A 241719-nucleotide genomic window follows, 5' to 3' on the forward strand; every position below is an offset into this window, starting at 1 on the left:
GAACAAATAGGGATGGTCTTGAGACTGGTGTAATTTAGTTCCTGTTCAGTTGTGGCATCTTTTTGCTGAATTAGCAGAATGTTCCCCCATTGGACCAGCAGAGCAGCTGTTACCTGCTCTCATTCCTGTTTGATGCTTCCAGGCACAGCCTGAGTGGGTGCCAGCAAGCAGGAATGGAGGAGGGGCTAAAATTCATTTCACCAAACAGATGTGTAGGAGGTCAAGGGAGTGTTCTTAGTGACACTGTTGTGGTGTTACCTTCATGGCTTTTGCTGGAGTGTGTGCCAAGTGGATCATTCCAAGGTGAGTGAGAGATTTTCCGTGGGGCCTCGTAGATCCCAAGGTTCTTGGTGTGCTGTCTAGGCAGTGAGTGCCTTCCAGAAAGGAAGAGAAGAACTCAGAACATGCAAGAGGAAAGTGATTCAGGAAGGACTGAGTTACATGATGAATCCTCAGGAGCTGTGGGTGCCCAGTGCTTTTTAAGGTCTTTCAGGAGGGTTGTCATGCTGGGCTGTGATAGGTTTGAGATCTGGAATGAGAAAATTCCCTGGTTTGTTGGAACTCTTTCAGGCCTCTGTGTAGAGATATCCCAATAATTGTGGCTTCAGCTTCTGTGTGAGAGAGTGATGGAACCTCTTTGATGTAGCAGAGCTGTTCTTTGCCATCTGCCTGCCTTGCTGTGTTATTGCTGGGTCCTTGGGAGCACTGGAGGCTGAAGAGTGTGTCCGGTTTCCTGGAGGAGGGAAGGTGGAGGTGCATGGACAGCAAGCAGGTTGCTCCTTCTCCACACGAACAGGAGGTGTAGGGAAGAGAAATGAGACTCAGGCCCCAAGGGCATGGCCGTGGTTCGTGGAAGGGATGCTGTAGGTATTTTAAAAATATTTTGTTGAAGGAAAGAATGTCCAGCACTTATAATTATGGAACCACAAGAGCATAGGAAGCAAGGACCAGAAAGGAGGAGAGGAAGGGGAAACAGAAAGAAGAATGTAGAAAGAAGATTTTTTTAAAAAAAATTACCTACACAAGGAGGTACATGAAGGAGCCAGGTAAAAGAAGAAGAAAGAGGGATATTCCGAAAGTAAATTTTGAGGATTTGGAAAATATTTTAGTGAAGGAAAAGAAAAAGATCAAAGAGACAAGATGATTACTAATGAAGAGAGGGGAAAAGACCTAGGACATGGATGAGCAGGAATAAAAAGACATAGAGAAAGAACAAGGAAAGAGAAGAGAAAGAGGGTAAAAGGATGGGGGAAAATACAAATAGCATAAGGAAAATAATACTACTATTACTAATAATAGTAGTAAAGAAAATAATGAACCGATGGAAATAAAACTAAAGCCAGAATAAAAGTAATAAATTAAGGAAGAATGGAAATTTAAAACAGACCATAGACCTGACGAGCATACACCGAACTTATCAGTATATATAGAGCAGAGTCGGTTCCTAACAGCCTTGGTTGGAGCAGCGCAGCTCCCCAGCAATGATGTCCTGTAGCGCTGATGGTCCTGCATTTGATGGCCCCTGCGGCGCCAGAGAAAACTGGCGAGCATGCAGTATGGCTAAAGAATACAGGATGGTGAAAGGAGATGGGAAAGGAGTGGAAAGAATGGAAAGTGGCATAACAAGGACGAAAAAGAAGAGAGACAATGAAGAAAGAGAAAAGGGTACAAAGAAAAAAAGGTAAGGAAAACGAAATATGACCGAAAAGAAGGATTTATAAGGGAGCAAGACAAATGAAAATGGCAGTGAAGAAACAAGAAGAAGAACTTGAAAGATGACGTGAAAAGAAAGCGGAAGACGTAAAGGAAAAAAAAGAGGAGCCCGAGAGCAAAACACGACAGAAAACATACCCACAGCGGGTCGGCAGCGCGAGCGAAGATGCGGAGCGTGTGAGGCGGCGGAGCAGCGCACGGTGTCGCTGCAGGCTCAGGAACGGCTCGGTGTGGGCGGCTCCGGCCCGGTGCGGCGGAGAGCCCGGCTGTGAGCGCGGGGGGGCGGCTTGGGCCGGGCAGCAGAGGCGGCGCGTCCGGGCGGCGGCGGGGAGCCGTGCGGGGCCCGGGCCGGGGCCGGCAGGCAGAGCGGCGTTGGCGGCGGGCAGAGCGGCAGGAAGGATGGGCGAGCGTTGTTGTGCGGCGCTGGTGCGGCTGCTGGTGCTGCAGGCGGCCTGGGCGCTGTCGGGCGGGCAGGTGCGCTACTCGGTGCCGGAGGAAGCCAAGGCCGGCACGGTGGTGGGCCGTCTGGCGCAGGACCTGGGCCTGGAGGCGGGCGAGGCGGAGGCGCGGCGGCTGCGGCTGGTGGCGCAGGGCCGGCGGGCGAGCGTGGAGGTGAGCGGGGCGAGCGGCGCGCTGCTGGTGAGCTCGCGGCTCGACCGGGAGGAGCTGTGCGGCAAGAGCGCGCCGTGCGCGCTGCGCCTGGAGGTGCTGCTGGAGCGGCCGCTGCGCGTCTTCCATGTGCAGCTGGAGGTCACCGACATCAACGACAATGCCCCCGTCTTCCCCGCCGCCCGGAAAAACCTCAGTATGGCGGAACTGACCACTCTGCCGGGGTCTCGTTTCCCGCTGGAGGGCGCGTCGGATGCGGATATCGGAGCGAACGCGCAGCTCTCCTACACACTCAGCCCCAGCGAGCATTTCTCTCTGGATTTACAAAAAACGGAGGAGGACGGTGAGTCCTTATTCCTGGTGCTCAGGAAATCTCTGGACCGCGAGACGATTCCCGTGCACCGGCTGGTGCTGACGGCGACTGACGGGGGCCGGCCGTCTCTGACGGGGACAATGGAGCTTGTGATCTCCGTGCTGGATGTGAACGACAACGCGCCCCAGTTCAACCAGTCTGTGTATAAAGTGCAGGTGCCAGAAAACGCAGAACGCGGCACTTTGCTGATCAGACTAAATGCCACCGATTTGGATGAGGGGGCGAACAGTAATATCTCCTATTCGCTCCAGATGCTGTCCCCGCAGGACGGAAGAGACGTTTTCCGAATTGACAGAACCAGCGGAGAGATCCGTCTTACGGGCGACTTAGACTTTGAGGATGTTAATCTCTATCGCCTGCAAGTGGACGCGACAGACAAAGGGACACCACCGCTGTCGGGTCACTGCAAGGTGGTGCTGGAGGTGTTGGACGTGAACGACAACGCTCCGGAGGTGTGGGTGACGTCGCTGTCGGTGCCGGTGGCGGAGGACGCGTCGGTGGGGACGGTGGTGGCCCTGCTGAGCGTGTCGGACCGGGACTCGGGGGAGAACGGTCGCGTGCGGTGCTGGGTGTGGCCGGCGTCGCCGTTCGGTCTGGAGGCGACGTTCTTGGGCTCGTACTCGCTGGTGCTGCGCGAGGCGCTGGACCGGGAGCGGGTGTCGGAGTACGAGGTGGAGGTGCGTGCGGAGGACGGCGGGGCGCCGGCGCTGCGCGCCAGGCGCGGGCTGCGGGTGCCGGTGTCGGACGTGAACGACAACGCGCCCTTGTTCGCGCAGGCCGTGTACACGGTGCTGGCGCGGGAGAACAACGCGGCGGGCGCGGAGCTGGCGCGGCTGTGGGCGCGGGACCCGGACGAGGCGGCCAACGGGCGCGTCAGCTACTCGGTGTGGGACGGCGGCCTGGGCGTGGGCGTGGGCGGGGCGGCGGGGTCGTCGTCGGGTGGCATGGGGTGGCGTCCGGCGTCGAGCTACGTGTCGGTGGACGCGGAGAGCGGGCGCCTGTGGGCGCTGCAGCCCTTGGACTACGAGGAGCTGCAGGTGCTGCAGTTCGAGGTGCGCGCGGTGGACGCGGGGGAGCCGGCGCTGAGCGGCAACGCCACGGTGCAGCTGTTCGTGCTGGACGAGAACGACAACGCGCCGGCGCTGCTGCCGGCCGCGGGCTCGGCAGCGGAGGCGGCGGCGGCGGCGCTGGCGGGGGCGGGCTCGGAGTCGGGCACGCTGTGGGCGTGGGCGGCGTGGGGGGCGCCGGCGGGGCAGGTGGTGGCCAAGATCCGCGCCGTGGACGCCGACTCGGGCTACAACGCGTGGCTGCGCTACGAGCTGTGCGAGCCGCAAGGGGGCAAGGGCCCGTTCCGCGTGGGGCTCTACAGCGGCGAGGTGAGCACGGCGCGGGCGCTGGACGAGGCGGACGGGCCTCGCCAGAGGCTGCTGATCGTCGTGCGCGACCACGGCGAGCCGGCGCGCTCGGCCACGGCCACGCTCAGCGTGTCGCTGCTCGAGGCCGCCGAGGCGGCGCTGGCCGCGGGATCCTCGGCGGCGTCGTCGTCGTCGTCCGCGGTGTCGCGCTCGGCGGCGGGCGCGGAGCTGGGGCCCGGCGCGGCGAGCGCGGCCACCAACGTGTGGCTGGTGGTGGCCATCTGCGCCGTGTCCAGCCTCTTCCTGCTGGCCGTGGTGCTGTACGGGGCGTCGCGCTGGGCGCCGCGGGCGGCCGTGCTCTCGGGGCCCGGGCCCACGACGCTCGTGTGCGCCAGCGAAGTGGGCAGCTGGTCCTACTCGCAGCGCCACAGCCGCAGCCTGTGCGTGGCGGACGGCGCTGCCAAGAGCGACCTCATGGTTTTCAGCCCCAACTTCCCTCCGCCGCCGCCCGGCCCTGCAGCCAGGGACACGCAGCCGGAGCCCTCCGCTCTCCTCGACACGGTCAGTGGCACTGCTTTTCTCCTTTCTCTCCCTTCACCGACGCCTGTCCCCCTCTCTGCCCAGTTTCTCCCGCCCCCTTTGCAATTGTTGTTTGGAGCCGGGCTGCGCCGCCCCGCACTGTGGGCGGTTGATGCTTGTCGAGTGCTTCAGGATGAGAATCCTACCTGTGCATCTCCCGCCGAAGCCACCCGGCTCTTTCTCGTTTTCTGAGGTGTTGAGGGTGATGGAGTGGAAATAGACACTTTAGCCCACTCCGCAGAGCGTATTGTCCGTAGGTGTGGTTTTCTGTTCTGTGTGTAGGTTCTCCCGTAGTATGAAATCCTTGTCCCTTGTGATAAGAGTTGTCAGCTTTGCAGAATATGCGCATTTTCCCTGGTGGGTCGCATTTTTACTGGACTTTATTTCATGAGTGTAAAGACATGCAGGCTGTAGTGTTCACATTTCCCAGCCATTGGTGGACTGTCCTGTGTTTAGGTTTTGTTTCCTAGCATAAATAGGCTTCCTCCTCTCTGATTCTGCTCTCTAACAATTTTGTGCAAGTTGGAAATTGAGTTTTATCTTTTTGTCTGTCAATGGATGGGTAAACCATAAAATTCGGTTCTAATGCTAAAGACATTATGAAACAGGAAGATGTGGAGAGCCTTTCCTATGATCTGTTCCCAATGATCTTGTTACTTTGCTTAGAATTACTGTTTTCAGAGTCAAGAGTTTTCTCCAAGGGTAAGTGTTAGAAAGTGGAATTTTCTTTTCCTTGCTCCCGTTCCCCGAGTTGTGAATGTAGTTTTCTGGCCAGAGAACTAGTAGGAAATACCGTGTAGTCTTTTGATGTTCCATCAAAATTCATATCAACAGCAACATCACTTCAAAAGCTGTAGAAATAACCTTTTATGAAAAGAAAGCAAACAAACTATCCAGAAAATAACCCCTACCAACAAAACCCAAACCAATTTCTCCTACACATTCAGTATAATCCATTATGGTGTTGTGCTTGTCAGTGTTTTGGTTGTTATCTCAGTGCATGTAATGAGGGGTGAGTGCCATCTTTGTGCACTCGACTTCTACTTTTTGTGGACTTGGACCTGGTAGAGATGATGTGTCCTGTTGTCACCCATGGCTCTGCAAACCTTGCAAAGCATCCCAGCTCAAGATTTCTGCAGTACAAATGCTCTGTGTTGAACTTGTTTGAGTGCTTGTGCTACATTATTTGGTGTGGTTCTCTTGAAGAACATAATCCACATATGCTGACTCCCATCATGTTCTGATCACAGAATCTCTAAGAATTCTAACGTGCAGCTCTGTGCTATTTTCATGTGAGGTTGCTGAAAAGAAGCAAAGTGTTCACGGTAAATTTCATGCAGGTGGGAAGAGCCTGCTGAAGGCTGTGTAGTTTTGAAGAGTTTCACATGTTCTTTGTGCTGATCATAAGGGAAGGTGAAGTGGTGCCAAGGCTTAGATGCTATACAGAGTGTGATTTACAGATGGGACATATTGCTGGAGTTGAGAAATGTTTGAGATTTTGGCAGGGATTCCTCGAATGGCATCAGGTAGGGCCTGGACCTGTACGGTGGGGAGGGGGAGTCTGAGTGGGGAAGTGAGTTGCCTCAGGGGAACAGAGATGCTGAGTAGAACGTGGTCTGTGTCATTGTGGATGAAATGGAGAATGTTTGCTTAGGTGTAGAGGCCTCATTTCCAGTGGCACAGCATAGAGGATGCCAGTGGAAAACATGGAGAAAGAGCCCAGCACACAGGGCTGCTCTTCTGGGATCTTCTCAGGACGTCCAGCAGGTCTGGACATCCTTGAGCTTTGTTGTTTTATGTGATGTTACTGCTTGTAAAAGTGCCTGCAATGCACGCCTTTAATTGCTTCTTTGTTGTGGAAAGTTGTTGGACTTTTGAAATTTTTAGAAATTTGTGTAAAGTTTCAAAAGCTTTCTGAAATTAGTGTAATTGTGCCAGCCTTCTCAGAATGTTGCCTGAGTAATTCCTCTGATCTTGGTGTAGCTAGGGAGGGGAGGAATTGCTCTCTGTATTCAAGATGTTGTCAGACCTGGCATTTCAGGTACAGTGGGACACGTTACTTTGTTTTCTTCCCCTACACTCACCCTTTTTTCTTCTCTCACATTGGCAATGTGTAACAGTGGATGAGATGCAGATGGTGAAATACTGGCAGTTGTCAGGTGGCAGATGTTTAGTAATCCATTGGTCCTGGGGAAAGTTTTTCCACTCTCTCGAGCTGAGGCTGCTGTTGAGAGAATATTGCTAACTTTCAGGTGTTCCTCCTGCTTCCCTGGTGATAGAAGTGCTAAAGGAAGTACTACTCACTGTCCCTGTTTTTCAAAGCTCTTGGTGAATGTATTTTTTTTTTTCTGTCCAGTATGATGCAAAATTACATTCTTAGGGTATAATGTCCCTTAAATCCAATTCTCCTGTTCTGAAAATATTTTTTTTTTTTTTGAAGACGACACCAGTGATGCTACAGGTAAGTCACTTGTACCTGAAGGGGCTGTATGTGAGAGACAAATGTACTTTGGTTCCTGCTCAGCTGTGGTGTCTTCATGTTGGATAGACTGGAGTATTGTCTATCCAGACTGGATGTTGCCTGGGTTGAAATGCCTGTAGGTTTGGAGCACCACTGTCTGCTCTCATTTCTTTCCTGTTGCTGCCTGGCATGGGGTGAGTGTGTGGAAGCAAGGACAGATGGAGAAATTACCTTAATGCCTTTCTTGGATTAGATGCGTTTGGAATGCAGCAGATTTTCTCAGTGACAATGCAGTGGTGTTCCCCTGGTTGCTTTTAGTTGGCTGTGCAGGTGGAACATGAGTCATAGAGAAAAACCTTTGATTATATTGGTAGAATACATGAGGTATATGAAAAGTGTTTGGGTGCTGTGGTTGCCAAGAGTTTTGTAGCATTCTTGGATCATTGGTATGCTGGGCTGTGATGGCTTTGAGAATGAAAAACTCTCTTGAGTTGTTTGTAATATTTGGTGCACCTTTTAATTACACATCCCAGTAGCTGGGGTTGGTGATTCTGTTCCCGAGGGTACAAGAGTGATGGGGAAAAAACCAAAAGGAAATTGAAGAATCGATGCAAAGAGGAATGAGAGCCCTTTCAAAAAGACATTTACATCCATCATCGCCAACAAGCTGTAGACATTTGGAAAGTCTTTTCGTACAGGTGGAAAATAATAATAGAGAGACAAGGATGGGAATGAACAGGAAGTGAAGTAAAAAGAGCAGGAAAGAGAAGACATAGGGAAGGAGAACTAGAAAATATAAAAGACAGAAAAGGGAAGAGGTAAAGAAAACAGCATAAGGAGATGAAGATGAACATTAAAAAGAAAGGAGGGAATCCATGCAAGTGCGAACCAATCAAGCAAGTGGGCAAAAAGAACAGAAGACACTATAAAGGACCAGCACTCACCGAATTTGTCTCTCGAGGCTGAACGGAGCTGGTCCCTAACAGCCTCACCCCTGGTGAGAGCAGCACTTTCTGGACCTGATGCTCCGTAATTATCGCTGATCACTCTGGCTTTGATGATCTCAGAAGGGGCCCCGGAAGCGGCTGGAGACCTGCCAGCGAGGGTGAAGACGAGAGGAAGATGGAGAAAGAAGGAACGGGGAAGAAAGAAGAAAGAAAAGTATAAAAGAGCAGAAAGAGGCAGAAAAGAGAAGATAAAATAAAAATTATTCAATACAGAAAATGGGAGGAAAAAAGAATTATCTGGGAAGAAATTCAGACGAGAAAGAAGAAAGAAATACTTACAAGAACACAGTAGGCGATTAGGAAAAAGATAAAAGAAAGAGGAGCAGCGTAACACGAAAAAGCAGAAGAGATGGCCATGACGGATCAGAGGCACAGGCGCTGTCACGGAGCGTGTGAGGCGGCGGAGCAGCGCACGGTGTCGCTGCAGGCTCAGGAACGGCTCGGTGTGGGCGGCTCCGGCCCGGTGCGGCGGAGAGCCCGGCTGTGAGCGCGGGGGGGCGGCTTGGGCCGGGCAGCAGAGGCGGCGCGTCCGGGCGGCGGCGGGGAGCCGTGCGGGGCCCGGGCCGGGGCCGGCAGGCAGAGCGGCGTTGGCGGCGGGCAGAGCGGCAGGAAGGATGGGCGAGCGTTGTTGTGCGGCGCTGGTGCGGCTGCTGGTGCTGCAGGCGGCCTGGGCGCTGTCGGGCGGGCAGGTGCGCTACTCGGTGCCGGAGGAAGCCAAGGCCGGCACGGTGGTGGGCCGTCTGGCGCAGGACCTGGGCCTGGAGGCGGGCGAGGCGGAGGCGCGGCGGCTGCGGCTGGTGGCGCAGGGCCGGCGGGCGAGCGTGGAGGTGAGCGGGGCGAGCGGCGCGCTGCTGGTGAGCTCGCGGCTCGACCGGGAGGAGCTGTGCGGCAAGAGCGCGCCGTGCGCGCTGCGCCTGGAGGTGCTGCTGGAGCGGCCGCTGCGCGTCTTCCATGTGCAGCTGGAGGTCACCGACATCAACGACAATGCCCCCGTCTTCCCCGCCGCCCGGAAAAACCTCAGTATGGCGGAACTGACCACTCTGCCGGGGTCTCGTTTCCCGCTGGAGGGCGCGTCGGATGCGGATATCGGAGCGAATGCGCAGCTCACCTACACACTCAGCCCCAGCGAGCATTTTTCTCTGGATTTACAGAAATCGAATGAGCGAAATATTGAACCTGAACTCGTTTTAACGAAAGCTCTGGACCGCGAGACGATTCCCGTGCACCGGTTGGTGCTGACGGCGACTGACGGGGGCCGGCCGTCTCTGACGGGGACAATGGAGCTTGTGATCTCCGTGCTGGATGTGAACGACAATGCGCCCCAATTCAATCAGTCCGTGTATAAAGTGCAGCTACCGGAGAGCGCTGAGGTGGGGAGTCTGGTAACGAGGGTGAATGCCACGGATGCGGACGAGGGAATTAACAGTGAAGTGACATATGGGGTGACGAATTTCATTCCCCCGAGTGGAAGAGATGTAATTTCCATCAATCCGAATACCGGGGAAATTCACCTCACAGCAGCCCTGGACTTCGAGGAAGTCAGTGTATTTGATTTTCGTATTGAAGCAAGGGATAAGGGGACACCCTCTCTGTCGGGTCACTGCAAGGTGGTGCTGGAGGTGCTGGACGTGAACGACAACGCGCCGGAGGTGTGGGTGACGTCGCTGTCGGTGCCGGTGGCGGAGGACGCGTCGGTGGGGACGGTGGTGGCCCTGCTGAGCGTGTCGGACCGGGACTCGGGGGAGAACGGTCGCGTGCGGTGCTGGGTGTGGCCGGCGTCGCCGTTCGGTCTGGAGGCGACGTTCTTGGGCTCGTACTCGCTGGTGCTGCGCGAGGCGCTGGACCGGGAGCGGGTGTCGGAGTACGAGGTGGAGGTGCGTGCGGAGGACGGCGGGGCGCCGGCGCTGCGCGCCAGGCGCGGGCTGCGGGTGCCGGTGTCGGACGTGAACGACAACGCGCCCTTGTTCGCGCAGGCCGTGTACACGGTGCTGGCGCGGGAGAACAACGCGGCGGGCGCGGAGCTGGCGCGGCTGTGGGCGCGGGACCCGGACGAGGCGGCCAACGGGCGCGTCAGCTACTCGGTGTGGGACGGCGGCCTGGGCGTGGGCGTGGGCGGGGCGGCGGGGTCGTCGTCGTCGTCGTCGGGTGGCATGGGGTGGCGTCCGGCGTCGAGCTACGTGTCGGTGGACGCGGAGAGCGGGCGCCTGTGGGCGCTGCAGCCCTTGGACTACGAGGAGCTGCAGGTGCTGCAGTTCGAGGTGCGCGCGGTGGACGCGGGGGAGCCGGCGCTGAGCGGCAACGCCACGGTGCAGCTGTTCGTGCTGGACGAGAACGACAACGCGCCGGCGCTGCTGCCGGCCGCGGGCTCGGCAGCGGAGGCGGCGGCGGCGGCGCTGGCGGGGGCGGGCTCGGAGTCGGGCACGCTGTGGGCGTGGGCGGCGTGGGGGGCGCCGGCGGGGCAGGTGGTGGCCAAGATCCGCGCCGTGGACGCCGACTCGGGCTACAACGCGTGGCTGCGCTACGAGCTGTGCGAGCCGCAAGGGGGCAAGGGCCCGTTCCGCGTGGGGCTCTACAGCGGCGAGGTGAGCACGGCGCGGGCGCTGGACGAGGCGGACGGGCCTCGCCAGAGGCTGCTGATCGTCGTGCGCGACCACGGCGAGCCGGCGCGCTCGGCCACGGCCACGCTCAGCGTGTCGCTGCTCGAGGCCGCCGAGGCGGCGCTGGCCGCGGGATCCTCGGCGGCGTCGTCGTCGTCGTCGTCCGCGGTGTCGCGCTCGGCGGCGGGCGCGGAGCTGGGGCCCGGCGCGGCGAGCGCGGCCACCAACGTGTGGCTGGTGGTGGCCATCTGCGCCGTGTCCAGCCTCTTCCTGCTGGCCGTGGTGCTGTACGGGGCGTCGCGCTGGGCGCCGCGGGCGGCCGTGCTCTCGGGGCCCGGGCCCACGACGCTCGTGTGCGCCAGCGAAGTGGGCAGCTGGTCCTACTCGCAGCGCCACAGCCGCAGCCTGTGCGTGGCGGACGGCGCTGCCAAGAGCGACCTCATGGTTTTCAGCCCCAACTTCCCTCCGCCGCCGCCCGGCCCTGCGGCCAAGGACACGCAGCCGGAGCCCTCCGCTCTCCTCGACACGGTCAGTTTTCCTTCCTTCATTCCCTTCTCTGCTCCTTTTTATCCGCTCTCTTACTTGATGCTGCTTTCAGCTGGGTCATTTCCCACGGCTTACTGATCCTGGTTACCTATCTGGTCTTTAAGAATGACAATGACACGTTTGCATCTGTCACCGTGACTTTGCTTGGGCCCCCAGCTCTTTCTAGGGGGATACAGAATATAAATAAATCAGCATCCGTGAGCAGTTTCTGTAGGCAGGTGAGGATTTGTCCCCTAAATGTGAGTTGTTCTGCTCTAGAATTAAATTCGTTTTCTGTGCGACAAGCAGTGCCTGGCGGTGTGAGATTTGCAGGCAGCAAGGGGGTTCTATTTCTCATCTGTAGCATTTCCAGCCAGTTTGGGTGAACGAGTTCAAGACAGCCAGGCTGTGTTGGTGACAGACTCGCAGGCACTGTGTACCAGCTCCTTGCTTCTGCTGACTGATAACCGTGCTGGTTTTCATTTGTCTTTTTTATTGAAAACTGCCCTCCTCGTCTTCAATTATGGTCATGTGAAGTTATGAATTAAGGTGAATAGTGGATATTCACAGACAAAAGTTCTCTATTACCATTCTACTATGAGACTCATTTAGAAAATAGGGTAGTTGTGGAAAGATTTCCTATGATCTTTCTATGTTTGTTTGGCAAGTATCATGCTGTTCTGCTTAGTATAAAGCGTGATCCAAGGTATGTGTTTCAAAAGGGAAATTTATCTGTTGTTTTCCTGCTGCCCAGTTCCTGAGGATTTGCATTTCTGACCAGCGAGGTAGTGTGAAGTATACTGTCCTTTTTTTGATGTTCTCTCAAAATTTGCATCAATTGTTACATCTATGACCAAACTTAAAAGGACTTTAACTGTGGAAATCTTCATTTCTGTAATGAACAGATAAACAAATAGCCCGCAAAATCCAAGGATCACCTTTCCCCATTAATTCTCAAGTAAGATTCTCCAAGACAGGCAGTATCATCTATTAGTGTCCTTGTCACAGTTTTGCTCCTTTGCTCCTTGGAGCTCCTTTGCTCCTTTTGTGCTATTCCTGTTTAGAGGTTCCAACATCACCTTTGATAATAGTATTCCCATAGAGAAGCATTACAAAGACTGAGGTGTCAGCAGCAGAGCATCTCCTATACACTGTTGATGGTACTGTCCATGGATTTTTACAGTGTGTCATTGCTGGGAAGGATAAGCCATTGTCATGTTGAACCTCGTGGTAGGAAAGGAAACTGTGGTCTGTTGTATAGTGTAGGGCCTGGCCCTTTTCTGGTGGGAAGGGTGACCATGAGCAGCAGAAAGACTTGTGTGGGGAAAATGAAGCTTCTTGGGGAGACCATGGATCATATTAGAAAATATCATGAGGTTATATATTTGTCTTCAGAACACGTCTCAGAGTGGGTGAGTGAAGGATTTGTACAGGAAAGGGTGACAGGATGAGAACAGAGTGTTTTTGTTGAGGATGTTTTCCTGCTTCCTAAGGGTCTGGAGTGGGAGGCCCTCCTGGTAAAGAGAGGAGAGTGTGATACTGAAATGCCCCCAGTGTCCCTGGCAGTGAGGAGTCTCTCCACCAGGGACTGTCTCTGCTGCTGCTGCCTGCCTGGTGTAGGCCATGTGTTGGTAAGTGTGGGAATCCTTAAAATCAGAGGATTTTGGGAAAAATGCAAAAGGCAGGCCTCAGAGACAACAGAACTGTGATTATACCTAAGCAGTAGCCATGAGATTTGTCAGCAGAAAAATTATATAAGAAGTAGAAAAGTAAGGACAAACAAAACAATGGTCTGTGTATTAACGCTTGTCTAGAATAACTCTCTAAGCTACAGAAAAGTTTATCTAGTGAGATATTAGGAAGTTCTATGCTTAATAATGGAGCTCCGTGCATTGTGTTTTTAGCCTTACAAGCAGGTCTTGTATTCGAAATAAAAAAGCATTGTTTGACCAAAGGTACGTGTGCTTATAGTGGTTGGATGTAGCTACTGTCAGTGCGCTTTTGCTTTGTGGGATTGGTCAAAATACTTTTAAAGTAAATTGTAACATTAAGTTCTTTGTCTGCTGTTTGGATTGTGAGCTGATGGCATCTTCCCATTGTCATAACCATGGAATGAGAGTGATGCTGGAAAATCAAACAGCTCAAGGCACGTTCCCCAGCAGCCCCGTCCTGTTCGTGATTTGTACAGAGACCCCAGCCAGTGACAGTAAGAGCTGGTGAGATGGAGAGTGCTGAATGTTGTCTGATGAAACAAGTTTTTCAGGTTCAAGGTTTCAAGGTGTTGTGGGAGGGGAATGCTTCAAGTTGCTATCCTTGTGTAATAGTCTCTACAGCTGTAGATTTTGCCATGATGATTCCTTGCTCCTCCTCAGGTGGGATTTACAAGGATTTATTTTATTATTACATGTGGCTGTAATCTTGATGTGCTCAACTTTCTTTACTTGTGCACTGCACAAGTGGCCTCAGTAGAGATGGTGTGTCCTGATGTCACATGTGGATCGTTCTCATATCTGCAAGAACACCCCAAAACCTGCATGATTTGCCCAGTTCATCCTGTGCAAGCTGTCCCATTTGGTTGACCCTGTGAGTGCTCTTGTGCTTTGGCACTTGCTGTGTTCTCTTGAAGAAATAAATCTGTGTGGACTGGGATCAGAGCTGTAACAGCTCTAATCACAGAATTTTTATGAACTCTAACTTGCAGCTCTGTGGCAATTCCAACTGAGATTACTGAATGGGAGCAAAGCATTCACGGTGAAGATCATGTAGCTGGGAAGAGATTTTAGACATTGTGTACATCTTTTGTGGTGACCATGAAGGAAGATGAGGAAGTACAAGGGCCTGGATCACATGCAGAGTGGGATTTACAGGCAGGGCATGTTGCTGGGGTTGAGTAATGTTTGATATTTTGGCAGTGATCCTGCGTGTGGCACAAAATTAGGCCTGGGCCTGTGTGATGGGGAGGGTGAATTTGAGTGGGGAGGAGTGTTGCCCCAGGGAAAGGTAGATGCTGAGCAGAACACGACCTGCAGCATTGTGGAGAATGCCTTGTTAGCTGTGGAGATCTCATTTCCTCGGCCTCGTGATAGAGGATGCCAATAGAAATCCTTGAGAAAATGCCCACCACATAGTGCTGCTCTTCTGGGATCCTCTCAGGCCCTCCAGCAGTTCTCTGTATTCTTGTTTTCTGTTGTTCCCTGTGATATTACAGCTTATGAAGTAACTTGCCATCCATGCCTTGAATCACTTGAGTTGGATATGGAATTTTCTTGGTAAAAGAGAAGACTTTTTGAAATTTGTGTCATTCTGCCAGCCTTTCTTGGGACATGGCATCAGTCATTTCCCTGGTCTTGGTCTTCTAGCTGGCACTAAGGGACACTGTCCATTAAAACAAGTACTCCTGCTCCTGGAGTTTCTTTTTCTGAAGAAGCACCCAGTGATGCTACAGGTGAGTTACTCCCATCAGAAGAGGCTGTGTGTGAGACAGGTGTACTTTGGTTCCTATGATGCCTTAAGTTTTAGCTTTACTGATACATTTTCCAAGTTTTCCAGATTCTGTATGGCATTTTTCTTATTGATCAGATACTGCATTGGTCTATAACTCTGGACTTTATATAAAGTGTTAGGAAGTTCTCCTCACAGTTCAGTCAGACAAAACAATCCTTTTCCAGCCCCAGAGCCAAGGACAATGTTGCAAGTTCCGGCCCAAGTGCAACCAGCAGTGAATTCATGAGAGCAATGTGGGAGGATGGAACTGCTTAACCTGGAGCTGTAATTGGACAATCAACCCCAATATTTAAATGGACCAAAACTTATAGAAGTGAAAACTTGTGACCCGTCACCCATCTTGGGAGTATCCTCAGTCGGGCTCCTGTACTGCCCAAGGTGCATCCTTTGAAGGCCTTTTAATAAATTCCTACTTTATTCCTTTAGCACTGTCCAGCCTCTGTTCTAGGTAGCCTCTCAAGGCATCACCTGTTCAGCTGTGGTATCTTCACATTGGATCAACAAAATATTGCCTGAATTGAAATTCCTGTAGGTCTGGAGCACATTATGTGCTCTCACTTGATTCTGCTGCTTCCTAGTACAGGGTCAGTAGAGGGAAGGAAAGACAGATGGAGAAGTGACCTCAATGCTTTTCTAGGAGTCGATGTGCTGGGCATGCAGAGGATGCTTTCAGTGACAGTGCTGTGGTGAATTTTGTAATAGCTCTGCAGGTGAAAAATGAGTCAGGCAGAATTGCTCTCCATCGAGTTAAATGAGGAATGTGGTGTCATCATGCTTTTTTTTTTTTGCAGTGTTCTTGGAGGATTGTCATGGTGGACTCTGATGGGTTTGATTCTGTAGATGAGAGACTCCCCTGAGAGCTTGGTCTCTGGAGCCTTTTTTGTATTAGATGTCTGAATGGGTGGACTCTTCTCTGATGTAACAAAGCTGTTCTTTACTATATGATTGCTTTGTTGATTTATTTCTTGGGTCCTTGAGATGACTGAAGGCTCCAAACATGGATTGGATCCTGAAGGGAGAAGAAGCTGCAGGTGCATAGTATGGGAGGAAAGCAAGAAAACTATTCCCTGTCATGAGGAAGGAGAGGGAGAAGGGGAGTGTCCTGTTGCTAAAGCATGTTGGTGCTTCATGGTGTGATGGTGTAGCTATTTTAAAAACATTTCCTTAAGGGGAAAATATACAATAGAAGATACAAGGATGGCAACAACAGACGAGCGGAGGGAAAGACTTGACAGCGAGGAGAGAAAGAAAAAGCAAAGCAATAAAAAAGTGATAAAATAGGACAAGAAAAAGGAGAAAGAAGTGGAAAAAAGAAGCAATGGAAGGAATCGTTGCAAGGAAGAAGAATGAGAACATTATTCAAAGGACGTGTTCATTGCTAGTATTATGTAAACATTTGGAAAGAATGTTAGTGAAGGAAATAGAAGCACGTAAGAGATAAGGAAAGAAAATGAGAAAGAGGAAGAAAAAATATGACTGTTAAGAGCATGAAGAAGACATAGTGAAAGACAACTGGGAAATAGAAGGGAAAGAGAGAAAAAAAAGAAGAGAAAGAATAGCAGAAGAAAGAGAATAGGATATATCAAGGAAGGCGACTCTACAAGAAAATAGTGAGACAGAAAGGGAGTAAGGAAGTAACAGAGAAAGAAGAGAATGGAAATAAAAAGAAGGAACATAAAGGACCTGATCAGCAGGCACCGACCTTATCTTTACACGCTGAGAGGCGCTGCTCCGGAACAGCCGTGCCCCGGCGCTGATAGACCATAATTGGCACTGATAGATGGGACTTTGATGGTCTCCGCCGCGGCGCAGGAGGCAACTGGCGAATTACCGGAGGGGGTAAAGAAGGGCGAAGAGAAGAAAGGAAGGTAAAATGGCTTAAAGATTGGGGCAGGACAATAAAGCAAAAGGACAATGTGGAGAGGAAACAATAGAAAAGAAGAGGAAGACTAAAAAGGAAAGAGTAAGAAAGGGAAGGGAAAGGCAAACCGATGAAAACTAGAGAATAAATGGATTGAAGAAAGGAAGGAGAAGAGGAGCGAAAGAAATGAAACTATGTAAGCAAATAGCAAACGATAAAGAAAAGGAGATAAGAAAATTAAGAGGAGCACAAATGAGGAGACAGCAGAGGAGGTGGCCATGACGGAGCGGAGGCACAGGCGCTGTCACGGAGCGTGTGAGGCGGCGGAGCAGCGCACGGTGTCGCTGCAGGCTCAGGAACGGCTCGGTGTGGGCGGCTCCGGCCCGGTGCGGCGGAGAGCCCGGCTGTGAGCGCGGGGGGGCGGCTTGGGCCGGGCAGCAGAGGCGGCGCGTCCGGGCGGCGGCGGGGAGCCGTGCGGGGCCCGGGCCGGGGCCGGCAGGCAGAGCGGCGTTGGCGGCGGGCAGAGCGGCAGGAAGGATGGGCGAGCGTTGTTGTGCGGCGCTGGTGCGGCTGCTGGTGCTGCAGGCGGCCTGGGCGCTGTCGGGCGGGCAGGTGCGCTACTCGGTGCCGGAGGAAGCCAAGGCCGGCACGGTGGTGGGCCGTCTGGCGCAGGACCTGGGCCTGGAGGCGGGCGAGGCGGAGGCGCGGCGGCTGCGGCTGGTGGCGCAGGGCCGGCGGGCGAGCGTGGAGGTGAGCGGGGCGAGCGGCGCGCTGCTGGTGAGCTCGCGGCTCGACCGGGAGGAGCTGTGCGGCAAGAGCGCGCCGTGCGCGCTGCGCCTGGAGGTGCTGCTGGAGCGGCCGCTGCGCGTCTTCCATGTGCAGCTGGAGGTCACCGACATCAACGACAATGCCCCCGTCTTCCCCGCCGCCCGAAAAAACCTCAGCATCGCGGAACTGACCACTCTGCCGGGGTCTCGTTTCCCGCTGGAGGGCGCGTCGGATGCGGATATCGGAGCGAACGCGCAGCTCACCTATACACTCAGCCCCAGTGAGCATTTCTCTCTGGATTTACAAAAACTGAGTGATGGAAATATTGAGACTGAACTCGTTTTAACGAAATCTCTGGACCGCGAGACGATTCCCGTGCACCGGTTGGTGCTGACGGCGACTGACGGGGGCCGGCCGTCTCTGACGGGCACCATGGAGCTGGTGATCTCGGTGGAGGATGCCAACGACAACGCGCCCAAATTCAATCAGTCCGTGTATCAAGTGCAGCTACCGGAGAGCGCTGGGGTGGGGACGCTGGTGACGAGGGTGAATGCCACGGATGCGGACGAGGGAATTAACAGTGAAGTGACGTATGGGGTGACGAATTTCATTCCCCCGAGTGGAAAAGATGTGATTTCCATCAATCCGAATACCGGGGAAATTCACCTCACAGCACCCCTGGACTTCGAGGAAGTCAAGGTATTTAATTTTCGAATTGAAGCAAAAGATAAGGGGACACCCTCTCTGTCGGGTCACTGCAAGGTGGTGCTGGAGGTGCTGGACGTGAACGACAACGCTCCGGAGGTGTGGGTGACGTCGCTGTCGGTGCCGGTGGCGGAGGACGCGTCGGTGGGGACGGTGGTGGCCCTGCTGAGCGTGTCGGACCGGGACTCGGGGGAGAACGGTCGCGTGCGGTGCTGGGTGTGGCCGGCGTCGCCGTTCGGTCTGGAGGCGACGTTCTTGGGCTCGTACTCGCTGGTGCTGCGCGAGGCGCTGGACCGGGAGCGGGTGTCGGAGTACGAGGTGGAGGTGCGTGCGGAGGACGGCGGGGCGCCGGCGCTGCGCGCCAGGCGCGGGCTGCGGGTGCCGGTGTCGGACGTGAACGACAACGCGCCCTTGTTCGCGCAGGCCGTGTACACGGTGCTGGCGCGGGAGAACAACGCGGCGGGCGCGGAGCTGGCGCGGCTGTGGGCGCGGGACCCGGACGAGGCGGCCAACGGGCGCGTCAGCTACTCGGTGTGGGACGGCGGCCTGGGCGTGGGCGTGGGCGGGGCGGCGGGGTCGTCGTCGTCGTCGGGTGGCATGGGGTGGCGTCCGGCGTCGAGCTACGTGTCGGTGGACGCGGAGAGCGGGCGCCTGTGGGCGCTGCAGCCCTTGGACTACGAGGAGCTGCAGGTGCTGCAGTTCGAGGTGCGCGCGGTGGACGCGGGGGAGCCGGCGCTGAGCGGCAACGCCACGGTGCAGCTGTTCGTGCTGGACGAGAACGACAACGCGCCGGCGCTGCTGCCGGCCGCGGGCTCGGCAGCGGAGGCGGCGGCGGCGGCGCTGGCGGGGGCGGGCTCGGAGTCGGGCACGCTGTGGGCGTGGGCGGCGTGGGGGGCGCCGGCGGGGCAGGTGGTGGCCAAGATCCGCGCCGTGGACGCCGACTCGGGCTACAACGCGTGGCTGCGCTACGAGCTGTGCGAGCCGCAAGGGGGCAAGGGCCCGTTCCGCGTGGGGCTCTACAGCGGCGAGGTGAGCACGGCGCGGGCGCTGGACGAGGCGGACGGGCCTCGCCAGAGGCTGCTGATCGTCGTGCGCGACCACGGCGAGCCGGCGCGCTCGGCCACGGCCACGCTCAGCGTGTCGCTGCTCGAGGCCGCCGAGGCGGCGCTGGCCGCGGGATCCTCGGCGGCGTCGTCGTCGTCCGCGGTGTCGCGCTCGGCGGCGGGCGCGGAGCTGGGGCCCGGCGCGGCGAGCGCGGCCACCAACGTGTGGCTGGTGGTGGCCATCTGCGCCGTGTCCAGCCTCTTCCTGCTGGCCGTGGTGCTGTACGGGGCGTCGCGCTGGGCGCCGCGGGCGGCCGTGCTCTCGGGGCCCGGGCCCACGACGCTCGTGTGCGCCAGCGAAGTGGGCAGCTGGTCCTACTCGCAGCGCCACAGCCGCAGCCTGTGCGTGGCGGACGGCGCTGCCAAGAGCGACCTCATGGTTTTCAGCCCCAACTTCCCTCCGCCGCCGCCCGGCCCTGCAGCCAAGGACACGCAGCCGGAGCCCTCCGCTCTCCTCGGCACGGTCAGTGGCAATACCTTGCTCAACCTTATTTATTTTCTCCTTCTTCTACCCCTTTTTAACTGTGCCCTGAGCAGTCGGTGCTGTGAGGGCGGTGGGTACTTGACGGGTGCTTAAGAAATCAAAGGCCCCTTTTCATCTGTCGCAGGGTCTTCCCGCAGTCCCCAGAACTCCTTCTGGTTGGAGGGGAAGGCTTGCTAGTGAAAAATGTTTAGCTGCAGCCCTGTGCTCTTGTGGTCCGCAGCTGAAGTGTCCAGGCGTGGATATGAATTGTTTTCCCCTAAAATGAAATCACTTTTCTAAGGAGTCAGCTTTGCAGATAATACTTTCTGTCTGGTATGTAATGTTTTTTCCGAGGTTTTTTGTAGGTGCGCAAAAACAGGAGGCTGTGCTGGTGACAGCCCCCCAGGCACTGTGTACTGCCTTTTTGCCTTTGCAGAGTGCTGACTTTGACGGGATCACCTTTGGTTTCTTCTCTGTTCTCATCCTGTGTCATTTTCCTTTACAAGAATTGTGGGGACAGTTGGACTTGTGGTCTAATGTATTTTCAATCGGCAGAGTGTTATTTCTCCATTTTGGTTGGTCCCATAGAATCACTGTGAAAACTGGGATGGTGTTCTGGAGCAGTGGGAAGGTTTATATGAGGGAACTGGAAATAATCTGTAAAATCATGGTCCATGTCAAAAGAAGAGAGGAATAGGAGATGTGAGATGATGCCTTCTTCTCCAGAATTAATGTTACCAAGTGAGAAACGGAGCATGCTCAGCAGGAGGCAGGATCAGCACAGAGGATCCTTTCCCACGTTCCAAGGCTCTGATGTTGGAGGCCTTTTGGACCTTGAGATAATGTGTGGTATTGAAATTGCCACAGAATCCTTTGAGGTTATGAATATCTATATCTGAGACAGTTGCTTGTGCTGCCTGACAAATGGAAATGTTTTTGGGTGACAGTTGGTAACATGCAGACTGATGAACATTTTTGCTGCTGTTTTGGGGGTGTTCTTGTGGGAGGGTGGCAGTACAAACTGCTTTCCATGTGTATTGTAGGGTGCTTACAGCAGCTTCCACAGCTCCAGCCATGGTGGATCTGTGCTTCTCTTGAGACATGATATTTAAGGGCAGTTGAGGGGCTGGGTGTAATCTTGTTGTGTTTTTCTCCTCCTTCTTGTGCTCCTGGTATGGTCAGTCTGGGTAGAGATGGTGATTCCTGTTATCACACATGGCTCATTCTGGTGTCTGGATGTACACACCAATCCTCCACATCTACAAAGCAGCCCAACTCTGGTTTTCTATTGTAGAAATTCTTCCACTCAGTTCATATTTTGACGGGACTTGGGGGTCAGATTTGGTGTCATTTTCTTGAATAATATTTGGGGGGACTGGAATCAGTGTTTTTCATTACTCTGATTGCAGAACCTTTAAGAACTCGGTTTATATTTGAAATTGCTGAAAAGGCACAAAGCATCCTGGCATGAGGGAAAAGTCAAAGAATCACAGAATGCATTTGCAGGACCCTGTATATTCTTTGTGGTGGGCGTGTGGTAAGGGGAGGATTTGCATACATATTTGGGGAGGGAATGGAGAATGTCTGTTTTGCTGTGGAGGTCCCAGTTCCTAGGGTGCAAAATATTGGATTATAGTAGAAAGCTTCAGGAATGGTTCCACCACACAGTGCTGCTTTCCTGGGATCCTCTCAGGACACCCAGAAATTCTGCATAACTTAGGGCACTGTTGTTCTTCCAGGTATTGCTTTTAGTGAAGACATCTGCCCTTCGTGCCTTTAATTACTTGGGTTGGGTGTGGGATGTTGTTGGTCAAAGAGAACCTTTTGGAATTTGGATCATGCTGCAGAGCCTTCTCTGAATCTTTCCCTCATTGCCTCTCTGCTCTTTGTCTTGCTAGATGGGTCTTGGTATCCAAGATGTTGCCAAAAGTTGCATTTCAATACAGGAGAATGGGACTTTTTTAATGATTATTATTCTCTTCTCTATCAAAGTGCACATGCTTTAGTTTTGCTGGGTTTGTTTGTTGTTGTGTTTATTTCGTGTCTCTCATTGGCAATGTGGCAGATATTTGGTCCATTTCCTATCAATGTGTGGGATGCGTATCCCTCTCTTCTAAGGTTTAGTTCTAGAGAAATTCTGTAGCTTACAGGTCTGGTTCCTTTTTCTCCTGGGAGAGAAGTGCATAATGGACACTGCATCTTATCTGCTTTCTGTGGAATATAAGTGATATATTTCTGTCGGTCTTCCCAAGAAACACTGATAATGTTAAGCGTAATTATCCTTTAAAACCAGCTCTCCTGAATCAAAGATATTTATTTTCTGAAGAAGGCACCAGGTCAGAAGAGGTAAGTCATAGAACAAATGAGGATGGTCTTGAGACTGGTGTAATTTAGTTCCTGTTCAGTTGTGGCATCTTTTTGTTGAATCAGCAGAATGTTCCCCCATTGGACCAGCAGAGCAGCTGTTACCTGCTTTCATTCCTGTTTGATGCTTCCAGGCACAGCCTGAGTGGGTGCCAGCAAGCAGGAATGGAGGAGGGGCTAAAATTCATTTCACCAAACAGATGTGTAGGAGGTCAAGGGAGTGTTGTTAGTGACACTGCTGTGGTGTTACCTTCATGGCTTTTGCTGGAGTGTGTGCCAAGTGGATCATTCCAAGGTGAGTGAGAGATTTTCCGTGGGGCCTCGTAGATCCCAAGGTTCTTGGTGTGCTGTCTAGGCAGTGAGTGCCTTCCAGAAAGGAAGAGAAGAACTCAGAACATGCAAGAGGAAAGTGATTCAGGAAGGACTGAGTTACATGATGAATCCTCAGGAGCTGTGGCTGCCCAGTGCTTTTTAAGGTCTTTCAGGAGGGTTGTCATGCTGGGCTGTGATAGGTTTGAGATCTGGAATGAGAAAATTCCCTGATTTGTTGGAACTCTTCCAGGCCTCTGTGTAGAGATATCCCAATAATTGTGGCTTCAGCTTCTGTGTGAGAGAGTGGTGGAACCTCTTTGATGTAGCAGAGCTGTTCTTTGCCATCTGCCTGCCTTGCTGTGTTATTGTTGGGTCCTTGGGAGCACTGGAGGCTGAAGAGTGTGTCCGGTTTCCTGGAGGAGGGAAGGTGGAGGTGCATGGACAGCAAGCAGGTTGCTCCTTCTCCACACGAACAGGAGGTGTAGGGAAGAGAAATGAGTCTCAGGCCCCAAGGGCATGTCTGTGGTTCGTGGAAGGTGCAGTGTAGGTATTTTAAAAATATTTTGTTGAAGGAAAGATTGTCCAGCACTGGTAATTATGGAACCACAAGAGCATAGGGAGCAAGGACCACAAAGGAGGAGAGGAAGGAGGAACCGAAAGAAGAATGTAGAAGGAAGATTTTTAAAGAAAAATTCAACTATACAAGAAGGTACATGAAGGAGCCAGGTAAAAGAAGAAGAAAGAGGGATATTCCAAAAGTAAATTTTGAGGATTTGGAAAATATTTTAGTGAAGGAAAAGAAAAAGTTCAAAGAGACAAGATAGTAACTGATGAAGAGAGGGGAAAAGACCTAGGACAGGGATGAGCAGGAATAAAAGGACATAGAGAAAGAACAAGGAAAGAGAAGGGAAACAGGGTAAATGGAATAGGGAAAATACAAATAGCATAAGGAAAATAATAATAATAATTACAACAATAGTAGTAAAGAAAATAATGAACCGATGGAAATAAAACTAAAGCCAGAATGAAAGTAAGAAATGGACGAAGAACGGAAATATAAAACAGAGGATAAGTGAGCTGACCAGCAGTCACCCTTCAGTAGACACTGAGCAGAGTTGGTTCCTAAACAGGTTTGTTGGAGCAGCAGAGCTCTCCAGTAATGATACCCCGTAATTAGCGATGTTGGTCCCACATTTGATTGTCTCTGTGGCACCAGAGAGAACTGACGATCTTGCACTGTGGCTAAAGAATAGAGGAGTGTGGATGGAGATGGGAAAGGAATGGAAAGAATGGAGAGTGGCATAACAAGGATGAAAAAGAAGAGAGACAATGAAGAAAGAGAAAAGGGTACAGGAAAAATAAAAGGTAAGAGAAGCGAAACATGACCGAAAAGAAGGAATTGCAGAAAGCAAGACAAATGAAAAAGCCATCGAGAAAAAGAGGAAGATGAAATGAAGGACTATATGAAAAGAAAGAGGAGGATATAGGGCAAAAAATGAGAGCGCGAGAAGACACGGCAGAAAACATACCCACAGCGGGTCGGCAGCGCAAGCGAAGATGCGGAGCGTGCGAGGCGGCGGAGCAGCGCACGGTGTCGCTGCAGGCTCAGGAACGGCTCGGTGTGGGCGGCTCCGGCCCGGTGCGGCGGAGAGCCCGGCTGTGAGCGCGGGGGGGCGGCTTGGGCCGGGCAGCAGAGGCGGCGCGTCCGGGCGGCGGCGGGGAGCCGTGCGGGGCCCGGGCCGGGGCCGGCGGGCAGAGCGGCGTTGGCGGCGGGCAGAGCGGCAGGAAGGATGGGCGAGCGTTGTTGTGCGGCGCTGGTGCGGCTGCTGGTGCTGCAGGCGGCCTGGGCGCTGTCGGGCGGGCAGGTGCGCTACTCGGTGCCGGAGGAAGCCAAGGCCGGCACGGTGGTGGGCCGTCTGGCGCAGGACCTGGGCCTGGAGGCGGGCGAGGCGGAGGCGCGGCGGCTGCGGCTGGTGGCGCAGGGCCGGCGGGCGAGCGTGGAGGTGAGCGGGGCGAGCGGCGCGCTGCTGGTGAGCTCGCGGCTCGACCGGGAGGAGCTGTGCGGCAAGAGCGCGCCGTGCGCGCTGCGCCTGGAGGTGCTGCTGGAGCGGCCGCTGCGCGTCTTCCATGTGCAGCTGGAGGTCACCGACATCAACGACAATGCCCCCGTCTTCACCGCCGCCCGCAAAAACCTCAGTTTATCCGAGACCTCCCCTCCTGGGTTTCAGATCCCGCTGGAGGGCGCGTCGGATGCGGATATCGGAGCGAACGCGCAGCTCACCTACACGCTCAGCTTCAGCGAGCATTTCTCTCTGGATTTACAAAAAACGGAGGAGGACGGTGAGTCCTTATTCCTGGTGCTCAGGAAATCTCTGGACCGCGAGACGATTCCCGTGCACCGGCTGGTGCTGACGGCGACAGACGGGGGCCGGCCGTCTCTGACGGGGACAATGGAGCTGGTGATCTCCGTGCTGGATGTGAACGACAACGCGCCCCAGTTCAACCAGTCTGTGTATAAAGTGCAGGTGCCAGAAAACGCAGAACGCGGCACTTTGCTGATCAGACTAAATGCCACCGATTTGGATGAGGGGGCGAACAGTAATATCTCCTATTCGCTCCAGATGCTGTCCCCGCAGGACGGAAGAGACGTTTTCCGAATTGACAGAACCAGCGGAGAGATCCTTCTTACGGGCGACTTAGACTTTGAGGATGTTAATCTCTATCGCCTGCAAGTGGACGCGACAGACAAAGGGACGCCCCCGCTGTCGGGTCACTGCAAGGTGGTGCTGGAGGTGTTGGACGTGAACGACAACGCTCCGGAGGTGTGGGTGACGTCGCTGTCGGTGCCGGTGGCGGAGGACGCGTCGGTGGGGACGGTGGTGGCCCTGCTGAGCGTGTCGGACCGGGACTCGGGGGAGAACGGTCGCGTGCGGTGCTGGGTGTGGCCGGCGTCGCCGTTCGGTCTGGAGGCGACGTTCTTGGGCTCGTACTCGCTGGTGCTGCGCGAGGCGCTGGACCGGGAGCGGGTGTCGGAGTACGAGGTGGAGGTGCGTGCGGAGGACGGCGGGGCGCCGGCGCTGCGCGCCAGGCGCGGGCTGCGGGTGCCGGTGTCGGACGTGAACGACAACGCGCCCTTGTTCGCGCAGGCCGTGTACACGGTGCTGGCGCGGGAGAACAACGCGGCGGGCGCGGAGCTGGCGCGGCTGTGGGCGCGGGACCCGGACGAGGCGGCCAACGGGCGCGTCAGCTACTCGGTGTGGGACGGCGGCCTGGGCGTGGGCGTGGGCGGGGCGGCGGGGTCGTCGTCGTCGTCGGGTGGCATGGGGTGGCGTCCGGCGTCGAGCTACGTGTCGGTGGACGCGGAGAGCGGGCGCCTGTGGGCGCTGCAGCCCTTGGACTACGAGGAGCTGCAGGTGCTGCAGTTCGAGGTGCGCGCGGTGGACGCGGGGGAGCCGGCGCTGAGCGGCAACGCCACGGTGCAGCTGTTCGTGCTGGACGAGAACGACAACGCGCCGGCGCTGCTGCCGGCCGCGGGCTCGGCAGCGGAGGCGGCGGCGGCGGCGCTGGCGGGGGCGGGCTCGGAGTCGGGCACGCTATGGGCGTGGGCGGCGTGGGGGGCGCCGGCGGGGCAGGTGGTGGCCAAGATCCGCGCCGTGGACGCCGACTCGGGCTACAACGCGTGGCTGCGCTACGAGCTGTGCGAGCCGCAAGGGGGCAAGGGCCCGTTCCGCGTGGGGCTCTACAGCGGCGAGGTGAGCACGGCGCGGGCGCTGGACGAGGCGGACGGGCCTCGCCAGAGGCTGCTGATCGTCGTGCGCGACCACGGCGAGCCGGCGCGCTCGGCCACGGCCACGCTCAGCGTGTCGCTGCTCGAGGCCGCCGAGGCGGCGCTGGCCGCGGGATCCTCGGCGGCGTCGTCGTCCGCGGTGTCGCGCTCGGCGGCGGGCGCGGAGCTGGGGCCCGGCGCGGCGAGCGCGGCCACCAACGTGTGGCTGGTGGTGGCCATCTGCGCCGTGTCCAGCCTCTTCCTGCTGGCCGTGGTGCTGTACGGGGCGTCGCGCTGGGCGCCGCGGGCGGCCGTGCTCTCGGGGCCCGGGCCCACGACGCTCGTGTGCGCCAGCGAAGTGGGCAGCTGGTCCTACTCGCAGCGCCACAGCCGCAGCCTGTGCGTGGCGGACGGCGCTGCCAAGAGCGACCTCATGGTTTTCAGCCCCAACTTCCCTCCGCCGCCGCCCGGCCCTGCAGCCAAGGACACGCAGCCGGAGCCCTCCGCTCTCCTCGACACGGTCAGTGGCAATACCTTGCTCGCCATTCCTTTTTCGTTTTCCCCTCTCCCACGTCTACCCATCCCCTGGGCAGTTCCTGTTTGTAGCTTGGCTCCGCCCCCCGGTCCTGAGAGCCTCGTAATGTTGGCTGAATCTTAAAAATCTTAAGGGCATCTTTGTATCTGCCGCCGCCTCTCCGGTTCCCCTCAGCCGTTTCCGACTTGGGGAAAAGTCTTCCGGCATCTCGCAGCAGTTTACGGTCTGTAGCTGAGGTTTCATCCTCCTAGTGTGCGTTGTTCTCTCCTACCTTTGCTCTCCCGTAGAAAGAAATCTCTGTTGATTGTGGTAATAGGGGTGCCGAGGTGTCAGCTCTGCAGACAACGCTTTTGCTCGCTGGTGTGCAGCATTTTTACCCGGTCTTGCTGAAAGAGGTGAAGACACACAGGCTGTAGTGGTGACAATCCTCCAGGCACCACGTGCCACTAAACTGCCTTTTGATTGCTGATTGTGCTCGTATCAGCATTGCCAAAAACTGGGCCCTCTTAATCCCCAGTGCAAGTGGTGTTGAAAGGGTTCTGCCGAGGCCTCGAAATTTTCTCTCCACATGATGTAATTTTCCCCCATTGATTTTCCCAGCAGATTGATTATAGTACCTGGGATGCCTTTCTTGGACTTTTCCTCTGTTCTTTTCCGAGTGTGTTGGTTTTCTAGATAGCATTTTAAACTGTTTACATAGAGGTTGGAGATTGAGGGTCAGTTTAAGAAAAGGAGATTTTTTTCCACAACCCTCTCCGTCCTCATAATCAGTCTATGTACTTTTGTTCATGGCTGGAGATTGACACTTGCCTCTCTCAATGTTCTTTCAACATCTGTATCACCACTGGCAGAGATGTGAATTATCTGGAAACATTCTCCTAAAAAAACACACAAATACATCTGTATGGATCTTATCACTTATACTGCTGTGGTCATCAGCATGTGTTTTTTTCCATCATATCGTGAAATCATTGTCATTAGAGATATCCTGATACAATGTCTACAAATAGATGTCTAACATTTCCAGAGAGGAATTAGCAGATGATTAGGATTTCCATCCAGAATAGATGAAGCATTAGAAAACACAAAGGGATTCTGCTGAGCACAGCATATATAATATCAGGTGTCTGGGGGTTTTGTTCTCTCATTGATGTAGGTTGTAGACTTGCATTCCTTGCCAGAGAATTGTCATGATGTACACTGGCTTGTTATGATATTCTTGGAATATTTGTATCAGGAGCCACATCCTTTCAAAAGCCCTGGAAAGTTGCCAACAAAGAATAAACTCAACCGACCAAGCAAGCACCAAAATCCCTAATAACAAAACCTGAAACATGAATTTTCCTATAGAAACAATATAATCCTTTACATTGGAGCGGTTGTCAATGATTGAGTTATTCTATCACAACATGAAATCAGTGCCATTGCCATTTGGAGTTATTCTGACATCACCTTTAGAAAGAGTAGAGTGTTGGGCATGGTCTCTGTGATACCATCTCTAAGTTTTTCATGGTGCTCTCCTTTCTGGCAATTGCTGCAGTGAGTCCTGTGGAGGCAAAGGAGGCAGTGACAGGTTGCAGGGGTGAATGTGGCTGTGGCATTGTGCAGGCCGTGGCCATTTCCTGATATCAAGGTTGACCTTGAGAACTGAGATTTGTCTGGTGGAATTGAAAGCTCTTGGGAAGACCATGGACCATGTAATGAGACAGTCCTCTGGGTACTATTTACTGTGCTGTTACTGACTGCTGATCATGCTGGGATTTAATGTGGCTTTTTATGAAGAACTCTCTACTCTTCTTTGACTCTCCTCCATAGGAGAGGTGATGTAAGATGACAGTTGTGACTTCAGTGTTCTCTCTCCTCATGGTGTAATTTCTTCCATTTGCTTGGCTCACCAGAGTCATTGTGAAAGCAGAGAAGTTCCTAAACACTTTTCCTATGATCTTTCTCAAAGTATATTTTTATTATAGTTACCAGTAGAAAGTGTGCAGGCAGAGAAGTTGACCTAAAGTGTATGTTTTCTTTTGTTTGTCTTGCCTTTCTGAAGTGAATTGCAGCTGGATTGTCCTGTGAGGTGGCATGACCATACACTGTCCTGTTTCCATGTTAATATTTGCATCAACAGCCACACCCTTAAAAAATCTTTGGAAACTCCATTAAAAAAAAAATCCCCGCAACAGCAAAAATTCAATTCACCCACCACCACATTTTCATGTGCAGTAGGTATCATTGTTGGCACTCACGTATTTTTCAGCATTTGGGGTGGTCTTTCAGAGCAGGCTGTCAATGGCCATTGCCTTCAGAGCTGTCCTGACATCCCCTCTATAAACAGTACTCTCCAGAGTGGGTAATGTGTCCATCTGAGACTGGGGAAGCCACAGGAGCTGAGGTGAATGTGGCAGTGGCACTGAGTAGGCCCTGACCATGTCATACTATGAAGTGTGACCTCCCAGTCTGTGGGAACTGGAAATCCTTGGGAAGACCATGGGCCATGTCATAAGAAGACAAGAATGAGAGGTGATGTTCTTGTCTTGAGAACGCATCCCAGAAGAGGGAATGGAGGATGCCTGGAGAAAATGACGAGGCAGGATGGGCACAGGTTCCCTTCCCAAGATGCATTCTTGGGTTCCTAAGGGTATGGAGTTGAAGGCCTTCTGGGTATTGAGTTAATCCCATGGGAGTTTACTGCCCATCGTGTCCTTTGAGGTTATGAATATTTCCCACCAGAGACAGTCCCTTGTGCTGCTGCCTGCCTGAGGCAGACAAGGCATTGGGAAAGAGGGTGTGCCATGCAGGCTGCTGGTTAATTCCCAATAGAATTTTTGATTTTTGTTTTGGACCTTTCTAGGAGGGTAGCAGCATTTCATCCTCCATTTCTTGTATATTGGTGGGCATCTATAGTGGCTTCCACAGCCACAGATCTTTCCATGATGGTTCCTTGGTCCTCTTCAGGCTAATTATTAAGGGCCCACGATAATGTGGATGTCATTTTTGTACATTCAACTTCTTCAATACTCATGGACTTGAAGATTTATCCTTGGTAGAAGTTACATGCCCTGTGGTCACAGGTGGCTCATTCTATGTCTGACGTACACACAAAACTCTTCCCAGTAACCCAGCCTTGGTTCTCCATGGTACAAATTCTCCCATCCAGCTGATCGTATAAGGTACACTTTGGCATTTGCTCTCATTCTCTCAAAGTGCAAAATCCATGTGCACTGGGATGAGAACTGACGTTCCTTTATGTTATCAAGTTCTTCAGAAGTCACTTCTTATGTTCTGTGGTGTTTCCCCAGAGATTGCTGAAAAGGCATAAACCATGAAGTATATGCAGATGAGAAGAATCTGCTGGACAGATCTGGGGGCTTCATATCCCTGCATGTGTTCTTTGTGCCAATTGTAAGGGATGGTGAGGATATGCAAAGGACATTCTTACAGGGGGTTTTGTGGTATTGTGAAAGAGATTCTGCAAGTGACCCCAGGAATGGCCTGGGCATGTGTTGTGATGAGGGTGACCTTTAGCAGGGAAGGGTCTTGCCTGAGGGAGCTGATCTGTAGAACACAGTCTGTAACTTTGGTGAAGGACTGGAGAATGTGTGCTTAGGTGGAGTTGCCATTTCCCAGGGTGTGAGACAGAAGATTCTAGCAGAAAATATCAAGAAGAGGCTCCACAGACATTCCTAATACCTGGGATTTCTCCAGCTCCCCTAAAGTTCTGTATATCCTTGTGCTCTTTTGTTCCCTTCATATGTTTCAGTAGAGCGGAATTGGATTATTTGGCTTTCTTCTCCCTTCTTACCAAACCCTCACAGTCTTGTTTTTCTGTCTCTCATGTCAGCAATGTTTTGGTAATACCAGATAATATGAGATACTGAGCTTTGGCACCTGTCAGGTTTACAAACATTCTGGTACTTTTCTCTCAGTGTGTAGGATGACTTTTCCATACTCCTGAGCTGAGGCTGACTTTGGGACAATTTCCTGCCTGAGCTTTATGGTGCCTCTCCCCCATGATAGAAATGCACATGGGAGCACTGTGCTTTGCCCAATGATCTCAAGGCTTTTCTAGAATGCACTTAATTATTTTCTATCCATGGTTGCCAATAATCTCTGTTAGTGTTAGAATCAGTTTCCTGCTCTGAAAATATTTCTTTTCTGATGAAGCAAGCAGTGATGCTAGATGTAATTCACTTAGTGCTGAAGAAGATGAGTCTGAGAGACAGCTGTACCCTTATGCCTATTTAGCTGTGGCATCTTCATCTTGGATTGACTGAATGTGCCTAGAGTGGGAGTTGGACTCAACACTCCTTGTGGCTTCCTTCCAACTTGAAATATTCTGTAATTCCTAGATTGGACCAACAAAGTCCTACTGTCTGGTCTCATGTCTTTTTTGCTTCTTCCATCATGGTTTGAGCAGCTGGCAGCAAGCAGAGATGGAGGGGGGCCTCTAATGAATTTCTCAAAAGAGATGTGTTGGGAGTGGAGAGCTTGTTCTCAGGGAAATGCTGTGGGTTTAGTTTCATAGGTATTTCTGGGTGGATCATGGTACTGAGTGAGAGGTATTCCTTGGGGGCTAATGCCACCGAGTTCTTGCTGTGTTTTTCTGGCAGAGCTTATCTGCCTGAGAGGAGAGGTGAGAGTCTGGCATTCATCAGCCAGGTGGAAAATGAGGAAGGAAGAGCAGCTCTTCATTGAAATACGTGAAGAATTCGTAGGAACTGTAGTTGCACTGTGTCTTTTCAATGTTCGTATCAGAATGGTGTGCTGGGCTGTGATACATTTGAGTTCTGAAGTGACAGGATTTCATGAATTGTTTGTGCATATTGGAGCCTGTGTGCACTGATGTCAAAGTATCTGGGGATTGGTCTCCTGATTCCAAGGGAGGTGCATGCTTTTTCTGGTGTAGTGCAGCTGTTCTTTGTCATGTCATTGCCTTGCTGTGTTATTTGCTGGTGCAGAAGGGGACTGGGGTCTGAGGAGTGTGGGTTTGTTCCTGATGGGGAGGGAAGGGGAGAGGAGGTGTAGTAGGGACAATCGATTTACTTGACTTTTTCTGGAGGAGAACAGGACAGTTGTTCCTCATGAGGAGGCATGCAAGGTTCCCATGAGCACTCACATCAAAGGGCAGGTCTCTGATGCATGAAGAGGATGATGTAGACATTTAGAAATCATTTTGTTTAGAAAACAATTTGGTAAAGGAGGAAAAGTATGGGCACAGAAGGGAAATCAAAGAGGACAGTGTGAAGCATGAAAGGAAAAGGAAGAGAAAGAAAATAAAGGTAAGTAAAGGAATAAGGAAGGAAGAGGAAGGAAAAGGAACCTCTGCACGTAAAGAGTCAAGCAAGGAAGAAAGAGAGAAATAAGGCAAGAAGGGATGACAGAGGAGATGATAAGCATGCACCAACATTTTCTCTACATGCTCTCTGCAGTCGAGGACCTCTGTATCCTCGGTACTGAGGAACCCTGTGCACACCTCGATGAGGAGTGATGAGGGAATAAGAGGTTTTGTGCAACTGTATATCTGCACTCCAAGTTGAGAATGATGTAGTCATGTAGAAAATACTGTATTAGAAGAGAAAGGGAATAGGCAAAGAAGAAAGAAGAGACAGTGAGAGAAGGACAAGGAAAAGAAGAAAAGAAAACAAAACAATGAAAGAATGAGAAAGCAATGGCGAGAAAAGCAAAAAGGAAAGGTGAAACATTAAATAAGTTTGCTAACATACAGCAGTGTTATCTGTGTACACACAAAGGTGGGACTAGGTGGGAGAGGAAAATGAAAAGAAGAAGATAATAAAGAGGAGAAATCAAGAGGGGGTTTGTCAAAGAGATTACAAGGCTACACCGACCGTTCTCTTCTAACGCTGAGGGGTCTCCTGTGCTCTCCCCATTGGCTTCAGTCCCGTGCGAAGGAGATGATGTCCTGTAATTAGAGCTCATGGCTCCTACAGTGATTGGCTCGATCACAGCATGCGAGGTCACCGGCAACTTGGCAGCAGAGTTTTAAAAGAGATGGCTAGAAATAAATGATAAAGGGAAGTATAAAATGGGCGGGCAGGGCAAGAAAAAAGTAGAGAAAGAAGAGAAGAAAGAAGCGAAAAAGAAGGAAGAAAAAAAGATGGAGGGGCAAAAAAGAAAGAGATAAAAAAGAAAAGAAAAATTTAAAAAACAGAAACTAAAAGAGAAGATTAAGAATACAGAACTGAAAGTAAAAAGGAGAGATGAAAAAAGTGGAATAAGGAAGAAAGGGAATATGATGAAGCACGTTGAAAAAAGAAAAAACAAGGGACAGAAAGACACAGAGAGAGGGAGAGAAAAAGGACCCGGAAGAGAGATTACCTTAACGGAGCGGGTGCACAGGCGCTGTCACGGAGCGTGTGAGGCGGCGGAGCAGCGCACGGTGTCGCTGCAGGCTCAGGAACGGCTCGGTGTGGGCGGCTCCGGCCCGGTGCGGCGGAGAGCCCGGCTGTGAGCGCGGGGGGGCGGCTTGGGCCGGGCAGCAGAGGCGGCGCGTCCGGGCGGCGGCGGGGAGCCGTGCGGGGCCCGGGCCGGGGCCGGCGGGCAGAGCGGCGTTGGCGGCGGGCAGAGCGGCAGGAAGGATGGGCGAGCGTTGTTGTGCGGCGCTGGTGCGGCTGCTGGTGCTGCAGGCGGCCTGGGCGCTGTCGGGCGGGCAGGTGCGCTACTCGGTGCCGGAGGAAGCCAAGGCCGGCACGGTGGTGGGCCGTCTGGCGCAGGACCTGGGCCTGGAGGCGGGCGAGGCGGAGGCGCGGCGGCTGCGGCTGGTGGCGCAGGGCCGGCGGGCGAGCGTGGAGGTGAGCGGGGCGAGCGGCGCGCTGCTGGTGAGCTCGCGGCTCGACCGGGAGGAGCTGTGCGGCAAGAGCGCGCCGTGCGCGCTGCGCCTGGAGGTGCTGCTGGAGCGGCCGCTGCGCGTCTTCCATGTGCAGCTGGAGGTCACCGACATCAACGACAATGCCCCCGTCTTCCCCGCCGCCCGAAAAAACCTCAGCATCGCGGAATCGTCTCTGCCGGGGTCTCGTTTCCCGCTGGAGAGCGCGTCGGATGCGGATATCGGAGCGAACGCGCAGCTCACCTACACACTCAGCCCCAGCGAGCATTTCTCTCTGGATTTACAGAAAATGGAGGAGGACGGTGAGTCCTTATTCCTGGTGCTCAGGAAATCTCTGGACCGCGAGACGATTCCCGTGCACCGGTTGGTGCTGACGGCGACTGACGGGGGCCGGCCGTCTCTGACGGGGACCATGGAGCTGGTGATCTCCGTGCTGGATGCAAACGACAACGCACCCCAGTTCAACCAGTCTGTGTATAAAGTGCAACTGCCGGAAAATGCAGAACAGGGCACCTTAGTCATTAAACTAAATGCCACGGATTTAGATGAAGGTTCAAACAGTAATATCTCGTATTCTCTCGAGAATCAGTTTCCTCAGGATGGAAAAGGCGTTTTCGGTATCGACAGAAAAAGTGGAGAGATTCGTCTCAGGAGTAGATTAGACTTTGAGGATGTTAGTCTCTACCGCCTGCAAGTGGATGCTACAGATCAGGGAAACCCTCCGCTGTCGGGTCACTGCAAGGTGGTGCTGGAGGTGCTGGACGTGAACGACAACGCGCCGGAGGTGTGGGTGACGTCGCTGTCGGTGCCGGTGGCGGAGGACGCGTCGGTGGGGACGGTGGTGGCCCTGCTGAGCGTGTCGGACCGGGACTCGGGGGAGAACGGTCGCGTGCGGTGCTGGGTGTGGCCGGCGTCGCCGTTCGGTCTGGAGGCGACGTTCTTGGGCTCGTACTCGCTGGTGCTGCGCGAGGCGCTGGACCGGGAGCGGGTGTCGGAGTACGAGGTGGAGGTGCGTGCGGAGGACGGCGGGGCGCCGGCGCTGCGCGCCAGGCGCGGGCTGCGGGTGCCGGTGTTGGACGTGAACGACAACGCGCCCTTGTTCGCGCAGGCCGTGTACACGGTGCTGGCGCGGGAGAACAACGCGGCGGGCGCGGAGCTGGCGCGGCTGTGGGCGCGGGACCCGGACGAGGCGGCCAACGGGCGCGTCAGCTACTCGGTGTGGGACGGCGGCCTGGGCGTGGGCGTGGGCGGGGCGGCGGGGTCGTCGTCGTCGTCGGGTGGCATGGGGTGGCGTCCGGCGTCGAGCTACGTGTCGGTGGACGCGGAGAGCGGGCGCCTGTGGGCGCTGCAGCCCTTGGACTACGAGGAGCTGCAGGTGCTGCAGTTCGAGGTGCGCGCGGTGGACGCGGGGGAGCCGGCGCTGAGCGGCAACGCCACGGTGCAGCTGTTCGTGCTGGACGAGAACGACAACGCGCCGGCGCTGCTGCCGGCCGCGGGCTCGGCAGCGGAGGCGGCGGCGGCGGCGCTGGCGGGGGCGGGCTCGGAGTCGGGCACGCTGTGGGCGTGGGCGGCGTGGGGGGCGCCGGCGGGGCAGGTGGTGGCCAAGATCCGCGCCGTGGACGCCGACTCGGGCTACAACGCGTGGCTGCGCTACGAGCTGTGCGAGCCGCAAGGGGGCAAGGGCCCGTTCCGCGTGGGGCTCTACAGCGGCGAGGTGAGCACGGCGCGGGCGCTGGACGAGGCGGACGGGCCTCGCCAGAGGCTGCTGATCGTCGTGCGCGACCACGGCGAGCCGGCGCGCTCGGCCACGGCCACGCTCAGCGTGTCGCTGCTCGAGGCCGCCGAGGCGGCGCTGGCCGCGGGATCCTCGGCGGCGTCGTCGTCGTCCGCGGTGTCGCGCTCGGCGGCGGGCGCGGAGCTGGGGCCCGGCGCGGCGAGCGCGGCCACCAACGTGTGGCTGGTGGTGGCCATCTGCGCCGTGTCCAGCCTCTTCCTGCTGGCCGTGGTGCTGTACGGGGCGTCGCGCTGGGCGCCGCGGGCGGCCGTGCTCTCGGGGCCCGGGCCCACGACGCTCGTGTGCGCCAGCGAAGTGGGCAGCTGGTCCTACTCGCAGCGCCACAGCCGCAGCCTGTGCGTGGCGGACGGCGCTGCCAAGAGCGACCTCATGGTTTTCAGCCCCAACTTCCCTCCGCCGCCGCCCGGCCCTGCAGCCAAGGACACGCAGCCGGAGCCCTCCGCTCTCCTCGACACGGTCAGTTTTCCTTCCTTCATTCCCTTCTCTGCTCCTTTTTATACGCTCTCTTACTTGATGCTGCTTTCAGCTGGGTCATTTCCCACGGCTTTCTGATCCTGGTTACCTATCTGATCTTTAAGAATGACAATGACACGTTTGCATCTGTCACCGTGACCTTGCTTGGGCCCCCAGCTCTTTCTAGGGGGATACAGAATATAAATAAATCAGCATCTGCGAGCAGTTACTGTAGGCAGGTGAGGTTTGGTCCCCAAAATGTGAGTTGTTCTGCTGTAGAATTAAATTACTTTTCTGTGTGACAAGAGGTGCGCAGTGGTGTGAGATTTGCAGGCAGCAAGGGGGTTCTATTTCTCATCTGTAGCATTTCCAGCCAGTTTGGGTGAAAGAGTTCAAGACAGCCAGGCCGTGTTGGTGACAGACTCGCAGTTATGGTGTACCAGCTCCTTGCCTTTGCTGACTGATAACCGTGCTGGTTTTCATTTGTCTTTTTTATTGAAAACTGCCCTCCTCGTCTTTAATTATGGTCATGTGAAGGTATGATGCAAGGTGCATAGTGGATATTCAAGGACAAAAGTTCTCTATTACCATTCTACTATGAGACTCATTTAGAAAATAGGGTAGTTGTGGCAAAGATTTCCTATGATCTTTCTATGTTTGTTTGGCAAGTATCATGCTGTTCTGCTTAGTATAAAGCGTGATCCAAGGTATGTGTTTCAAAAGGGAAATTCATCTGTTGTTTTCCTGCTGCCCAGTTCCTGAGGATTTGCATTTCTGACCAGCGAGGTAGTGTGAAGTATACTGTCCTTTTTTGATGTTCTCTCAAAATTTGCATCAATTGTTACATCTATGACCAAACTTAAAAGGACTTTAACTGTGGAAATCTTCATTTCTGTAATGAACAGATAAACAAATAGCCCGCAAAATCCAAGGATCACCTTTCCCCATTAATTCTCAAGTAAGATTCTCCAAGACAGGCAGTATCATCTATTAGTGTCCTTGTCACAGTTTTGCTCCTTTGCTCCTTGGAGCTCCTTTGCTCCTTTTGTGCTATTCCTGTTTAGAGGTTCCAACATCACCTTTGATAATAGTATTCCCATAGAGAAGCATTACAAAGCATGAGGTGTCAGCAGCAGAGCATCTCCTATACACTGTGTTGATGGTACTGTCCATGGATTTTTACAGTGTGTCATTGCTGGGAAGGATAAGCCATTGTCATGTTGAACCTCGTGGTAGGAAAGGAAACTGTGGTCTGTTGTATAGTGTAGGGCCTGGCCCTTTTCTGATGGGAAGGGTGACCATGAGCAGCAGAAAGACTTGTGTGGGGAAAATGAAGCTTCTTGGGAAGACCATGGATCATATTAGAAAATATCATGAGGTTATATATTTGTCTTCAGAACACGTCTCAGAGTGGGTGAGTGAAGGATTTGTACAGGAAAGGGTGACAGGATGAGAACAGAGTGTTTTTGTTGAGGATGTTTTCCTGCTTCCTAAGGGTCTGGAGTGGGAGGCCCTCCTGGTAAAGAGATGAGAGTGTGATACTGAAATGCCCCCAGTGTCCCTGGCAGTGAGGAGTCTCTCCACCAGGGACTGTCTCTGCTGCTGCTGCCTGCCTGGTGTAGGCCATGTGTTGGTAAGTGTGGGAATCCTTAAAATCAGAGGATTTTGGGAAAAATGCAAAAGGCAGGCCTCAGAGACAACAGAACTGTGATTATAGCTAAGCAGTAGCCATGAGATTTGTCAGCAGAAAAATTATATAAGAAGTAGAAAAGTAAGGACAAACAAAACAATGGTCTGTGTATTAACGCTTGTCTAGAATAACTCTCTAAGCTACAGAAAAGTTTATCTAGTAAGATATTAGAAAGTTCTAAACTGAATAATGGAGCTCTGTGCATTGTGTTTTAAGGCTTACAAGCAGGTCTTGTATTTGAAATAAGCAAGCATTGTTTAACTGAAGGGACATGTGCTTATAGTGGTTGGATGTAGCTACTGTCAGTGCGCTTTTGCTTTGTGGGATTGGGCAAAAAACTTTTAAAGTAAGTTGTAACATTAAGTTCTTTGTCTGCTGCCTGGAATGTGAGCTGATGGCATCTTCCCATTGTCATAACCATGGAATGAGAGTGATGCTGGAAAATCAAACAGCTCGAGATGCGTTCCCCAGCAGCCCCGTCCTGTTCGTGATTTGTACAGAGACCCCAGCCAGTGACAGTAAGAGCTGGTGAGATGGAGAGTGCTGAATGTTGTCTGATGAAACAAGTTTTTCAGGTTCAAGGTTTCAAGGTGTTGTGGGAGGGGAATGCTTCAAGTTGCTATCCTTGTGTAATAGTCTCTACAGCTGTAGATTTTGCCATGATGATTCCTTGCTCCTCCTCAGGTGGGATTTACACGGATTTATTTTATTATTACATGTGGCTGTAATCTTGATGTGCTCAACTTTCTTTACTTGTGCACTGCACAAGTGGCCTCAGTAGAGATGGTGTGTCCTGATGTCACATGTGGATCATTCTCATATCTGCAAGAACACCCCAAAACCTGCATGATTTGCCCAGTTCATCCTGTGCAAGCTGTCCCATTTGGTTGACCCTGTGAGTGCTCTTGTGCTTTGGTACTTGCTGTGTTCTCTTGAAGAAATAAATCTGTGTGGACTGGGATCAGAGCTGTAACAGCTCTAATCACAGAATTTTTATGAACTCTAACTTGCAGCTCTGTGGCAATTCCAACTGAGATTACTGAATGGGAGCAAAGCATTCACGGTGAAGATCATGTAGCTGGGAAGAGATTTTAGACATTGTGTACATCTTTTGTGGTGACCATGAAGGAAGATGAGGAAGTACAAGGGCCTGGATCACATGCAGAGTGGGATTTACAGGCAGGGCATGTTGCTGGGGTTGAGTAATGTTTGATATTTTGGCAGTGATCCTGCGTGTGGCACAAAATTAGGCCTGGGCCTGTGTGATGGGGAGGGTGAATTTGAGTGGGGAGGAGTGTTGCCCCAGGGAAAGGTAGATGCTGAGTAGAACACGACCTGCAGCATTGTGGAGAATGCCTGGTTAGCTGTGGAGATCTCATTTCCTCAGCCTCGTGATAGAGGATGCCAATAGAAATCCTTGAGAAAATGCCCACCACATAGTGCTGCTCTTCTGGGATCCTCTCAGGCCCTCCAGCAGTTCTCTGTATTCTTGTTTTCTGTTGTTCCCTGTGATATTACAGCTTATGAAGTAACTTGCCATCCATGCCTTGAATCACTTGAGTTGGATATGGAATTTTCTTGGTAAAAGAGAAGACTTTTTGAAATTTGTGTCATTCTGCCAGCCTTTCTTGGGACATGGCATCAGTCATTTCCCTGGTCGTGGTCTTCCAGCTGGCACTAAGGGACACTGTCCATTAAAACAAGTACTCCTGCTCCTGGAGTTTCTTTTTCTGAAGAAGCACCCAGTGATGCTACAGGTGAGTTACTCCCACCAGAAGAGGCTGTGTGTGAGACAGGTGTACTTTGGTTCCTATGATGCCTTAATTTTATCTTTCCAAGTTTTCCAGATTCTCTATGGCATTTTTCTTATTGATCAGATACTGCATTGGTCTATAACTCTGAACTTTATATAAAGTGTTAGGAAGTTCTCCTCACAGTTCAATCAGACAAAACAATCTTTTTCCAGCCCCAGAGCCAAGGACAATGTTGCAAGTTCCGGCCCAAGTGCAACCAGCAGTGAATTCATGAGAGCAATGTGGGAGGATGGAACTGCTTAACCTGGAGCTGTAATTGGACAATCAACCCCAATATTTAAATGGACCAAAACTTATAGAAGTGAAAACTTGTGACCCGTCACCCATCTTGGGAGTATCCTCAGTCGGGCTCCTGTACTGCCCAAGGTGCATCCTTTGAAGGCCTTTTAATAAATTCCTACTTTATTCCTTTAGCACTGTCCAGCCTCTGTTCTAGGTAGCCTCTCAAGGCATCACCTGTTCAGCTGTGGTATCTTCACATTGGATCAACAAAATATTGCCTGAATTGAAATTCCTGTAGGTCTGGAGCACATTATGTGCTCTCACTTGATTCTGCTGCTTCCTAGTACAGGGTCAGTAGAGGGAAGGAAAGACAGACGGAGAAGTGACCTCAATGCTTTTCTAGGAGTCGATGTGCTGGGCATGCAGAGGATGCTTTCAGTGACAATTCCGTGGTGAATTTTGTAATAGCTCTGCAGGTGAAAAATTAGTCAGGCAGAATTGCTCTCCATCGAGTTAAATGAGGAATGTGGTATCATCATGCTTTTTTTTTTTTTTTTGCAGTGTTTTTGGAGGATTGTCATGGTGGACTCTGATGGGTTTGATTCTGTAGATGAGAGACTCCCTTGAGAGCTTGGTCTCTGGAGCCTTTTTTGTATTAGATGTCTGAATGGGTGGACTCTTCTCTGATGTAACAAAGCTGTTCTTTACTATATGATTGCTTTATTGATTTATTTCTTGGGTCCTTGAGATGACTGAAGGCTCCAAACATGGATTGGATCCTGAAGGGAGAGGAAGCTGCAGGTGCATGGTATGGGAGGAAAGCAAGAAGGCTATTCCCTGTCATGAGGAAGGAGAGGGAGAAGGGGAGTGTCCTGTTGCTAAAGCATGTTGGTGCTTCATGGTGTGATGGTGTAGCTATTTTAAAAACATTTCCTTAAGGGGAAAATACACAATAGAAGATACAAGGATGGCAACAACAGACGAGCGGAGGGAAAGACTTGACAGCGAGGAGAGAAAGAAAAAAAGCAAAGAAAAAGAAAGATAAAACTGAATAAGTAAAAAGAAGAAAGAAGTGGAAAAAAGAAGCAATGGAAGGAATCGTTGCAAGGAAGAAGAATGAGAACATTATTCAAAGGACGTGTTCATTGCTAGTATTATGTAAACATTTGGAAAGAATGTTAGTGAAGGAAATAGAAGCACGTAAGAGATAAGGAAAGAAAATGAGAAAGAGGAAGAAAAAATATGACTGTTAAGAGCATGAAGAAGACATAGTGAAAGACAACTGGGAAATAGAAGGGAAAGAGAGAAAAAAAAGAAGAGAAAGAATAGCAGAAGAAAGAGAATAGGATATATCAAGGAAGGCGACTCTACAAGAAAATAGTGAGACAGAAAGGGAGTAAGGAAGTAACAGAGAAAGAAGAGAATGGAAATAAAAAGAAGGAACATAAAGGACCTGATCAGCAGGCACCGACCTTATCTTCACACGCTGAGAGGCGCTGCTCCGGAACAGCCGTGCCCCGGCGCTGATAGACCATAATTGGCACTGGTAGCTCCGACTTTGATGGTCTCCGCCGCGGCGCAGGAGGCAACTGGCGAATTACCGGAGGGGGTAAAGAAGAGCGAAGAGAAGAAAGGAAGGAAAAATGGCTTAAAGATTAGGGCAGGGCAATAAAGGAAAAGGACAATGTGGAGAGGAAACAATAGAAAAGAAGAGGAAGACTAAAAAGGAAAGAATAGGAAAGGGAAGGGAAAGGCAAACCGATGAAAACTAGAGAATAAACGGATGGAAGAAAGGAAGGAGAAGAGGAGAGAAAGAAATGCATCTATGTAAGCAAATAGCAAACGATAAAGAAAAAGAGATAAGAAAAATAAGAGGAGCACAAATGAGGAGACAGCAGAGGAGGTGGCCATGACGGAGCGGAGGCACAGGCGCTGTCACGGAGCGTGCGAGGCGGCGGAGCAGCGCACGGTGTCGCTGCAGGCTCAGGAACGGCTCGGTGTGGGCGGCTCCGGCCCGGTGCGGCGGAGAGCCCGGCTGTGAGCGCGGGGGGGCGGCTTGGGCCGGGCAGCAGAGGCGGCGCGTCCGGGCGGCGGCGGGGAGCCGTGCGGGGCCCGGGCCGGGGCCGGCGGGCAGAGCGGCGTTGGCGGCGGGCAGAGCGGCAGGAAGGATGGGCGAGCGTTGTTGTGCGGCGCTGGTGCGGCTGCTGGTGCTGCAGGCGGCCTGGGCGCTGTCGGGCGGGCAGGTGCGCTACTCGGTGCCGGAGGAAGCCAAGGCCGGCACGGTGGTGGGCCGTCTGGCGCAGGACCTGGGCCTGGAGGCGGGCGAGGCGGAGGCGCGGCGGCTGCGGCTGGTGGCGCAGGGCCGGCGGGCGAGCGTGGAGGTGAGCGGGGCGAGCGGCGCGCTGCTGGTGAGCTCGCGGCTCGACCGGGAGGAGCTGTGCGGCAAGAGCGCGCCGTGCGCGCTGCGCCTGGAGGTGCTGCTGGAGCGGCCGCTGCGCGTCTTCCATGTGCAGCTGGAGGTCACCGACATCAACGACAATGCCCCCGTCTTCCCCGCCGCCCGAAAAAACCTCAGCATCGCGGAATCGTCTCTGCCGGGGTCTCGTTTCCCGCTGGAGAGCGCGTCGGATGCGGATATCGGAGCGAACGCGCAGCTCACCTACACACTCAGCCCCAGCGAGCATTTCTCTCTGGATTTACAGAAAATGGAGGAGGACGGTGAGTCCTTATTCCTGGTGCTCAGGAAATCTCTGGACCGCGAGACGATTCCCGTGCACCGGTTGGTGCTGACGGCGACTGACGGGGGCCGGCCGTCTCTGACGGGGACCATGGAGCTGGTGATCTCCGTGCTGGATGCAAACGACAACGCACCCCAGTTCAACCAGTCTGTGTATAAAGTGCAACTGCCGGAAAATGCAGAACAGGGCACCTTAGTCATTAAACTAAATGCCACGGATTTAGATGAAGGTTCAAACAGTAATATCTCGTATTCTCTCGAGAATCAGTTTCCTCAGGATGGAAAAGGCGTTTTCGGTATCGACAGAAAAAGTGGAGAGATTCGTCTCAGGAGTAGATTAGACTTTGAGGATGTTAGTCTCTACCGCCTGCAAGTGGATGCTACAGATCAGGGAAACCCTCCGCTGTCGGGTCACTGCAAGGTGGTGCTGGAGGTGCTGGACGTGAACGACAACGCGCCGGAGGTGTGGGTGACGTCGCTGTCGGTGCCGGTGGCGGAGGACGCGTCGGTGGGGACGGTGGTGGCCCTGCTGAGCGTGTCGGACCGGGACTCGGGGGAGAACGGTCGCGTGCGGTGCTGGGTGTGGCCGGCGTCGCCGTTCGGTCTGGAGGCGACGTTCTTGGGCTCGTACTCGCTGGTGCTGCGCGAGGCGCTGGACCGGGAGCGGGTGTCGGAGTACGAGGTGGAGGTGCGTGCGGAGGACGGCGGGGCGCCGGCGCTGCGCGCCAGGCGCGGGCTGCGGGTGCCGGTGTTGGACGTGAACGACAACGCGCCCTTGTTCGCGCAGGCCGTGTACACGGTGCTGGCGCGGGAGAACAACGCGGCGGGCGCGGAGCTGGCGCGGCTGTGGGCGCGGGACCCGGACGAGGCGGCCAACGGGCGCGTCAGCTACTCGGTGTGGGACGGCGGCCTGGGCGTGGGCGTGGGCGGGGCGGCGGGGTCGTCGTCGTCGTCGGGTGGCATGGGGTGGCGTCCGGCGTCGAGCTACGTGTCGGTGGACGCGGAGAGCGGGCGCCTGTGGGCGCTGCAGCCCTTGGACTACGAGGAGCTGCAGGTGCTGCAGTTCGAGGTGCGCGCGGTGGACGCGGGGGAGCCGGCGCTGAGCGGCAACGCCACGGTGCAGCTGTTCGTGCTGGACGAGAACGACAACGCGCCGGCGCTGCTGCCGGCCGCGGGCTCGGCAGCGGAGGCGGCGGCGGCGGCGCTGGCGGGGGCGGGCTCGGAGTCGGGCACGCTGTGGGCGTGGGCGGCGTGGGGGGCGCCGGCGGGGCAGGTGGTGGCCAAGATCCGCGCCGTGGACGCCGACTCGGGCTACAACGCGTGGCTGCGCTACGAGCTGTGCGAGCCGCAAGGGGGCAAGGGCCCGTTCCGCGTGGGGCTCTACAGCGGCGAGGTGAGCACGGCGCGGGCGCTGGACGAGGCGGACGGGCCTCGCCAGAGGCTGCTGATCGTCGTGCGCGACCACGGCGAGCCGGCGCGCTCGGCCACGGCCACGCTCAGCGTGTCGCTGCTCGAGGCCGCCGAGGCGGCGCTGGCCGCGGGATCCTCGGCGGCGTCGTCGTCGTCCGCGGTGTCGCGCTCGGCGGCGGGCGCGGAGCTGGGGCCCGGCGCGGCGAGCGCGGCCACCAACGTGTGGCTGGTGGTGGCCATCTGCGCCGTGTCCAGCCTCTTCCTGCTGGCCGTGGTGCTGTACGGGGCGTCGCGCTGGGCGCCGCGGGCGGCCGTGCTCTCGGGGCCCGGGCCCACGACGCTCGTGTGCGCCAGCGAAGTGGGCAGCTGGTCCTACTCGCAGCGCCACAGCCGCAGCCTGTGCGTGGCGGACGGCGCTGCCAAGAGCGACCTCATGGTTTTCAGCCCCAACTTCCCTCCGCCGCCGCCCGGCCCTGCAGCCAAGGACACGCAGCCGGAGCCCTCCGCTCTCCTCGACACGGTCAGTTTTCCTTCCTTCATTCCCTTCTCTGCTCCTTTTTATACGCTCTCTTACTTGATGCTGCTTTCAGCTGGGTCATTTCCCACGGCTTTCTGATCCTGGTTACCTATCTGATCTTTAAGAATGACAATGACACGTTTGCATCTGTCACCGTGACCTTGCTTGGGCCCCCAGCTCTTTCTAGGGGGATACAGAATATAAATAAATCAGCATCTGCGAGCAGTTACTGTAGGCAGGTGAGGTTTGGTCCCCAAAATGTGAGTTGTTCTGCTGTAGAATTAAATTACTTTTCTGTGTGACAAGAGGTGCGCAGTGGTGTGAGATTTGCAGGCAGCAAGGGGGTTCTATTTCTCATCTGTAGCATTTCCAGCCAGTTTGGGTGAAAGAGTTCAAGACAGCCAGGCCGTGTTGGTGACAGACTCGCAGTTATGGTGTACCAGCTCCTTGCCTTTGCTGACTGATAACCGTGCTGGTTTTCATTTGTCTTTTTTATTGAAAACTGCCCTCCTCGTCTTTAATTATGGTCATGTGAAGGTATGATGCAAGGTGCATAGTGGATATTCAAGGACAAAAGTTCTCTATTACCATTCTACTATGAGACTCATTTAGAAAATAGGGTAGTTGTGGCAAAGATTTCCTATGATCTTTCTATGTTTGTTTGGCAAGTATCATGCTGTTCTGCTTAGTATAAAGCGTGATCCAAGGTATGTGTTTCAAAAGGGAAATTCATCTGTTGTTTTCCTGCTGCCCAGTTCCTGAGGATTTGCATTTCTGACCAGCGAGGTAGTGTGAAGTATACTGTCCTTTTTTGATGTTCTCTCAAAATTTGCATCAATTGTTACATCTATGACCAAACTTAAAAGGACTTTAACTGTGGAAATCTTCATTTCTGTAATGAACAGATAAACAAATAGCCCGCAAAATCCAAGGATCACCTTTCCCCATTAATTCTCAAGTAAGATTCTCCAAGACAGGCAGTATCATCTATTAGTGTCCTTGTCACAGTTTTGCTCCTTTGCTCCTTGGAGCTCCTTTGCTCCTTTTGTGCTATTCCTGTTTAGAGGTTCCAACATCACCTTTGATAATAGTATTCCCATAGAGAAGCATTACAAAGCATGAGGTGTCAGCAGCAGAGCATCTCCTATACACTGTGTTGATGGTACTGTCCATGGATTTTTACAGTGTGTCATTGCTGGGAAGGATAAGCCATTGTCATGTTGAACCTCGTGGTAGGAAAGGAAACTGTGGTCTGTTGTATAGTGTAGGGCCTGGCCCTTTTCTGATGGGAAGGGTGACCATGAGCAGCAGAAAGACTTGTGTGGGGAAAATGAAGCTTCTTGGGAAGACCATGGATCATATTAGAAAATATCATGAGGTTATATATTTGTCTTCAGAACACGTCTCAGAGTGGGTGAGTGAAGGATTTGTACAGGAAAGGGTGACAGGATGAGAACAGAGTGTTTTTGTTGAGGATGTTTTCCTGCTTCCTAAGGGTCTGGAGTGGGAGGCCCTCCTGGTAAAGAGATGAGAGTGTGATACTGAAATGCCCCCAGTGTCCCTGGCAGTGAGGAGTCTCTCCACCAGGGACTGTCTCTGCTGCTGCTGCCTGCCTGGTGTAGGCCATGTGTTGGTAAGTGTGGGAATCCTTAAAATCAGAGGATTTTGGGAAAAATGCAAAAGGCAGGCCTCAGAGACAACAGAACTGTGATTATAGCTAAGCAGTAGCCATGAGATTTGTCAGCAGAAAAATTATATAAGAAGTAGAAAAGTAAGGACAAACAAAACAATGGTCTGTGTATTAACGCTTGTCTAGAATAACTCTCTAAGCTACAGAAAAGTTTATCTAGTAAGATATTAGAAAGTTCTAAACTGAATAATGGAGCTCTGTGCATTGTGTTTTAAGGCTTACAAGCAGGTCTTGTATTTGAAATAAGCAAGCATTGTTTAACTGAAGGGACATGTGCTTATAGTGGTTGGATGTAGCTACTGTCAGTGCGCTTTTGCTTTGTGGGATTGGGCAAAAAACTTTTAAAGTAAGTTGTAACATTAAGTTCTTTGTCTGCTGCCTGGAATGTGAGCTGATGGCATCTTCCCATTGTCATAACCATGGAATGAGAGTGATGCTGGAAAATCAAACAGCTCGAGATGCGTTCCCCAGCAGCCCCGTCCTGTTCGTGATTTGTACAGAGACCCCAGCCAGTGACAGTAAGAGCTGGTGAGATGGAGAGTGCTGAATGTTGTCTGATGAAACAAGTTTTTCAGGTTCAAGGTTTCAAGGTGTTGTGGGAGGGGAATGCTTCAAGTTGCTATCCTTGTGTAATAGTCTCTACAGCTGTAGATTTTGCCATGATGATTCCTTGCTCCTCCTCAGGTGGGATTTACACGGATTTATTTTATTATTACATGTGGCTGTAATCTTGATGTGCTCAACTTTCTTTACTTGTGCACTGCACAAGTGGCCTCAGTAGAGATGGTGTGTCCTGATGTCACATGTGGATCATTCTCATATCTGCAAGAACACCCCAAAACCTGCATGATTTGCCCAGTTCATCCTGTGCAAGCTGTCCCATTTGGTTGACCCTGTGAGTGCTCTTGTGCTTTGGTACTTGCTGTGTTCTCTTGAAGAAATAAATCTGTGTGGACTGGGATCAGAGCTGTAACAGCTCTAATCACAGAATTTTTATGAACTCTAACTTGCAGCTCTGTGGCAATTCCAACTGAGATTACTGAATGGGAGCAAAGCATTCACGGTGAAGATCATGTAGCTGGGAAGAGATTTTAGACATTGTGTACATCTTTTGTGGTGACCATGAAGGAAGATGAGGAAGTACAAGGGCCTGGATCACATGCAGAGTGGGATTTACAGGCAGGGCATGTTGCTGGGGTTGAGTAATGTTTGATATTTTGGCAGTGATCCTGCGTGTGGCACAAAATTAGGCCTGGGCCTGTGTGATGGGGAGGGTGAATTTGAGTGGGGAGGAGTGTTGCCCCAGGGAAAGGTAGATGCTGAGTAGAACACGACCTGCAGCATTGTGGAGAATGCCTGGTTAGCTGTGGAGATCTCATTTCCTCAGCCTCGTGATAGAGGATGCCAATAGAAATCCTTGAGAAAATGCCCACCACATAGTGCTGCTCTTCTGGGATCCTCTCAGGCCCTCCAGCAGTTCTCTGTATTCTTGTTTTCTGTTGTTCCCTGTGATATTACAGCTTATGAAGTAACTTGCCATCCATGCCTTGAATCACTTGAGTTGGATATGGAATTTTCTTGGTAAAAGAGAAGACTTTTTGAAATTTGTGTCATTCTGCCAGCCTTTCTTGGGACATGGCATCAGTCATTTCCCTGGTCGTGGTCTTCCAGCTGGCACTAAGGGACACTGTCCATTAAAACAAGTACTCCTGCTCCTGGAGTTTCTTTTTCTGAAGAAGCACCCAGTGATGCTACAGGTGAGTTACTCCCACCAGAAGAGGCTGTGTGTGAGACAGGTGTACTTTGGTTCCTATGATGCCTTAATTTTATCTTTCCAAGTTTTCCAGATTCTCTATGGCATTTTTCTTATTGATCAGATACTGCATTGGTCTATAACTCTGAACTTTATATAAAGTGTTAGGAAGTTCTCCTCACAGTTCAATCAGACAAAACAATCTTTTTCCAGCCCCAGAGCCAAGGACAATGTTGCAAGTTCCGGCCCAAGTGCAACCAGCAGTGAATTCATGAGAGCAATGTGGGAGGATGGAACTGCTTAACCTGGAGCTGTAATTGGACAATCAACCCCAATATTTAAATGGACCAAAACTTATAGAAGTGAAAACTTGTGACCCGTCACCCATCTTGGGAGTATCCTCAGTCGGGCTCCTGTACTGCCCAAGGTGCATCCTTTGAAGGCCTTTTAATAAATTCCTACTTTATTCCTTTAGCACTGTCCAGCCTCTGTTCTAGGTAGCCTCTCAAGGCATCACCTGTTCAGCTGTGGTATCTTCACATTGGATCAACAAAATATTGCCTGAATTGAAATTCCTGTAGGTCTGGAGCACATTATGTGCTCTCACTTGATTCTGCTGCTTCCTAGTACAGGGTCAGTAGAGGGAAGGAAAGACAGACGGAGAAGTGACCTCAATGCTTTTCTAGGAGTCGATGTGCTGGGCATGCAGAGGATGCTTTCAGTGACAATTCCGTGGTGAATTTTGTAATAGCTCTGCAGGTGAAAAATTAGTCAGGCAGAATTGCTCTCCATCGAGTTAAATGAGGAATGTGGTATCATCATGCTTTTTTTTTTTTTTTTGCAGTGTTTTTGGAGGATTGTCATGGTGGACTCTGATGGGTTTGATTCTGTAGATGAGAGACTCCCTTGAGAGCTTGGTCTCTGGAGCCTTTTTTGTATTAGATGTCTGAATGGGTGGACTCTTCTCTGATGTAACAAAGCTGTTCTTTACTATATGATTGCTTTATTGATTTATTTCTTGGGTCCTTGAGATGACTGAAGGCTCCAAACATGGATTGGATCCTGAAGGGAGAGGAAGCTGCAGGTGCATGGTATGGGAGGAAAGCAAGAAGGCTATTCCCTGTCATGAGGAAGGAGAGGGAGAAGGGGAGTGTCCTGTTGCTAAAGCATGTTGGTGCTTCATGGTGTGATGGTGTAGCTATTTTAAAAACATTTCCTTAAGGGGAAAATACACAATAGAAGATACAAGGATGGCAACAACAGACGAGCGGAGGGAAAGACTTGACAGCGAGGAGAGAAAGAAAAAAAGCAAAGAAAAAGAAAGATAAAACTGAATAAGTAAAAAGAAGAAAGAAGTGGAAAAAAGAAGCAATGGAAGGAATCGTTGCAAGGAAGAAGAATGAGAACATTATTCAAAGGACGTGTTCATTGCTAGTATTATGTAAACATTTGGAAAGAATGTTAGTGAAGGAAATAGAAGCACGTAAGAGATAAGGAAAGAAAATGAGAAAGAGGAAGAAAAAATATGACTGTTAAGAGCATGAAGAAGACATAGTGAAAGACAACTGGGAAATAGAAGGGAAAGAGAGAAAAAAAAGAAGAGAAAGAATAGCAGAAGAAAGAGAATAGGATATATCAAGGAAGGCGACTCTACAAGAAAATAGTGAGACAGAAAGGGAGTAAGGAAGTAACAGAGAAAGAAGAGAATGGAAATAAAAAGAAGGAACATAAAGGACCTGATCAGCAGGCACCGACCTTATCTTCACACGCTGAGAGGCGCTGCTCCGGAACAGCCGTGCCCCGGCGCTGATAGACCATAATTGGCACTGGTAGCTCCGACTTTGATGGTCTCCGCCGCGGCGCAGGAGGCAACTGGCGAATTACCGGAGGGGGTAAAGAAGAGCGAAGAGAAGAAAGGAAGGAAAAATGGCTTAAAGATTAGGGCAGGGCAATAAAGGAAAAGGACAATGTGGAGAGGAAACAATAGAAAAGAAGAGGAAGACTAAAAAGGAAAGAATAGGAAAGGGAAGGGAAAGGCAAACCGATGAAAACTAGAGAATAAACGGATGGAAGAAAGGAAGGAGAAGAGGAGAGAAAGAAATGCATCTATGTAAGCAAATAGCAAACGATAAAGAAAAAGAGATAAGAAAAATAAGAGGAGCACAAATGAGGAGACAGCAGAGGAGGTGGCCATGACGGAGCGGAGGCACAGGCGCTGTCACGGAGCGTGCGAGGCGGCGGAGCAGCGCACGGTGTCGCTGCAGGCTCAGGAACGGCTCGGTGTGGGCGGCTCCGGCCCGGTGCGGCGGAGAGCCCGGCTGTGAGCGCGGGGGGGCGGCTTGGGCCGGGCAGCAGAGGCGGCGCGTCCGGGCGGCGGCGGGGAGCCGTGCGGGGCCCGGGCCGGGGCCGGCGGGCAGAGCGGCGTTGGCGGCGGGCAGAGCGGCAGGAAGGATGGGCGAGCGTTGTTGTGCGGCGCTGGTGCGGCTGCTGGTGCTGCAGGCGGCCTGGGCGCTGTCGGGCGGGCAGGTGCGCTACTCGGTGCCGGAGGAAGCCAAGGCCGGCACGGTGGTGGGCCGTCTGGCGCAGGACCTGGGCCTGGAGGCGGGCGAGGCGGAGGCGCGGCGGCTGCGGCTGGTGGCGCAGGGCCGGCGGGCGAGCGTGGAGGTGAGCGGGGCGAGCGGCGCGCTGCTGGTGAGCTCGCGGCTCGACCGGGAGGAGCTGTGCGGCAAGAGCGCGCCGTGCGCGCTGCGCCTGGAGGTGCTGCTGGAGCGGCCGCTGCGCGTCTTCCATGTGCAGCTGGAGGTCACCGACATCAACGACAATGCCCCCGTCTTCCCCGCCGCCCGCAGAAACCTCAGCATCGCGGAATTTACCACTCTGCCGGGGTCTCGTTTCCCGCTGGAAGGCGCGTCGGATGCGGATATCGGAGCGAACGCGCAGCTCACGTACACACTCAGCCCCAGCGAGCATTTCTCTCTGGATTTGCATCGGAGTGAGGAATACCGAGAATCCCTGTTTCTGGTACTAACGAAATCTCTGGACCGCGAGACGATTCCCGTGCACCGGTTGGTGCTGACGGCGACAGACGGGGGCCGGCCGTCTCTGACGGGGACAATGGAGCTGGTGATCACGGTGGAGGATGCCAACGACAACGCGCCCCAGTTCAACCAGTCCGTGTATAAAGTGCAGCTGCCAGAGAGCGCTGGCGTGGGGACACTGGTGGCAAGGGTGAATGCCACGGATCCAGATTTGGGAAGTAATGGAGAGGTGACATTTAGTGTGAGCAATACTTTTCCAGAAAAGGGGATGAATATTTTCCTTTTAAATGCCAGGACGGGTGAAATAAACCTGGGGGGCACCGTGGACTATGAAGAGGTTCCTTTATATGAGATACAAATCGAAGCAAGGGATAAAGGGACACCCTCTCTGTCGGGTCACTGCAAGGTGGTGCTGGAGGTGCTGGACGTGAACGACAACGCTCCGGAGGTGTGGGTGACGTCGCTGTCGGTGCCGGTGGCGGAGGACGCGTCGGTGGGGACGGTGGTGGCCCTGCTGAGCGTGTCGGACCGGGACTCGGGGGAGAACGGTCGCGTGCGGTGCTGGGTGTGGCCGGCGTCGCCGTTCGGTCTGGAGGCGACGTTCTCGGGCTCGTACTCGCTGGTGCTGCGCGAGGCGCTGGACCGGGAGCGGGTGTCGGAGTACGAGGTGGAGGTGCGTGCGGAGGACGGCGGGGCGCCGGCGCTGCGCGCCAGGCGCGGGCTGCGGGTGCCGGTGTCGGACGTGAACGACAACGCGCCCTTGTTCGCGCAGGCCGTGTACACGGTGCTGGCGCGGGAGAACAACGCGGCGGGCGCGGAGCTGGCGCGGCTGTGGGCGCGGGACCCGGACGAGGCGGCCAACGGGCGCGTCAGCTACTCGGTGTGGGACGGCGGCCTGGGCGTGGGCGTGGGCGGGGCGGCGGGGTCGTCGTCGTCGTCGGGTGGCATGGGGTGGCGTCCGGCGTCGAGCTACGTGTCGGTGGACGCGGAGAGCGGGCGCCTGTGGGCGCTGCAGCCCTTGGACTACGAGGAGCTGCAGGTGCTGCAGTTCGAGGTGCGCGCGGTGGACGCGGGGGAGCCGGCGCTGAGCGGCAACGCCACGGTGCAGCTGTTCGTGCTGGACGAGAACGACAACGCGCCGGCGCTGCTGCCGGCCGCGGGCTCGGCAGCGGAGGCGGCGGCGGCGGCGCTGGCGGGGGCGGGCTCGGAGTCGGGCACGCTGTGGGCGTGGGCGGCGTGGGGGGCGCCGGCGGGGCAGGTGGTGGCCAAGATCCGCGCCGTGGACGCCGACTCGGGCTACAACGCGTGGCTGCGCTACGAGCTGTGCGAGCCGCAAGGGGGCAAGGGCCCGTTCCGCGTGGGGCTCTACAGCGGCGAGGTGAGCACGGCGCGGGCGCTGGACGAGGCGGACGGGCCTCGCCAGAGGCTGCTGATCGTCGTGCGCGACCACGGCGAGCCGGCGCGCTCGGCCACGGCCACGCTCAGCGTGTCGCTGCTCGAGGCCGCCGAGGCGGCGCTGGCCGCGGGATCCTCGGCGGCGTCGTCGTCGTCCGCGGTGTCGCGCTCGGCGGCGGGCGCGGAGCTGGGGCCCGGCGCGGCGAGCGCGGCCACCAACGTGTGGCTGGTGGTGGCCATCTGCGCCGTGTCCAGCCTCTTCCTGCTGGCCGTGGTGCTGTACGGGGCGTCGCGCTGGGCGCCGCGGGCGGCCGTGCTCTCGGGGCCCGGGCCCACGACGCTCGTGTGCGCCAGCGAAGTGGGCAGCTGGTCCTACTCGCAGCGCCACAGCCGCAGCCTGTGCGTGGCGGACGGCGCTGCCAAGAGCGACCTCATGGTTTTCAGCCCCAACTTCCCTCCGCCGCCGCCCGGCCCTGCAGCCAAGGACACGCAGCCGGAGCCCTCCGCTCTCCTCGACACGGTCAGTGGCACTGCTTTTCTCCTTTCTCTCCCTTCACCGACGCCTGTCCCCCTCTCTGCCCAGTCTCTCCCGCCCCCTGTGCAATTGTTGTTTGGAGCCGGGCTCCGCCGCCCCGCTCTGTGGGCGGTTGATACTTGTCGAGTGCTTCAGGATGAGAATCCTACCTGTGCATCTCCCGCCGAAGCCACCCGGCTCTTTCTCGTTTTCTGGGGTGTTGAGGGTGATGGAGTGGAAATAGACACATTAGCCCACTCCGCAGAGCGTATTGTCCGTAGGTGTGGTTTTCTGTTCTGTGTGTAGGTTCTCCCGTAGTATGAAATCCTTGTCCCTTGTGATAAGAGTTGTCAGCTTTGCAGAATATGCGCATTTTCCCTGGTGGGTCGCATTTTTACTGGACTTTATTTCATGAGTGTAAAGACATGCAGGCTGTAGTGTTCACATTTCCCAGCCATTGGTGGACTGTCCTGTGTTTAGGTTTTGTTTTCTAGCATAAATAGGCTTCCTCCTCTCTGATTCTGCTCTCGAACAATTTTGTGCAAGTTGGAAATTGAGTTTTATCTTTTTGTCTGTCAATGGATGGGTAAACCATCAAATTCGGTTCTAATGCTAAAGACATTATGAAACAGGAAGATGTGGAGAGCCTTTCCTATGATCTGTTCCCAATGATCTTGTTACTTTGCTTAGAATTACTGTTTTCAGAGTAAAGAGTTTTCTCCAAGGGTAAGTGTTAGAAAGTGGAATTTTCTTTTCCTTGCTCCCGTTCCCCGAGTTGTGAATGTAGTTTTCTGGCCAGAGAACTAGTAGGAAATACCGTGTAGTCTTTTGATGTTCCATCAAAATTCATATCAACAGCAACATCACTTCAAAAGCTGTAGAAATAACCTTTTATGAAAAGAAAGCAAACAAACTATCCAGAAAATAACCCCTACCAACAAAACCCAAACCAATTTCTCCTACACATTCAGTATAATCCATTATGGTGTTGTGCTTGTCAGTGTTTTGGTTGTTATCTCAGTGCATGTAATGAGGGGTGAGTGCCATCTTTGTGCACTCGACTTCTACTTTTTGTAGACTTGGACCTGGTAGAGATGATGTGTCCTGTTGTCACCCATGGCTCTGCAAACCTTGCACAGCATCCCAGCTCAAGATTTCTGCAGTACAAATGCTCTGTGTTGAACTTGTTTGAGTGCTTGTGCTACATTATTTGGTGTGGTTCTCTTGAAGAACATAATCCACATATGCTGACTCCCATCATGTTCTGATCACAGAATCTCTAAGAATTCTAATGTGCAGCTCTGTGCTATTTTCATGTGAGGTTGCTGAAAAGAAGCAAAGTGTTCACGGTAAATTTCATGCAGGTGGGAAGAGCCTGCTGAAGGCTGTGTAGTTTTGAAGAGTTTCACATGTTCTTTGTGCTGATCATGAGGGAAGGTGAAGTGGTGCCAAGGCTTAGATGCTATACAGAGTGTGATTTACAGATGGGACATATTGCTGGAGTTGAGAAATGTTTGAGATTTTGGCAGGGATTCCTCGAATGGCATCAGGTAGGGCCTGGACCTGTACGGTGGGGAGGGGGAGTCTGAGTGGGGAAGTGAGTTGCCTCAGGGGAACAGAGATGCTGAGTAGAACGTGGTCTGTGTCATTGTGGATGAAATGGAGAATGTTTGCTTAGGTGTAGAGGCCTCATTTCCAGTGGCACAGCATAGAGGATGCCAGTGGAAAACATGGAGAAAGAGCCCAGCACACAGGGCTGCTCTTCTGGGATCTTCTCAGGACGTCCAGCAGGTCTGGACATCCTTGAGCTTTGTTGTTTTATGTGATGTTACTGCTTGTAAAAGTGCCTGCAATGCACGCCTTTAATTGCTTCTCTTTGTTGTGGAATGTTGTTGGACTTTTGAAATTTTTAGAAATTTGTGTAAAGTTTCAAAAGCTTTCTGAAATTAGTGTAATTGTGCCAGCCTTCTCAGAATGTTGCCTGAGTAATTCCTCTGATCTTGGTGTAGCTAGGGAGGGGAGGAATTGCTCTCTGTATTCAAGATGTTGTCAGACCTGGCATTTCAGGTACAGTGGGACACGTTACTTTGTTTTCTTCCCCTACACTCACCCTTTTTTCTTCTCTCACATTGGCAATGTGTAACAGTGGATGAGATGCAGATGGTGAAATACTGGCAGTTGTCAGGTGGCAGATGTTTAGACAGTGATCCATTGGTCCTGGGGAAAGTTTTTCCACTCTCTCGAGCTGAGGCTGCTGTTGAGAGAATATTGCTAACTTTCAGGTGTCCCTCCTGCTTCCCTGGTGATAGAAGTGCTAAAGGAAGTACTACTCACTGTCCCTGTTTTTCAAAGCTCTTGGTGAATGTATTTTTTTTTCTGTCCAGTATGATGCAAAATTACATTCTTAGGGTATAATGTCCCTTAAATCCAATTCTCCTGTTCTGAAAATATTTTTTTTTTTTGGAAGACGACACCAGTGATGCTACAGGTAAGTCACTTGTACCTGAAGGGGCTGTATGTGAGAGACAAATGTACTTTGGTTCCTGCTCAGCTGTGGTGTCTTCATGTTGGATAGACTGGAGTATTGTCTATCCAGACTGGATGTTGCCTGGGTTGAAATGCCTGTAGGTTTGGAGCACCACTGTCTGCTCTCATTTCTTTCCTGTTGCTGCCTGGCATGGGGTGAGTGTGTGGAAGCAAGGACAGATGGAGAAATTACCTTAATGCCTTTCTTGGATTAGATGCGTTTGGAATGCAGCAGATTTTCTCAGTGACAATGCAGTGGTGTTCCCCTGGTTGCTTTTAGTTGGCTGTGCAGGTGGAACATGAGTCATAGAGAAAAACCTTTGATTATATTGGTAGAATACATGAGGTATATGAAAAGTGTTTGGGTGCTGTGGTTGCCAAGAGTTTTGTAGCATTCTTGGATCATTGGTATGCTGGGCTGTGATGGCTTTGAGAATGAAAAACTCTCTTGAGTTGTTTGTAATATTTGGTGCACCTTTTAATTACACATCCCAGTAGCTGGGGTTGGTGATTCTGTTCCCGAGGGTACAAGAGTGATGGGGAAAAAACCAAAAGGAAATTGAAGAATCGATGCAAAGAGGAATGAGAGCCCTTTCAAAAAGACATTTACATCCATCATCGCCAACAAGCTGTAGACATTTGGAAAGTCTTTTCGTACAGGTGGAAAATAATAATAGAGAGACAAGGATGGGAATGAACAGGAAGTGAAGTAAAAAGAGCAGGAAAGAGAAGACATAGGGAAGGAGAACTAGAAAATATAAAAGACAGAAAAGGGAAGAGGTAAAGAAAACAGCATAAGGAGATGAAGATGAACATTAAAAAGAAAGGAGGGAATCCATGCAAGTGCGAACCAATCAAGCAAGTGGGCAAAAAGAACAGAAGACACTATAAAGGACCAGCACTCACCGAATTTGTCTCTCGAGGCTGAACGGAGCTGGTCCCTAACAGCCTCACCCCTGGTGAGAGCAGCACTTTCTGGACCTGATGCTCCGTAATTATCGCTGATCACTCTGGCTTTGATGATCTCAGAAGGGGCCCCGGAAGCGGCTGGAGACCTGCCAGAGAGGGTGAAGACGAGAGGAAGATGGAGAAAGAAGGAACGGGGAAGAAAGAAGAAAGAAAAGTATAAAAGAGCAGAAAGAGGCAGAAAAGAGAAGGGAAAATAAAAATTATTCAATACAGAAAATTGGAGGAAAAAAATATCTGGGAAGAAATTCAGACGAGAAAGAAGAAAGAAATACTTACAAGAACACAGTAGGCGATTAGGAAAAAGATAAAAGAAAGAGGAGCAGCGTAACACGAAAAAGCAGAAGAGATGGCCATGACGGATCAGAGGCACAGGCGCTGTCACGGAGCGTGTGAGGCGGCGGAGCAGCGCACGGTGTCGCTGCAGGCTCAGGAACGGCTCGGTGTGGGCGGCTCCGGCCCGGTGCGGCGGAGAGCCCGGCTGTGAGCGCGGGGGGGCGGCTTGGGCCGGGCAGCAGAGGCGGCGCGTCCGGGCGGCGGCGGGGAGCCGTGCGGGGCCCGGGCCGGGGCCGGCGGGCAGAGCGGCGTTGGCGGCGGGCAGAGCGGCAGGAAGGATGGGCGAGCGTTGTTGTGCGGCGCTGGTGCGGCTGCTGGTGCTGCAGGCGGCCTGGGCGCTGTCGGGCGGGCAGGTGCGCTACTCGGTGCCGGAGGAAGCCAAGGCCGGCACGGTGGTGGGCCGTCTGGCGCAGGACCTGGGCCTGGAGGCGGGCGAGGCGGAGGCGCGGCGGCTGCGGCTGGTGGCGCAGGGCCGGCGGGCGAGCGTGGAGGTGAGCGGGGCGAGCGGCGCGCTGCTGGTGAGCTCGCGGCTCGACCGGGAGGAGCTGTGCGGCAAGAGCGCGCCGTGCGCGCTGCGCCTGGAGGTGCTGCTGGAGCGGCCGCTGCGCGTCTTCCATGTGCAGCTGGAGGTCACCGACATCAACGACAATGCCCCCGTCTTCCCCGCCGCCCGGAAAAACCTCACTTTATCGGAGAACTCCCCTCCTGGGTTTCAGATCCCACTGGAGGGCGCGTCGGATGCGGATATCGGAGCGAACGCGCAGCTCACGTACACACTCAGCCCCAGCGAGCATTTCTCTCTGGATTTACAAAAATCGAATGAGCGAAATATTGTACCCGACCTCGTTTTAACGAAACCTCTGGACCGCGAGACGATTCCCGTGCACCGGTTGGTGCTGACGGCGACTGACGGGGGCCGGCCGTCTCTGACGGGCACCATGGAGCTGGTGATCTCGGTGCTGGACGCAAACGACAACGCGCCCAAATTCAACCAGTCTGTGTATAAAGTACAGCTACCGGAAAATGCTACAGAGGGAACGCTCGTGATAAGACTGAACGCCACGGATGCGGATGAGGGTATTAACACGAAAATTATTTTTACCGCAACCAGCTTCATTCCCCCGAGTGGAAGAGATGTAATTTCCGTCAATCCGAAGACTGGGGAAATTCACCTCACAGCACCCCTGGACTTCGAAGAAGTCAGTGTATTTGATTTTCGTATTGAAGCGACAGACCAAGGGACACCACCGCTGTCGGGTCACTGTCGAGTGGAACTGGAGGTGCTGGACGTGAACGACAACGCTCCGGAGGTGTGGGTGACGTCGCTGTCGGTGCCGGTGGCGGAGGACGCGTCGGTGGGGACGGTGGTGGCCCTGCTGAGCGTGTCGGACCGGGACTCGGGGGAGAACGGTCGCGTGCGGTGCTGGGTGTGGCCGGCGTCGCCGTTCGGTCTGGAGGCGACGTTCTTGGGCTCGTACTCGCTGGTGCTGCGCGAGGCGCTGGACCGGGAGCGGGTGTCGGAGTACGAGGTGGAGGTGCGTGCGGAGGACGGCGGGGCGCCGGCGCTGCGCGCCAGGCGCGGGCTGCGGGTGCCGGTGTCGGACGTGAACGACAACGCGCCCTTGTTCGCGCAGGCCGTGTACACGGTGCTGGCGCGGGAGAACAACGCGGCGGGCGCGGAGCTGGCGCGGCTGTGGGCGCGGGACCCGGACGAGGCGGCCAACGGGCGCGTCAGCTACTCGGTGTGGGACGGCGGCCTGGGCGTGGGCGTGGGCGGGGCGGCGGGGTCGTCGTCGTCGTCGGGGGGCATGGGGTGGCGTCCGGCGTCGAGCTACGTGTCGGTGGACGCGGAGAGCGGGCGCCTGTGGGCGCTGCAGCCCTTGGACTACGAGGAGCTGCAGGTGCTGCAGTTCGAGGTGCGCGCGGTGGACGCGGGGGAGCCGGCGCTGAGCGGCAACGCCACGGTGCAGCTGTTCGTGCTGGACGAGAACGACAACGCGCCGGCGCTGCTGCCGGCCGCGGGCTCGGCAGCGGAGGCGGCGGCGCTGGCGGGGGCGGGCTCGGAGTCGGGCACGCTGTGGGCGTGGGCGGCGTGGGGGGCGCCGGCGGGGCAGGTGGTGGCCAAGATCCGCGCCGTGGACGCCGACTCGGGCTACAACGCGTGGCTGCGCTACGAGCTGTGCGAGCCGCAAGGGGGCAAGGGCCCGTTCCGCGTGGGGCTCTACAGCGGCGAGGTGAGCACGGCGCGGGCGCTGGACGAGGCGGACGGGCCTCGCCAGAGGCTGCTGATCGTCGTGCGCGACCACGGCGAGCCGGCGCGCTCGGCCACGGCCACGCTCAGCGTGTCGCTGCTCGAGGCCGCCGAGGCGGCGCTGGCCGCGGGATCCTCGGCGGCGTCGTCGTCGTCGTCCGCGGTGTCGCGCTCGGCGGCGGGCGCGGAGCTGGGGCCCGGCGCGGCGAGCGCGGCCACCAACGTGTGGCTGGTGGTGGCCATCTGCGCCGTGTCCAGCCTCTTCCTGCTGGCCGTGGTGCTGTACGGGGCGTCGCGCTGGGCGCCGCGGGCGGCCGTGCTCTCGGGGCCCGGGCCCACGACGCTCGTGTGCGCCAGCGAAGTGGGCAGCTGGTCCTACTCGCAGCGCCACAGCCGCAGCCTGTGCGTGGCGGACGGCGCTGCCAAGAGCGACCTCATGGTTTTCAGCCCCAACTTCCCTCCGCCGCCGCCCGGCCCTGCAGCCAAGGACACGCAGCCGGAGCCCTCCGCTCTCCTCGACACGGTCAGTTTTCCTTCCTTCATTCCCTTCTCTGCTCCTTTGCATCCAACCTCTGACTTGATGCTGCTTTAAGCCTGGTCATTTCCCACGGCTTACTGATATTGGTTACTTATCTGATCTTTAAGAATGACAATGACACGTTTGCATCTGTCACCGTGACCTTGCTTGGGCCCCCAGCTCTTTCTAGGGGGATACAGAATATAAATAAATCAGCATCCGTGAGCAGTTTCTGTAGGCAGGTGAGGATTTGTCCCCTAAATGTGAGTTGTTCTGCTGTAGAATTAAATTAGTTTTCTGTGTGACAAGAGGTGCGCGGTGGTGTGAGATTTGCAGGCAGCAAGGGGGTTCTATTTCTCATCTGTAGCATTTCCACCCCATTTGGGTGAACGAGTTCAAGACAGCCAGGCTGTGTTGGTGACAGACTCGCAGTTGCGGTGTACCAGCTCCTTGCCTTTGCTGACTGATAACCGTGCTGGTTTTCATTTGTCTTTTTTATTGAAAACTGCCCTCCTCGTCTTTAATTATGGTCATGTGAAGGTACGATGCAAGGTGCATAGTGGATATTCAAGGACAAAAGTTCTCTATTACCATTCTACTATGAGACTCATTTAGAAAATAGGGTAGTTGTGGCAAAGATTTCCTATGATCTTTCTATGTTTGTTTGGCAAGTATCATGCTGTTCTGCTTAGTATAAAGCGTGATCCAAGGTATGTGTTTCAAAAGGGAAATTTATCTGTTGTTTTCCTGCTGCCCAGTTCCTGAGGATTTGCGTTTCTGACCAGCGAGGTAGTATGAAGTATACTGTCCTTTTTTGATGTTCTCTCAAAATTTGCATCAATTGTTACATCTATGACCAAACTTAAAAGGACTTTAACTGTGGAAATCTTCATTTCTGTAATGAACAGATAAACAAATAGCCCACAAAATCCAAGGATCACCTTTCCCCATTAATTCTCAAGTAAGATTCTCCAAGACAGGCAGTATCATCTATTAGTGTCCTTGTCACAGTTTTGCTCCTTTGCTCCTTGGAGCTCCTTTGCTCCTTTTGTGCTATTCCTGTTTAGAGGTTCCAACATCACCTTTGATAATAGTATTCCCATAGAGAAGCATTACAAAGCATGAGGTGTCAGCAGCAGAGCATCTCCTATACACTGTGTTGATGGTACTGTCCATGGATTTTTACAGTGTGTCATTGCTGGGAAGGATAAGCCATTGTCATGTTGAACCTCGTGGTAGGAAAGGAAACTGTGGTCTGTTGTATAGTGTAGGGCCTGGCCCTTTTCTGATGGGAAGGGTGACCATGAGCAGCAGAAAGACTTGTGTGGGGAAAGTGAAAATCCTTGGGAAGACCATGGATCATATTAGAAAATATCATGAGGTTATATATTTGTCTTCAGAACACGTCTCAGAGTGGGTGAGTGAAGGATTTGTACAGGAAAGGGTGACAGGATGAGAACAGAGTGTTTTTGTTGAGGATGTTTTCCTGCTTCCTAAGGGTCTGGAGTGGGAGGCCCTCCTGGTAAAGAGAGGAGAGTGTGATACTGAAATGCCCCCAGTGTCCCTTGCAGTGAAGAGTCTCTCCACCAGGGACTGTCTCTGCTGCTGCTGCCTGCCTGGTGTAGGCCATGTGTTGGTAAGTGTGGGAATCCTTAAAATCAGAAGTAGAAAAGTAAGGACAAACAGAACAATGGTCTGTGTATTAACGCTTGTCTAGAATAACTCCCTAAACTACAGAAAAGTTTATCTAGTGAGATATTAGGAAGTTCTATGCTTAATAATGGAGCTCTGTGCATTGTGTTTTTAGCCTTACAAGCAGGTCTTGTATTCGAAATAAGAAAGCATTGTTTGACCAAAGGTACGTGTGCTTATAGTGGTTGGATGTAGCTACTGTCAGTGCGCTTTTGCTTTGTGGGATTGGTCAAAAAACTTTTAAAATAAATTGTAACATTAAGTTCTTTGTCTGCTGCCTGGAATGTGAGCTGATGGCATCTTCCCATTGTCATAACCATGGAATGAGAGTGATGCTGGAAAATCAAACAGCTCGAGATGCGTTCCCCAGCAGCCCCGTCCTGTTCGTGATTTGTACAGAGACCCCAGCCAGTGACAGTAAGAGCTGGTGAGATGGAGAGTGCTGAATGTTGTCTGATGAAACAAGTTTTTCAGGTTCAAGGTTTCAAGGTGTTGTGGGAGGGGAATGCTTCAAGTTGCTATCCTTGTGTAATAGTCTCTACAGCTGTAGATTTTGCCACGATGATTCCTTGCTCCTCCTCAGGTGGGATTTACAAGGATTTATTTTATTATTACATGTGGCTGTAATCTTGATGTGCTCAACTTTCTTTACTTGTGCACTGCACAAGTGGCCTCAGTAGAGATGGTGTGTCCTGATGTCACATGTGGATCGTTCTCATATCTGCAAGAACACCCCAAAACCTGCATGATTTGCCCAGTTCATCCTGTGCAAGCTGTCCCATGTGGTTGACCCTGTGAGTGCTCTTGTGCTTTGGCACTTGCTGTGTTCTCTTGAAGAAATAAATCTGTGTGGACTGGGATCAGAGCTGTAACAGCTCTAATCACAGAATTTTTATGAACTCTAACTTGCAGCTCTGTGGCAATTCCAACTGAGATTACTGAATGGGAGCAAAGCATTCACGGTGAAGATCATGTAGCTGGGAAGAGATTTTAGACATTGTGTACATCTTTTGTGGTGACCATGAAGGAAGATGAGGAAGTACAAGGGCCTGGATCACATGCAGAGTGGGATTTACAGGCAGGGCATGTTGCTGGGGTTGAGTAATGTTTGATATTTTGGCAGTGATCCTGCGTGTGGCACAAAATTAGGCCTGGGCCTGTGTGATGGGGAGGGTGAATTTGAGTGGGGAGGAGTGTTGCCCCAGGGAAAGGTAGATGCTGAGCAGAACACGACCTGCAGCATTGTGGAGAATGCCTGGTTAGCTGTGGAGATCTCATTTCCTTGGCCTCGTGATAGAGGATGCCAATAGAAATCCTTGAGAAAATGCCCACCACATAGTGCTGCTCTTCTGGGATCCTCTCAGGCCCTCCAGCAGTTCTCTGTATTCTTGTTTTCTGTTGTTCCCTGTGATATTACAGCTTATGAAGTAACTTGCCATCCATGCCTTGAATCACTTGTCTTGGATATGGAATTTTCTTGGTAAAAGAGAAGACTTTTTGAAATTTGTGTCATTCTGCCAGCCTTTCTTGGGACATGGCATCAGTCATTTCCCTGGTCTTGGTCTTCTAGCTGGCACTATGGGACACTGTCCATTAAAACAAGTACTCCTGCTCCTAGAGTTTCTTTTTCTGAAGAAGCACCCAGTGATGCTACAGGTGAGTTACTCCCACCAGAAGAGGCTGTGTGTGAGACAGGTGTACTTTGGTTCCTATGATGCCTTAATTTTATCTTTCCAAGTTTTCCAGATTCTGTATGGCATTTTTCTTATTGATCAGATACTGCATTGGTCTATAACTCTGAACTTTATATAAAGTGCTAGGAAGTTCTCCTCACAGTTCAGTCAGACAAAACAATCCTTTTCCAGCCCCAGAGCCAAGGACAATGTTGCAAGTTCCGGCCCAAGTGCAACCAGCAGTGAATTCATGAGAGCAATGTGGGAGGATGGAACTGCTTAACCTGGAGCTGTAATTGGACAATCAACCCCAATATTTAAATGGACCAAAACTTATAGAAGTGAAAACTTGTGACCCGTCACCCATCTTGGGAGTATCCTCAGTCGGGCTCCTGTACTGCCCAAGGTGCATCCTTTGAAGGCCTTTTAATAAATTCCTACTTTATTCCTTTAGCACTGTCCAGCCTCTGTTCTAGGTAGCCTCTCAAGGCATCACCTGTTCAGCTGTGGTATCTTCACATTGGCTCAACAAAATATAGCCTGAATTGAAATTCCTGTAGGTCTGGAGCACATTATGTGCTCTCACTTGATTCTGCTGCTTCCTGGCACAGGGTGAGTAGAGGGAAGGAAAGACAGACGGAGAAGTGACCTCAATGCTTTTCTAGGAGTCGATGTGCTGGGCATGCAGAGGATGCTTTCAGTGACAATTCCGTGGTGAATTTTGTAATAGCTCTGCAGGTGAAAAATGAGTCAGGCAGAATTGCTCTCCATCGAGTTAAATGAGGAATGTGGTGTCATCATGCTTTTTTTTTTTTTTTTTGCAGTGTTCTTGGAGGATTGTCATGGTGGACTCTGATGGGTTTGATTTTGTAGATGAGAGAGTCCCTTGAGAGCTTGGTCTCTGGAGCCTTTTTTGTATTAGATGTCTGAATGGGTGGACTCTTCTCTGATGTAACAAAGCTGTTCTTTACTATATGATTGCTTTGTTGATTTATTTCTTGGGTCCTTGAGATGACTGAAGGCTCCAAACATGGATTGGATCCTGAACGGAGAGGAAGCTGCAGGTGCATGGTATGGGAGGAAAGCAAGAAGGCTATTCCCTGTCATGAGGAAGGAGAGGGAGAAGGGGAGTGTCCTGTTGCTAAAGCATGTTGGTGCTTCATGGTGTGATGGTGTAGCTATTTTAAAAACATTTCCTTAAGGGGAAAATATACAATAGAAGATACAAGGATGGCAACAACAGACGAGCGGAGGGAAAGACTTGACAGCGAGGAGAGAAAGAAAAAGCAAAGCAATAAAAAAGTGATAAAATAGGACAAGAAAAAGGAGAAAGAAGTGGAAAAAAGAAGCAATGGAAGGAATCGTTGCAAGGAAGAAGAATGAGAACATTATTCAAAGGACCTGTTCATTGCTAGTATTATGTAAACTTTTGGAAAGAATGTTAGTGAAGGAAATAGAAGCACATAAGAGATAAGGAAAGAAAATGAGAAAGAGGAAGAAAAAATATGACTGTTAAGAGCATGAAGAAGACATAGTGAAAGACAACTGGGAAATAGAAGGGAAAGAGAGAAAAAAAAGAAGAGAAAGAATAGCAGAAGAAAATGAAAGAGAAAAGGATATATCAAGGAAGGCGACTCTACAAGAAAATAGTGAGACAGAAAGGGAGTAAGGAAGTAACAGAGAAAGAAGAGAATGGAAATAAAAAGAAGGAACATAAAGGACCCGATCAGCAGGCACCGACCTTATCTTCACACGCTGAGAGGCGCTGCTCCGGAACAGCCGTGCCCCGGCGCTGATAGACCATAATTGGCACTGTGATAGGTGCGACTTTGATGGTCTCCGCCGCGGCGCAGGAGGCAACTGGCGAATTACCGGAGGGGGTAAAGAAGGGCGAAGAGAAGAAAGGAAGGTAAAATGGCTTAAAGATTGGGGCAGGACAATAAAGCAAAAGGACAATGTGGAGAGATACCAATAGAAAAGAAGAGGAAGACTAAAAAGGAAAGAGTAAGAAAGGGAAGGGAAAGGCAAACCGATGAAAACTAGAGAATAAATGGATTGAAGAAAGGAAGGAGAAGAGGAGCGAAAGAAATGAAACTATGTAAGCAAATAGCAAACGATAAAGAAAAGGAGATAAGAAAAATAAGAGGAGCACAAATGAGGAGACAGCAGAGGAGGTGGCCATGACGGATCAGAGGCACAGGCGCTGTCACGGAGCGTGTGAGGCGGCGGAGCAGCGCACGGTGTCGCTGCAGGCTCAGGAACGGCTCGGTGTGGGCGGCTCCGGCCCGGTGCGGCGGAGAGCCCGGCTGTGAGCGCGGGGGGGCGGCTTGGGCCGGGCAGCAGAGGCGGCGCGTCCGGGCGGCGGCGGGGAGCCGTGCGGGGCCCGGGCCGGGGCCGGCAGGCAGAGCGGCGTTGGCGGCGGGCAGAGCGGCAGGAAGGATGGGCGAGCGTTGTTGTGCGGCGCTGGTGCGGCTGCTGGTGCTGCAGGCGGCCTGGGCGCTGTCGGGCGGGCAGGTGCGCTACTCGGTGCCGGAGGAAGCCAAGGCCGGCACGGTGGTGGGCCGTCTGGCGCAGGACCTGGGCCTGGAGGCGGGCGAGGCGGAGGCGCGGCGGCTGCGGCTGGTGGCGCAGGGCCGGCGGGCGAGCGTGGAGGTGAGCGGGGCGAGCGGCGCGCTGCTGGTGAGCTCGCGGCTCGACCGGGAGGAGCTGTGCGGCAAGAGCGCGCCGTGCGCGCTGCGCCTGGAGGTGCTGCTGGAGCGGCCGCTGCGCGTCTTCCATGTGCAGCTGGAGGTCACCGACATCAACGACAATGCCCCCGTCTTCACCGCCGCCCGGAAAAACCTCAGCATTGCAGAATTATCTACAATGCCCGGATCTCGTTTCCCGCTGGAGGGCGCGTCGGATGCGGATATCGGAGCGAACGCGCAGCTCACCTACACACTCAGCCCCAGCGAGCATTTCTCTCTGGATTTGCATCGGAGTGAGGAATACCGAGAATCCCTGTTTCTGGTACTAACAAAACCCCTGGACCGCGAGACGATTCCCGTGCACCGGTTGGTGCTGACGGCGACTGACGGGGGCCGGCCGTCTCTGACGGGGACCATGGAGCTGGTGATCTCGGTGGAGGATGCCAACGACAACGCGCCCCAGTTCAACCAGTCTGTGTATAAAGTGCAGCTGCCAGAGAGCGCTGGGGTGGGGACACTGGTGGCAAGGGTGAATGCCACGGATCCAGATTTGGGAAGTAATGGAGAGGTGACATTTAGTGTGAGCAATACTTTTCCAGAAAAGGGGATGAATATTTTCCTTTTAAATGCCAGGACGGGTGAAATAAACCTGGGGGGCACCGTGGACTATGAAGAGGTTCCTTTATATGAGATACAAATCGAAGCAAGGGATAAGGGGACACCCTCTCTGTCGGGTCACTGCAAGGTGGTGCTGGAGGTGCTGGACGTGAACGACAACGCGCCGGAGGTGTGGGTGACGTCGCTGTCGGTGCCGGTGGCGGAGGACGCGTCGGTGGGGACGGTGGTGGCCCTGCTGAGCGTGTCGGACCGGGACTCGGGGGAGAACGGTCGCGTGCGGTGCTGGGTGTGGCCGGCGTCGCCGTTCGGTCTGGAGGCGACGTTCTTGGGCTCGTACTCGCTGGTGCTGCGCGAGGCGCTGGACCGGGAGCGGGTGTCGGAGTACGAGGTGGAGGTGCGTGCGGAGGACGGCGGGGCGCCGGCGCTGCGCGCCAGGCGCGGGCTGCGGGTGCCGGTGTCGGACGTGAACGACAACGCGCCCTTGTTCGCGCAGGCCGTGTACACGGTGCTGGCGCGGGAGAACAACGCGGCGGGCGCGGAGCTGGCGCGGCTGTGGGCGCGGGACCCGGACGAGGCGGCCAACGGGCGCGTCAGCTACTCGGTGTGGGACGGCGGCCTGGGCGTGGGCGTGGGCGGGGCGGCGGGGTCGTCGTCGTCGTCGGGTGGCATGGGGTGGCGTCCGGCGTCGAGCTACGTGTCGGTGGACGCGGAGAGCGGGCGCCTGTGGGCGCTGCAGCCCTTGGACTACGAGGAGCTGCAGGTGCTGCAGTTCGAGGTGCGCGCGGTGGACGCGGGGGAGCCGGCGCTGAGCGGCAACGCCACGGTGCAGCTGTTCGTGCTGGACGAGAACGACAACGCGCCGGCGCTGCTGCCGGCCGCGGGCTCGGCAGCGGAGGCGGCGGCGGCGGCGCTGGCGGGGGCGGGCTCGGAGTCGGGCACGCTGTGGGCGTGGGCGGCGTGGGGGGCGCCGGCGGGGCAGGTGGTGGCCAAGATCCGCGCCGTGGACGCCGACTCGGGCTACAACGCGTGGCTGCGCTACGAGCTGTGCGAGCCGCAAGGGGGCAAGGGCCCGTTCCGCGTGGGGCTCTACAGCGGCGAGGTGAGCACGGCGCGGGCGCTGGACGAGGCGGACGGGCCTCGCCAGAGGCTGCTGATCGTCGTGCGCGACCACGGCGAGCCGGCGCGCTCGGCCACGGCCACGCTCAGCGTGTCGCTGCTCGAGGCCGCCGAGGCGGCGCTGGCCGCGGGATCCTCGGCGGCGTCGTCGTCCGCGGTATCGCGCTCGGCGGCGGGCGCGGAGCTGGGGCCCGGCGCGGCGAGCGCGGCCACCAACGTGTGGCTGGTGGTGGCCATCTGCGCCGTGTCCAGCCTCTTCCTGCTGGCCGTGGTGCTGTACGGGGCGTCGCGCTGGGCGCCGCGGGCGGCCGTGCTCTCGGGGCCCGGGCCCACGACGCTCGTGTGCGCCAGCGAAGTGGGCAGCTGGTCCTACTCGCAGCGCCACAGCCGCAGCCTGTGCGTGGCGGACGGCGCTGCCAAGAGCGACCTCATGGTTTTCAGCCCCAACTTCCCTCCGCCGCCGCCCGGCCCTGCAGCCAGGGACACGCAGCCGGAGCCCTCCGCTCTCCTCGACACGGTCAGTGGCAATACCTTGCTCAACCTTACTTCTTCTCTCCTTCTTCTAGCTCTTTTTCTTTGTGCCCTGAGCAGTCGGTGCTGTGAGGGGGGTGGTTTCTGGACGGGAGCTTAAGAAATCAAAGGCCCCTTTTCATCTGTTGCAGGGTCCTCCCGCAGTCCCCAGAGCTCCTTCTGGTTGGAGGGGAAGGCTTGCTAGTGAAAAATGTTTAGCTGCAGCCCTGTGCTGTTACGGTCCGCAGGTGAAGGGTCCAGGCGTGGATATGAATTGTTTTCCCCTAAAATGAAATCACTTTTCTATGGAGTCAGCTTTGCAGATAGCGCTCTTGCTGTCTGGTTGTATTTTCTGCCGCCTTAATTGTAGGAATGCAAAAACAGGAGGCTGTGCTGGTAGCAGCCCCCCAGGCACTGTGTACTGCCTTTTTGCCTTTGCAGAGTGCTGACTTTGACCGGCTCACCTTTGGTTTCTTCTCTGTTCTCATTCTCTGTCGTTTTCCTCTACAAGAGTTGTGGGGACAGTTGGACTTGTGGTCTAATGTATTTTCAATCGGCAGAGTGTAATTTCTCCATTTTAGTTGGTCCCACAGAGTCATTGTGAAAACTGGGATGGTGTTCTGGAGCAGTGGGAAGGCTGGTCTGAGGGAGCTGGAAATAATCTGTAAAATCATGGTCCATGTCAAAAGAAGAGAGGAATAGGAGATTTGAGATGATGCCTTTTTCTCCAGAATTAATGTTACCAAGTGAGGAACGGAGCATGCCTAGCAGGAGGCAGGATTGGCATGGAGTGTTTCTGCCCAGGATTCTTTCCCAAGTTCCAAGGCTCTGATATTGGAGGACTTTTGGCCCTTGAGATAATGTGTGGTATTGAAATGGCCACGGAGATCTTTGAGGTTATGAATATCTCCATCAGAGACTGTTCCTTGTACTGCCTCTAGCCTGACACCGTGAATATGTGGGGTAACAGTTGGTAACATGCAAACTGATGAACATTTTTGCTGCTGTTTTGGGGGTGTTCTTGTGGGAGGGTGGCAGTACAAACTGCTTTCCATGTGTATTGTAGGGTGCTTACAGCAGCTTCCACAGCTCCAGCCATGGTGGATCTGTGCTTCTCTTGAGACATGATATTTAAGGGCAGTTGAGGGGGTGGGTGTAATCTTGTTGTGTTTTTCTCCCCCTTCTTGTGCTCCTGGTATGGTCAGTCTGGGTAGAGATGGTGATTCCTGTTATCACACATGGCTCATTCTGGTGTCTGGATGTACACACCAATCCTCCACATCTACAGAGCAGCCCAGCTCTGGTTTTCTATTGTAGAAATTCTTCCACTCAGTTCATATTTTGACTGGACTTGTGGTTCAGATTTGGTGTCATTTTCTTGAAGAAGATTTGTGGGGACTGGAATCAGTGTTGTTCATTGACTATTTGCAGAACCTTTAAGAACTCGTTTTGTATTTCAAATTGCTGAAAAGACACAAAGCATCCTGGCATGAGGGAAAAGTCAAAGAATCACAGAATGCATTTGCAGGACCCTGTATATTCTTTGTGGCAGGCGTGGGGAAAGGGGAGGATTTGCATACATATTTGGGGAGGGAATGGAGAATGTCTGTTTTGCTGTGGAGGTCCCAGTTCCCAGGGTGCAATATACAGGATCACAGTAGAAAACTTCAGGAATGGTCCCATCACACAGTGCTGCTTTCCTGGGATCCTCTCAGGACACCCAGAAGTTCTGCATAACTTAGGGCACTGTTGTTCTTCCAGGTATTGCTCTTAGTGAAGCCATCTGCCCTTCGTGCCTTTAATTACTTGGGTTGGGTGTGGGATGTTGTTGGTCAAAGAGAACCTTTTGGAATTTGGATCATGCAGCAGAGCCTTCTCTGAATCTTTCCCTCATTGCCTCTCTGCTCTTTTCTTGCTAGATGGGTCTTGGTATCCAAGATGTTGCCAAAAGTTGCATTTCAATACAGGAGAATGGGACTTTATTATTATTATTGTTATTCTCTTCCCTATCGAATTGCACATGCTTTAGTTTTGCTGGGTTTGTTTGTTGTTGTGTTTATTTCGTGTCTCTTATTGGCAACGTGGCAGATATTTGGGCCCTTGCCCATCATTGTTGAGGAATGTCTATTCCTCTCTTCTGAGGTTTACTTTGAGAGAATTTCTGTAGCTTACAGGTCTGGTTCTTTTTTCTCCTGGGAGAGAAGTGCATAATGGACACTGCATCTTATCTGTTTTCTGTGGAATATAAGTGATAGATTTCTGTCGGTCTTCCCAAGAAACACTGATAATGCTAAGCATAATTATCCTTTAAAACCAGGTTTCCTGACTCACAAGTATTTATCTTCTGAAGAAGGCACCAGTTCAGAACAGGTAAATAATAGAACAAATAGGGATGGTCTTGAGACTGGTGTAATTTAGTTCCTGTTCAGTTGTGGCATCTTTTTGCTGAATTAGCAGAATGTTCCCCCATTGGACCAGCAGAGCAGCTGTTACCTGCTCTCATTCCTGTTCGATGCTTCCAGGCACAGCCTGAGTGGGTGCCAGCAAGCAGGAATGGAGGAGGGGCTAAAATTCATTTCACCAAACAGATGTGTAGGAGGTCAAGGGAGTGTTGTTAGTGACACTGCTGTGGTGTTACCTTCATGGCTTTTGTTGGAGTGTGTGCCAAGTGGATCATTCCAAGGTGAGTGAGAGATTTTCCGTGGGGCCTCGTAGATCCCAAGGTTCTTGGTGTGCTGTCTAGGCAGTGAGTGCCTTCCAGAAAGGAAGAGAAGAACTCAGAACTTGCAAGAGGAAAGTGATTCAGGAAGGACTGAGGTACATGATGAATCCTCAGGAGCTGTGGGTGCCCAGGGCTTTTTAAGGTCTTTCAGGAGGGTTGTCATGCTGGGCTGTGATAGGTTTGAGATCTGGAATGAGAAAATTCCCTGATTTGTTGGAACTCTTTCAGGCCTCTGTGTAGAGATATCCCAATAATTGTGCCTTCAGCTTCTGTGTGAGAGAATGGTGGAACCTCTTTGATGTAGCAGAGCTGTTCTTTGCCATCTGCCTGCCTTGCTGTGCTATTGCTGGGTCCTTGGGAGCACTGGAGACTGAAGAGTGTGTCCGGTTTCCTGGAGGAGGGAAGGTGGAGGTGCATGGACAGCAAGCAGGTTGCTCCCTCTCCACACGAACAGGAGGTGTAGGGAAGAGAAATGAGTCTGAGGCCCCAAGGGCAAGTCTGTGGTTCGTGGAAGGTGTAGTGTAGGTATTTTAAAAATATTTTGTTGAAGGAAAGAATGTCCAGCACTTATAATTATGGAACCACAAGAGCATAGGAGCAAGGACCAGAAAGGATGAGAGGAAGGGGAAACAGAAAGAAGAATGTAGAAAGAAGATTTTTTAAAAAAAAATCACCTACACAAGGAGGTACATGAAGGAGCCAGGTAAAAGAAGAAGAAAGACAGATATTCCCAAACTAAATTGTGAGGATTTGGAAAATATTTTAGTGGAGGAAAGGAAAAAGATCAAAGAGACAAGATGATTATTAATGAAGAGAGGGGAAAAGACCTAGGACATGGATGAGCAGGAATAAAAAGACATAGAGAAAGAACAAGGAAAGAGAAGAGAAAGAGGGTAAAAGGATGGGGGAAAATACAAATAGCATAAGGAAAATAATACTACTATTACTAATAATAGGTGTAAAGAAAATAATGAAAATATGCAAATAAAACTAAAGCCAGAATAAAAGTAATAAATGAAGGAAGAATGGAAATTTAAAACAGACCATAGATCTTTCAAGAAGACACCGAACTTATCAGTAGACATTGAGCAGAGTCGGTTCCTAACAGCCTTGGCTGGAGCAGCGCAGCTCCCCAGCAATGATGTCCTGTAGCGCTGATGGTCCCGCATTTGATGGTCCCTGTGGCGCCAGAGAAAACTGGCGAGCATGCAGTATGGCTAAAGAATACAGGATGGTGAAAGGAGATGGGAAAGGAGTGGAAAGAATGGAAAGTGGCATAACAAGGACGAAAAAGAAGAGAGACAATGAAGAAAGAGAAAAGGGTACAAAGAAAAAAAGGTAAGGAAAACGAAATATGACCGAAAAAAAGGATTTATAAGGGAGCAAGACAAATGAAAATGGCAGTGAAGAAACAAGAAGAAGAAATTGAAAGATGACGTGAAAAGAAAGCGGAAGACGTAAAGGAAAAAAAAGAGGAGCCCGACAGCAAGAGTCGGCAGAAAACATACCCATAGCGGGTCGGCAGCGCGAGCGAAGATGCGGAGCGTGCGAGGCGGCGGAGCGGCGCACGGTGTCGCTGCAGGCTCAGGAACGGCTCGGTGTGGGCGGCTCCGGCCCGGTGCGGCGGAGAGCCCGGCTGTGAGCGCGGGGGGGCGGCTTGGGCCGGGCAGCAGAGGCGGCGCGTCCGGGCGGCGGCGGGGAGCCGTGCGGGGCCCGGGCCGGGGCCGGCAGGCAGAGCGGCGTTGGCGGCGGGCAGAGCGGCAGGAAGGATGGGCGAGCGTTGTTGTGCGGCGCTGGTGCGGGTGCTGGTGCTGCAGGCGGCCTGGGCGCTGTCGGGCGGGCAGGTGCGCTACTCGGTGCCGGAGGAAGCCAAGGCCGGCACGGTGGTGGGCCGTCTGGCGCAGGACCTGGGCCTGGAGGCGGGCGAGGCGGAGGCGCGGCGGCTGCGGCTGGTGGCGCAGGGCCGGCGGGCGAGCGTGGAGGTGAGCGGGGCGAGCGGCGCGCTGCTGGTGAGCTCGCGGCTCGACCGGGAGGAGCTGTGCGGCAAGAGCGCGCCGTGCGCGCTGCGCCTGGAGGTGCTGCTGGAGCGGCCGCTGCGCGTCTTCCATGTGCAGCTGGAGGTCACCGACATCAACGACAATGCCCCCGTCTTCCCCGCCGCCCGCAGAAACCTCAGCATCGCGGAACTGTCTGTGCCGGGGTCTCGTTTCCCGCTGGAGGGGGCGTCGGATGCGGATATCGGAGCGAACGCGCAGCTCACCTATACACTCAGCCCCAGTGAGCATTTCTCTCTGGATTTACAAAAACTGAGTGATGGAAATATTGAGACTGAACTCGTTTTAACGAAATCTCTGGACCGCGAGACGATTCCCGTGCACCGGTTGGTGCTGACGGCGACTGACGGGGGCCGGCCGTCTCTGACGGGCACCATGGAGGTGGTGATCACGGTGGAGGATGCCAACGACAACGCGCCCCAATTCAATCAGTCCGTGTATCAAGTGCAGATACCAGAGAGCGCTGGGGTGGGGACGCTGGTGACGAGGGTGAATGCCACGGATGCGGACGAGGGAATTAACAGTGAAGTGACGTATGGGGTGACGAATTTCATTCCCCCGAGTGGAAAAGATGTGATTTTCATCAATCCGAATACCGGGGAAATTCACCTCACAGCAGCCCTGGACTTCGAGGAAGTCAAGGTATTTAATTTTCGAATTGAAGCAAAAGATAAGGGGACACCCTCTCTGTCGGGTCACTGCAAGGTGGTGCTGGAGGTGCTGGACGTGAACGACAACGCGCCGGAGGTGTGGGTGACGTCGCTGTCGGTGCCGGTGGCGGAGGACGCGTCGGTGGGGACGGTGGTGGCCCTGCTGAGCGTGTCGGACCGGGACTCGGGGGAGAACGGTCGCGTGCGGTGCTGGGTGTGGCCGGCGTCGCCGTTCGGTCTGGAGGCGACGTTCTTGGGCTCGTACTCGCTGGTGCTGCGCGAGGCGCTGGACCGGGAGCGGGTGTCGGAGTACGAGGTGGAGGTGCGTGCGGAGGACGGCGGGGCGCCGGCGCTGCGCGCCAGGCGCGGGCTGCGGGTGCCGGTGTCGGACGTGAACGACAACGCGCCCTTGTTCGCGCAGGCCGTGTACACGGTGCTGGCGCGGGAGAACAACGCGGCGGGCGCGGAGCTGGCGCGGCTGTGGGCGCGGGACCCGGACGAGGCGGCCAACGGGCGCGTCAGCTACTCGGTGTGGGACGGCGGCCTGGGCGTGGGCGTGGGCGGGGCGGCGGGGTCGTCGCCGTCGTCGGGTGGCATGGGGTGGCGTCCGGCGTCGAGCTACGTGTCGGTGGACGCGGAGAGCGGGCGCCTGTGGGCGCTGCAGCCCTTGGACTACGAGGAGCTGCAGGTGCTGCAGTTCGAGGTGCGCGCGGTGGACGCGGGGGAGCCGGCGCTGAGCGGCAACGCCACGGTGCAGCTGTTCGTGCTGGACGAGAACGACAACGCGCCGGCGCTGCTGCCGGCCGCGGGCTCGGCAGCGGAGGCGGCGGCGGCGGCGCTGGCGGGGGCGGGCTCGGAGTCGGGCACGCTGTGGGCGTGGGCGGCGTGGGGGGCGCCGGCGGGGCAGGTGGTGGCCAAGATCCGCGCCGTGGACGCCGACTCGGGCTACAACGCGTGGCTGCGCTACGAGCTGTGCGAGCCGCAAGGGGGCAAGGGCCCGTTCCGCGTGGGGCTCTACAGCGGCGAGGTGAGCACGGCGCGGGCGCTGGACGAGGCGGACGGGCCTCGCCAGAGGCTGCTGATCGTCGTGCGCGACCACGGCGAGCCGGCGCGCTCGGCCACGGCCACGCTCAGCGTGTCGCTGCTCGAGGCCGCCGAGGCGGCGCTGGCCGCGGGATCCTCGGCGGCGTCGTCGTCCGCGGTGTCGCGCTCGGCGGCGGGCGCGGAGCTGGGGCCCGGCGCGGCGAGCGCGGCCACCAACGTGTGGCTGGTGGTGGCCATCTGCGCCGTGTCCAGCCTCTTCCTGCTGGCCGTGGTGCTGTACGGGGCGTCGCGCTGGGCGCCGCGGGCGGCCGTGCTCTCGGGGCCCGGGCCCACGACGCTCGTGTGCGCCAGCGAAGTGGGCAGCTGGTCCTACTCGCAGCGCCACAGCCGCAGCCTGTGCGTGGCGGACGGCGCTGCCAAGAGCGACCTCATGGTTTTCAGCCCCAACTTCCCTCCGCCGCCGCCCGGCCCTGCAGCCAAGGACACGCAGCCGGAGCCCTCCGCTCTCCTCGGCACGGTCAGTGGCAATACCTTGCTCAACCTTATTTATTCTCTCCTTCTTCTACCCCTTTTGTTCTGTGCCCTGAGCAGTCGGTGCTGTGAGGGCAGTGGGTACTTGACGGGTGCTTAAGAAATCAAAGGCACTTTGCATGTGTCGCAGGGTCCTCCCGCAGTCCCCAGAACTCCTGCTGGTGGGAGGGGAAGGCTTGCTAGTGAAAAATGTGTAGCTGCAGCCCTGTGCTGTTACGGTCCGCAGCTGAGGTTTGCTGGTGTGGATATGAATTGTTTTCCCCTTAAATGAAATAACTTTTCTAAGGAGTCAGCTTTGCAGATAATACTTTCTGTCTGGTATGTAATGTTTTCTCCGAGGTTTTTTGTAGGTGCGCAAAAACAGGAGGCTGTGCTGGTGGCAGCCCCCCAGGCACTGTGTACTGCCTTTTTGCCTTTGCAGAGTGCTGACTTTGACGGGATCACATGTGGTTTCTTCTCTGTTCTCATCCTGTGTCATTTTCCTCTACAAGAATTGTGGGGACAGTTGGACTTGTGGTCTAATGTATTTTCAATCGGCACAGTGTTATTTCTCCATTTTGGTTGGTCCCATAGAATCACTGTGAAAACTGGGATGGTGTTCTGGAGCAGTGGGAAGGCTGGTCTGAGGGAGCTGGAAATAATCTGTAAAATCATGGTCCATGTCAAAAGAAGAGAGGAATAGGAGATTTGAGATGATGCCTTTTTCTCCAGACTTAATGTTACCAAGTGAGGAACGGAGCATGCCTAGCAGGAGGCAGGATCAGCGCAGAGGATCCTTTCCCACGTTCCAAGGCTCTGATGTTGGAGGCCTTTTGGACCTTGAGATAATATTTGGTATTGAAATGGCCACAAAATCCTTTGAGGTTATGAATATCTATATCTGAGACAGTTGCTTGTGCTGCCTGACAAATGGAAATGTGTTTGGGTGACAGTTGGGAACATGCAGACTGATGAACATTTTTGCTGCTGTTTTGGGGGTGTTCTTGTGGGAGGGTGGCACTACAAACTGCTTTCCATGTGTATTGTAGGGTGCTTATAGCAGCTTCCACAGCTCCAGCCATGGTGGATCTGTGCTTCTCTTGAGACATGATATTTAAGGGCAGTTGAGGGGCTGGGTGTAATCTTGTTGTGTTTTTCTCCCCCTTCTTGTGCTCCTGGTATGGTCAGTCTGGGTAGAGATGGTGATTCCTGTTATCACACATGGCTCATTCTGGTGTCTGGATGTACACACCAATCCTCCACATCTATAGAGCAGCCCAGCTCTGGTTTTCTATTGTAGAAATTCTTCCACTCAGTTCATATTTTGACTGGACTTGTGGTTCAGATTTTGTATCTTTTTCTTGAAGAAGATTTGTGGGGACTGGAATCAGTGTTGTTCATTGACTATTTGCAGAACCTTTAAGAACTCCGTTTGTATTTGAAATTGCTGAAAAGGCACAAAGCATCCTGGCATGAGGGAAAAGTCAAAGAATCGCAGAATGCATTTGCAGGACCCTGTATATTCTTTGTGGCAGGCGTGGGGAAAGGGGAGGATTTGCATACATATTTGGGGAGGGAATGGAGAATGTCTGTTTTGCTGTGGAGGTCCCAGTTCCTAGGGTGCAAAATATTGGATTATAGTAGAAAGCTTCAGGAATGGTTCCACCACACAGTGCTGCTTTCCTAGGCAGTTGGGCCAGTTGGGCATCTTAGGGCACTGTTGTTCTTCTAGGTATTGCCCTTAGTGAAGCCATCTGCCCTTCGTGCCTTTAATTACTTGGGTTGGGTGTGGGATGTTGTTGGTCAAAGAGAACCTTTTGGAATTTGGATCATGCAGCAGAGCCTTCTCTGAATCCTTCCCTCATTGCCTCTCTGCTCTTTGTCTTGCTAGATGGGTCTTGGTATCCAAGATGTTGCCAAAAGTTGCATTTCAATACAGGACAATGGGACTTTTTTAATGATTATTATTCTCTTCTCTATCAAAGTGCACATGCTTTAGTTTTGCTGGGTTTGTTTGTTGTTGTGTTTATTTCCTGTCTCTCATTGGCAATGTGGCAGATATTTGGTCCATTTCCTATCAATGTGTGGGATGCCTATCCCTCTCTTCTGAGGTTTACTTTGAGAGAATTTCTGTAGCTTACAGGTCTGGTTCCTTTTTCCCCTGGGAGAGAAGTGCATAATGGACACTGCATCTTATCTGCTTTCTGTGGAACGTAAGTGATAGATTTCTGTCGGTCTTCCCAAGAAACACTGATGATGTTAAGCCTAATTATCCTTTAAAACCAGCTCTCCTGAATCAAAGATATTTATTTTCTGAAGAAGGCAACAGGTCAGAAGAGGTAAGTCATAGAACAAATGGGGATGGTCTTGAGACTGGTGTAATTTAGTTCCTGTTCAGTTGTGGCATCTTTTTGTTGAATCAGCAGAATGTTCCCCCATTGGACCAGCAGAGCAGCTGTTACCTGCTCTCATTCCTGTTCGATGCTTCCAGGCACAGCCTGAGTGGGTGCCAGCAAGCAGGAATGGAGGATGGGCTAAAATTCATTTCACCAAACAGATGTGTAGGAGGTCAAGGGAGTGTTGTTAGTGACACTGCTGTGGTGTTACCTTCATGGCTTTTGCTGGAGTGTGTGCCAAGTGGATCATTCCAAGGTGAGTGAGAGATTTTCCATGGGGCCTCGTAGATCCCAAGGTTCTTGGTGTGCTGTCTAGGCAGTGAGTGCCTTCCAGAAAGGAAGAGAAGAACTCAGAACTTGCAAGAGGAAAGTGATTCAGGAAGGACTGAGTTACATGATGAATCCTCAGGAGCTGTGGCTGCCCAGTGCTTTTTAAGGTCTTTCAGGAGGGTTGTCATGCTGGGCTGTGATAGGTTTGAGATCTGGAATGAGAAAATTCCCTGGTTTGTTGGAACTCTTTCAGGCCTCTGTGTAGAGATATCCCAATAATTGTGGCTTCAGCTTCTGTGTGAGAGAGTGGTGGAACCTCTTTGATGTAGCAGAGCTGTTCTTTGCCATCTGCCTGCCTTGCTGTGTTATTGTTGGGTCCTTGGGAGCACTGGAGGCTGAAGAGTGTGTCCTGTTTCCTGGAGGGAGGGAAGGTGGAGGTGCATGGACAGCAAGCAGGTTGCTCCTTCTCCACACGAACAGGAGGTGTAGGGAAGAGAAATGAGACTCAGGCCCCAAGGGCATGGCCGTGGTTCGTGGAAGTTGTAGTGTAGGTATTTTTAAAATATTTTGTTGAAGGCAAGGATGTCCAGAAGATATAATTATGGAAGTAGAAGAGCAGAGAAAGGAAGGACAAGAAGGGAGAAGAGCAAAGGAGAAGAGAAAATAGGAAGACTGTAGAAAGAAGTTTTAAAAAAACCAAATCAACAAAACAAGGAGGTACATGAAGAAGTCAGGTAAAAGAAGAAGAAAAACAGACATTCCCAAGCAGCATTGGGAGGATTTGGAAAATATTTTAGAGAAGGAAAAAAAAAAAGATCAAAGACACAAGATGGAAACTGATGAGGACCGGGTGGAAAGACCTAGGACAGGAATATGCAGGAATAAAAAGACATAGAGAAAGAACAAGGAAAGAAAAGAGAAAGAGGGTAAAATGATTGGGGAAAATTTAAATAGCATAAGGAAAATAATACTACTAATAATAATAATAGGAGTAAAGAAAATAATGAACCCATGCAAATAAAACTAATGCCAGGATAAAAGTAATTAATGAAGGAAGAATGGAAATTTAAAACAGGTATAGACCTGACGAGCAGACACCGAACTTATCAGTAGACATTGAGCAGAGTCGGTTCCTAACAGCCTTGGCTGGAGCAGCGCAGCTCCCCAGCAATGATGTCCTGTAGCGCTGATGGTCCCGCATTTGATGGTCCCTGCGGCACCAGAGAAAACTGGCGAGCATGCAGTGTGGCTAAAGAATACAAGACGGTGAAAGGAGATGGGAAATGAGTGGAAAGAAAGGAGAGTGGCCTAAGAAGGACGAAAAAGGAGAGAGACAATGAAGAAAGAGAAAAGGGTACAAAGAAAAAAGGCAAGGTGAACGAAACATGTCCGAAAAGAAGGATTTGCAAGGGAGCAAGAGAAAGGAAAAGGGCAGTGAAAAAACAAGAAGAAGAAAAAATGAAAGATTACATGAAAAAAAAAGCGGAAGATGTAAAGGAAAAAAAAAGAGAAGCCCGACAGCAAGAGACGGCAGAAAACATACCCACAGCGGGTCGGCAGGGCGAGCGAAGATGCGGAGCGTGCGAGGCGGCGGAGCAGCGCACGGTGTCGCTGCAGGCTCAGGAACGGCTCGGTGTGGGCGGCTCCGGCCCGGTGCGGCGGAGAGCCCGGCTGTGAGCGCGGGGGGGCGGCTTGGGCCGGGCAGCAGAGGCGGCGCGTCCGGGCGGCGGCGGGGAGCCGTGCGGGGCCCGGGCCGGGGCCGGCGGGCAGAGCGGCGTTGGCGGCGGGCAGAGCGGCAGGAAGGATGGGCGAGCGTTGTTGTGCGGCGCTGGTGCGGCTGCTGGTGCTGCAGGCGGCCTGGGCGCTGTCGGGCGGGCAGGTGCGCTACTCGGTGCCGGAGGAAGCCAAGGCCGGCACGGTGGTGGGCCGTCTGGCGCAGGACCTGGGCCTGGAGGCGGGCGAGGCGGAGGCGCGGCGGCTGCGGCTGGTGGCGCAGGGCCGGCGGGCGAGCGTGGAGGTGAGCGGGGCGAGCGGCGCGCTGCTGGTGAGCTCGCGGCTCGACCGGGAGGAGCTGTGCGGCAAGAGCGCGCCGTGCGCGCTGCGCCTGGAGGTGCTGCTGGAGCGGCCGCTGCGCGTCTTCCATGTGCAGCTGGAGGTCACCGACATCAACGACAATGCCCCCGTCTTCCCCGCCGCCCGGAAAAACCTCAGCATCGCGGAACTGACCACTCTGCCGGGGTCTCGTTTCCCGCTGGAGGGCGCGTCGGATGCGGATATCGGAGCGAACGCGCAGCTCACCTACACACTCAGCCCCAGCGAACATTTTAGCTTGGAAGTGAAATCCAAAGACGAAAATAAAGTCTCCGTACTGCTCGTATTAACGAAACCTCTGGACCGCGAGACGATTCCCGTGCACCGGCTGGTGCTGACAGCGACAGACGGGGGCCGGCCGTCTCTGACGGGGACAATGGAGCTGGTGATCTCGGTGCTGGATGTGAACGACAACGCGCCCCAGTTCAACCAGTCTGTGTATAAAGTTAAGCTACCGGAAAATACGGCCCCGGGAACTGTGTTTTTCCAGCTAACAGCGACAGACAAAGATGAGGGAATTAATCAAGAAATATATTATTCTTTTAGCAACGCGGTTTCTGAAAAAATTCAGGACCTTTTCAAAATTGACGAAAAGTCTGGGGAAATACGGACTGCCGGGGAACTGGATTTCGAGGACACTCAGTCATATGACCTGGAGATCGAAGCGACAGATAAAGGGACACCCCCGCTGTCGGGTCACTGTAGCGTGGAACTGAAGGTTCTGGACGTGAACGACAACGCTCCGGAGGTGTGGGTGACGTCGCTGTCGGTGCCGGTGGCGGAGGACGCGTCGGTGGGGACGGTGGTGGCCCTGCTGAGCGTGTCGGACCGGGACTCGGGGGAGAACGGTCGCGTGCGGTGCTGGGTGTGGCCGGCGTCGCCGTTCGGTCTGGAGGCGACGTTCTTGGGCTCGTACTCGCTGGTGCTGCGCGAGGCGCTGGACCGGGAGCGGGTGTCGGAGTACGAGGTGGAGGTGCGTGCGGAGGACGGCGGGGCGCCGGCGCTGCGCGCCAGGCGCGGGCTGCGGGTGCCGGTGTCGGACGTGAACGACAACGCGCCCTTGTTCGCGCAGGCCGTGTACACGGTGCTGGCGCGGGAGAACAACGCGGCGGGCGCGGAGCTGGCGCGGCTGTGGGCGCGGGACCCGGACGAGGCGGCCAACGGGCGCGTCAGCTACTCGGTGTGGGACGGCGGCCTGGGCGTGGGCGTGGGCGGGGCGGCGGGGTCGTCGCCGTCGTCGGGTGGCATGGGGTGGCGTCCGGCGTCGAGCTACGTGTCGGTGGACGCGGAGAGCGGGCGCCTGTGGGCGCTGCAGCCCTTGGACTACGAGGAGCTGCAGGTGCTGCAGTTCGAGGTGCGCGCGGTGGACGCGGGGGAGCCGGCGCTGAGCGGCAACGCCACGGTGCAGCTGTTCGTGCTGGACGAGAACGACAACGCGCCGGCGCTGCTGCCGGCCGCGGGCTCGGCAGCGGAGGCGGCGGCGGCGGCGCTGGCGGGGGCGGGCTCGGAGTCGGGCACGCTGTGGGCGTGGGCGGCGTGGGGGGCGCCGGCGGGGCAGGTGGTGGCCAAGATCCGCGCCGTGGACGCCGACTCGGGCTACAACGCGTGGCTGCGCTACGAGCTGTGCGAGCCGCAAGGGGGCAAGGGCCCGTTCCGCGTGGGGCTCTACAGCGGCGAGGTGAGCACGGCGCGGGCGCTGGACGAGGCGGACGGGCCTCGCCAGAGGCTGCTGATCGTCGTGCGCGACCACGGCGAGCCGGCGCGCTCGGCCACGGCCACGCTCAGCGTGTCGCTGCTCGAGGCCGCCGAGGCGGCGCTGGCCGCGGGATCCTCGGCGGCGTCGTCGTCGTCGTCGTCCGCGGTGTCGCGCTCGGCGGCGGGCGCGGAGCTGGGGCCCGGCGCGGCGAGCGCGGCCACCAACGTGTGGCTGGTGGTGGCCATCTGCGCCGTGTCCAGCCTCTTCCTGCTGGCCGTGGTGCTGTACGGGGCGTCGCGCTGGGCGCCGCGGGCGGCCGTGCTCTCGGGGCCCGGGCCCACGACGCTCGTGTGCGCCAGCGAAGTGGGCAGCTGGTCCTACTCGCAGCGCCACAGCCGCAGCCTGTGCGTGGCGGACGGCGCTGCCAAGAGCGACCTCATGGTTTTCAGCCCCAACTTCCCTCCGCCGCCGCCCGGTCCTGCGGCCAAGGACACGCAGCCGGAGCCCTCCGCTCTCCTCGATACGGTCAGTGGCAATACCTTGCTCGCCATTCCTTTTTCGTTTTCCCCTCTCCCACGTCTACCTATTCCCTGGGCAGTTCCTGTTTGTAGCTTGGCTCCGCCCCCCGGTCCTGAGAGCCTCGTAATGTTGGCTGAATCTTAAAAATCTTAAGGGCATCTTTGTATCTGCCGCCGCCTCTCCGGTTCCCCTCAGCCGTTTCCGACTTGGGGAAAAGTCTTCCGGCATCTCGCAGCAGTTTACCGTCTGTAGCTGAGGTTTCATCCTCCTAGTGTGCGTTGTTCTCTCCTACCTTTGCTCTCCCGTAGAAAGAAATCTCTGTTGATTGTGGTAATAGGGGTGCCGAGGTGTCAGCTCTGCAGACAACGCTTTTGCTCGCTGGTGTGCAGCATTTTTACCCGGTCTTGCTGAAAGAGGTGAAGACACACAGGCTGTAGTGGTGACAATCCTCCAGGCACCACGTGCCACTAAACTGCCTTTTGATTGCTGATTGTGCTCGTATCAGCATTGCCAAAAACTGGGCCCTCTTAATCCCCAGTGCAAGTGGTGTTGAAAGGGTTCCGCCGAGGCCTCGAAATTTTCTCTCCACATGATGTAATTTTCCCCCATTGATTTTTCCAGCAGATTGATTATAGTACCTGGGATGCCTTTCTTGGACTTTTCCTCTGTTCTTTTCCGAGTGTGTTGGTTTTCTAGATTGCATTTTAAACTGTTTACATAGAGGTTGGAGACTGAGGGTCAGTTTAAGAAAAGGGGATTTTTTTTCCACAACCCTCTCCGTCCTCATAATCAGTCTATGTACTTTTGTTCATGGCTGGAGATTGACACTTGCCTCTCTCAATGTTCTTTCAACATCCGTATCACCACTGGCAGAGATGTGAATTATCTGGAAACATTCTCCTAAAAAAACACACAAATACATCTGTATGGATCTTATCACTTATACTGCTGTGGTCATCAGCATGTGTTTTTTTCCATCATATCATGAAATCATTGTCATTAGAGATATCCTGATACAATGTCTACAAATAGATGTCTAACATTTCCAGAGAGGAATTAGCAGATGATTAGGATTTCCATCCAGAATAGATGAAGCATTAGAAAACACAAAGGGATTCTGCTGAGCACAGCAGATATAATATCAGGTGTCTGGGGGTTTTGTTCTCTCATTGATGTAGGTTGTAGACTTGCATTCCTTGCCAGAGAATTGTCATGATGTACACTGGCTTGTTATGATATTCTTGGAATATTTGTATCAGGAGCCACATCCTTTCAAAAGCCCTGGAAAGTTGCCAACAAAGAATAAACTCAACCGACCAAGCAAGCACCAAAATCCCTAATAACAAAACCTGAAACATGAATTTTCCTATAGAAACAATATAATCCTTTACATTGGAGCGGTTGTCAATGATTGAGTTATTCTATCACAACATGAAATCAGTGCCATTGCCATTTGGAGTTATTCTGACATCACCTTTAGAAAGAGTAGAGTGTTGGGCATGGTCTATGTGATACCATCCATAAGTTTTTCATGGTGCTCTCCTTTCTGGCAATTGCTGCAGTGAGTCCTGTGGAGGCAAAGGAGGCAGTGACAGGTTGCAGGGGTGAATGTGGCTGTGGCATTGTGCAGGCCGTGGCCATTTCCTGATATCAAGGTTGACCTTGAGAAATGAGATTTGTCTGGTGGAATTGAAAGCTCTTGGGAAGACCATGGACCATGTCATGAGACAGTCCTCTGGGTACTATTTACTGTGCTGTTACTGACTGCTGATCATGCTGGGATTTAATGTGGCTTTTTATGAAGAACTCTGTACTCTTCTTTGACTCTCCTCCATAGGAGAGGTGATGTAAGATGACAGTTGTGACTTCAGTGTTCTCTCTCCTCATGGTGTAATTTCTTCCATTTGCTTGGCTCACCAGAGTCATTGTGAAAGCAGAGAAGTTCCTAAACACTTTTCCTATGATCTTTCTCAAAGTATATTTTTATTCTAGTTACCAGTAGAAAGTGTGCAGGCAGAGAAGTGTGACCTAAAGTGTATGTTTTCTTTTGTTTGTCTTGCCTTTCTGAAGTGAATTGCAGCTGGATTGTCCTGTGAGGTGGCATGACCATACACTGTCCTGTTTCCATGTTATGTTAATATTTGCATCAACAGCCACACCCTTAAAAAATCCCTGGAAACTCCATTAAAAAAAAAGTCCCCACAACACCAAAAATTCAATTCACCCACCACCACATTTTCATGTGCAGTAGGTATCATTGTTGGCACTCACGTATTTTTCAGCATTTGTGTTGGTCTTTCAGAGCAGGCTGTCAATGGCCATTGCCTTCAGAGCTGTCCTGACATCCCCTCCATAAACAGTACTCTCCAGAGTGGGTAATGTGTCCATCTGAGACTGGGGAAGCCACAGGAGCTGAGGTGAATGTGGCAGTGGCACTGAGTAGGCCCTGACCATGTCATACTATGAAGTGTGACCTCCCAGTCTGTGGGAACTGGAAATCCTTGGGAAGACCATGGGCCATGTCATAAGAAGACAAGAATGAGAGGTGATGTTCTTGTCTTGAGAACGTGTCCCAGAAGAGGGAATGGAGGATGCCTGGAGAAAATGACGAGGCAGGATGGGCACAGGTTCCCTTCCCAAGATGCATTCTTGGGTTCCTAAGGGTATGGAGTTGAAGGCCTTCTGGGTATTGAGTTAATCCCATGGGAGTTTACTGCCCATCGTGTCCTTTGAGGTTATGAATATTTCCCACCAGAGACAGTCCCTTGTGCTGCTGCCTGCCTGAGGCAGACAAGGCATTGGGAAAGAGGGTGTGCCATGCAGGCTGCTGGTTAATTCCCAGTGGAATTTTTGATTTTTGTTTTGGACCTTTCTAGGAGGGTAGCAGCATTTCATCCTCCAGTTCTTGTATATTGGTGGGCATCTATAGTGGCTTCCACAGCCACAGATCTTTCCATGATGGTTCCTTGGTCCTCTTCAGGCTAATTATTAAGGGCCCACGATAATGTGGATGTCATTTTTGTACATTCAACTTCTTCAATACTCATGGACTTGAAGATTTATCCTTGGCAGAAGTTACATGTCCTGTGGTCACAGGTGGCTCATTCTATGTCTGACGTACACACAAAACTCTTCCCAGTAACCCAGCCTTGGTTTTCCATGGTACAAATTCCCCCATCCAGCTGATCGTATAAGGTACACTTTGGCATTTGCTCTCATTCTCTCAAAGTGCAAAATCCATGTGCACTGGGATGAGAACTGACGTTCCTTTATGTTATCAAGTTCTTCAGAAGTCACTTCTTATGTTCTGTGGTGTTTCCCCAGAGATTGCTGAAAAGGCATAAACCATGAAGTATATGCAGATGAGAAGAATCTGCTGGACAGATCTGGGGGCTTCATATCCCTGCATGTGTTCTTTGTGCCAATTGTAAGGGACAGTGAGGATATGCAAAGGACATTCTTATAGGGGGTTTTGTGGTATTGTGAAAGAGATTCTGCAAGTGACCCCAGGAATGGCCTGGGCATGTGTTGTGATGAGGGTGACCTTTAGCAGGGAAGGGTCTTGCCTGAGGGAGCTGATCTGTAGAACACAGTCTGTAACTTTGGTGAAGGACTGGAGAATGTGTGCTTAGGTGGAGTTGCCATTTCCCAGGGTGTGAGAGAAGATTCTAGCAGAAAATATCAAGAAGAGGCTCCACAGACATTCCTAATACCTGGGATTTCTCCAGCTCCCCTAAAGTTCTGTATATCCTTGAGCTCTTTTGTTCCCTTCATATGTTTCAGTAGAGCGGAATTGGATTATTTGGCTTTCTTCTCCCTTCTTACCAAACCCTCACAGTCTTGTTTTTCTGTCTCTCATGTCAGCAATGTTTTGGTAATACCAGATAATATGAGATACTGAGCTTTGGCACCTGTCAGGTTACAAACATTCTGGTACTTTTCTCTCAGTGTGTAGGATGACTTTTCCATACTCCTGAGCTGAGGCTGACTTTGGGACAATTTCCTGCCTGAGCTTTATGGTGCCTCTCCGCCATGATAGAAATGCACATGGGAGCACTGTGCTTTGCCCAATGATCTCAAGGCTTTTCTAGAATGCACTTAATTATTTTCTATCCATGGTTGCCAATAATCTCTGTTAGTGTTAGAATCAGTTTCCTGCTCTGAAAATATTTCTTTTCTGATGAAGCAAGCAGTGATGCTAGATGTAATTCACTTAGTGCTGAAGAAGATGAGTCTGAGAGACAGCTGTACCTTTATGCCTATTTAGCTGTGGTATCTTCATCTTGGATTGACTGAATGTGCCTAGAGTGGGAGTTGGACTCAACACTCCTTGTGGCTTCCTTCCAACTTGAAATATTCTGTAATTCCTAGATTGGACCAACAAAGTCCTACTGTCTGGTCTCATGTCTTTTTTGCTTCTTCCATCATGGTTTGAGCAGCTGGCAGCAAGCAGAGATGGAGGGGGGCCTCTAATGAATTTCTCAAAAGAGATGTGTTGGGAGTGGAGAGCTTGTTCTCAGGGAAATGCTGTGGGTTTAGTTTCATAGGTATTTCTGGGTGGATCATGGTACTGAGTGAGAGGTATTCCTTGGGGGCTAATGCCACCGAGTTCTTGCTGTGTTTTTCTGGCAGAGCTTATCTGCCTGAGAGGAGAGGTGAGAGTCTGGCATTCATCAGCCAGGTGGAAAATGAGGAAGGAAGAGCAGCTCTTCATTGAAATATGTGAAGAATTTGTAGGAACTGTGGTTGCACTGTGTTCATGTCAGAATGGTGTGCTGGGCTGTGATACATTTGAGTTCTGCAGTGAGAGGATTTAATGGATTGTTTGTGCTTATTGGAGGCTGTTTGCACTGATGTCAAAGTATCTGGGGATTGGTCTCCTGATTCCAAAGGGAGGGAGAGGTGCATGCTTTTTCTGGTGTAGTGCAGCTGTTCTTTGTCATGTCATTGCCTTGCTGTGTTATTTGCTGGTGCAGAAGGGGACAGGGGTCTGAGGAGTGTGGGTTTGTTCCTGATGGGGAGGGAATGGGAGAGGAGGTGTAGTAGGGACAATCGATTTACTTGACTTTTTCTGGAGGAGAACAGGACAGTTGTTCCTCATGAGGAGGCATGCAAGGTTCCCATGAGCACTCTCATCAAAGGGCAGGTCTCTGATGCATGAAGAGGATGATGTAGACATTTAGAAATCATTTTGTTTAGAAAACAATTTGGTAAAGGAGGAAAAGTATGGGCACAGAAGAGAAGAGAAATCAAAGAGGAAAGTGTGAAGCATGGAAGGAAAAGGAAGAGAAAGAAAATAAAGGTAAGTAAAGGAATAAGGAAGGAAGAGGAAGGAAAAGGAACCTCTGCACATAAAGAGTCAAGCAAGGAAGAAAGAGAGAAATAAGGCAAGAAGGGATGACAGAGGAGATGATAAGCATGCACCAACATTTTCTCTACATGCTCTCTGCAGTCGAGGACCTCTGTATCCTCGGTACTGAGGAACCCTGTGCACGCCTCGATGAGGGGTGATGAGGAATAAGAGGTTTTGTGCAACTGTATATCTGCACTCCAAGTTGAGAATGATGTAGTCATGTAGAAAATACTGTATTAGAAGAGAAAGGGAATAGGCAAAGAAGAAAGAAGAGACAGTGAGAGAAGGACAAGGAAAAGAAGAAAAGAAAACAAAACAATGAAAGAATGAGAAAGCAATGGAGAGAAAAGCAAAAAGGAAAGGTGAAACATTAAATAAGTTTGCTAACATACGGCAATGTTATCTGTGTACACACAAAGGTGGGACTAGGTGGGAGAGGAAAATGAAAAGAAGAAGATAACAAAGAGGAGAAATCAAGAGGGGGTTTGTCAAAGAGATTACAAGGCTACACCGACCGTTCTCTTCTAACGCTGAGGGGTCTCCTGTGCTCTCCCCATTGGCTTCAGTCCCGTGCGAAGGAGATGATGTCCTGTAATTAGAGCTCATGGCTCCTACAGTGATTGGCTCGATCACAGCATGCGAGGTCACCGGCAACTTGGCAGCAGAGTTTTAAAAGAGATGGCTAGAAATAAAAGATAAAGGTTAGTAAAAATCGGAAAGGCAAGGCAAGAAAAAAGAAGAGAAAGAAAAGAAGAAAGAAGTGGAAAAGAAAAAAGAAGAAAGAGATGGAGGAGAAAAAAAAAGTAAAAAAAGAGAAGAGAAATGTACCAGACAAACTAAAAGTAAGGATGGAAAGATTAAAAATACAGAACTGAAAGATAAAAGGAGAGATGGAAAAAGGGGAATAAGGAAGAAACGGAATATGATGAAGAACGTTGTAAAAAAAAAAAAAAGGACAGAAAGACACAGAGAGAGGGAGAGGAGAAGGACACGAAAGAAAGATTACCATGACGCAGCGACGACACCGGAGATGCTGCAGAGCTTGTGAGGCGGCGGAGCAGCGCACGGTGTCGCTGCAGGCTCAGGAACGGCTCGGTGTGGGCGGCTCCGGCCCGGTGCGGCGGAGAGCCCGGCTGTGAGCGCGGGGGGGCGGCTTGGGCCGGGCAGCAGAGGCGGCGCGTCCGGGCGGCGGCGGGGAGCCGTGCGGGGCCCGGGCCGGGGCCGGCGGGCAGAGCGGCGTTGGCGGCGGGCAGAGCGGCAGGAAGGATGGGCGAGCGTTGTTGTGCGGCGCTGGTGCGGCTGCTGGTGCTGCAGGCGGCCTGGGCGCTGTCGGGCGGGCAGGTGCGCTACTCGGTGCCGGAGGAAGCCAAGGCCGGCACGGTGGTGGGCCGTCTGGCGCAGGACCTGGGCCTGGAGGCGGGCGAGGCGGAGGCGCGGCGGCTGCGGCTGGTGGCGCAGGGCCGGCGGGCGAGCGTGGAGGTGAGCGGGGCGAGCGGCGCGCTGCTGGTGAGCTCGCGGCTCGACCGGGAGGAGCTGTGCGGCAAGAGCGCGCCGTGCGCGCTGCGCCTGGAGGTGCTGCTGGAGCGGCCGCTGCGCGTCTTCCATGTGCAGCTGGAGGTCACCGACATCAACGACAATGCCCCCGTCTTCCCCGCCGCCCGGAAAAACCTCAGTTTACCGGAGAACTCCCCTCCTGGGTCTCGTTTCCCGCTGGAGGGCGCGTCGGATGCGGATATCGGAGCGAACGCGCAGCTCACCTATACACTCAGCCCCAGCGAGCATTTCTCTTTGGAAGTCAATTCTAAAGACGAAAACAAAATATACGTACTTCTCGTATTAACGAAATCTCTGGACCGCGAGACGATTCCCGTGCACCGGTTGGTGCTGACGGCGAGTGACGGGGGCCGGCCGTCTCTGACGGGCACCATGGAGCTGGTGATCTCCGTGCTGGACGCAAACGACAACACGCCCCAGTTCAACCAATCTGTGTATAAAGTTAAGCTACCGGAAAATACGGTCCCGGGAACTGTGTTTTTCCAGCTAACAGCCACAGACAAAGATGAGGGAATTAATCAAGAAATATATTATTCTTTTAGCAACGCGGTTTCTGAAAAAATTCAGGACCTTTTTAAGATTGACGAAAAGTCTGGGGAAATATGGACTGCCGGGGAACTGGATTTCGAGGACACTCAGTCATATGACCTGGAGATCGAAGCGAAAGACCAAGGTTGGCCCCCGCTATCGGGTCACTGCCGAGTGGAACTGGAGGTGCTGGACGTGAACGACAACGCTCCGGAGGTGTGGGTGACGTCGCTGTCGGTGCCGGTGGCGGAGGACGCGTCGGTGGGGACGGTGGTGGCCCTGCTGAGCGTGTCGGACCGGGACTCGGGGGAGAACGGTCGCGTGCGGTGCTGGGTGTGGCCGGCGTCGCCGTTCGGTCTGGAGGCGACGTTCTTGGGCTCGTACTCGCTGGTGCTGCGCGAGGCGCTGGACCGGGAGCGGGTGTCGGAGTACGAGGTGGAGGTGCGTGCGGAGGACGGCGGGGCGCCGGCGCTGCGCGCCAGGCGCGGGCTGCGGGTGCCGGTGTCGGACGTGAACGACAACGCGCCCTTGTTCGCGCAGGCCGTGTACACGGTGCTGGCGCGGGAGAACAACGCGGCGGGCGCGGAGCTGGCGCGGCTGTGGGCGCGGGACCCGGACGAGGCGGCCAACGGGCGCGTCAGCTACTCGGTGTGGGACGGCGGCCTGGGCGTGGGCGTGGGCGGGGCGGCGGGGTCGTCGTCGTCGTCGGGTGGCATGGGGTGGCGTCCGGCGTCGAGCTACGTGTCGGTGGACGCGGAGAGCGGGCGCCTGTGGGCGCTGCAGCCCTTGGACTACGAGGAGCTGCAGGTGCTGCAGTTCGAGGTGCGCGCGGTGGACGCGGGGGAGCCGGCGCTGAGCGGCAACGCCACGGTGCAGCTGTTCGTGCTGGACGAGAACGACAACGCGCCGGCGCTGCTGCCGGCCGCGGGCTCGGCAGCGGAGGCGGCGGCGGCGGCGCTGGCGGGGGCGGGCTCGGAGTCGGGCACGCTGTGGGCGTGGGCGGCGTGGGGGGCGCCGGCGGGGCAGGTGGTGGCCAAGATCCGCGCCGTGGACGCCGACTCGGGCTACAACGCGTGGCTGCGCTACGAGCTGTGCGAGCCGCAAGGGGGCAAGGGCCCGTTCCGCGTGGGGCTCTACAGCGGCGAGGTGAGCACGGCGCGGGCGCTGGACGAGGCGGACGGGCCTCGCCAGAGGCTGCTGATCGTCGTGCGCGACCACGGCGAGCCGGCGCGCTCGGCCACGGCCACGCTCAGCGTGTCGCTGCTCGAGGCCGCCGAGGCGGCGCTGGCCGCGGGATCCTCGGCGGCGTCGTCGTCGTCGTCGTCCGCGGTGTCGCGCTCGGCGGCGGGCGCGGAGCTGGGGCCCGGCGCGGCGAGCGCGGCCACCAACGTGTGGCTGGTGGTGGCCATCTGCGCCGTGTCCAGCCTCTTCCTGCTGGCCGTGGTGCTGTACGGGGCGTCGCGCTGGGCGCCGCGGGCGGCCGTGCTCTCGGGGCCCGGGCCCACGACGCTCGTGTGCGCCAGCGAAGTGGGCAGCTGGTCCTACTCGCAGCGCCACAGCCGCAGCCTGTGCGTGGCGGACGGCGCTGCCAAGAGCGACCTCATGGTTTTCAGCCCCAACTTCCCTCCGCCGCCGCCCGGCCCTGCAGCCAGGGACACGCAGCCGGAGCCCTCCGCTCTCCTCGACACGGTCAGTGGCAATGCTTTGCTCGCCTCTATTCTCTCCCCCTTTGCCCCTTGTCTCTCGTTTGCCAAAGTGTTTCTGTTATTAACTGGGCTCTACCCCCGCCGCCTGAAGGGAATGGGTGCTTTGATATGTTCATTGCCCCTTGGTATTTGCTGGCTCGTCCTTGAAGAGGGTGGGTATCTCTGTAACCCTTTAGGGTACGCACTTGAAATTTGTAGCTGTGGATATGAATTGTTCTGCCCTAGAATGAAATGCCTGCTGATTGTGATGAGAGTTGTCCTATGATGCCTCGAGGCTTCAGTTTTGGAGACAGCCTTCCTTCTTTCTGGTTATGTAGGTTTTCCACTCGAGCTTGCTGTGGTGTTGACCGTCTGCCAGGCGCTTTGTATCTCCTCATTGCCTTTGCTGACTGCTGACCGTGGTGGTGTCATGTGTGGTTTCTTCTCTGGTGTCATGTTCTGGCATTTCTTCTCTACAAGATATGCAAGGCTATGTGACCATTTGGACTTCTGTCCTGCTGTCATTATGGAAACTAGGAAGGCTTTGTGGCCTTTTCATAGTTTTTTTGCCTCCCAGTTTTTGTTAGGTGTAGTTGTTTATTTGCATTCCTGGATGAACAGGTGACTTGATGGACACTGACCTTTCTTTGGTGTGTATTTTCAGTATTTACATTTGGAATGCTTTTAAAAGTTCCTTGTAAATCCTCTTCTAAACAACAATGACAACAAAAAATTTCTTCTGCACAGTACATAGCCACTGTATTGGTGAGTTCATTACTGTGTTGTTTGGTCTCTCTCAGCATGACATCAGTGTCCATTGCCACAAGAGCTGTCCCAGCATGACTGCTCCAGTAAATATTGGTCTTAGGTCTCACAACCAGAGCTCAAGATGCACCTGCAGAGTCTGCTAGACCATGTATGTGATGCCATCTGTGTGGATTTCACAGTACTCTCATTGCTGGGAAGGGTGAGCTGAAGTCGAATTGTCCCCTGAGGTAGGAAAGGAAATTGTGCTTTGTCACAGAGGTGAATGCGGCAGTGACAGAGCAGGTCCTGGCCATGTCCTGGTTTGAAATGTGACCTTGAGCACTGGGAAGGCTCCTCTGATGGAACCTGAAATAATTTGTGAGACAATGGGTCATATAGGAGGACTGGAATGGGAATTATATCCTCGTCTGGAGAATAATTGCTCCAGAGTGGGGAATGGAATGGAGGATGCTTAGAGGAAAGCAGGAGTCAGGATGGGCCCAGAGTGTTTCTGCCCAGGATCGTTTCCATTGTTCCAAGCATCTGGTGTTGCAGACCTTTTGTATCCTGAGATAATACATGGTATTGAAATGGCCATGGAGTCCTTTGAGGTTATGAGTATCTCCATCAGAGACAGTTCCTTGTGCTGCTCTGGCCTGACACAGGGAACTGTTGGGTGACAGTTGGTAACATGCAGACTGATGAACATTTTTGCTGCTGTTTTGGTGGTGTTGTTGTGGGAGGGTGGCACTACAAACTGCTTTCCATGTGTGTTGTAGAGCATTTATAGCAGCTTCCACAGCTCTTGCCATGGTGGATCTTTGCTTCATCTCTTCAGAGCTGATTTTTAAGGGCAGTTGAAGAGATGGGGTTAATTTGGTGGTGTTCTTCCCTTTCTTGTGGTCTTGCACGGTCAGTCTGGCTAGAGATGGTGTGAGTCCTGTTATCACACATAGCTTATTCTGGTGTCTGGATGTACACACCAATCCTCCACATCTACAGAGCAGCCCAACTCAGGTTTTCTATTCTTGAAATTCTCTCATCCGGTTAACATTTTGAGTGTACTTGTGCTTTTGGTGTGATCTCTTGAAGAAGATGATCTGTGGGGATTTGGGTCAGTACTGTTCACTACTCCAATCACAGAACGTTTAAGAACGTGGTTTGTATGTGCTATTGCTGAAAAGGCACAAAGCATCCTGGCATGAGGGAAAAGTCAAAGAGGCACAGAATGCATTTGCAGCACGCTGTATATTTGTGCCAGGCATGAGGGAAAGGAGAGAATTTGAGTACGTCTTTGGGGTTTCGGGAGGGAATAGAGAATGTCTGCTTAACTGCAGAGATCCCAGTTCCCAGGGTGTAAGATACAGAATCACAGTAGAATATCATGAGGATGACCCATGACACAGTGCTGCTCTCCTGGAATCCTGTCAGGACCTCCAGAAGTTCTGCATCTCTTAGGGTACTGTTGTTCTTTCTGGTATTGCTGCTTGTGAAGACATCTGCCCTTCGTGCCTTTAATTACTTGGTTTTGATGTGGTACATGGTTAGTCAATGAGAAGCTTTTTGCAATTTGGAGCATGCTGCCATGCCTTGTCTGAACACTTCCTTGCAGTCAAAAGGGAAGAGGAATGACAGCTTTTTCCAAAGAATGTGTCACTACACTATGTCAAGAATGTTGAAGAGATGGTAAGGCAATTCCCTTCTTGGTAAGGGAAAAGTGAACGGAAGATGGAAATGGAAGAAAATTGGAAGCAAGAAGAGTGTATTGAAGGAAGGAAAGATGGATATAGAGAAAAAGAAGGGAAGAAGAAAGTAGTAAAAGAAGAGAGAGAGAAAGGACAATCTATAAATGAGTTGACTGGCAAGTCACGGAGACTACCGCTATACAGGAAAAGGGAAGAAGCTGACAAAGGAGAGAAAAAAAGAAGGAAAGGAAGAAGGGAAAGAAAAATAGAAAGAACATGCTACAAAAGAATGGCACAAGGAGAGAATTAAGAAGGGAAGATGACAAAGAGAAGAAATTTAAAATAAGGATTACGCACTGACGTTGCCTCAAAGTGCTGTCCGGAGCTGGTTGTCAACAGGCTTTGCCTCGGTTACAGTTCTGCATTCCAGCTCTGATACCACGAAATGAGAGTTGGTGGATTCGAATACTTTTGTGTGCTGTGCGGCGCTGGAGGTGGCTGGCGAGATACCAGAAGGGGTAAAAAGAGAGCAGCGGGAAAAGTCCAAAGGATAAAATATAAAAGGAGCACGGTAAGAAGAAACAGCAGAGGAGGTGGCCATGACGGATCAGAGGCACAGGCGCTGTCACGGAGCGTGTGAGGCGGCGGAGCAGCGCACGGTGTCGCTGCAGGCTCAGGAACGGCTCGGTGTGGGCGGCTCCGGCCCGGTGCGGCGGAGAGCCCGGCTGTGAGCGCGGGGGGGCGGCTTGGGCCGGGCAGCAGAGGCGGCGCGTCCGGGCGGCGGCGGGGAGCCGTGCGGGGCCCGGGCCGGGGCCGGCAGGCAGAGCGGCGTTGGCGGCGGGCAGAGCGGCAGGAAGGATGGGCGAGCGTTGTTGTGCGGCGCTGGTGCGGCTGCTGGTGCTGCAGGCGGCCTGGGCGCTGTCGGGCGGGCAGGTGCGCTACTCGGTGCCGGAGGAAGCCAAGGCCGGCACGGTGGTGGGCCGTCTGGCGCAGGACCTGGGCCTGGAGGCGGGCGAGGCGGAGGCGCGGCGGCTGCGGCTGGTGGCGCAGGGCCGGCGGGCGAGCGTGGAGGTGAGCGGGGCGAGCGGCGCGCTGCTGGTGAGCTCGCGGCTCGACCGGGAGGAGCTGTGCGGCAAGAGCGCGCCGTGCGCGCTGCGCCTGGAGGTGCTGCTGGAGCGGCCGCTGCGCGTCTTCCATGTGCAGCTGGAGGTCACCGACATCAATGACAATGCCCCCGTCTTCCCCGCCGCCCGCAGAAACCTCAGCATCGCGGAATCCTCTGTGCCGGGGTCTCGTTTCCCGCTGGAAGGCGCGTCGGATGCGGATATCGGGGCGAACGCGCAGCTCACGTACACACTCAGCCCCAGCGAGCATTTCTCTCTGGATTTGCATCGGAGTGAGGAATACCGAGAATCCCTGTTTCTGGTACTAACGAAACCTCTGGACCGCGAGACGATTCCCGTGCACCGGTTGGTGCTGACGGCGACTGACGGGGGCCGGCCGTCTCTGACGGGGACAATGGAGCTGGTGATCTCGGTGGAGGATGCCAACGACAACGCGCCCCAGTTCAATCAGTCCGTGTATAAAGTGCAGCTGCCAGAGAGCGCTGGGGTGGGGACACTGGTGGCAAGGGTGAATGCCACGGATCCAGATTTGGGAAGTAATGGAGAGGTGACATTTAGTGTGAGCAATACTTTTCCAGAAAAGGGGATGAATATTTTCCTTTTAAATGCCAGGACGGGTGAAATAAACCTGGGGGGCACCGTGGACTATGAAGAGGTTCCTTTATATGAGATACAAATCGAAGCAAGGGATCAAGGGACACCCTCTCTGTCGGGTCACTGCAAGGTGGTGCTGGAGGTTCTGGACGTGAACGACAACGCTCCGGAGGTGTGGGTGACGTCGCTGTCGGTGCCGGTGGCGGAGGACGCGTCGGTGGGGACGGTGGTGGCCCTGCTGAGCGTGTCGGACCGGGACTCGGGGGAGAACGGTCGCGTGCGGTGCTGGGTGTGGCCGGCGTCGCCGTTCGGTCTGGAGGCGACGTTCTTGGGCTCGTACTCGCTGGTGCTGCGCGAGGCGCTGGACCGGGAGCGGGTGTCGGAGTACGAGGTGGAGGTGCGTGCGGAGGACGGCGGGGCGCCGGCGCTGCGCGCCAGGCGCGGGCTGCGGGTGCCGGTGTCGGACGTGAACGACAACGCGCCCTTGTTCGCGCAGGCCGTGTACACGGTGCTGGCGCGGGAGAACAACGCGGCGGGCGCGGAGCTGGCGCGGCTGTGGGCGCGGGACCCGGACGAGGCGGCCAACGGGCGCGTCAGCTACTCGGTGTGGGACGGCGGCCTGGGCGTGGGCGTGGGCGGGGCGGCGGGGTCGTCGCCGTCGTCGGGTGGCATGGGGTGGCGTCCGGCGTCGAGCTACGTGTCGGTGGACGCGGAGAGCGGGCGCCTGTGGGCGCTGCAGCCCTTGGACTACGAGGAGCTGCAGGTGCTGCAGTTCGAGGTGCGCGCGGTGGACGCGGGGGAGCCGGCGCTGAGCGGCAACGCCACGGTGCAGCTGTTCGTGCTGGACGAGAACGACAACGCGCCGGCGCTGCTGCCGGCCGCGGGCTCGGCAGCGGAGGCGGCGGCGGCGGCGCTGGCGGGGGCGGGCTCGGAGTCGGGCACGCTGTGGGCGTGGGCGGCGTGGGGGGCGCCGGCGGGGCAGGTGGTGGCCAAGATCCGCGCCGTGGACGCCGACTCGGGCTACAACGCGTGGCTGCGCTACGAGCTGTGCGAGCCGCAAGGGGGCAAGGGCCCGTTCCGCGTGGGGCTCTACAGCGGCGAGGTGAGCACGGCGCGGGCGCTGGACGAGGCGGACGGGCCTCGCCAGAGGCTGCTGATCGTCGTGCGCGACCACGGCGAGCCGGCGCGCTCGGCCACGGCCACGCTCAGCGTGTCGCTGCTCGAGGCCGCCGAGGCGGCGCTGGCCGCGGGATCCTCGGCGGCGTCGTCGTCGTCCGCGGTATCGCGCTCGGCGGCGGGCGCGGAGCTGGGGCCCGGCGCGGCGAGCGCGGCCACCAACGTGTGGCTGGTGGTGGCCATCTGCGCCGTGTCCAGCCTCTTCCTGCTGGCCGTGGTGCTGTACGGAGCGTCGCGCTGGGCGCCGCGGGCGGCCGTGCTCTCGGGGCCCGGGCCCACGACGCTCGTGTGCGCCAGCGAAGTGGGCAGCTGGTCCTACTCGCAGCGCCACAGCCGCAGCCTGTGCGTGGCGGACGGCGCTGCCAAGAGCGACCTCATGGTTTTCAGCCCCAACTTCCCTCCGCCGCCGCCCGGCCCTGCAGCCAAGGACACGCAGCCGGAGCCCTCCGCTCTCCTCGACACGGTCAGTGGCACTGCCTTGTTCGCATCTCGCTCTTAACGTCTTCGCCTCTTTTCTGCTCCATCCATTCTCTCCCTCCCCCTGGGTAGTTCTTGCTCCTAGGGAGGTCGCGCCCCCGCAGCCTGAGGGCAGTGGGTGTTTAAGGATGTTAGAGGGCCATTTCCATCGTCGTCCTTTCCTTGCCTGGTTTTGCAAGTTCTTGGTGCGTGGAAGCAGAATTAAGTTTTTATGGCACCTTAGAGCAATTACCATCCGCAGGTGAGTCTCGCTGTGCTGGGCAGGAGTTTTACTCAGGAATGAAATCAGTGTCTGTTGCTGTGAGAGGTACCCCGGGTGCCAGCTTTGCAGGCAACTTTGTTACGTTTTTGCATGAAGGGTTTCAATGCCAGCTTGGTGCAGGAATTCAAGACGAGCCTTGGTGGTGACAGTCCCCCAGTCACGTTGTTTTGACTTAATGCCTTTGCTGACTTCTGACTATATTGGTATTAGGTCAGGATTGTTATTGAAAACAGTCCTCTTTTATTTTCCTTGCCTGAGATGTGACACAAGATTACACTTGGGATTTCAACTATTTGACTCCCTGTGGAAACAACAATTCTGCATTTAGGTTCCACCATCAGGCTCATTAAGAAAGTAGGAAAGGCAGCGGTGACTTTACTATCACCTTTTCCATTGTATTATTTTTTCCTTTCTGTAAGGGAAGGAAACTGTAGCATGTTTACTAAAGAGAGTGTGGCCGTGGCAGGGTTAGGTCCAGGTTTGTTTTGATGTGACCTTGAGCAGAAGAGCTGCCTGAGGAAGGTGGAATTCATTGAGAAGGGCATGGGCCATGTGTTAGGACAAGAATGAGTCATGATGTGGTTGTCTTGAGAACTCGTGTCCCAGAGTGATGAATGAAGGATACCCTGAGAAAACTGTGAGGCAGGATGGGCACAGAGTGCTCCTGCCTGGGATCCTTTGCAAGACTCTGTGGTTCTGGAGCTGGAGAACTTGTGGACCCTGAGAGGCTGTGTGGTATTGAAATGGCCACCAAGTCCTTTGAGGTGATGAAGTTCTCCCAGAACAGCAAGAGGTTTGTGCTGATACATCATTACTGTATGGAGTGTGTTGGTAAGAGGAAATGCAATGATGAAGATTGTTTAATGAGGCACTTCCCTCATTTGAGAAAATCATTGTGTGAGTGTAGGACTGGAGCTTGCTGGAGTCCTTGTGTAGGAGTCCACATCTAAAGCAGCTTTCTCACCTGCTGATTTTGCCAGGATGGTTCCTTGCTGCTTGTCCAGTGGGATTTGCAAGAGGATGTGATGAGGAAGAGGGTATAATCTGTGTGTGCCTCATATCTCCTACCTGAGCACTTGCAGGGTCAGCCTCAGTAGAAATGGGTGTTCCTTGGTCATGCTTAACCCTGACACCTGCATGGCCACACCAAACCCTGCTGAGCAGCGCAGCCCTGATGTTATTGTAGAAATTCTCCCCCACAGTTTGACTGTGCTTGTGCTTCAGGATTTGTTGTGGTTCTCTCAAAATAAACATACATCTGGGCCTGGATCAGAGCTGTCACTCTGATCACAGAATTTTAAACATCTCTAGTGTGTGGCTTTGTGGTGTTTCCATCTAAGATTGCTGAAAAAGCTCAGCACGTTTAGGGTAAATTGCATCTCTTCCTAAGGTCTTTGTGCCAATTGTGAGGGAAGGTGGGGTTGTACAAAGGCCTGGATCATGCTCAGAATGGTTTTTATTGCTGGTGCAACCTGTTTTGGTGGGGCAGTTTGGCTGCTACAGCTGTAATCCTCCGAGTGGCAGGGAGTGCTGCTTGGGCCCTCTGTCATGACTTTGAGTGGAGAAGTTTATTACTGAGGAAATGGAGATGCTGTGGAGCATAAGCCCTATCACTTGGGAAGAAAAGCTCCAGCTGCTTAGCTGGAGATTCATTTTCCAGAGCTTGGGATAGAGGATTCCACTGGAAAACCTTGTGAAGACACCTGTCACCCAGGGTTGCTCCCCTGGGATCCTCTCAGGTGCTTCTGAAGTCCTGTGTATCCTTGGTATTCTCTGTGCTCTTCCTGGCAGATGTGAAGACATCTTCCATACACAACTTAGATCCCTTGCATTTGAACATATGGTGTTGGTGAAACAGCAGCGTTTCCAATTATCAGTCTTGCTTGGTCAGTCTTCTCTGAAGCTCTCCTGGTTTATATCTCTGCTCTTGTATTGATAGGGAGTGGAAAAACTTCTGTGCATAACCAAGAAGTTTACAGACCTGGCATTTTGATATGGTGGAATGGAACCTTTTAATTTTCTTCTCTCATTTTGCCAAAACATTCCATCTTTTAAATTTTTTTCTTCTTTTGCATTGGCCATGTGTTGTTAAGAGTGGATGAAATGCAGACTGCTGAATTTTGGCAGCTGTCAGGTAGCAGACTTCCCAGTAGTTGACCATGGGTATGAGAGATGGATTTTCCAGTCTTCTAAGCTGAGGTTGAGGTTGGGAGAATGTCCTTAGATTTGCAGGATCTCTTCTACTTAGCATGTGCAAAAAGTACATGAAGGAGTGTTGTGCTCTGTTCACACAGATTTAAAGGGTTTTGCAGAATGTGGGTCATTTTCTCCTATTCATCTTCCCCAGAAATCTCTGACAACATTAAAAGGAAATATGCTTCAGAATCAATTCCCTCTCTTGACAGTAAATATTTTCTGAAGAAGGAGTCAAGGATGCTTCAGGTAAGTTCCTGCTGCCTAAAGAAGATGAGTCTGGAATACAGTTGTACCTTCATATATGTGTTTAGTCACGGTATCTTCGTTTTGGATTGACCGAATGTGCCTGGATTTGGAGCTGGATTTGATGATGCTTATGGGTGCCTTCAAGTGTGAAATGTTCTTTGATTCCTTTACTGGATCAGCAGAGCACCACTGCCTCCTCCCATTCCTAACTTCTTTCTCCAGACACAGTATGAGCAAATAACAGCAAGCACAGAAGAAGTAGGGGCCCTAACACATTTCTCAGAGTGGATGTGTTGGGAGTTGGAAACGTGTTCTCAGAGAAAATGACAGAGATAAAATGGCTCTGTTGCCTTTACCTGTTGGATCAGGCTGCACAGAGACATTTTGCAGGGAATTTCCCCCTGGGGTTGGACATTTCTTTCTGTGTGTTTCTGACTGTTCTGGCCTGCCTGAATTATGAAGCCAGAAATTTACATTCAGCATGCAGGAGGCAAATGAGGACTGAAGAACAGCTCTTCATCAGAGTAAATGAAAATTGTCAGAAGCTGTGGTGTTCAGCATTCAGGATGGATTGGTGTGCTGGGCCTTGATGGCTTTGAGTTCCAGAAGAAGATTCACTGGGTTGTTTGTGCTTAGTCAAGTCTGTTTACAGCAATGTCAAAGTACCTAGGGATTTGGCCTGTGTTTGAGAGGGCTGTGAATTCTCTCCCTTGAGAGGATGGAACCTGAAGAGTGTGGTTTCCTTCCAGAAGGTGAGGTGAAAAAGCAAGCTGTCAGTCTGGCACAGACTTGAAGGGAGCAGGAAATTTGCTCCTTGAGTGGAAAGATGAAAGATGAGAGGAGGAACAAGAGGAATTCTCGTTCCTCCCAACGAGAGGAACGAGAACTGTCACCAATGGTGTGTTTGTGCTTTATGGGGAGAGTGAAGTAATGGAAAAATACTTTGGTAATGGAGATGAGGAAGAAGAGAGTATGTGCTGTGCATAAGGAGAGGCAAGAGGAAGAGGAAGATGGGAAAATGGAAGAAAGGAAGGATGGACGGACAAATTTACTGGTATGTCCCAAATGCTGTCACTGTAAACAGAAAAGGAGAAGAGCAAGAAAGGAAGACAAATGGAGAGAAGAGGAAGAGAGAAGATGCTATGAAGGTATTAGACAAGAAGGTAATTAAGAATGGAAGAAGAGAAAGACGAAAAAGAAATCAAAAGCGAAGGAGATGAGCAGTAGGAAACGCCCTTACCTCTAATCGCTGGGTGGAGCTGGTTCTCAAGAGCCCCCGCCTCCATGCGAATATTCCGCGGTCCGACGCTAATGCCACGTAAGTCGAGTTGGTGGATCCAGCTTGCTTTTTCTGCAGTCAGGCTCCGGAGGCGACGGGCGAGATAGCAGAAGGGGTAAGAAGAGAGCAGCGGTAAAAGTCCAAAGGCTAAAATATAAATGGAGCACGGTAAGAAGAAACAGCAGAGGAGGTGGCCATGACGGAGCGGAGGCACAGGCGCTGTCACGGAGCGTGTGAGGCGGCGGAGCAGCGCACGGTGTCGCTGCAGGCTCAGGAACGGCTCGGTGTGGGCGGCTCCGGCCCGGTGCGGCGGAGAGCCCGGCTGTGAGCGCGGGGGGGCGGCTTGGGCCGGGCAGCAGAGGCGGCGCGTCCGGGCGGCGGCGGGGAGCCGTGCGGGGCCCGGGCCGGGGCCGGCGGGCAGAGCGGCGTTGGCGGCGGGCAGAGCGGCAGGAAGGATGGGCGAGCGTTGTTGTGCGGCGCTGGTGCGGCTGCTGGTGCTGCAGGCGGCCTGGGCGCTGTCGGGCGGGCAGGTGCGCTACTCGGTGCCGGAGGAAGCCAAGGCCGGCACGGTGGTGGGCCGTCTGGCGCAGGACCTGGGCCTGGAGGCGGGCGAGGCGGAGGCGCGGCGGCTGCGGCTGGTGGCGCAGGGCCGGCGGGCGAGCGTGGAGGTGAGCGGGGCGAGCGGCGCGCTGCTGGTGAGCTCGCGGCTCGACCGGGAGGAGCTGTGCGGCAAGAGCGCGCCGTGCGCACTGCGCCTGGAGGTGCTGCTGGAGCGGCCGCTGCGCGTCTTCCATGTGCAGCTGGAGGTCACCGACATCAACGACAATGCCCCCGTATTCCCCGCCGCCCGCAGAAACCTCAGCATCGCGGAACTGTCTGTGCCGGGGTCTCGTTTCCCGCTGGAGGGCGCGTCGGATGCGGATATCGGAGCGAACGCGCAGCTCACCTACATACTCAGCCCCAGTGAATATTTTACACTCGATGTGAAATCGTCTGATGAAAACAGAAAGTCTCTGTTTCTGGTACTCGCAAAATCTTTAGACCGTGAGACGATTCCCGTGCACCGGTTGGTGCTGACGGCGACTGACGGGGGCCGGCCGTCTCTGACGGGCACCATGGAGCTGGTGATCTCGGTGCTGGACGCGAACGACAACGCGCCGCAGTTCAACCAGTCTGTGTATAAAGTGCAGCTGCCGGAGAACGCTACGGAGGGGACGCTCGTAGTACGTGTGAATGCCACGGATCCGGACGAAGGAAGCAATAAGGAGTTTTCTTACAGCATCGTGAGTTCGACTCCTATTGGTAACAAAGAACTCTTTACTATTGACACCAAGACGGGCGAGATCAGACTGAAGGGTACTTTGGACTTCGAAGACGTTCGTTTACATGAATTGCAAGTCGAAGCGACTGATAAAGGGACACCACCGCTGTCGGGTCACTGCAGCGTGGAGCTGGAGGTGGTGGACGTGAACGACAACGCGCCGGAGGTGTGGGTGACGTCGCTGTCGGTGCCGGTGGCGGAGGACGCGTCGGTGGGGACGGTGGTGGCCCTGCTGAGCGTGTCGGACCGGGACTCGGGGGAGAACGGTCGCGTGCGGTGCTGGGTGTGGCCGGCGTCGCCGTTCGGTCTGGAGGCGACGTTCTTGGGCTCGTACTCGCTGGTGCTGCGCGAGGCGCTGGACCGGGAGCGGGTGTCGGAGTACGAGGTGGAGGTGCGTGCGGAGGACGGCGGGGCGCCGGCGCTGCGCGCCAGGCGCGGGCTGCGGGTGCCGGTGTCGGACGTGAACGACAACGCGCCCTTGTTCGCGCAGGCCGTGTACACGGTGCTGGCGCGGGAGAACAACGCGGCGGGCGCGGAGCTGGCGCGGCTGTGGGCGCGGGACCCGGACGAGGCGGCCAACGGGCGCGTCAGCTACTCGGTGTGGGACGGCGGCCTGGGCGTGGGCGTGGGCGGGGCGGCGGGGTCGTCGTCGTCGTCGGGTGGCATGGGGTGGCGTCCGGCGTCGAGCTACGTGTCGGTGGACGCGGAGAGCGGGCGCCTGTGGGCGCTGCAGCCCTTGGACTACGAGGAGCTGCAGGTGCTGCAGTTCGAGGTGCGCGCGGTGGACGCGGGGGAGCCGGCGCTGAGCGGCAACGCCACGGTGCAGCTGTTCGTGCTGGACGAGAACGACAACGCGCCGGCGCTGCTGCCGGCCGCGGGCTCGGCAGCGGAGGCGGCGCTGGCGGGGGCGGGCTCGGAGTCGGGCACGCTGTGGGCGTGGGCGGCGTGGGGGGCGCCGGCGGGGCAGGTGGTGGCCAAGATCCGCGCCGTGGACGCCGACTCGGGCTACAACGCGTGGCTGCGCTACGAGCTGTGCGAGCCGCAAGGGGGCAAGGGCCCGTTCCGCGTGGGGCTCTACAGCGGCGAGGTGAGCACGGCGCGGGCGCTGGACGAGGCGGACGGGCCTCGCCAGAGGCTGCTGATCGTCGTGCGCGACCACGGCGAGCCGGCGCGCTCGGCCACGGCCACGCTCAGCGTGTCGCTGCTCGAGGCCGCCGAGGCGGCGCTGGCCGCGGGATCCTCGGCGGCGTCGTCGTCGTCGTCGTCCGCGGTGTCGCGCTCGGCGGCGGGCGCGGAGCTGGGGCCCGGCGCGGCGAGCGCGGCCACCAACGTGTGGCTGGTGGTGGCCATCTGCGCCGTGTCCAGCCTCTTCCTGCTGGCCGTGGTGCTGTACGGGGCGTCGCGCTGGGCGCCGCGGGCGGCCGTGCTCTCGGGGCCCGGGCCCACGACGCTCGTGTGCGCCAGCGAAGTGGGCAGCTGGTCCTACTCGCAGCGCCACAGCCGCAGCCTGTGCGTGGCGGACGGCGCTGCCAAGAGCGACCTCATGGTTTTCAGCCCCAACTTCCCTCCGCCGCCGCCCGGCCCTGCAGCCAAGGACACGCAGCCGGAGCCCTCCGCTCTCCTCGGCACGGTCAGTGGCACTGCCTTGTTCGCATCTCGCTCTTATCTTCTCCGCCTCTTTTCCCCTCCACCCAATCTCTCCCGCCCCCTGGGTCGTTCTTGCTTCTAGGGAGGTCGCGCCCCCGCAGCCTGAGGGCAGTGGGTGTTTAAGGATGTTAGAGGGCCATTTCCATCGTCGGCCTTTCCTTGCCTGGTTTTGCAAGTTCTTGGTTCGTGGAAGCAGAATTAAGTTTTTATGGCACCCCAGAGCAATTACCATCCGCAGGTGAGTCTCGCTGTGCTGGGCAGGAGTTTTACTCAGGAATGAAATCACTGCCTGTTGCTGTGAGAGGTACCCCGGGTGCCAGCTTTGCAGGCAACTTTGTTACGTTTTTGCATGAAGGGTTTCAATGCCAGCTTGGTGCAGGAATTCAAGACGAGCCTTGGTGGTGACAGTCCCCCAGTCACGTTGTTTTGACTTAATGCCTTTGCTGACTTCTGACTATATTGGTATTAGGTCAGGATTGTTATTGAAAACTGTCCTCTTTTATTTTCCTTGCCTGAGATGTGACACACAATTACACTTGGGATTTCAACTATTTGACTCCCTGTGGAAACAACAATTCTGCATTTAGGTTCCACCATCAGGCTCATTAAGAAAGTAGGAAAGGCAGCAGTGACTTTACTATCACCTTTTCCATTGTATTATTTTTTCCTTTCTGTAAGGGAAGGAAACTGTAGCATGTTTACTAAAGAGAGTGTGGCCGTGGCAGGGTTAGGTCCAGGTTTGTATTGATGTGACCTTGAGCAGAAGAGCTGCCTGAGGAAGGTGGAATTCATTGAGAAGGGCATGGGCCATGTGTTAAGATAAGAATGAGTCATGATGTGGTTGTCTTGAGAACTCGTGTCCCAGAGTGATGAATGAAGGATACCCTGAGAAAACTGTGAGGCAGGATGGGCACAGAGTGCTCCTGCCTGGGATCCTTTGCAAGACTCTGTGGTTCTGGAGCTGGAGGCCTTGTGGACCCTGAGATGCTGTGTGGTATTGAAATGGCCACCAAGTCCTTTGAGGTGATGAAGTTCTCCCAGAACTGAAAGAGGTTTGTGCGGATACATCATTACTGTATGGAGTGTGTTGGTAAGAGGAAATGCAATGATGAAGATTGTTTAATGAGGCACTTCCCTCTTTGGAGGAAGTCATTGTGTGAGGGTAGGACTGGAGCTTGTTGGAGTCCTTGTGTAGGAGTCCACATCTAAAGCAGCTTCCTCAGCTGTTGATTTTGCCAGGATGGTTCCTTGCTGCTTGTCCAGTGGGATTTGCAAGAGGATGTGATGAGGAAGAGGGTATAATCTGTGTGTGCCTCATATCTCCTACCTGAGCACTTGCAGGGTCAGCCTCAGTAGAAATGGGTGTTCCTTGGTCATGCTTAACCCTGACACCAGCATGGCCACACTAAACCCTGCCGAGCAGCCCAGCCCTGATGTTATTGTAGAAATTCTCCCCCACAGTTTGACTGTGCTTGTGCTTCAGCATTTGGGGTGGTTCTCTCAAAATAAACATACATCTGGGCCCGGATCAGAACTGTCACTCTGATCACAGAATTTTAAACATCTCTAGTGTGTGGCTTTGTGGTGTTTCCATCTAAGATTGCTGAAAAATGTCAGCACGTTTAGGTTAAATTGCATCTCTTCATAAGTTCTTTTTGCCAATTGTGAGGGAAGGTGGGGATGTACAAAGGCCTGGATCATGCTCAGAGTGGGTTTTATTGCTGGTTCAACGTTTTTTGGTGGGGCAGTTTGGCTGCTACAGCTGTAATTTGAGTGGCAGGGAGTACTGCTTGGACCCTCTCTTATGGGCAGAGTGACTTTGAGTGGAGAAGTTTATTACTGAGGAAATGGAGATGCTGTGGAGCACAAGCCCTATCAGAGGGGAAGAAAAGCTCCAGCTGCTTAGCTGGAGATTCATTTCCCAGAGCTTGGGCTAGAGGATTCCACTGGAAAACCTTGTGAAGACACCTGTCACCCAGGGTTGCTCTCCTGGGATCCTCTCAGGTGCTCCTGAAGTCCTGTGTATCCTTGGTATTCTCTGTGTTCTTCCTGGCAGATGTGAAGACATCTTCCATACACGACTTAGATCCCTTGCTTTTGAACATATGGTGTTGGTGAAACAGCAGCGTTTCCAATTATCAGTCTTGCTTGGTCAGTCTTCTCTGAAGCTCTCCTGGTTTATATCTCTGCTCTTGTCTTGATAGGGAGAGGAAAAACTTCTGTGAATAACCAAGAAGTTTACAGACCTGGCATTTTGATATGGTGGAATGGGACATTTTAGTTTTCTTCTCTCCTTTTTCCAAAACATTCCATCTTTTAGAAATTTTTCTTCTTTTGCATTGGCCATGTGTTGTTAAGAGTGGATGAAATGCAGACTGCTGAATTTTGGCAGCTGTCAGGTAGCAGAGTTCCCAGTAGTTGACCATGGGTATGAGAGATGGATTTTCCAGTCTTCTAAGCTGAGGTTGAGGTTGGGAGAATGTCCTTAGATTTGCAGGATCATATATTTTAGCATGTGCTAAAAGTACATGAAGGAGGGTTGTGCTCTGTTCAGTGATTTAGAGGCTTTTGCAGAATGTGGGTCATTTCCCCTTATTCATCCTCTCCAGAAATCTCTGATAACATTAAAAGAAAATATACTTCAGAACCAATTCCCTCTCTTGACAGTAAATATTTTCTGAAGAAGGAGTCAAGGATGCTTCAGGTAAGTTCCTGCTGCCTAAAGAAGATGAGTCTGATTTCACTTGTACCTTGGATTGACCGAATGTGCCTGGATATGGAGTTGGATTTGATGATCCTTATGGGTGCCTTTAAGTTTTAAATGTTCTTTGATTCCTTTACTGGATCAGCAGAGCACCACTGCCTCCTCCCATTCCTAACTTCTTTCTCCAGACACAAATAACAGCAATCATGGATGAAGGAGGCGCCCTAACGCATTTCTCAGAGTGGATGTGTTGGGAGTCAGGAGTGTTTTCTCAGAGAAAATGACAGAGATAAAATGACTCTGTTGCCTCTACCCTTTGGATCTGACTGCACAGTGGGATTTGATGGGGAAATTGCCCCTGGGGATGGACCTTCTTGCTGTGTGTTTCTGACTGTTCTGGCCTGCCTGAAATATGGAGCCAGAAATTTACATTCAGCATGCAGGAGGCAAATGAGGCCTGAAGAACAGCTCTTCATCAGAGTATATGAAAAGTGTCAAAAGCTGTGGTGTTCAGCATTCAGGATGGATTGGTGTGCTGGGCCTTGATGGCTTTGAGTTCCAGAAGAAGATTCTCTGGGTTGTTTGTGCTTAGTCAAGTCTATTTACGGCAATGTCAAAGTACCTAGGGATTGGGCCTGTGTTTGAGAGGGCTGTGAATTCTCTCCCTTGAGAGGATGGAACCTGAAGAGTGTGGTTTCCTTCCAGAAGGTGAGATGAAAGAGCAAGCTGGCAGTCTGGCACAGACTTGAAGGGAGCAGGAACTTTGCTCCTTGAGTGGAAAGATGAAAGATGTCAGCAAGAGGAACGAGAATTGTCACCAATGGTGTGTTTGTGCTTCATGGGGAGAGTGAAGTAATGGAAAAATACTTTGGTAATGGAGATGAGGAAGAAGAGAGTATGTGTGTGCATAAGGAGAGTGAAGACGAAGATGGGAAAATGGAAGAAAGGAAGGATGGACGGACAAATTTACTGGTATGTCCCAGATGCTGTCACTGTAAACAGAAAGGGAGAAGAGCAAGTAAGGAAGACATGAAAGGAGTGAGAGAAGAGGAAGAGAGAAGATGCTATGAAGGTATTAGACAAGAAGGTAATTAAGAATAGAAGATGAGAAAGACGAAAAAGAAATCAACAGCAAAGGAGATGAGCAGTACGAAAGGACCTTACCTCTAATCGCTGGGTGGAGCTGGTTCTCAAGAGCCCCCGCCTCCATGCGAATATTCCTCGGTCCGACGCTAATGCCACGTAAGTCGAGTTGGTGGATCCAGCTTGCTTTTTCTGCAGTCAGGCTCCGGAGGCGACGGGCGAGATAGCAGAAGGGGTAAGAAGAGAGCAGCGGAAAAAGTCCAAAGGATAAAATATAAAAGGAGCACGGTAAGAAGAAACAGCAGAGGAGATGGCCATGACGGATCAGAGGCACAGGCGCTGTCGCGGAGCGTGTGAGGCGGCGGAGCAGCGCACGGTGTCGCTGCAGGCTCAGGAACGGCTCGGTGTGGGCGGCTCCGGCCCGGTGCGGCGGAGAGCCCGGCTGTGAGCGCGGGGGGGCGGCTTGGGCCGGGCAGCAGAGGCGGCGCGTCCGGGCGGCGGCGGGGAGCCGTGCGGGGCCCGGGCCGGGGCCGGCAGGCAGAGCGGCGTTGGCGGCGGGCAGAGCGGCAGGAAGGATGGGCGAGCGTTGTTGTGCGGCGCTGGTGCGGCTGCTGGTGCTGCAGGCGGCCTGGGCGCTGTCGGGCGGGCAGGTGCGCTACTCGGTGCCGGAGGAAGCCAAGGCCGGCACGGTGGTGGGCCGTCTGGCGCAGGACCTGGGCCTGGAGGCGGGCGAGGCGGAGGCGCGGCGGCTGCGGCTGGTGGCGCAGGGCCGGCGGGCGAGCGTGGAGGTGAGCGGGGCGAGCGGCGCGCTGCTGGTGAGCTCGCGGCTCGACCGGGAGGAGCTGTGCGGCAAGAGCGCGCCGTGCGCGCTGCGCCTGGAGGTGCTGCTGGAGCGGCCGCTGCGCGTCTTCCATGTGCAGCTGGAGGTCACCGACATCAACGACAATGCCCCCGTCTTCCCCGCCGCCCGGAAAAACCTCAGCATCGCGGAATCGTCTCTGCTGGGGTCTCGTTTCCCACTAGAGGGGGCGTCGGATGCGGATGTCGGGACGAACGCTCAGCTCTCCTACACACTCAGCCCCAGTGAATATTTTACACTCGATGTGAAATCGTCTGATGAAAACAGAAAGTCTCTGTTTCTGGCACTCGCAAAGTCCTTAGACCGCGAGACGATTCCCGTGCACCGGTTGGTGCTGACGGCGAGTGACGGGGGCCGGCCGTCTCTGACGGGCACGATGGAACTCGTGATCTCGGTTCTGGATGCGAACGACAATCCGCCCCAGTTCAACCAGTCCGTGTATAAAGTGCAGCTGCCGGAGAACGCTACAGAGGGGACGCTCGTAGTACGTGTGAATGCCACGGATCCGGACGAAGGAAGCAATAAGGAGTTTTCTTACAGCATCTTGGGTTCGACTCCTATTGGTAACAAAGAACTCTTTACTATTGACACAAAGACGGGCGAGATCAGACTGAAGGGTACTTTGGACTTCGAAGACGTTCGTTTACATGAATTGCAAGTCGAAGCGACTGATAAAGGGACACCACCGCTGTCGGGTCATTGCAGCGTGGTGCTGGAGGTGCTGGACGTGAACGACAACGCTCCGGAGGTGTGGGTGACGTCGCTGTCGGTGCCGGTGGCGGAGGACGCGTCGGTGGGGACGGTGGTGGCCCTGCTGAGCGTGTCGGACCGGGACTCGGGGGAGAACGGTCGCGTGCGGTGCTGGGTGTGGCCGGCGTCGCCGTTCGGTCTGGAGGCGACGTTCTTGGGCTCGTACTCGCTGGTGCTGCGCGAGGCGCTGGACCGGGAGCGGGTGTCGGAGTACGAGGTGGAGGTGCGTGCGGAGGACGGCGGGGCGCCGGCGCTGCGCGCCAGGCGCGGGCTGCGGGTGCCGGTGTCGGACGTGAACGACAACGCGCCCTTGTTCGCGCAGGCCGTGTACACGGTGCTGGCGCGGGAGAACAACGCGGCGGGCGCGGAGCTGGCGCGGCTGTGGGCGCGGGACCCGGACGAGGCGGCCAACGGGCGCGTCAGCTACTCGGTGTGGGACGGCGGCCTGGGCGTGGGCGTGGGCGGGGCGGCGGGGTCGTCGCCGTCGTCGGGTGGCATGGGGTGGCGTCCGGCGTCGAGCTACGTGTCGGTGGACGCGGAGAGCGGGCGCCTGTGGGCGCTGCAGCCCTTGGACTACGAGGAGCTGCAGGTGCTGCAGTTCGAGGTGCGCGCGGTGGACGCGGGGGAGCCGGCGCTGAGCGGCAACGCCACGGTGCAGCTGTTCGTGCTGGACGAGAACGACAACGCGCCGGCGCTGCTGCCGGCCGCGGGCTCGGCAGCGGAGGCGGCGCTGGCGGGGGCGGGCTCGGAGTCGGGCACGCTGTGGGCGTGGGCGGCGTGGGGGGCGCCGGCGGGGCAGGTGGTGGCCAAGATCCGCGCCGTGGACGCCGACTCGGGCTACAACGCGTGGCTGCGCTACGAGCTGTGCGAGCCGCAAGGGGGCAAGGGCCCGTTCCGCGTGGGGCTCTACAGCGGCGAGGTGAGCACGGCGCGGGCGCTGGACGAGGCGGACGGGCCTCGCCAGAGGCTGCTGATCGTCGTGCGCGACCACGGCGAGCCGGCGCGCTCGGCCACGGCCACGCTCAGCGTGTCGCTGCTCGAGGCCGCCGAGGCGGCGCTGGCCGCGGGATCCTCGGCGGCGTCGTCGTCGTCGTCCGCGGTGTCGCGCTCGGCGGCGGGCGCGGAGCTGGGGCCCGGCGCGGCGAGCGCGGCCACCAACGTGTGGCTGGTGGTGGCCATCTGCGCCGTGTCCAGCCTCTTCCTGCTGGCCGTGGTGCTGTACGGGGCGTCGCGCTGGGCGCCGCGGGCGGCCGTGCTCTCGGGGCCCGGGCCCACGACGCTCGTGTGCGCCAGCGAAGTGGGCAGCTGGTCCTACTCGCAGCGCCACAGCCGCAGCCTGTGCGTGGCGGACGGCGCTGCCAAGAGCGACCTCATGGTTTTCAGCCCCAACTTCCCTCCGCCGCCGCCCGGCCCTGCGGCCAAGGACACGCAGCCGGAGCCCTCCGCTCTCCTCGACACGGTCAGTGTTCCTCTCTTACTCGCTCTGTCCCCTCTCACCCGCCCCCTGCGCAGTTCCTGCCTGGAGTCGGGCTCCTCACTCGCGCCGTGGGGCGCTCCATGTTTCATGGTCATTTACCCTCTGGGTGCTGGTTGCATTTTCCCTCCTCTTCGGTGCCTGTATTGTGTTGTATCTTGGCAGGTTTTTTATGCCAATGTGATCTTCTCTCTTCTTTTAACCTTGTTAAGGAGGGGAGCTTGGCAAAATACTTAAATCTTGCTTACCTCGGAGCCAAGTTGAATGAAATACTTTTTTTTCTTGCAGTGCCTTGTGAGTCTTGCATTTTTGATATCATTGAGAATAGAGTTCACCTGTATGTCACTTTCTTCTCTATTTTGTAGTTCTAGAACCTTCAGTAGCTGTTTCAGAATCAGTCATAATCTCTCTTGAAGCCACATATTTTTCTTGTCTCCTCTGCTTTGTAGTCCCCTGCATCAAAAATATTTTGCCATTTTCTTACCAAGGTCTTCAGAGTCATCAACTTTTTCTGCAGTTATTTCTTGCAGACCTGTATTTGAACTCTGCTTCATAGGGTGATATCTCCTGTAATCTTTGATACATCACTGTTCATGACTTTCTGAGATCCCCTCGTGAGTTACTAAATAGACTAATTCTTGATAAAGGTTTCTGCCCGACTGGAGTGTTAACCTTATCTTGCTGGTCTTACCAGGTCTGATTTTCTTCCACCTGTGGAGTTAATCACAATTTTGAGCGCCTCTTTCAGTCTTTCATTTTGAGTGGAGTGTCTTCACTTGCCCACATTTCCCTGTCTTACAGGTGGGGCAGTTCTAATGAATTTCTTGCTTTTAACTGCTGTGAATTGCTGGTTTCCAGTCTTTTCTTACTCAAATGTCTGTCCTCATCTGTTTCACCTTTGAAACAAAAATCTATATTTAAAGTTCTTGTCTCTTCACCGTGCATGGTATATATTAATTTGTGAAGTACTACAGAATTACTATGGACGTGAAAATGACAGATACATTTCACACTTCCCCCTTCGAAGTATGATTGAAATGAACTTTCTGATGTAAGGTAGTTAATTGCAGAAGAACACAAAGCAAAGCAGATGTCAAAATGTGCAGCTGTAGTGCTAGACTGAGCAAGACATGTTGGTAGAGGACTTGTTTTTGATGATTAATGTATTTGTAGAAGCACCTCAGTTTGGTTTCTGACTTGGGTAGTCCTATGTAGTCATCAGTCATAGGCATTGTATTTCTAGGATGTTGTGGTGTTTTGACATGATCTCATTTGTGTTTACTTAATTTAATTTTGTTTTTCCCTTCCCTGAGAATAGGTTTTTAAATAAACTGAATTTTTTTGTCTCATTGTGTGCTTGCCTTATGATAATCATGTGAATATGAAGATGGATGATGCTTGAAACTCCCAATTTTCAGAGAGTGATTTAGCTTGACTTTATCAGGAGATGTGTTGGCAATTGTGAGTGAAAGCAATGCTGCCAAATAATGCTCTTTTATTTCAGAGTCTGTGCTCCTTAATATATACATCATAATATTGATTCAGCTTAATAGATACAGCTGAAAAGTAAAGGGTGGCTCCACAATGCTCCATAATCAGAAGGCAAACTACTGGAACAGAAGATTTCACTGGAAAAAATGTTAAGCCTAAGTGCTGGAGAATTCTGAGCTCCAGAGTTACTCCTCCTGCACTGATGCTGTAGTGTCATTGCCCAATAATATTTTCATTGAACTGTGCTTCACTGTCTTGTAGTCTCTTAAGGTCAATTTTACTTTGAGAGAAAGCTGTGAGGCTTCAGGTTTCATTTGTTTCTGCCTTCATAGAAACGGATAGAGAAATGTTGGCAATACAGCAGGGATTTGAGAGGATGGAAAAAACCTGTTTGCTTTTTCAGACCTGCTTCCCTGAAATTTTGAACAGTGATCCTTGAACACAGGCCTAACAATGGAGACCTAGAAATAAATCAAGACAACAGTTAGAATAGCAGCAGGTGTCATTAAAAATATCTCTTGACAGACCTGCATGGACTTCTTTAGCGTTTTGTATGTTCCTTTTTTTGCTGTTGCTTTTTACCTTTGGGCGCATGCATCGTTGATTCTTCCTGTAGTATGACCAGCAACTCAGTAATCTGTGAAATTCCCTGGTTTCTGTTACTGCCTGGCCTAGAGGGCAGGGCAGCAGAAAGTGCTGTAGCTGTGTAGAGAAGAGACTCTGATGTCTTTATGTCAGTAGATGAGGTGGGAGCCTGGGAACCTGTTATGAGATGAACTGTGCCTTGCCAGAGCAGTGGTGCAACCCTTTTATCTCATCCCCAGTTGTGCCATGGTTGAATGGTTCTGCTGTGTCCTGCAGCAGCTCATCTCCATCAGTATCAGGCACACGGTTTTGCCGCATTGTGAGTTTCTACCTGCCTAAAAATGATAACCAAGACCTTGACCTTCATTGTGCAACTACACTTGGGGGATAAAACTTAGAGAAAATACTGATACATAAAGATGAGAGAGTTCAGGTTCCCTGAGCTATTTCACCGTTCTGAGAGGATTTCTGCTGTGTTGGAATGTTGAGAGCGTAGAGTTAGGGAGTCGCTGACGGAGTTGAAAGTCTCTGGAATTGGTATTTGCTGATGCTTTACTAGGTTGGAAATACACTTCAGAAGGCAAAACAATTCTGCTATGGACAGACACAGGTACTCTTTGTAATATGATGGATTTACTGTATTATTTACGAAAAACCAAGGAGACAATGTGGAATTGCTCAGCTACATCCCTGTCACAAAGCCATGAAAAGGTAAGCAATTTCTGTTAGTTTCTAGCGTTCCTGGACTAGACTAAGTACATTACATGTGAATCTATGTCTTCTGAAGACCTGAGTACTTTCTATAGATGGAAGATCAAGGATACAGTCTTCTTCTGCAGAGGAAACAGCTGAAGTATCTTTCGGAAGAAAACATAAATGAGAAAATTGAGTTATGCCTCCTCAGGCATGAGAGAAGATGAAGTCTGGAGATCAGAAGTAGCTTTATGCAGTGAAGATATTCCTCGGAATGATTCCTGGGTTAATATGGGCGTTCAATTGAATGTACATTTTGGCAAGTAAGTAAGTGCTTCTCAGTTAAAGTGCCTTAAGGAAGGAGAACAGGAAGAAGAGAAGGAGAAGGGAAGGAGACAAAAGGACCAACTATTACGGCTGCGGAGGAAGGCAGTGTTCGGAAGGGAAATCTCGGAGCGCGTCGGCCGAGCGGGCGGAGCCACGGCAGGTCCGTCCCCGCACAGAGCCGCAGCGGGAGGGGGGCAGCAGGCGGCTGCTCACGGGAGGAGCCGCGGTCGGACACCAGGTGCCGCTGTTGGCCGCGAAGGCGCCGTGAGCCACGGAAGGGCGGCAGCTCCTCCCCGAGCCTCAGTCACGGTACCGTCAGCCGGAGAAAGGATGCGCCGGACAGGCCCGGGCGGGGCGCCGGGAAAGCGGAGCGGCGTGCTGCTTCTCCCAGGGAGACCCTGAGCTGGACGGCGGGGGAGCGGCGGAGAGCCGGTCAGGACCACCGAAGGCACCGGAGGCGACAGCGGCGGCGATGCGGTGGGGGCCCGTGCTCCGGGTGCTGGTGCTGCAGGCGGCCTGGGCGCTGTCGGGCGGGCAGGTGCGCTACTCGGTGCCGGAGGAAGCCAAGGCCGGCACGGTGGTGGGCCGTCTGGCGCAGGACCTGGGCCTGGAGGCGGGCGAGGCGGAGGCGCGGCGGCTGCGGCTGGTGGCGCAGGGCCGGCGGGCGAGCGTGGAGGTGAGCGGGGCGAGCGGCGCGCTGCTGGTGAGCTCGCGGCTCGACCGGGAGGAGCTGTGCGGCAAGAGCGCGCCGTGCGCGCTGCGCCTGGAGGTGCTGCTGGAGCGGCCGCTGCGCGTCTTCCATGTGCAGCTGGAGGTCACCGACATCAACGACAATGCCCCCGTCTTCCGCGTGGACGAAGAAACCCTTAACATCGCGGAACTGTCTGTGCCGGGGTCTCGTTTCCCACTGGAGGGCGCGTCAGATGCGGATATCGGGGCGAATGCGCAGCTCACCTATACACTCAGCCCCAGCGAGCATTTCAGTCTTGATCATCAGGGGAATAATGACCAGAGTGGATCTTTGGGTCTTATTTTAACGAAATCTCTGGACCGCGAGACGATTCCCGTGCACCGGTTGGTGCTGACGGCGACTGACGGGGGCCGGCCGTCTCTGACGGGGACAATGGAGCTGGTGATCTCGGTGCTGGATGCGAACGACAACGCGCCTCAGTTCAACCAGTCCGTGTATAAAGTTAAAGCTCTAGAAGGTTCAGAGCTCGGGACTCTGTTAGTCACGCTTAGTGCCACGGATCCGGACGAAGGGATCAATAGCGATATTATATATTTATTTAGTAGACGTGTTAGTACAAAAGTTAAAGAAATGTTCACAATCGACGAAATCAAAGGAGAAATCAGACTGCAAGGCAAATTAGACTATGAAGAAATGAATAGTTACGAGATTCCTGTAGAAGCAAGGGACAAAGGCTCCCCCCCGCTGTCGGGTCACTGCAAGGTGGTGCTGGAGGTGGTGGACGTGAACGACAACGCTCCGGAGGTGTGGGTGACGTCGCTGTCGGTGCCGGTGGCGGAGGACGCGTCGGTGGGGACGGTGGTGGCCCTGCTGAGCGTGTCGGACCGGGACTCGGGGGAGAACGGTCGCGTGCGGTGCTGGGTGTGGCCGGCGTCGCCGTTCGGTCTGGAGGCGACGTTCTTGGGCTCGTACTCGCTGGTGCTGCGCGAGGCGCTGGACCGGGAGCGGGTGTCGGAGTACGAGGTGGAGGTGCGTGCGGAGGACGGCGGGGCGCCGGCGCTGCGCGCCAGGCGCGGGCTGCGGGTGCCGGTGTCGGACGTGAACGACAACGCGCCCTTGTTCGCGCAGGCCGTGTACACGGTGCTGGCGCGGGAGAACAACGCGGCGGGCGCGGAGCTGGCGCGGCTGTGGGCGCGGGACCCGGACGAGGCGGCCAACGGGCGCGTCAGCTACTCGGTGTGGGACGGCGGCCTGGGCGTGGGCGTGGGCGGGGCGGCGGGGTCGTCGTCGTCGTCGGGTGGCATGGGGTGGCGTCCGGCGTCGAGCTACGTGTCGGTGGACGCGGAGAGCGGGCGCCTGTGGGCGCTGCAGCCCTTGGACTACGAGGAGCTGCAGGTGCTGCAGTTCGAGGTGCGCGCGGTGGACGCGGGGGAGCCGGCGCTGAGCGGCAACGCCACGGTGCAGCTGTTCGTGCTGGACGAGAACGACAACGCGCCGGCGCTGCTGCCGGCCGCGGGCTCGGCAGCGGAGGCGGCGGCGGCGGCGCTGGCGGGGGCGGGCTCGGAGTCGGGCACGCTGTGGGCGTGGGCGGCGTGGGGGGCGCCGGCGGGGCAGGTGGTGGCCAAGATCCGCGCCGTGGACGCCGACTCGGGCTACAACGCGTGGCTGCGCTACGAGCTGTGCGAGCCGCAAGGGGGCAAGGGCCCGTTCCGCGTGGGGCTCTACAGCGGCGAGGTGAGCACGGCGCGGGCGCTGGACGAGGCGGACGGGCCTCGCCAGAGGCTGCTGATCGTCGTGCGCGACCACGGCGAGCCGGCGCGCTCGGCCACGGCCACGCTCAGCGTGTCGCTGCTCGAGGCCGCCGAGGCGGCGCTGGCCGCGGGATCCTCGGCGGCGTCGTCGTCGTCCGCGGTGTCGCGCTCGGCGGCGGGCGCGGAGCTGGGGCCCGGCGCGGCGAGCGCGGCCACCAACGTGTGGCTGGTGGTGGCCATCTGCGCCGTGTCCAGCCTCTTCCTGCTGGCCGTGGTGCTGTACGGGGCGTCGCGCTGGGCGCCGCGGGCGGCCGTGCTCTCGGGGCCCGGGCCCACGACGCTCGTGTGCGCCAGCGAAGTGGGCAGCTGGTCCTACTCGCAGCGCCACAGCCGCAGCCTGTGCGTGGCGGACGGCGCTGCCAAGAGCGACCTCATGGTTTTCAGCCCCAACTTCCCTCCGCCGCCGCCTGATCCTGCTGCAGAAAATGGTTCTGCTGGGAAGGGGCCGTCTGTTTCCCCTCTTGCTTCAAGCGTGGTAAGAGTCTTCGACATTTTTGTTTCTCTGTTTGGTAGTACGATTTCCTTAATACATGAATCTTTGATGTATTAAAGCACTTTTTCTGTGATAAGAGTTTTAGAACGACGTCCTAGCTTTGCAGTGCATTGCATTTAAACGTGATGATCTTCCTTCTATGTAGGTGTTCACATTTTGAAATTTCATTTTCTCTATACCTGACCGCCCCTCAAAATTTTCGTGTTTTCTTCTTTCACTTTCAACAAAATGTCTTGCATCGGACGTTATTTTTTTAATGGTGTTTGTAATTTTTGTTTTTACTGTGTCTTTAGCGTCAAATTGCGTTGCTAGGTGTTAGGGGATATTTTATTTTCCTGTTTAAAGCGCCTTTCAAATTGATTGTGAGTTGTTCAGTAGTTTGATAACTCCCTCAAGGTGAATGTAATTGCGTCTTGGAACGCCTTATTTGATGATGTATCAGTGAAGCGCCAAGGTGCCCTCGTGAGTTTTTAGATTTAGAAGCTTTCTAATTGTCGCGATTCGCCAGTCTTGAGAAACTGAAATACACGATGTGATAATTTTGGGGCGAAAAGAGCTGATGAATATTGGTGGAAGTTGTGAGCGTTGTTCTGTCTCTGGAAGTCCATCGAAAATATGTGCGTGTGTGAGCGCGGCGTGCAGGAAAATCCAGGATGCTTTGTGGAGAGATGGAGAACTGTTTGAGGAACGGGGTGGTGATTTACCATTCCCCAAGACCTGATCTCCCTTTTCGTAGTGATGGGGCGTCTCTTTTATCCCATCCGTACAGAAATACGCTATAGAAAAAAGAGTCCAAATTTGGTGAGAGAGGAGAAAGGCGGGAAATCGGTGAAGGGAAAATTATGACGGAAAACTTTTGTGTGTGGCGTTCAGTGATGGTAGCTTGAAAGCTTTTGGCTCTCTCGGCAGCAGAGCAGAAAATACCAAGAGAACAGTTTCGACACTATTTTCCTCAGTGATTTCCCGACGCAGAGAGCGATTGTTTAATTACCGGGTTGTTTTCAACACCATGATTTATCAGCTGATCTTTTCCTTGCTCTGATGGCACTGAGTTGACTCGGTTCTCATCTCGGCCAGCTTCAAAGTACTCTTTGAGATAAGACTTCAGGCTCATGTTTAGTGCTTCTTGTTCAGTGTCAGAAAATTCAAACAATTTTTAAGGGGAAAAGTGAAGATCTCTTCTATCTCATTTAATTTTCTCTATAGCTTAAAAGCGAAATGTGTAAAGCTGCCGGGGTAATAAAAACAAGCAGTACATATATATTTCGTGTTATGCATTCAATTCGTTTGGTTAACCCCCATGTTTTTAAGACACAGTGATCTCTGTAAACGCGGTATTTTTATTTTGACTAAGTACAATTGGTTGTGTTATGAGCTAATAGAGCTTTTTAGAGGAAAGACACAGACTGTAGAATTTAAATGACGGATCGTTGTTTCCAAAATTACTAGAATGGTGTTTATAGGTGTACAGACAACAGCAATGAATTTTTAAAACTCCATATCCTTTTTGAAAAGTATTGCAGAAATGGCTTATCGTTCGTCGATCCGTAGAAAAGCATTTCAATGTGTCCCACGATTTTCTCTTTTCTTCTCTTAGATCACTTAGTATCGGCTTTAACTTTGAGTTCTTTGTGTATTTGCTGGGGATTGTTTATTTGGTCTCCTTTGATCGTGAACGGGAGTCGCGTGCTGAAGGGGAGTGGGTGATCACCACTTAACTATGCGTGAACTCCTTCAATTGTGAGGAGCAAGGTCTGCCCCAGCTCTGTAGACCTGTCACTTCTTTCCTTTATTCACATGGGTGTGACGGAACCGCAATTTTCTAAAGGAAAAACGTGCATTTTAAGCTTATAAATAGATTTAACTGCCTCTACAAAAGATGGAGAAGCAGCATTTGTGCACAGATGTGGGAAGCAACTGGTTTCTTTGGGTTATGATTAAGGGCTCTGTGGGGGTCTCGGTGCTGTTTGGGGCAGGGCAGGATTTGGCTTCTGTTCGGTTCCCCTTGGTTTCTCTGACTGTAATAATGAGTTGAAGACTTTTTCGGGGTTTGTTATAGACGTGCACTGTCAAGAAAATATTTTAATATTTCTGTTAGAAACATAAAGCAATCTTAACTTTAGAAACAGCTCGTGGATGCTTTTACGTCACGGAATAGTCCGGGCAGGAGTGGTTAACAGAAGGCTCTAGAATATCCGTCAGTGCCTTGAATAAACGCTGCCAGTTTCGCGCAGAGCCGTCAGTCGCTGCAAGCCCAGGCTGTTCTTGCCGCCGCCCGTTTTTCTGGAGAGTGGCGCTGATTCAGGCAGTGTTATCAGACCCAGAGCAATCCTGGCAGCCGGGATCGCTGCCGAGCGCTGCTGCGGGCGGCTCCGGGGGCGGGAGAAGCGGGGGGGAAGCGGCAGCAGCGCCTGCTCCGCCGTGGCGGCCGGAGGATGTTTTGCAGCTTCCAAACGAGATTTTAAAGGCAAGGAAATGCTCGGCACTGCTGCCTCGGAGTTGGCTGAGACTCCGAGTGCTCGGCTCGGAGGCGCTCCTGCCGCCCGAGCGGGACTGAGCCCCCGTAGCCGCTGTCGCTGGTGTCATCCCCGGCAGCTTCCGTCAAGTCCGGTGGTCTCTGACTGGGGGTCAACAGACCGAACTGTGTCCTCGTGTTAAAGAGACGAGACCTTGCCCGCGATGTACTGAATAGCATGCAGTGGGTCCCTGTTTCTGTGCCTCCATGCGGGTAATGAGGATTTTCGTGGGAATATAGAAATCCTCTGCATTATGGGTTCGTTACTCCGGGCTGCTGATAGCTGAAAGTCATCTCTGCTCCCGCGTCCCCAAGGAGCAGCTGCGAGCTTTTTGAAGGGTATCCTGACACCACTGCTCGCTCTGCCAGCAGGCACAGCCCGCCTTGGCAAAGAAGAGAGGCTGAGAGCAGATCAGCCCGGCGATGCTGCCCAAGTTGTTTCCGTCCCATCCACCGGGAGACACACGGGGCTGAGAGCGAGCCTGGGCTGGGGGCTCCCGCAGGACTCAGGGCGGGCTGCCTGCCACACCTCCCGAGAGGGAGGAGCCCGGTGTTTGGGGTCTCCAGGGCACCCCCGTCCTTCTTCTCGTGTGAAAGGGAATAGCGGGGTCCTTGCATCTCCGTCGGCGGCTCTGTGGGGGCGATCTGGGCTCAATCCGAGGTCCGGTCGTCCTCGGTTCGCAGGCAGACCCTGTGCACTGCCGGGTTCCCATTGTTGTGGGAGCTTTTCATGCGCTCCTTTGGGCGGCGGAGGGGGCTGGAGCTGCCCCCCGGGGACACCTGCGTCGCACAGAGCTCATCGGTGTCCTTGGGAGGAGAAACAGCGGAGCTGTTGTTCCGTCCGTTCTCCTTCACAGATTCCCCTGCTGTCTCCCGCTGGAGTTCAGTGCGCTAATTTAGCACCAATGGGCGCCCCTCGGTTCTGGTGAGCGTCCCTGGGATTGTCCCAAGCCCCAGCACCGAGCAGGACGTGTCCTGCAAACCTCCATTGAAGGCACCACCTCTGATGCATTGCCCGCGGAAACGGCGCTTTTAAATCATCGCTGACATCATGATGATGTTCAAGCACGAGTGTCCCTTCGTGTGGTGCTCCACAGCCACCACACAAACCAGTTTGGGTCTTCACCTTTCGTTTTTGCCTTTGCTGGTGTAACAGTTTCTTCTGGCAGCCACCAGAAGCACAATGTGGCTGGACTAGCGACGTCTAACCGCAGGAAAAGGGGAGGATTGGCTGGAAATGTAAGGCAGGGAGGGAGAATGAGTGCGCCCCGAGGCGGTGCAAGGGCAAGCACCAGGCAGGCAGAGGAACACGGAGGAAGAGCTCTCTGAACATGTCAGGGAGTGAGACATGGTGAGGGGTCGTGTGGAAGTGAATGGTACCTCAGAAGGATCACAAAGATGAATTCCTCTGTCAGTTGGGTCAAACGGGCTCTAAGATTGGGTCCAGCAGAGAGGAGGGAATAGGGAATTGTTTGGATATGGCAAACTGAAGGCAAATGTAGGATGAGGAGGTTTAAACAGCAGTTAAATTATCTGCTGTGATACCAAGGAAAGTGTCTGTGTTAAAGGTGTTTAATAAAACTTAATTCTTTAATACAGCATAGTAATGTAATTGGGGTCAGTGAATTGAAATGGAGAGGAGACCTTTGAGATTGGAGAGCCTGAAAAGAAGGATTAGGCAGAAGGGTGGCCCAAAAAGTGAGTAGGGACCCTGTGTATAAAGGCACACTTGGGACTGCCTTGAGCTGGATGTGGAAGGGAAAGCACAAACAGGCAGGGAGGAACATGCCTGAGACTCAGCCAAGCAGAGCAGTGGCTCCACACAACAGGCAAGGCTGGATTCTGCCCCCGTGGCACAATTGTGTTATTCCCTTCATGGCAGCAGTGTCTGTGTTGTGACTGACCCTCAATATTTAATATTAATGAGCACTGGATCTTGGCTGTGACCCAGAGCTGCTTACCTGAGTGGTGTGGGGATCAGAAACTCGTGTGCTGGGTTGGGCAGGCAGCGTGGCAGGATCTGGGTGCCGAGGTGGTGCTGGCTACATGCACATTCTGGTGAGCAAAGCTGCCTGACACATCCCTGTGCCCAGTGGAAAATGACAGGAGGGCAAGCTATGCCAAAACACAAAAGCAGGGTGGTGAAGTTTAAAAACTGTTAAAAACAAGTGAAGACAAATTCACTTACAGTCCTGTAGATAAGCACCAGGCAATGATGCAAAATTAGAGATATAGCAGAAAGATGAAGAACTTAGTTAATGGTAAATGAGTAGTAAATGAATGGAATAAAGACTAATATCATTGTAGGCTGCTGATACTTCTCAAAAGGTGAATACATCTGAGAGGCAAATGTGCAATTACTTTCATTTTGGTCATTCACTAATCAGTTTCTGCTAGCACTGCTAGTATTTCAGACACCACAATGAATAACTACAGCTTGTCATTCCAATATTATATTTGAGGAAAATCTGCCTTTGAGGGGGTTTGTCTGCTCAACAGGAGGATGTAGAGCCCAAAATGCTTGGGTTTCTTCATTGTATGCTGAGTCACAGATGGGCAGGTAGAGGCTGTGTGTTTTACCTGTGTGCACCTGAGGGATCAACGTGTGGCTTTTCAGCTCTTCCCAGACAGATGGATTTATCCTTGCTGCAGGTTAATGTTAGGGACATGCATCAATCTTTCCTGTGACTTTAATAGATGTTATTGCATTGGTGCAGGGTGTTTAGAACGACTGGGCATCACTACAGAGCAGAAAACCCAGCAGCTTCTCGGGTATTGTAGATGACATCATTGCAGAAGAGGAATCTAGGGCAGATTGGGAGTGGGGGGAGGCTGGATGATAATTCTGTAGTGATTGGATAGGAATTGGGCATTTCTGCCCTTAACAATCAAAAAAGAAAAAGGGATAAGCAGCAAACGGTGAGTATTTGCACTGTATGCAGTGTGCAATGGGTTATTGACAGGTTTATGTCCTCTGTGGATTGAGGTGCACAGCAGCAGCTCTGTAGCTTTCTCTCAGCTTTCTGCTGCCACCTCTGCTACCCCTGAGCTGTAAGGGATTCTGTAGCATCAATGAACAGAAGTAAAATGCAACATTCAGGTACTGCCAGGACCTCCTGGGGTTAAAAAAATCACATCTGCGGACAGTTGTGCTGGAGCAGACCAAGATCTGTTCCAGTGTGCCAGGATGAGAACCTCACCTGGGGCTCTGCTGAGTTGTGAAGATGCAAAGAGATGTATTGATTTTTTTTTTAATTTAATGTACAACTTTTGGCTGTGCTCCAGATTTTCTCCCTTTTTGAAAGGCCCTATGTATACTATATATAATTGAAATGTTCTGTTTCACTTGCCTGAAAAATCTCAGCTGCAGAAAGAAGCACAATGAATATGAGAAGGGTTAAGATCTGTCCTTGTTACACATTTATAGCCTCTTGCTTTTGATCGATCAGGATCTCATCACAACAAGCTCTCACAGAAGGGAGGTGGAAACAGAGGAGATGGAGCTGCTGCCAGGGCCCATCAGTATAAACTGCTGCTGAAGATCGTTCCAGGGAAGGTTTTCCAGGAGGATATTTTGAAATGTTTTTCTGCCCTCTTGTACTTGCTTTGGGGTGTATTTGGTAACTGTTCCCTTTGTGTGGAAAGGTGGGGGAGCAGAGAGCTTTGATGTTATTTTTTTTCCACTCATGATCTGCAGTCTCTGTGTGGTATCAGCTCATCTCTCCCCACAATCTCTGGGGGTGTCCTAAACGCAAAACCTCTTTGGTGCTGATATTTATTTCTATACCAGTAATTGAACTGCTGCAGCCTCCCATTTCCCCCTGCCAGCCGAGCCACCCCCATCCTGCTTTGGGAGGCTGGATGGGAGCTCATCTGTGGCTGGGGCTGACCTGACTGTCAGAGCAGAGACCCTTCTCTCCAATAATTCGTGTTAATTTCCCTTGTTTAGAAGGTGAAGCAGGGAAGCAAGAAAGAGCCTTTTTCTTTTTCCTTTTTTCATATTCTCTTTTTTCTCCCCGCTTTCCCCCCCCCTCCTTTTTTTTTTTTTTTTTTTTTTCCGTAAAGTTTAACAGGGGTAGTAGAGTCGACTGCCTCCTCTAATTGTGCTCTTAATCCCCCTCTGGGAAATGTTGTGCTCAGCCGGAGCGTGTCTGGGCTGTGCTGACCCATGTTTAGCCGATGCCTGTCACTTCTCATCCACCTTTCCCTTCCACCGCCGTTCTCTGACAGCGCATCCTCTCGCTGCCTCTCCCGCAAGGAGCGGAGGGAGGAGGGGGCTCTGCTCTGCCTCTCTTTTTCACGGGAGCACATCCATGACGCGCACTCGGCTGCGCGCAGCCCCCCGCTCCATCTCCGTCGGGGCGTTAAAAAAAGAGACGAAGAAGAGGAGGGGAGGAGAAGCCGCCGCCGGCCGGCGGGACAGCGGCGGCGGGGGGAGCGCAGCCCCCTCCCCCGGTGCCGCCGGTGTCTCCGCGGCCTCTGGGTGGCGCCGCCGCCGCCGCTGCCCGTCTAAGAACCGCGCGGGGCCGGCGCTCCGGTCACAGCGAGCGGCGGCGGCGGGCGCAGCGCTGCGGAGCTGCCGCCCAGCCCCGCACGGCAGCCGGCGGCACGGCCCGGGGGGAGCGGAGCCGCCGCGGAGCCTCCCGCGCCTGCACCGAACTCGCCGCCGGTGCGCCCCGGTGTCCGATCGCTCCCTCGCGCCGGGAACTTGGGGTGTTCGCTGAAATTCTGGATTATGTTCCTGCTGAGCCGGTCTGCGGGGAGCTGAGCCAGGGGAGGAAGCATGCGGGGCTATTTAATGGTTTTCTGCCTTATTTGCTGCACCGCGGACGGGCAAATAGTGTATTCCATCGCCGAGGAGACAGAGCGTGGAGCGTCTGTTGGGAACATAGCAAAGGATTTAGGAATAGATGCAGCTACACTTTCAGCTCGGAAATTTCGCATGATCACCGGTTCAAGTAAGCAATATTTTAATATAAATGCCAGCACAGGGGCTTTGTCTGTTAACGAGCCCATAGACAGAGAGCAGCTTTGTGAGTTAAAGTCTGTCTGTCTTCTGAATTACGAGCTTGTGTTAGAAAACCCTCTAGAGCTTTACAGGATGGAATTCAAGGTCTTGGACATAAATGACAACTCCCCCAGCTTCCCCTTAAGTGAATATCATATAAACATCCCGGAGTTCCTGTCACCTGGGGCACGGTTTACACTCCCCACCGCCCAAGATCTGGATGAAGGTGCTAACAGTGTCCAGAATTATACTCTGAGCCCTGATGAACATTTCTATCTGGAAATGCAGATACGCGGGGATGGGAGTAAATATCCTGAATTGGTGCTGAAGAAAGCCTTAGACAGGGAGCAGCAAGCCACTCACAGACTTGTGCTTACAGCCAAAGATGGTGGGAACCCTCCAAAGTCTGGTGATGTCCCAGTCATTGTGACTGTGCTGGATACCAATGACAATGCACCAGAATTTGAGCACTCGGTCTACAGGGCGAGCATCTTGGAGAACTCCCCCAGTGGCACTTTGGTAGTCCAAGTGCATGCCACGGACTTGGATGAAGGTCCAAATGGAGAGGTCAGGTATTCCTTTAGCAATACAACTTCTGCTGACTTACAGCGAATGTTCTCAATTCACCCACACACTGGGGAGGTGACTGTCAATGGCGTTTTAGCTGTTCAGAGACCCCTTCTCGAGATGCTGATTGAGGCAAGGGATAATGGGGCATTTGGCATGTCCAGCACAGCTAAGCTGCTGGTGGAAATCACAGATGTGAACAATCATGGCCCAGAGATTACAATTACATCCCTTTCCAGTCCCATTCCTGAAGATGCTGTTCCTGGCACAGTGATAGCTCTGCTGAGTATTTTGGATAAGGACCCTGGGGAGAATGGGAAAGTAACCTGCCAGATCTCTGAAAACCTTCCCTTCCAGTTAAAGCCTTCCCTTCAAAACTACTACAGCCTTGTCACCAGTGAGCTTCTGGACCGAGAGCTGATCAGTGAGTACAACATCACCATTACTGCCATGGACTTGGGTTCTCCTCCTCTCACCACCCAGAAGACTGTTTGGGTGCAGATTTCTGACGTGAATGATAACCCTCCTGTCTTTGGTGCTGACGCATTCGATGTGTTTGTGGAGGAGAACAATCCACTTGGTGCTTTTCTCTACCAGGTCTCGGCATCTGACCCTGATATAGGGGAGAATGGACGGGTCTCTTACACGCTCAGGAATTCCACAGTTGCAGGCAGTGCCCTGACCAGCTTTTTGTCTATGAACTTGGCCAATGGGAGCATCTATGCAAAACGTGCCTTTGATTTTGAGCAGCTTAGGAGCTTCCATTTTCAAGTGGAAGCCAAGGACAATGGGTCACCAGCCTTGAGTGCTGCCATAAGAGTGAATGTTTACATCTCAGACCAGAATGACAATGCCCCGGCCATCCTGTACCCCACCAGCCAGAACGGCTCAGTAGCTGTGGAAGTTGTGCCCCGCCTGGCTGATGAGGACTACCTGGTGACCAAAGTGGTGGCAGATGACGAGGACAATGCACAGAACGCCTGGCTTTCCTATCACCTGGCCCATTCCTCCGACTCCACCCTGTTCCAGCTGTCGCCGCACACCGGCGAGCTGCGCACCACGCGCTCCATGCGCTCCACCGACTTCCTCAAGCACAAGGTGGTGGTGGTGGTGCGGGACCACGGGGATCCACCGCTCTCCTCCACGGTGACAGTGGGCATCCTGCTGGCTGACACCCTGCCCCAGGCACTGCCCGACTTCGATGACAGCGGGGAGCCACCGCCACTGCTCAATGCCACCAACATCTACTTGATCGTTTCCCTTGCCTGTGTCTCGTTCATCTTCGCGGTGTTCATCTTCTTCCTCGCCGTCGTCCGGCTCTGCCGGTGCCGGACTTGCTGCTGCAGTGGCTGCTGCTGCCCAGCTGAGGACTATAAAAAGTATTGCTACAGTGTGCACATGCTGCCCAGCTCCCACTTCCCACCGGACATGCTGGAGGTCACTGGTGTGGGTAAACTCACTCACACCTACCTGTACAGGGCATCTGTAGGTCTTGGGCCTGGTAACAGCAGCATCCCCAATGGAGATGCTGGGAATGTTCCCAGTGGCTCGAGGTTACAAGTGCCAGGACCCTGCATCCAAGTGCAGCAGGTCCAAAGTGACCGGTTGAGCGCTGTCCTCGTGGTAAGTGCTTCTTCCTTTCACCTGTTTTCTCCCAGGCACGTGGTCTCGTGCCTGCACTAGGCTGCTCAGTACATACTGAGGGCATTTGCAGGAAAACAGCCATCAATTCATGGCACCTGAAGGAAATTTCAGTTTCTTTTATGTACTTCCTAAAGCAAAGAATCTCTTTGGCTGAAATATTGTCATGGGATGACAAAAGAGATTTTTTTTTTTCCACTGTAAACATTAAGGACCTTCAGACACAAGTGAAGGTAAAGGTGTAAGTAAAAACAAAATACCTTGCAAGCCAAGCCATTGTCTTCAGCAAGCTAAGTAGGGGCATGATACAAGTCCATGCAAGTTTCTAATCAATGGGTGGTTCTAAGATACACTGTGTAGAGTCTGTGATTTTATTTTTTAATTTTTTTTTTTACCCCTGCCCTGACATTCCTGAGATTTTTTTTTTATTGAAGGGAAGTAGTTTGTTGAGCCAGGATGCTGCTTTTCAGTGCCTAAGGTAACTCTGTGGTGGAATAGCTGTAATCCCATAGCTAGCACCTCTTTAGGAAGTGTGACTTGGAGTGATCATCTCACTTTCCAAGCAATCCATAGGTTTTGTGAATCTAAAACAATTCTCTTCTGGGCCTCTGACCAAGCTGGTTTCTTCTCAGTAGTGTGATGAGTGATTTCACAGGAGAAAATATCTTCCAGTGATCACAGTGTAGGACCACATGGTGGGCTGTGTCTGCAGGCCTAATCTGCTGGGCGTTGCTGCATTACTTGTCCAAGATTCTCTTGTCTTATATCTATTTTTAATAGGCCCTGTGAGTTGTCTTTATATTTCTATGAAGTTTTGAGATGTTTTGCCTACAGACTGTCAAATTCCTTGGTGTGCATAACAGTAACCAACCTCTGTTGGGTCTGTGCAGGCCAGTGCTCTGTGTCCGGTAGGAGCTGTAGGAGGAAAATGTGAGAACTCAGGTTAGACAGACGTGGTGCACTCTGCTTTCTGCTGTTGTTTTTTTATTCTAGTTTACACCTATTAGAGGCTGTCCTAAATCCATAGCCATAATATTTATTTTCACCTTTGAAATCTTTATTGTATCTTTAAATACATGTAGATGCCCAGCTCCTTTTTGAACCTTGATGTAAGGGTAGCTTCAATAACTGCTTTGGACAATCAAATATACATTCAACTACATAACATTTTGGTTTATTACTCTTAAATTTCCAGGTAGTGAATTTTGGTAAGCTTTCCCTCCTAGATAAATTCCAAATTTGCTCTTCACTATGCAATAAGTTCATCATGCCTTCCCTTATTTATGTGCTGACCAAATTTGATTTACAGATGATGGTTTTCCTAGTATTTAATCAGTCATAATTAGTTTTAAATTTTGTTCTCTGTAGTAGCAGGGGGTTGCAGATGTTGTGGGTTTCTCACTGTTCAAAGAGGGGTGTGTAGAATACCTAAGTCTTGCAAAAGAAGAAGAGTTGATGTCATTCCTGAAGAAACTGTAGAGCCTAGGAAAATAGCAGTTGGCAGTATGTAAAGAATCTGTACCTAATGCATTGGATACTTTGGGAACATCATTGATTATTTGAGGATCTGAAAACCAAAGAAGGTTGGGTTAGAACCTTTGTAATGGGGAAAGGAAAGTGTTCTGGCAATATCTTGACTCAGAAGGCGTCTGCGAGAGCCCTGACAGTGTCTGGGGGGTGTAACTTTGGCTGGAGAGCAGTTCATAATTGCAAAACTAAAAATAGTGATGACATATATATAACAACAAAGAAAACCAAACAAAAACCCTCAAAAAAAATCACAACTCATTTCTTTGTTCCAGTTGAGCAAGATCTAGAAACTCAGGCTACCAACACATTAAAAAACCAAATGATAATAAAAATACCCAAGTATCCCTAATCTCAATAATCTGAACAACTGTGATGTGGCTCATTGCATCTTGCTGTATTTCAGTCATTTAGGTGAATTTTTAAACTTGTAACATGAGACACCTTTTTGCAGCTTTTGATAGTGGGCAAAATAAATCCCAAATGTCATCTTTGGCAATTTTATTTCCTTGGCTTCTAATACTCAGAGATGGGCAACCATGGATATGGCTTATGTGGAAAGTCCAAAGGCTTTACATTAATTGAGCTGAGTAGGGGAGAAGAGGCAGATACTGTAAAAATCCATCTAACCTTGAAACCAAAATCATGTTTATTAATATGGTTATTTGGTGCTGATCATTCCAGTGGCATTTGAGCTGTAGAATTAACTTTATATATATATATATATATATATTATAATATATAAAAATATATATCATATACATATAATATATAATATATAGAATATGTATAAAGTTTATATATATATATAATATATATATAATATATAAAGTTTATACACACACACATATATATATATGTGTGTGTGTATGTATGTACCATTAGAAATTTCAGTTAAAAAAATTAAAATTTAATTTTGGATGTTGACTAAATTCAATCTGTAAGTGCTTTCAGACTGACCCATTTGGAATTAAAAACATAAACCTATGTGACCCTTTGAGCTTTTGAGGAGGGGTGATTTTATTGGTCCCTAAGAATAGAAATGTAACAAAAAGAAAGCAACAAATATTTAAAAGGCACTAGGAGTAACTTCATAGTTATCATTCAAAGCACTGAAAATTTCTAAATTACAATTTTAGCAGAATTGCAAAATGTCTTTTAAAATACCTGATTTTTATTTTGTTGGGTTTTTTTAATTGAGAAGGTGATTACAATTTTCAGTTCATGTAGGGTAGAAAAAGGGCTGCATATATGAAAATTCAATTGAATTTCCAGAAATTAGATGTATTTCCAGAATTCAGGTTGATTTCTTTACTCTTATTCTGCTTTTGCTACTGAATTAAACAATAGGCTTGAATGTTTTTACACATGCAGACACATGAGAGCCATTTGTGCTTTTATGCTTTCTATTTGGGTTAGAGCTATGAATAGCTCTGTGTATGGCCATAAGAGCAGTAAACTGTAATTGTATCTTTTCCAGTATTTTGTTGTGTCTTTCTGCAGCATGGCATAAATGGCAGCTAAGTGAAGAGCTGGGCACGCTGCTGTGCTGTGTGAGATACAAAGGCAGGAGTGATTACTAAAGTAAGCAGTGCTTCCCTGACTGATTTCTTGGATTGTCATGTAGCCATGGATTGCTCCAGTTCTTTTGTTTGCTTGTGTTGGCCATTGTGCTGCACAAAAGGCCTGTGAGATATTTCTCCATTCAGAGCATAGTGACCTCTCTGTGACTTGGCATTCGATATTTAGGTTGCACCCAAAAATAGATGCAAACCTTGCAATGGAGAATTTTTCTCACTCAACTGTAATGGGAGTGGAATAATTTTGCACAACATGGCATGCATTTCCTGTGACAAAAATGGATCTACTTCCATTGAGACAGGCTGGCAATTGAGGCTGAACTGCTGCAGGCTAAGCATCAGTGGCTTCCTCACACAAGTGAAGAGCAGATGTGTGTCAAGCCCTCCCCGTGGCTCATTCTGATGGGAACAACACAGCAAGTGTAAGAGTGAAGCACTTTCCCAATTTCTCCTGTCAGTGCTAATAAAAACCTGTCCAGAACCAGCAGCCTCATGTCCATGTTACAGGAAATCAGTTTTTAGGAAGATTTCTTGGCTATGAAAGTTACTCTTGGGGTCAGGCCCAGAAAATCCTAGAAGCAGCAGTGATCAGAGAAAATTCACCAAGGGAAAGTGCCTCCTTCTGACCCTGACTTCTGACTTTTCTTGTCTGATGCCTGCCTTGGAGTGTTATTTTAGAGGTAGGGGAAGGGAGAATGTCAAGAGGAGTTGGTTGAGACAAAGGGCTTGAGGGGATGTGGAGAGTAATATGATTGTATTTGGAGATGGATAAGGGGAAGGGGAGAATGGAGTTGAATGGTGATGAGGGCCAAGGAAGGGTAATCCCTGTATGAAAGAATAACACAAGAAAACATCATTTAGATCAAGCCCAGTCCTTTCCTGTATCAGTCACAATTTAATCTTAAATATTTGAATTCAAATATTTACATTTTAATTGTAAAAATAATAATTTTAATTACAAAATTCACTAGACTGTGCCCATTATTCCTATTGGAAAGTTATTCCTCTAAGGCTTTGAAATGCTCTTCTGACATCCTGCCAACTGTTCTTTGCTATGAGTTTGTAGACTTTTGATTTTGTGCCAGCAATTCCCTTTTAGTATGAGCAGTTCTTTCCCTCTTTGCATCTTGTTTTATCCATGGCTTAGAAAGCAATCAGATCCTTTCTTAGCCTTTGTTTTACCAAGCTGAACAAGTTGATCTCTCTCAGTCTTTTTTCCTATGGCCACCTCTGCACTTATCTGGTTATGCTGATATCCCTTCTCAGCATCAGTTTTTAATTTTTGGATATATATTTCTTGCTTTTCTTGCAAATATGTGACCAGACTTACATATGTTTCAGAGAAAGGACTTCTTATGTACACAGGAATATTTCCTTGCCCAGGTCATAGGGAATACCTCACCTGATTCCTCTTGGGAGGCCAATTACCTCCTCCATAGTTTTAATAAGTTGATTAATCAGTCACATAGGTATTATTGCACAACTTCTTTGGGGGTAGAGATGCATGGGTAAAGGTTAATTCCCAAGATAGTTCTTCTGCCTAAATTCATCCATCTAAATGCTGGATGTTTGAGCCTTAGGTGTTAAAAAGTCTTAAAGTCTTAGTCACCTGCTCAGAACAAATCATCCAGTTCATCTTTGTTTTATATATATCTATATATCTATTTCTATCTATATATATATATGTTTAGACAAAGCCTACAGACAGCACTGAGAGTAAATGAATGACCTTTACTTTAAAGTGAATGATTCCATATGATTGTCCTCTGGAACTGCTGTTAGAATAGCCCAACTCTTAAACTTTTAATGCAGCATTGTATTCAATGTTTTACTAAAATCAGAATAGATGAGATGAATTTTAGTTGGTTTCTATTGAGGAGAATTGAAAACCAGTCTAGCAAATTGTTGTCTTTGATAACCTATGACTATTTTCCTTCCTTTTCAGTGTACCTTCACTTCTCTTTTAGTTCTTCCTCCAAATTTGTATCCAAACAGGTAATGGGTTTGTGGTCACACAGGCTGGATTTCACCAATTGAAATTAATATCTACAGCTGGTTTTCTCCAATGAGATTATGCTTCTTCAGACTTGACAGGTTTATATTAAACCCTCCCCCAAAAACTAAGCCAAAACAAATTGTCTTCACCCCTATGCTTTTATTTATCAGTTCTTTCAGAAATCTATGATGGAAATCAGGTAGTGGGGAATTGAGGATTTTAAACTCTCACTGTTTTGGTTCTTCCTTGGTGACAGCAATTTCCATTCCCTTGAGTAATTTGTCACATATTCAATCACACTCAAGATACTGAAAACAGAGGAAAATAAAAAAAAAATTAATTGCCATAAAATGGGATGGTGGCTCTAGGGTATCATTGGTCCATGTGTGCCATGTTTTTGTGCCAATGCCTTGTGCATCCTCTGCTTCCCATTGGAGACAAGCTGCTGGATTTTAGTGTGGATTAACTGTGTTAATTTCTGGGGTTACAGCTTGCTTGTTTCAAAACAACAAAAGGAGTTGTGACTTGCTAAAGATTATTTAAAATTGCAATTAATCAAAAGAATGGTGACAAAATCCAGCACCCAAACTAAAAAGGGGGCAAGCAGGCACATGGGAAATAAGGTATTTAACTGAGAATTTGTAAGGCAAAGAACAGGCAGGGAAATAGCTCAAAGATTTGGTGCTATCAGAGGCATTTGGAGAATAAAAGCAAATTTTGCTAATAAGGCAACTGGAAGTTAAATATCATAGAAAGAAGGTATATTAAAAAAAAAAAGAGAGAGAGAAAAAAGAAGAAAAAGGAGGTTTGAAGCCTGTAGTCTTTGACCAGTCTCTCTAAGGAAATAGAATGTATTATTGTTCTTTAGATTCTTTCTTCTCCAAAGGAATGATTTTAATATTTTGATCTGTTAGTTCCTCCATCTCCCCCATGAATGGTCCCAGTCTGATGGGTCTTGACACTGTTTTTAGTGGCTTTTTACTTCTTTCTTACTCTGCAAGAGTCAAACCTCTTTGCCCCACCAGCCTGCAAAATCAAAGTTTATGATGTTCCCTCACAAAACCCAAAGGAACTGATTCCAAAAGGTTCTGTGGTGTTACTTCTCAACCTTTTCCAATTCCTTTGTTGGGGTCAGAAGTAAGGGAGCAGGGAAGCCTTACAGCTGAGTGGGCTTTTCATCTTTTGAACTACACAGCTGTTTGCTCTGTGTCCTGGGAATGTGTTTCAGACAGCTTTTAGGTTCTGCTTTGTAGCCAAAAGTTATGTGGAGATTGGTGCAATATCCTCCTGGTTAAAGCAGTTTTCATCAGATGATAATAATTTGCAGGATTGTGATCATACCTGTAGTATGAAGGCATTTAAATAAAAGCTTGAATTCAGTCTTTCAGCTTTGTGATTTCAAGAAAAGACAGATGTGGAGCCACTGGAACAGGCCAGTGGTGGCCCTCTAAGATAGCAAAGGGACTGAAGCATTTCTCATATGTGGAAGGACAGGGAGCTGGGACATTTTAGCCAAGAGAAGAGAAGAGAAGGCTGTGGGGCTGGGGGGATCTCATTACTCTGTGAAAATAGAGCCAAGCTCTTTTCAAGGGTGCCCAGTGAGAAGAAAAGACAAGGATGGTCTGTCTAAGCTGAAGTGATTTCTTTTGTTGGTTGGTTTTTTCCCACTCTGAGGATGCTGAGCACTGGCACAGGTTGCCCAGGGAGATTGTGAAGTCTTCACCCTTGCAGATATTCAAAAGCCATCTGGATGTGGTCCCAGACAACCTGCTTGGCTGATCCTGCTTAGGAAGTGGGGCTGGACCAGCCAATCTCCAGAGATCCCTTCCAGCCTCAGCCAGTCTGTGATTCTGTGTTGTTCTGAATGGAGAAGTTGACTCAGTTTTCTTCTTTGTAGAATACTGATCTTGTGGAATATGCCCTGTGTCGTTTCTATTATTTATATCTATTCCTCCAAGTGAATCCTTCACTTGTTTGGATTTGTTTTATTGCTGTGTGCATGCTTTGTTTTGGTTTTTTTAATTGAACAATCATAAATATCCTGAAGATAATCAATCTCTAAAGCTATTTATTTTCAATGTCATATTGGTTGGAAGGAGATCTGCTGGAAAAAGGAAGTGATTTTTCCCTGCAGCCAGAGGGAAAGAGCTGCTACCCTATCTCACCTTTTTGGGGTTGGTGAAGTAAAATCACCCCAGCAAATGACTTGTGCAGTCAAAGTTGCCAGCTGGAATAGCTTCAAAGGATCTGGGGTTGTTGGTTTAGGACTGCAATTTGCACTTTCATCTTTGTTTTAATCTTATTATATATTTGTCTAGGGATTAGAATTAGCAAATTCCCGTCTTCTCCTTTACAGCACTGTGCTTCTCTACAAGGCATTTCACCTCTTTAATGCCTTTCACCTTATTTAAAATAACTAGAGGAAAAATTAACCTGAGCTAATACAGACCATGGAAAGATGCCAGCTTGATCATGGTCAGAATAGAGCTGCAGAATGCAAATGTGCACTGAAAAATATGATCACTTTGAGATCTTAGTTTGGTGGGGCCGTGTACCATTGCCATGTCATGTTTTATGGAAAAAGGTTTTTTTCACTCAACCTGCTCAAAGAGGATCCAGATGCTTTTGAATGAAATCCAAACCCATCAAGCTGTCACCATTCTATGAATTAATAGCTCATCCCCAAGTGTTTATCTTCTTTTTTGTTTGTATTCTCGTTTAGGGTAGGAGGGAAATGTGGGTAATGGAGGTGATTGAGGTTCCTGGAAAACTTGTAAAACTGACAGTATTGGATTAAACTTGATTGAGTGGGGGAAAAAAATGAAACATAGTGGCTGGCCAGGTAATTTAAAAAGCCAAAGATGAGTTGAAATGTCCCTACTCCCTCCTAACAGTTTCTGTAGAACAGAGATTGTGTTAGAACAGAAGTAGAACAAGGATGGAGTTACAAGAGCTACAATTTTGTTGTAGGTTTTTTTCCCCTCTGAAAATGCTGACACGTTTTTTCTCCTTTGTAAAAAAATATATTTGCTCTAAATTCATCAGAGTCTTAGAGTAAGTGTTTTATGTGTGCAGTCTGGAAAATCTCCATAATTTGTGGCCATTCCAAACACATTAACAATCTCAACCAGATGTATATTGCATTATCTCATAACTTATTGCATCTCTGTACCCAGGGTTTCCAGTCACCTCAAAGGTAGCAGAATTATTCTATTTATCAACCTTAATGCTGTATATTTAGACTGTTCCAAGTTTATATTTGGCTACTGCTAATGCTCAGGCCAGGTTTGCTTCCAATAAAGGTGGTGAAATTTTATACATAAAACTGTTCTGCCTGAAAACCACTTTTTAGTTACTATTATAAATAGTGATGAGTCACTTAATATCATGCATTTTTCATGTAGTAATAATTCTTCCAAAAGGATTGTTTTTCTAAATACTTTAACAGAGGAAAAATGGACCAGCAGCAATTACTATCAACAGTAGCATCTTGTATCCAAAGATCCAATCTAAATTTGCTTCCAGGACAAAATCTATATTGTTTATAGGGGGATATTTTGCTGAAACCAAAGGATAGGTTAATGTGCCATCTCCCACCTCAGTAACAGGTGAAAGGAAGTTCAACAGTATGAGCAGCTTTAAAATAGTTCTATTTTATTTAACAAAAGCAATTGCAGTTGGTGGTCATGGAGCCATAGACTTGTGTATTTTCAGCTTTGTCCACTGATGAATGAAGAAAACCTTTTCAGCATTTTAGGCTGTGTTCATACCATTACTCCCTACAAAAAAGGTCTGAGAAGCCCTACCATCACAGGAACCCTCAGGTGTCTCAGGGTGGTGACGGGTGGGACCTGGGCATTACCTGTTAGACAGGTTTGACTGCACAGTTTGGTCATTTCTTAGGCTGGTTGCTCCAAGCCCCAATGTCCAACCTGGCCTTGGACACTTCCAGGGATCCAGGGCAGCCACAGCTTCTCTGCCAGGGCCTCCCCACCCTCCCAGGGAACAATTCCTGATTCCCAATATCCCATCCACCCCTGCCCCCTGGCAGTGGGAGCCATTCCCGTTGTTCTGTAACTCCATTCTCTTGCACAGTCTCTCTCCATTTTCATTTTAGACTCCCTCAGGTGCTGGAAGGTCACAGTGAGGTCACCCTGAAGCTTTTCTTCTCCAGGCTGAGCAATCCCAATTCTCTCAGCCTTTCCTCATGGGAGTGGTGCTCCATCCAGGAGCAGGGAGGGCATCCTTCCCCTGTGCCTGGCACTGTGAGTGCACACCCTGAGTGCTGTGCCCAGCTCTGGCCCCTCAGCTTGGGAAGCACCTTGGGATGCTCAAGGGCAACGAGGCTGGAGAGGGGCTGGGAACACAAACCCTGAGAGGAACCCCTGAGGGAGCTGGGGGTGCTCAGCCTGGAGCAAAGGAGACTCAGGAGTGCCCTCATCACTCTCACAGCTCCTGAAAGGTGCCTGTGCTCAGCTGGCCCTGGGCTCTTTCTCCAGCAGCACTGACACAACCAGAGCACACAGCCTCAAGCTGCACCAAGGGAAATTCAGGTTGGATATCAGGAAAAAGTTTTTCACACAAAGAGTGATAAAGTTCTGGAATGGCTGCCCAGGGAGGTGGTGGAGTCCCCATCCCTGGGTGTGTTTAACAAAGCCTGGATGTGGCACTGGGTGCCAGGGTTGAGTTGAGGGGTTGAGGCTGGGTTGGACTCAATGATCTTTAAGCTCTCTTCCAACCTGGGGATCCTGTGAATTCTGTGAATCCCTCTGATCAGTTTGGTGGCCTCCTTTGGACTCACTCCAACAGGTCCTTGACCTTCCTGTGCTGGGCACCTGAGGGCTGGAGGCAGCTCTGCAGCTGGGGTCTCACCAGAACCAAGAAGAGAGAAGAGAGGCACAGTCCTTCCTTTGACCTGCTGCCCACACTGCTTTTGATGTGTGATGTGTCTGATCTTTCCTTTCAATGTCTTGCTGAAGTATCTTCTGGAAAAAGCACTTGGTATTTGTTGTGAAGTGGTCTTTGTGTCATGTTTGATAGCCATTAAAAGCTGCTAAGGTTGGCTGAGTTACAAACTTTTGAGAAATTATTGTTCAATCTCCTTGGTAGAGCTGGAAAGCTCAGCTGCCTCTGAGTCCTGCCAGCAGAGAGCCCTGATCCAGCCAAGAGCTGGCAGGACCTTTTGATAATTGCAGTTGTATGATTGTGGCCCAGACCAAAACTGAGCCTGGGACTGGAACTGAGGACAGAGGACTGGGAGGAAAAAAAAAACCAAAAAGAAACACAGTGCCCAGCCAGGACCAGGGTGCAGGGAAAAGGAGGGTCCCTAATTTCAGCACAAAAGTTTAGAAATGTGAGTCCTGTACAAGGGTGCTGTTGAAGGCAGCACCTTGTCTGTAGCAGCCTGTTTCACAGTGTCCCTAAAAAAATATTCAAGAAGTGTAAGAAACTAAGAGAAGTAAACAAATAAGTATCAAAGATGACCATAAATAGCTTAACTAATTGCACAATGCAACAGCATAGTAATTAAACAGTTGTATCACAATGGAAGATAATAGATAAAATATTTTATACCTAAGAAATCTAACAGCTATTTTCTTCTAATACTTCTACCTGGAGTGAAGATGATGTGTTTCTAATTTCTAAGAGAGATTCTAGCAAGGCTGAAGATTGTACAGGCTTTTGTATTTCAGCACAATAAAAAGACCAGAAAATAACTCATCAATGTTAAAATTTAGCAGAGTTCCCATTGTGGGTGAATTTAAGTGCCAGAATTCTTGAATGAAGGATTAAAGGAGAACTGAAAGTCTTTGTGGGAATACAATGTCAAGACTGTTTCCAGTGTGTGTACAGCAGAAAGACACCTATGGTGTTCATGGTTAAAAGATCAAGTACCCAGATGATAGCAATATGGTTTGTACCTCCCTGTCCTTCAAACCCTCTTTTTTCTCTGTTTTTATTTTGTCCTCCCCTATGCTTGTCCCTTTTTCTTTACCTTCTCCTGAGGTCTAGTTCCTACTGTCAGAAATGTTTTCACCTTTCACTCTGATTTAAAATCCATAAACCCCTGAGAGAGGCACCAGACCCAGTCTCCTGTTCTGACTGAAGCAGCAGACAGAACCACACTGCTTTTTGTGTTCCTATAAACCCTGACTTTGACAGCCTCTGTTTCCACAGAAATGCTCCCCTGACCACCATGGTAATGGCTTGGGGAAGGGATATGTCCTTCTCAGTGAAGTGGATTTGAAGGCCTCTAAACTCTGACTTTAACCACTATTCAGAGTGATAAAGAAACCCAGGAGGTACACTGGTGTAGCTGAACATTATTTTAGTCTTTTCCTAACCACGTGTCTAGTGGTAGTTGGTATTCCAAATGCACAATCCTAAAATCCGTCTCCAAAGAGCGCAGTTTGCAAGGAATATCAAATGCAAGGAGTCATGCTGAGACACTGCAGCTTTATCTGCTTGTGGAGGACAATGTTTTGATTAGTACAAGGAGAGGGGATTGATTTCAGAGGGTGCATTTGATATCATCATCCCTGCTTATCACTCAGAGTCTCACATGTCCTGCTGTGGTTTCTCTCTTCAACGATGGGAGGAATATGCTGAGCTCAGCTGAGCTGTTAAAAGCTGGAAGCCTGGTGTCATTTGAGGTGTCCCAGGGCTAGCAGATGTATTCTGTAAGGTTGGGAGATCTGTGCCCTTGTGGGAGGAGCAGCTGAGGACCAGGCAGGATACCCTGGTTTTGGGGAAGATGAAACAGGAAAGTCTTATAAATGTGATTGTCTGGGAAAAGATTTTGAGAATATAGAAACTATAAGTGAGATTGAAATGAAAGCAAGCTTTAAGATACCTTAATTACTGGAGAACAATGGTGTGGCCAGCTGAAGGTGATCCCCTTTTGATAGAACAACACCCTCTGCTTGCAGACAGGCCCAAGGGTCAGAGCAGACCCTGCCAGCTTGGCAGAGGGGCCCAAAGAGGAGTTTTTAGGGATTAAAATGTAACACAGTGTGGGAATGTAGCGATTCTTATAGGCTGTATGTAAATGCTATAGGATTTGTATCTTGTACTAGATTGGTTGGTGAGAATGAGAATATTCAACACAGAAGAAGATTTATTGTATTGTAATGGGAACCTCGCTCTCTTACCTTTTTTACTCTCTCATCCTCTCATCCTCTCTGCCCCTCTCTTCTCTCAGTCCTGCTCTGAGCTGTGCCTGGCAGCTCCCAGCAGGGTCCTGCCCCCAGGCCCTTTGCAATAAACCCCAAGTTCCACACCTGGCTACAGAGATCTCTCATCTCCATCTATCCTGACTGTCCTACCCCCTGATGCTCCTACACCCTGTCCTCTGCATCCCACAGCCTCTGCACCAGGAACTGCTACAAACAATGTGGGTTTCCCTCAGTACATAAAAATGTGTGGCTTTGCCACGTGTACGATCCATGCAAAATGCAAAGGTAATTCTGCATGAATACTGCAGCACTAACTCCTGCTAAACACCAGATGTAGTCCAGCTTTTAAAGGAATATTTCATTAGGCCAATCATTCTGATCTATTCAGTAAGGACTCTCGTGCTCAAGGAAACAAATATTGAAGTCTTACTCAATTCATACCATAAATATTTTGTGGCAACGAGGTTTTAAGAATTCCAAAGGGAAGTTTGAGAACAGATTTACTTAATGTTTACTTAAAAATCCCCAAACACTTATCTCCTTTCAGCACCTAGTGCAAACAATAAATTATACATGTGCATATGTACCTTATTCCTTGAGAATACCCAAGTATCCTTTGCAGCAGTGCTTTAAACCTTGCTGCTGTGGCCATTTGAGCCCAGATATTGCTGACATCTTAGGAAGCAATTAAGAGACTTGCCAAAAGTCATGAAGTCCCTGATGTAACAGTGAGCAGAACCCAGCTCTCCTGACTTCCTGCTTTTATGATGTGTGATAAATTTCCTCTGCCTCCACCTTGCTTTTGTCTTCTCTTGATTTCTAAAGCCCCAGTTTAGCTCCAGGGTAGTTTTTTTTCCTTGTTACTGCATGAGTGCCACTGCTTCTCAAGCCTTCCTCTGAGCTTCTGATCATCATCTGCCCCACCTCATATGTTCCATCTCCCTTTTTCTTTGTTCCCCTTTCCAAGAGCTCTCAGATGCCATCAATCAGGGGTGGATTTGTTGCACTGGTGAGTCTGACAGAGCTGTCACAGCAGTGTTGAGGCTGGGCATACAGGTCCTGAACTGGACAGCTGTGATCAGTGGCTTTCCACCATCATCTGAATCCCTTGGCCACTGTTTCACCCTGGGGTGTGCCTGTCAGCCTGCACAACACGGGATATTTTTCATGCCATGCAGCCAAATCCTTTTTTAATACAGTGTTATATTTCCCAAAATCTGTTCACTGCTGCCTCGTTCCCTGTCTCTGTGCCCATCCAGGGGATGAGTGCAAAGGTGTTGCTGACTGCTCCCATCTCATCTCCCCCCTGCTCTGCTCCTTGCAGCCCCTCCAGCTGCCTGGAGCTGGTCCTGCTCTCCAGCAGCAATAGCAGCAGTGGTGCTGGAGACTGGGGGATGCTGAGGAAGGATGCAGGAGCTGGTGTCTGTGTGTAGTTAGGGAGGTGGACTTGCAGCAGAGACCTCATTCAGCTGTGCCTCACCCCTTTCCTAAAGTCTCTCTGGGTTGTAAAAACCATTCTTGCTTTTCCTTCTCTGAGCCGCTCCACACAGTGTTGTCTGTGGTTTTGTTTTAACTTGGTTGCTCACAGCATCTTCTGGCATCAGCCTCATCCTTTCAGACTGAACTCTTACCCCTCTCAGGGTCTCTGCAAATTGAGTCTTGCACAGAAGGATCTGGAATTATTATGCAGAACATCAGGATTACAGAAGTGAGTGTAAGACCTTGTGGCAGGGAAAAGTGATTTTGTTCTGCAAATGCCTGAGGTTTCCCACTCTCACTCATTTTCTTGCTAGATTTTGCACACTCACACCCACACAGTCCCAAGCATCAGTGCCTGGTGGTCACTGGTGACCAGGATCACTTGTGTGCAGTGCTTTGGGACAAGGGACATTGGCTGCCATGGCTCACAGCCTCATTCAGTTGTGACAAGAGACTGATCTGGGACTTGGCATTGATGCCCATTAGCAATGGGTGCTCTCTGGGACCTTTTCCATCATTGTTTCCTTTCCCCTTTTATAGTCTTAAGTAAAATTCTTTACTTTTACAGTTCTCTTGTTTCCCCCACTGTGCAACTTAAAGCTTCACTTCTCCATTTCTTTACACCTTATTTTAGGTAATTTTCCTCCTTTTCATTCATTTGGATTAAAACATCATATAGGGTCCTCCGTAGCAATTAATGCATTGTTTTCCTGTTATTCCTTGTTTTGTATTTTCTTTGTATGCTTGAACATTTGCACACACTTAGAGTCATACTGCCTTTATACTAATCCTAAATAAATAGTTTTTTAAATCTTTGCATGCAAAAGGAAAGAAATGGGTGCAAGTCATGGATTAAAGACAGGAAAAATTCAGCTTAATTACACATTATGAACTCAAACTACTGATAGAGTGTTCACAAGAAACGAGGAAGCTAAATTGTTGCTGGGCCTTTTTTTTTGCATAGAATCATTATCAGATTATTTTGGTTCATTATCAGGTACTACTTGGAAGTGCACAGCTGGAATCCAATCCTCTGTGCCATTCTGATATCCTTATTAAATATGATGAGATTGAAAAGTGCAGTAAAGGGCATAAAATGGCTGGAATATAGATTCCAAGTCAATAGAAAAAAAAAAAAAAGAAAAAAAAGAAAAAAACCCAAGCTTTGGTGTGTCTATTTAAGAGAGAGCTGGGAGCAATGAGGGTGTGGAATCTCACTGTGTGCCAGCACCCTGCAGAGAAACACAAATATAAACCAAAATCATTTAGCAGAGAGTGTAAGTCAGGGTCAAATGCTGCTCCTGGTTCTGCTGAGTAAGGAAATCAATGAGATGTGTCCTGAGGTCAGATAATATCAGCAGAATCTGCAGTATTAACATTTTGTCCATCATATACGTGGCTATAGGTTATAAATAGTCCGAGAACAGCACAGTTTGGGTAGAAGGATTTTTTGTAATAGGATTTGAAGTAAAAATCTTCTAAGCTCAGAAATGCTTGCTGAGAATTAGCAAACAAAATGAAATATTTTCCTGCCCTACTTTCCTTGCTTAGCCATTCCCATGCAGACGCTTGAAATACAGAAAGCTGTGGAGCAGAGTACTGGTCATATTAAAAAATCCTCACATATTCAGTGTGTTTTATGGAGTCTGTACTCCAATCCCCTCCTGCCTCCTTTATGGCTCTCAGCTGCTCTTTAAAATAGTTGAAGGGGTTTAGTTTTCTATCTGGTTGCATGAGATGTGGCACGTGTATCAGAGCTGCAGCTGAAAGTGCAGCTGCAAGGGGGGTGAGAGTAAAGGGTTCCTGGGTGTTTGCCCCTGGTGCTCAGCAAAGCCTTTCCTATTTGTGCTAAAAGCTGGCTGGATTCTGGGATGGAGATTTTCCCCAAGAGGAGAAAAGAGGGGAAGGGGAGACTGAGGGCAGATCTCATAGCAGTTCACAATTTCCTTATGGGGAGCAGGCAGTGATCTCTGCTCTCTGGTGAGTAGGGACAGGAGATTTAGGAACATTTTCTTCACCCAGGGGGTGGTTGGGCACTGGAATAGGCTCTCAGGGCAGTGCTTGAGGCACCAAACCTGCCAGAATTCAAGGAGTGTTCGGACAACACTCTCAGGCACAGGGTGGGATTGTTGGGGTGTCCTGTGCAGGGCCAGGAGCTGAACTTCAAAGATCCTTCTGGGTCAGCTCAGCATAGTCTGTGATTCTCTCTGTCCTTGGGGTCAAGTTTCTTCCTTCCCACCACATAGAGAATTGCAAATCTAAACCATGACCAATCATAAGCCCGTGAAAGGCTGGAAGAAGTGCAGAGGTTCACTCCACACCATATCTGGCTGGTCTGTTGTGGCAGGTGTGGTGCAAACACCCTGTACCCAACCTGTGTCTGTGCTGGTGAACTCTGGAAGCCCAGAGCACACCTTCATTGTTCCTTTGGCTGCTCATCCATTCTACAGCAAGGAATGTCCATGATATATCAGCAGCTCTGCCTTGGTGATGGCTGAGCCTCTGGCTGCAGAAAGATTGGGACTTCTGTCTGACTGCACCAGCCACAGGTAGAGGTCATGAGTTGCTTCACTTCTAAGTTTCAAAAAGCATAGCTGTAATGATTGAATTTCCTGGCAAAGTTGACATTGACTTTATCCAACATCAAGAAAAGAGCAATCAAGCAGTTAATTCTAAAATATAACCTTGAAAGGGAAAGTCATCGTTAGACTTTTAAGTCTGATTAAGTAGAACTTGTTCTATTATTTTGAGAAATTTAGGGCAGCTCTGTACAACTCAGTATAAGAGCATTTTAGGTCTGATTTTAGATTGTGGAAATCTGCCCATCACTTCTGTGCTGCTTTACATATTAACTTCAGGAGCAAGTTGTAGCTTGATGCTGTGTGAGAATATCCTGGTGGTTTGAAACAAACCCTTGTAGTTCAGAGCTAACCTCCCATTCAGCTTTGGAATAGAGATGTGGAGAGAGCAGGAAGAAATTCTTCCCTGTGAGCGTGGTGAGGCCCTGGCACAGGGTGCCCAGAGAAGCTGTGGCTGCCCCTGGATCCCTGGAAATATCCAAGGTCAGGTTGAACAGGGCTTGGAGCAGCCTGGGATATAGGGGAAGGTGTCCCTGCCCATGGCAGGGTCTGGAATTAGAGGAGCTTTAAAGCCCCTTCTAACTCAAACCACTGTAAGTGTCACAGAGAAAGAAAGGACTAGAAAAGATTTTTGAGCAACATGAACACAGCTTAGATTCATCCATTGCATGATCCAACCATCTTGCAGTCGTGCACCTCAGCTTTCTACTTGTGAATTGGACTGCCTGGGGTGGCTGCAGTGAATATGTATTGGAAGGAATTCCTGTGTAGGGAATAAGCACAAAGCACTTAAGTCACATTTAAATTGTCACAGGGGACTGAAGTTGCATGTGGGTGTGCTTTGGAGAGAGAATGCACCTGATATTCCAGCCCAGTTAGAGGTTAATAGGTTACTGCCTGCTTCAGCTGGTGCTTTGAAAATATCAGGAGGCAGAGTGGCAGCAGGTGTGAGTCTGGGCTGGGCTCTCTCTCCCTCTCCCAGTGAAAGGTCTGCAACGTTTTAGAGGTGTTAAGGATGGATTAGGCAGGCTTGTAAAAGGAAGTTGCAGTGGAAGCATCTCTGAATAACAAAAGCATGAGTTAACTGTTCAGTACAAGGGGTAATCCTGTTAGTACCTTAGCAGGGCAGCTGCTGAGGAAAGGAGATTTTCACATTGTTGTTTTGTGGCTCTAAACTGAATATGATTGCCCAAATACAGGTCTCAATAAATTAGGCATTGAAATCAAAATTTAAGATATGCTTTTATGACTTAAATTTATCATTCTCTTGCTTGATGTACTTTCATGAAGAGAATTCATGGAGATGTTATTAGGAAATGGAATAAACCTGGAAAAGTCATTAGTCATTAGTGAGCAGGAGAGCAAGAAAGAAAAGTGCAAATGAAGGTGGAGAAAACTCCAACCTCCCAAAAAGCAAAATCTGATCCAGCACAGGGTGTGCAGGTTACAGTTAGGGTATTGACAGTCAATACTTCCAACAGACTCAAAGGCAAACTCAGGACATTATTAAAACAGTGTGGTTTCAAACCTTCCAAACTGCCAATTCCTTGGTAGATCCAAACCAGGCAGATTGAGGTTTAGGTTGTTAACTTCTAAGAGACACTTTAGAAGTGAGCAGGGAGTACAAACAAAGCTAATAGATGTAACTCAGCATGTGTTTTCAAGAGAGGGAATCCACAGTACTTGGGTACTTGTACAGCCTTTAATAATACAAACCTGATCTCTTTTCCATATTAAAGACAGGCACTGCCAGGCTCTAAAGAAAATGCCTTTGGTCTTTCTCAGCAGTGAAGAAGGTGACTGTTCCTCATATTACTCCTTGCCTGTACTTTTGATTCTTGCCCTCTATTTTTATACCCAGGTCTCCATTTCCATTGGTTCTGTGCCACTGTTTGGTGCTTAGCTTCCTACTTTATCTGAATTGTGTAGACAAAAACGAAGGGAAAGGAGACCTCAGCATACCTTATCAGCATCATTTTGGAACAGAGTGTATTTCTTGTATAGCCACAAGGACTAATGCAAAGCTCCTAGGACGCTGAGGGGAGAGACATATGGAAAATTAACACAAAGGGAGAAAGTGAGTGGACATCCTGTGGCTTATGATGAAGGCACTTCTTAGGGAATTGAGCACAGGAGTGGTCTTTAAAACAGAAAACTAAACTGAGTCTTCAATTTCTAGGCTAGTGCTTACTCATTTATGAATTCATATGTACATATTCAATTAAACATTCAGAGAAGTTTCAGGAGGGTCAGAGCTGCCTCATAACCTCATCCCAGAACTCAAACTCTAAAGAGGGACATGCAACAGATGTGAATATCAGTATGGAGCAAAGCAGTAGCCAGAGCTGAGAAATAAATTAAATTATAATCACCTGGAAGAAACTTGTTTGGCTTCAGTGCCCCTCACAAGTTTACTGAGGTGAAATTTAGTGGTGGCTGATTGAGCTGGAGAATCTCAGCCTGCATGGACAAGTGATAAAGGCTCTGTCTCCAAAGAGAGATAATGGTGATAAAGGAAAAAACCAACTAAAACTTTCAAGAAAATATTTGGCAGTAGAAGGAACACTTACAGGCTTGGTGGTGACTTTAGAAAGGTGAAAGTTGTTTTGTTGGTGTCCACATTGTTAATGTCCTTCCATTTAGAATGGCACAGCGTATGACATTATGTGCAATAAATTACAAAAGCATTTTAAAGTCATCAGAAAAGTATAGCAGAAGACAAACAGAATGAGTCAGACACTTCCATCCTTAAAATTTAGACTAGAAGTGAGAAACGATTGAATGTACTCTGGTAAGCAGGAGAAGAAAAGGAATTTTTTTTTCTATGTATCTTTGTGGTGTATCTCAATTGAAATTTGTAACACCAACCCCTTCCATACCCCAACCCCAATTTCTCTACATGACATTTTCTAGAACAAGCAAGTAACATTATTGCAAAGAAATTGTGACCTAAATACAAACAGGATTTTTCTGGCTGTTTAGCAGCATTGGTTCCCATAACAGCAATGTTTTAAATAGCCTGGCTTCAGATGCCTGTGATACAAAAAGAAATTCTCACCAGTTAGATTCCTACCAATGGGAAAGTGGATTTAAGGAAAGCCATGAAAGAACAGAGCCAATCCAGCTGAGCAATTTGGCACAGGATCTGTCTGTTTCAAATATGGGAGAGGCAAGTTCCAAATGAAAAGATGACTTGTCAACAAGTAATTCAAGTGTGGAAGATGACTGGTGCATAGGAGTGAAGAAATTGAGTGTAGAAAGAAGTAGTTCACATTCCCTCAGGGAGGCATTTTGCAGCATTTTTAGGAGAAGTGGGAATCCCACATCCCCAAGAAATTCAACACAGAATGCAGAACCTTTATGGTGCCATATCTCCAGGCAGTATCTTCCTGCTCAGACAGCCCTTGAGGCATGGGAAGGCACCAGAAAAAACCCTGTACAATCCCTTTCAGAGCTGAGGGGGCCCTCACTGAAGTGAGTAGGGTTGCAAAAAATTCCAGGAATCCTAAAAACATGAAGTGAAAGATGGGGCTGAACTGAAGAAGTAGCATGAGTCTCCCTTAAATTACCAAAATTGTTTTTTCCATAGACTTCATAAGTACCCATGGACTAGAAGATGGTGCTCACAGGAAAAAACTGTGTATAAGAAACTGCACAAACTCATCATTCCCTTACAATTTATTGGTAATGTTTTCCACTTTGGTTGATGTAATCTGGCCTATGACTGATGGATGTTCCTTTCTCTGGACTTGATTTAATTCTAAGTAAGGCAGACAAATTGCAGGCACCAAATAGAAGCAGGCATACAGAGGAAATTGAGTTTTTTTCTGGAGAATGACACAAATTACCTGTTTGTTAATGGCTAAACTATGGATTTTGTGGACTTGTCTCCACATTTTTTGCACACAGTTGTATCAGTAGGCTGAAACCATGTCTGTTTCTATACAGTGCTCAAGCAATCTCATTGCTACTAAAAATCTGTGTGCTGTGAGGTACATGCAGAAATCTGGAGCCCAGTGCTTGGAGCTGGTGTCTTCCCACCAGTTTAGAAAGGACACTGAGTCACTGAATCAAATGTTTAAGGGATAGGAGTTACTGAAAGTGAAATTATTTACAAAGAAGTGAAATGTCTCTTCAGATGTCAAAACACCTTGGAGTTCTTCATTTCACATGTTGTAGATCCACATTTTCCTGGTGTCTAGTATGGGTTTCTCTCTCTTTTTGCTGTATGAGACTCAGAAACAGCCAGAGGAGGGACTTTGCCTGGTGTTCTGCAGTGAAGCAAATTGAACACAAATTTATTGCTGCCCAAGCAAGTTTGTAAGATCCTTGTTAAAACTTTATAGAAAAAAAAATTACTTGTATAAGTGTGATTTGAAATGGATGAACTTGTCAAGGGCCTAAATACCTACAGAGGTGTATCTCTATATAATTGTGTCATTACCAGGAGAAAAATCTGCACAGACATGTTTCTGTGGCACTGCATCAGGCTGCTACTAATTCAGGAATATCTATATGTAGAACAGTTTTAAGGAAGACTTGTAGAGAAATGTGAGGATTTTCCATACTGAAATAGTTCTATTACAGTGCCTGCTGGGCTATATACGTATCAATGTATCGCTGTCTTGAGATATACTTGATTTTCTTGTGTAGGGCTTGATAAAATCAGTATTCTTTGCTCCACCTGTATGTTTGTATTTGTGCTATTTAATTTAGCCAAGCTAATTAAAGCAGTGCAGTTTTTGAATGTCAGCAAATAGCAGAGGCCTGTGTATATAGATACTGCAGACAGGCAGTGCCCAACCACTCCAGGGGTTATCAGCTTTATCAGCTGGCTTTGCTGCAGGGATGAATTCTGATTCTCTTGCTCATGTGCATTGTTCTGAAAACAATTCTGAAAAGTGCATACATTTTTCTTTAGTGAGATTTGAAGGTGTTTCAAAATTTTAATGCTTAAATGAAATTTCAAGAAATTACTGAAAAGGAAAACTCTGGGGAAAAAAAAACTAAGACCCTAAACCTTGATTCAATTGAAACTGAAATTACATTTTTTGTGTCTCAATTTTTGTCTATTACTAGAAAAATCAATATTACTACAGACCAGATCCTGAAGTGTTTTCTCAATTGAAGTTTTTCCTGAATTAAAATCACAATCTGCAGGACTGACTCAGCATTAACACAAGCTGAGCAAAATAACTAAAATTATTATGAACATTGATGAATTCTATATAGATTTAAAAGGACCTGGGGGACATTTAATCAGAACAGAACACATTTTGGTATATCACTTATCCACTCTGTAGTCAGCATTAACTTTTAAAGCAAGGTTTTTGAGAAAGACTCTGACATTTGTGCAGTGCTACTGTAAATAAGCCAAGCTATAGTATCAATTTATACAATGATTATCAGAGTGATATTTTATTTGTGCTATAAAACTTACAAAAAAGGCAAGAGGTCAGGCAATCCTATATTTTACAATTCTAAAAGTTGGAGAAAAATTTTCTAAGAGCTTGAGGTTGAGAAATAAGTTTGATGGGAATGAAAATATTATGGAATACGTGTATTATGTCTGTTTGGTTTTATGTTCTGTGGTGTTTTGCAAAACTCTGGCTGTGCACAGTCTCAGCTGCCCACTGAGACACGGGGTGAGAGAAAAGATGAACCAAGGCAATGTGTAAAGAGTGAGGTGGGCCAGGATTTGGGGTTCATCAGCCCCTCCTTGTTAAATACACTAGAGCAGAGCCTGAATGTCAATCACAGGTAACTCACTGAGGGCAGACACAGTGTGGAAGGTTCCTTGCTGCTATTAAACCCCCCTGGGTGTGTGATTGATGTGTTTCATTCACACTGAGTAAAATCAGCTTGTGCTAGAAAGCTCTGGCCTGCAGAGATGAGATTGATCTTCCATCACCTCCCAGCCACGAGCATTGCCCATTTCCTGGAGAGTTTTCATTAACAATTCTTTAAGGCAGGGCCTTAGATGTTGCCATTTTTGCTGGGGCTTTTGGCCTTTTATTGCTGTTCTGTATGTTTGTCAGAGGACTCTGGGGGTGAACACCTGGAGGGGTGGGGCAGAGATGATCTCTGGATTGTCTGGTGAAATCGCTGTGTGATTTTTGAAAAACTGAGGGTGTCTTTCTCCAGGCTTCTGTCTTACGTGATGGCTGCAAGTTGGTTTGACACATGGCTGTACAGTCCATGTATGTTAGTGCTGCTATAACTTTCATTTTTACTGCATTCAGCAGGGTACTGGGTTCTTTGATGGGTGGGGGTTTCTTCTATTTTGCTTGGTGGGGCTTTTGTTGTTTGCACTTTTTTTTTATGTGAGACTGTCAAGATATTTTGTTCTGAATCTGTGAATATTGTGATCTTGAAGGTGGGTACCTAGCCAAAAAATTGAAGTTAATTTTTTTCTAAGTGTTTGGCTCCTGGCAACTGGTTGAAATGGGCGATTTTCCAGTTGTTCTAGGCATTTGGCATCTCTAGCTGCTCTTGTTGGTCTGTACAGACCTACATTTATCCTATTTAAAAAATAAAAACAGGGTTGGGTGGTGTCCTGAGGTGACAGGACACCTCCTTCAGAGGTTCTCTCCCAAATTTGCCCTAAGCCAGGACAAGTGGTTTGACAGCAGTAATTGCAGGTACTGGGATACTGGGCACATCAGAATAAATATGAGGGCAAATATTTGAGCCACAAAGATGGGCTGAGAATAAAGGAACCATCAGTCAAAATGGAGTAATGTTGTCTCTTCTGGTAGAGGTGGCCACAGATAAAAGCTGATATATTGGTAGCAGTCCTTGGTGGTGCTGAGTCACAGTGAGGGCAGTTGTGTTCTGAGGTTTGTGCATCAGATGTGTTGGAGTAAAACCATTAGAGACATTTGTAGTGTTCTCATGGTGAGGGGTGCCCAGGCCAACAGAGGGCAATGAAAGAGGTTTTAGCTGAGTGTTGGGGCCACCCCTCCCCTTGACAGACCAGCCCAATCCAGAGGGGATTTTTGGGATGTTCCAAAAGTCTTTATGGGGAAAAAAACAACAAGGAAATAAACACTTGTAGGGAAAGAGCTCCTGAATTGGGTAGTAGGTGCAACATAGCTGGACATACCTGGAGCACTACAGCCTATGGTTTGTCTCATTAAATCTCTCACCTTAGTGACTTAGGTGGTTTAAGTTTATTGTCTTTGCTGGGACTTTTGACATTGGGGTAAAACTCATTGCAGGTGCAGCATCTCCACCCCCACTGCTGAGTTTGTTCGATTTCATGACTTTTTTTTGTCAGTCCTCTGTCACAAGGGGAGAGGAGGAAAAAACACGAACTGGAAAAGAGATCATGTTCTACCTTCTCTGCAGCTGCACCTGATCACCTTGAGCCTGTGTATTGCATTGGATGAGAAACTGAGGCTCCCCTTAAATGCTCGTAACTCATGGGTGTGACTTGCAGAATTCTCTCAGCCGAGCGGAGCTGGCAAGCGGTTCAGGGGTGCCCATAGAGGTTGGGCAGGGGGATGGTGCTGCAGCAAGGATGAATCGCCGATAGAGCAGAGGGGCAGGTCTCCAAGAAAGAGGTCGTCAAACCCACTGCAGCAGCACACTAAACGGCACCAGACCTGGCTGGAAGCCCATTTTTTTTCGGAGCTCTGCGCTGATTTAACCCTCTCAAGCGGACCTATTTCAGCGCCGCAGCAGCAGCAGCAGCAGGTCCACAAGCGAACGCCGTTGTCAGCTCCCCCAGCCGCCTCCCCGCGCCCCCAGAGCTTCAGCAGCGAAGCCGGGGCGGAGACGAGGAGCGGCGGGGACGGCACCGGAGCCGCGCCCCTCCAGGCTCGGCGGCCACCGGCGCCGGGGGTCCCCGAGCTCCGGGGGCCGCAACACGTGGGCGCGGGCGGCGGGGCCGGGCGGGGCGCGGGGCGGCGCCGGCCGTGCCGCTGTTCCCGGCCCAGGTGCTGAACCGGCGCCAGCCGCGGCTTAGCGTCCACCCCCGCCTCCTCCCGCGCAGCAGCTGGAGCACGAGAAAGCGGATCCGGCAAGTCCCGGTCCCTCCTCCTTCCTCCTCCTCCTCCTCATCCTCCTGAGAGCCGCCGGAGGGAGAGAGGTCGGAGCCGCCGCTTCGCGCAGCCGGCGAGCATGGAGCGGGCGGCGGCGGGGCCGGGGCCGGCGGGCGGCTGCTGCTCGCCGCTTGCATGAGGCGGCCGGGCGGCGGCGGGGAGTGAGGCCGGGCCGGGGCCGGGCTCGGCGGCTCCGGGCTCCGGCTGCTCCCGCAGGCACCCCCCGCCCCGGCCATGGCGGCGGTGCTGGGCCCGCTGCTGCTGCTGGGGCTGTGCGCCGGGCGGGCGGCGGGCGGGCCGCTCCGCTACTCGGTGCGGGAGGAGCTGCCGCACGGCGCCTTCGTGGGCAGCGTGGCGAGCGACCTGGGCGTGGATCCGCGGCGGCTGGCGGCCAGGGGAGCGCGGATCACCTCGGGCAGCGGCCGGCAGTACCTGGAGTTGGAGCTGGGCCGCGGGGCGCTGCTGGTGCGGGAGCGCATGGACCGAGAGGCGCTCTGCGAGCTGAGCCCCTCCTGCTTCCTCAGCCTGGAGCTCGTCATCGAGCAGCCCATCGAGGTGCACAACGTGGAGGTGGAGGTGCTGGACATCAATGACAACGCGCCGCGGTTCCCCCGCCAGGATTACCGGCTGGAGATCAGTGAGTCTGCCGTGCCCGGGGCCCGTTTCCACATTGAGAGTGCCCAGGACCCTGATGTGGGCACCAACTCCGTGCAGAACTATCTGCTCAGCCCCAATCGCCACTTTGCTCTGGACCTCAAAGGCTTCCAGAGTGGCAGCAAACTCCTGGAACTGGTGCTGCAGCAGCCACTGGACCGGGAGCAGAGTGCCCTGCAGCAGCTGGTGCTGACTGCTGTGGATGGTGGGGATCCCCCCAAATCCGGCACGGCCCAGATCTCTGTGCGAGTTGTGGATACCAATGACAACCCACCTGCCTTTGACCGCTCCACCTACACCGTGAGCCTTCTGGAGAACTCCCTGCCTGGCACGCTGGTGGTCAAACTCAATGCCTCAGACCCAGATGAGGGCTCTAATGGGGATGTGATCTACTCCTTCGGCAGCTACACCCCCCAGAAGGTGAGACAGCTCTTTAGCGTGGACCCACACTCAGGGGAGGTGCGGGTTAATGGCACTTTGGACTATGAGGAGGCATCCTCCTATGAGATCTATGTGCAAGCCACTGATCAGGGCCCTGTCTCCATGGCTGGGCACTGCAAGGTGCTGGTCAACATTGTGGATGCCAATGATAATGCTCCCGAAGTGCAGCTGACCTCCCTGTACAGCCCAGTGCCAGAGGATGCAAGGTCAGGAACTGTGGTGGCCCTGATGAGTGTCACTGACCAGGACTCAGGGCTGAACAAGCAGGTGAGCCTGCGCATTCCCCCCGGCCTCCCCTTCACTCTCAACTCCTTCAAGAACTCCTACACCCTGGTCACCCAGGGCAAGCTGGACCACGAGAAAGCAGCAGCCTACAACATCACAGTTACTGCTACTGATTCTGGGAGCCCCCCTCTGTCCTCCCAGAAGGTGATCCATGTGGAGATCTCCGACATCAATGACAATCCTCCACGCTTCGAGGAGCCTGTGTACTCAGTTTACATCCCTGAGAACAACCCCCTCGGAGCCTTCCTGTGCACTATTAAAGCCACTGACCCAGATGTCGCCAAAAATGCCTACGTGTCCTATTCTCTGCTCGATGGAGAGATTGAAGGGCTACCAGTTGCTTCCTATGTCTCCATTAAATCTGACAGTGGCAACATGTATGCTGTCAGGTCCTTTGACTATGAGACACTGAGGGAGTTCCAGGTGATTGTTCAGGCTCAGGATGCTGGGGTCCCACCACTGAGCAGCACTGTCACTGTCTACATCTATGTGGTGGATGAGAATGACCATGCTCCACAGATTCTGTATCCTACCTCAACCAACAGTTCCGCAGCCCTGGAGATGATCCCACGCTCGGCATATGCTGGATATTTGGTAACCAAAATTATAGCCATTGATGGAGACTCAGGACAAAATGCCTGGTTGTTCTTCTACCTGGTGCAAACCTCAGATCCGGGTTTGTTCAGGATAGAGCTCCATACTGGGGAGATTAGGACTACTCGCAAACTGGGCGAGGACACCACACCCACTTTCAACCTGACGGTGGAGGTGAGAGACAATGGAGAGCCATCGATGTCCTCATCAGTATCCATCACTATTGCTGTGGTGGACAGAGTCTCCAAAATCATCCCTGATAGAAGAAGACACTTTAAAAGCCCAAGCAATTACTCAGAGGTCACTCTTTATCTCATTATCGCTTTGAGCGCCATCTCCTTCGTTTTCCTTTTCACACTCATTGGGCTTTCTATCATCAAGTGCTACAGATACAGTCTGTATGGGAGCTCCTGCTGTGCAGGGTGCTGTACTGTGAGAGAACGGAGCCCTGCTGAATTGTACAAGCAGGCCAACAACAACATTGATGCTAGATTGCCCCAAGGTTTAAAAGTGCAGCCCCATTTCATTGAAGTGAGGGGCAATGGGTCTCTCACAAAGACCTACTGCTATAAGGCCTGCCTGACTGCAGGATCAGGAAGTGACACTTTCATGTTTTACAATACCTGTGGCCCAACAGGAACTACTGGTCCCTCTGCAGTGGTGACTGAGAGGCATCTGACAGGACAAAGTGGGCAGAGTGCACAAAACCTGATCATACTTAGAAATGACTCCATTACTCCTAATGAGGTGAGGCTACCTTGGTAAATGGTCTGCACAGTGCTCTGAGCAAATCTGTACCCAGGCAGAGGTTCCAACTGGAAAACTCAGATGAAGCATATTCCCTTAGGGGCTTGCTGACACTCAGCTCTGACACTTGGTTCTAATGGATCTAATCTATGCCATGCATTTTGTTTCTAGGTAAATACTGAGACTTTCAGGGTGCAGTTGGTAAGTTCAGTATATGCGTCTGATGCTCAAGATTCACCTCATTTTTGCAGCAAATGCTGTACTGAGTGTTGCATCCTTCCCTGTCTAAAATTGCCTGGTGCTACAGAGTGCTAAGGAATGACACATCTAATCTTACAGTTTTGATGGGAGAACTCATATTGCAGGAGAAAAAAATAATCAGTGATTAGCTTGGAAATCAAAAGGGTACTTTATGGCAGTTATGGATGTTTGCTGCTCTGCTGTCTTCCTACCTAAGTAAATCTGTTGAATTTAGAAAAGCATATTATTGCAAGGATCTTGCTAATGTGAGTGTGTTTTAGTTGTCTAAAAACTACAATCCCTCCTCTGATAATGTTTGTTCTACCCAGTGCTGCATTTTATGCTTTCTAACCTGTGACAACCCAGCGACATTTTTGCAGAGAATTACAGCAAGTCACCATCATTAAGTTACAGAGTGACAACTTTGAGCCTGCTGGGTTCCTATTGAAAATTGTTTAATACCTATGGTTTGACCAGCCATGTATTAACCTTTGCAATGTTTTCCCACAGTGAAGAATTAATGGTTGCTTTATTCTGTTGTGCAGGAAGCCTGCAGTTGGTGTGTGGTTTGCATGATCTGTGCAGTTTCCTTTTTACATGTGTTGGGACTGAACTCAGCAGCACTCACAGGAGAGACTAATTCTGGTGCACAAAAGGAAAATCCTGCCATTGCTGTGTGTTGTTTGTATCCCATAATTGGGATATGGGATTGTGTGAGATCAGTTTGTGCATTAATGTGTGCTATGCTCCAGACAGGGGAAAGTCAGGGAAATAACTGAGGGGAAAGAAAGGAGCCTGTCTTGTGTATTCTTGCGACAGAAATAGTACTCATTTGTTTATTTATTTCTACTTTTTCACATATGAAGATGTTAGCATTTTTAGCAACTGGTTTTTGTTGAGCAAAGATGCCCATATCTTAAGGGCCAGCAAGTCTTCCATAAAAATGCTTTTAAGTGAGTAATGATCATCCATTCAGCATTAATCCATTTAAAATTAATGCACTGTTTTTCTGTAAATCACAGTGGCAGGGTACAGGGGAAGTACATTTTCTCTTTCTCTGCAGTTTTTGTATCTTAACATTTTTCTGAGTGTAATAAAATTCCTGGAATGTGTTTGATATAGGAGGGAACATGGGACATGCACTATAAGCATGTATGCTGAGGAATCAAAGAGTGAAATGCACACTTCATAGCTGATTTTTGGGGTGGGAGGTGTGCAAGAAGAAAAGCACTAACTGAAAATGACTTCACTTTGAATGCAAGTAGGAAATCAGTTTAGCAAAGAGATTCCTATCACATTTTGAGACTCACTCCATTGAATGCAAGGAATTAGCAAGTTTTGATTACCAGCAGAGATAAGGAAGTGGCAGAAAAGCCAGCCCAAACTTGGAGTACAAAAGCAGAGAAATGTACAGAACAAACTAATGTATAGAACAAACTAATGAGTGCTGCCTGTGTGGAGTTGTCATCCAAAAGGGGAATCAATTATTGAACTTGTTCTGTACGATTTAAACAGAGGTGAAGTTCTGACAAGTTTTACTCATCACAAATTCTTTGCTTTCTGCTTCTTAACCTGTCCCGTGGTAGGACATTCTATAAAGATGTATCAAGGCCATGTCATATGAGGAAATGGCTGAAAGTAATGGCACTCACTAATTACTAGTTCCTAGCTAATTACCCAGTGGAAGTCACATCTTTCCCCTGTTTCAAGCTCAGTGTTTGCACTGAAGATGCCATCAATTGCTTAGCAACACTGAATTCTGCATTTTAAGGATAATGATCTTTGCATTATTAGATTTTCAGAGAACTGTGTTTCTCTTTTTAGTTAAAGTGAACTCTGAATCAGCCTTTAAGAGCCTGTGCCTTCCCTTGTGAGGCATAGCAAGGCAGTATTGTCCTTGCACCAATTTACAAAGTCAGTCTCTGATCTGTTTGTTACTTTTGGATACTGTGAACAGGTCTTTTCTTTTTTTATTTTCACATGGTTTTTGGAACTGGATTTTCTACTGCATTGAGGAGGATGGGACCAGGTGAATGGGTTTGCTATGCACAGAAAATCAAGCCTAAGGTTTTACAGTGGCTAATATTTTTGAAATATTGTTTATACAGTGAGAGGAAAAATATTTCCAAATCATTTGGGATTAATCTCGGTAACATTTGGGGCAATAAGTCTTAGTTCCTTTCATATTTGCTAGTAAGGTCAAAGATGCTAACAATTACACTAAGTTGTGGCTGACTTTATTGGGCCATTAGGAGGATACAGTAGAAGTGCAAACAAGTGCAATAAGGTTTAGGGGGCTTATTTGTACCTGGTGAAGCTCTGACTCCTGTGTGGCTGTTCCTTTTGTACTGCCAGTGTTGTGATGGTGGAATGGAAACTTGGTTCTGCAAAATAGCTGCTGCTTCTGTGCTCAGCCTGCCTACCTGCACAGTCCTTTATGGATTGATAAGTATGACTCAGACCAAGGGTGTTTTGTAAAAGAGGAACTGTACTAATGCAGCTGCACAGAAAATCCTGGACATGGTTATTGCTGCCAGGAGGCTGGTGATAAGGGTAGCAGTGCAGGGTTAATGGATATTGCTCTCTCATCAGATAACTACTGCAGAGGGACCAGGCAGGCAGGGAAGGCAAAATCAAGGGATAAAAAACACACTGTGGCTTCATTTCTGGTGCTGTGAGTGTTATGGGCAGCCTGGACTCCTGGCTTTTGAAAGAGGAATGCACACTCTATGAAGAGGTTGTGTGAGAAGTTGTGATTTTGCTACTGGGCACTGCTGCAGTGATGATCTGTCATTTTCAGGAAGGGTTTCAGTGCTTTAATCTGGAGTCTGTTTCCTCACATTCCTGTGAAGATGCTGGATGATGTCTGGGTAGTGTCTGGTCCTTGGTTTTTCTTTTCATCGTTCCTGTTTTGTTCTTACATGCTGTGCAGTTAAGCTCATTTCTTGTGCCTTGCATCTCATGACAGCCTTTTCCTTTCAATGAAGGAAATAACAATCAAACCAAAATGTTTTAACAGGAGTTTTCTGTCCCGGAAAGCAGCCTGGCACATTCTTAATTATCAAGTTGGGATACTGGATAGAACTAAACTCTTTTATATTATACATTTCCTTGTACCCTTTTGTGTGGTGACACATGTGGATGAAAAAATATGATGTTTTATGTGTTGGTCAGAAATAAAGCTTGTTGCCCTATGGGCACTTTTAAAGAAAGTGGAAAAACCTGCACACTGTTGGTGGTAAGAGCAGGAGATCCATTGGAGTTTTCCAGCAGAGCTGTTTGCTCTGCTTCTGTCTCTTGCTCTGTATTTTTCACTTCAAAACCAGCTTGCTAAACACATGGAAAAAAGAAAGAAACACTGGAGTTGACCACATTTTGATACTGCTTTAAATGGAGGCATGTTTTGAAGTGTCTAAACCCAGTAACCCCAGCGCATTGTTTGTGGCAGTCTGTCCAGGAGATTTCTCTCAGAGGATTTAGAGGTATTAATGGTGGAATGTCTTACAATCTCAGTTCAAGAACTTAAGCCTTTAAGAAATTCTCCAGCCCTGCTGACATTGAAAAGGTTAACTATAAATGTTTGTTCTTTTGTTTGATGGCAGTGTCTGAGCTGAGCAGGGACAGTGCTCTGTGCTTCAGGGCACTCAGGCACTGGGTTTGAGGCTTCTGCTGTGCCAGCAGAAATCTGCATCCAAGATTAAGCAGAGGTGTTTTCCTCCTCTTGGAACTCATTAAATGTGCTTTACAGAAGCACTTGTCTGCTCCCTTCACCTCAGTTTTCTCAGAGTTAGGAATGCAAATGAACATTCCCAGGCTTTGGGCTTTTGAACTACACCCTTTTCCAGTTTCCTTTTTGATTTCTTGAATGATAAACACATATTTAATAGTTTATTCTCCACATCAGGTTAATTCTAAACATTTACAGAAGGAAAGCAGGAATAGAAGCCTCTGTTTCCTCATACCTGTCAGCATTGTCTGACTGGAAAATAAGCAGCCCCTTATGTGGTTAGTGGTTCTAAAAGGCTTTTATTAATGCTTCAAAGCAGATCCATTTGATAAATATACCTTATGTCATTCTGTTGTGCATTTGTGTGGAAATCAGAATGAAGCAGGATGTTTTTAGGAGTCTCAGCATCTGGTAACTGTTTGTAAATATTTGATTCATGCTTCTCTACCTCAAGCAGGTTTTGTTCTAGCAACCACTGAAGTGAAAGGTAGTGTTTGCATTGATCCATTGAATATGGGATCAGGGCAATATTTTAAAAAATCAGAAATTTCTTCTACCCCAGGGAGAAATCCTTACTTTATTAGATAAAAAAAGAGCTGAGGAAAATGTTTTTAACAATACATTTTCAACTAAATTCATTCTCCACAAACCAATGAAACAATTTTTCAGTTAACCCACTTGAAAACAACTGTGACATTTTGCATGAGCTCTCTTGCTCCTAAGATGGCTCTGGTTTACATTATACATTCACATTATCAGACTTCCCAATGGGGTTGGTTGTTTATGACCAGAACCATTAATGTGTGTGGTTATGTGGTTGGCAAAATGTGAGCCTGGTGCCTGGAAGAAGCAGCAGGAGCAAACTGGTGGCATGAGGTGCAGAGAAAACCCCTTCTCTAGGCACCTGGGTAGATTCTGCCTCCTCTCACACTATGATGATGATGATGATGATGATGATGATGTGCTGGAACTGAATCAGGAAAAGCAACTGATGGGGGAAAAGGGAATGGTTTATTACTGCTGTGCTGGGTCATGGGATTTCTTTTACCTACTGACAGGACTGCTGGACTTGCTATGTGACTTCCAAAAATCTCTGAGGGAATGGCAAGCTAAAATTACCTTCAACCCAGTAGAATGTGCTGGATTGTGATAAAGAGAGTTTTGTAATGAGCTGGGGAGGTAAAAGGATCAATATTGTCTTCATCAGCATTGTGTGACATAGTGAGAACGTGGGGATTTCCAGCTGGGAAGCACCTGGACCCCTTCAGAGCCCTCTTTGTGCTCCCTCTGTGCACTCACACAGCTGTGCCTTGTCCTGGTGGGCTTGGTTTAGGACACACTGCACTGCTCACAGCCAGATCTGTGACAGGCTTTGCAGAGGAGCCCACTGAGAGCTGCTGTGCAGCCCCTGGGACTGCCTGAGGACCCAGCTGCACTCTGAGGTGCTAGCCAGGTCCAGGGAGGGCTCTGGTGAAGATGGACTGTTCTTAACCAGAGATATAAACCAACCCAGCCTTGCAGACTGTGAGTTCCTCATGGTTTCTAAGAAGCAGCACTGCTGCAGCTGAGCTGGGGAGAGATATGGCTGAATAGGTTTGCTGCTTCTGCTGTGCTCAACCTCTGTTCCTGGTCATACTTTATTGCTTTTCTAGTCCAGTCTCATTTAGAGATGTATTGAAACAACTTTTCACTTGGGGAACTGAAAGGGGAACTGAAAGAATTACAGTCTGTAGCAGAACAAAAGGAGAAGCCAGTTATGCTGACAAAATAGAAATTTCACTGATTTTGTCGGTTGCAGGACACTGACCTGTGGTAACACAAGTGTGGGACAAATGTGCCTCTTGCTGAGCTCTGAAAATACCCAGTCAAGCAGCAAGCACATGGTAAAAGTGGGTGAAAATAGGTCTGCACAAAGGCAGGCTGCTGCCCAACTGCCTTGTGCTCTGGTTCTTCCTCTAATGACTTCAAAAAGAAGTCACAGTTATTGATTTTTTTTTTCATAGTTAAAAATACCCCAGCCCCTGACAGTCAATTGTGGCAATAGTTCCACCTCCAGAGTGCATTTTTCTCATCCTGTTCCCTCCTTCCTTCTTCTGCTCATCTGGGAACAGCCCTGCAGCCCTACCTGAGGAGTCATAGCAGAGAGAGAACTGTTTGGGAATAGCCACAAGATGCCAGAGTTTCTGGACAGAAACCCTTGGAAATTCCAGTGTCCTAATTTCTCTTATATTGACGTGAGGAGTCTTGGTCCATCCATGTGAAGTGAAAAAATGTTTAATTTCTAACTAATGAGTTTCTCCTGCCACCATCATCCATCTAAGATCTGATGTCCCATTGCAACCAGAGCAGAGATTTTTGTTTTCTAGCCAAGATTTGGAAAGTTCTCATCCAAAACCCAAAAATCTGTGTACTGTGAGTGAGTGGTCGTTTTCCTCTTTTCTCACTCCCACCCAACTCGTGTCAGACCTTTTCAGTGCTTTCATGTAATCCCACTTTATCTGTGTTTTGCCTGGGACTGGGGTAAGATTCCTCCTCCTCCTCCTCACATTGCCTACAAGCCTGTACAATAACCTGCACCTCTCAAATTGCAAAATAGAACAAGAAGTCCAGCAGTTCCCCTGCTATTAAAAAACCCCCAGCAGAAGAAAAGACAAATCCTCTGGTGTCAGCACCCTTCATACTCAAGAAAGGCAAACTCAGGAGAGGCTCTGATCAGTGTGTGTTGTTCTCTATCCTCTTTCATTGACTGTTACTACGTGGTTGACTTTAGAGTTGCTTTGACATCCCTGGGACTGGGGCCAAAATGGAATTAATCAGAAAAGACTAGAACCATGCATAATGGGCTTCTTGTCAAACCACTTTCTGCTAAACTCAGCAGAACCTGAGCATGACAGAGAACAGGGAGGGCTAAATGGGAAGGAAATTGCTAGCACAGATGTTTAATGTGTGGCTGCAAAGAGCAGCCTCCTCCTCCCTTTTGTGTAGCTCTGACCATAAAGAATACTCATGTGTGCATCATCCAGGAGCATCTCAGCCTTGAGTGATGCTGGACCTGGGAAGTGTGGTGATAGAGCAATACTGTAAGTTGTAATTGCTCCATTTTTGTTTGAATAAAACCTATTGATCCAGGGAAAAGCATATGCCAAACCTCAAGAGAAAAGATAGAGTTGGCTTTAAATAATTTAGAACATTCAACACTTTCTTTTTCTCTTTCAAGTAATGGGGTCAAATTCATTCCTGATCTGCCTCCAATAATTTGAAGAGAATTAAACCATTACTGTCATTTATTATTTGTGTGATTGGCACCGTGCAAGACACATCAGGAATGAATGTAGTCCATTATGTTTTTGGATATAAGATCTGTCTTTGGATTCCAGTGCCTCAACTTAAGCACTCACTACAATATCACCTACAGAATAATGGTTTTAGTATCCTGAGAAGTAACCTTGGTATGTCCTCAGGGCTTAATTTTAAGGGACCTGAGCTTGCACTCATAGGCTGTAGTTGAAAATTACAGTGACAGTCCCCTGACAATGTGAAAACTATTTTCTGGAGCAATTTTTGATCAACAGAGGATTTCTTAATTAACTCCTTATTTAGCAAGTCATGCTGCAGCACATCAGCATATGCTGAGGTTTGTTGGTCAGAGGGCATTGCTGGCTATTTTCCCCTTCTACCTTTTATGCCCTCTCATGAATATGGAGAATCGAATAGGTTTTGGTATTATGGACATGTCTGTCCTTAATAAAAGACTTGCTGCAGTCTGCAAATCTGATACCATCCATTGCAGTCCTCTGCAGTCCTCTGAATTCTGGCAGAAGCCTCACTGCTCCACGTCCCCTCACATTTATACACCCTCAGGTAGGTAACATTGAGTGCAGGAGTTTGAGTTTCCTCACCTTACCAGGTAAACAAACAATGTATTGTCTGGATTTCTGATGTTGGTTTTTTTTATCCTATGCCCAAAATGTCGATGAATGTGTAAAATAACTTTCCACCAGTTTGCAGCATTAAATGTTGTTCCACAGAGATCATCTCTAGCCACAGGCCTTGGTGTGCAGACAAGTTTATTGCACAGACACTCCCTGTGTGCCCATTTGAAAGTTTCTTTAAATTGATAGGATGATTTGGCAAGTCACAAAAATTGACTATATCCATATAGGCTTTTCTGACAAAATTAGCCAGATGCAGATGTTTTCTAGCATGTTTTACTGCCACTAACAGCATTGTCCTGGGCTTTTGTTTCTACAGCCAAAACACCCCAACCCGGACTGGCGCTACTCTGCATCCCTGAGGGCAGGAATGCAAAGGTATGTGTGCTGTTTCTCCAGAGAAGGGGAATTGTGTCCTTTTCCTCTGTGAAAAGGACAAATTTTCTTCTGACGCCCTAGACTGATGATAACTGTGCTGAGATGGAAAGCACCTGAGTTCTGCTGCTGTCACTTCCAATCTCTACGTGCTACAAATTCAGTCTGACTTGCATCTTATGCTGTAGAGCTGTGCTGTTCTTTCTTTTTACCTTCTGCTTTTGTATCCATTGACTGTCAAGGTATAATTGTTCCAATTATTGAATCATTTAATTGTCATTATATACTTTTTGTTTTATTTTAAAGCTCCCTGTAATCATCAGTGCTGATGTTTCAATAGTCAGTCTGCATTTCCATCTTCTTGTTTCTCATTACCATAAAAGTAGCTGTTCCTGCAGCAGGTTTATTAACCACATGCTGCAATCAAGAAGATTAATGCTGTTCAAAGGACTTTTTGAAGATATGAGATGGATTTTCAAAGAAGGAAAAGTGAAGCTTTTGTCCAAATGTCTTTAGACATCTTTGAAAATCCACTGCCTAATACCACAAGCAGTCTCTGCTATAATTTTCTGCTCAGTACACTTCGATAAAGAGAATTATACTAAAATTGCATCTGTAGAGCCTAAATCAAACAGTATTTTTGCTCTCCCTGAGCAGATTAGAAAACTGGTTCTATGTTCAGGTGTAAGCTGATGTGATTAATAAGATTCCTGCACAGGTGTAGCTGCAGTTCTGAGGCTGCAGCCATTCCCAGTGGCATCACAAAGTGCAGCATTGCATGGGTTTCTCAGAATTGTTGGTGCAATGGTGCTGTGCCTTTAGCCAAGAGTTTTTATGAGACTGAAGTCCTAAATTCAGAGCCACACTGTGCTTCATGTGGGTGAGGACACAGAGTGACTCCTCTGAGATGCTGTGTAAAAAGGAATCTCAAGGGCCAAAACCAAAGGAAGACAGAGCAAGCTTGACTTTGTGGCCTCCAGGGCAAGCTCTTTTCTTTCTTTTATATTCCTGCTGTGACTTTCATTTTTTTGTAATCCATAACTGCAAAATCAATGAACAGTCTGGGGAGCAGGATCCTGAAGATGGAATTCTGCCTACCTGAGCACTTTATCTGCTGGTCCTGAGTCAGGCATGCTCTTGTTGATCCACATTCCTTTCTGTACAAAGTACAAGATCTTATCTGAAGCTACTTGAACAATTAATGAAAAGTAAGAACTTATTTTAATCCCACAAGACTAATGGGGCCCTTCTGGGAAATTGTACATGTTCCTCTGCTCTCTCACATCAGCAGCCCCTGTCCTTACCTGAAATTTCAGGTTCTGAGCCTGTGTGCCCTGCCCAGTTGATGGTTTTCATAAAATGCTGATTTTTTCATAAAACTTGTAGAAATTTGGTGCCCTTGATGTCTGCCACATTTGGATGAAGCTGTCCCTTAAATTCAGCTGGAAATGTGAAAGGGAGTGTGAAGTCCATGAGCAGAGACAGGGACGCAGTCACAGAATCCTGTTTCTCTTAAGGAACAGCATATAAACATCATACTTGGTTTTGTATTAAAAATAGCAGATTTTTTCTTTTCCTTCCATGTAAGGTGTAAATTGGTGCTTTTGATGCCCAGTGCTCATGATGTGACACTGCAAAATTTGCTGTATTAGTTTTTGCATTTGAGAAAATGCATTTCTCTTCCTGAATTGCTCACAAGAAATGTGCAGTAACCTAGGAAGGTGGGATTTGTTAAAATGGCATAATTACAGAAGCTCAGAACTAACTCCACCAACTTTTTAATCATTTGCCTAATGTTGCTACATCCTAATAGCAAAGATGTGTCACTTCCTTATTAGTGCCTCCCAGTCAATGAGACCAAAGTGTCCTGCAGGTGTGTTTGTTTTATAAGTTATTTTCCACAACTGGGTTTTAGTAAATAATTAAAAGTATTTTTGCAAGTCAAAGCAGATGCTTCTCATGCTGCTAGCATCATGTCATGCAGTAGTGTAGGAGTAGCTGCACAGTGGTAAATAGTTATGAACTTTAAAGAGTAGCAGGAAAGGGAAGTGCTGTGAAGTCCAGGGCAGAAAGGAACTGTATAACCCAGGTGTGATATCTGCTTCCAGTGCTGTGCATATGGAGGAGGCAGGAGTCCTGCGTGGAGGAGCAGCAGGGCCTGACCAGCAGTGGCCAACAGTCTCCAGTGCTACAGCAGGTAAGGATGTGAAATCCAGAATATTTGTCAAGAACTGATGTTAACTGCAGTAGACCTCCTAATGCTGCTGGTTACTTTTTCCTCTGTTTTATATCTCTGAGTGAAGATCCTCAGATGAGCTCAGCTGGTCAGAGCATGGTGCTAATAACCCCAAAGCTGTGGGTTCAGCCCCTGTCTGAATTCCCATTCCCTGAGGAGCTGGACTCAATATCCTTGTGGGTACCTTCCAACTCAGAATATTCTGTGATCTGGATAGAAAGTTCTTGTAAATTATTATGTGGAATTGAAATAGAGTGGAACAATAAAGCAGAAAATACATCTTTTTCTTTACTCAGTCTCAAATGAGCCCTGGAGATAAGAGTCCCTGATCCCAGCTCTCACCCTGCTTTTGGAGGTTACTGGTTTGTGTAATGGAATAATGGAATAATGGTTCAGTTCTGATGTGTGTATTCAGGTGTGTGTATTCCAGAGCTGGTTTGCCCTCCATTTCAAAAGAACAGTAAAACTGGGGTAGGAGCTTATCAGTTTTCCCTTTGTTATTTTTACAAAGCCAGTAAGTCTGTTTGAATATCTGTTCTCATTTTACTTTTCTGTGGTGAAATCAGACCTAAATTTTTGCTAGCTGTTTTCATTCACTCATACATGATGATGGAAACTAAAATATTATTTATTTGTCAAAATAAATGGCAAAAAGCATGGTTTAGAATGGAGCTTCATTTACTCTGTCACTGACTGATGACTTCACAGCAAGTCAATAAGAATTGGCAGAAGGGTCTCATGGAGTTTAGAAAAAAAAATCACCTGGATGTTTTGTAGTGCAGACAAAAAAAATATTCTCACTTTTGATTTTGGAGTAGGAATAATATAAAGATATAGAGGAGCAGTCAGTCCCTGTTTTCAGCCATTTTCAGCCAAACTAAACTGTAAACTCAGTGGATGCCCTGTGTAGGGTGGTGAGCCCTGTATGGCAGCTCTGTGAGCACTGTCAGTCAGGAACTGACATGAGGAGCGATGCCCATGTCACAGAGGCAGCTCAAATGCTGGGCAGTGGGGTCTCCAGCAAGAAAAATTATAATTACTTCATTTAACCTTTTTGGTGCAAAAGTTTCTTTCTATTTAAATGAGAATTTCACCTGGATAAAGAGCTGAGGAACAACATGAGGGTTTGCAATCACAATTACAACATCCACAAATTAATGGTGCCCAGCAAAACCTGCAAAGGTCTTGCAGAAGGGCTGTTTGCAGAAACAGATTTGGGAATTAATTTAATATCTCATGGAGCTCGAGGCTATGATCAGCTGGGGTTTGTGTGCCTTCCTTCTGCTGCAGGCTTTGCAGGAGCACACAGCCTTTGCAGAATATGAAGGGTGTGTGACTGTTGAGCTTGCATTTGAAAATGTCACCACAAGAACACTCCAACCTTTGCAAAGGCTTCCCTCAGGCTTTGGCTGCACTGATCATCCTTGACTGAGCACTCAGAGCTTTGCCTCATACCCAGTTCAGTATGGATACAAACATTCTGAATGTTTGTATCACCAGATGTTTGTATCACCAGATGTTTCCATGCTGGGGCTGCCAATTCCCAAAAGCACCAGAATCTAAGTGCAAAGGTAGGATGGTTCTGTCATCTGAGGAGGTCCAGTGGCACTTGGGTCCCAGAGCCCTGTTCCCCTGTCTGGAGTCCTGCTTGCTATTCTGTTTTGGGTCTTACCATTTTGGACTTGCTTTGGGAACCTGCACATCTCTTTGTTTGAGCAGCAGTAACCCTTGGCTCTTATTGCTGCTTCCTCCCCTGACTTGTGAGGCACTGGTGCAATGAATGCATCCCAGCACAAAGAAGGTTATTTTGGTTTGTCTGTCCTCTCCCAAGGGAGTAGTGACCCTGATATTACATTAATTAGACTTTTCTCTTTTTTTGCTGTGGGTTTCAGATAATATTCTTCTCCTGTCTTTGTAACCAAAGCTTTAGATGTCCCTGATCCTTAACAGCAAACAGGTGTTTCATGGAGAAATCTCAGGATTAAAGGTTGTGTTAGCTTTTGTAGCCTCAGTACATCACATATTTAGCAAATTATTACCACTGCTTTAGGATCCTGCCTGCAGTTTCCCACACATATCTCTTTCAGTGCTTCTTTCCTTTTGTGGTTTAGGTTCAAGACCTGTAATAACAAGTCAAGTGTTAAATCAGTAAATCCTTAATTCCTAATATATGGCTGAACTCCAACATCATCACACATTTTCCAGCAAATATGTGTTGCCCAAGCAAAACCTGGTCCTTATTTGACTGACAGCATTCCTGTTGACTTTACTGAATATTTCATCCATGCAAAGAACAGTGAATCTGTCATTTTTAAAATTGTGTTTGCATCTTCTCAGGCACCAGTCCAACCCACTGTGTGTTTGCAGTTGGGAGACTTCTGGGTGAGGTGGGACAAGAAGGTTCAAACTCCCTCTGGCTTTGAGTTTAGCTCTCTGGGGCATCTTGTTAGTCCCTCACATGCTATAGAGTGAGATCAGGGAATGAAGACACATTTCTGGTTTCTGCTCCATGTCCTTTGGCAGTTTTGGCAATTCTATCAGACTTTAGATGACCACTAATGTGAATGAACTCTGGTTTTTTTTTGATAACTAACTCAGAATAAATGGAGCTTGATTGGCAAAAGTGGTGAGAGCTCATAACAGAAACTGATGAACAAAAATTTTGCTCTAGATATAAAACACTGAAGATTTCTGAATAAACCAGACTTATGAATAATTCAGAGCCTAGAGTTAGCAGGCATTAGACAAATCTATATATATTTCCCTGTGCTGCTGGTTCCAATCTACAAAACAGAGCTGGTGTAATGCAAATGCTTCAAAATGCATTTTTGCTAGACAAAACCAGTCTAAAGATGCTTTCATAGCACATGTAAGACTCAGGAGAACAATAAGGATTTGTGATGAAAAACAATCATGAGAAATTTCAACTCCTGTATTCAATGTAGACTTGATATGTGTGCAGTAAATCAGGCACTGGGCCACACACTATATGTAGAGAGGGGAAAATAAAAGATTCCATTCAGACAGCTCTGTAAAAGAGGAAAGGATTTAATGATAAAATCTGCATCTGAAATCTGTGTGTGTGTAGGTGAAGCTGTGGGTGAATTACTGGCATCTCTGAAGTCCATGTCAATAGCCCACAGACTTTCAGGAAATTAGGATTTCAGTGTCTGCCCTCATAAATATGCACAAGAGACATAATTAAGATTGCCTAGGCAAATGCCATCCTAAAATACACTAATTTTGTACTTCTGATTTTGCTGTGGTAACATTCTCCTAAATATATCTGCTATTTCTTTTCCTTTTCTCAGGGAATTACTGGGGAGGAGAGGTGGTAACACTGTTTTACAAGGCTCCAACAGGTCAATGTCCTTCCTGTGCTGGGGCCCCAGAGCTGGATGCAGTGCAATTATTTCAACCTGTCTGCACTGCCTGGGCTCTCCCAGGGACAGGAGGACATCAGACAGACCATCATGGACTGGTTGGGAACATTGCAGGAAGAAATTGTTCCCTGTGAGGTTGGGCAGGCCCTGGCACAGGGTGCCCAGAGCAGCTGTGGCTGCCCCTGGATCCCTGGAAGTGTCTGAGGCCAGGTTGGACAGGGCTTGGAGCAGCCTGGGATGGTGGAAGGTGTCCCATGGCAGGGGGGTGGAAGAAAATGATAAATAAGATCCCTTTTTACAGAGCTCTTTGCGTCTCATGACCCTAAATCTGAATCTTTCAGCATTTGTCCTCTCAAATTTATGTGTCTCACAACTGTCTCTCGACTTTCCTGGTTTCATTCCATTTTTCTGCTGTTCCTTACTTCCTGCCTGTGACCTTCTCACACATGCCATGCTAGCTGGGGATATTCCTTGTCCATATAGTCCTAGGCTGCCCTGGGTTTACACTGGGAGCTAGAGTTTCTCTGGAATAAATTTGTATTGCTCTCAGAGGAGGGTTCCTGCTGCAATCACCTGGAATGCAGACAAGGTGCATTGATGGGGCATGATATGCAGAATAAGTTAGGAATTCAGAAAACTAAATGTGAACCAACTGTGAATATGTCAAATAAGCAAAATTTCCTGAAAAGTAAAGTCAGTCTTCCTAGTGAGTTTTGTGCTGCTGGTTTGGGGCAGGGTGTTGTGAACAGAACAACTGTGGGAAAAATGTGAACAAAGGACAGGGGATCTTGTGTGGATTTTAAGAAAAAATGTCCAAAAATGCCTTGATAGGGAAAGAAATCATTATAATTACCCACGGTTAGTTGTGGTATTCCCAATTCTCTGTTTCACAGACTAATTTGGGTGCCAAGCAAGTAAATCCAACCTGAACAAGAATATTATATCTGAAAGAGATGCTTCATTCCAATGAAACTGTGAGAAGGGCCAGGAATGGATACAGGATGATAGTGCAAGGAGAAGAGATCTGAACAGAGAAACCTAAGGGCATGAGAGGGGACACTATTATTTAATGAAGAGATGGGACCACAGTTGGGCTAAAAATTATTTGTTGCTCAGACAAACATCAGTCTCAGAGGCTTTGAGATTTAAGAGAGCAAGTAGTTGGGCATAGCTCAAAATGGTCACAATAAAGACAATATAGAACTTTCTAATCCAATGGACAATTGCCACAAAGTTTATTTTGCTTTTCTAACCTATCCCCTTTGCTTAATTTTGCTGCACTGTGGATACTTTTATCCATTGCCTTCTGTCTCACATGCACACAAATGCTTCTATTATAACCTCTAAACTCTTACCTTACTCCATAGAACCATACCCCTACATTATAAACCCTTCACCATCTTATTAATACAGTTTTTTACTTACTTAAGGCATATTCTTACTTACAACTATAGAAACATAAGTTTATAATTTTTCTGCATAATGTCTGTATATTGTATTTTTACATCAATCCAAGCTTCTTCCAAGGATCAAATCCTTCAGTGTTTGTGGAAGTTTCTATCTTTCCATTTCTCAGATCACACCAGTAAAAATCTTGCACAGAAAGGTGAGCACAGAGGATCTGGTAGAGAGAAACAATTGGAAGAGATGCTAGAAGGCCTGCAGGAGGCTGATTCCAAGGGAACAGCAGTGTTGATTTTTAAGTGACTACTGAGCACAGGTCACTGGAAAGAAGATTGGCACCCTGGGCTTGGGTAATAGGTCATGATGAGTGGGGCAGAGAGCTGCACTGCAGTTGTTCTTTTCATGGAATAACCATTTGACATTGCCTGCATCTGGAACAGCAGCACAGAAGGAATGGAAAGTGTTTTTGAGGGGATTGAGTCTCACTGTTAGAACAGACACTGGTCTTGAAATCAGGCAGGCATTACAGGAGAAGCTGTTAAGGGCCCCACAGGAGAATCACAAAGCTCTTGGCCACTGAATTAATCTTCTAAAAATCCAGTTTAAAGAGAAAGAGCCTAAGAAAATAACTCAGAGAGTGATGAGACCTAAGTTGTAACATATTTTCTATGATACAGCTTTACACTGTGCCTGTAAGTAGAGGACAATTTCTTCCTGAAATGTCAGTGAATTTCTGATCTCCTTCTTCAAATGTCTTTCCTCATCTAGAGAAAAAGGGTGTGATCAAGACTCATCAAGCAGTCACTGCAAAAAATTTGCAGGGGCTGAAAGTGCTGTTTCTTTGAGACTGTTAAAGGTTAATTTACAAATAACAGCACTGCTCTGGCTTGCTTTAGCAGTTCATTGATTAAAGCTATAAAAGATAATAACTAATTAGCAACCATAATACAGAACCAGGTTCTTGGTTTGTTGCAGAATGCTGCAGCTGTTTAAAATGGAAGGAACTAGAAAATGCAGCTGTGCTAGAGCCTCTCTCTGTTTTTTAAATTAATAACCAGTTTTCTATGGAATTTCATAATTTCAACCTTCAAAACCAGGAATACATAGAAAGCCAAATATCAGCCCTAAAATTAATATCTTTAGTGGTCTAAGAAACACTGTGATACTATATGGAATATTTTAAAGAATAGAAGAGGGGGAATACAGAACAGCCTAGTTATTTATGTCTCTCATGAAAATTAGTCTTCAAATCAGTGAATTAATAAATTCCCAAAATGTAGGTCCTAAGTAGTTCCTAAGAATTTGTAGGAAAGTATCACAGAGATTTGGTTCACAGCCTCTTGAATCATGGAAAAAATCATGCCCTTAAAGCACACTCAAGTAATTCTTTGAAGCTGCAGTATCTATCAGCTCAGTGGTCTGGGGAAGGAAATCATGCCAGCTTACTTGTGTGGATGCAGTGCCTGCCTAAACTGAAATAGAAATAATCTGCAAGGGCCATATAAGGCTAAATCCCTTTCTTTTATTTTACTTTTAGATTTTGCTCATTGAATTCTCGAGTCAATTCCAGCCACTTGCTGAGACCCTCAACATGATGTACAGTCCTCAGTTTTGCCCCTGCTCCCAGAACACTTTATTTCCAGGACATTCCCTGCATGCTTCCTGCTTTTTGGCTTTGCACTTCTGTTTATTCCATTTTCCTTTCTTGTTACCTCTCTGGTTTGCCATGTACCTCCCTCTTTCTAACTTTTCTTGTTTTTTCCTTCCATCTAATGACTTTGGTCTCTTCCTGCTCATCTGTCCACTGTCTCCCCTCTGTATTGTTATTTCAGGAATGTTGAAATGTAGGTCACCAGCTTGGCCCCACATCACCTTTTCAATATTTCATACAGAACTAAGAATTTTCAGGGATAAATGCTTCTCATTTTGACAACCTGAGGAAAGCTGGAGAGGACTGAGAATTTCAAATGCTTCTTGGACTGAAGAAAAGCATTTTGAAATCAAAAGGACTTTTTCAAAAGAACATGTCCAAAATACATATTTTTATGACAGATGCAGCTTGACATACTGATCATTATTTTTTAAAAGCTGATGACTGTTATGACCAGGAACTCATCTGCCTCACCCCATCCAAACTGTGGCTGAACCAGCACTTTGGGCTTTCAATATTTGGAGCCAGGACTGAGTAAATTAATAGGTTAGTTTAGATTTCTGTTCAGCTGAGTGAGCAAAGAGAGGAGGGGATGATAGATGATATTATACTGCAGTCATGAAACTGCAGTCATGACTTGGCTAAAGTTAAATTTACTTTCTGTTAATTTATTTTCCTCTTAGCTGCAAAACCCTCATGACTGTCCTGAAATAGTGTTTGTGATCTTTATCAGGGGCTCCATTATTTTTCAGCAGGGTGTACCAAGTAAATGAGATGACATGGATGAGAGATTTAATACCTTAGTCCTTGAAGGCTCAGTGTAAGGAAAAAAGGATAGGACTCATCAGAATTTGGAAAAGGCTAATGCTGGAAACTTCTAAATTGTGTGATCTCTTTGACTTCATATATGTGAATAAGACTTTGTGTTAATTTTGGCTGTCAAAGAGAATGGTCTTGGAAAAGTTTATGTCTTCAGCTACTGTGGCAAATTCTTGATTTCACCTGCTGCAAATATTTGTGAGAAGAATTTCCCTTTCTCATTAGGCCCAGCATGCATTTGTGCATCTCATCATTTAGTCCAGCCCCTGTGTCTGTGCATCCTTCCTTTGGGATTAGGACCACATTTGTACATTTGTCCCTGACTGGAGCCAGTTGTTGCATTTTCCCAAGTGGAGATCAAGTCCAATTTCTGACCCCACATGAGGTGATTGTTTCAATGCAGGTTTCCTAAAGGCAGGACTGATAGCTCCAGCTGAGATGTAAATAACCCAGGGGACCTGGAAGATTTCTGAAACCAGGAATTAAATAAGAGCAAAGGAGGAAAAGGCTAGAGGTTTTCTGTGACTGAACAATATGAAGAAAGTCTTCTGAAACTGTGGGCAAAAGCTGCTGCAGCTCCAGACTCCATCATTTTAAGAAGTGATAAAGAGATTTTACGTAAGCAGTTTATCTGGCTATAATTTCTATATTTAGGCACTGGGAGAAAGTTTAATAGCAATAACTCCTTGTCTATTTAATTCATCCTTTTCTGTAATAATCTTTTTGCTTCCTCAAAATGGAAGTTAAATTTGCACTTAAAAAAAAATATTTCTCATAACTGAGCCAAAAAATAAAAGGGGGGAGGCAAATATAACATTTGCCAGATGATGTGATTAGTTCTTAAATATCTGGTAGGAAATTATTTTATAAATATAATAAAGTCAGATTTTCAAACCTAAGCAACTTTTTCACTCTCTGTTGCTTTAGGCATGTTGGTCTTTGTGATCTTCATAAAAATACCAGTGAGTTTGCCTTGTCTGCCTACTGGAAATATTTTGTAGCTACACAGAAGACATGGATTTTGATTCCTGTCTTTATTATTTTCTCAGCAGTTTCAATAAATAAATAGAAAAATCACTCCCTTGCCGCTGTACTACCTTGGGTTGTGATCTTGTCAGAACTTATAAACTAAACAAGTGTTTATCTGGTCAGTACTTCAGGGAATTGATGGTAATCAAATTGTTTCCACTTGAGCTTACAGCTGCTTTATTTTTTCCCTGTTGTGCCTCGCTTTTGTGTGCATGGTTTGGGGGTTGTTTTTTATTTCTTTCTCTACTGCTGTGGGCTTAATTTTATTCTGTTTAGATTTTTTTGAAAGAAAACATACTCAAGTAAATGTTAAAACAACCCATGATATTTATGATCCCAGATGAGGTTTAACCCTGTTATCTCTTACAATATACAATTCACTATCTGATAGAAAATAGATGGATAAAAGAAGGGTGTGTCTAAGTAATCCTAAGAATTTCTGGTCTGGAATTTATTTATATTGTGAGTGGTGGAAGAAGAAATGAGGTTGAGGGAGGCCAGACCACTCTGTGATATTGAATCTTCTCTTAATGGATGTCTGCCTGTGTGCAGCACTTTGCTGTACACAAGGGTCATAAATGTATTTTTCATGTGTTTATTTTTGTAACCAGGCATTGCTTCAGCGTCTGTTGTTCGTGCTGTAGTGTGGCAGTGCCTCTCAGGTCAGATGGTGCTGCACAAAGCCCACACAAACAGCACAAGACAAGCCTTGCCTTAAGGAACTTGCCACTGACATGAGCAGGGCAGACAAAGTCTGGGAACACAAGGCAAAGGACATGTTCATTATCCTGCTTTAAAAAGAGGAAAAACAGGAAAATCAAAATGATTCTTATCACAGAGTGCTCTGTGGGGATGGTGGTCAGCATCCACCTGGCCCAAAATGCTCTCAGTGCAGCAGGAGGGAATGAGGAGCTTTGTGAGGCTGTTTTGGGGCTCCCCTTCCCTGCTCCTTCCCAGCTGCTGAGCCATGCAGAGCCCATGAGGTCAGGGCTTCCTGAACACTGCAGTTATTCCTGTTTCCCTGCAGTGCTCATGGGCCCTTTGCCTGTGAAGTCTGACCTTTAGCAGCTCCCAAGCCCTGCTGCTAAAGGGGCAGGCAGAGGCTGCTGCCTGCTCCTCTGGGCCATTGGACAGGGACTTTCCACAAGAGTGACAGGATGGAGGGAATGGCTTCACAATGACAGAGCAGGTTTAGATTAAATTTTAGGAAGAAATTCCTTCCTTTCAGGGTGGTAAGGCCCTAGCACAAGTTGCCCAGGGAAATTGTGGATCCCCATCTTTGGAAGTGTCCAAGGCCAGGTTGGATGGAGCTTGGAGCAGCCTGGGATAGTGGAAGGTGTCCCTGCCATGGCAGGATGTTGGAATGAGATGGTCTTTAAGGCCCCTTCCAAGCCAAGCCATTCCATGATTCCATAATGATGTTTCTCTCTTGTGAACCTCTCTGATCTCTTGGCTGTACCCTGGTTTTGCTGAGACTCCAGAACAGGGCTGCCCAAGGCAGAGAAAGCAATATGTGCATGTTTTACCAGCACACATTCTGCCTATTTATGTAACATTGACCTGGAGATGCTGATTTTACTCCAAGAGCTAAACCCTGAAATCATTCAGTCATTACTTGTGTGCACTCAGAGGGTGCAATGAGAGATGTAAAACAGCAATAGCAGCACACAAAGGCTTCCCCTTCATTATGGGGATTTAATTCTCAGAAAATCAAGGTTCTGGCTGTGGAGGAAATGAATCTGAATGCAGCTTCTCTGCTTTTGTCTTATATAATTACAATCAGCCATCCCTAAAAGCATCCCCTCTTAGCATGCACGCAACTAGCAAAATAAATGGGTTGATTAGGAAGGAAAAAAACCACACCAGAAACCCTTTGTGGTCTTGTGGAAATTGTTTTACCAGCACACATTCTGGTATTTTACCAGCACACATTTCTCAGCATAAACACATTCACGTGTTTATGCTAAGAAAAAGAGTGTGCTGCTTCTGTTTGCACAGGTGGGTGAAACAGGTTCAGAGAGCACAAAGGAGATGTGGTACAGCCTGGGTGTCCCCACTCAGCATCCAGGGCTGGGGTCAGATACCAAGAGGTGACCAGAGCAAACCAGTGAACAGCAGCAGGTCATCCCACCACAAAGCTCTGGAGGCTGGAGCTAGAACAGAACTGACTGAGAGTGGTTTGAATATGATGAAATTAAATTTTTAATCTTTTTCTTGAGTTGGTTAATAGGAACAGGACAACTGCTTCAAAAGAATGAGGGCATGGAGTGACAGGGCAAGGGGGGATTGGCTTCAAACTTAGAGAGTAGGTTTAGGCTGGATGTTAAGAAGAAATTCTCCCCTGAGAGGGTGGGGAGGCACTGACACAGATTGCCCAGAGCAGCTGTGGCTGCCCCAGGATCCCTGGAAGTGTCCAAGGCCGGGCTGGATGGGGCTTGGAGCAGCCTGGGACAGTGGGAGGTGTCCCTGCCCATGGCAGGGGGGTGGAACTAAGTGAGCTTTAAGGTCCCTTCCAGCCCAAGCCCTTCTACAATTTGCTGTTTGGATCCCAGTTCTGTTCCATGCCTGCCCTCCATAACTTCTTTTCAGGCTGTTCTGAAAAGGAGTTTTTGAAACAGCAAATTTGTTTCCTGACAAGCAAATCCTGTGCCCGTGGGTTCCCGGATTCTCTGGAGGTTTGGGTGCCAGGTGGGATTTGAGGGGCTGCACAGGGAGCTCAAACTCCATTTGTAGGTCAGACCTCAGGTGTATAACACTGAAGCACATGGAAAACAGGCTGCTGTCCTGGCTGGGAGTGGCACTATTTAGATCCCTAATTGTGCAGCTAATCTCCTTAGGCTCACTTAGACAATTAAGGGCAAGAGAGGTCCTCAGCCCTTCCCTCTCTGCGTTTGTCCCTGTGGTTACTTGAGCTGGCCAAGGGATTTTGCCTGAAGTTATGCCTTCTTATCCTGTAACCACACCCCCCTGGCCTGGTGCCTGAGCCTTTGGATAGCTTGTTCCAGTTAAATTATTCAAACTTTGAAAAAAGAAACAGTTACTTCCAAGATGCAAGCTCTGATCTTCAAGTCATTTCAGCAGTTTTTTCATATGCAGATTTTTAATGCATGGGGAGGCACTTGAAAATCCAGAACACACACTATGCTTATAAACAATCAGGAAAGCCATGAGCCTTCTTTAGTCCCTTTGATTAAATTTTCTGATATTTTTGTTCCACATAATCACTTGAATGTGGTAGCTGAGTTTAAAGGAAGAATGTTGTAAGACAGAATAAAATGAAAGATGTTTTGACCAAAGGCAATGAGTGAAAAATGGCAAAATAAATAATAAACATATTATCATAATACTGAAAAATGCAGAGCAAATGATTCCTCCCCCAGTTTTCCTTCAAACCCTGCCTGTAGACCTTACAACTTTGATTTTAAGAACCAAAATCCAAACTGGAATTTTCTTTACCAAGGAACACTGCATTAAACACATCTCAGGATTTGCAAAGTACATTCTCCTCCCTCCTGCTCTCTGCTTTTCACTACCTTGTGCTGCATCTGTGATCCACAATGCTCCCAGGAGCAGGAGATGTCATTTTAGTGATAAATAAACTTGCACAGCCATAGTGGGGGTAAAGAGGTCCTAATTAATAACTACAGCAGCTGAATTGTCCTCTCTGCACCATTTCAGACCACTCCTGATGTCATCTCTGACAGTATAACAGACAGACTCTCATGGTAACAGTGTCCTTTCCAAATGCCTGGAGTCAAATATCTTCAGTCACATGTGGAGGATAAATTCCCTCAAACCCCTGTGACTGCAGCAGGCACAGACCATCAGCAGGAGGAGTGGGCCAGCAGCACCCTGCTGATTCCATTTCCAGGTGATTTGTTCTTTCAGTTACCATGAGTAATGTCATCTCTTCACAGGGAAAATTACCTGTTCTCAGTAGATTATTGTCTTGCTGCAAATTTATGCTAAGTAGGTAGCAGAGTCTCCCACATGTGTAGCTGCAAACCAAAGAATTAAAATAAATTAATTACATTAGTGTCAGATTATCTGCTTCATTTATTCCCAGACTTCAGTTAGAAGAATAAAGCACTGTGAGGAACATCACCTCTTGCTTTTCATTGAACTGATTTTCTGTGGGGCAAGAAAGGTGACAGAGTTTCTCAAGGACCACACATGCTGCTGACTGCTCTGGGTCCCTGCCTTTTCCCCTCTGAAGAGTGCAGGTGCAGTTAGACAGCAAAACTATTCTCAGCAGTGAATTCTGGAGGCAGAACAAAGCACATTTCTGCTGGTCCACACTGTAAATCTGTGCACCCATCATGGCTTTCAAACTGCAGCTGAACCTATCCAGAAGTAAATGGAAAAGAGAACTGCTTTACTTCTGGGCTGGCAGGCAAAGTAATTTGGTGATCTTAATCCAGTGCCCCACTGGCAACTTGCCACATTGCAGAAAACACTCTCACAACTGAAACTAATTGGCAGCCCCAGCAGGGAGGCCAGTGGCTGTGCAGACTAAATCCATGCAGGTCAACTTCTGATCTTCTCTGAGGCATCTTGGCCAGACAGTGTGATGGAAAGCTTGGAGCATTTCTGCCAGCTTTGGAGCTGTTCTCAGTGGAAAATATATTCCCAGCCATAAATACTGATGCTCCCAGTGCTTATTTCTTGATGCATTGTTATGAATTTTGAAATTATATGCCAGATATCATTTTAAAAGCTTAGTGCTCATCAAGGTCTAGAATTAACCTCATTACTCTTGCCTGGTTTTTCTCCTTTTACCATTCACAGATGGCAAATATTTGTTACAGATATTGCAGAAACTACATCTGGGTCCTTCATAGCTATGATGTGAGGTCAGCTCTGGCTTTGATCTTCTTTGATGATAGCTTCATTTTAATCTGCAGATTCTCCTTTCCATTTGTTCATTTCCCTTGACCAATTTGATTAAACACTAGTTTAAGAGCTCTTCATCATTTTTTCATGTGGAATAAAAAAATCATCAGAGGATGGAATGTAGATAAAAGTAAAATGTAGGTGTTACTAATCTAGCAGTCAGCCTAGGATTGCACTTTACCTGTGCATTAAAGGAGAGAAGGAGGCAGTTACAGATTCAGAAATCTCTCTGTGAGAAGAGCTGAAGCAACCCTGGAACTGGTGCTCAGTATAAAATCACTGCTGAATTGGCCTTCAGAGTTGCTAGGAAACCAAAATACAAATCCCTAGTCTGTATTGCACAGATATCATGAGCATGACAGATTTTTCCTGCTCTTCCTCTTTTTTTTTTTCCTTCCTTGGTGGAGGATGGAGAAAAGCTGCACAAACCAGTTTGAAGAAACCATTAGGAAGCTGATTTCTGTCCTGATAGATACAGCAGCCATCCAGTCTTAAACAAACCAGGTACAAGAACCCACCTGGTAATGTGGAAATGTAGGATGAGGATGACACCCATGGCATGATTTTGCAGACCCAGAGAGCCTCAGCAGATCCTCAGCACAAAGAGCTGCCAGGCATCCAGCTGCCAGCTGGGCAGCCTGATCAATGCCCAGTTCCACTGCAGACGGGTTGTGCTGCCAGCTGCAATATCATTAGCAATGCTGATGTGCAGCAATACTACATTGGAGAACCAGTGTTGGATTAATGTTGAATGGCTGCTGGGCAATTGCAGAATGAGGGGAAGAAACCCAGCACACACAGGAGACTCCATTTTCTGGAATTTATCCCAGCAGGCAGAGTCACTCTTGCATGGGGCTGCAGTGTTGCCTGAGCATACTCAGAGGAGAGAAGGGAGAACTCATTTGTGCTCTTCTCCCCTTCCCACACCCTCTCAGGATGTTTCTAAGAGCAAGCTGAAGTCAAAACAGAGCCATAAAAAACATTTTAAGGGAACTGCTGAAATGCAATGGCCATCAGATGCAGTAATGGCACTGCAGAAAGAACAGAGTGTGAAGAAAGGAAAGGGTTATATTCATTACAATTAGAAAACAAATCCACAACTAAATAACTATTTTAAAATGTGTGGGTAAGCTGAGAATCATCATTGGCAGCCCTTTGATAATAATGTCAGCTGTTTCCACCATCTGAGGACAAAGTGACCTGCCCAAGGCAGGATTTCCTGACTGTGGTGCCAGGACTCTGTTCTGTCAGACAGAACTGTCTGTCTGTCTTTGCCTCAGCTTTTAGGAGGCATTTCTGGGAGTAAGTGCTTAAGGGCTTGAAAAAAAGTGTTGATATATGCAGACAATAAAGGAACTAGACATCTGAATATCACCCAATGTCACTGAATTACCTTTTATTTGGAAAGATAGCCAGCCCAGAGAAGAATCCTCATCTCACACCCTAGAAGTGGCTGTAGGGGGTCTGTAGCCAACTGGAGTCCTGGAAATGAGGGAAAATCTTCCAAGAATGTTTATCCAGTGCTTTGCATGGAAAGTCAGGCTGCTCAAGTTAAGTGATTGTTCTCTCCTGACCAGTCACCCTCTGACCTGCACCTGCTCCTGTTAAAAAACAAAAATGCTGAGGTTGTGCTGAGGAGACTCTTAATTGGAAACCCCAATTATCTGTATATTTTAAAATTTTTTTCTAGCTCAGTCATCCAGCTTAGTTGATGTCTTTCTGAAATGATATGCAGTGCCTAGAAAGCCAAAGAATTTTTTATTTCCAAACAATTCATCAGTCTTTGATACTACTGCTTGGGATTTAGGTGATATGCTGATGGATTCTGGCTAAAGTGGGCAGGATTGCATTGGGCTCTGCTGAGGAACAGCCTGGGTGTTGGAGTAAACAGTAATTAAATATTTGCTCTGCCATTTTGATTTCATGGCAATAACCTTTCCTTTGAGCTGTGCAGAGCATTATATTTGAGAAGGTCCTTGAAAAGTAATTATTGCCAACCCCATGTACAGAGCTCAGTAGTTAAAGATCATCTAATTTTTTAAAAAAATAAACTTATTTGTTTTTCTACATCATTAGAGTTGTGGGTTTTTTTCTTCCCCCCCTCTGCCTTGCCCAGCTTTTTCTAAAGCCATAGAGATTATAGATTTGATTTTGTTTTATTCTGTGATTATGTAATGCTGGAGCAGCTTTTGAGCCTTCAAGAACTCTAGCAGCCATCATGTAGCATGCATAAAATGAGAGAACTGGGCATTTTGCACTTCAGAGTAATTACTGGTAAAAAGTGGAGCTGTGTTAACTCTGTAGTATTTATTTTTGTGAACATTTTGTGACTTTTGGAAGCACAACTACTCCCATCCTGAGTTAGATTGATAGTTAAGGTCAGTGTATTACTCTTGAACTGGCAAATAATTGTTCCTGTGGAGCAGAGCTTGCTTTCTGCCCTGCCATGTACTGAGTTTTTGGCTTTCTGCTCTGTATACAAAGTCCCACTTTCCCAGGGGGACTGAGGAGATAGGAGATGATTTTGGTTTGAATTGCCTTTATTTGATCTGCTAAGTGGCAGCTGTTGCAGGGTTTTTTTTCCATACAGAAGATTTGATCTGAGACTGTGCAATTCTCCTGGCAAATATGACAAATATACAGCATGAATTAAGGTAAGTGGGATATTTGGGTGTTGAGGTCAGTTTAGTATTTGTGAAAGGGAGCAAATTGTTGCACCTGGCAGTGAAGTTTCCTGTTTGCTGCACAGAAGAGGTGCTGGGCAGAAATTCTGCCTCCTTTGCAGTCCTGCTACATCTGGAAGAATCCAGGCTAGCAGCCACTGGCTAATTCTTATTTAGGTGTTAATAAATCTTTTTTTCTCTGCTGAGGTTGGCACCACCTCTTGACAGAGACTCATCACCTCCCAACACATGTGCTGGGAGAAATCAGAGGCAGCAGATCCCGCAATCTGGGAGTGAAAGCTTCCAAATCATGCTAATAACTAAAGCTGAAACACAGACAGTGTCACACAGCTGGGTTTTCAGAATAACTCCAGCACACCTTTATGCTGAGACAACAATTTGAATGTACAAACAGAGTTTCCAGATGAGAATGTCACTGCCTAATCGGGAGAAACATATTCAGGTCAAGTGCCAGATAGAGTTATGCAGGATAGCAGTGCTGGTCCACACAGCCTTTAGGGAAGCTGCATAATCCTGAAATACTGAAAAAGAATCCAGAATCTGGTGCACAGCTTTGGAGGAAGCCATCAGAAGATATTTTTCTGTCTTGCAGACCATGATTATTGATTATGCAGTTCTGTGATTCTCAGCCACGAGCTCTTCATTGACTGGAATTAGATTTATGAGGGCAGTTGCTTTCTCTGCAGCATGTTCTGTTTGTCATAGATGCCTGGCTAAGGGAAAGCACCTGTTATAAAATTCATGATGGTCTAGAGAGCAGGATGGATAAACAGACCATGAAATTGAGTTGGGTCAGTTCTATGCTGCCAATCCCAAACATTCAAAACTTAAGCCTCAAGTGACTTCCTTTTGTTTGCTTTCTGGTGTGTTAACAGCCAAAATTCTCTTTTTTTATGGTTTGGGGTTTCTTTATTCTCATGTGGAACCCGAGATTCTCACAAAACTACTGATATTATTTAAATGAAGTGACCTGTCAAGGTTGAATGGGTATGACACAATTCCAAAGGCAAAGACTGGAGACACTAAAACCTCACATGGAATTCCCTAGCCCACATGGGGAGAAAAAGCTATGTGAGAAAATCCAGGCTGTAATTTATGCTCTTTCATTATTTAATTGTGTTTAAAATACAACAGCCACGAGGGTACAAGCTTGATTCCTTTCCCTGTGTGTTAGACTTTGGTAGTGCCACCTGCTCAGCATTTTTCTATCCTAATGTAGCTTTTCTTACTGAGCCCAAAGCAGAAATACCTGGAGGAGCAGCAGAAAACCTGCAGAGCTTTGTGATAGAGTGAGGATTAGGAGGCAGGAAATGGGTGATTCACTCTGGCTGCTGAAGACAAGCATGAAATCAAAGCTGCAGGCAGGAGTGGGAAGGATATTTGGGAGGAGTATGAACTGATTCCTGAGTTATTTATGGGGGGGAAGAGTGGGCTTTGCCTTAAGAAAGCTCTGCAGGTTTGGGTGCAGTTGCAGATATATTTGTACAAAGAGGAGACCTTGGGTGGAAGGAGAAACAGAAGATTCCTGCTATGCCCATGGATTAATGAGTTTATCTGGGCTTCCTCAGCGAGGGTGAAGCCACCCCACTTTCACCACTTGGTAAATTTTGGTGGAAGTCTGAGGCCCTGAAGAGAGCAGCTGAGCAATTAACACAACATTTTCAGTAGTTGCAAACAGTTTAGTTGTCATATTGTTGGCTTTCCCTCTCACTTCTTTTTTTTAAGTTGTGTTTTTATCTCTAAAAAACATGGCAAAGCTCTGGCCCCTGCAAAAAAAAAAAAAAAGAGAGAGTAAAGCCATCATAATTAATTTTTGTTAATTGATTCTCTCAGATACTAAAAACTGTATGGCTCATATCAGTAGAAGCATAGAACTACAAAATGGTTTTGATTGGAAGGGACCTTAAAAATCATCTTGTTTCACCCCCCTGCCACGGGCAGGGACAGCTCCCACTGTCCCAGGATACTCCAAGCCCCATCCAACCTGGCCTTGGGCACTGCCAGGGATCCAGGGGCAGCCACAGCTGCTCTGGGCACCCTGTGCCAGGGTCTCCCCCCCAACAATGAAAAATTTCTCCTCTAACCTAAGTTTCCTCTATTCCAGTTTGAATCCCTTCCCCCTTGTCCTATCACTACAGTTCCTGATGAAGAGGCTCTCTCTAGTATTTGTTCTTGAGCCTAAATATTTGTCCCCTCTCCAGGTATTGTCCCTGCCTGAAGACTGACACTTTAAGCAATTGGCAGATCTGCTCAAGCACAGAGATAAAAATCTGTTTGCCTGTTCACTGAGTTGTTTCACTAGAGATGCAAATTGAATGATTGCTGAGGCAAAAATGCTCCAGAGCTGCTTGTGGAAGATCTGCAGGCATGATTATCTTGTTTTTGCAAGAGGAGGTATTAAATATTCGTGCTAGTTTCAGGAAATATGCACACATGTTTTTGAATATGGAATTGTGTGCCTCCCTGGTGAGTAGAATGAACTAGATCAAGCAGAGCATTTCAAAGCATCCTTGTGCTGTCTCTCCTCCTCAGAACAGAGAATATCTGCTTTGACTGCACTTCCTCGAGCCTCAGAGCTGCTGCAGAAATCCCAGCCTCTGAGCAGCTGTGTGTATGCTTGAATGAAGTGTGTGCTGCTCCATGTGTCAGCAGGAAGAGATAAAAATAGAGCTTTTTCCTCCTTGTTGTCATGGTCTGTGTTTCTGCTGGCTACCCCAAGCTATTTCTTCTTCAAGTCTGGTGTCAAGGGAATACATTTAAGTGATGTTTGGTGCAGCAGTTGTGGATCATGGAGAGCATATGAAGCAATTTAAGGGTTGCAGTCATTTACACCTGGTGCTTATGGGGCAAGGCACATCAGGATTAATGAATGGCAGTGGTGGTGTTCAGGAGCACATAATCATGGAATGGTTACATGCAGGTGCTTTTATTGAAGAGCTCTGGGTGTCAGGGGACAGACCCAGATCTGACTCTGACATAGGTTTGAGATGAACATGTTTTTATACCTTTATCGTTATATAACTACATATTAATTATTAAACTTATATTGTTCTATTGTATTACATTGATTTCATCCAAGCATGGATTTTGTAATTTCCATCAAACCCCCCAAACGCTATTTGTCATGATTCTTTTACAATGAAATGAATTCTTTTACTTGATTCTGTTACAATTAAACAATAATTATATCCAATTACCAAACAATCATCACATCTAACAATCATATCATTTATCATAGTCATTAAATGATTATACAGGTGCAGTTTTGCATGAGCCTAACATTTTCACAGGGCCTACCAGGCCTGACCTTTCTTTCCAGCCCCCCCCTGAATATCCTATGATTTTAGAAACATTTTATCCCTGTGCCATCAGCAGCTCTTGCTGCTGTCCACACAGCTGGCATTTGGCTGCAGAAGTTGCCTGGTTTGTTGGGTTTTTTTCCCTTTCCAGTAAGGGAGTATATTGAAATTACTGAAAAAAGTCCCCTCCCATGGAACTGTCAGGTTGCACAGTCTGAGGATGAAGCATTTTTGACTTTGTGCTCCCCTTCTGACACATGCTGGTCTCTCACCTTTGCAGTGAGGAGTTCCCAACTCATACAGCAAAGCTGAGACCTGGCTCCACAGTCCAGGAAAGACAAGGAGCCACTGGAGAGGGTCCAGTGGAGGCTGCAAAGATGATGAGGGGTCTGGAGCATCACTTTTATAAGAGGAGACCACAGAAGCTGAGCCTGTTTAGTCAAGAGAAGAGAAGACTGAGGGGATCTCATTCATGCACATAAATATCTCCAAAGGGGGGGTCAGAGGATGGTGCCAGGCTCTTTTCAGCGGTGCCCAGTGACAGGACAAGGAGCAATGGCCATAAACTAAAACACAAGAAGTTCCAGCTGAGCATGAGGAAGAGCTTCATCACATTGAGGTGGCAGAACAGTGGAACATGGCAGAACAGTGGAACATGGCAGAACAGCTGCTCGTGGAGGTCGGGGAGTCTCCCTCTCTGGAGACGTTCCAACCCCACCTGGACAACGTTCCTGTGTCACCTGCTCCAGGTGACCCTGCCTTAGCAGGGGGTTGGACTGGGTGGTCTTCAGAGCTCCCTTTCACTCCTAAAAATTCTGTGACAGCACCCACTTAGCTACTTCCAGATACAGAATTGATAATTTAGGAAGCCCTTTCTTCCATTACTTGACCTGGTAGTTGTGGGACTGAAAAAGAAACTGGGAAAGTAGACTCTGATGTGTAAAATTTAGAAGTCAGTCACCACCTCAAAAAATGCAGAAACTCAAAACAAATGACCCAGTTTTATATTACCATGGACATGTGTAATACACACAATTACAGCAGGAAAATGAAAGTGTAAGCTTTAATTTCATCTTAAAATAGTTTTATAATATTCGACATGTAGATTCCAGCAGATGGCAAATTAAAATTCCTTTTGAAGTGAAGGATTCAAGAAGCAATAACATCACCTTTTAGCCTTTATGAACACGAAGATTTTTTAAATGTTTCTATTCTTTGACAGCTTGTCCTAGTTACCTGAGCATATGACACATTTCCTGGAAGGAAAATAACTATGCTATCAATCCAGATACAGTCTGTCCTTGATTTTTTTTCCCTGCCTATTCATTTAAAGGCATCACAAGTAAAAGAAATTTTCTCCAATTTAACCAGGATAGGATTTTTTCCAGAGTCAGCCTCCATTAAGCAATAATGTGAAAACAAAGTTAATTTCCCCTTCTTTGCTCTCAGATACCCACTTTACCTCCATTACAATCTGTGTGCAATAATTAATTTCCCAGATTTGGCTGTTTGTTTCAAGCCAATTCTTCCATTTTTAATATTTCCTTCAGAAAAGTGAAATGGCAGGAATATTAAATAAATAAGTTTTGGATGTTTTGCTTCAACTATTTGAGCCTTTCTTGAAAGAGAGCTCATTAACAAATGAGCAGTTCCTGAGTATAATGTAAAGCATCATTTCATGTGGAAGGACAAGTCTGAGCCATTTCTCCAATTGTTCCATTGAGGGAACAATTCTTGGCTTAAAGCATGACTGGGGCTGTAAAACTAAAATCAAAATATTGAAATAGGAAGCATATAATTTACTAACTCATACACTGGGATTATGAGTGGCCTGTTCTGAAATGGTTATAGTGATCAAGTGAGATAGCTCTACCCACTTTTTGTGTGTTAGACTTCCAAGAGCCTCCCAGAATTAATATCCACCATCTGATGAATATTTAAGGCAGTGTGGTCTGAGACAAGTCACAAAGGCAGCTGCAGCTGCTAAAGCGCCTTTTGCAATGTGCTGCCATCCATTTCCAGCAGCTGCCAAATTTGATCTTAGCTTTACTGAGGTAAATATACCTTAATATTCCCTAGCTGTGTATTATCCCCCCCTCCAAGTTATCTTTTTGTAGAGTTTATTTTAGTATTATTCAGTATTATGTGGCCTTTACAGCACATCACCTGGCAGTTTGTGATTTCAGTTTGTGTGGCCAAGTAGAATAAGGCACTGACCAAGTTAGGAGGTTCATAAACACATTTAAATGGGTTTTTAACAACCATCCAGAGCTGGGATTTGATATGTGATAGATCTGCATGCAGAATTACACCTATAAATCTCCTTTGAAAGCCTAATTCATCATTTAGCTGTTTTGAGAGGACACCTTTAGCTGCAGCAGAAGACAAACAGAAGTTTTGGCTCCATGATCCAGGAGGTCCAGACTTCCAGAGCTGTCAGGCAGGTTCATCTCATCAGCACCAAAAAATCTGCTTTAAAGAGTTAAAGGCCCCGATGACTCTCAGTGATCATAACAGCTGGATTTACCTACAACCTGAGAAAAGAATCCTCCAAATGTGGGCCTTGCAAGCACTTGAAAGAGCAAAACTATTTCTGCAGAAGGAGAAGGGATGTGGGGAGGCTTTGCAAGGTCACCTCCCTTTTCTTCTCAAGGAATGTTTCAAGGATTCTGGAAAAGAGAGAAATTATGTACAGTGCTTATCTAGGGGGCTTATCACATTGTATTAGCACTTCCCCATCACATTTAATTAAGATTCCTTTTTAACTGATGTGGAATATTATTAGCTCCATTCATCCCATATCAGTAAAAAGGAATAATAATGGGATGTGATGCTAACAGGAGATGATAGGGAGCTGCTAATGTGACATATATATTATGGAAGGGAAAGAGAAAGAGTGCTGTGACTGCCAGAGTCTGTTTTGAGGCTTTTGATATCTTCACTTTTACAGCCCCATTTTGTGGAAGGTATTACAGTGACAGATGTCTTTTAGGGCAGGTTGCTGGCTAACAGAGAATCAAAATAGACATTGGTTAGTATTTGGTTAATTGGCTTTCAGAGGAGGAGAACTTTGCAGAGGTTTAGTGATAAACTAGTCAAAGTAGGTCAGCTAAAGGATTTATAGGTCTAAATGTATTTTATGTACCTGTATGGTATAGTTTACTTTTAAAATTATGAAATCAGTTGGGGATAACAAAATTAAACTAAATTTAACATTAATAGTACCCTTTCTTCCCCTTCATAGGTAGAGAAAAGGCCAGTTTCAGGTTTCATCTATAAAATACTGGTAAAATTATCCCTTTATTTGAGATCAGAGCCAGAGGGAGCCAGGGAACAGGTGGCAGCTCTGAGGTTCAGTGCCATCTCCAGCCTCTAAGAGACAAGGAACTGCATTTCCCACTGTCTGAAGCTTTGTGTGTTTGGGGTTTTTTAAAGAATATCCAAACAGAAAGCTTTACCCTGTAATCCTCTGGCCTGGAGATTGCAATGGTTTGGGCTACTGGGCTGAGAGCCCAAAAGGAATGGCTGAAGTCTGTAAGCTAAACATAGATGATGAAGAAAGTAAGAAAAAATTATCTCTAAGACCATTTCTCATGTGTCCCTGCTCCATTACTATTCTGTCCTCTCTAAGTGGTGAATCTCACACATTCATTCATGTTTAAAATAGATGCCTCCAAGAGCACTGACAAAAATGTGTCTCTTTTCTTTCACTACCACTTCAAGCACCCAATTAGTTGGTTAAAATTAGATTCTGCCTTGAAAGGCTAAAATTGATGCTTCAAGTTTCCATAGTTACTGTCTTTCTATTAATTGTGCTCAGTTAAATGGAGGGGATTCTCTCTTGCCCACCCCACTGAGTTTTGGGAGCTCTGCTGGACTCTTTGTGCACCTGCAGTAATGTGGCCTGTGCCCAGGTAAGGTACCTGTGGAAGGTGTAAGAGCTGTAAAGAGCTGGTGATTTATTTCAGAGCTGTTCAGAGATGTAAAGGTTGGTAATTGTTAAAGTTTTGTTGAGGGGAAGCAGGAGGGAGGGACAGGATTGAAGTCAATTCTCTTAGCAGTGTTCACTCCCCAAGATGGACACAAACAAAACCAATCTAAGCCTGTCTAGGAAAACATAGAATCACAAAATCATGGAATAGCATGGGTTGGAAAGGACCTTAAAGATCTTGTTCCAGCCCCCTGCCATGGGCAGGGACACCTTCCACTGCTCCAGGCTGCTCCAAGCCCCATCCCTGGGCTTGGACACTCCAGGGATCCAGGGGCAGCCACAGCTTCTCAGCCTGGGCCTCACCACCTTCACAGGAAAGGATTTTTATCTAATATCTGATCTAAACCTATTCTCTGTCAGTTTGAAGCCATTCCCCTTGTCCTGCCACTCGATGCCAGAAATCCAATACTCAAACATTTAATCCTGCCTTCCCTTTAGGAAAATTTTCCTTCTTTGGGGATCAATCCCAGCCAGGCTTTGAGACAGGCACTGGGGCTGTGGACAGGAGCCCAGGTGGATCCTGTATCGCCCCATAGAGGCACAGTGGCCTCCAGTGGCAGGAGATGCCTGCCGAGGATGCACGTCTGTGCTTTGGCTTCAGCTCAGCAGCTCAGGGAGCCAGGGCAGGAGGGGGCTGGCTGCCTGCAGGGCACTGTTACAGCTCCAGCAGCAGCCAGGAAATGCTTCCTCCTTTTCACCTTCACAGCAGGATTTATGATGTTCGGTGAGCCTGTTGTCTCTCACATAAAAGGGCTTGTATGTTAAAAGTATTTTTTTATTTAAATTTGACAGAAGGCAGTAACGAGAATTGGCTTTCCATAATGTAGATTAAGCAGTGCACAGACATGTTCTGTCCTGCTGACATTCAGGGCTTTGTCTTCTGCAGTGACTTTTGTTCTCTTTACAATATTTCATGTCCTTATATAACAGAGGCAAACCCCACCCACAGCAGCAGCCTCCTGAAAATGGTTGGAGTGCCATCCCCACTCCTGGTCACATACAGAAGATGGGAACCACAAAGCTCAAAAATCTTTCAAGATCTGACTCCAAGTCCACCTTTTTGGGATGTGCTGCCAACACTCCTAAAATCAGCCTTCAGCAGGGGTCCGGGGAGCTGCTTGCTGCTCTAGTCTTTCAGTTTAGGGCATTTGAGGACATTTAATTGGGACATTTAGGCTGCACAGCACCTGGTTTGCCATGAAAGCAAAGAAAAGCATTTCCTTTGTGGTATTGAGACCAACCCACCACAGATCTTCACGGGCACATTGTCCTCAGCCACTGCCCACACCCTTCCCAGATGCTGAAGGCAGAGCAGTCCCCCCAGCTCCAATTTCAGTTTTCCTGCACTATTCACTGCTCTTTACCTTACTGTGTGCATTAGAACAAGGGCAGAATGGCTGGTGCTGTAACTGCCCACACTGTGTTAAAAACACATTTATAAGGTGAAAATAATTTGGGGTCTTTTTTTTTGTTTGGTTGGTTTGGGTTTGGATTTTTTTTGGGTGGGGGGAAGGGGTCTGTTTTCAGCTATGAACTCTTAAAAATAGACACTGTGAGCCTGCAGACACAGGGAAATACCCCCCAAAAATATTTTTTCTTATATTGCAGGAGTAATATCTCTCTAATCCCCTCTTCATGCTACACAAACATTCAGTGCTGCATCCCCCAGGTCCAACATTTGATTAGAGCCCAAAAGATGATAAGGAGCATCCTGGATGTGTGCACATGCAGTCTCAGGGATGCAGCAGATTAACCCTCAGTTTGGGGAGGAAAGGGGTAAAATTCTACCTGTGGGAGCAGGACTGGGCACAAGTACAGCAGCAGAAGGATATTACCTAAAAAAGTCAATATTTTTATGGGAAGAAAAATGTTTTTTAGCCAAAGAAGAGTGAGAGGAGCTGCAGACCCCGTGCTCTGTTTGCTCCTTCAGCAGCTGCAGGAAGCCATTTACCCTGGGCTGTGCTCTGGCCACAGCAGGCTGTGGTACCAGCAAATCAAATTATGCTTTCACATATCTCAGAGTATGCTGGCAGAGCTATTTGATGGCTGAGACAATTCCTTTAATACACAGCCATATAAGATTGGTTTTTATAATGAGGTAAATAATCTCAATTTAAATTAATTGTCAGTGTCAGCGTGGACAGAAACCTGAGTGAGCTGGAAGTGACCTCCATGCCTGGATGTTGGAGCAGTGGGGGGGTTACAAATCTCCCACAACATTTGTGCTATAATTACCTTGATTAATGATACTGACTTTAAACCCAAGCACTGGATTAAAGCTGCAGGCTCCTGGTGGGGGGAAGTTTCCATTTTGTTCATTCCTCCAGATTCATTAATGCAGAACAGGTCAAAGAGATGGGAGGGCAGACAGTGAGAATTATTTGGGTTTTTGTTTAATACTCCAGTTTGAGGAAGTCATTAGTGATGTTTGGGATTATTTGGCAAAGTGTTAGTTAAACTGGTTCAGTTTTGTTCCGATTAAATAGTGTTTCTGTCTTTTAGTTCTATTTCTGTCATTTTATCATGCTGATGATGGATTTTTATTCTCTTTCTTTTTTTTGTGTGCTTGAGTTTTTGGTTTGTTTTGTTTTTCAGGAAAAAAAAAAGGAGAAAGATTAAATGGGCTTTTTAATCCCAAAAAGGCTTAGGGATGATCAGTGAAGCCAGAATGTCCACAGAGATCCTCCAAATGACACAGAGAGGGTTTTTCAGTGCACGCTGTTTGCATTGGATGTGCTGTTTCAGACTCTTTATCATGGTGAATATTCATTAAGCCTGCCAGAGGCAGAAGCTGCAGCCAGTACAGCATCAGCAGAGGAGGCAGGGAAGAGAGAAATCAGGTTAATGACTAGCTTTCCCTGAAATTTGCTTCCTGCTTATTGCCTGATCTCAGTTTTAAGCAAATTCATTTAATTAATGTGTTTTGCTACTTTGACCTGCGGACAGAAGGGGCTGTGATTAATGGTGGGGTGTTCTGAGTCTTACAGTGGCTTCAGCCCTCATGTTCTGCTGTCTAGAAAAGAACATTGAAAAATATTTCCTTTAAATTTAATTTCGATCGAAAGCTTTTATATTTTCTGATTCCATGAGCTACCAAATTTTTAAAGACAGGGACAAAGTGGGGAAGGGTGGAACAGAGTGAAAACAAGCTGCTGTCTTGGCTGAGCATGTCACACAGTCAAAGATGTCTCTGCAGGGAGACAGAGCTGCACAGAAATGCTTTCCTCTTCTCCCCTTGAGCAGGGGCACATCTGTTCTAACATGAGTTAGCCCTCTTCTGACAAAGGATCCTTAAGAAAGCAGCAGAGGCATAGGAGGTGGAGAGGATGTTAATGGCAATCAGGATGTATGGGCAGCTCACATTATGGGAAGTGAGCACCACCTGTTCTCAGTAAACAGCAGATTGGAGCTCTGGGGCTGTGCAGGGTCAGGGGAAAACCATGTGGCCTCCCCAAAAGCAAGAAAAATGTCAGTGAGATAGAAACTGCAGGCCTGATGGGATAGCCCAGACCTGATGGGATATTGATTCCTGGGCTGAGTGATGATATGTTCTGTGAGCAGACATTTTGCCCCAAATGTATGAGACATCTCAATTTCAGGCTGTTTGTACCCATCGCTCAGCATTACCTCTCAGCTTGGATGGTTTTACTGGCTGGTGAAAGCCAGCCCTGCCATTGAATGAATTTGCAAATTCCACATCTGAAAGACAGCACCTTAAATCTCAGTGACAAACCTATACTTCAGAGCTCTGCACCAGAGCTTCTGAGCTGTACTGGGGCATTGCTGTCATAACTAAAATGTGGCCTTTGAAGGGGTGGAAATGGAGTTACCTTAAGAACATGGCTGTGCTCTCTCAGGCATTTTTGGACATGAAGATGCCAATGCCTACCTCAGTGAAAATCTGTGAAAGGATTAGGACTGGGAAGTTGCAAACAGTTGCACAGGATTTTTTGTGGCTGCCACTGTTAAAGAGATTAGTTTCAAACTTCTTCTTTTTTCCACAATGCTCTGGCATGGTCATTAGTACGACACCTCTGAGCCATGGTGCTGCTTACCTGGCTCCTGAGGGTAGAATTCAGCTCCTTTTTCACTAGATACCCAGAAGTTAGCTGTCTCCAGCAGAGAGGGGAGAGGAACAAAGAAAATTAGGATTTTTTTCAACAGAATCATTGAGGTTGGAAAACACCTCCAAGATCATTGCGTCCAACTGATCACCACCCTGTCTGCATCCACCAGACTGGACACTGAGTGCCATGTCCAGTCATTTCTTGAACACCACCAGGAATGGTGACTCCACCACCCCTCTGAGCAGCTCCTCCCAATGCTTGACAACCCTTTCTGTGAAGAAATTCTTCCTAATGTCCAACCTGAATCTCTCCTGGTGCAGCTTAAGGCCATCCTCTTGTCCTGCCAGTGGTTGCCAGAGAGAAGAGGCTGATCCCCACCTGGCTACAGCCTCCTGTCAGGGAGTTGTAGAAAGCAAGAAAGGCTCCAAAGAAAGTAATAAAGATTCAATATCTCAATACCAATTCAATACCTCTTAAACCAAGCATTTAAACCAAGTGGTTTGTTTATAGACTGTAGTATGAATTAAATTAGACATGGTAGATTGAATTCCTACATTTCTGGTATCTGGATTTAAGAAAGGGGTGTTTAACTCTCTAAGAAAAAGAAACATAGGTACCTACAGTTACTATAGGTTGAATTCTAGGGACTTGGTTCCTTGTTGGTGTCCAGGCTTCCTGCACAGAGCAGGGGTACCTCTGAAAAACCTGTGCTGAGAGCAGGACTGCCTGGAGCATGCAGGTGAGGATCAGCGAGGGGGCACAGCTCACCTGCAGCCTGCTCCCTTCTGGAATCTGTGACATATACATAGAATCCTGAAATGGTTTGGGTTGGAAGGGACCTTAAAGCTCATCCAGTGCCACCACCTCCCACTCTCCCAGGGTGCTCCAAGCCTTGTCCAGCCTGACCTTGGATGCTTCCAGGGATCCAGGGCCAGCCACAGCTTCTCCAGGCAGACATGACCCCCTATATCTGACACTGCGTAGGAAACCAGGTATTTCAGAGCAATTAGAGCTTGTTGAAGCAGTGCCTGTTGACTGAGGTTTTTATGTTTTTCCAGTCCTGTGAGAGGCAGAGGGCTACCATATATGACCATTAAATGCCTCTGGAAGAGAAAAAGCATTAGCTCTGCACCAGACCCAATTCCCTCCAGCTTTCACATAGGTGATTTGAGGATATGGAGGGTTTTTTTCTGTGTACGTTTGCCTGTGCACTTCAGACAGCAGTCACGGGATGGAAAAAGAAGTATTTTGAAAGACAGCCTAGAAGTCCTTTCATGCCAGCTAAATATGTGACCTACTCAACTGCAGAGTCTCTGCTGTTATGGCTTCCATTTAAAGTCTACTGAGACATTTGTATTTCGGTGAGAGTAGGAAAGGGAAGGGGTGAAAAGTTCATCTCCCATTTTAGCTTGCAGACACACAGGCAAAGAAGCATCAGGACCTGCAGGTGCGGCCTAGATTTTGGGTTCTGCTGCATGCAAGCATTTAAAAATTTAATTATTTGGTCATTGAACATGAAGTCTAAAGTATTCCTTGAGAATAAAAGAAAAGGTTCAAAGTAATCCCCAAAAGTACCCCAGGAAATGACCAAACTCTGGGCTTTTATGTATGAACTCTGGGAACCCCCCTCTCTAGCTGTAGGAAGAAAAGAAGTGTAATGTTTTAAATTAAGTGTTATAAATATAACCAGGGCATTTGTTTTATTTAGATTTTCATCTAAGTTTAATAAACAAATTTGAAGCACTCAATTAAAGATGCAGAAAATATGCAAGAGAAGTACAACTAATCCCATTAAATGTAAAATGACACATAAGGAGAAAGCTTTTGTGTTGAATCCCTGCTGATAAGAAACAGAAGAGATGTTTAAGGAAGCCTTGGAAACTAGGTAGTAAATGACATTTATCCTTGATCTGAAATGCCTAAACATACAACTTTGTCAGTGCAGCTGAACTGTGACCTTCCAGCCTGCCAATACAGATAAACACACATGTCCTCAGGTAAATCATGCAGAAGAGACATTTCCTGAGGACTGGCGAAGCCCCACTTGTAGGAAATTATGGTTATTAACTCATTAGATTCTCTGTGTCTCTGTCTCTTTGTATGCAAGCTCTCCACACAGCTGTAAGGATAATTAGTTTCCTTTGGCTTAGTGAGTATTAAGGAGTATTAAAATGCTTAGTTGATATGGACAACAAACATATTCAGGGGCTGGGACAAAACCAGGCATAGGTGCAGGCAAACCCCACAGTCTGAGAGAATCCTGATTCCAGGGTAGGTGGGATGGGTTTGTTGTGTTTGGATGCATGAAGATGTTTTTGTGGCAAATGTTACTGACTTCATCTGGTGAGTTGATTTGCCAAATCAGAACCAGATTAAAGGGTTGTTTTCCTGCTCTGAATTAGATTTTAGTAGTGCAGATGTGGATGGGCACCCCATTAGTCTGGCAAGAGGTTTGATACAGGAGATTTTTTGCCTCGGGGATACCCTGGATTCTTGCACGTTACTGAATTTGTGTGGTCAAATGGATAACATCAAGTCACTGTCATTATCCCATGGCCTCTGTTCAGCCTCATAAGTTGATCAGAGGACTGGAGCACCTGTCCAGGAAAGGCTGAGAGAATTGGGATTGCTCAGCCTGGAGAAAAGAAGCTTCAGTGATGGGTTTGCTCTTTGAGCTAGATCTTATGAGCTCTTAGAGGATCTATCATACCTGAGATAGCCCAGCCACTTCAAATGGTATAAAATTAGTAGGATGACTTCTGAGGTAGTGTTGGAAACAGAAAAGTTTTAATAAAAGGCAAAATAACAAAATTCTTGTCAAGAAAACTTGAGCTTGGGGCAAGAGGTTCTTGCTCTTGCTAAAACACTTCACAAAAGTGATTATTTCCTTTGTTCTCTTCTTTTTCTAGTGAATTATTTAGGTGGGACTTTTTGGCTTCTGTCTAATTGGGTAGCCTTAGGTTTGAGGTGAAGTCTTAAAGGTCTTATGAGGTGTCTTTTTACCAAATTGAGGAGAGAAACTTCTGGGCTTTTTTCCTTTTTAAGGAGACAAAGGATAATTTGGTCACTCCATCAACAGAGGGCACATTCCTACACTTCAGGGTGACCTTACTGCCTCTCCCAGTCCCTGAGGGGAGTGCACAAGATGGAGAGAGGCTATTTGGAAGGGTCTGGAGCGACAGGACAAGGGAATGGTTTCAAACCCACAGAGAGAAGGTATAGATCAGTTATTAGGAAGAGTACAAGGTAAGTGTGTGAGGCCCTGGCTCAGGCTGCCCAGAGAAGCTGGGGCTGCCCCATCCCTGGAAGTATTTAAAGCCAGGTTGGATGGGGCTTGGAGCCACCTGGCCTAGAGGAAGGAGTCCCTGCCCATGGCAGGGGGTTGGAACTGGGTGAAATTTGGGGTCCCTTCCATCACCTTTCTATCATTTTATGTTTCTATGCTCACCCCAAAGTGGCCCAGCCATGCACTGCAGCTCCAGCTGTGCTCTGGTGGCTCTGCAGCCCACAGAGTTCTCACCCTCTACTCTTCAAAGGAATTTTTCTACTATTCTTTGCTAGAGGGTTCTCCCCAGCCAGGGCTAGGGTGGGTCAAACATGATTTGAGGTCACCTTCAGCTGTCTTTTTCCTGCCAGGAACAATAAAAGAGCATTGGGTCTGGGCCAGTGTTTGGAATGCATATTATGTGGGTTTGTTGAGAGAAAGAGAGGATTTATTTGTCAAATAGGGCTTAATTTATTATGTGCAATAGGAAAGCTCTCATTTTTGTATTGCAGCAGAAAGACAATTGATTAATAATTTGGAAAAAGGCCAAGGCACACATTTTCCACCTTTGTAATTTGTCATCTCAGAGAAACAAAAGTGATATAAAAGGTACCTGAACAAAACAATTTATTAAGCAGAAATGAAAGCTGGTTCATATTAATGCATTTATTATGAAAGGGCTTTCTAGGACATTGTTGTTACTTACAGGAAATGTAAAAAATCTGAAGCTGATGCTTAGGACTATAGGAAATGTACAGAAAAGCTACAACTGATAAAATGGAGGAGCTCTTACTCCATTTTACTCCATTTTACTAAGTTAATAATAACTTCAGAAAATCTATATGAGACTTGAGATGTTAAGGTCACTGAAACAATGTCAGCAGCTCCTGGAAAGAACATAAAGTCAAAGTTTCTTCATCATTAAATACAATCTTAAGGGGAAAAGAAGTGTACAGTGTCTTCTAGTTCTTGATTAAATATCACATTTTAAAAGCAGTCATGTCATGTCCATGTGCCATGGAGCTTCAGAGATGCCAAAGATTTCATGTGCCAAAACCTCTTACACTGATGTGTTCCGAGATGGTTCTGATGTGTTTTGTACACACATTTCTTGGGCTTTGTAACATGGACCTGCTGCATCACTACAGAAAAGCTTAAAAAAGGAATCCTGCTTCCCAGCCTTGTTTTGCTGCCAGGCAGGAGAAAGGTTGTCAGGCAGCAAAATATGTCTTTTCATCTTTTGAACCTAAAAGCAGAACCTTATGTCTGCATGCACCACACACCATTTATTTCATAAAATAGAAAATTGTACAAACAACATAACGGAAGATGAATTGTTAAAGACTAAGAAATACAGGAGCTGCTGAAGTTAATACAGCATTCTTCATTGTGGCTGCAGGGGTACAGAGCAGCCAGTACCAGGTGTTTGCTGGCAGAACATTGGGATGTCCCTCTAGAATGTCTGCTTTGTTTCCTCTTCCTGCCCTCTTTAACCAGCAGGAGACCTTGGACTTCTCTGTTTCTTCTCCCCCATCCAGTGTCCTCATCTCCTCTTCCAAGGGACATGGAATCCCTCTGAAATGATTTCCCAGCACAGTTCCCCCTCCTTCTTTACCCCAAACATCTTTGCCTGTTCAGCTGGACAGCTCTGATGCATGATGCTGAGATTTAATCAGATCAGTGGTGTTGGAATTGTTTGTGTGCTGTTGTGGGTTTGTGTGTGCCTAGGAGTGTTACAAGTGAGAGTCCCATGTTTTGTTACTGCACTTTTAGAGTCTAGGTAAGAAAGTTTTCATCTGATTTGAGGGCTTTAGCATCAGAGCATAAACACTGAGTTTTCCCCTGATCACAGTTGTTAAAACACTTACCATGATACATTAAAATAGATACGCTGTTCTTATTCAAAATTGGCAGTTATGTAAATTACAACAAATGTTCAAAGTATAAAAGGAAAGAAAACAACCAAGTCTTAAGGTTTTCTCTCACAGGAAAACCTAATTCTGTAGCATTTTATTTTGCTAGAAATTTGTCCTTGTCAGAGCAACGTACGCAAACATTTCAATCTGATTAACTCAATCTAATCAAAATAATGGAAACAAAATTAAAACTGACTTCATCCTGCAAGCCTAAAACTGGGGATAGGACTTCACTTTATATTTGCCTGTATAAAATACTGTGAACTAGAGAGAATATCAGGCTATTCTATGATTCTGTGAAGACCATCAATGTTTCTGAGACCAGACTGTGCACCCTGATGGAAGCAATCCTGCAGTGTCTCTGCCCAGGCAGTTCAGTTTATTCTGCTTTTGCTCTGTGTTTGCTGCTCAGCCACATTGCATCCATACCTACACACAAACACACATGCTGGCTGGCCTCAGGTTCCTCTCTGGGATGCACCAGCTCAGAGTCACACAGTGGGTCAGCTTGGAAGGGACCACAGCAGCTCATCTGGTCCAACCTCACTATTCAAGCAGATCACATGGCACAGGATTACATCCAGATGGTTCTGGAATATCTCCAGTGAGGGCAACCCCACAACCTCTCTGGGCAGTCTGTTCAGAGCATGGTCACTGCACAGGAAAGAAGTTCTTCCTTATGTTCAGGTGGAACTTCCTGGGCATCCATTCCTGTCCCCTCTTGTCCTAATCCATTCCTGTCCCCTCTTGTCCTGATCCATTCCTGTCCCCTCTTGTCCTGATCCTTTCTTGTCCCCTCTTGTCCTGATCCATTCCTGTCCCCTCTTGTCCTGATCCTTTCTTGTCCCCTCTTGTCCTGATCCTTTCCTGTCCCCTCTTGTCCTGATCCATTCCTGTCCCCTCTTGTCCTGCTGCTCAGCACCACTGAGCAGAGCCTGGCTCCATTCCACCCTCTTGACACTCTCCCTTCTTTCCCTGCATGAGGGTTTTTGGGCACATCCATCACAGGATGGTTTGCTAAATACCCACCTGGATGTGCATAATGCCAAGTCTGTCACCCCCTGCCCTGGCCACTCTTCTAACCCTGTCCCAAAAGGCTCAACACCCTCAAACACACCCTTCTGCCATGCCATGCACGTGCCTGTGTTTCCTGCTGTAAAACACTTCAATGGGCTGCATCACAGTGATCTCTTACTCCAAACACTTCAAATCCAAAAGAACAAAATGGGATTCAGAGCCTGTTGCACCCAAGAGCACGAGGAGGGGGTCAGTGCATGCAAACACTGAGCAGACTGGACAAGAACCAGTGGATAAGCCCCAGATGAGCAGCCAGGCAAAAGAGAGTGACTGTAGGCTGAAGCCTTTCAGACAGAAAGCTGCTGCTCGCTGAGTGCCTGTGTTTAAAGATGCTTTAAGCTTTTCTTGCTGTTTTGACTTTTTCAGAACCTGAGGCGGGAGAGGTGTCCCCCCCAGTGGGAGCTGGTGTGAACAGCAACAGCTGGACCTTTAAATTCGGACCGGGCAATTCCAAACAAGGTGGTCCTGGTGAGTTGCCAGACAAATTCATTATCCCAGGATCTCCTGCAATCATCTCCATCCGGCAGGAGCCACCAAACAACCAAATTGACAAAAGTGACTTCATAACCTTTGGCAAGAAAGAAGAGACCAAGAAAAAGAAGAAAAAGAAGAAGGGGAACAAGACTCAGGAGAAAAAAGAAAAGGGCAACAGCACCACTGAGAACAGTGACCAGTGAGGGAGTTATACTGAAAAAACCCTCTTAGCCAGTTTTTGTAATAATGGCAGATTTCTCCTATGTAGCAAATCCCAACTTCTTCCTATTGTTAACAAATTTCCTGTATATACAGACTTGAGAAAATCAGCAGGAAATTCAGTGTCTGTCTAAATTGCTTAACAGGTTTTGTCTTAAAAGCTTTATTAAGTCTGGTGTTAACTCTTTTTCTCCACTCTGGCTTGTTTTCAGAATCTAAAAAGCAGACACAAGTTTCCTTTCTCCTACGCCGAAAAGGAGAATCTTCACAGTACAGCCAGTGAGAGGTTGGACTCTGCACTGTGGTTCCTGTGCTCCTGTCTTGATGACACTTACAGGACAGGTTTAAAAGTTTTAATGTTGTGCACCCTCTATCTGATTGGAAATATTTGTGTGCAGATGTCAGCTAGGTGATACGAGATCAGATTATAAAATGCAAGAAGAGCTGGTAAATATGCAACAGAGGAAACACCTAATGAACACAACTGTTCAAAGATGTTCAGGCTGGGGAGAAAATGTCTGAAAGGAGATGAGCAGACTTATCAAATCCTGAGAAGTCACTGTGTGGAAATACTGACTCCTATACATGACGTATTGTACACACTGCTTCAAATGAAACCTCACATTTACAGCTCTTTAAGACACCATAAATTCTATCTCTTTACCAAGCAAGCCATTGGAAAAATTGTCCCTTAAAGCCCTGCATTGCCCTGGTAAGGCTAGCCCTCAGAGAGTAACAAGGGCTGGGCTGACATCCCAGGAATGTAACTGTGATGCTGTGTCCCTATTTCCACATAATTTTGCACATTATGTCTCTGAAAAGGTCAGAGTTTTTCCACGACACTTATGCAAAAGAGAGAAAAAAAGTAACATTAGCTATGCTATTTGTTATTTGAGATATTTATTTATAAAGAAATATAGCTGTAAATGTTAAAGAAATATGATGCCCTTTAACCCAAACAGAAGCCAATCTAGAGCCATTATAAATTACAATTGCTGCTATTAAAGTGCTTTAGAAAAATTGCCTGAAACAGCTGTATTATATCGGCCACTTGCCAATCACAGCTTTATTCTGTCGGGTGACTTGGGGGCTGCCTCTTGCATGTAATAATAAATACAAGAATATCTTCTCTTTTTTTTTTTTTTGCATTATTCTGCACTTTGAATACACCTTTGCAAACAAACTGTCCTAATATGAAGAAGCAGAAGCAAACTCCTCACACAGATGGATTTACTAACCTGCTAGCTCTGTGCAGTACCTTGGTGTTACCTCCCACACGACCTTTTCTGATTTTAGTTTTACTTTTCTATGAGATTATGAATTTCTGACCCTACTAACACTCCTTATGTAAAATTCAAGTACTGTATGTATGCTGTATGCTCTTATAAGAATCCTGAAATATTTATTCTGTGCTTGTGTATGTGAATGTCAATGCAACTATTATTAGAGTGGACTTTAAGCTTTACCGTTGAATGTAAATTCATTATTTCTTTTTTGTACACTTGTGGAAAAGTGGAGTAGTGTTAATTTTTTAAGCCACTGTTGATTATCAGTTTCTTTTGTGTATGAAACACAAGTAAAATATCTTTCTTAAACCAAGCCATGCATGCATTTTGGGATTTATTGGTGAGAATCTGTGAAGCTGAAGTTCTGTGAATTACTAAACCTAAGGGTATAAATGGAGTATTGAATGTGGTTGAGGATGTTGATTTAAAACCAATACATGTATTTTTAAATAGAATATGGCTGATGAGGGAATTCCAAGGAGTTTTCTACATTATTGTACATTCACAGAATAAAGCTCAAGTGTCGTGTTAATTGGAACTGTGTAAGAAACTACATAGCTCTGAAATTTCCAAAGGCCCTTTAATCTAGGATCAAAGAGAACAACTGGATTTCTTGAGACATGTCCTGGATGTTTTAAGTTTCCAAACTGCTGACAGTTCAGAATAGAACAATTCCTATTCATTTTTAAGAACCTGCAGCAAATCTTAAAACATCACAGCAAAGCTCTAATAAAAGAATTCATATCTCAAAGCATGAACCACCAATGGCCTCATGTAGTCTATTTAGAGTCTTCTTTTGTTACCAGTCTTGTTTTACTGGCAATAAAAAGGTGCTACTTAAGAAAGATAATCCTTGATTCACTTTTAAAGGCTAGACAAGAGGAAAAAAAAAACCTTAAGTTTTGGGGAGGGAACTGTTCTTTTATGCAAATGTGCTATGCAAGTACATTTAGGTGTTTATTTTTATTTGGTGACTAATCCAACAGCTCCCAAAACGTTCATCAACTGTAGTTACAGTGGTAGCTTAAACACACAGAAGAATACTGTTGTTATGTAGTCATCATAAAATAGCTCTCTCAATGCCTCTGGCAAAAATTCAGTACAAAGATTGAATTCTTATAGGAATCTTCTACACTTGATTATTTTTAGATATTAATTGAATATTGGTTTTTCTTTTGAGTGCTTGCATTTTCCCCTATGCAAGCCAGTCTGACTCATTCATTTTTCATCAGTGGCCATACACAGCTGGTTTTCCAAGGCTTGCATCTATTAAAATGAACCAAGAGCTGCAGCATGTCTCAAATTTGCTGGTTTTAACACAATATTACATTTACCAATGCTGCCTTTATTACAGGTGCTTACTGCAGGGGGACTGTATGCTTGAGTGCCTGGAGAGACAAAACATAATCTGAAGATAATCATTCCAGCATGATTATCAATGATGATAATCATTCCAGTCTGGAGAGCTGATAGGACAGAGAAAAAACTCTCAGAGGAGAGGAGAAGCTCTTGCTGGAATTGTTTCAAAAGAGGCTGGGATGCACTGGGAGAATATACATCCCACACACTCACTGTGTTGTCTGAATACTGAATCAGGCACCTCACCAGATTTTATAAAGATTTTTCCATATTTGGACCCTCTGGGACAACTGGAATGCTGAGATGTCTACAGTGAAATTTGGCTATTTCATAACTAATATACAAATGATACCATTGACACCCTTATTTTGGGTGTCCAGGAGGAGAAACCCTGGCAAGAAATATGTTTGGAGGACCAGGGGTAGGTGGGGGCAGGATCTGCACATTCTACCACAGTTTAGGGGTTACTGTTTTAACACCACACAACAATGCAAATTGAGAACCAGAGGTGGCCAATAACGGCACAAATGAAGAAAAAAAAATTCTTTAATCCTCCTGCTGACAATGAAATGAGCACGACAAAATACACTGCAGAGTTTGCTAACAAGGAAATTACAGTTTTGGGGCTTTTTGCCACTTGAGCAATTTATGTCTTTCAGAATCCATATATACCCTCTGTGAGCATATTGTCTTTGGAAGTCTGGTTTCTATGCATACAAGATCAGTGATGAAAACTATTGGGCTTTTATAACAATAAACCAGAGCTATGTTGTATATTAATTACATCCTGTCATTAAAAAAATCTCATTTTACATTAGGCTTCTAAGACTTGGTCTTGTGCAGTTTCTTTCTGCTCAGTCCATGGTTCATTGCACATCATATGAGGGGATCTGATTAAAAATTTTCCAATCATCTCACATCAGGGGAAGAACACAGAACCCAAAATGCCATTCCCAAACTTCATATATGAAGATCAGTCAAAATTAATTGCAAGTAGTTTTGATACCTTGTAGAATCTTCTTTCATCTCTGCTTCTACTTCACTCATTCAAGACCTGCTTGTGTCAACAACTGGGTAAAATAAACCAGGTGCAATTTTCCTTCCAAATCCAATTCTCCCCTCCCAGCAGTTTTGTGGATCTGGTGTAAGACAAATATTAAGGAAGGAGCTGAGCCATTTTTATAATTTGAGTCCTAAAAAAATGAGCAGGGTCCTCAGTTTTGCTGTTATTTGATTGCTTAGAAACTATTGACTGTTCCTTGACAAAAACGCCTTTTTGAGACAGTGCCTGGAGCCCTGTGTTCTGTTAAGGCTCCTGTAAATATGCAGAAACTTTAAATATGCAAACTTTAATCAAAAGTTTGGCTTTGGTAAGTGAGTGTACCCTGAAGTCCTTTGGTTTCTTCCTCTACAAGTCTCTGAAGGAGAAAGGAGTGAACAGCTGACAATGTTTTGGTATCACACACAGCTGAACCTGCATGAAGCAAACAGCTGCTCTGGAAAGCAGAGCTGAGGGCTCCAAGCACAGCAATAATAAATCCTGGATGGGAAGGGCTTCCTGTGGTGGCTGGAATCAGAATTAGGCTCACACACGCCTGGGTGTCTTGGCTGTACCAAAACTGAGCAGACAGAGAATGCAGAGCACAGGTCTGACAGAATAAATGCTTTATCAGGTTGGGCTGACCTTGTGCAGCTTTCACCAGCATGCTATAGAATCAATATTGATGGCATATACATTAATTTTCCATTAGCTCTGGATGGGGGATGCTGTGCTCTCTGCTCTCCTGGGTTCATTCTGCTCTCTCTGGATGCCCAGAGGGATCCCTGCAGGATCCAGTGTCGCTGCTCTGCCTTTGCAGGGAGGTGTGGGCATCCAAGCATTTACAGAGACAAACCTGTCCTGGGCTCATCCCAGAGTGTGGCCACCAAGGGAGGGGATTGTGCCCCTGTGCCCCTGTGTCCCTGTGCTCAGGTGATTTCCCACCTGCAGAGCTGCCCCAGCCCTGGCCCAGCACAGGCAGGAGCTGGAGCTGCTGGAGCCAGGCCAGAAGAGGCTCCAGGATGAGCAGAGGGATGGAGCAGCTCTGCTGGGAGGAAAGGCTGGCACAGCTGCCATTGTTCACCTGCACAGGAGAAGCTTTGGGGGCACCTCAGGGTGGCCTTGCAGGGCCCGAAGGGAGCTGGCAAGAAAGATGGAGAGAGACAATTGACAAGGGCCTGGAGTGACAGGACAAGGGAAATGGCTTCAAACTAAGAGATTGTCAGTTTAGATTATATATTAGAGAAAAATCTTTCCCTGTGAGGGTGGGGAGGCCCTGGCACAGGCTGGATGGGATCTGGAGCAATCTGGTCTGGTTGACTGTGTCCCTGCCCATAACAGAGGGGTGGAAGTAGTTCATATTTAAGGTCCTTTCCAACCCAAACCATTCTATGATTGTATATATAAAAATCTGGGACATGGTTATGTTGTTGTACAGAACACTTCAATACCCACTGTCAGTGATAATGCTGCTTAGATATCATGAAAATCTGATTTTTCAGAGTGATTCTAATATGGTGACATTAGGCACCTACTTCTAGAGTATTTGTAGTCCAGGTGCCTTAGGCTGCCTTAGAGAACTAATGAATGAAATCCTCCAGCATGAAGTACCACAGATTTATCTCTGCCACATGAAAAGAGCATATCTTACACTGCACCATGGATTGCCTTTCATATCCCAGGACAGCCTCCATGAAATCACTCTGACACAGGTATTAACATCAAAAGATGACAGAGATGTGGTGAAGTAAACATCTCTCAGAACGCCACACACCTTGAAAATACTAAAAATGTTAAAAATGTTTGCCTGGCAGTGGTGCCCAGAGCTGTGTCACTCTTGTCTGCAAAGAGACAGCAAGTGACTCATCCACATTCAGGAACTGATGTCTGAAGCATATTACAAAACAGACATGCTAGGCTTGAAAACCAGATTTTAAAACCTTGACAGAGGGTCAGAAATACCAAGCTGGCCTTCACACCCAATGGAGCAGCCCTAAGTCTGTGTCACTGCCACTCCTCAGCTCCCTTGTTCCTTCTCTGTGGTGGAGCAGGAATCCTGGAGAGAAAATCCCATTTATGCTGCCAGGTGGGAAATATTCCCCTCCAGGCACAGCATGGCAGCAGGCACAGAAATGATGGGCTGTGGGCACACCTGGGGGGCACAGTGAAGGTGAAGGGTGACCATGTCACCAAGGTGCCGTCCCAGCAGGAGTCATGCCTGAACCTGAACCAAGTGTGAGACCCTGAAGGGCTCCCTGGGAGCTCAGCAGTGGGTGGTGCGTCACTGCTGGGGCATCAGATGTGATCTCAGGCTTCAGCACTGAGCTGGGGGAGCAGAGCTGGCCCTGGCAGCCCCATTCCAGCTCCTTTGGCAATATTTTATGAACACCTCGAGTGTTTTGGCACCACTTGAGCAGCACTGAGGAGAATTGGAAAGTCCTTGCCCATTAATTACAGGAATGGTGCTGCACAGCAAGGCTGACAAGATGTATAATTGTTGAAACACATCAATCACAGCCAGCCTAGACTTTTAATCCTGTGATAGTTTTCCTGTTAAATAAATCCTTCAGCTGTTCAGTGGCTAAAATTCCATTTAGTGCAGACTCAGTGGGAGCAATGTGTGTGGTTTGGGGGAAGCTAGACTGAAAATATCCTAAGCAAGCCCCCGGTGTGTCTTAGCCCCCATGAAGGGAGGCATGACTCACTCCCCACCTTGAAGAACTTCCTTCTGTGGGTGTTTAAAGAGTCCTACCTGAAGTCTCTCAGTGGAGTGATGTGCTGAGCAATTACAAACCAAATCAACTCTGTAAGTTGGCACTTAAGGCCTTCCATACATTGCCACTCCTACCCCCAAATTATCCACTCTGTTCAAGCCTTTACTGGCTGATGTCCAACTTCCTCATCAACACCCGTGGTGCAAACAGCCTTAGGCTCAGTGAGGACCCAGGATCTTGTTCCATGGGCTGCCACAAGAGGCTCAGGACCTGTCCAGAGCAGCTTTTTCAACCTGGCTCTCCCCAGATGCTCTGAACCCCAGCTGTGAGCAGTTTCATCCAGCACCACATGGTCACAGGATAAGGGGCTTAAGTTTGCTGAACTTGCTCTCACCTTTCACCTTCAGGATAGAAGTTTCCTGAGGTGTGTGCTAGATAAAAGACAAGCCTAAAATAATGAAAAATCTGGACTAAAATCTGCTTGTCTTCTTACATGCTTAAAAGGGGATTATGAACACTTAGATACTGACATTGGAGGAAATGATCCACAAAGCTCCTGATGGGTGTTTACACAATAAAGAGGATCTGCCAAACCCCAAGGGTGTGTAAATTGTGTTAGTCCAGCTACTTGTAGACTTGGGAAGTTCTTTGTACAAACATAAGCAGCCACCAAGCATCACAAAAGCTACCTTAATCTTTCCAAAGCCACATGTAACAATCTCATGTTAATCTACTTTAGTGCAGCCACAATATAAATACAATCCTGAAGATGAGCTGCATCTTACCCTGAAGGGTGACTGCACTGAAAATGGCAGGCACAAATACCTCCTTCTGTTCTCAAGGAACAAATGACACGAAAAGGTGAAACCAGCTTTATTTCATCCTCAGGCTCCCTTCATATGCACAAGAGTAGGTCTCATCTGGCCACATTGAGTCAGATTCTGAGCAGCAGCACCAGCAAAGAGATATTTATTAGCTAGAAAGTGATAAAAGGGTTGTGTGACTGAATTCTTTCACAACATTAGAAAGTACCAGAGATTGGAAGTGTGACAGGTCAGTCCAGGTCACTAAATGCACTTACTTTCAGTCACAGGGAGTGGCTGGTCTGCTTACAGAGCTTGTTAATGGCCCCCTGGGTCAAGCAGGCTTTCACAAATGCACAGCCCATAGCATCTTTAAAGCTGTCAAATATGCTGTTGGGCTCGTGGCAGGAACTGCTGACCTGTGAGTTGTATTGCTCCATTTTTTTAGTATCTAAGAAAAACATTAAAATTCCTATGAAGCATTTTAGCCTAGGCCCTTACTGTGCCCTGCTGAGCTCCTCTGTGAACCTGCCAGGCCATGTGGGTTCAGTCATTAATATGCACAGAGGCTCCTGCAAAGCAGCCTGGAAGGAGCAGGATATTGCAGAGCTGTAATGCCAAAGCCTCCACAGCCTGATCAATATGGATGGTGCAGTTAGTTCTGCATTGATTAACTTCCAGAGCAAAACCCCTCTGGTAGATGAGCTCTGTGGTGGAGCACTGCTGCCAGACCTGTGCAGCTGTGGGGGATGAGAAATAGGCCAGACTGCAGGTGTGTGTGCAGCCCAGATGTTCCACCATGCAGCGAGCACTCACAGGAGGGCTGCACACCACACAGGGTCATTTATTTAGTGCCAGGTCTTGTCCTTCCCCTGCACAGAGGTTTGCACTAAAATCTCTTAAAGCCCAGGGGCATTTGGCCATGCTGCCTGACCTCAGTGAGGAAGGACATGTGTACACTGCACCAGGAGTGTTTATACTGTTTATGTTGTTGGCTGTAGGTGCCACTGGGCTTTGGGCTGCTGGTACCAGCTCTGTGTAAAGGCACAAGGCTGGCCCCAAAATCCATAGATGCAGCTAATCAATGATGGCATTATGGTGGCAAATGGGATAGATGATCTAATGCTTACCCACCCACAGGGCAAATAATGATTTGGTTCATCCCATTCTGAAAGATCCCAAGTTTCTTCCTGCCTGTGCAGCTGGATGAGGCCATTTCCTCTGGTCTGGTAAATTAGCTCAACCATGAGTCCTTTGGCTTCCTTTAAATGCAGGGAGGAAACCACATCTTCCTGTATTTTCTATGTGCTTCCTTCTCCTCCCCTGCTCCAGCACTCCTGAAGGGCAGAACTGGGCTTATTCAGCAAGACTGGATTTCTGCCCATGTCTAGACACACATTTAAAATGAAAAAACTGTCCAAACACTTCCTCTCTAAGCCCACCATGTTGGGTTCTCTTCTGCTGTCCTACTCTCCCACCTACCCCAAGTTCTGCTCCAGAAAACTCATAAAAATGCTTTGAAATGCCATGTCCCTCCTTCATGGCTACAGATGGCTCAGGGATTTTTAGCCATTTGTAAATTTGAATGGCCAATTGTCGCTATAGGACACAAAAGAACACACGCTCACACCGTTCTCAAGGTGAAAGAGAAAAAAAGGGCCGTTTATTTTCTGACTCCAACATTTATAGTTTTCTAAAAGTGACAGTGGATTGGAAGGTGACAGTGGCACCTCTCCAAGGCCACTGGTTAAACCAACAGTCTATCAACTCTCTCCTCCTCCACAAAGGAATGAAAACAATGAGTTATTTACAGAAAGTGTGTGAGAAAATTCACTACAAGAATGTCAACATCAGAAGAAGCCTTCTGATCTTAAAAAAATCTTAAAAAACCAGGGTGACAGCCAATGGCTGATACAAAGTCAAACATCCCCAAACTCCACTAGGCAGTGTCCCAGTCCTTCCCTAGCAACCCCTACACAGCCAGGACAGTCCCTGACATGCTCAGCATAAGCTCCCCTGGATTCATTCAGTGACTGCTCCCAAGCCCTTTTCAGGCCTGGCTGTTATGGATGTGATTCCTCCAGTCAGACACATGACCTACATTCTTGATCTTGTAAGATAATGCCTTTAGATGTCATAAAGGAGATGTGTCTCTGTTGCCCTCCACCTTCCAAACCAGTTGAGCTCAGTCTGACCTAAGTGTCTCATTTTGATACTATGTGCCATCTGCATGTTTTTCCTTAAATAATTTTGTATCTTCTCATATATTATTCATTTAGAAGGCTTTGGTGAAGAAGAAATCCCCTGAGGATGTACAGAAGATCCCAAAAATTCACACTGGTCCTGTTCTAGCTGTTGTAAGATATTTTGTAGCCAGAATCTTTCAATGGCCATTGTGGGTACCATCCAACTCAGGATACTCAATTACAGCTTTATTATGTATCATCACTGTTGTGGAAAACTAAAGCACAGAAATTGATTGGGTTTTTTGTTAACACACTTTTCTATATAAATCAGGCCAATGAGTGATTAAAAATTGTATTGCACTTATTTGACGAGACTCATTTTTCATAAAACCCTGGTTTTGATTTTTACTGTTTACTTACCATTCCAGTCTTTTCTTTTTTTTTTTTTTCCTGACAAAAATTTCAGGCTCTTTGCCCACTAATTTAGCAAAGTGGCTCAGTCTCTTTCACAGGTCTCTCTCCAGAGTTCCAAGAGGTGTTAAAAACACTCAGTCACTGAAGGTGCCTGAGCCAATTCTTGTATTGCACTTGAATGAAGATAATGAATCATAGAACAAAATCACTGAATGGTTTGGGTTGGAAGGTGTGGGAACCCAGGAAATTCCTCTGGCTGCCCTGGAGGACTCGAGCCCCTGTCCAGGGGGCTCAGAGACCCTGGCACAGAGCCCAAGACCCCAGTGGCTTTGATTTAGCCCTTGGAAAAAACAATTACCCACCTTATATGAAGAATTACAATCCACGACAGTTTAAGTAGAATGATAGTGAATTTATCACAGCATGAAAAATCGATTTTTTGGGGTTTTTAGAATGGGGGTTCCGGGGGCAAGATGGAGGAATCTGGGTGTGTCCAGCCTTTCTCATTTTTCTTCTTGGCCTCCATCTTCTGCTGTGATGTTGGCACTTTTGGCTTGGTTTAGAGTAGAAGTTCACTATCTAACATAGGTGATAGGTATTGGAAAGGAATTGTAAATATTGTACAGGTAGTTTTTAGTATAAAAAGATAACACAGCCCTGGGGCAGGCAGAGTGCCTGGACTGTCTTGCTGAGTGGACCTCAGCTGGACAGGAGAAAGAATTTTACAGATAAGATACAATGAACAACCTTGAGACCGAGAACTGAAGAGCTCTGACTCCTTCTTCGAGCACTGGGCTGGGAAAAGAGACTTTCTAATGTATCTTGGGGTCACTCTGAGCAGCAGAGATTCCAAGAGGAAGGGACCTTAAAGCCCATCCAGTTCCAAATCCCTGCCATGGACATGACACTCTCCACCATCCCAGGCTGCTCCCAGCCCTGTCCAGCCTGGCCTTGGGCACTGCCAGGGATCCAGGGGCAGCCCCAGCTGCTCTGGGCACCTGTGCCAGGGCCTGACACCCTCACAGGGGGGAATTTCTCCCTTATGTATGACCTAAATTTCCCCACTTTCACTTTGAACTCACTGGATCTTGTCAGGTCCTGATGAAAAGTCCCTCTCCGGATTCTTTGTAGGCCCCTTCTGACACTGGAGAGCTGCTCTAAGGTTTCCATGCATCCTTCTCTTCTCCAGGCTGAACAACCCCCCAGTTTCCTCAGCCTGTCATCACACCAAAGGTCTATTTTATATTTAACAAAGAAGAACAGCCATTTTAGATAAAGCCCATGGGCCAATGCTGTGATAAAATAACAATCACTAAAGAAAATCCATGCACAGCACGTAAGAAACCTGTCCAGAAATGTTCTCATTTCTTGCAGTCATTTTTGACAGATACTTATCTAGCAATTTCTCATTCCCTTCAATGTTCTCACAGCTTCTCAGGGCCTGATTCTTATCTCATGAAAGTCACCCTTTTATTAACAGTGGGGTGTACTGAAGCTTGGACTCTGATGAAATCTTTTACTTGGGCCACAGTGATGTGTAATAATCAAAGTAATGCTACTGCCAGCTGCAGTTTAGTGTAGGATAGGGAAATGTCACAAATCTAATTGTCAAGGCCATGTACATGCTGCAGCAGACAGAGTCCTAAATCCTACTTTCAATCAGCTCATTCCACAGTTCCCTGGTGCAAAAGACAAGAAATTTTGCAGTGGTTTCTTTTTCAATTGCTCACATAATCAGTACAGTTCTTCTGAACTGTTTCCTTTAATATGAAATTGCATACATGACACACTTTCTCTTTTTTTTCTCCAGAGCCCTGATTGTCCTATTCTCAGAAAACAGTCTCAGAGAAAGTGTCAAAAATTATTAGAAAAGAATTGGAGCTTTTAGCACATGAAAAAATGTGGAAGAGAGTTGTAGATAAAGGAGCTTTTCTGTAAAAATGAAAGAGTTAAAGGCATTGATTTTTGAACTATGAATGTTTCATTTCACCATTTTCAGCTCTTTGAGATGTGGCAGTTCACATTTCTCTGGCTGACTGGCAACTTAGGACAACCTCTCAAAATGGAGACACCCTGTCAGGTTCATCTTCTGTGTGACAAGGACAAGCAGGAAATAACAAATAAAACAGGAATTTGATCATGCAGTGGGGAAATGGCACAAGGTCTTTCATCAACCTCTAGTTTTTAACAGTAATGAAATGTAGCATTCCACAATAAAAGCTGGGGGCAAGTTTGACTTTGCTGGCATGTTTTGGAAAAAGTGGATTATTGCATACACTTCTTTTTTCTGTCAGTACAAGACATTTTCTGCTGCAGCCTCATAGCCTCATCATCCAACAAGGCTACTGTGACCACTCCTTTCCCTTGTTAATAAAAGATTATCTGTGAATATGGGTAAGAAAAGGCTTGTGCAGACTCCAGGCATTTACAGGCACTATTCCTTTTCCACCTGAGTAATGTTAATAAAAGTGTCTGTTCTTTGGGGGTGCCTGCCTGGGCAGTGACCACACCAGATCCTACAAGAAGTGGTGTTACTGCTGTTAGAGAAACTGTCCAGAACTGCCAAATTTTCGTAGTTGTCTGCTTAAGAAGTCCAGAAGACTGAGTGGAGCCTGATGAAACCATATCCTTACAGCTGGAAAAGTATTTAGAGTTTCCTTGTTGCATTGGAGGAGATGCTCTCTCACTTGTTATGAGACCTGGCCTTTTCTCTTCTTTATGCCTTTTTATTCTAATTTATTTTTCCCCAGTAATGACTCAGAAACTTGTTACCAATAAATCACCAGCTCTCTGATGGAGAAAAAAATCAAGTAGTATTTGGTGTTAGTTATGATCCTTATTACGCAAAATTTATTTCCTTCAAGAAATCTGTTGTTTTCTTTCTCTGTGAAATTTTTTAGGAAGGCATTTCTAAGATGAGACCTCACATAGCTGGGTGTTGGTCTAAATGCTGCCTTTTAAGCTCTTTTTTTCCTGAACAGTACCAGGTAAGAAAATCTTAGCTGTTTTTGAAAACTCAGTCTAAAAGAAAATCCCCTGTTTTCAAATATGTGAAATGTTATCCATGTTTTCTTAGTCCCCAGTGTTGCAAACTGTCATAAATAGTTTTACTCTAAATCACAAGTTTGAAATTATGCTGTTGAAGACTTAGCAGACTTTCCAGATGAGGCTCTTTATTCTTTTCTGTAACAGTCTTGTTTAATCTCCACTGAACTTTTTATGCTTCTTTTTAAAGCAAGCATAGAAATCTCACTGAAAAATAAATGGAGGAAGAGCCACTAATTCAAACAGAGCAGCTTGAAAAATGAAGTTTTTTAAATTGTAAATAAGGCTACAGTTTCTTCATTAGTATGATGAGTACTTGTCTTTTGGACAAGGCACTTGAGACTGATAGCTCTCTCTAGAGAAGATGAAGCTTTCAAAACATTCTGTAGCCAAATTGGAAACCTTTTGCAGCCCTGGAAGTAGGAAGTCCATAGGCAGGATATTATTAATACCACTTTGTTTTGAATTCAAACACAAGGACATTCCTATTGCAGTGGATAAAACTCCATAGTCAAACATTCATGTCAAACAGTGGATAAGCATTTATGTGCCTGGTGTCCCAGTAAAAGTAATAATGGCATTTCCAGCAAGAGCTCACAGGCTTTATATTAATTGTGCCAGGTTGCAATCCTCCTACAAGAACCTTGTGTGAACTTCAGCTAAATACACAATTTAAACACAGGCTGGCAGTGAAGGCCTTGAAAATACAGGCACATTTTGAAGCAGAGCCCCCAGCAATGAACTGATCATTGCTGACCAGCCACTGGTGATTAAAGAACCCTGAAAAGCTGGGAAAGGACTGCTGTGGCTGTGAGGTGGTGGTCAGGGCAGCAAGTGCAGCAGCTTATGAAGAGATTAAAAAAGAAAAAAACACATAAATGCTAGCACCAAGCAAGAAACACAGCACAGGCCAAGACACATTTAGTAGCCTGGGGAAGTCCCACCCCCAGCACCCTGCAGTGAACAAGTGAAAGGCTTAGAACTGTCCAGAAAATGAAACACTTATAAAAGGAGAAAACATTGAATTTGTGGGTTGTAAAGAAAGGGGGAATTATTTCTCAGAACTGATCACCTTCACCTCATGGAATGAGAGATTATCAAGAACTGCAGCTCTTGGCCCTGCCTACATGACACCCTCTCCATGGCATTGGCCATTTACAGCTAAATTGGAATAAGGTTGTTAAAATAACCTGTGTGACTAATTAGTGATGCTTATTAATAGTAAGCACCAACAAACATTCATTGTGTGTATTGTTAATACCTAACAAATCAAGTGGGGTAGATCTTTTAGAATTTGAAGCTGTCTTCTTTTATCTGGCTCCTAAATGTTCCTATGGCAGCAGTCTCCTTTTCCCTAATTAGTACAGTTGTACTCAGTTACAGCATGGTAAGGGATCTGCTAAGGAATTCTATTCTCACTAGAGAAAGAATAAAATATCTAATATTTAATATTATATCTAGTGTTTATGTACTTCATGTTACATAGGAGAAATGAGAAGTGTGTGGGCAAGATTTACAAAGTCTAGTGAGACTCATCTCACTAATCTGAGAAGTCTGCATCACAGATATCTGCATCTGATCTAATATTGAAGTCTCCTTTCAAATCCATTGGAGGGAAATAAATTCTTCTGAAATTCTAGTCATTTGTCTATCTCTGAGTGAGGTGAGGTGATCCCTGAAAGGCCTATTTCTGTCTCCTTGTCAAGACAGCCCAGACAATGAACTCCAAGGTGACAGTGTGCACCACCAACATCTCCTTTTGACAGGGGAATCTCATCCTTTGGCTATTAGGGATGTCTGCCCCTGGAAGCTTGTCTAGCCAGAGGTTCCTCTTCTGTCTCTTCACAGGGCAAAGCTACTAAAATATTGATTTAGACAGAGCAAGAAAGCCCAGCAAAATTACTTTTTGTTATTTCTAATCTTCTTCAAGCAGTTCAGGTTTTGGAGTCAAGTAGTTATTGATTAGTCATTAATAAGTCCTGAGTGAATAAGTTAAATGCTGTTGGTTGGTTTTTTTTCCCCCTGGTTAAATTGCTCCCAGCCTCTCTTCTCCCTAAGCCTTGCCACACCCTGCTCTGCTCCCCAGTTTGAATCCCAGCAGATTGTTGTTTGTGTGGGAGAAATGCAGGTTTCTAGGTTGATGAAAAGATTAAAGGTTATTGTTAACATCAGGCAAATCAAGTGGGGTTGATTTTTAGAGTTTAAAGTTTCCCTTTTTTCTTTGGCTTCCTAATTCTAAAACTAGAAATATTTTGGGGAGCAAGGGATGATGACAACACAATTTATCCAGGGTAAAGGGAGGGATGACTAAATGGAATGGAATCCAGGCTCTTCTAGAGGTCACTATCTCATAATTTAGCACAAACAGGCACAGAAAGAGGCAGAGCTGGAGAATTTGCTGTAGGGATTCAGGGAACAATGAAAAAGCCAGAAATGAGGCAGTGTGACTCCTGAGCCTGAGATTTCCTTTTCTCATGATTGAAAAGCAATTGCGGACAGAGCAGGCTGGACCTCAAGAGATGCAGACATGGAGGATTGCAGTGGAGAAATCTGTAACAGGTCTGAGCCCTGGAACAGCTCCTTGTGCTCCTCCTTCCCCAGGATCTTTTGGCTGCTGTGAGCCCAACACCTCCCCAGACTCTACAAAACTGCTGCACCCAAGGCTTTATGCCACAGAAGATGATTTTGGAAACAGTGGGGGAAAGGACCACCACAACTGGCCAAAAATACACAAAAGACAAAAAATACACTAAAAGGAAAAAATATTTGCCACCAGCTTCAAGCCTGTTGAAAGAAGATAACACAGATATGTGGGAGTGTACCTGTCATGGTGGCTGCTCCTGGGAGCTGTGCTCAGAGCATGTGTGCTTGCATTTGCACTAAAATAGCTCCCAGACAGGAAGAAATAAATTTAAAGTGACAGCTGCTCGAATTCAAGGTCTACTAAAGACTCTGGGGATGTATTCTTCTACAGACTGCAGACAGATTAAAGGCATGGAACAAACACAAGTGGTTTACACTGGCTGCATGTTGCTGACTCAATGGAAAAAAAAAGTTGTCTCCCTTTTTCATGTGTTCCAGTTCCACCACCATCTCCCTAATCTGCTGGACAAATTAGGAACACGAATCAAGGTGCCTCCATTTGCTTTAAATCTAAATTATGGTAAGCATGACATGAAGGTTCAGGCAGTAAAAGACAAAAAATGGTGTAGAACATCTTCTGTCCCCTTCTCTTTTCTTCTCAGTCACCAGGCTATCAGTGTGCCTTTGGATTCCCTGAGCAATTCCAGCTCCCCCAGCAACTCCAGAGTGCTTTTCCCAGGGCTCCTGAGGCAGATCCACTGTGGCCTGTGCTGATTTTGGTGTGTTCTTCTGCTCTTACCATGCAAATACAATGGAACTGGCTCTGTTATTATGTGAGTGTGAAGAGAACACATCCCAGCCTGTCCCACTCTTATTCCTGAGATTCTGCTGGGTTTTTCTGAATTAATAGTTTTAAATACCAGATGAAAGTGGAAAACATTGGGTTGGAACCAAGTGGCTGTTTTTCAATGTAATAAAAAGATTGACAGTTGGCATCTGGCTAGTCCAGCATTGAAAAGTAATCCTTTCCTACCTAGGCCCAGAGGAAAGGGCAAAATTGTTAACGGGGTTTCCTTGGGTTTGTTGGTTGGTTGGTTGGTTGGTTGGTTGGTTTTGGGTTTTTTTTGTTGGGTTTTTTGTTGTTTTTGTTGGGTTGTTTGATGGTTTTAGCTGTTGTTGTTTTGGTTTTTTACACTTGTAGGGAAAGAGCATTTTTATTTCCTTTGCTCCTACTGGAAATCTGAGACCTTTGAAAGCACTTGATGGGGTGCACTTCTCACAAGCTTAAAACAATGGAGACAGATAAAATTCTGAGCTCCTCAGACATTAACTGCTGCAGCAATTCAACCTGCTTATGTTTGGGCCAGCCTGTTGCTCTGGAATATTTTATGCACCTTTGGTTCAGATTGCTTCACTTTGTGATTCTTGGCATTTTGGTTTTGCTGGATTTTTTTCCTCATAGATCTGTTTTATGTTAAGTAGCTGTCTTAAGTCTGCATTAACAATATTTTCTTTCATCTCCATCCTAGTGTAGTAATAATTGGTGGATGTTAATTCTTGCCTATTTTCTCCCAGCTTTTGTGGTTTGGTTGCTGGATCTTGTGTTCATTGGAGGTGCAAGTCTCTCACCTTGCAATGTGCATCAGTCACCGCTTGCCTGTTCAAATAATGCACAAAAGCAAGAACTGAGGTTTTGAAAGGAACTCAAGCAATTTTTGATCCTTCAGAAAGAAAACATTATTGATCATTCAGAAAGAAAACATGTAATGTATTTTGAAACTCTAACAATTCTGATTCTGATACTGACATGAAAAAATACAAGTCCCAGAAACAGACAAGTGAAAGATTATGAAAATTTAAAAATGTTAAGTCATGGTCACAGCTCAGTATAAGCATATTATTTATCTGTTTATTCAAATTTAATTTACTCAAAGCACTTAACTTGGGGCACTGGACAGGTTTATGAGTTCATTAAATGTAAAATTCCAGCAAACTTTCTGTCCTTAAAAATACCTTATTCTTCTGCAAATCTAAAGCTTCTAGGCTCAGTGTAATTAACCCACTAACCACATTATATGTTGAGAGACTAACATTGTGTCTTGTCATAACTAGGAAGGAGGTGAATTCTACATGCAGGTCACAAAAGAAAATATCAGGCTAATGGGTTTCTGCCATTTGAAAAGGTTGTTGTATGTCAAAGCAGCTCAGGAACTAGGAATTCACTCAGTGTCATGTGGGGAAAAAGAGGATTTCAAAGGAAAAAAAATAAAAATTAAGCTTTATAAATTAAAAGCAATATACTGGAGTTTTCAAATGAGAAAATATTGCACTTCAAAATACAGGTATGATGTATTCTGTGGGTATTACTTGACAAAAGAATTTTAGGAATTAGTGAAGTCCAGTGTCAAAAATCCTGTAGCAACTTGCTGATAGTCACAGGCTGCTCTAGCAGGATCTGTCCTGTAATAATTTACTTTTGTTTCTGTTCTGGTTCATAACAAAATGTTGTCATCAAATAATGCTGCTAATGAAACTTGTCAGCATGTGTGTAAATAACAAATTATATCAGAGATGGTTGGAATGGATCTTGATGTAATTTAGCAAACACTTCAGCAGGCCTCTCACAGGAGTTCCTGCTAGCTCTGCAGTGAAAATGCTGATCAGTGTGAGTGAGGTCAGAGGCACAGCCTGGCCAGTGGCAAAACATACAGAGTTTGTGCAGGTGTAGTGTAAAATGAACAGTGAAGATGCAAGAGATGACCAAATGTTTTTCTACCTCACTTGAAACTTTAAATCCATGCAGATCCTATCCCTGACACACCAGTCAAACCTGTTCTTAAGGGATGTCACTAACTCTCCAGTTAGCCTCTTCCAGAGCTTAACCATCCTTGGAGAGGCAAATGTTTCTGGGGTGTAATGTAAATCCTCTTTGCTGCAAATTAAGCAGATTACTTCTTGCCCTCCTCCAGAGGACACAGAGAACAATGGATCACTGGTTTTGTTGCAATAACCTTTAATAAACTGGAAGACTCTTCTCACCTTTCCCCAACCTCCTTATTTATCATCTAAACAAATCTTCAGGACTGTGATTTTGGATACAACCCTTATCTTTCTTGCTCTCTGTTGGATATTCTTTGTGTTCTTGCTTCTTTAAATGCTGTACTCACAGCAGGAACCAAGCTCTCACTAGTAACAAGTAGAGCAGAATAATTACCTCCCTTGTCTTACACACAGCACTTCTGATAATATACTCCAGAATGAGATTTTCTGGTTTTTTGGAAGTGTCATCTTATGGCCTGTGAACCACTATAACCCCAGATATTTTCTGCAGTGCTGCTCACTCATTTAATTCCTCATTTTACTCTATTTGCTCTGCCCTTCCTGACTGTACCTTTTTGAATGTGTCATTAGGAAATTTTGTCTTATTTCAAACTCTCCCCCCAAACTGACAAGGCTCTTTTGAATTCCAGAAAGTTTCCCTATTTCCATGTTCTGGTTTGGCATCAGCCAGGATTTTTTGTGCACGGCAGTAGCATATAAGGTGCTAGTAAAATAATTTTGTGGAGCTGGATGCATGACAGATCCCTGCAGGAGTATGCTTGAAATGTCATCCCATATTGACAGAAACCATAGTTTAAACAATGGACTTGGTTTTTTGGTTTTTTTTCAGATCCAATTGTTTATCAGCATTGTGGTGATTTAATCCATACCATTTCTAGGATATGACCAGGTTGCTTCTTGAAATCCATCTGCAAATTCAAGTACATAAAATTTAAGTTTCAGTTTGAGGAGAGGAGAAGGAAGAAGTCAGAGTTGGGGGAAAATGCCATTAATAGGACTGTTGACCTACATGGTCAACAAAAGAGAAGAAATGAAAATGTACTGGAGAAAAAGAAGATGAGGCCAGGCACAAGGATTCACAAAGGTCTTCTGGAAGAAGAGGAGCAGAGGAATATTAGCAGACAGGTAACAGATATCCTGGAAGTTGAGAAGAAAATGTGGAGAGACACAATTTTCCTTAGCTAGGAGTGGACCAGATTTGAAGAACAAAATTGATTTGGAAAGCAGACAGATTACGTCACCAAAAGACAAATTCTTGCAGAATTGCAGAATGAAAACATCGTGAGCTAAAGCAGAAATGTGTTTGGGATGCGGACCCCAAGCCTTGCTTGTGGATACAACTCCCTTTGGGATGGAAGGAGAGCAGAGAAAACAGGGCAGTAACCTCAAGGATGGGGCAGGAGGGGGCTCTAAGAGGAGATTGAAAATGTGGATAGCAGGTAAACAATGAGATGAAGGGAAAGAGCAGTAAGAGCTAATAAATACTTGTTTATCTTCTCCAAAAATAGATGGTGCTCACTGTAGCAAACATGGGCATTGAGATGGATTATGCACAGTGCAAGCTTAACTCACAGAGGGTTTTTCAAAGCTATCTTGCTAAACCATGGAGATTTTCAGGAGTTTAACCCTTGAAGAAGCTGTGTTTGATTTACCTCTTTGTGGAGAGCCCAGTCAGCAGAGGTATTTAAAGCTGTATGTATGTGTAAAGAACCAAAACCTCACTGGGTAACCCCTCCCCATTGTGCACGCCCCTCCTTTGTGTGCCATCTCTCTATGTCACAGCAGTCTGGGATTTCCCTGTACATCTCCTGTCACTTGAATTCTGTGTAGCCCAGGCTGAGAGCACAGAGGGGTGAGCCAAGCCCACTGGTGCCCGTGTGATTGGATGATCCTGGGCACAAGAATCACCTTTTGCTGCTGCACAGCCTCTCTCAGGTGTGAATCATTCTGTTCTGCTCATGCTTCCTTCACTCTGCATCCCTTTGTTGCTCAAGGGTTTTTTGTTTTTACTTAAAGAAATCTACATCCTTCTTCCTTTGATGCTTTGCTGTAGTTCAGCTGTGTTTGAGAGCTGTTGAATCTGAATTTCAGCTCACTGATCCCTACCTTTAGGTTGTCCTTTTCTGCTTTCTGGGGCACCAGTCAGCACAAACTCTGTGCATAAATAAGTAGCTGTAAGAAAGGTAGGTGCTCTTCAGACACACACACAAGGGCATACAAGGTTCTGTAAGAAGAGGGAAATAAGGAAGTGGTTATATAAATGTCACAAGGGGCCAACTGAGACATCAAGACATTTTGGACAACTGAGAAGTTTTTCCTGGTATTATTCTGTGCACTGGCTATGGTAGAGACCACTGTGAGGGGTATCAAGTAAATGAGATTTGAGAAGAAGAGGGGTTAATCAAGGAGAGGTGGTGTGGCCAGAGTCCAAAATGCAGATTTTTGCAGCCTTTTGTCACAATGCAGATGCTGTGAAGAGCAGTAATGGGGAGGACCCAGAAACAGCAAGGTTTGAAGGAGCTGTGTAATTCTGAGCAGAGGAAGAGTGGCACGGCTCTGGGATGGGGCAGTGCTGACTCTTGGCATTCCCAACAACAAGCCTGAGGTTGGCCTGGCTTGTCAAAGCTACTCCAGAGTCCATGCTCCAGAAGCTGTGAGAACAACAAATACTGCAGTGAGATGCTGTGAGGAGCAGATTTATATAAATTTCACATAGATGATGATTTACCAGCAGAGCAGAGAGCTACTAAAATATCCACATACAAGATAAAGCTTTCCTTAGAGATTTAGCCTGCAGAAAAATAAGAATGATAATAAGAAAAATAATTTTAAAATCTAGTTGCCTTATACTTAGAGTCTATATGCAAAATATCCCCTTCTATTTGTGGTGTAGAAGTGCCTCACAACATGGTGGCATGCAAGAATTCCTCCTCTGACTTTCTCCCTCCATATGCAAATCACTCCAAAAAAAGATAATTTATACATCTTCTTCCCTGAGGAATAATACTGACACAAGGTTTCAGGGCTGCACTTCCACTTTGTGCAGGTTATGCCTCGAGTCCTGGGGGCAGTTTTGGGGCCCACAGCAGAGGAGAGATCTCAAGTTGTTAGAGACCTCTAAAACTGTTGGGGGGTGCAAAGCTGGTGAAGGGCCTGGGGGGGAAGGCACAGGAGCTCAGGACACTTGGCTGGTTCAGCTGGAGGAGGCTGAGGTCAGACCTCACCAGGGTCTGCAGCTTTCTCCTGAGGGGCAGCTCCCACCTCTGCTCTCGTGACCAGGGCAGGGCCCAAGGGAATGGCTGGAGCTGGGTCAGGGGAGGGTTAGACTGGATATCAGGAAAAGATTCTTTCCCCACAGAGTGGTGGGGTGTAGCCACATTTCTCTTCACAGAGAAAAGCAAGGGACAATTCTTCCCAAGAATATTTCTGGGATTCACATTCTCTGAACCTCAGAGAAAGAAAACACAATTCTTGTCATTTGCTGTGCCTGTGTTTGTGCCAAGTAGAATGCAATATGGAGATTCTTTACCCAAAGTGTTGGTGTTTTGTTTCCTTGGCCTGTCAGGGCTGTGTGTGTGTGTGTGTGTTGGGACTGTCAGGTGACAGTCATGAGTCATTCAGGGCTGTGTGTGTGTGTGTGTGTGTGTGTGTGTGTGTGTGTGTGTGTGTGTGTGTGTTAGGACTGTCAGGTGACAGTCATGAGTCATTCAGGGCAGTGTGTGCAGTTGTGTGCAGGGTTGAGTGCTTGGCAGATGCATTTAGATGTATAGAATAATATAGTATAATGAAGTAATTAATTAGCCTTCTGATATCCATGGAGTCCCCCTCATCGTTCCGCCTTCGTCAGGGTCCCTGCAGCGTTGCTATAGTGGGGCACTGCCCACTGCCCCAGGCTCCCAGGGAATGGGCAGGGCCCCAGGGCTGCCCAGAGCTCCAGCAGCATTTGGACAGGGCTGTCAGGCACAGAGCCAGAGCTGCACTTCAGTTATCCCTGTGTGCCCCTCCAGCTCAGGGATCCCATGATGCAGGGTGTGATGCAGCCTTCACACATGTGTGAGATCTGCCCCTAAATGCCACACCAGAGTGTGGGTTATAAAATGTGTTACAATGTGTATGAAAACACAGGATTCAACTTTCCAGACTTTACTTAACTTAGACATGTTATTACATATTACTGTTAAGAAGCTTACTATATTTTCATTTTTTTGGCTATGAAATAACCACAATATCAGCCTGACAGTGATAAACATGTTGCTTTCTTGCTGCCAAGCTGAGAGTTCTGAGAGTCTGAATGTTATTACAGAGAATCATTATGTGTGGCCTCAGTTCTGATCTTCAGAACAGATAACTGTCAGAGCCTGCTTTTAATTTCCTTCCAAATATTAGGCTATTTTGGAGTGATCTTTGTAACAGATTACATTGCTGTAAACATTACTGGGTAAAATAAATGAGTCATTCTTAAACTTTACCATTCTTTGTTATTTTTTGTGATAATATCTAGAGTGACTGCCTTCAACCCTAAACTTTTATCCAGAAACATTATGGACTTGCACAAGTAACTTCAGCCTTAGCCAAGTACAATTTCAGGGCCAAAATCACCAAACTTTTCATTCTTAGCCAAGCAGGGAGCTTAGGAACATTCTCTAAACTTTTTCGACAAGCATTGTCCTGGAGTTGCTCTAAAATTACTTTCTGGGTTCAGAGAGGTGTGGGCTCCTCATCCCTGGGATGTTCCAGACCAGATTGAACGGACTCTGAGTTTCCTGGTCTGGTGTAAGGTGGCCCATGGTCCCTCCCAAACCAAACCATTCTCTGATTTTTGCTGAAAAAGCAACAGAAGGGACACAAGCAAGCCAGGAAGTTTCTGCAGTGCCCCAGTTGAAACTCCCTGGTTGAGGAATCAAGGAGAGGAACTTCTTTGCTGGACCTGATGCTTATAGACAAGAAAAACTGGTCTGGAGTGTGAAGGCTGGGTCAGCCTTGGATTTAGGGATCATGCAGTGGAGGGAAGAATTCTGGGAGGAGGGAACTGGGCAGAAATCAGCCTCTGAACCCCAGAGTGGCCTCCCAGGTTTCAGCAGAGTGGGCTTTGGCCTGTTCAGGAACTGCTGAAATAAGAACCATGTAGAAGATGGCTCTGGAGATTTCAAATTTTTACCTTCTCCAAGCTCCAGAATATCCAGAAAATCAGATGAGAGTGACAGAAAGCCTGCATTGATGGTCACATAGCTCCTGGCTCAACTCTAATATCAAAAATAAGCCTACAGAAGGTGAAAGAAGGGATGAGTGACCCCACAGGAACACAGAGAAGCTGTTCAATATTCAGGTGTATCAAGTGTAGGATAAGGAAGCCAAAGCTCAGCTGGAGTTAAATGTAATGAAGGGTGGGAAAAGCAAGGTGTGCTGGCAGCAGGAGGAAGATGAATAAACTGAGGGCCCATGTGGGGGTACCAGCTGTGGGTTTCTCTGGGTCTGGATTGAAGGCACTTGAGACAGTAATTCCTGTTCACACTCAGGTGTTTATTATTCCTTATCAGTGAAACAGTCTCACTGCTGTGGGTTTGGCAGCTTTTCATTAGAAGGCACAAAAGGGCCAACAATCTCTTGTTACGAGTTCTTTAGCTATCCAATTAAGAACTGGCATCTAGATTGTTTTCCCTTTTAACCAAAAATCTGATCCCAAAGAGCTGCAATGCAGACTTTTCTGCCCAATTACAAAATGCCAAACAAACCCATGAAGAAGAAGGAAGAAGAAGAAACCCAGGATGACACCCTGTGCCCTCCATCTTGCTTCCATCCACAACCTACTAAAAATCCCAAAACTAAATTTCTCACCAAGTGATACACCTACACTACTCTCTATAATTTATTTCAAACTTTTGTGGATTCCAGTCTATCCTGAAGTCTGGGAAACTTTCTCCATGAATGAGGGTCAGAGTCAGTGCTGCCCTGGGGGTCAGGGCACCCCAGAGCAGACACAGAAATATTCCCAGTGCCCTGGGTTTCCATAGGCCCACTGCTGAATGAATGACATGAGGGAGGTGGTGACAAAGAACAAGGTGGTAAGAAGGAGGATCTACAGAACCAGAGCTCATGAGATTCACCTCAGTCCCTGGGAGGATGCAGAGCAAATAACCCTGTAAGCCCTTTTGAGCCACATGAAGGACAAGGAAGTGTTTGTGAGTTGTACCCATGAATTCATGAAGGGGAAATCATGTTTGATCCACCTGATGTCTTTTCACAATCATTGTTAGATCACTGGATGAGGGAGGAATGGTGGATTTTGTTTACCCTGACCTGAGAAAGGCTTTCAGTCCTTACTCCTGAAACACTCCTACAGACAAAGGGATGGATTACAGCCTGGATAAGGGGGTAGGGAGAGGAGAGGAGAGGAGAGGAGAGGAGAGGAGAGGAGAGGAGAGGAGAGGAGAGGAGAGGAGAGGAGAGGAGAGGAGAGGAGAATCAGGGGGGAATTAAAAGTCAGTCAAATAGCTGTGAGGGTAGTAAAGACAGAGTAAAGCAAATGGACAGGACAAAAGACAGGAATAGAAATACACTAAATTCAGGTAAATTAAGGAAAAAGCTTTCTTGCTGTCACTGATCTCCATCCTGGATGTATTCAAAATTCAATTGGTTGAGAACCTCAGCAACCTGCTCCTGTCCCCAGGATTTGGGGGGTGGAGGGAGTGGGTGTGATGTGGTGACAATCTCCACAAGGTCCATTCTAACCTCAATAATTCTTTGGCTCTGTAGATTGTAGGAGGAACTTAAAGGTGCTTGACAGTGAGCTGCTGGGACAAAAAGACAAGACTGGAATCCAAGAAAGAATTCATCACATTTAGATAATATGCAATTTATGCATTTTTAGGTAGAAGATGGGAATTCATGTTTTGCTGGAAGTGGAGTATTATGCCTCTATGGTTAGTTGACCAAAAGATATTAGGAATAGGCTGATACATGTAATTTGATGAAGCTGAATAAATTAAAATGTGGTCTACACTGTATCTTTTTAGTTCATGTATTAGATTTCAAAGTCAGCTCTTTCCTTTCGCAAGCTTTTCATGCTGTATATCCCCAAATCATTAACTTTCTAATTTAACAGTGTGCAGTACAGTGTCAAATTGGTTTTATGTCCACAGCTTCCCTCTGTGATATGTTACCACTGTGAAAAATTCTGTCAGATTTGATAGGAATAATCTCCCATGTGTGAATCCCACTGAGTCAAACTCTCCTTAATTAAATCATAACAGTCCAGCTGGCCTGCTCCATCTCGCCTTAGTGGTGTCCTCTGTTACCCTTTCTGCATTTTTTTAGTCTTGTATTTTCCTTAGTACAAAAGACAGGTATTGCACATGAATCTTTCTAAACACATCCTTGCTTCCAGAAGTGTGCTGAATACATATGCTAATATTGGCCCATTTTTTGGTGCTTGCCTCAGGATGCTGCAAAGGAGGTTTTCTCCTTTTTGCACAGTTGCTAATCTTCAAATGCTCTAATTTTTCTTCCTTTATTATCTTCTTTTTGCCTTTCTTTTTAAGTACCAGATCTGGCAAGATTCCAGTTCCCTTTAGCAAGTTTTGTTTTCTAAAATAATACCAGCTGTTCCTGGGAAAAGTGGCTTGTTTTAATGACTCCATTTCTTCAGTAATTCCCATGGGTGTTCTTGTTTCTCACGTGGCTGAAATGCTGCTGCCAGTTTTGCTGATATCTTGATTACTTCTGAGCTGTCACAGGCCATGTGCTCTTTGTCAAAACCTTATGCAACCTGGTCAAAAACAAAGTTGTTCAGAATTATTATGGGCTTGCTGGTGATAAAAACAAGGTGAGCACATAAACTTCCTTTGCATTATGCTGATCAGTTCATTAGAGACACATATAAAAAGCACAGCTGTAAGGCAGAGATAAAATTTCATCATTTTTATTCATGCTTTTCCTTCTCTTTGTGCAGCTGGAAAAATTTAAGCCTAGAATTTTTGTATTAAGTATGTTTATTTGTTTCAGGAATTGCAGCAATTACTCTTAAAATTCCCTATAAATTTTGAATTTTTCTAATATAACATGTAGCTGGAGAAAAGATATTAGAAGGCAAATGATCATGTGGGTCAAGAAGATTGATTGTTTTCTTTCATGGTCTCTATTTCACTCCAGAATATTCACCAAAAAATGCTATTTTCGATTTTAGAATGTGCTTTTACATGGAGATAGTGTTTGGACTTGCAGGGATCTATATGTAAATAAACCCCAACAGCTCCTTAGCATTCAGTTCACATTTTCCTCTAAGTCTGTGCACATGCTTAGTTCTGTGTCCCTGCGCCTCTGCTGCTTCTTGCTTCAGTCTTGGCACACTTTTGATTTTTGTAGACTTCTATCTCACTTTCTCATCTTTTTCTCCCTAAGCTAAACATTTTAAACTCTCTTGCCTCACATTTAATTTCCTTCAAGACTTTCATCAGTTGATAATATTTCTTTGGTCTGGCTTCGTTTATGAACGTGTTGCATTTGAGCTCTCCTGTGTGATGTGGCCACCCGGATATTAGAGAAACAGAGAGAATACAAATCAGCTGGAATTGCACATGGATCTGGAGCTGGAGTTAATTAAAAGTACAACAAAAGCTTCATGACTGCTGTTTAGAAAATAGGAAGCTTTCTGGAAAATCATTGTGCCAGAGTACAGAGATGCAGGATTGTATTTGAACTCCTTGTATTTTTAATTTAGAGTAGATGGTTTAAAGAAATAACCAAACAAAGCAGCAAGCAGTGATGTAAAAATTGCCTAAGTGCACAAGTGACTTGCAGAGTACATTGCCTTTTACCTTAGATTACACCAGCTAAAACCATGCTGACAGCCCAGAGGAGATGCTGCTTTTCAGGATATTTCAGAGATAAGCAGGTCATATAATTATACTATATGATTATATTATGTAATGTTAATGTATTAATTCAGAGATAATCAAAAATGCTTCCCAAAATCAATATTTACAGAGCTGGCTCAATAAATAATTGTGTTGCCTTAACTAAAAATAACAATTATATTAATTTTATATTACACTGAAAAATGGCTTAATAATCTGCATTTCCTTTGGACTAGAAAAAACAATAATTATTTGCAGAGGTAGTTATGTTATGGTAGAAGAATTTACCCAAAAATCACATCCTGGAGCTCATGCCTTATAGACCTAGATAGGTACAAACACAGAATTTGGACAAACAGCTGAAATTCCAAGTAGTAACTAACAACATTTGAAGTGTGTCCATCTTTAGTGAGATATTTCCCCCATTCTGAGTTATCACATCTCAGAGTGCCTCTTAGCCCAATAAATGTGGCATCAAAAGCTTCATGCAATGAAATGTTTCCCAAGGGATGCTGGTTTTGCCTCACATCGTCCTTGTGAACTGCTCTGGGGGTGTCTCAAACAGGGTTTCTGTCTCAGACATTCTCTTCTCCAGCTTCATATCCAAAGCTCTGCTACCTTCACTGCCCGCTCTTTTACACCTTCTGGACCATTTCAGCTGCAAATAGAACTAATGTAAGTTATTAGATTCTATCAGGCCATGCTGGAACAGTGAAGCAGTCACTGTGTTGTATTTTTGCCTTTTCAGAAACAGAGGAACTTTTACAGCAGAGGGTTTGGCAGATGGATTCTTCCAGGCTGTGAATGCAGGGTTAAAGAATCCCTTGTTTACTGTCTGAATACAGATCAAGCATGTTCCTAATGTCAGCAAGGAGCATGTTTTCTCTCATCAGAAAACACCATTCCTGGTTAAAGTCAGACTCTTTGCACTGTCTGATGGGCAGATGCCAGAGGAAGATATTAGATAACACATCCCATCAATTTTCATCTTCTTAAAAATCATAATTTCAGAATATACCATGGCAGAGAGGCAAGGAGCTGGCTCCAGCCATGGCTGAGGCCAACATCTGGCACTGCAGATGCATCTGCATTAACACTTCAGTTCATATTTGAGATACTGAAAGGCAGAGCAGAACTGGCTCTGCAGATCTCAAAGGGGAAAATAAACAGCAGAAGCAATAGCTGAAGAATCAGCCTATATTTATATCTATATTTCAGAAGATAATTGGAATTGTTAAGTTATATTTCCAAAATGACAGAATAAAAAGAAAACCACACCAGCTTATTCTACTTAATACCCATGTGTGCAGTCCCTGGGGGGGTAACACAGAGATTCTGTCATTTGAGAGAATCCTGTGGGAAATGGATTCCCAGGAAGCAGCATCTGATGCTCACATATGTCTTGAGCAGAAGGACAGGGACTTCTGTGTGTTTCCAAAGGTATGAAATCTGAACCTTTTTTTAACTTTGCTGTTCCAGTAACTTGTGAGAAATTCTCCAGTTCTCTATCATTATTAGGGGCACAAAGTGGAGTAAAAGCTGAATTTAATTTATGCTATTGCTAAAAGATGTATTTTCTGGGCACTCTGAGCGTTAATTAGCATATTAGATTATTTTTGAAAGCTAACAGTTATCTGGAATTTGGGAATTAATAGTGGAGAGTCAAATACAGAAGCCATATTTGACCTGGAACACATTAGACCCAAAGTTTATATTTCACAGATACAGAATGTATTTTGTGATCCTCTAACCTGCTCTGTGCATCTTCACATGCACTTCTCCCTGCAACAAGACCACTGACTCATGGGAGAACATGAACCACCTTTAGAAAGACCCCACCTATTGATTTAAAGGGATCAGATGGGAGGTGACACAGCAAATGCCTTGGCCATGTCCTTTAGGTGTTATAAATTGTGATTTATTCCCTGTTTCCATTTCTTTAAACTGCTGGATAATAACAGGGGTGTGTCAAATGCCCTTGCTGGGTTAAAGAGGCATCTGATAGATTTCTGTTCATCAGACTCTGACCAAACCATCTGTAAGTTCCCAATGTTAAGCTGGAGACTGTAGTTCCTATGGTCTCTGTCCTGTTCCAGACCAGTTTTTGCTCTGACTCCTCCTCTGTGAGCCAGAGATAGTTTTGAAGGGCACATGTGGAAGCTGAGTCACAGCAGCTACAAAGAAATGCTGATTTTCTCCTCAGTGCTCTTCTGGTATCATGCATTTTGTCATCCATCCCAGTGGTGTTCAAGAGGTTGCCTACAGAAATTTCCAGCCTGTCCAGAGCCAGGTCTCTGCATGTGATTCTTTGTTCCTGTAGGAAGAACACTGGGATTTATTGTATTAAAAACCCCTCGGTGTGCCATGCCAAATATTTCACAGCTCTGTGATCTCTCACAGGCTTTCTTGACTATCACATCTCAATTTTTATGTAATCTGAAAACTTTCCAGGAAGAAATGTATGTTTATACTATCATTATGTATCTGTATCATTGTAAAATAAGATTATATGTATACAATAGAACAGTATTTATAGGACAAGTCTCATTGCAATTATTTGATGCATTCACATTAATTGCAGTGAGCCTATCAGCTTGACACATTCAGTTTGATTTAGTAAGTGCCATTCTGATTTTCCATGATGCTCTTGTTTTTAGGTTTTTTATCTGAATGTTAGAGGCACAAAGCCAGAAGTCTAAAAAAGTCTGATTATATTATATCAACAATATAGTCTCCATTATGATTCCTATTTTTAATCTTGTCAGAGAAAGATATCAAATCTCTTTGGCATAATCTGCTTTCCATTAAGCTGCACTCTCCCCATTAGGCTTGTGATGAGTTTAAGCTGTTGCCACACAATGAGAGGAATATCTAAAACAAAGCAATAAATAAGATATGATAGTGTAGGAATTGGGGGTTGGCCTGTTTGCTTCTGCTTCCTGATGGCTGAAACATTTCCTTCCCCTTGCTTGTGACATTTGCCTTTGTGTGCAAGTCCCACAGTTGTGTTTTGGAAACCACAGAATGTCCTGGGTTTGAGGGGACCTTAAAGATCATCCAACCCTCTGCCATGGAGAGGGACACCTCCCACCAGAGCAGGTTGCTCAGAGTTCCACCCAACCTGGCCTTAAACACTTTCAGGGATGGGGCATCCATGTAATAACTAAACAAACAGGTAAATAATAAATAAATAAACAGATAAATTAACCTGATCTGTTTAATTATTATTATTTGTGTACTGGCTGACAGTCTGTGCCACACACAGCAGTAACTGGAACATCCACAGAGGACTGGAAGGTTTCTATGTAGAATCTGCTTCAGAAATCTGATTCTAATGATGCAATTCCATAATACTTGAACAGGGGATCTTCCAGCACTGGTAGAAAGGCAGGAGCAGAGCAATGGTGAATTTTTTGTGGATCTCTGAGTAGGGGTCCATGACAAGAGCCAGGAAATCTCCCAGGCACTGGCAGGACAAGAACAGTAGAGGCAAGGTCAGGGTGATCTCAGCACTGATACAACCTCCTGAATTATTAAAAATTATAGAAAACATTCAATTGAGCAGAAAGGGAAAGAACCCACAATATGAGGTGCTTTTCCTCTGAAGTATGCAGTCTTTGCCAGCACAGCTTTCTTATTATTCTCATGCATATTTTTCCAAAGTACAATGATAATTTTGGGCCCAACTGCCAAAATATCATGTTTAAACTGACATGCTTTTGTAACATTTTAAAACAATTTATTACTGTCTTAACTTTTCTACTCATTCAGATAACACAAGTAACAAGAAAGTTTATCTACTTTTTGTTTCTTATTGAGTCCTAAGAAACCAAAGGGTTCTAAGAATTTAGGAAATTTACACCTCATCAAAAAAAACCAAAAAAGGAGCCATTTCCAGTTTCTCTGAACAAGTATGGAAGAAAAATCTTATGCAAATTTATTTGTATATATTCTGCTATGCTTCAAGAATCTGTAATTAGAGTATATATGTACCTATAGAGAAATTTGCAATGTTAATTAATAGAATAAACTTAGGGATTTGTTCCCAGGGGTCAAGAAACCAGCACCTGCAGCCCCCTGAAATGCCCTCAGTGTCTCTCACCATTCCATTAGCTGACAAGAGAATCCCTTTCCAAGGGATTTTACTATGTATGGTCTCACACATTTATATTTCAGAGGCAAGTGCAAATGTCTGTCCAGCAGGAAGGATTTCTTCTCATCTCTCCCTCCCTCTAATTTGATGTGAAACTTCAAATGATGCATGAAGACTTTTGTTGGAGCACTGCTTTGGCTTTTGAAAGAAATGCATTTGGCCATTCTTAGTGAGTCTTTTTAATCTGGGTATTCAGGTGGATTGGTAGCTACACCAGCTTGGGGGTTGCTTTTGTTAGGTACAGGTGGAGGGGCAGTCAGGGGGAGATTTTCTGATTTTATCATTTGCTGTCAGCTCAGAAGAGTTTATTCCCAGGGGAAGCTTTAAGGGTTTGGTTGATTCACCTTTGAAAAAAACAGTTCTGATGATAACTTGCATTTCCTTCTTATTTGTCTTGAGCACCCACTGGCCGTTATCTACCTGGAATTGATAAAGTGCTCTCTCTGCTGGACAAAACTTCATTATATCTCTTAATCATCATCTTAGTACAAAACAAAGCTCTCTGCAAAGCTTTAGAAGCTTTATAAATACCCTGCAACACATGCAGGAGGCTGCATTACACGATGCATCTTCCATTCAGGAATTCTTTAAGTGGATTGTGCTTCCTGCTATTGACCCCTGGGGTGGGGTCATGGATCTCTGACAAAAATTTGTGTCCAGCATCGAGGTGGCTGCTCCCATGTGCCATACACAGCATGTGCACTGTGGTAATGTTAAACTAGATTTCAAATTACTGAGCTGACAACAGATGGATGGCTTCTGTGTGAGAGCAGAAAGCAGGAGTGTGTTTCAGAAGATGGTATCTCTTTCCTAAAATATTTATCTATCCTTAAAGGCAGTGTAAATCAGAAGCTGTTGAACAAAGGCTGTCAGTATTACTAGATTTGTGTGATTATCTTTCAGAATTTCTTCTCTCATCAACTACAAACAACCCTGTTTTTTTGTTGTTATTAATTTGAAATTAAGTAAGATTCTCAGTCATATCACATTAGAGCTGTTGCTTTAATCCACCTCTTATTGTTGGTACCAGGCCTCACTGCTTTTCTCCCTTGCAACACCCTGGACCAGTTTGGTATTTCCTTGTGGAAGCTGTGTTTTCAGCCAGCTGTGTCTCACTGTTCCAAAGCTGCTGAGCCTCTGGGCCATCATTCTGCATACTACATAAATGAAAACAGTATTATCATGTTTGCTTTTGTTGCTGTTGCAGTTCACCTTTAGGCAAGACTGCTCCTGAGAAAATTTTTGCTGTGTCTGGTGATGCTGGACCTCAATTACCTGTGCAGTTCAATATCTGTCTTGATTTTCTGATGTTTTACTTGTGAACCACGAGCATAAATAAGTAAAGATTATGTAAGGCAAGAACACAGGTTTATTCTGTTCATCTTAAAGGTTTTGCCAAATAGATTCTGTGATGCTTTTTTATGAGCATTTAGTAGGAAGTGGGAGTTACTTGGTTTAGCATTTTAATTTAATTTAGCTCGTGCTCCATCTAGTGAACAATGCTGTAGAGAACATTTGTCTGTTCCTGTCCCTGTATTCAGTACCCCAGTTTTCCCCTCAGAATGGCAGATGTTTGTGGCAGAATGGCAGAGCTTTTTTCCCCATATGTTCCAAAGAATACTCACTTGAGTTTGGGATTAAAAAGTTCAATTTAAGGAATTTATTCACCCAGGCAGCCCATTAGGAGTAATTCCTAACCTCTCTTAGAATCACCTGTGACTTTGTACTGGATTTGGGGGCTTTTTCTTTGGTATTTCTTTCTTTAGCTACTTTGATTAATACATCAAGAAATAGAATGAGGTAGATGAAAGAAAAAAAATGAGGAAGAAAAGAGACACTTATTCAGTTGTTAAGTACCACTTCCTAATGAATGTAATGCATGTTTTGAGTGGAAGGCTAAGAATCACTCCAGTCCTGTGCTGAAGTTCCTGTCATCAGATATCCAGAGGATATATGCGTGTATATATACATATCTTCTTTAGGGATCACTTTTAGAAGAAGAAAAAGGACACAAACTATTTTGTTAAATCCCTAAGGTATAAATGGGAGATTTACAGTAGTGCAGGGTATGCTTGCTTCTCAAAATGTATTTTAAATCACTGAATCAGTCATGTACATATCTGGGAATTTTGCTTTAAGGCATGTGATGAGAAATATTTTATATACATGTATTCCTGACAACAGCCTCTCTGAAGAGGTGCCTCTGACCCTTTCTTTGTCTTCTGTAAAGATTAAACAGAAGACAAGCATGTAGTAATGAATGTGGCACAATTCTTTAAGCATGTTTTAAAAGGTACAAGTACTTTCTGCATTAGAGACTCTGGCTTGACAGGGAAGCAAGTTAGGAGATTATTGAGCTGCTGGTGTCTCCACACCAATCCCAGATTCCCAGGGTTTAACTGGCTGCTGTCCTCACTTGCCCTGCAGCCCCAGTGCTGGGGGAAACCAGCACACTGCTCAATACTGCTGCAATTGCATTTCTGTTCAGTGGCAAGGACAGAAAGCAGCATTGGGGACCCCAAGGGATAAACTGATCCCTGTGGCTGCTCCATGACCTACATCCCCTCCCAAACCCTGCTCAGTCCAGTGTTCTGCATCCCCCCTCTCAATCTCACTGCTTCACTCATGACCTCACAGCTCCCCCTTCTCCCCAGCCTCTTGCTCTGAGTCTGAGTGTGATCTGAAATGGTTTCCCTGGATGTGAGTGTGTGCTCCTTTCCCCAGGGCAGGAACAGAACCCAGATCCTGTGGACGGGGATGCTGCTGGATGGGTGGGTGGATAACAGATGAATGGATGGGTAGGTAGATAAATAAATGGAGGAATGGATGGATAAATCGATAGGTAGATCTATAAATGAAGAAAGATAGATAGATAGATAGATAGATAGATATAGAAATGATAGATAGATAGACAGATAGACAGATAGATAGATAGAAATAGAAATGATAGATAGATATAGATGGAAAGATGATAGAAAGATGATAGATAGATAGATATAGAAATGATAGATAGATAGACAGATAGACAGACAGACAGATAGATATAGATGGAAATGATAGATAGATAGATAGATAGATAGATAGATAGATAGATATAGATAGAAAGATGATAGATAGATATAGATAGAAAGATGATAGAGAGAAAGATGATAGATAGATAGATAGATAGATATAGATAGAAATAGAAATAGAAATGATAGATAGATATAGAGAGAAAGATGATAGAAAGATGATAGATAGATAGATATAGAAATGATAGATAGATAGATAGACAGACAGACAGATAGATAGATATAGATGGAAATGATAGATAGATAGATAGACAGATAGATAGATAGATAGATATAGATAGAAAGATGATAGAGAGAAAGATGATGATAGATAGATAGATAGATAGATAGATAGATAGATAGATAGATAGATAGATAGATAGATAGATGGATGATAGACAATACAGAGACCTGCCTCTCTCGGGGGATTGTCCCTTCCCAGCTGGCCCCGCGATGCTGCCGAGCCCGGCTGTTCCCGGTCCAGCCCCGCCGCTCCTCCCCGTGACTTGCATCTTTTCCGCTGGGTTTTTCCTTTGTGGCGGCTGCTATCTGGTGGGAAAATGGGAGAATTGCAGCAGCCGGATTGGACCCCGCCGCCTCTGCCGCTCCCAGGGCAAGGAGCCACTTGCTGCTGGTCAATAAACTGCGTTTAAGTGATCCCAAGGAGCGTCCAAGTCTCATCTGGTCAAGCCTGACCAAAAAAAAGTGGTAATAGTTTTATATATGACAGATCTACAGGGACTACCGGCTGTTTTCTATTAGCCTTCCCCATCATTGATGCAATCTAGGGGTTTTAATATAAAAATACTTTTTCCCCCCTCCCAAGTGTATGAACCTGGCAGTAGGAATATTATGACATCAGGATTGTGTTTCACCTATCCAGATATAAACTCTTTGGAAAATAAATTAGTTGTCATGCACTTTCAGTGGTACCTGCTAAATGTGCTGGGTTTGTATCGGTTTACCTTATTTTTCACTAGGAACAGTTTGTGCATCTGTCAAATCTGAAATTGGTTTTCAGTGTACCTTTGCCAGTGTGTCCCCTCCTTTAGAAAATATGATACAGGTATGAGTACCTGTCTGTTGCCTAAACAGTGAATAAGCTCTGGATTTCTGCCTACAAAATGGATTTTTTTCTTTTCTGTGAGTCTCTTTTCTTTCAGAGTATCTACATGTTGTAGGTCAAAAACACTGAGCATGTCAAAGGATCATCCAAAAGAAAGATGGGTATTCACTGCCCAGCTTTGTCAAAATATAAAAGTATTTAAAAATAAAATAAAAGACAAGATACAAGTGGGATAACAAGAGTCTAAACTTCACTGCTTTGTGTGAAGGATGACCTGGGTAGTTCAGTGGTCACTCTGTACTCTGGGGGATGGTTTAGCTGTGTCAGAGGCCCAAGGTCCATCCTGTGATCCCAGACAGTGCCTGGTTTGCAGTTGCTGCTGGAATCATGTGGGAAAAGTGACCTGCAGCTGAGGCCAAAGGAAGTTAAACTGAGGGCCCCAAACCCCTTTGCTTTCCCAAGTATCCTCCCAGAAAAGGACATCTCCGCTGTTTCAGTAAAACATAAACCAGATTTCCCTTATGCTGGGGTTACACAGCTCTTACCACTCAGCTGGATGTGGTTTAGAAATAGTGTTGGCCACTTATTTAACTGCTGAACTGATCCCAGTGTCTTCAGAAGCACAAGACATGAACTGAGGGGTGAGCCCCTCGTGTTGGTGCATCTGTGTTCACCTGTGCCATGAGCAAACACCATCACTCCCTTGATCTCCGTCTTGTTCATAGTACAGGGATAAAATGTTTCTAAAATCATGGAATATTCAGGGGAGTTAGAAAGGAAGGGTAGGCCTGGTAGGCGATGGGAAAATGTTAAGGTAGGCCCTAGGAGAATGTTAGGCTGCACTTGTATAATCATTTGATGACTATGATAAACTATATGATTGTTAGATGCAATGGTTGTTTGGTAATTGGATATAATTATTGTTTAATTGGAACAAGAATCATGAGAAACAATGTTTGAGGGCTTTGATGGAAATTACAAAAACTATACTTGGATGAAATCAATGCATACAATAGAACAACATAAGTTTAATAATTAATATGTAGTTTTGTAATGACAAGGGTACAAAAACGTGTTCATCCCAAACCCATGTCAGAGTCAGATCTGGGTCTGTACCCCTGACACCTGTCAGAACCCAGGACATCCCTCTGGCTGTCCTGGATTGCCAGGACCCCTCCCAGGGGGCTCAGAGACCCTGGCACAGAGCCCAAGATGCCCCTGTGGTTTTCATTATGACCTGGGGAGCAAATGGCCAACCTTAGATGAAGATCTGCAAGCCACGACAGTTTAAGTAGAATGACAGTGAACTTAATACAAGGTGAAAAATCAATTTTTGGGGTTTTTAGAATGGGGGTTCAGGGGACAAGATGGAGGAATCTGGGCATGTCCAGCCTTTCTCCTTCTTCTCCTTGGCCTCCATCTTCTGGGTGATGTTGGCACTTTTAGATTGGTTTAGAGTAGAAGCTCACTGTCTAACATAGGTGATAGGTATTGGAAAGGAATTGTAAATATTGTACAGGTAGTTTTTAGTATAAAAAGATAACACTGCTCTGGGGCAGGCAGAGTGCCTCTGTCTGACCTGCTGAGCGAACCTCAGCTGGACAGGAGAAAGAATTTTATAGATAAGAAACAATGAACAACCTTGAGACCGAGAAATGAAGAGCTCTGACTCCTTCTTCAAGCACCAGGCAGGGAAAAGAGACTTTCTAACACATCCCAGGGTCACTTTGAGCAGCTAGAGACCCTGAGAACACCCAGAGCTCTTCAATAAAGGCACCTGCATAGAATCATTCTGTGACTGTGTGTTCCTGAATGCGAACATTGTGGGAATTAGTAAAGGCAAGAAGATTTCTGAAAGCTGGAAAATCAGGCCTTAGAAACAGAAAAAAACAGAAAAATTAGAGCTAGCTGCAGCTGCAAAACCTGAAAGCACAAAAAGTTACAATGGTACAGCAAGCAAGGACATTGAACAATAGCTTGAGTCTTAGGCTTGGCTAAGATAGACCTTAAGACTGCAGAAAAAAATAGGCTTAGCAAGGTAGTAGAAGCTTTTAAGCTTAATACTGGAGTATTGTGTATTGTTAATAGAAAGCAGACAAGCAAGCTTTGTGTGAAGCAGGTGTGTGCTTTTAATAATTGGCTAAACTAACTGTCTGTAAGTTTAGCAATATGCCATTGGCTAAAAAGTCTTTTAAATGTTCTGTAAAAGAAATCTTTGGCTGCTGCTGGCTGTACATGAGCTTTGCCATCTTCCTACTGTCTCAACCATGTCATGAAGCTGATGCTGCAAATAAAGCTCCAGGAACAGATCCCAGCAGTCCCATCCTGTTTGTGAAAAGGAAAAAAACCCACACCAACACATGCATCATTTGAAAAGTTCTCAGTTCAGAACTCCTGCTTTCCTTCCAGGCAGTGGCCAGGCTGTCCATGAAGCTGTGCTTGAATCCCTTCTCCACTGACCTTCCCTTCAGGTACCACTGGGCCCTGGTTTCCAGAGCTCATCTCAGTATGTTCATGCCATCCAAGGGGTACAGCATTCAGAACCTGGCTTACAGAAGGGCCAAACCTGGCATCAGGAGACAGAAAGTTGGGTACTGGACACTTCCTGTTACACTGGCTGAGATAGAAGGGTTCCTTTTGGTTTGCTGATACCTTCTGATAATTTTTTTGCTCTCCCATTGGAAAGAAAGACATTCTGAGGAAGTGGAAGTGAGGAAATCTAAGTCTTAAGCCAGACATTGAGAACTGGAGAAAGACCAGTGCAAGCTTACAGGTGTAGGAGCACGGGGGGTAGGACAGTCAGGACAGATGGAGATGAGAGATCTCTGCAGCCAGGTCAGGAACTTGGGGTTTATTGCAAAGGGCCTGGGGGCAGGGCCCTGCTGGGAGCTGCCAGGCACAGCTCAGAGCAGGCCTGAGAGAAGAGAGGGGCAGAGAGGATGAGAGGATGAGAGAGTAAAAGGGGTAAGAGAGTAAAAGGGTAAGAGAGCGAGGTTCCCGTTCCAATACAATAAATCTTCTTCTGTGTTGAATATTCTGATTCTCACTAACCAATCTAGTCCAAGATACAAATCCTGTAGTATTTACATACAGCCTATAAGAATCCTATTACATTATCATACTGTGTTACATTTTAAACCCTAAAAACTCCTCTTTGGGCCCTTCAGCCAAGCTGGCAGGGTCTGCTCTGACCCTTGGGCCTGTCTGCAAGCAGAGGGTGTTGTTCCATCAAAAGGGGATCACCTTCAGTGGCCACACCATTGTTTTCCACTTGTTCAAGTAACTGAGGGATCTCAAAGCTTGCTTTCATTTCAATCTCACTTATAGTTTCCATATTCTCAAAATCTTTTGCCAAGCAATCATATTTATAAAGCTTTCCTGTTTCATCTTCCCCAACAACAGGATCATATATACACTTTCTTCCTCCTACCTAACTCATTTATTTCTTCATCCTTTGTGTCCATGTTGGCTCCTTTCTGGTCCATGCATCTACTTTGACTTCAAACTGCATTTACTGCCCTTCCTGCTTCTCCACAGAATTCCCAATGCCCTTTTACTTGGTCGATTAGACCCCACTTTCCCTTTAATGCCTTTTGTGATTCCTTTCTTACAGATGTCACATCAACCAGCCCTTCCTAAGCTGTTCTTAGGATGGATCCTACCCGTGTTTCTTTGTCCTTACCCTGCTTGGTCAGCCTTGTCAAAACAGCTTCATGCTGGTCCTCTCTTGGTTCCTCTTGCACAGCATCTTTCCCTCCTCTAATCATTGCTGGCTGTCCCTTTCTTCTGCTCTCCCCCTCTGTCCTTCACTTTCAAATTTGCTTCTCAGCTGAATCCCTGTTTTCTTGCTCAGATGACCAGACAGATTTCCAAAATTAGCCTGTCCAAAGCCAATCTCTTCCCATATCCATTCCTTCCTGACATGTCCTTTTAAGACAAAATGTGCTATTTCTCTGCCCTGGCCAGCACATGGTCTGCCTGGTTCTTACTATAATGCTCAAACAGCTCTAATTCCTATCTTTGGCTAGCCAGTCATAGAAAGATTTCTCCACAAGCCTGGGGATTCTTGCCCTCGTTCATGAATGCCTGTGTGGTACTTCCATCCCTGAAATGTCTTTTTCAAGGCTTTCCAAATGCTGCTGAGAAAATCATCCTGTTCTTTGTTGTTTTGTGAAAAGCACAGAGAAAACCAAGGTTATTTACCCAGTGAACTTGAATTACCTGAAAACCTTGTGCTGCTTGGCTGTCGACAACATGAGTTTCCATTTGAATTTCTCCTCTGAATCAACTGAAACAGCCACTGCAGGAAACTGTGCAAGGAGTCATAAAGAAATTGAACAGAAGAACATGGGGAAAAAAATCTCAGTAGATGACACTTGCCCCACAACTTCTAGAAATTGAAATATTATTTGCTGACCATTTGAGACTTCAGGACACAAAAACCCCACCTGGATTTAGGAATTTGTGAAGAAAATTTCTGCATATTTGATCTAGGCATGAGATAAAAGGTGAAAATTTTTGATCCCACTAAGCACAAAGTTTACAAAGATGAAAATACTTAATTGCCTTCAAAAGGCATTCGTGGTAGAAAAGTGTTGCAGTTGAGAGGATTCATTTCCAAGTGAGAAGTACTGAGATTGGCATGGATAGAGAAGAAGGAGAGAATTTTTTGCCTTTTACAGCTGGAAAAATCAGCACACATAGAATCACAGAATGGTTTGGATTGGAAAGGACCTTCAAGATCATCTTGTTCCAACCTCTTGCCATGGGCAGGGACACCTTCCACTATCCCAGGTCCAACTTGGCCAAGGACAGGGCAGCCACAGCTTCTCTGGGCAACCTCAGAGCCTCATCATCCTCACAGTAAGGGATTTCTTGTTAATGTCTCATCTAAACCTGCTCTCTGTTAATCTGGCAGGTATCTTCTGTCCAGAATACAAAAGAGTCTTTGGAGACTGGAGAATGCAGAACGTCTCTGAGGAATTCCATGGACTTAGACTTTTGAAGCAGGAGATTTTCCTTTATTCTTTGAAGCTGGAAGGTACAGAGGAAGGTTTTAGAGCAGATGGACTCATGAACTGGTGTCATTTGAAAGGAAATACTGAAGCCTAGGAAGAAATATGTTCTCCGTTTTTTTCTGAGGAGCAGCAGCAGAATTTCTGCCTAAATCAAAACACTGAAGCCCTGACTTTAAAGGAGTCACTGGAACAAGGGGAGATCTGTCCACAGGGCAATATCTGCAGGCTCATCTTTAAGGTATTCTTTGGAAATCTATTGCAGCTGACCCAAGAGGCAGTGGAGGTTCGTGCAGCTGTTAACACTGAATTGGTTCTTAACTTTAGGAGAGGACAGACAGCAGTTGGAGATCTCCTGCTGAAATAGAAAGTATTCAAAACTCAGCCTCTCACAAACAGCCTGTGCTTGAAAACACCTTTATTTCCTGGAAAATGTAGTGCACAGCACATGAGCAGTGTTTGCTTCGTTTTCCTGTGTCTTTGTTAAGCACACTCGTTGGAAGGTTTGTGTAGAACGTTTTACGTTTGCCTGGATTATTAATGCCAAACCAAACGTCTCAACAAATACTAAGGGAGCGCATTTACGTGCCAAAGAGTCCGGGTGGGAAATACATTTCAGAATTCGTCCTTGCAGTAGCCGAAAAGCGAGAGAGGAGATTCCAGCCGAGGCTCGGGGCAGACGCCCCGCTGCAGTTCCTGCTCTGGCCGCCCAGCGGCGCTCTCGGCCCGTGCTGGGCGCGCGTTGGTGCTGCGGGGAGCGGGGGGGGACACGGGGGGGACACCAGGGTCACACCAGAGGGACCCTGCGGGGCTGGCACCGGCTGAGAGCCCGCAGAAACGCCCCGGTTTAAAGCCTTTCCAAAGGATGAGCTGGGAATCGCCGCATCGAGACGCGCCTGGAAAAGCCGAGAGCACAAAGTGAAACAGGGGATGTGAAGGACGGAGATCGCGTCCTAGGGCCATCCCTGCGGGATGTGGGAGGATTTCACCGGAGGTCTGGGCTAGCTCCGGGTCGGTTGGTTGGTAAGCACAGAGTTGCTGCCGGGAGAAGTAAATGTTTGGTTTTAACAGACTGACGGGGAAAGAAAGCATCGCTGTACCGAGGGCAGACAGAGGGAGGAGGCTGCTGTGTGTCTCGGAAAATGAGCCTCAGAACAGGTACCCGTGGTATTTACAACACAACCGAGAGCCGGAAGGTTAGGAAGGATTCTCCCAGCTTTCCTCACGTTTGCGGCCAGCTGAGAGCTCTGGCCCCTGTTCCGCGGGATAGACGGGAATTCCGAGTGCAGCCTGATTGTTACAGAGATGGAAGAAGAAATCCATCGTGGGAGCTGTCCGGGAAGGAGAGTCGGGAGTGTTGGTCCGTCCTTGCACTCAGATGTGGAAAACGCTGTGACTCAGGGAAGTGTCTGCTCTTCTGCTCTGCAGGCTCCTCCCGAGCCATCCCATCCTCAGGGTGTGCTGGAGGGGAGCAGGCAGTGGCTCCAGGGATGGAGAAGGAACCTTTATCCGAGGGGACCACAGAACCGGGCATGGGACCACTGAGATTTCATTCAGAGGATCTGAATTCCCAGATGAAAGACCAGGAAGGATTTTGGAAATTGAAATTGCTCAGGTTTCAAGAGCGGGCAGAATTTTCTTTTAGCACGGCTGTGTCCTGAAACACGAAGCCATACCAGGAACTGAGCAGGATTTGCTGCTGTAATGCTTTTCTAGCATAGTTTTAAATGACAGAATGAGGAGAACTGGTTTTTTGGGTCTTCTAAGGATAAAGATGTCATCAGTAAAACAAAAGATGAGGAAGCCTTCAATATCACTGTATGCCCGAGGAGATAAGTGAATTCCTTGGCACATTTATGCAAATCTTTCTTGTTATGGGTATAGTTCCTTCGTTTGTCCTAAAATACAGTGTGCCTCCGTCTAGCAGTATTCAAACTTCTTTTTTTAAATTAATACCCATCCATTTCACTGTTGTGACCCAAAGAAAAACACCAGCATTGTCTCTCTAGTGCTGCTCGGTAAGTGACCCTCTTTCATTTCTCCAAAAGAATTCTGAATATAGTCTGAAAGAATATAAACGTCGGTGGAAGAGCAGCATCTTCTGATGAGCAAAGATATTGTTACAGCCAAGAGCTCCGTTAGGGATCACTGTTCTTACACCTGAAGCCGAAGGACACCATTTCCCTGCTGAAATGATGGCAGCAGCAATAATTGAGCTCCTGCCCTCAGGGTAGGAAATGTCTGTGGAGGCTTTTCTCGGCCTGTGTCTTTCCCCCTGCTGCGCAGCGATGCCACAGATTAGGATAAGTAGAAGGAAATACAATTTCCCCCTCGGAAGTGAAAAATGGGCACAAAGCAAGTGGATTACAGGTGTCACAGTTGTTTTTGTGTGGCAAGAAAAAAAAAAAAAGAGAGAAGCCACTTTCGCAGCACATCTGCTGCTGTGCTTGGCCTACGGTTTGAGTTCTCTGTTGGTGATAATGACCGCAGCTCGAGAGGTGGACGTGGCACTCGAAGGGAAGACAGGAGGAGCTGCCCTTTGAGTTATGTCAGTGGTTTAGATCTTATCACGCTTCCAAGTCAAGGGGTGATAAGAGGAAGTCGCCGGAAATCACTTCACTCGTGCAAGATCTTAGTAGTTTAAAATTTCCGGGAATCCTGAAGTCAACCCTAATTGTTACTTTCTCCTCCTATACAGCTACGAAGTTTTTACTTTAAAACAAATGAAGACATTTGTTTTAAAGTAAAGTAAAGAAGAATTCCTGAAGAATTTCCAGGACTTGACCTCTTGAGTATTGTTTGACAGCGTCAGTCCTTTTAGCAAACAAAAATAAGGGGAAAACATCTAGGAAACTAAAGAAAAGGTACCAAACCCAAGAGGGTTGTGGTACTTTATTAGAATAATTTTTAATAGCGTAGTTTCTTTTATAATAAAAACCCGAACTAAAAATGCTCGAGACACAGGTAAATAATGCAAGAACTATTTTGGTCCCTCCTTCATTTTTTAATTCTCCAAGAGAAAGGCTGGGCTGGGCTCGCGGGCAGCTGTGCACATCCTCAGTGCATTCTTCGTTGCAGAAGCAGTCAAGGTGTAAATCTGTCTTCGGGGCCTGTGTGACTCTGAGGTTTTCATCCGATTTCCGGCACAAATTCTGCTTCACAGTACCCGACTGTGCTCAGAACCCCTCGATATCCCCTCCACCTCCGTTTTCCCGCGGCTGTTCCTAACAGGTCTGCTGTAGACATCTCCTTCTTAGCGAGTTTGATTCTGCCTCTAATCATCTCACAATAAGTCTTACAAATTCCTGAAGCCCCCTTGAAACACCTCATAACCAATTCGTTCTCTTCCATGACATTTTTTTCCTGATAATCCGTGAGAATCTTTAGAACTTTTTTCTTTATATTTTACAGAGTTTTTGTTGAACCTCTGAGTTCAACAGATTATTCTTTTAATGGCCCGTCTGTTAGTGTGATGAGAGCTTTATCTTTGCCATTGTCTCCGTTAGCTCCTCGTTAGCGTTTGTGTATCGCGGAGTTTAATTTAGGGGCTCCCTGTTTGTTTCCTTGCCTTTCGTATTAACCGGCTCTTGGCCATACATCCCTAGGCAGATACGGGACTTCAAGTTTAGCATCTTTTTCACATAGAAAAGT

General features: G+C 48.4%; 11 protein-coding genes across 18 annotated transcripts; all 11 read left to right on the forward strand.

The window, feature by feature from the left end:
* Positions 1–499: 499 nt before the first annotated feature.
* LOC136563208 (protocadherin alpha-6-like) lies at positions 500–4923 on the forward strand. Its single transcript, XM_066560447.1, has 2 exons — positions 500–4611; positions 4912–4923. The coding sequence occupies exons 1-2, from the start codon at positions 2113–2115 to the stop codon at positions 4921–4923; spliced, it is 2511 nt and encodes an 836-aa protein (XP_066416544.1). The 5' UTR covers positions 500–2112.
* Positions 4924–7091: 2168 nt separating this feature from the next.
* On the forward strand, positions 7092–11318 carry LOC136563209 (protocadherin alpha-13-like). The gene has a single exon (XM_066560448.1). The coding sequence runs from the start codon at positions 8712–8714 to the stop codon at positions 11316–11318; it is 2607 nt and encodes an 868-aa protein (XP_066416545.1). The 5' UTR covers positions 7092–8711.
* A 4271-nt stretch (positions 11319–15589) lies between these two features.
* On the forward strand, positions 15590–19737 carry LOC136563210 (protocadherin alpha-6-like). The gene has a single exon (XM_066560450.1). It carries the CDS (start codon positions 17122–17124, stop codon positions 19735–19737), a length of 2616 nt encoding a protein of 871 aa, XP_066416547.1. The 5' UTR covers positions 15590–17121.
* Positions 19738–21972: 2235 nt separating this feature from the next.
* Positions 21973–26979, forward strand: LOC136562992 (protocadherin alpha-8-like). The gene has a single exon (XM_066560119.1). The coding sequence runs from the start codon at positions 24090–24092 to the stop codon at positions 26721–26723; it is 2634 nt and encodes an 877-aa protein (XP_066416216.1). The 5' UTR covers positions 21973–24089; the 3' UTR covers positions 26724–26979.
* A 3836-nt stretch (positions 26980–30815) lies between these two features.
* LOC136563211 (protocadherin alpha-6-like) lies at positions 30816–40042 on the forward strand. Its single transcript, XM_066560451.1, has 2 exons — positions 30816–35692; positions 39977–40042. Exons 1-2 carry the CDS (start codon positions 33194–33196, stop codon positions 40040–40042), a joined length of 2565 nt encoding a protein of 854 aa, XP_066416548.1. The 5' UTR covers positions 30816–33193.
* Positions 40043–40051: 9 nt separating this feature from the next.
* LOC136563212 (protocadherin alpha-6-like) lies at positions 40052–48432 on the forward strand. The gene is made up of 2 exons (XM_066560452.1): positions 40052–44082; positions 48367–48432. The coding sequence occupies exons 1-2, from the start codon at positions 41584–41586 to the stop codon at positions 48430–48432; spliced, it is 2565 nt and encodes an 854-aa protein (XP_066416549.1). The 5' UTR covers positions 40052–41583.
* A 9-nt stretch (positions 48433–48441) lies between these two features.
* Positions 48442–52843, forward strand: LOC136563158 (protocadherin alpha-13-like). Its single transcript, XM_066560386.1, has one exon. The coding sequence runs from the start codon at positions 49974–49976 to the stop codon at positions 52773–52775; it is 2802 nt and encodes a 933-aa protein (XP_066416483.1). The 5' UTR covers positions 48442–49973; the 3' UTR covers positions 52776–52843.
* Positions 52844–54941: 2098 nt separating this feature from the next.
* Positions 54942–59430, forward strand: LOC136563166 (protocadherin alpha-13-like). The gene has a single exon (XM_066560399.1). The coding sequence runs from the start codon at positions 56576–56578 to the stop codon at positions 59138–59140; it is 2565 nt and encodes an 854-aa protein (XP_066416496.1). The 5' UTR covers positions 54942–56575; the 3' UTR covers positions 59141–59430.
* Positions 59431–63267: 3837 nt separating this feature from the next.
* LOC136563213 (protocadherin alpha-13-like) lies at positions 63268–67482 on the forward strand. The gene has a single exon (XM_066560453.1). It carries the CDS (start codon positions 64870–64872, stop codon positions 67480–67482), a length of 2613 nt encoding a protein of 870 aa, XP_066416550.1. The 5' UTR covers positions 63268–64869.
* Positions 67483–71852: 4370 nt separating this feature from the next.
* LOC136563214 (protocadherin alpha-6-like) lies at positions 71853–74498 on the forward strand. The gene has a single exon (XM_066560454.1). It carries the CDS (start codon positions 71853–71855, stop codon positions 74460–74462), a length of 2610 nt encoding a protein of 869 aa, XP_066416551.1. The 3' UTR covers positions 74463–74498.
* Positions 74499–76672: 2174 nt separating this feature from the next.
* Positions 76673–199261, forward strand: LOC136563101 (protocadherin alpha-C1-like). Of its 8 annotated transcripts, XM_066560282.1 has the most exons (5): positions 76673–81319; positions 161200–161258; positions 163364–163452; positions 197336–197437; positions 197875–199261. In XM_066560282.1, exons 1-5 carry the CDS (start codon positions 78812–78814, stop codon positions 197943–197945), a joined length of 2829 nt encoding a protein of 942 aa, XP_066416379.1. In that variant the 5' UTR covers positions 76673–78811; the 3' UTR covers positions 197946–199261. The 8 variants fall into 8 exon arrangements, with proteins under 8 accessions (XP_066416379.1, XP_066416372.1, XP_066416374.1 ...); XM_066560275.1 differs by having other exon boundaries at positions 76681–81319; positions 197336–199261; XM_066560277.1 differs by lacking the exon at positions 76673–81319 and adding an exon at positions 84744–90437 and having other exon boundaries at positions 197336–199261.
* The last annotated feature ends 42458 nt before the right edge of the window (positions 199262–241719 follow it).

Source organism: Molothrus aeneus, chromosome 15 (assembly GCF_037042795.1).
Source record: "Molothrus aeneus isolate 106 chromosome 15, BPBGC_Maene_1.0, whole genome shotgun sequence".
Lineage (NCBI taxonomy): Eukaryota > Metazoa > Chordata > Aves > Passeriformes > Icteridae > Molothrus > Molothrus aeneus.

Coding starts and splice junctions, on each gene's coding strand:
- LOC136563213 (XM_066560453.1), top strand. CDS start 64,870: ATGGGCGAGCGTTGTTGTGCGGCGCTGGTGCGGCTGCTGGTGCTGCAG.
- LOC136563101 (XM_066560275.1), top strand. CDS start 78,812: ATGGGCGAGCGTTGTTGTGCGGCGCTGGTGCGGCTGCTGGTGCTGCAG. Junction 81,320..161,199: donor CCTCCGCTCTCCTCGATACG/GTCAGTGGCAAT, acceptor TTGTTTCTACAG/CCAAAACACCCCAACCCGGA. Junction 163,453..197,335: donor AGTCTCCAGTGCTACAGCAG/GTAAGGATGTGA, acceptor TGACTTTTTCAG/AACCTGAGGCGGGAGAGGTG.
- LOC136563211 (XM_066560451.1), top strand. CDS start 33,194: ATGGGCGAGCGTTGTTGTGCGGCGCTGGTGCGGCTGCTGGTGCTGCAG. Junction 35,693..39,976: donor CCTCCGCTCTCCTCGACACG/GTCAGTTTTCCT, acceptor TTTTTTTTGCAG/TGTTTTTGGAGGATTGTCAT.
- LOC136563214 (XM_066560454.1), top strand. CDS start 71,853: ATGGGCGAGCGTTGTTGTGCGGCGCTGGTGCGGGTGCTGGTGCTGCAG.
- LOC136563212 (XM_066560452.1), top strand. CDS start 41,584: ATGGGCGAGCGTTGTTGTGCGGCGCTGGTGCGGCTGCTGGTGCTGCAG. Junction 44,083..48,366: donor CCTCCGCTCTCCTCGACACG/GTCAGTTTTCCT, acceptor TTTTTTTTGCAG/TGTTTTTGGAGGATTGTCAT.
- LOC136563166 (XM_066560399.1), top strand. CDS start 56,576: ATGGGCGAGCGTTGTTGTGCGGCGCTGGTGCGGCTGCTGGTGCTGCAG.
- LOC136563210 (XM_066560450.1), top strand. CDS start 17,122: ATGGGCGAGCGTTGTTGTGCGGCGCTGGTGCGGCTGCTGGTGCTGCAG.
- LOC136563158 (XM_066560386.1), top strand. CDS start 49,974: ATGGGCGAGCGTTGTTGTGCGGCGCTGGTGCGGCTGCTGGTGCTGCAG.
- LOC136562992 (XM_066560119.1), top strand. CDS start 24,090: ATGGGCGAGCGTTGTTGTGCGGCGCTGGTGCGGCTGCTGGTGCTGCAG.
- LOC136563208 (XM_066560447.1), top strand. CDS start 2,113: ATGGGCGAGCGTTGTTGTGCGGCGCTGGTGCGGCTGCTGGTGCTGCAG.
- LOC136563209 (XM_066560448.1), top strand. CDS start 8,712: ATGGGCGAGCGTTGTTGTGCGGCGCTGGTGCGGCTGCTGGTGCTGCAG.